This window comes from Vidua macroura, chromosome 12 (genome assembly GCF_024509145.1).
Source record: "Vidua macroura isolate BioBank_ID:100142 chromosome 12, ASM2450914v1, whole genome shotgun sequence".
In the NCBI taxonomy this organism is placed as follows: Eukaryota; Metazoa; Chordata; class Aves; order Passeriformes; family Viduidae; genus Vidua; species Vidua macroura.
The window spans coordinates 1,320,594-1,548,641 of record NC_071582.1 but is presented as its reverse complement, the minus strand read 5'-3'; the positions used below and the strand labels follow the sequence as shown (position 1 = coordinate 1,548,641).

At 42.6% G+C, this 228,048-nt stretch overlaps 4 protein-coding genes across 13 annotated transcripts; 1 reads left to right on the top strand and 3 right to left on the bottom strand.

Moving 5' to 3' along the window:
- Positions 1-7,970: 7,970 nt before the first annotated feature.
- PSTPIP1 (proline-serine-threonine phosphatase interacting protein 1) lies at positions 7,971-62,686 on the bottom strand. The gene is made up of 16 exons (XM_053988349.1): positions 62,549-62,686; positions 57,360-57,594; positions 41,450-41,550; positions 37,669-37,743; positions 26,947-26,981; positions 26,024-26,130; positions 23,957-24,019; positions 22,850-22,948; positions 21,142-21,187; positions 20,258-20,337; positions 17,890-17,988; positions 17,262-17,358; positions 14,450-14,534; positions 12,864-12,934; positions 11,549-11,646; positions 7,971-9,987 (listed from the first exon to the last, which is right to left on the bottom strand). Exons 2-16 carry the CDS (start codon positions 57,390-57,392, stop codon positions 9,856-9,858), a joined length of 1,221 nt encoding a protein of 406 aa, XP_053844324.1. The 5' UTR covers positions 57,393-57,594; positions 62,549-62,686; the 3' UTR covers positions 7,971-9,855.
- Positions 62,687-62,711: 25 nt separating this feature from the next.
- RCN2 (reticulocalbin 2) lies at positions 62,712-76,800 on the bottom strand. Of its 3 annotated transcripts, XM_053988352.1 has the most exons (8): positions 76,724-76,800; positions 74,203-74,262; positions 73,490-73,595; positions 70,539-70,735; positions 67,948-68,061; positions 67,128-67,224; positions 65,288-65,430; positions 62,712-63,512 (listed from the first exon to the last, which is right to left on the bottom strand). In XM_053988352.1, exons 2-8 carry the CDS (start codon positions 74,227-74,229, stop codon positions 63,360-63,362), a joined length of 837 nt encoding a protein of 278 aa, XP_053844327.1. In that variant the 5' UTR covers positions 74,230-74,262; positions 76,724-76,800; the 3' UTR covers positions 62,712-63,359. The 3 variants fall into 3 exon arrangements, with proteins under 3 accessions (XP_053844327.1, XP_053844325.1, XP_053844326.1); XM_053988350.1 differs by lacking the exons at positions 74,203-74,262; positions 76,724-76,800 and adding an exon at positions 73,708-73,840; XM_053988351.1 differs by lacking the exons at positions 74,203-74,262; positions 76,724-76,800 and adding an exon at positions 73,708-73,840 and having other exon boundaries at positions 67,948-68,049.
- Positions 76,801-79,035: 2,235 nt separating this feature from the next.
- On the top strand, positions 79,036-216,546 carry SCAPER (S-phase cyclin A associated protein in the ER). 8 transcript variants are annotated; one of them, XM_053988573.1, is made up of 32 exons: positions 79,036-79,091; positions 80,913-80,988; positions 83,451-83,568; positions 89,593-89,663; positions 93,322-93,516; positions 101,264-101,364; positions 101,807-101,923; positions 103,814-103,974; positions 110,028-110,290; positions 110,709-110,927; positions 112,527-112,697; positions 113,165-113,240; positions 113,681-113,798; positions 114,102-114,213; positions 114,674-114,814; positions 116,749-116,904; positions 117,050-117,192; positions 120,685-120,766; positions 120,880-121,032; positions 122,190-122,297; positions 135,852-135,988; positions 139,115-139,180; positions 149,452-149,578; positions 166,054-166,169; positions 173,199-173,322; positions 179,555-179,784; positions 183,391-183,546; positions 192,637-192,874; positions 195,862-196,011; positions 211,661-211,852; positions 214,472-214,523; positions 216,111-216,546. In XM_053988573.1, exons 1-32 carry the CDS (start codon positions 79,036-79,038, stop codon positions 216,203-216,205), a joined length of 4,320 nt encoding a protein of 1,439 aa, XP_053844548.1. In that variant the 3' UTR covers positions 216,206-216,546. The 8 variants fall into 8 exon arrangements, with proteins under 8 accessions (XP_053844548.1, XP_053844553.1, XP_053844554.1 ...); XM_053988574.1 differs by lacking the exon at positions 79,036-79,091 and adding an exon at positions 79,197-79,293; XM_053988576.1 differs by lacking the exon at positions 79,036-79,091 and adding an exon at positions 79,300-79,536.
- A 1,956-nt stretch (positions 216,547-218,502) lies between these two features.
- Positions 218,503-221,296, bottom strand: ISL2 (ISL LIM homeobox 2). Its single transcript, XM_053988220.1, has 6 exons — positions 221,239-221,296; positions 220,066-220,255; positions 219,613-219,872; positions 219,219-219,502; positions 218,949-219,119; positions 218,503-218,830 (listed from the first exon to the last, which is right to left on the bottom strand). The coding sequence occupies exons 1-6, from the start codon at positions 221,294-221,296 to the stop codon at positions 218,714-218,716; spliced, it is 1,080 nt and encodes a 359-aa protein (XP_053844195.1). The 3' UTR covers positions 218,503-218,713.
- Positions 221,297-228,048: the final 6,752 nt, after the last annotated feature.

The following is a 228,048-nucleotide window of genomic DNA, read 5'->3' as shown; positions in this document are numbered from 1 at the left end:
GCAGAGCCAGGAGTGCTCAGAATTTTTACCAGTCGCTTATGTACAAAGCAGACGTGCTCAGCTAAACTGACATCAAGATAATCTCTGCCTAAGGAAACATCACTCAGAAAAAGAAAATTCTAATGCATGCATACTGTTGAGGTCAGTGTAGCTTATTGGGGGATTTTTCTCAGTGCTGTTACACTGCTGTAGACATGTACCTTTGAGCTCTCTTAACTTCTAAAGGTGGGTTTCAAATGATACTCCCTTGGTACTTAGATTTTCATTCTTAGTACAGCGTGTGGCTCAACCCAGAGACCTCCTGCCTGTGGCATCAGATTTCCCAGATGTGGCAGCAAGCCTGCTCACTGAATTTGATTATCTTCATATTGTATTGCTTATTGTAAATATGGAACTACTAATAAGCTTGAGATCACCCTGGCTTGTAAAAATCAGTGTGGAGAGGTTGTGTGACAGACCTGTGTTGCACAAAATAAGGCTGAAGTTGCTTAAAAAGGAGGCCAGCTCTTATGCCCCTTTGAAGTGAGGATAGCCCGGGAGAGATAAGAGTGCTCCTTAATCTTGCTGGAAGACGTGGATTTGAAGTACAAATGACTTGACAGTACTTGCATGTAAATGAAGGAAGTCTGTTTCCTCTTTAAAAAGCAGAATATTTGTGTTGGAATGTGGAAGCTACTCAATATTTTACAATTTTTTTTATAGTCTAAACAAAGCCCAACTGAACTTTTAACTGCTGTGAATTAATTTTTCTAGGAACCTTCAAGTGACCTTCTTGAATTGCACAGTTTGTAGTAGGTCTTGGATGTGTGAATGAAGTTTCGGAGGTGTTTGGGTTTTCTAAAATGCAAAATCAAACTTCACACACCCCCATACTCCCCCCCAAAAAGCCAACCAAACACAGACTTGCACGGGTCTAATACACCACGTTTTGTGTGATTCAGTGAAACTGGGAACAAGTGTAGATCTGTGGCTTCTCTTACTGATAAAAATGAATAAACATTGGCTTTCATTAGGCAGGAGTGTTGGTGTGGCTTTAGTTTGGCCTTCCTAGTTAAAACATTCATATCTGGCAGTGCATTTTAGGGGACAAGGGCTGATTTAATTTCATTATAGCTCTTTTTTCCCTTGATTCCTGTGTCTGGTCTTTTAAGTTCCTGTATTCATTTCTTCTTGGCTATCTTGTAGCTGAGGAGTCTGAGAGGGCTCAGTGCAGACTGCACAGGAAATTATTCAGACTGAGTGAATCTGTGTGTGCTGCATGGAGCTCTCCTGCAGCAGTAAACCTTACCTGATCCAGCAGGGTTTAACACAAGAAATTAGAATTGCCTTCAGGGTTTTTTTAACTGGGTTTTGTTGTTCTCACTGCTATTGAGGTGACTTAAGTGCATTGCAGTGCAAGTCCTGTGCTTTACTGCCTTTCAGCACCTGATGAGATGCTCATGAGAATTGGAGGATTTCATTCAAATTGTCATCTGGTAAGGCAAGATCATCTTTATTTGCCTTATTAAACAGAGGAGACGTGGCCTAACAAGCTCAATTTAACAAAGTTAGTGAAAAAAGGAATTTCTGCCTTGGTAGCCAGAAGAGGACAGCTCATGAGATTCTTCAGTACTTGCAGTTTCAGGTGAGATTTGAGGTAAGTACTTGTGATAATAATATCAGTGATAGCCTTTGGAGTACAGTTAGTGGCTCTTGTAAATGACTTAATCTTGGGCCTGAGACAGATCCCTCTGGAATGCACGACAAGTCTGCAAGTGCAGTGGATCTTTGGTGTTCTGTGTGCTGTGTCCTGCAGCAGCAGCACGCTCTGGGGTCACTGCAGTGCTTGGAGAATGCCACCTGAGCCTCTACCCTGCCTCTTGCAGTCTTTGCTCTTGGGTGCCACCCTACTGACTGGGACAGCTGTCCTTGCTACACATAATAAGCTTAGTTTTACTTCTTTGGGCCTCTCATAGCTGATCTGTTTCCCCAGGAGCTGCATTGAGCAGTTGGAAAGCTCTCCTCGGGGCAGCCTCTTTTAAACCATGATGTAAGCTTGGGCTGTTGCTAAAAGGCACAGAGCAGACTTCCATGTGTGCCACATCTGAACTGAAGTGAGCACAAAGCTTCCTCTGCCACGCTATTGATGTGATGCAGTGCCCTACAAAGTGGCAACAGAACTGGTTGCTGTAGACCATGCCTGGCTATGGGAGGGTAAGGTGCTGGCAGTCTTAGCCTGTTTTTCCCACTGTTCTGCAGATCAATCTCCTATTCCTGGACTGCTTCAGCACCGATCTCATGCCTGTTGTGATAACTGGGTTTGCTATTTGTCCGTCTCAGTTTTGGGACTGAGATTAGGAGAGAGCAAATTCATTGGCAGATAGCAGAATTATGTTACTGCTGATCCGTTGAAAGTCTGGGTATGATCTTGATTTTGATTGGGCACTCATAGTTTGCTTGTGCCCTACACAGCAGTAGGTGTAAACCTTGCCCTTCTGCCGCCCCATGAAAGGATTATCTGCAAAAAACCTACAAGATAGTCCTGAGGTAGTCCTGTAGCAAGCCGTGTTTCCTTCAGTATACCTTAACACGAGGTTTGGTGTTTAAAATAATGCTAAATTGCAGGAAACTTGTTCCTAGGTGGAGGAGGAGGTGCTGGGGAAGCACAGCTGCTCCATGGCCATATGCTGCACCCTGGACATGTTTAATGTTCTGGCAGCTGCCTGAGGTGGCAGAGGTAAATATTAGATTTGTTGACACACTCCTTTATTTCTTCAGTCTGGCAATTGCCCTCACAATACAGGTTTTGTGCTCGCAATACAGGTTTTGTGCTCACAATGCATATTTAGTCCAGGCATATGCCTTTGATTTAGTCCTTGCTGTGACTGCAGTAATCCCTGCTGGATCTGTGCCTGGCAACAGATGTTGCTTCCTTCAGTGTCTGGCCTCCAGGACAGGAGTTCAGTTGTTCTGTGTGGCGTATTTACACTGTAGATTAACACGAAGTTTATTCAACATTTAAAAGCAGGGCCAAATTGATAGATTGAAATGTGAACGTGAACTTAAACCTGCACAAGTGAGAGACTACCAGAGTTCCTGTCTGGGGACCTGAGACTTGGTGATCCTTCTGGAGCAAGCAAAGAAGCACTTCTTTCTAGTGGTATGCCCTGAACCACATATTTTCTCTCCCCTGCTTCTCTTGACCCTGAATACTAAAGATATGTCAGAGATTTTGAATTGAAACTTTTCTTTCCCAGAGGGAAGCCTGCAAACTGGGTTGCCTGGGGTAACATGAGCCACAGCAGTGTGGGACCATGGAGTTGTTCCTGTTGGCACTCCAGAAAATAAACAGCTTTGCCTTCATTTGGATATGTGGTGCTTCAGCTACCAGCTGTTTTCACCAAATGGGCTCCTGCCCCATTTCAGAGAATAATTTAGGCATTTTCCAGGATAGCCGTCCTGTCAGACCTTTGCTAGGTCAGGCTGTGAATGGAGAACTGGAATGCACTTCCCTCATGCAAATAAAACACTTAAGCAAATCACTGGCAGTTGTGGGGTTTGACAGTAGCTAGGATGCCTTGCATGCACAAGCAGTCTGCTCTAGAAAACTACTTCTGAAGTGGAGTTCTGAAGTTTTTCTCCCAGCTGGACAAGGGAAAACAGCAAGATCTGCTCTTGCCTGAGTGAGTCTGCCATTGAATTGCATTGAACAAGTCTGCCAGCACATGAGGTGTGTGCAGGGGTAGTGTTCATGCATTCTCAGCTGAGAGTAGGAGAGGGATAAATCACCGGTGGCATTGAGTCCTGTGCCAGCCTTTACCAAACGCATCACAGGCAACAGGCAGGACTGAATTCTCAGTCCATGCTGTAGAACTAAGCACTTCTTGTACTTCCAGGACTCGGAGAATGCCCCATCCTTGGTGCTAGTAGCCTTGCACTCTGTAAAGTGTTTTTGCCCTTTGAGTGCAATGTCAATTTTGAAAGCTTAAATCCAGTATTTATCCTGATAGCTTTGTTTCCCCCTGTACAGCAACACCTTCAGCATTGAAAAGTGGTGTACTGAGGATATGTTACAGACACTGAGGAAACAGAAGTTAAATTTAGAACTTGTGCTGGTAACTACTCTGGTTATAAAAGCTGCCACAGGACCCTGCAGAGCAAGGAGGATGCATTTCTCCAGATGCCTTCTCTCCCTCTTTGGTTTTGCATCCTCCCGTGGCTGCTGAATTGAGCAGTGACCTAGTAAAACCTTCAGCTGCCACTGATCGAACAAAGTCACTGTCGCTTAAGTCTCCCTTCCTCAGCCAGGGCTCAGACACAAGAAGGGCTGTGCAGCCTTTCTCTAAAGACAAAGCACTTCTCACGTCTATCAGTGCATTGAAAGCTTTCCCATTCACACTTACGTTAGCATTCTTATCCTGGCAAGGTTAAAGTTCACCACTTTCCCAAGAAGTTCCTCCATGGACTGTTTTCGGCTTAAAAATTCAGAACAATCCTTCTTTAGATGCAGCTGTTGAGCGTTTGTGTCCTTGCGGAGTGGAAGGGAATGCACTGAACTCCCCCACGCGCTCCCTGCCTTGAGTGTGAGTGTTATCTGATATCTGCACCCCCTTCCTCAGAGCCAGCCAGTCCTATTACAAAACGAGCACTGTGTACACAATGTAATTTGTCCTTTTGTACGAGATTTTCCATTGCAAATATTGATCAGACCACCACCCAAAGCTCGCTTGTTTAGGCTGGGTCTGGGATTGAACAATCACCAAAATGCTGAGTGTGCCAGGAGGATTTTCAGCTCGGTGTCAGAGCGGATTACAAACTCCCCATGATGAAAGGGGAGATTGAGGGGTGAGGTGCGACTTCTCCAGAGTCACCTTGGCTTCACGAAGCCATTGATTTATTCAAGAGTTTATTTAGCCTGGGCTGCTTGAACAATCCGACACGCAGGAGATTTCATTCGAGTTTAGGCTGGAATGTCTTGGGCTGTACTGTGTGTCCACCTACCCTGAGGCAGAGGCTGCGGCAAATGCCTGCATTTCAGTGAAAGAGAATTTCAGTCAAAGCACCACTTTTGCAGCTGTAGCTCATTCAGCATTGCACCTATTAACACACTTGTTACTTCTCCTTATGTCTGCATTGATTTGGTGTTCGGTTGAATTCTGGTAAGGGCAGCAAAGCTGGGATACCTGTTGCTGGTTTAAGCTTCCAAATCTGGTTAACAATGGCTCTTTTAGATCTGGTAAGTAAAATTCCTCCTGCTTCAAGCATCCTCTTAGGGTATTTAACCCTCTGCCCCCCAGCTGTTTTTGTACCCTCAGTCCTCAGGATATGTGGAATCCCTGGTTATAAACTCGAAGCTGTGCTCCCAGTTGGGTTTTGTTTGCCTGGTGGTTTTGGATGATAGTGTCTTTCTCCTTAGAAATTTCAGGGATGTCAGTTCTGATTTCTGCCGATTTTGCTGGGAGGTCACGGTGATTTCTGTTAAGAGTTTTCTATCTAAAAGCGAGATTTAGTCTGTACTTTCAGTCAGAATAGAACACCACAGTAAATTTGCCTTTTGGACCAGTGTGTGGGACAGAATGGCTGCAGCCACATGTCACCCAGCAGTGATAGGCTGCAAATGTGCTCTTAATGGTGCTCCAGCAGCTTTATCCCAGATCAGGTGTCAGCCGTCCTTTAGCAGCTGGTAGAAGGACAAGTTGAGCACTGTACCACATGGAACTGGCTAATTTGATGGAAATATGATTATCCAGCTATTCTAGAAACAGATCAGATTTGCACTGTGCGGGATCCAGGAGTACACAAACCTGGAGATAACTGTGGCTCTGAGCAAAATGTAAGCTGGCTGCTGAATTTATGTAATTGCTCAGAATAGATGATGGCTCACAGTTTGAGTAGTTCTTTGCCCTCTCGAGTGAATGCAGCGTTAGCATTTTGTTAATATCGTAATCACAGGCAGGACACTAATTCCTCTTCCAGAATCTAATCCTCCAGAGAAGTATTCTTCCCCTACAAAACCCAGCCCATCAGCCCTTGTAGCCCCTTAGCAGCCATTTGTTTTCCAGAAGGCAGATAAGACTCAGCATCACAACTTTGTTTCCTTTCTTGCTCACTAGCTCTGAGTGTAGTTCCTGTGTAAGGACACGGGAAGTACTGGTATTTGTGTGGCTGGTGACTGCTCTTGTGTCCAATGCCCCAGGCCTGCAAGCTGGAGAACAAGAAAGCCAGGGGAAAGAGATGGTGTTGAGCAGTCTAGGCTGCTGCTCAGGCCTCTACAGTTTGTCCTGTCCCATGCAGAGCTGTTGCCACTCCACACTGAAGGTTAGCAGTGACTTTCCATAGTGTGTTTGGATAGCAGTGATGTAGAGTGCCCCATGCTCTCCAAGCCTGCACAGTTAAGCCACGGCACAGTGATAGTGCCAGGAGGTTCTGTGGCACCACAGAGTGTGAGTTACCCACCAGTGCTGAGTTGGGTGTTCCTCAATGCCCACCCAGGCTCCTGTCAGACACCCACCACATGGTGCTTGGCTAAAATGCATCTCCTCGTGGCATCCATGTGCTTCCACTTCAACTGCACTCAGTAATCAGTGAGGTATGAGCAGCAACTGGGAGACAATTACCTCTGGAGAGGAGACTCAGACCACGAGTTCAGCTCTTGAGACAGGAAGGAAGCCAAGGTAAGAGTTTCTACTGTTTATGCCCATGATCTGTTACCACTTTGGCTGATGTGTGCTGGGGTTGTTCATACTACAGAGCTCAAGCCTGGGATCCTCGGGGAGGTGGCAAACACTTCAAACCTTGATCAGTCACTGTGCTCCTGCTGTTGCTACCTGCTCAGCTGGGAAAAGGTTGAGTCCTTCCTTTTAGCTGCCTGGTTGCTGGAAATGCTGGGAGCTGGTTGGCTTTACAGATCACTGAGCTTGGCAGCAGGCCTGGCTCTGTTGGCTGTCCAAGAGCTGGGTCTGGATCTCTGTTTTTAGTCTCATCCTACTTTGTTGTTACTACTGGCTTCTGGGCTCTTAATATGCAGAAATCTGTTCTGTGCAGAGATGGACCTCGCCCTACACTTGCAGACATTTCCTAATTACGTGTGGTTGTCATTGGTTAAATGTTATTTCATACAGGTTTTCCTGTTCTTCTCCTTAATTGGTAGTAAATGGTAAAGCAATATGCATGTTTTGATTTTAGTCTAAGAATGCCACTGGAAAGGGCCCATTTCAGCTTCCCACCTTAGCTGAAAATTGAATGATAACTTGATTGTGTTAGTTTTATTGCCCAAATGGAGAGGAAATGTTAACAAGGGCAATGTTATTAAAGCAGTAACCTACAACTGACCTTCCTGCTTTTCCTACCGATGGGGGTGGGTAGATGGATGACACCTGAAATGTGGGTGTTCTCAAAGGGTGTGGGTATTTCTTGATATCTCTGTTCTATTTGTGACAAGTGCTGCCACGCAGACAGGGCAAACTGAGGAATTTGGCTGATAAGTAGTTCCAAGCCATATCTAGACAATGTGAAGTAGAGGGTTCATGAGAAAACATTGCTGCTGCTTTTTCATTTCCTGAACAGTCTGGAGTTAGCATGTGGGACCCAAATGCTGTGACCCTGGGGAGATTTTGAAATACCTATAGCCTCTTGCCATTCAACAGTGTTTACTTGACAGAAGAAGATATTGCTAGAAAGGAAATTGCTTTCCTGACTTTAACAGCAAAAATATGGAATGATTTGATGGGAGAGAAACAGCAGTCACCATTCCACCAGCTGTCTGTTGGTGATGTTAGTCCATGTGGTCCATGGAAGCAAAGATGATCTGCAATTGGGTTTCAGGGCCATCAAGACTAGGTCCTGCAGTGCCTTGTGTGAAGTTGGGCCCCCAGAGAAGTGAGGAGTCCTGCAAAATCTGTGTGTCCCACATCAGTAGAGAAGGTGCATCTCAGTAGTTTTAGGGGGTTTTTTTTCTGTTTAATTAAGATAATCTGCAAAATATCCATCTAAATTTATTTATTGGTTCATTACAGTCTTCTTTGTGGAAGATTGAGTGTTGAAGACGTGAATACATTAAATCTCTTGTGCTTTTGGTTCCCTCTCCTGCTGTAGCTAACAAGGGATGATGTGTGGTTGTTGGGCAGCCTCCACTCGTACTGTCCTGGTCAAGCTGGAGCCATTGTGCACCTTTGTGTCACTTGAGGTGTGTCACAGGAACCTCTCCTTCCCTTTCCAGCCTGGGCAGCGCTGCTGTTCTCGCTCTGCTGCCTTCAGTGCCATCCCAGCCCCCGAGCCTGTGCTGATGCCAGGGGCTCGGAGCCCTCCAGCCCTGGTGTGGATGTGCTGGGGGGAACTGGGGAGCCTGGGAAGGACAAGGGCCTGTGCAAAGGACTGCAGGCAGCCAAAGGAAAAGGGCCTGTGGCAACTTCTGTTCCATTCTTGAAGGAAGAAGTCTAATAAGATACTGCAAGTGCCTCTGACCTTCACTGTATTTCATTTAAGAAAAGATTACCTTGACCATTACACCTTTTTATTTTGTCCTAATTTCTCTTGTCTTTGTTTTGTGTGTCTGAGCTAACAGTTCCTCCCTCCTCCATGCCTTTCGGGTAGCAATGAGATTAATTTTCAGAGTCTTGATTCAGTTTGAAGACCTGAAACCTTGGTAAACAGTCATTCTGCCCCCAGAAATAGTTTGCTCTGATTCAAATTAAATTACCAGGTTTTAAAATTTTTTAACTATCTTGAAATAATGAAAAGGGAAGAATGGCAGAAACTATCCACCAATCCCTTGTACAGTACAGTAAGAGTTGGAAACATTCTTAAATATTAAACTAGAAAGACTGACAGAGCTGAAATCTGTGAAATACAGTGAACCTGCACAGTGCAACATCTCTGAAGAGGTTTTGTTGAAGAATGAGCACATTAGAGGTGGCTGGAAAGAGCCCGGGATGTCCCTGTGGCAGCAATGGCAGAAGCGCAGAGGCTGCAGGCAGCAGATGGAGCCAGAGCAGCCCGTGGGCAGGAGGAGAGGCTCAGTGGAAGGGAGCCTGCCCTGCCGGCATTGCAGGGGGAGGTAACTGGCAATTCTCTGGGGCTCAGAGGAGAGGAATCAGGGCAGTGCTGCACTGCTGGGGGCTTGGCTTAGCTGCTCTTTGTGTTGTTGGATTTTTAAACTTCATAATCCCAGAGAGGCGTTAGGGAAACCTTCCAACCAAGGCAAAAGCGAGCCTTGAGCCCATCATCTGTCCCAAAATCCAGTGCAAAGCAGAGCCCATGGCTAGCATGGATTTCACTGTCTTAGGAGTTGGTTGTGAAGGGGGGTGCCTCAAGTTTTCCTACCTGGTCCTTCAGGTGCTCCTCTCTGGGTGCATTCACTGGTTCATCCATGACTGAGAAATCATCCTCTGTCAAAAATGCCAGCATGGCCTGTGCATGGGGAGAGAGGGATCTGTGGCACAGAACGTGGCTGTCATGACCGTAAGGGTGGTTCCCAGGCTGGCTGGGGACAGTCCTCCATCCTGCAGAAGCTGCACTTGCTTCTGTGATCTTTTCCCTTTGTACAGTTGAGATCTGGGTGGGATTTTCCTCCCAGAATCGCCAGGCTTTGAAACACTGCTGGCAGCACAATGTGCTGAGGGTAGGGCTGTGCCAACACATGCAAGCCCTAATCTCTTAGGAGTAAAGATGTTTCTTGCAGATAGCGCAGGCCAGGAGAATAATGGGATGAGGCAGGAGCAAGGGAGAGAAAAGCATGGTCAGTTTGTTATTTCCTGACTGGTAATTGTAGAAAACATTATTATTGGGATGCTCTTGGTCAGCTGAAGCAGACCTTGTGTGCTGATTGTTTTCAGAAATAGGATATTTGTAAAGTCTGAGGACTGGAGCTTCTCTTCATCAAAGCTTTTCAAGGTAAGAGCCTGGCACGAAGCCTCGCTGCCCGTTCCTTTCTGCTGTCCACCAGCCGTCCTCGTTTTCTGCGATGACAACCACAGTGTCTCCTTCACTGATGTCCAGTTCATCCACGCTCTGAAAGGAGACAGGGAAAGAAATGTGGATAGCCTGAGAGCACAGGAGGGCCCAAGAAGTATCTGGTGGTTTTTTTTTTAATCCTGCTCTTCATCAACAGTCTGCCAGTGTCCTTCTGGTTCTGAAATACCAGACAGTGAGGGATTAAGCATTTTGGCTATTTCTTTAAGATGGTCAGATTTCCCCGGCCTCTGTGGTGTCTCCTCCTGCACAACCTGATGGTTTTATTGCTGGGGAAGTGCAGAAAGGGTTAAACACCACTCTCCTAAAGCAGCTCACCATGACCTGCATAGTCTGCAGGTGTTGCTAAATAAAACAGAGCACAGCTTAATTCCTAAGGGGGATAAGAGTGCCTCTGCTAATCCATGCCTGAAATAGGTCTCTCAGTTCTTTTAGCAGGGGACAGCAGTGACCAGTGGGGGACAGTGACTCTTGGACAGCAGTGACTTTCATCCCCAGACAAATGCAGGAGTTGCAAATAAGCTCTCCCTGAGCTCCCAGGCAGCCATCAGTGTTCAGTGGTGCTGTTCTATTTTCCATAGGAAACCACTTTGCAGCCCACAGTGTAGTAAATAGAAAACAGCATAAGGGAGGCTTCCAGAGATGTTTGAGGTGTCAGCTAAAACTGAATTTAATGCACCTGAGTAAGTAAGAACAGACTCAAAAAATGAGAGGCCTCAATGTACAATATACTAAAGGTAGTAACAGGCTCTTTTCTCAGCAGGGAATATCCCTGTGTGGCACAGTTTTAAGAGACTCCTGGAGGAATGAGGTGATCCAATGGCCTCCTTAGGGGAACTGCCATTAACAGTGAGGTGCTTTCAACTGTGCTTGCATGAAATTTCATGTAAATAATAAAAGAAAGTTTAAAATGAAGTAAAAATAATCCCCAACATTAAATAAAAGGTGTTGGAATACTGCTGTACCTAAGGGGAAGTGCTCCTTTTGAGCTTTTTCTCTGTTTTCATAATTTATCTGGCATTTCTCTATTTTGTCACTCTCACATTTCTTCAATGTTGGCTGTTGGTGGCAGGTGCCTTGGTGTGAGGCTCTCTCTGCACTGAGACGTAAGACCTCCTGGATGCTGTTTTTTCTGCTGATCTAAAGCTAATAAAAGGAACCTTTAAACTGACATGTAAAACAAGTGGGGTTGGAGTCCAGGTTCTGGAGTCCATCTGAATTAGCAAATATTTATAACCAGTCCATTTGCAACCCATTACTAATGGTATTCTGCCTAGTTAGGACTGGAGCTAGGGAGAGCTCCATGAGCCAGTTAAGGATGTAGGTTGTTCTCTTTCAGCTGGCAGATGAACCACGTCCACTGTGGTTCTGCAGCTTGCAACATGGAAGTACAGGGAAAGAATGTCCTTTATGGGATTCTGTCCTCTCCAGCATGGAGAACCAGTGTGCTGAACTGGAGCAGGACAGATCATGTCCTGGCTGTAAGATGACAGTAACATTTCCTTCACAGAATTTACACTTTCAGGATGTTTCAATCAGCATCACTTATTTTAAATGTGACACTCTGAAGTGTTTATTTTGAAACAGACACTTTTCTTACCTGTGCTGTGTAGTCATAAAGTACTCTGTAGTCCTGTGATGACGTGATCTCAGCTTTTTCATTTACAAAAATGGATGCATAGACTCCTTCTGTTCTCTCTGCAAGGGGAGGGGGAAATAAGAAAGGAATACCCAGCACAGAAACAAAGAGTTCAGTTGCTTATAGAAGTGTGGGATCATATGCAAGAGTTCACAAATACAAGGGTTTCTGTTCTCTCTCTGCCCGGAGATGCACACACATAGAAAAGCTGCTGTGAACTGTAGGTAAATCTTGCACAAAAACTGTCCCCCATTGATGGGATGACAATGCACCCACTGAACTTTGAGGGAGGTCAGAAAGTAGCTTTAGCCTCAGGTTGGGAAAAAGGTTTCCCCTGGTAAAACACAATCCAAGTCGTCCAAGGAGGGAAGCACTGTTGAAAATGGTTTAACAGTGTTGCTACTGGGGCTGTAAAATTGTAGCAGTTCCCCTGGCTCACACAGGACTTTCCATTTCCCATAGGGAAAAGTGGAAAACGCTGTGCCAATGGGTCACCAGACATTTTCCAGTGGTTTATATAGTTCTCACACAGTTATTTGTCATGGATATAACTTTTTTTTGCACATGTTTTAATACAGCTTGTTGTAGTTAGGGAAACTTCTCATTTCTTCCCAGTATCTGTCTTGGGGCTTCCCCTGCTGAGCACCAAATGCAGCAGGACAGAGTCTGGGCTGTGTTTCTGGGTGCCCAAGCAGGTAGCTCTGACAGAGGCAGTTGATTTTAAAGCTCTTCGAAAACAACTTTTCTTTTGGTATGAACTACAGTTAAAATGCTTTTGTTTACTATGAAATCAATGTCATAAATCCTTAACCTTTTACATAGTCAAAATCCTGTGTTGTAAATATCACCTGATAAATTCCTAGTTATAAGGGTTACAAGACAACAGTGCAACTGTGAGGTGAGATGGATATTTGTATTCATAAGCCATGTGCCTGGTGTGTTAAAATTTTTATGTATTCTTTTAGTGGTAGTGGTAGTGGGGGTTTTTAGTGGTAGTTATGCTACACAAGGAGAAAACTAATATCTATGTCAGACTGCTGCTCTGAATGTACAGGCCCCCCCTGCCTAGATGGAGGTTTTGAAGACTCTGTGGGTTATTTGGCACTTTAAACTGGGAAATTTGTTAATACACATCCAAGCAAAATTAATTTCCAGACTACTCTTGCAGGCCAACTTGTGAATATCTGCTGTACATTTCTGCTCCTTGTCAAAGCCTGGTTTAGCAAGACAATCTTAAACAAACACATCTGGTAAACTGATTTCCTGCAGAGCATACCCAGAGGAGGGGCTGAAGGAGTGGCAGTTTCTGTGTTGTTTTTGCTGCTCCCATGCAGTAGTCCAGAGAATCTGCAGAACCAAGAGAAGTCAAAACCAAAATGAGTGAACGGCCTGGGTATGAGCATTCCTTCATCTCAGCTCTCTGACTCAGCCTTCCCTCCATCTGCTTCACAGAGTAGATGTCACCTCTTCCCATGGCCTTCTATTTTCTTTTATGCTGTAGATATATTTACCTTCCTTTAAAAATGTATTTTTAAAAATGCAGCAGACTATTGAACCATCAGGCTTCATTAAATTGTGCATGAAATGCAGCAGATAATATTTTTTGTAGAGCCGAAGGCTCATGATGTGAAACTCCAATTAACATCACAAAGTTAAAATGATGAAAATTGTCAGTTGCTTATAAGAGATTAACATCTCTTATAAGGTGTTTAAGGAAAACCCTGATACAACTTAAAATACAGAGCTTGTGTAACAAGCCTTTCTAAAAGCTGTGAGTTTAAGTGAATTTTTATTTTAATCTATCCCTAGTTATTTCCTATATCACAGCTGGGTACTGAAGACTAAGTAAAGTGAGAAAACAGGTTAGAATTCTCAAGCAGAGATAGAAATAGCATTGCACGCTTAAGGCATATTTAAAGGGTCTGATTTTTCAGCTAGCAAACATTCAGTTTTTCTGGAAAATGGATATCCTATCTCAAGAGCTCCTGAAAGACTCAGGCTGAGTCTCTGCAGGCTCCCTGCCCATGCTGCTCACAGTTGTGTTCTCAATGGCAGTACAATTGTCTTATGTAACTGCACAGGCTGCAGCACTGCATTCATTATCAGAGAAGATCCAGTTTCCAGCTGAAAAACAAAGCATTGTGTACAACCCTGACCAGCTCCTGGCAAGCCTGGACCATGTTCCAAATGAGAGATCACTGCCTGCTTCTTGTCTTTGCCATGACATAGGGCTTGTTAAATTATAAATCTCTTCTGCTTTAACTGTGATGCCCTCCCCACTTGAATTTGCCATTTTAGTATAAAATATTTAAACCAATAGAGCCACCATGCTGTTCTGCTGTTATAACTGCATCCATGTTCTAACATTTACCAGCACAAATGGATCAGAATAAGGAAAATTGCCTCCCTGACCATCACAGTTTTTCCAGTATCCAGATAGATAGAGCAGCTCTTTGTTCTGCTCAGCTGAGTGGTGCTGGAAGCATGGAGGAATGGCCCCAAAGGAAGGCTCTTCCAGCCTCTGCTCCCAGCCAGATTCACCTTTACCCTCCCTGGAACAAACTGGTTTTGTTGCTAAGTGCCCTGACACAGTAGGAAAGAGGAAACAAGTGGCTGCTCCCCATTGCTGGCCAAGTAATTGTGTGATGAACTCATCCCCTGTCCCTCCTCCCACTGGAGCATGGCAAAATTACTCTCGCTCCATTTAAATACCTTCACTTCTTCTGTCTAGTCACATTTACTGATACCTCGTTGCCTCTTGCTACAATGGAGGAAGTAGTAACTTTCCACGTGGTGTTTTGTCATCAGGCACGGCTGCTGATGTGGAGAAATCCCTTCTGGGACCTGACCCTTGCCGCTCACCTCTTGATCATCCCACAGGACTGGGTGGGGCTGCTGCTGCGCCGGCTGGGCTCTCTGCTGTAGTAGCTCTCGTACCCTACGGCATCTGCAGCAGGGCAATAGAAAGGAGCTGTTCAATCAGGAAACGCTGTGAGAAAACACTGAACGTGACCTGGGGCTGCTGGAGCAAACTGCAGGGCAGCACCTGTCTGCCCTCACCTGGAACGTGCCTGGAGCAGCTCAGGGGAGCCTGGGGGCTTGACAAAGCCATTCCAGCGGCTGTGAACAGCCACGGCCCTGGTGGCGAGGCACCCTCGGCCTGAGCTGGGGCCTGAGGCCCCATTCCAAGAGCTCTGGGTGCCCTAATGAGGAAGGCAGTTTCCTCCACGGCTGTTTCTTCTATTGCCTCAAAGCTCAGGATCTAAGGGGGCAGAGTATGGCCACTGAGTGCCCTAAACCGTGTTCATGACAGAATTTGCTGCAGCGCATTTTGCTTCTTCTTTCCTCAGCGTATCCAGTCGGGAATTTTTGTCAGAGCTGGGGAGGTTTCTGAGTGTTACTGCCTGCAGCAATAACGAGCAATTTCCTGGTGTTTGCTTGTGTGTTGCCTCACCTTTCCTACCTCCCCCATCTGCCTCCTGAGAGCTTATTTGCTGTTTACCCAGAGATATTTGGATTTTGTTCTCTCAAACACATTTAGGTTGCAGTTCCTTCGCTGTCCCCTATGGTGTCGTTAAGGGTGAAATTCAGACCATTTCCAAGTGTAACTTTACAGGTGAAACAGTTACAGATGGATTTATTTGCTGTCTCAGGGCTCCCAGGGCAGTTCTTACAGCTGGTGGCCACACAGCCTTTCTGCCTGCTCAGTGTGAGAGCCAAGCAAACCCGAGTGAAGCCTGTGATAGGGTTTTATCTCAGCCCTGATACCAGCAAGTTAAGAAAGACATCAGACTCGGGCTAAAGGTTATGTTGACATTCTCACACTGCGTCAGCCAAGATACGAAGCAGAGCAGAAACACAGAGCTAGAGAGTGTGAAGAATCCCTACAAATAAGATTCATAGTAATTAGGGAGTTTTCTGAGCAATTTAAGGGTCTCCTGTTACCCTTCTGCATTGTCACCTTGGTGCAATTTCCAGTCTAGAGGGCATTGTAAGACTGGGTAGGAGAGGAAGTGAGCAAGACCATCAAGAAGGTTTGGTCAGGATGAAGGTCTTCTGCCACACAATGCAAAATTACACGTGGGTTTCCTCCTGGATTTTGCAAATAATAGCACAGATCAAGAGCTCACCATGTGCTACAGTGCAAACTCATTACCCAGAGCTGTGGAAAAATTAGGATATTGCTTCCAGAACATGTCGTCTTCTAGAAGGTGGCAAAAATAAACATCAAAAAAACAAGTCAGGTTTTTCTTTGCCTTTCATAAAGTTCTCAAGGCTTTTTTTTTCCCACCTAGTTCTTATTAGAAATGACTCTGACATGGCCAAGAGATTTTTGTAGAAATTTCCTAAGTGACTGGAGAATGACAAATCTCAAATAGGAAAAAAAAAACCCCAAAAACCTAAACCAAAAAAGACCCCAAAAAATAACTGAGAATTACACATTTCTTAGTATACAGAAGTTGTTTGACACTGATGCAAGGCACGGTTCTCCTTTCTGCCACTGAAAATGTAATTTTTCCTGGGTAAATTCTCCTGTATCAGTGAATTTAAATCTCCTATGTGAAGAATAAACTATAGCAGCAAAATGGCATCCTGTGCAGCAGTATCAATATATTAGTTTTTAAAAATTCCCAAAATCCCAATTTTTAACCACCATAAGAGTGATGGCAAAAAGGCTGAGTGAAAAGCAGGCCTCAGCTCAGTGCTGGGTTAGTGGCAGCACCCAGCTCTGCTGAAGAAGGTCCTGGGCTGCAATTCCTGCCAGCTTTGAGCTCTGCAGCGAAATCAAAGGGGTGGAACTTGTACGAGATAATCATCCCCAGGGATCAGGCCCTCACCCTGCTGATTTTGTACCTGCACAACCGCTAGCATGGCAGGGTTTTGTGCAGCTCTCTTTTGTTGCCTGTGGAAGTACTCGGGTGTGGTTTGTGTCTGGCCATGTGACACATCAGACAGCTCCTTTGCTAAGGAGTGCTTGGAGAACTCCTACCCCGGAGCAGCAGGTTTTCAATTTCTATCTGCTCTTGCCTCATGCTGGGTCGATCCCCATTTCAGACCAGAGGTTTTGAGCACTGAAGTCAAGGAAAAGGCAGCTTTGGCTTGAATGGGCAGAGCCTGTGAACCTGACAGCAGTTCTGTGTGCTGGGACAGAGCCGATTTCATTCACAATTTCTCCCAGCCAAAGTCTTGGCTTATGCAAACAGCTTCCTGAGAGCAGAAAATTTGTTATTCCCCATTGGGCATGTGGAACAGAAGAGAAAACTGGGTCTTCTCTGTGCTGCAAATGAAGAGGCAGCACCTCTGTCAAGGGGACACTGGGGTGCAGTTATGTGGTAAGATGGCTCTGCCTTGTCACCACTGCAGGAAGCTGAAGTTGCCATTTCTGCAAGGCAATTTGCCACCTCCTTAGTGGTGTCAATTCAGCTGTACTGTGAAATGAGCCTGGCTGCAAAGCCAAAACAAGTTTTTTCTTCCTTGGAGGGTTATTTTTAAGCTGGATCATTCTGCTATCCCACTTAGAGCGTCACTCAGGCAGCGATGGCAGCACAGTGTGGGGGAAGTGAGCCATGGCAGGTGGGAACAAAAAGTTGGAGCAGAAATTCCTCCAGCTGGTTTCACCTCCAAAGGACATGTACTGCACAAGCCATCTGACAAAATCAGTAGGAATAATTACCTGGAGGTTGTGTTCCTGTCATTTTTGTCTTAATGAAGTAGTCTATGTCTGACTCTACAACACAGTTCTCCAAGCTGACCCGAACCTCTTCATACATCTACAAAACAGAATCCAAGAGTTTAATTTAACTTTTAACAGTTCACGTTGAATTAACAAATAATGCTCTTGTAGTAATTGTCCCCTTAAGAAACACTTTATACTTGGTACATGTCTGACCTGGCTGATCTTTAGCCTGCCCCCCGTTCCAATGTTCTTGTAAACACACCTGCTTGTGCTCTGGATAGTCTTTAAAGAGAGCGGGACAAAGGCAGTCCAGCACTTTGCAATAAAGAAATTAATAGCAGGAAACAACCATTCAAAGTCAAGTCTAGTGTATGCTTTATATCTTGCAGTTTTAAGGCCGTGACTGGATGCCTTTTCTGAAATTGTGTCAGAGCCCAGATATGCTCAGCAGAGTGTTTTGGTAGCAGGAAGCACTCCCCAGCAAACCAAGGAGGACACATGTGGGTGCCACCAAGCTGACACAGCCCGCCTGCATGCAGACATGCGTCTGGATTGCACCTGGGAGAACAGGAGTGAGACATTCCCCTGGAGCCAGCCCAGCAGAGAAGGGCAAGGCAGGCTGTACCTCATCATCCTTCACACACTGCAGGGACAGCTGGTTGCAGTGCACCCACAGCGAGTTCCGCAGGATCGTGATGCGGTCGCACTCCTGCAGCTGGAAGACCTAGAGCCAAACAGGAAACGTGATGCAGCCTTGTGGCACTGAGTTATTGGCTTTGCAGGCTGGGACAGGGCTGGGGATGCAAACCTATTCTGAGGGCACCATGGGTAAAGGATGTTTTTTCAATTGGTGGAGAAACTACATCTACTGTTTGTGCTCAAAAAATGGTTCTAATTGGTTGCACCAAATTAAAGTTGCATTTTAGAGATAAAAACAAAGCAGGGGAGAGGAATCCAGATCTGGATTTGACTGCCACCTCTGCTGTTGAGGATTTCAGAGTCAGGGTCCTGTCTGCCCATCACACTGAAATTTGCATGTTTAACAGATCAGTAGAGTACTGGCATGAAAGGGCTGTATTTATGTTAGAGGTAGAGGCAAAACTATCCACCTCTGCCATCTAAAATGTCTCTCTGAACTTTTCTCTTTTGAGAGTACTTGAGGCTCTCTGGACTTGACTCTGCATATCAAAGGTGATTTTTGTGGTAAAGAGAAGGTATTTTTCTGCCTTCAGAGTTACTCTCTTCCTTCATCTGTCTGGCTTCCTCGTGTTGCTGCACTGCTTAGGAAGAAGAAGGGGGCAGAGAGAGAAGTGTGAACGAATTTGGGGGAAGAGGCAGATAAACTCTTTCTTTAAAAACTTTAAAAAAACCAAATCACCCTGATCTCTACGTTGTACTGTTAAAAGTAGAACAGCGTTTTGGTTTTCTATGAGGTGTGAAAATCTCAGATGCTTCCAGCCATCTGTCTCCATCTCTGTTTGCTAGTAATTATGTCCAGAACACCACAAATGTGTACAACATTCAGCAGAACACTCAGTTGGGTATGCTTCCTGCCGTCTAATAACTTTCTGAGTAAAGAAACCCAAGAAAAGGAATCTGTCAAGGAAGTAAGCTGCTGTGGGGACTGGTTTCTGAGAGCAAAAGCTTTCAAAGAGAACCTGCAAGGTGGAGAATGAGCATTTCAATGCTCATTCTGAACAGAAGGGCTGTGGCCATCAAGGCTGCTGAAACAGCACCAGAGCCAGCGGGGAATTTTCCAGGTAAATGGTGTCCTGTCAGGAAATGCAGTTAATCCAAGAGGGAAGTGGAGTGACTCTGGGCTCCAAGCCCTGTCAGCACGCAGAAAAGCACAGCTGGGTGTTGTGTTTGACACATCCCTCTGCTGCTGAAGAACCGGGGCATTCCATGACACTGTGGCACAGCCCCTGTGACAAAGGCCACCCCAGAGGTGCCACTTGCCAGCCAGCATTTTCAGGCTGTGGCTGTCCAGCACTCAGTTACAGACCCAAGCAACCTGAGCCCTTCCAGATTCCCCACTATGCAGCCACAGGTGTAGGATTTTAAGCTGGTTTTTGAACTAATTGCTAGTTTCAAAAACCCCCAAAGAGTATCAGTTCTCTCTCTACAAGCTCTTTAAAAGGAAGGCATGAAAGATGTCCTTGCTTTATGAATGGCTGTTTGGATTAAGCAGTGGGCAGGTCACAAGCTCTGTGAGCTGGCCAGGATTTAGCTACATGGGACAAAAACGAGTGTGAGGTTGTGGAATGCTTCGCTGGTTTGTTGGCTTTCTAAGAAGGGAGAAAATCTGCATCTTTGGAAGACTAAGGCTTGGCATAGTATCTGTGGAAATGTCTGTGCCAGTTGTGGGGCTTTTCAGTCCTCTCAGATAGGGAATATTTAAGAGGAAGCAGAGAACTGGAGATGTATTCTCCTGGCATTTTATTTTATGTGGAAATAAAGCCTGCAACAAGTAAATATAGCAAAATCAAACTTTAGGAGATGGGCAAATACACTTGAAGGATTCCTGTGATCAAAAGAGTGGCTGATTGGGATGCCAACCAGTTCCTGTAAATTGTTGCACAAAACTTAATAGCCAAGTGCAAATCAGAGGTTTCTCTACCACTGCCTTTCAGATTATTTCATGGCAGAGGACAAATATTCTTGCAGGTGAATTTAAAGTGCTATGAAACATAAAGAGTGACTGGGGTATGTACCAGCTCATATGTTGCTCCACCTCTCCCACTTCTGCACTTATTCCCCTCCTTTATTTTTACATAGCTATGCTGACCAAGCAAGGAGAATGTCAGTGATGCAGGAGCAGCTATGTCTAAATAAGCCCTAGTTTTTGCAGTAATCTTGCAAAGACATCTGTTGAGACTCCACATAAAGCAAACAGCAAAACCCTTGGGATGATGTTTTAGGCCTTAGACTGAAATCTTCCAATGGGATAAAATAAAGAGTGTGCAAACATCGCTGCAAAAATCAAGGTTTACCTCACAGGTTTTGATATGTTCCTGTTCCCACTCCGTCCTGACCTTATCCAGCTGCTCGATGTTCTGTTTGTAAACGTTCTCTGTAAGCACAGACACAGAACAGAAACCCAACAGTCAGGGAAAAAGTGACACAGCCTTTCTCTCTTTCCTCCTATTGGGCCTTTCCTGTGATTCCTACACTTCAGGCCTGTGCTTTGCTTGAGTATCACAAGACTATGTGAGCTTGGAACTGGTGGGCCACAATAATTACTGGTTTTTTTTCTCTGTAGCTATGTACTAGAGTAAGAATTCTCTCTGTATGGTTTGCAGATCAGTTATAAACTTTATGGTTGAGATAACACAATTCAGAGGTGAAGAGCCTGGACCATGCCCGGGCACCGAGCATCCTTAGGCTCTTTCCATTCCAAGCCAGCCAGGTGAGCCATGTGATTTGGTGTAAGCTATTCCATGAGGAGGGAGGCACAAGCTTGAGCTCCTGAGCCAGCTCAGGTGTGTGCTGGCCTGCCCTGAGCATACACACATTTGTAGCTGGAGATCACTACTGTGCTCATGCTCATGGGGATGGGGGATGAGATTTGGGCTGTCCCGGGACAACTTCAGTGTCTACTGCTTGCTTCAAGAAGAGCTTTTCTTCCCTGGGTGAAGTCCCTAAAGGAAGTCTTCTGTAAATTCTTTAATGCAAGCAGGACACTGGCACTTCCACAAGGGGGAGTGAATGCTGATGACTGTCAGGTTGCTGCTCTTCAGAGGCTTCTCCATTCATATTTGGGTAGGTGACTCTGGGAACTCTGACAGCCTGGGTGATTTGGATGTGTTCCATCAAAATCCTGTGCTGGCAGGCCTTTGCTGAGAAGACTCATAGTTCAAACAGCAAAGAGCATCACCTGCTTCATTTGCTGCATCTCTGCACTGCTTGGCTTTGTTCTGGCTCTGAAAAAGGAAAAGAAACACCCCAAATTAACTTCTGACATATTTTTGCTTCTGCCCCAGTTCTTTGTGCTGCTTGCTCTCTCTTCCCCTCTAGAGGAAAGGCTCTAATTTGCAAGCCCTTCCTGGCTGTCCCCCCTTTATGCACAGTTCTGCTGAATGTGTGCTATGGAGAAGGGACCAGAATTTCCCAGGTGCAGCCACAGGTGCAATGACTTCAAGGGAAAGCTTTCCATTCAGACATCTGTGCCAGAGGAGCTCAGAGCCAGCGTGATCCAGACTGAAGCTGTGCCTGCTGGCTGAGCTGTTTTTTCTCAATTGTTTGATGTGCTTTTCTAATAGATATTTATAAGCAGAAATAAATGGCAGTTAAAATTCTTCATCTTTCAAGCTCCTCATGTAATACTCAGATGAAAAGCACAAAGCTTTTAAAATACTTTGGAAATGCCAGATTACTTTCCATAACAACTCAGAAGCCTAAAAGCGAAATTCACTCTCAGTAGAAGTTCTCTGTTTTAAAAACCTGCAGCTTTTAGCAGATGAGAAAACAGCCATCACTGACAGGTCTGTACTCGCAGGTCCTTCTGCACAGATGGGGATGACAGCACAGTCATGCACTGCTCTAGACATCAGTGTAATACATTCTTCCACCCTGCCCTTGAAGACAAGGCTCAGGTAGAGGTTCTTAGGATCACATTCCTCATCACAGCTGGCTGGGAAACGTGTACTAAGCTGGGAACAGAAGTTTCATTCTTATTTGCTTCCTGGCCCAAACTGTTTCCAAATACTGAGCAGAATTAAACAGCTTGTGAGCTGTGCATCCCCAATGTGCTGGCATGTTTGGGGAAGAAATGGCAACGGAGCACCCTGGGATCCTTCTGCATGAAAGGAGCTGGGTCAGGTTTAGCTGCCATTGAAGCTGTGAAATGTTCTGGTGTCATTTTGGCAGGGCCAGGATTCCATCCCCTCTTTGCAGCTAAGCTGCAGGGCTTTGCTTATCAAAGATTAGGGAATGCTGGAAATAAAATGTAAAGTTCTGATGCTGTTTTTAGAGTCTGCACACCACCACCCCTCCGCTCCTTGAGATGATTTTTGATCCTTTTTGCTTACACTGCACTGATTTTTATCGAGCCAAAGGGAGTTCATTTATTTTGTTTTCTCCATCTGTTTCACTGTAAAATGTTCCCATTAAAAGTTAGTGAATTGTCAGCTGCAAGTATCAAGACGATGCAATGAAGGACTGCAGTGCCTTCATTTCCAGCAATTTATTTTTGAGTCTGTAAATTTAGTTGAAATTAAACTCACCACGAGGAGACAAATGTTGAGGAAAAACATGCATTTTAATGTAAGATGCTACACCTACTAAGTGTAAGAGACCTAAAGGCAAAACTAACTGCATGACATATTTTTGACTTGTTTCTTTTTTGTAATGAGTAATTTCAGAGAAAAATCTCATTCAGCTTCCTTTCAGGATTCATAGAGCAATTGGATCACAGGCTGGGATAAATTAATTCAATAACTTAGTCCCTTCCCAGAGGATTCTTTGGGGTTAATTTCAAGGCAAAGCCCCTGGCATCCTGTAGAATGGATTGGTTTTTGTATTCTCTTGTACCTGGAGAAGGTAAAGCCCCATTTTTCCCCTGAGCAGCATTTCATCTCAGGTACCTTTTCTGTTTGCTTGGGGTTGCCTGCGGCGCTGGTGCGTTCAAAGGACTGCTCAGCCTCATCCGCCTCCCTGCACTTCTGCTCGTAGGTCTTCTTGGACTGGGTGCAAATGAGATCAAACGTCAGGGTCTGCCTGGGGCAGCAGGGCTGCCTTCCCCCCACAGTGTGATGTTCCAGCCACTTCCTCCTTTGCAGTCTGGGGCAGCAAATCGGTGCCCAGTGTGGGCAATAGAAAAAAATCCCAAAGGCACCGCAGGGAGGCAGAAAAATAGAACTGAAACACCGGAATAGGGGCTGACAGCACAAATTGTATCCTTTTCCTGCAGCCCTGCAATTGTTTGCTTTGTATAACTGCAACTCCCTGCAGGGGTCAGGAATGCACAGGCTGCTCTACCACCACTGGTGCATCAGGCATTTGCCCAGGAGCCATGGAGAGATGAATTTGGGAGCCCACATTCCCGGGGTGGCCGCGGGGTGCGTTGTCATGTGTTGCCTTGGCCATTGCTCCAAGCCGTGAGGCAGAGCCAGCACCCCACAGTCAACAGTCTTGGCGTAGTTCTCAGAAAAAAGAGAAACCTTTGTTTGCACCAAAACATCTCTGTATCTTAGAGATGCACTTAGAACCACCACATTTAAAAAAAAAAAAAAAAAAATCATTAGTACACTTCCAGCTGTAGCACTGACATGTCTGCAGCTACTTTCCTTTAGAGGCAGCTGCCCATTGGAAACCAAACCCAGCTGCCTGTAGTTTCTGTACCTGCAAGCTTTCCAGATGGAGAGGATTCCTCCTGCCTTCAAGATTCCCTCACTGTTCTTAAAATTGTACTGACACACACTGAAAAATTACATTTACTCCTCGAAGTACCCTTGCCTAGAGAGAATGAAATCCTGTTTGACCTGGGGCACCGTTCATCCTGTATTAACTTCTGGAGACTTTTCAGGGAAGATCAGCTTTCTCCTCACAGCAGGAACGACATCTTCCCTCCCTCACACACACTCTTGCACACTCACACGGCTTTGACCTTTCTTTAACTAGAGGCACAGGTGATACAGATTCTACTGGAGCCAGTTTGCATCAGGAAAGCTGCCCAAGCCCTCCCTGCTTACCTCCATTGTTTTCTTATAATGGGACAGTTTGCTCTTTTGCATCCGCTCCATTGCAGACTCGTACTGTAAGAAACACACACAAGTCAGCATTTCTTCCTTTGACTTCTTCCTCCCCTTTTCCAGAAGCAGGATTAGGAAAACCATAATCAGGGCCTTTCTATGAGCCACCTCCCTCTGGGCAAAATTATTTCACTCTGCTTTTATAAATGACAGGTTTCTAAGTGAAACAGAGAGCATCAAAGTGCCAGGTAAAAAAATAATCCCAGATAATTCTGCTTCAGTGGTTTCCATTAATAGTAGAGAGGACGTAGATCTTAATTTTCTTCTTTGCTTTTTTTTTTTTTTGTTGTTTTTTTTGTTTTGTTTTGTTTGGGTTTTTTGGTTTGTTTTTGTTTTTGGGGTTTTTTGGGGTTTTTTGGGGGGTTTTTTTTTTGGTTTTTTTTTTTGGTTTTTGGTTTTTTGGTTGGGTTTTTTTTTGTTGTTGTTTTTGTTTTTGTTTTCTTAAGGAGATGAAACACTGCAGCACCCAGTCACAGTGGGCTCTGCCAGCAGGGCTCCTTTGCTACTGCCAGAGCTTGATGCCATGTCTCTGCAGACCAAACCACTGTCTCACCCACATGAGCACAGGTAGTTGTCCATTTTCAATCCAAACAATTCCTGTCTCTTTTATATTCCACTGCTTCTGGCAACTTTATGCTCAGTGTGATTTGATTTCCATGCTGGAGTGACCTGGGCAGTGTTGGAAGGATAGTGCTGGATTCTCTTTCATGGTTTTAGTTGTGATATGCCCAGCTTTTTGTGACAATGAGATATGCTCCTACTGGCAGGGGATGGCTTTCTTCAGGGGAACTTTTGGTCCTTTAATCTTTACATTCTGCTCAAGCAAAACTCTCTCCAGGGCTACCCAGATGCTTGTTTCACATTGGGCACAGTCCTGAGACAGCTACAGTGCAACACAAATCACAGCATTTTGGGAGGTTACCAAAGCTGCTGACACCATCCAGCATGTCTAATGCTGGCTTCCTCACAGCCACATGCTGGACAGAGAAAAAAGCTTATCTAAGACTCCAAAGCAGTTTTTCCCTTTTTTTTCCCAGGCCCCTCTAACTGTTCCCAGTCAAGTTACAGGCTTACAGTTCTCAGCAGGAGGGAGCCTCTCTGCACATCCCAGTGGCAAAGGGAATGGGGGACAAACACTGATGAACCTGGTGCCCACTGTCTGTCTTTTAATGCCTCATTTGCTTCATCAGGTCACTGTCAACCTCAAATCTCAGTAGCAGCACTGGTTTCACCCACTTTCATATTCAGAATTCTTTGCTATTCCAAGTTCCTGTGTGTCAGGGGCTTGTAGACACACGACTTTTGTGGCACTGGTTATATGCATTTTCACCTGTTTAAAATTAGCAAAGAAAGGAATATTTATTTTACTCCTCCATCACTCAGTGCTGTCAGAGTGAAGGGATGGTCCTGTCTTTGTCTTCAGCCCCACAGACCCAGAGAAGGTGTGAGAGTTGTCACTGCTGTCTCTATTGAGAGCTATTTTTCAAGAGACTTAGGGCTTGATGAGGTCATAGGGGATGCAATGGCCTTAAATATACTCAATTTTTTTATTATACAACATCAACTAGATGCTACTTATTCCATGTATTTGGAATTCAGCATATATTGCTGTTGCATTCAGCATGACATTAATTTGCTTTCATGTTTTTAAACATTTGTGTTACGCCTTTATTTAGTGTTGGAGATTGTGCAGGGTCATATCAAAGAAAACCATTAGCAAGGGTATAAAAAAGAGAAAAGGAAGGATTAAGTTCTTACAGAAATAATAATAACAGCATCTGCAGTTACACCAGGGAGAGTAAAAGGGACTAAAGCCTCTGGCTTCTGAGTTCAGAGCACTGCTTTATTTCCAGCTGGGTTCAGAAAGAGATTTTTGTCCCACAGTCTCGTCTACAGAGGGAGCAGGGCATGCTGGTAATGCTTTATGATCTTTTGCCTACGGCTGGAGACAGGTCATCAGCAGGGCCCATTGACCCAATCTCTTTCAACATTTCTCTAGCTTCTCACCTTTTTTCTTTGCTCCTTCTGCCTTTCTCGGAACTCCTCTATTCCTTTCAGTTCTTCCTTCAGCATTACTGCCAGCTGGATATGAGAGTTTCCAACACTTTCAATTTCTAAAGCAAATCAAAATTCAGATTGAGTCAGTGGGAAGGTCTCTAAAGATAAAGTCACATTTTTTAGGAGATGTTTCTGTGACATGACTGCCTTATGAGTTGTCACAAGCAGGGCAGCCTTAAAAAAGGTCTCCCTTGTGTTTCTGCATGCACTGACATTGCTGAGGGTACAAGAACAGAGTGAGTGTGTTTCTTCATGGCTCCATTTAGCCCAGCTGCCCCCTTCCTTTGAGACTGAGGGTCAGGAGTTGTGCAGAGGGAGGGAAGGAGCTCTGGCCTCCATCATCCATCTACATGTGCTTTGCCCTGGCTGTGCTGCTGAGCTGTCACTGCTCTTGGGAGCTGCTGCCAGCAGTGGCCAGTCATTAGATGAGGCTGCATGCTGAGAATTTCCAAGGATCAGCCAAGATGGATTGAATTTTAGAGCACCTGGCTGTTGCTGTTTGAAATGGCTGGGAACTGCTCTGCATTTGTCAGCTTCAGTGCCTCTGAAATGGAACCCTGCATTTTCCAGAAATGCTGAACTCCCCTACCCAGGCCCTAAAAATATCTCAGTCCAGCAGCTGCTTTTCAAGAGGGAGTTTTGGTGTAAACAGCAGGTGCCAGTGACCAGGTACAGTGTCCTATTGGCTCTCATGTGCTGCATTTTGTGTGTGTGAAAGGGTTTCATTGAGCCTTGGGCACATTTAGGCATCTTTTTTCTCCCCTCTTTACACTACAGGCTGTGACAGAAAAGCTGGGAATGGTGTGGGGAACAGGATGGACACATTGAGTGCCTGTGTTTCCCAGGTCAGAAGGGAACAAGGAAATACTTACGTTGCTTGAGCATCTCAAATGCTTCCTTCAGTGTACTGTGGGGCAGAAACAAGACACTTTATTAGTATTGGCTTCTAAGGGTGCGTTGGGAATCCAGGGAAAAAAACTTTCCCTCATAACCTCAAAGACCCACACAGAGATAAAACCTTAATGGCCTCGTAATAAAAGCTGACCATGCTAACAAGCACAATAACATCAATCTGTTACCATCAGGAAACACAATAAAATGCTCCATGAAGCAGGGAATTGCACCACTCCTTCTGTGCACCCTCAGTCGCACTGTGTTTGTGACCGTGAACGTTTGCAGCCCTTTCTCTCGTCTTGCACCTCGCAGGTAGAAAGGAAGGAAACGCCGGCGGCCGGGGGGAATTGGGGATTTTGGAGCAGTAGCCTGAAGGGTGGAGCGAAACCTGAAGGGCGAAGTCACCTGAAGGGTGGAGCGCTGCGTGCGGCCCCGTGCCTGTCCTCGGTGCCCGGTCCTGAGCCGCAGCAGCGCCCGCACCGCGTCTGCCGAGCAGCCCCGGGCACCGCCCCTGCCCCATCACTCCTCTGAGCACTGCCCTGCCCCATCCCTGCCCTGAGCACCGCTCCTGCCCCATCCCTCCTCTATTCACCGCTCCTGCCCCATCCCTCCTCTATTCACCGCTCCTGCCCCATCCCTGCCCTGAGCACCGCTCCTGCCCCATCCCTCCTCTATTCACCGCTCCTGCCCCATCCCTGCCCTGAGCACCGCTCCTGCCCCATCCCTCCCCTGAGCACTGCCCCTGCCCCATCCCTCCTCTATTCACCGCTCCTGCCCCATCCCTGCCCTGAGCACTGCTCCTGCCCCATCCCTGCCCTGAGCACCGCTCCTGCCCCATCCCTCCTCTATTCACCGCTCCTGCCCCATCCCTCCTCTATTCACCGCTCCTGCCCCATCCCTGCCCTGAGCACTGCTCCTGCCCCATCCCTGCCCTGAGCACCGCTCCTGCCCCATCCCTCCTCTATTCACCGCTCCTGCCCCATCCCTGCCCTGGGCACCGCTCCTGCTCCATCCCTGCCCTGGGCACTGCCCTGCCCCATCCCTCCTCTATTCACCGCTCCTGTCCCATCCCTCCTCTGAGCACCGCTCCTGCCCCATCCCTCCTCTATTCACCGCTCCTGCCCCATCCCTGCCCCTCCACACGGAGCTGCAGGATGCAGCCCCACGGCTCCGCGACGGGGACACAAGAGGCAACCACAGACTTATGCCCTGTCTTTGGCTGGGGCAGAGTCCAGCACTAGAAGGCACCAGAGATACCAGCAGAGAAGTGATGAGAGAACACAAGGTGTGTAAAAGGCATTTTCAACTTAATAAATTCCTCTAGCTCTGAATGTGCAGGCTGGCAGGACGTTTGCATACACTGAAGCCAGGGCTGGGATGTGACTGGGAAGCTTTTCAGATCTAGAAATGATCTCTTCAAGCCCCAGAATGTGTTGTTCCTGGAAGGAATCAGTTCTGGGCTCTCCATGGAGCCCTGGTCTGCCCCAGGCAGAGCCCAGGGAAGAGCTGGTGAATGAAGAGCCCCAAAACTCCCCAGCTACTTGGAGAGCCCAGGAGAGGCTGCTATCTCTTCCCAGCCATGAGCACCCACAGCTGGGCAGGGAAATCTGCATCTCTTGGGCCATTGGGAGCCCTGCCTAATTGCCCTGTGTTCATTTAGGCTGGACATCTGTTTGCTGATCAAACATTCTCCCAGCAGTGAGGCTGCCTTGCCAGGCATAAGAAATATGCAAAATGAGGGGAAAGGTTGGGCCTGTCCTCTGCAAAAACTGCCTGGAAACCCATTGGAGAAATACAAGGAAAAGACTTTCAGACAGAAAAGAAGAGCTGTTTGACTTTTGTTCATATTTCAATTAGATTGTGGTGAATCTCCTGAAATAAGCCAGGGAGAACATTCTAGATTGAGTATTTTTAAGTGTTTTCCCAACAGTACATACATATTTGAAGTTTATTTTGTAAAAATTTTGTCTGGTGTGAAATTTTGATAGAAACTAAATTTTCACACCACAAAGGAAACAAGCAGTATTAGTTTCAGCTAATTAAAAGCTTGACATTAAAAGACAAGTTGGATATCAGCAGCATAGATAGCTTTTTCTAATGGATTATTTTGAAAAAATAAATATATACAAGGAATAAAATTTTCTTTTCCAGTCAGTAATTCCCAATAGGATGTGGGGAATGTGCTAACAACTTCATGCCTGAAACAGGTAAATACTGGAATTTAAAAAAACAGAGGGCAGTCGAAAACTGGACATACTGTTTGCATTCTATGTTCATTTCTCTTTCTCAGAGATTTTTTTTCCCTTTGTTGTTGGTGATTCAAGTTATGCAAAAACTGGCAAAATTGCTGTAGTGGATAATGAAAAATAGCACTTTCTCAGTATATATCAAGGACAAAAGCAATTTGCTGCTTTTTTGGTTTCCAGGCTCCTGAGCTCCCAGAGCAGTTCACAGCCACAGGCCACCCACGGAGCTGCTCTCCTTTCGCTGGCTCTCTGTAAGGCCAAGGGGGTCTCTGGTGCAATAATGCATCTGGCTGGGACCCAAAGAGGGATCAATTTCTCCCCTGCATGGTCTCTAATGGCCTTTTCAGAAATCTCTGGCCTTTTCTTCCTTGTATGAAGGATTTGTCCAGCCAATTCCATAGCTGCTGACTGGTGCAAGTAGGTTGAAATAGACTTAAGCCATTTCCTTCCTTATTTTTATAATAATTTTCTAAAATCAGTGAATTGGATCCTTACATCCTTCCAGGGCTTAAAGGGCCAGCAAATATGTTGTCATGCCAAATTATACACGTGGGAGAGAATAAATCAATCAAATTTTGGCCTGTGGATCCATCAGGACTCCCTTTATGACTCCTGGGCTGCAGCAGCAGTGCTATAGATTTGCTCCTGGATGTTCTGATTATCTCAGTGAAATATTTCAGTGCTTCACAAGGTTTAATGGAAGTGACTCCTGTAGCTGATATATGAATGAGTTTTAATTCTGTCTGTGCTGCTGTGGATGTACAGCACCTCTTACTGATTGCTTCTGGGCGGGTTTGGCTTTCTAGTGGGATTGATATGGGCTTTACTCTGAGGCATCCAAAGTGAGGACGTCTCACTCTCCTGGGCACTCTGAAATAGTGTTTTACCCTCAGCAGATGCTGCTGCTTAGCATTCTGTGGTAATTGATTTTTTTTTTTTTCCTTTGTGTGTGTGTGTGTGTTTGTCCTAATTTTTTAATTAGAAAATTAAAAAACCTAGGGTTGAAAAAAATTCAAGCACCACTGAAAATCTGACCTTTTTTTTTTTTTTTTTTTAATTCTTCTGAGATTTTCACATACATTCTGGAAGACTCTTAAACCACTCTGGCTAAAGACAGAGCTCCAGCCTTCCCTTTGGGCACCCCCACATGGAGAATCCCGCAGGTGTCTCCGTGAAAAGAAGGCTGCACACAAATTTACTCTGTGTGTTTGCTAAACGACTCCCTGTTGTACATTCAAAGATTGGAGCTGTCAGAATTAATTGTGGACGGAAGCAGGAGTGCCTGAGTCGGGGGCAGGCAGAGCCTGTGCAGCAGCTCCGAGCGGGGTTTGCCATCTAGCGGCTACACTATTCTTACGCGTTGGTTTGGCTTTTTATGCTTTTTTTTTTTTTGCTTTCTCTCTCTTTCTTTGTGGACCTTGTTTTTGCTGAAACACTGGGCTGTGCTGAGCAGTCCTCTGTGCCACGGGGACCATCAGGAATTGCTCTGTCCACCTGCTTCACAGCCATCAAGAGCAGAATTTTGTTTCACCAGAGCTGGAATTAGCAGAGCCCTGATTCTGGCAGTGCTTGGGTGAGAGCTATTCTCACCACGTACGCTGTTGCACCACACTATTTTGTCTGTTTCAATTTTTTCAACCTTAAGCTTGATAGTTTGGGCACTTTTTCCCAGTACTTTGCCTTTAGACACTGGGTTAACTGAGTAATTTAGAGAGTTGCCTTATATCTTGCACACAGGAAGGTAAAACAGGTTCTTCTAACCGGAAAACCACAGATAATTTTAAATTTGCTTTCTTTTCTACCTTTGCTTGGTGAATAGAAGTGTGAAATAACCCCACCTTCCTTTCTGGCAGGTTTCTATTTTGACACTGGTATGATCTACAATGTTCAGTTGCTCTTGTAATTTTTAAAAATACCTTTTCTGAAACTGAGAGAAGTCTGTGCCAGATGAACCCTACAGACAGTCCCAGCAGTCTTGTCCATCCTCAGCCCCCAGTAACGAGGATCCCAACAGCAGAGATGTGAAACCCCTGCAGTGACAGTCCCCCCTGAGGCCACCCTTAACATCAGCCTTTCCTCCTGGCACACAGGGAACACCCAATGTGGTTTTACCAACAATTCCTTCTGTGAAACCCAGTGGGGGTAGCAAAGTGTGGGGAGACGTGTCTGAAATCATCTGCTCTCAAATAATTCCCACCTGGGACTGTGTCTGTGCTGCAGAAGAGAAATGAAGGAGGAGGAGTTGTGCTCTTTTAACAGGGAGGTTCCTGAGTCAGGGGCCAGGCACACAGCACTGTCTGGCCTTCTTTAGTGGGTATGTGGCAAAAACATTGAAGAATGAATTTTGCCAGGATATTTTCTTGTTCTCAGAGGAGCTATAAACAGAAAGGCAACACCCCTCAGTGCAGCTGGAAGGAATTGTGTCCAGGTCCCAGCTGGGCTGTGCTGTGGAGCCACATGAGTTGTTGTATCAGCTGCTGCAGAGGCTGCACTGTGCACCAGGCTGGGCTCAGCTTTGGGATTTTGTGGCTTTCATGGAAGCAGCAACCTGTGTGCAGGGTTCCTCTCGTGCTGTGGGGGTTCACATCCATGTTCTGCTGCTTGGATATTTCCAGGTAAGTGTCAGGAGTGGCAGCAGCCCTGAACTGAGGGCAAGGGGGCTGTGTCATCACCCCAGGGCTGGGCACTGGGAGCACACATGTCACCCCAGACTTTACTGGGGCAGGGGAGCAAACAGGAAGACATCTCCGTGTTCCTTCTGCTCCCTGTAAGCCTGACATCAAATTAGATCCCTATGACTCCAGAGTGAGCTCTGCCATCCAAATCAAAGGTTAAAACAGTCCAAACAAATAAAACTAACATAAAACTAAATTTCCTCACATCTCTCAGAAAGAGAGCAGCACTGCTCAAAAATGCCTTTCCTCATCACCAGAGAGCTTGTTTAGATGAAATTTAACAGGGACTGAGCAGAGGCTTAGGTCCATTTTCAGAGTCCTGAAAGTTCAAAGTGCTAGTGTATAAATTCTGTGTGGGTTCAGAACATTTGGCTGGAGAAGAAGCAACCATGGAAGGATGTGACCTTCCACACTGACTTTTAGCTTCAGTTCAAAAATGCCTGCTTTGTGTGGAGTAATACAGAGGATTTTGTATATTAAGTGACAGATGCACTATTTTTATCCACAGGAAACAGCAATTGGCATTTCATTACTGATGCCCTCACCTCACACTCACTGAAATGTTCTATTTCAGGCATCGCAGAGAAGAGCAGAGCACTCATGGGCTTGAAGGAACTACCCTTTCCTGAGGTCCTAAGGAGATGGTAGTGGAAAAAAGGGATGAAAAATGTAGGAAAGCATATACATGAGAAGAGACAAGCAGAGCAAATGACAGAAATAGCTGTTGTCAGCCTAGGCAGAATTTAACCAGCTAGTGCATGTTTGCATCAGTTATTTTACAGAACAGAGTTCCCAGAGGCCCTGGTTTGGCTGAAGCTGAGCATGCAGCTGAGAATTGGGCTCTGTAGCATATTCTGCTCTCATGTTGCTGCGCTGAAGAGCTGCCCAAAGCCACTGCATGGAAATTCCCAGGCACCTTGCAGCCAGAAAGGTGTTTCCTCTTAAAGGCACAAGCTCTGCTGAAAATCATCTCTAGCGTGAGAGGCATCATTGCTGTGCACACTCCCAGCAAACAGCTGCAACTGTGATCTCAGTCTGTAACTTGGCTGCAAATCCCAGTTTCTCTACATCCTCTCCCATGTGTGCACCACTGAGAGTACAAATACTGCAGTTTAAACTTCAAAACCTGTAGTTCTTTCTCCCCTGCTGGATATGGGTATAAGCTGTCATTTGCCAAGAAAACATGGCTGTAGGTTTGTCATCACCTTTTTATCATTTCTTTTATGAGTAGAGACTAGGAAATGGTGATGCAGATTTAATTTCTTTCGTTTAAAAAGTGGGATAACAGGCACACATTGCTTTACCTATTGACTCAGTGGATGCTAAAATATTTCAGGGCTTTAAATAAGAAAAAAAAGAAAACACTGGAGGCTATTCCATAGAAAGTTGCTGCTGGCATGGCATCCTGTGAACTTACAGATTGCTATGGCTAGAAGATTATTTAGAAGAAATATCTTTATATGCTTGCCCTGTTCTAATCCTTCCCTTGGGATCTAGTGTTGGGGACAGAATATTAAGCTGAAGGGGTTAGTGTGAGCTTGTGTGATCCTTCTTGTAGTCTTAGACTGAAGTGTGTGCATCCTTCTGTGCATTGGAATGAGCTTGCCAAGGCCTGTAGCAACTGCTGAGTGAGAGCTGTGCCATGGGTTGGGAAGAGGGAAGGAGTTTGTACCAGGTGCAGTGCTTTTTGCCAAAAGCTGGTGCTTTTGGCAAGGACCAGCAGCCTGTTGAGTGATGGTGTCCTTTGGCTGTTAGCACTTAGAGGGACCTTTTACTTCTTGAGCTGGAAGCTGGCATGTTTGTTTGCTCTGTCAGTGGAATCCAGCACCAGCTTCTTTTAGAAACCTCATCTTGGCTTTTTTTTAAAAATAAGAAAAGGTGCAGTGTTGGGGAAGATGAAATAGGAAAGCCTTATAAATATGATTGCCTGGCAAAAGATTTAGAAAATATAGATATTGAGATGAGAACAAGATTTGAGATACCAAACCTTAATTACTGAGCAACTAGAAAACAATAGTATAGCCAGATTGAAAGCAATCCCCCCTTTGATTAAACAGTGCCCTTTACCTACAGACAGGTCCAAGGGTCAGAGGGAATGCTCTGTCTCACCCCCCAGTGTCTGGTTCATCCCACACCTGTAACCCTCCCCTGAAGCATCAGGTACCTGTAACCCCATTGGCCCAAGTCCTGTCCCAGCCCACCTTGAAGCCCCTGATAAGGTGTGGCCGAGGGACCGGACGCTCTCTTGGACCCTCCTCTTGGGACCCTCACCTGGAACCCTCTCTCCCTCTCTCTCCCTGGGCCTGCCACGAGTTGTGGCTAGCAACTCCAAGCAGGGCCCTTCACCCTTTATAATAAACCACATCTTCTAGGACCTGACTGCAGAGATCTCTCGTCTCCATCCATCCAAACCGTCCTGGAGTCCAGCGCTCTCTACAGTGCAGTGAGTCTGCCTTGCTGGTTTTGCTGCTGTCAGACACATTCTGACCTGTGGGCTCCTAGAGGGCCAATTCTGACCCTGGCTCAGTCACTCCTGCAGCAGCATCAGACCTCGTCCCCTGCCAGCCCTGAGCTCAGAGTGCTTCTCACGTTTCTGGCCTGGGGAGTCCTCAGAGGACACACCACGTCTCTTTCCCCAGGTCACTGATGTCACTGCTGGTGCTGGCACTGAAGGACCCTGCGTGCCTGGCCTGGAGCTGTCCCTGCCAGGCGTGGGACAGAGCTCTCCATCAGAGGAGCTGGAGCCATGCTTAGGGATCACCCAGGGATACAGGATGGCATCCGGATGGTGCTGTCACCTAGAGCCTTCCTGAATCAAGAGAGAGTGGTCCCAGAGCTGCTGATACCTTCCAGTAAGCCTTCCCCACAATCTTTTGAGTCAGCAGCATATTCCTTCATCTGTGTCTTTGGTGAACAAAAAAGGGCAGTAGAATCTATTTATACATTTAGCTGAGTTCAGCAAGTTGCTTCAGCTGAACAATTTGGGGAGAGAAGGAGCAAGCCTGAAGAAATGTTGAAATAGTTATTTTCTTTGATTCAAAAATAAAAGCTTTTAAAATATAGAGGAGGCTTGGGAGAGAAGTGTTTTCTGCAGCCATGGCCACTACCTGGTTCAGTGTGCCATCACCTTCTCCAGGCTGCTCTGGTGCTTGGCATTTACTCATCGTGCTTATTCCCTGCACCCTGTGTTGTGCCTATCCTGACTGTGCTGAAATATCAACCTCAGCCTTGCAGCTGTTTCTCTTAAGGTCTTCTGGGAATTTTCTCATACTGGAAGGTTTTGGGTGTTTGTTGTGGATGCATTTTTTCATGTTCCTTTTATAGATTTTTGGAAAAGGTATCAGGTGCTCTCCTGATATTAGGAACTACTGCGGTGTGAATTTCCCAGAAGAAGTGACAGAAAGCCTTAGTATCTGAGATATTTAAAAGGTGGCTAAATTTAAGACTAGAGGATAATAATTTTGCATTAGCAAGAAAATGACTGAGTGATTTAAAATTAGTAATTCTTGCTCCTCTGCCATACAGGAGAGGAAGCAGGAAGGTCTGCAAAAAAACCCTGGAAGCTTCTTTTTTTCTGGTGATTGCCAGATGGAAGTTTTAGGTACAAATACATTAGAGTTTAAGAAATACTGCTACCCAAAGCTGCATTTGAAGATGTGAACAGCCCTGTTCAGCCTATCAAGTACTTGTAGTTCTATTAGGACCTAGTATGCTAGATGAAAATAGGGAGTCCTATAAAGAGGAAGGACTTGGAGAAATGCACGGGCACAGTTGCAGCAGAGTCCTTTCAAGCTTTTCTTATTATAGGGAGTACATAGATTCCCTCCCTCAAGTCTCCCTGAAGGACTGACCTTGAGGGCAGAACTGCTGCCAGCAATCAATGTCATATAAACAAACAGAAACTTCACACTGAGCAGAACACACAGACACAGAAAGTTCAACAATTTTAAGGCATCAAAACCAAACACTGCATTTTCTTGTGTTGTTCCACCCTGGACAGACTTTAGTTTTCTCTGATTTTTTGTTTGCCCTGGACAAATGCCCTTCACTATCTGTGTAATTCCTTAAACAATCAGAGGATGCTGGATGAGAGAGAGCTAAGTGTCCTCTCTGCTTCAGACCAGGCAGAGTGAGACACTTGCTCTGATAAAAACATCACTGTAGAGCTGGTCTCTCCCTGGCCAGGTGTGGGTTATGGAAACACAGTAAATCAGCTCCACAGCACAGCTTTGTTTGTGTATTCAGCCCTCCCTCCATGCCAAGCTATAAAATTGCTGGATCAAAGTGCTGCTGGGCCCAAGTCCAAACTTCCTCCAACTTGAGAGGAACTTGGATCCATATCCCAACACTGGGAGTTGGCTCTGCTTCTAAATCAAGCTCTCATAATCTCTTGGGAAAAGGCAGACCCATGAATTGTCCACTAAGTTACTGAAGGGCAGCCAAAGCTGCTTGTTGCTGAACACATTTGCTCTGCCTGCCCTGTATTGCCAGTAAAGGAGTTGAGGTGAAGCCTTTCTTTGATCCTGGAATGCTGATCTTAGCCTTTGGGTTGAGAAGAACCCATCCATTCTTAACCTGATGTTTTAATTTCAGAATATTTCTTCTTCTCCTTCCTTTTCACCAATTAGGTCGGTGAACTGAGCCACCAGGAAGGCAGAAGCCATCTCCTGGGACTGTGGCATCCCTGGGTGCTGCTCAGGGGCCAGGCAGAGCTGGAGCACTGGCAGGGAAAGCCTTGCACATTCCCCTGGCATTCCCCAGCACCTGAGTAGGCACAGCAGTGTCTGTGCCAGCCTTGCTGTGCCACCACCGAGCCGCAGCAGTGCTCGGGGATCGCTGGCACCTGCCTGCCAGGGCAGGGCAAAGCTTTGGGGTCGAGCTTTCCCATAAAATATGGACAGGAACCCACTTGCACTGGGAGCGATAAATCAGCGTGAAAGGGAGACTGCAATTAAGAAATGAGATATGGGATGGAGGAGGGGAGCAGCCCCTAGGGATCAATAGAGCTGGTTTGTGTTTAGATTGAGGTCTTCTCTTTCAGGATTGTCTTCTGTGACCCCACATCTTCATCCTCTGCCACCTTATTACTGTATTATTACTTGTTACAATAATGACAAAACGTCTCATTATTGCTGCTGCCATCAATAATAGCAGCAGTTTATCAGCAGTGTTTATTAAGTTAAATTCCATACCAACATCTATCTTCCCCTCCCAACACAATTTATATATAATTTAAGATAGTAATGGAGAAGACAGAGAAAAATATATGTCATCTTAGCGTATTTCAGTAGTTCCACTGAATTATTTCACATTAGGTCCCTTCAGAGAGATTTTGTATTCCTGAGCTAAGCCTTTTTTCCTGCTGCAGAAGCTGATTTTTGGGGTCTTTGTATTTGTTCTGTCACAGTCTCTCTGTTCACCAGCTTTCCAGAATTGTCAAGCCACCATCCTAAACATTTCACAACCTTTTCCATTCCCTTTTTTCCCCATCACTTGATCTGCTTTTCGAAGCAAATATTAAACATTAAGAATCTTGAAATTAAAAAAAAAAAAAAATCTCAGGAAAGGACCTACTAGCAGTTTCTAAATAGAGACTATTCACAAATAGTGAATCCCACTGTGAAGGACTGTGGTGTTTCCCCACTTTCCCTATACATTGTGAAGAGCTGTGTAATGCACTGAAATAAGTGGTTGTGACCTCATCCACAGGCAAAACACAGCAGTCTGGTATTTCTTCCAAAATCATTTTGTTTGCAGTAATAATAAAAGAATTCCTTACTTGATTTCTGTTTGTCCTCCTGCTTTTCGGGCAATTTGAACCAGCTCTTTCCCATATCTCTCTTCTGCTTGTGCTCTGTTAAAAGAAAAAGTTACTCAATTTCTCTTAGTGGTACCAGGATCACATTTGCACAAATCTTGTAACTGTATCTGAGGTGCAAAACATCAGATATGCAACTTCTTTGATTTCTCTATCTCCTCAACCCTAGTGCTGTTAGTTAACCTCTGAAATACTTTGGGTAAGTTATTTCTGGAAGAAATGAGATAAAAATAAAGCCCATCTTCATGGCTTTGATTACTGTGGAATGCCATTTTCAGCTCTGCCCCCAAAACATGGATTCATGGGAAGAAGGAGGTGAACAGAGATGAGATGAAGGTGTTCAGAACAGAGGAAAAGGAACCTAAAAATAATGGCTGAGTCGATCCATGAAAACACCAGCTGTGAGGGGAGTGAAGAGGAAGTTCCAAAGGATCCATTCAAGAGATGTTGAGAATAAATGGGAGCCAGGGGTAGCAGGAGTATTTCCATCCATTAGAAAGATGAGGCACTGCTGGAAGAGCTGCTGTGGAAGGTGAAGGAGCCCTGGTGGTTGTGTGGTGAGGCTGGGGCAGCTTTGTGGAAGGGACAATCTCACCTAATGGGGAACTGTAACTGGTGACTCAGGAAAGTGGTTCTGTTTCTATGGTTAATAAAGAAATACAAATATTCCTCTGCTGTTTTCCCTTCCCCCAGCACAGGAGGAAACTTCTATTCTCTTTTAAAAAAAACATATTTGTACTAAATGTGTTACTTCCTTTCTCCTGGGTGCAAGACCAGGGTGGAACCAAGTTGTCAGTCTTTGCGTAGCTGCTAAAAACTATGGAATGGTCAATAATAAATAATGAACAGATAGCCTGGTGCTAGCACCTGGGGGGAGGGATGATTTTGTTTAGGGTAACTCCAGTTCTCAAAAGCAGTTTCAAAGCATTTCAAACTGTTTTGGCCTGAAACTTGGCACCTTAGAAAAACATACTCTTTGTTCAAAAAATGAATTTTATATGGGTGCAAGGCCCTACAACCCTGCAGGGTTTTAGTCCCATTGGTCTTCCCACTTGGCCAGGAGGTGCTTTGTATGTCTTTGCTGAGTTCCAGCAGTTTGAAGGCTGCTCTTGCAGTTTTGCCCCCATGGCAGCTGTCAAGGTGGGTCCCTGAGAACATCCCACTGCTCCTCCTGCTGCCCCTGGGCTCTGGGAGCACCTTGCCTTGTAGCAGGTGCAAATCCACCATCTCCTGGGACTCTCCCCAGCCCAAGGAGATCAGTCGGGCTGCTGGAGCAGCAGTGCTGGCCCTGCAGCAGAGCAGAGAGTGTTCCTGGCCTCTGTCCATGGCTCCCACGTGTGGAACACTGCATGAGCTGCCCTCCTGCACTCAGAACTGCTGTGGTTTAGTGGGGTTACCTACTAAACCTGGCACTCCTGTTAGAGGAACAGGGTGCAAAATATGGTGATAGGCCATGCAGAGGCACCACTTCTTTTTCATGTTAGATGGATGAAATTTCGTCAAAATGGAAATACACTCCAGGCACATAATGCTGCAGAAGAAGAATAGATTAATTTTCTTCTGATTTCAGTATCAAGAAACACTTCTGTGTCAGAGGCTTTGCTTAGTGCTAGTGCCTGTGCAGCAATGAGAATTACTTCAGTAATTACCCCCACTTTGCTTGCTCAGTACACAAGTGTCTCATGGGGAAAAAGCACACCCAGCTTTTAAGCCAGTCCCAGCTCCTGAAACCTCAGCATGGATGGGACTGGGCTAGCCCCGTGTCAGATGGATTTGACAGGAGGCTGACACCATCTCTTCACATCTGCGTGCTGCTTTTCCCACTTTCCTGTACTCCTGCACACAGCTTCTAGGTTTCCCTGCAGCCATTCAGAGATAGAACATACTTTGTGTTTTAACCCTGGGGTTTGTTTTGGAATACAATTGCTTTCTCACTCCCAGACCTCTTAGGCCCTTCTCTGGGCCAGTCAGAGGGATTTGTGGCTGGAAAACTGATCAAGTGTTAGTGTGGCCAGGGCCAGGGCAGCTGGTTTCAGGACTGCATGAACCACATGGTATGGGCAGCCTCTAGAAAGAGAGATTCATCCCATCCTTTGATCTTCTGCTGGGTCATTCTTATGAGTGACATGAGGACGAGCTGAAACAAACATCTGCCAGCAATAAACTGGAAATCACATCTTTGACTCAGTGCCCACTTCTCATCTCCTTTTCCTCCCCCCAACAGGCACGTACACACACAGGCACACACACGTACACACGATCTCTGCAATGTCTTGGGGGTGTAAAAAACCTCATGGAAATATTTGCAAAATGACTGTGCATGTATTTTTTCTTCTTTATGGAAAGAACTTTGTGCCTCCACCATAAACCAGGAAAAAACCCTCATCCTGCAACTTTCAGAAGCCTCTGCAATATTTTGGAAGGAGCACAGGCGTGGGTAGCATCCGATGCAGAATTGCACCACCTGAGGCCTGCAGTGCAGTTCTGATCTCTGTAAGGTATGAGGCACAAAGGAGCTATTTGAAACACTCACAGCTAAGCTGCCATCGGACACATGTGACTTCAGGACTGTGTGATGTGTGCCAATACAACAGGCTTCCACTGGTGGTTGAGAAAAGCAACTTAAATAGCTTCAGGTTTTGACAGGAGACTTCACATGCTGTGCAATGGCCACCTTTGAGTCTGACAGCTCACACCCCCTTGAAAGTCCCAGGGCTTTAAAATCAGCCTTCAGAAAACCACCCTAAACCCAAAAAACTAGATGGGCACAGCATGTGAAGAAAAAGCAGGAAGGCAGAGCAATCTTCATAAGGTGACAGTGCTGAGGTGAGCTGCCCTGAGATTGCCTGCTGGATATATAATCCATATTTATGTGGTCTTTCCTACATGTCACACCTGAGTAAGTGTGTGCTTCATGCTTCATGCTGAAACTGCTGAAGCCACTTAAAAATAGAACCAGATTTCAGAGCTGTTTTTCTAAGTGACAACTACAAAAATGAATGGCAAAGGAGCCAGAGCAGCAGTGTGATACATATTTTCTCACCCATAAAATTGTCAGCTGTCCATAGTTGCTGTTGAGAAGCACCAAGAACAATAATTATATCTATATCTATATCTATATCTATATCTATCTATATCTATATCTATATATCTATATCTATATCTGTATCTATATTTATATCTATATCTATATCTATATCTATATCTATATCTATTAGTATTATATAATCAAGAACATAGACTACAACATCGTTACTCAAAGCCTGCTAAGGTTGGTGAACAACAAGGACTCATTTGGCTGTCAGGGTAAGGCTTTAGGTAGCATTTTACGTGGCTTTGTATTTGAAAAATGTCTCATTTTTGGTACTGGCAGGAAACTGAAACAGTGCCTGTGGCAACAGCATGTTCAAAGAGAAACAAAAATGTGCAAGTCATTTTTGCCCTGCAAAAGGGGAAATGCTACTTGTGGATGTAGGTGCTACTGTGTATTTATGGACCCATAATGAGGGGTCTTAGTGGAGCTCTGGGTTTCTGACTCTTTCAACCTTCTCTTCCCTTCTCAAGTCTTTGAGATTTCTATTTATCTACCTTCACATCACAAGGCTGGGATTCAAATTACTCAGGCTTTTCTATGTAAGCTCATAACACTACCAAACTGAGAAACAGCCTGCTATTCCCTTCCAGATGCCAAATGAGACAAAAAAAGGAGGCTGTTCACATTTTTACACTCTGATTTTCATACCTCTGCTTGAGCAAATCCTCCACATCTTTGCACATCTTCTTCCCCTCCAGTAGCCTCTGTACAAGCACCTCGTAGCCAGTGTGGAAGGTGAACTCCTTGCACTGAAGACAGAAAGAAAAAGTAATAGCTGTTAAGCACATCAGTTCCTCTGACCTTAATTCTAATTCTTATTTCTTAATTCCTTTTACCACATTTCTAAAAAGAAAGGTCAGAGTCAGCTCAGTACAAATATCAGCCTGTGGGGCAGTGACTGTGCCACCTGGTCAGTGGTGTATTAATGGGAGGGCTCATAGCACAGGGAGGCAGGATTTCTGTGTTCTACTCCTGCTCCTCCCACTGCCTCACAACAGGATCAGGACAAGCCATTTTTCCACAGGGAGCCTGAGTTAACCAGTACATTGTGATAATGCTATTGAAAATGTAGTGGTGAATGTTTCTGATCTTTATGTTACAGCATTATGGTAAAATCATGGGCTGTGAAACCATAAACAGAAGGAGTGTGTTCCTTCCCTCAAGCAGTTTATCTACAATACAAGCCCTTACATAGGAACTGAATGCAGTTTATACATCCACCCACTGTCCCCTAAGCAGCTACCCTTTAATAAATGGGTTACTTTATTGCTTTCCACCACCACTGTGAAGAAGACAGCTGTTTAAGTTTTGGTACTTAGAAAAGATCCTCTGGCAAGCAGCTGCTGGGCACTTGAGGCCTTTGCTTCCTTGTTGCTGGGACAAGAGGAGCAGGGGAGCTCTGGGGATGAATGGTGGTGGTTGATGGCAGCCTTGGTGCTGCTCACTCAGGCCTTGGGGCTTCTGTGGAGATTTGCAGATCTAGGAACAGGTTCTTTTGGTTCTTCAAGAGCTAGGATCAATTTCTGCAGACAATCCCTGTAAACCTACAGGCCGTAGTAACATTTCCAGTGCTACAGTCCATTGTTAAAGCTGTCACCCCTGAAGAAACAGAATCTCAAGCCCAAGCCATTAGTTTTCCTAATGTTTCCAAGGACAATTTACAAACACACCAGAGGGAGGGATCCTGCTGTGAAATAAATGAGAAGCAGCAAGTTTTGCCATTCAAAGAGAAAAGTAAGAAAGGTTCTTCATAATACCCTGGCAATGGACTTAGCACTTCCCCCTTCTGTCTTTTTTTTTTTTTTTTTTCTTTTTTGAGAACATTCCAATGACAGAAGGCATCACTGCTGTAAAGAAATTACTATAAATGGCTCCCTCTGCCTGGCAGAAACTCTGGTCAGATGCTCCACAACCAACTCACACCCTCAGCATTTTAATTGTATAATTTCAGATGCAATCAGCTATATCCCATAGCTATGTACATAGCCTTCTTGTCCCAGAAATGCTGCCCATGAGGTAAGTGAAAATATCCTGTGGGTTGGTATCACCACAGCAGTCAGCCACTGCCACAGGCAACAAAGGCAGAGTGATAAGCTCACTGTGAAGTTAGTCTGCCTTTCTGTTCAATATCTCCCTTTGTTCAGTGAATGCTAAAACTCAACTGGTGTCTTTCCTCACCTCTTTTAAACTGGCACAGTTGTTACACTGAAAGGATGACAAATTCTTTGTGTCCGAGAGAATGCTCATTAAGTTCCCTAAGCAGAGAATGCAACCCCAACTTTTTATCAACCCAAAAACATGCACACAAACACAGCAGTGTGTTGGGGAGCAGCCTGATGGGCTGAGTCCGCTGGGCAGTTTCATCAGGCCCCTGGAAGCATCACTGCCTGCCAGGTTCCTCTGGGGATTGTTCCTCTGGCTGGCCTTGTAGAGAGATTTGGCTCCTAAGGACTCCTAGCACAGACACTCATTTAATCTAATTTAATTTTGGGGGGCATTCATCTCAAAATTTGCTTTCTTGTCCTCTTCTGTGTTCCCAAGGAATGTGGAGGCCCTGTTTCAGAAACACCAAACCAGAAATCCAGACCAGGGCTCGCAGGCAGCAGCTCTGGCTGTGCTCTGAACAGCTCGTGCAACCTGCCCAGGCTGCAGAGGAAGAGCAGACGCCACAGCCAGGGTGAGACAAGTGTGAGCTGCTCTGGTCACTCATCCTGCTGCACTCTTTCTTAATTTCCAACCACAAGGGAGCCACGAATCACTCAGGCCCCAGCTTACTTGCACAAATGTTTCCCTTTCATTTCCACAGCTCTATTTCTTCTTTCACATGTTGTACAACTGCACCCTCTCTCAATCTCTCCTTGCCTCCCAACACACCTCCTTTGCCCTTTCCTGACATTCTGCTTTTTCATCCCATTGATTCCCACGTGTTGTTATAGCACCTGTTCAAGGCTGAATAAATCCCTGTTGGACGAGGATGATGCTTTACCACTCCAGTAAAGACTAAGTGATGCTTTGTACCATGGCATTAATGTCAGCTCTCTAAGAAACACTTTTGGTCCATCAGAGAATTGTATTTGCCTTCTTTCACTATCAAATCATAGCAGTGACACTTAAATGAGCTATGATCTACAGATATACCTGCAATTCTCTCCTCTCCTGCTATTTTATTCAACAAGGTCTCAGAGTATGTTGGATTTTTTCACTACTGATCTCTTACTCCCATTTTGTACTTTGAAACTTTGATTTTTATCTGTTTTCTCTTACCCCACACTTGAAGGTTATCAGATACCTCCTGTACAATATTTCATTCTACCTGTTTGTTTCAAGAACAGCTATTTCCAGCCCATTCTTCATGTCTTATGGCAGCACCCAGCACCTCCCCCAGATCAGTGTCTTTGCTCATTTTAGAGTTCTTCCCCTGCTTTGTCTGTTCAGCCCCATTTTGTTTTTATCTAGTGTCTTAAGGATTTCCTGTGTAGCACCATAAGTGACCCCACATTTTCTTTGTCAAGACAATCAGACAGCAAGATTGGATCTCATTAAACAACTGTCTAGCCTTGCTAAGCTGTCTCGCCTCTATTCTATTTTCCATTTACCATTTTGTGTTATAATTAGCACCCGCATTGAGTGGTTTTGCAAAAGCTGTTAAGCTGCACTAGTCAGACAGTGCTTGGTACTTCTCAGAAAGGATTTTGTAATGATTCTAAGAACTAATGAATAGTCAAAGAACTATTTTATACTTTTTAGAAATTAGAAAATGCTTTAATTAGATAATAAATGTAGGCATTAAATGTGTAAAACATCATTTGCTTATACTAAAATCTAGTTGCTTAGAAGAGGGCGATTTGACTCACCACCAGTAATTTCTCTCATTGCCAATAAAGGGATTCTGCTTAGTCAAAGCGTGTGTGGCTGTGAAAGAGGATTTAATCCTTGTTACTAAAAAAGATTAGTTATTCCTTGCAGTCCAACAGGCCTATAATTACCAACAAGAAAGTGCTTGACAGTGTTGTGAGCAGAGAGTTGTGTTGTCCTGAAATTCACCCCCTAACTCTGCATGTGTGCTCTGCTCTCTGCCTGGGGATTTTCTTCTTGTTTTCTTCTTGAAAATCCCAGGTAAAGGAGGGGCAGCCTTTCCTCCCCTCTGCCCCGTGACAAAAGTTGCTTCCCTGCAGTGCAATGCGCAGCACTGTTCCTTCAGAGACGAAAGAAACGTGGAGGGGATTATAGGAGTGAAACTTAAACTTCTGTGCTCTAGATTAAGCAGAACAGCTTTTCCTAGAACACTTGAAAGGAGGCATGGAAGCCTGCAAGCAGAGATGACCACAGTGAGCACGCTGGGATACTCATTCTTCTTTCCATTTCTTTTTCCCTCTGAGGATTAACAATGCTGCTCCCTCCCATCAGCACTTTCCTGTTAGATCTGTGCCTTGGGACTTGTCCCTCCTGGTACATGTTTCTCCATGGGTAACCACCCAAGCAAATACTGAGAGTTAATTGTGGGAGAGATTATTCAAGGCTGGCTCTGAGCTGGTTCCTGCAGCCATCAGGGAGAGGCTCCGAGGATTTTGCTTTGGTAATGAAGGCTGCAATGGAAGGCTGGGAGTGTCAGTTCCCTGCCCAGAGGGCAGAAAGTGCCAGGATTGCTGGGGGGTGACATAATTTCTTCTTACCTTCTGGTGGCACCAAGCTGAGTAACCTTGTGTCTTTAACTCACTAAGGATCAGCCTTATTCCAGAACATATTCCTCTGAGCCTTGTGCTGCTGGGTACTCAGAGGGAGCTGCAAGGCTTTCTGAAGTACTAGAGTCTACATTTTGAAGTGAAAAGGCTACCATTGCAATAATATCAAGGAGGAAAGACTAGAATGCTGTGCTCATTACTGAAGCATCTTTCAGTAAATAGCTTTTCCAATGGACTGGACTGAAGCAAGATCATCCAAACTCATGTACAAAGCCCTCATGGCACACCCTGCATGTCCAGCTGGGGATGGTCACAGTGGCATGAGCTCATCAGGTCATTGTGGCTGTGCCGAGGCAACTCTGGGTTCTGCTGCTGCTGCTTTCCTTGGAGCACTGCTAACCATGCTGGCACCTGGCCTGCCCATCTAGGACTTTGTTTAGAGGTACTTTACATACCACAACTCAGACCTCTCCCTGCTCCTGCAGGATTAGCCGGCTTGGCAGCAGCTTAGCATCTCCCCCAGGGCAGCCTCTGCTGCTGAGGCTGCGTGTCCTGTCTGGGGAGTGCCAGAGCTCCAGCTGGGCTTGCTGCAGGGCTCTGGGAGCTGCAGCTCTGCCTTTCAGCAGGAAAGGCCTCATCCCAGCATCTGCAGCACCTGTCACCTGCTTTCTGTAAGGAACCGGAGGTAACAGGGACAGCAACCCCAGGGTACAGCTGGGCAGTGGCACCACCCTGATGGGCAGGAAGGGCTGGAAAAGGAAAATCTCCACAGCAGACACTGGGTGCATTGCTCAGTACCCAGCAGGACAGTGCTGAGCTGTTGTGGTGATAAACACAGCATCAGAATCCACACACAGTACCTGCTCTGTGTGTACCACCCCAGCTTCTCAGGGGGCCTGGCTGCCAGCAGGCCTGGCACGACCAATGACAGCCATAGCAGAGCTCTCAGGGGTTCCTTCAGCCTAATCTGCCCTCATTTAGGAATTATTTGAAATGTATTATCTGCTAATATTAAAAAAAAAAAATCTTTTTAAACCCCCCCATCCCCCACTTTCACTAAAGTTTGAACGAATTTAGTCATTAAAGTTCATTCCTCGTCTTGGTTCCTAATGATATTTTTCCAAAGCTTGCATCAGAAGTGTTCTCACATGGTTCTGGACTGAAAATGCTAAATGCTGCTACCTGATCCAAATAAACTATTAATGCAGATTTTCAAAGAGAAAAATAATTGACACTGAATCTGTTATGGGTATCTTTGGAACTTTTCTCTAAATCAAACTGGTTTTGCATTCATATCTTGTTTAGTTTAGGTAAACTTTTTAACAGTTTTAGTGAAACAAAAGCTTAAGATCCACTTTTCCAGAGTTAAAAAGGAAATAACTACTGGTGTGAGGAGGAACTTTAGAGGGAACAGTGCACAGTGAAGTTTTGAACAAGGATCATTTTAACAATATCTTTTTTGACTGCCAGAAAGAACCTTTTGTGGACCTTTCTATCCACAGTGGTATCACACATGATATCTCAGTCCTGGACTGAAAGTAAATTGTTCTGACTGAGTTAAATCAATGAATTGTATTCTTGCATCATACCACTGGGTACTGGCCCTGAGTGTTTCAAATCCTGTTCCCTTGATCTGTCAGTCTCCTTGTCAAGTGCGCTGCCAAGGGCTTTATACATGTAGAGGAGCAGCAAACAGACCCAACAGCCAAACACGACTTAGAATCAACAACACTGGACTGGATATTTCCTGTCATGGCATGGCCTTTCACTGTAATTCAATCATTTGCTTTATGTTTCATGGTTTTTCCCCTGGTACACTTTAAAATTTCCTAGATATTTTGTGTTTCTAGAAATATATTCCTGATACAAAGTGTTTTGGGAAGTTTACTGCTGTCTTTCTGCACCACTCCCACTCTCCTGGAATAAACAGGACAGCAGTGAGCACCCTGCTGTGTGTGTGCTGAAATCCCCTGTCCAGCTCTTATCTCAGGGGTGCCTGGCGTGGCCCTGCTGTGATAAGAGCTGCTTTGCTGCTGCTTCCTGTTCCACAGCCGCTGTCCCAGCTCTGCTCCACCGCAGGAGCACATGAAAGAGCCCTTTTTCAAAACCAACCCCCGCTTTGCAGCCCGGCCCTCTGCTGCCTGGCCCTGGGAATGTGCCGGCAGCTGAAAAGGCAGCTCAGCAACTCCATTCTGAGCTGAGCACACACACAGGGGAAGGTCACCATGCCCAGAACAGAGAGGTGTCACATCGCAAACCTCTGACCCAAATGTTCTCCTCTGACCAGTGCTGAGTGTGGTATGAGAGCTTTTTCACACATGTTCATGTCATCATCCACTGCTTAGTGGGTTTAAAATCATTTGCTCATGCTGTGTAAGAGCTCCTTTTTCCTACTGGCTGAAATCCGTTGGAATGGATGGGAATGTCATGGTTGCTTGTGCTTTACAAGACTGACTACAGAATTTATACGAGCTTAAAAAATCTATTTTTTTAAAAAAGTATTGATTTTTTTTTCCCACATAAGCAGAAAAAGCAAGGAAGAGTGGGTGGGTTGAAGCTGGCTGTGCAAGATTTCTGTCACTTCTTGTAAATTCACTCTTTTGTGTATCAGAAACATAAATGTTAGCTCAGGATGTAGGTAGGGACATTTTGGTGATAATTCCACGAGTTGACTTGGGCATTTTCCACAGGAGGCTTAGTTTGCAGTTTTGCTGCAGCCTGTTACCTAAATCTGACATGCAGTACCTTTCATGGGGAGCAAATAGTATTTATTGTCAGGCAATAGCATAGAGGTGAACCTTGAATGGGACCTTCAAAAATCAGAAGGGAAAAAACAAAGCCTCTGCAGCATTCCAATTGCTGGGCTGCTAGACTGCCTCTCCCACTGCCCCTATAGCGAGATTCTCACCACACTTCAAACCTGCAGCAGCTAGGATAGTCAGAGATAAAACTGAAATTGAGATTCACAAACTATACAGCAGCAAACAACAGTGCAAACAACACTGAGCAGAATGGTAGCTCCCCAGCGATCTTTTGCTCTTGACCCTGTGGGTTTCTCTGAGAAGGAAATGGTTGATTTAGAGTTCTGCTGACAGAGGAATTTGCTCCTCAGCTTCCTGAGCCCTCACCCTCCTCACTGGCATCCTGGACTGCTCATGTGTTATGTATTAGGCATTCTTACAGTCACAGCATATTGTTTGGCTCTCTTCATGTTTTAATCACCCCCTGATTTGCACAGATCCAAAGTGATGGCTACACAAAAGCCTGCCTCACTTTTGCAGGTGGTTTGCTGGCTGGCAGGCTCATGGCACACAGGGAACAAAGTCTCAATTCCAGTCTACTAAAAGGACTCTGCTTGTGCTTATTATCTCTGGTTTTGGTTGTCTCCTTAATAATTTGATGAAACATTATTCTGAGTGTAGTTCAGAGCCCCAGTGCTCCTGTGCTAGCAGAAGGAGAAAGGAGCCAGCAGACAGATATGCATCACAACAAAAAGCGTGACGAAAAACTAGGAATCCATTCAGGAAATCCATATAGAACAGACTTCTGGAACACCTCTGTGATGGGGATGATAGTAAGAAATGGGACAGGAGACAGCAGAATCCTTCACCGGTTTTTAATGGGAGCTTGATGTGGCTACATGACACAGGTTTGAGGCAGCAGCATCCCTTTGTATTTTCTCCATATGACTTCAGACAACAGCTAAATCCATAAATTAAAGTGGCTTCTCCTTGGGAGCCAACAGAGAGGCCAGAAGTGAGGATCTGCACCTGTCTTTCAGAAGGCACAGCACTGTTGCCATGGTCCTTCTGAAACATGACAGATAAATGTGTCAGTGGTGAGATCAGATGTTCCTTCAGTCTCCTACTGAGTAACATTAGCTACACAAGAGAAACTGGAAGAAAAATGAGGAGAAATAGAATCTTGCAAGTAGAGGATACTTCTGTTTTACACAAAATAATGGTCAGAGATTACTTTTGTTTCTATTCCTCTTTAGTCCATCCACTTCCAGTTTCCTTCTTGTTGTAAGAGGGCTCCTCTCCTACAAGCACTGAGGGCTCAGTCCCAGACCACGATGAGTGAAACCTGAAACAGCCCTGACTTGCTCAAGCAGACACAACTGTCCACCAGGTCTTACAGAGCCACTGGAACCAGATCTGCATAGTTAGCACATTAATTTATTTTAAAAACTATGTGTCTTTCTCTTCCTTGTCTTAGAATGCTTAGAATTGTTTCTTGTCAGTCCTGAAAAAGGCACTTTATAAAAGTCACTGCCGAACCATGCTCTCTTTGTACTGGTGTCTCCTGGCACATGTGGAATGGTAAAACTTCAGAAAATATTCCCAGTTTTGCAGTAGAAGGGGAATGAATTAAAGATTTACTTCACTTCTTAGTAAAGGTTATTTCAATGGCTACATCTTACCAGTTCAATTTCACAAGAGATCTTTGCCACCTAAATAATAATTTTCAACATATCCGATTACTCAATACGATGCAACATTCTTACACTCCATTAGTATCTGATTGAAACACCCCCTGCCACAGCTGCCACACCACCCCCCATCTGCTGCCTGTACAGGGAAGGGGAATTTCATTTGAACCTCCTTCTCCAGCTGTTTTATGTGGGGGTGAACCTCGTGAGATGAGGGAAGGCATGCCTGGACTCCAGGCTGCAGGCAGTGGCTGTGGGCAAGGAAAGCTCCAGTTCCTGTTCCAGAGCGCGCCGTCCCCCTGCAGAGTTCCCAGAACCACAGAAGGCTTTTAGGAGCCTGGTCTCCTCCTCTTTGGTTAGCAAATGCACCTTAATTCTCCATCTCCAGAGAAAGCCTTTACCAGGTGGGAACTTTTTCATCAAAGACCAGCTTCACCTTCCAAAACAGCACCCTACTTCCAGTAAAACTGTTTTCCCACAAAAAAAGATTCTGTCAGAAACCCATGTCCTAACCAAATGTTCATCCAGGCTCTTTCAATGGCAGGGCCCTCCTTTCCTTCTCCTGGTGCTCCTGGGGATTTCCATCCCATGGAGCAGCAGCCCCAGGGTTGTTTGTCAGTCCTGACTTGTTAAAAACCCTTCAGTAATTACAGCACCTACTGCATCAACTGATGAGACTCAGACCTCAGAGCTGCTGACCACCTCTTTTCCTTTTTGTCTTTGTCCCCACCCTTTATTCTTTATTTTTCTTTCATATTAGGGATACATTAGGCCTGGACAAATTGAGAGCAGCATGAAATAGCTTCTGGATTTGAAAAGCTCTTAAATTAAAGGGAAAAAGCTTCTGTTTATTTATTTATTTGCTCTGAATGGAACCACAGGAGCTGGTATCTCTAAGCTAGCCTGAGCTGCTACATTTTCACTTAATGCCCAAGACTGTTGCCTTTCATTTCAAGCAAAGATAAAGTTGCATGAGGAGTTATGGAACTTTTCAATTCCTCAGTCTTGTTCAGTGACATTTTTCCACCACTTTAAAGAAGTACTAAACTCTGTGAACAGCAAGGGAATAGTTCTCTGGGGAACTGAAAAGCTATTGGGATCCAGATGCGTATTTTCAATGTGGGTTTTTTCTTCACCTTGACACCCAGAGCAAGGCTGAGTGATCTCCGTGCAGAGCCCTTCCCCCAGCCCTCACCTCATCCCAGCCTCAAATCCCCAAACTCTTACTGAACGACACAGCAAACTTTGTACACATTATTGAACTATGGCTGCTGAGCAAAGTTTTATTACAAAACCTAGATTAAACTGGAGATGAAACTAGTGTTTTCTGTGCCATATACCCTCTGGAATCTACCTTGCTGTGGCAAGGCAGGAAAATGAAATCTGAAAAAGGTCTTCTTGAGCTAAAGGAGCTGAAATATAACCAAGCAACCTAACTTGCCTTCCATACAAGCATGCAATGAGTGTTACTGGATTGAAATTCCAAGTGTTCCCCTGGGCCTACGAAGCAGCCCAAGTTCATTGTCTCCAGCCAGTGACTGAAGAAAGAGAGGCAGCTCTGCTGCACTGCAGGAGTGTCAGCCTGGAGGGAGGAGAGGGGCAGACTGTGAATCACCCAGTTCTGCCAGGAAAAAAATCTGCTGAAATGAGATTCATGGGGACACTCTGAGATTCACCCTGGAAAAGCTATGGTGGGAGGAGAGGCTGAGGGCTGGCACTGCTCAGCCTGCAGAAAGGTGCTCAGTGTGTTTAAGTTCCTGTGGGAGGGAGCAGAGGAGATGGAGCCAGGGCTTTGCAGGGGCACCCAGTGACAGGGCAAGAGGCAACGAGCACCTGTGGAAATTCAAGAAGTCCTGTTTAAGCACAGGAAGTTTTTTTTGCTGAGAGGGTGGTGAGACATGGTATCACTTTGCCAAGAGAGGCTGTGGAGTCTCCATCTGTGGAGATACTCTGAGCATGGGCCAGCCCGGTGCTGGGTGAGGCTTGGCTGGAGATGTCCAGAGGCCCCTTTCAGCCTTGGCCATTCTGTGACTCTGCCTCAGAAAATGCACCTCACTGGGCTGCTCTAACAAGCCAGAGAACACCCTCTGATCTCTGTGTGAGGCTCCATTTCAAGCTGGGTGTGACAAACACTCTTTGAGTGGTGCTGGTTAGACGTAGCCGTGTACATGTGGGCAGAGTCCATGACTCACCTATTCCAAATTTAAAATACAGACTCATGGCACACTTAGAATTGGCAGAAATAAGAATCCTCCCCTTCCCTGAGCCCAAGTAAAACCAACCAACCTTTGCAGAGCAGAATGGATCAAAACAAATCAGATATAGCTGTGTAAAAATATTAACAAAGTTGTCACAGTGACTTAAGTAATTGATCAACCAATTTTAATAGTCAAACCCCTCAGTTGCAACACAGTCATCAGAAAATTGTAATAAAGTGTATTTAAGTGTCTAATTATTTCAGTCACTGACCCACAATGAACTCTCTGTAAATCCATTCATCTAGTGTTAGTTCATTGAGCTTCATTTCAGCTGTTGTGCTCTGCTCAGAAGTGACTTGTGAAGCACCAGTGTTTCATAGCCACAATGACTGCTCAGGTTTTCTACTTGTGATTTCCTCTGGTTTCAATGACTGTTGTGATTGCCCCCTCCTCCACCCTCCACGGGTGCTTCTCATTGCCTCAGGGAGCCAAGTATCTTTCCCAGAGCAGCTGGGGAAGTGGCAGAAGAAATTACATATAAAAAAAGAGTAGAGCAGCCTGTTCTGTGGGGATGAAGTCAACATCACAACAAACACAGACATCAGCTGGGCAACCAGTCCAACTTTTCCAAGCTGGTTCCCTCTTTATTCCCCATTTCCACACGTCCTGCAGCGGTGACTTGGCCTGGATGTGACCAGCGCTATGGCCATGGCCATGCCTCTGGAGCTCAGGGAGTGCAGGACCATGGCCATGGCCATGCCTCTGGAGCTCAGGGAGTGCAGGACCATGGCCATGGCCATGCCTCTGGAGCTCAGGGAGTGCAGGACCACGGCCATGGCCATGCCTCTGGAGCTCAGCCAGTGCAGGACCATGGCCATGGCCATGCCTCTGGAGCTCAGCCAGTGCAGGACCATGGCCATGCCTCTGGAGCTCAGGGAATGCAGGACCATGGCCATGGCCATGCCTCTGGAGCTCAGGCAGTGCAGGACCATGGCCATGCCTCTGGAGCTCAGGGAGTGCAGGACCATGGCCATGGCCATGCCTCTGGAGCTCAGGCAGTGCAGGACCATGGCCATGGCCATGCCTCTGGAGCTCAGGGAGTGCAGGACCATGGCCATGCCTCTGGAGCTCAGGGAGTGCAGGACCATGGCCATGGCCATGCCTCTGGAGCTCAGGGAGTGCAGGACCATGGCCATGCCTCTGGAGCTCAGGCAGTGCAGGACCATGGCCATGCCTCTGGAGCTCAGGGAGTGCAGGACCACGGCCATGCCTCTGGAGCTCAGGCAGTGCAGGATGTGCTGACAGCAGAGCCCACCTGTGTGCTGTTGTAAAAGGGAGATGATTTATCTCAACCTGCCTTGTGTCAATAGAGCCAGATGCAACTGGTGCCATGCCATTGAAATCAAACTCGGTGGGACCCACTTGCAAAGCTGGGATGCCAGGCTGGAAGGTTTGCCAGCCTCATCCCTGCCTGCCCGAGCTCAGCCTCAGGGTGCTGGGCTGGCAGGAGCCTCCCCAGCTCCAGTTCCTCCCAACAAACCTGCACAGTATCACTTCCTCCTCACATACCTGCTGCAAAACGATGGGCCCTGCAAAGCTCAACCTCTACTGGAAAGCAGGGTAGCTCCTGCTATAAAAAAAACTTCCTATATTGAGTAAAACAATTGATGCTGTATTTCTTCAGCACGTTGCCTAATAAGTTTAGGAAATAGCTTTACTGTGACGTTTATCACCACGGAGCTCTTGTTCCACAGTTAAGAGTCTCATCAGAAGCTAAATTATTTGTGAAGCTAATTACATCTTTTTCAGCATATATAACAGACCATTGTGTGAAAAAGCTACAGTAGGAGTTGAGAGGCTCATCTACAAAGTCAACTTCACACTGAACCTGAGGTTGAGTGTAGCCTGAAGTCAAAGCAAGAGACATTAAGCATCTTTGTAACAGTCCCTGCTCCTGGAGCACTTCCATGGCTCCCACTGCTGCAGTGTCTGACCACAACCATGGGTCCACAGGCAGGGATATGAAAGGACCAGCTCACAGCAGGGCAGGGGAGCAAATCCTGCCTGCTTCATATTTGCTAGCCTGCATCTCCTCCATACTTTTATATGTGAGCTGTGAGAATTCACAAGCCCCGAGCTCATCCCACAGCTGAGAAGGAGCAAGCATTTCACACTTCAAGCACTTATTTTTAAATCCTAAGTACCTTAGGAGCCCATGAGACATTTTCAGAGTTGACTTGGCTGCTTGAGTTTGATTCAAAGCTGTACGAGTGAACAGATTTGCTCCCACTCAACTCTGGGCACTTTGGAGCCTGCCCCAAAACCAACCAGCTCCTTTGGAAGTTTTCCTCATTCCCTGTTTCCAGGTGGGTATGGCAAAGCCAGGAAGTGGTGCCAGTACCTTCCTATCTCTTGGCCAGAAATAGCTGCATTTCAGGGGCTGCAGCTGCAGTTTTGAGCAGCAGGCTGGAGGCAGACTAAATAGAAGGAAAAGACAATGACAGAAATTGCAAAGGAAAAGCAACAATGAGTGCAAGAACCGAGAATAAAACTCAGAAAGACACCCAGTGACTGAGGGGGAAGGATATTCTTGGATAGTGGTTTTTGTAACAGAAACAATTACTATTGCCCTGCCTGTTAACACAACTCCATTACCATGGAACTCGCTGGTGCCAGACACACACTCTCCATTAACATGGGAATTTCCCCACCTCTCTTATATGATGCTAGAGAAGACAGGAAACATCTGTCAGGCTCATACAGCAGCCCAGCAGAATATTAATCCACCAGCAACTGCCTTGCACTGGCTATCAAACTCAATCTGAATTTCCATCTCACTAACATTTTCCAAAAAAATATTATCAGAGGATAGAGAACTTCTGCTAAGAAGCACATTTTAGTGCAGACTTTGAGCAACTGTCCCTTAAACCATTACAGAGAATGTGGAGTATATAGAAATAAAAACTGTAATTAAAAAATACACAGGTTTTTGCTCAGGCCATGCTTCAAAGAAAATAAAATTGAACTTAGTGTGGAATAAAATTCAACAAAGTAGTATAGTACTATCACTGCTACATTTATTTGGAAAGAGAGGATAAAACTTAAACCTGTTATGAGGAACAATTTTCCTGGAAGACAGCACACCTTGTTCTATGAAGTCTGGAGAACTTTGGGGAGGGATGAATGGTGCTCTTTCTCTGCTAGTTGGGGGAGATCTGCTTTTACTGTTTCTTTATATATTTTACATTGAGGTAGGTCCTGAGGAAACCCCTGCTTATCCAAAAGTTTCCTGATGGTGGAGCAGGGAGCTGTTGTTCAGCTGTTGTCAGGGTGAAGCACAGGGAGTGGGTGCAGCAATCAGAGATCAAGGCTCTGTGTTAAGGCACCCACCACGGGGCAAACACCTTTTGGGTGTCAATCAGAAAGGCAGTTTCTGTTCAGTGTACAGACCAAATACAGGAGATAATTGCTCGCTGAAGCAAACAACATGAATACATTTTCCTCTCACAACAGAACCTTATGAATGCAGAAATATTTGCTGACCTTGTGATCTGGGGGGCATGCTGCACACTTGTGCTGTGTTGTGCAATATCCTGTAAGTTTTCACTTTTAAAGACTTACTGTGTAGCTAAAGCTTCTGTCCTGCACCCAGATACATTCCTGCCCTCTTAATCAAGCTGGGCAAGAATACATTTCCAGCCAAAAAAAAAAATGAAATCCAAAGATGCTTTCCTTTAAATAAGTTGTTAGCTTCAAAGCTAAGCAAGGATTTGAGTCATGGTAATGTGACTAAGCACAGGAGAGAAGTTTAGAGAAGAAGAGCCATGAAGAACCAGCCCAGCCAGATCATCAGCTGGCATTAATCACCCTAAACTACTCCCATCGCTTGATTTATTCTCCCTGAAGACCAAGGCATTGAAAAGTAACTATACCAAATGTACCAGCTCTAAAAGGCAGGTGGCTTGTTTTCCAAGGGAGTTCAGCAATGCAAGGCTGAAGCTCCCAGGGTAGCACTGGCCCACAGTTGTGTCCCACCCTGTGCACTGCACTGTGCAGTCAGTGGGTGCACAAACGAGGAGAATCTCACATAGGTGTGGTCATGCACAGTTAGTCCTAACATCAACACCGACTTTCGTATTTCCTCATTGTATTTTTATTCTTTTTAACTGTTCAAATCTGGTACTGCAGTGGGGGTGGGGAGAGCTTCTTGGAAGTGCCCGGAGGATGGTGGTTCACTGAAATGTGTTTTTGCCTCTGCCCTTCTGTTTTCTACCAAGAGAGGGTTTACCCTGAAGCGTGGGTGGAGAGAAAGAGACCACAAGCAGAAAGAACAGCCAGGCAATGGCAGGAAGAATTAATATAGCTTCATGTCTTTCTTTAAGTCAGTCCTCGATGCTGGATAAATGATTGCCCAGAAAAGAGGCAGCCACATAACATCCTGTTTACTTAACTTTGCAATGTTAGAATTTTGATTTTGAACTTTCATTCTCCAATTGCAAGAGAACCTCAGGTTATCATAGAGAAATGACTAAGGTCCTTTTACCTTGTAACTGCAGGGGAAGAGCTTGAAAACAGGAGACCAAAAGGATTTTCAAACAAAAGTCAAATAACAAGTATGGAGCGGATCTCCTCGTTTCAGTATTTGCTGGTTTTAGCAAATACTCAGCTGTGAGTTTGGGCTTAGCTGTGGAGTGGCACTGCTGGTCCTTTCTAACCTGTGCTGCCTCACATCTCCTGGGCTCTGCATGCCTGGGAACGCTCCTGGCAGCAGGGTGGGAGCCTGGAGGGAGCTGAGCAGGAGCATTTTGCTCACAGCTGCTGGCTCTGCTCTTCACCAAACAGGAGGGAATTCAGCCTATAATTAGTAACAGCTCACCTGCTCTGGGAGCCACTTGTAGAGCTGAGGACACTCACTGCAAGCAGGTTCTTAGCACTGTGACACAGACAAATCCATGTCCCTTTCAAAAGAGGTTTTTGGCCCTAATACAGGACCTGGGAATGTCAGTGGTTTTATGGAGACTGGATATATTCTTTACACTGCATCTTTCTGCCCAGGATCAAACACTTACACTACCAAACACTATGTTTTTGCTTGGAGACAAATTTGGATTTTTACTAAACTACATTGAGAACACAGAACAGCACTAAATTAGTTTTAAACTATATACAGAACCAAGTTGTATTTTAAAAGATTTTAAAATGCAGATACATTGAATATAGGAAACACATAGTAAATGCTCACTTACCCAAAAAGCATCTTTAAACTGCAGCTGGGTCATTATTATTGCTCTGTGGAGGGGTAGGAATCCTTCAGCAAGTCCGTTGTGGGGTGAGAGCAGCAGCAGGCACAGCTCTGAGCCTTGTCACTGCACCCCAGCCCAAGCAGAGAGTGCAGCACATCCACAGACCTGTCCCTCCTGAAGTCAGGCTGGTGCCAACAGCATGGGGCTGTTCCAGGCAGCTCAGAGAAATGACCTGTGGCTGTGAGGGACAGAGGGCAAAAGAGCTGTTGCTCACACACAGAGACAGGCAAGTGCTCAGCACCCGCACCCCAAACCTGTTTCTCCTCTGGTAAACAGTTAATATTGAAATGAGGAAGCAAGGAGATGTCAAATGGTGTCAGGCTGCTCCTTGCCATGGGTGTGTGTGAGCCGACAGGAAAAAAATAGAGGGGAAAAAAAGGCACTAAGTTCAGTGATATGATTTGATCAGCTGAAGGAAGAGAGAGAACAATTACAGTGCAAAAGAAATCAGCACAATACATAGAGACAAGCTATTCTCTAATGCTGTGGTCTTGCAAAGAAAAATAAGCAAAAGGAACATAGGAGCCCCATTTCTGCAGCACCTTCTGGGGCTGGCAGAGGCCCATGCCTTTGCACAGAGCAAAGCTTAGCTCAAAGCTGCATTTTGCAGCTGGAAAGGCTTTTCAGGACTCAGGTTAAATTAAGAACCCTGAGAAGTGTGCAGGTGTCTGCACACATTTAGATACCTGGATGTTGATGTAGAGAACACTCCTGATTTGCATGCCCCCACATAAATGTTCATATGAATATGCAAGATATGTGAAATTTAGAAGTAAAATCCAAAGTCTTCCAAAAGAAGAGAGCTAAGAGTTTGTTAGCACCAGGACCTGAGCGAAGCCTCACAGACCAGTGAAGCAGCAGCAGCCAGACCACACTCAGCACACTGCTGACACCAGGTATTTCAGGCAGCTCCCCAAATCAGCTCCTCCAGTTGTTATAACACAGCTGCAAATACCTGAGCACAGGGTAACACTTCTAAAGCTTCCCTGAAACCCTCTCCAAAGCACCTGTCCTCCAGGTGAGGTTGCCTCTGTTCACCTCTTTAGGATGTTTTAATCATTCTTAAAATACCTGCTTTTAAATACTTGTGTTTTTGGGAGGAAAGGAAAGGGAAAGGAAAGGGAAAGGAAAGGGAAAGGGAAAGGGAAAGGAAAGGAAAGGGAAAGGAAAGGGAAAGGAAAGGGAAAGGAAAGGGAAAGGAAAGGGAAAGGAAAGGGAAAGGAAAGGGAAAGGAAAGGGAAAGGAAAGGGAAAGGAAAGGAAAGGAAAGGAAAGGAAAGGAAAGGAAAGGAAAGGAAAGGAAAGGAAAGGAAAGGAAAGGAAAGGAAAGGAAAGGAAAGGAAAGGAAAGGAAAGGAAAGGAAAGGAAAGGAAAGGAAAGGAAAGGAAAGGAAAGGAAAATCCTGTGGTGGTTGCCTATGTGAAAGCTGTCTGTCCACACCAAGAACACATCAGGGCTTACTGATTTCCAGCTGCCTGACTGACACTGCTCTGGGTGCTGCTGTTTTCCTGCTGCCCCCCAGCAGCAGCCCCCGGGCAGATCATTCCGGAGTGGGGAAGTCTTGCAACTTCCCTGGGCTCCAGCGGGACTCAGGGCTCTGATCAGAGAGCTCTGCAGCACCTGGGGGCTGCAGTTACCCCTACTCACTCCATGGGCAATTTGTAGCTGGTGTTTAAAAGAATTTGCCAGGTTCCTTCCTGATGGTCTGAAGAAGACAGGGAATGTGCAGGGACTTTGTGAGGGAAAATGAAGTGCAAGCAGAGGAGGGCAGACGAGAGTCTGGAAGGTCAGAAGTGTAGCAGGAAGAAAGCATCGTTGCATGAGAGTGGGAGGAGAAATGCAAGGATTCACTTGCAGACAGTGTTGAGGAGAAAGGAGTGAAGCTTTCTTCCAGAAGGGAAAATTCTTTGAAAAAATGTATTTTGAGGGCATGGGCACTAGTCATACTTGATCTGTATCCAAAAAGAAAAGCATCTTTTTTAGAGTGTTTTATCTCAGTCCTTCCAAACCTAAATGTTTCCTGTTACTATTTCCAAGTTACAGCTGTGTTTTGAAACCATCTTTGCTGCTGTTGGGGTTCATAAAAATGCACCAAGTGTGTTTTAGCCCTCTAAAATGTTCTGCTACTTTCTTGCTATTTTTAGTTTGGCCTCCAGCCACAAAGGCAATTATTTGACTGAACCTCAGGCTGGGCTCTGTGCCTGCATCCATCCCACCCAAGAGCTCTGGTGCAGCACAGTCACCTCCTGGCAGCTCCCAGGAGCTCCAACGCCGGCAGCACGGGCAGCTCGCTCTGTGCTGGGCTGAGCTCCTCAGAGCAGCCCGGAGCAGCTCTCCAGTTCGGGTGCTTGGGGGAGTTGTCAGAGTGCCTGCTGTGGGTCCCAGCCCCGGCTGTGACCAAGCAGAGTTGGGCCCATTTGGGTCCCTGCCCCCAGCTCCCGGTGGCGCTGGGTTGTGTCCACGGGGCACCGTGTCCTGCAGGGCTTTAGAAGGGGGACACAATTCCGTCTCCCCTCTGCTCTAAACAGGACTTCAAGGCTGTGGTGGTGAACAGGCGGCCCGAAGGTCTCACAGTTATCCATAGTGCCAATCTTATAAGCGAACACAACTAATTACGTTAATTACGGAGCTGGGCCGGCTTTGAGCAAAGCTTTTTATCAGGGATTTGGGTGGCAGGTTTGGATTTGACAGTAGGCAAAATATGAAAATAGCATCTACAAACATTTTTGTGCTCATCCAGGTTGCCAAGCAAGACATTCTTCAAGGAAATGTTTCTGATTTTGGGCAGTCTGATCAAGGAGACACTAAACCTTTTATTCTACATAGCAAGAGGATGAGGGAGTCCATGGAAAGTATTAAGGCAGAAGACAAAGAAATGCTGAATACTCAGATAATCCCAATGCTGAGCTGGTTGTACTGTTCAGAAGTCCTCGGGTATGTTGTGATCCCTTAGAATGGTGGTTTGGGAAATGCCAATGGAGACTGGAAGGCACTGGTGCAGCCCTTCCCAGCCTCCAGAATCGTTACATCTGAGATACGGCTTCAAACAACGGCTGCAGTGCAGCCATGTCCAGACTCCAACAGCTCCTGGTGTCCATCTGAGCCCCACAGCCTGGGGACAGAGCAGCAAGGAGATCTCTGCCAGAGGAAAACCATGGCTAAAACAGACACGATTCAGCAGCTGAGCTCTGCCCACCATTCTAATTCCATATGAATGGATCTCTGCATTTCCATGTACGAAATGTCAGGATAATTTGCAAATTATCCCAAATCATACCCATTAAAAATGTTGAAATCACCTTGCCTTCTGTGAGGAGCCAGTCTGTGTTCCCATGGAAACTGAAACTGCAGCCTCTGAACACCTGGCTTGGTTTGTTCCAGCTGCTCTGGGCCATTGTGGCTGCAGCTAGAGGCTGCTTCAGCACGGCCCAGACTGCACACCAGCCTCTGCTCAGCCCTGAAACTCAGCTCCCTCTGCTCCTGTTAGAGGGAACTGCTGGAACAGCCTTCCAAAAGCAGCCTCGCTGTGCAAGTCAGTCCTGCTGGCATTCTGCTTCAGTAAAATCCATAATTGATATAAAGATTGATTGCACAGGCTCTGTTCTTACCTCTTATCTAACATTTCATAGCAGTTTCTAATAGAAGCCATCACTGAAAGGTGGACCCTGTTCTGCTGTTTTACCTAAGAGAAAGATCATCAGCCTTTGCCATAATCATAAATAACATGAATGGATTTCCTCTAGAATTAACATTGTGATACTTTGTATATAATAAAATTGTTTGTATCATAGAAATGTGAGGTCTTTTTGTGCTCTGTATGGGTTTAAAATATCAGTACCCCTGAAAATGTTTCAAAGGCAAACAAAGGAAAAAGGGAACTGTGGAGAAGTGCAATGTCATTGGGGCCTTGAATAGCACAAACAGGATCGGGTTGTTCTTGGGAGAAAAGCAGAAGTACTTTGTGAAAGAGAAAATGAAATTATTTGGGTTTTTATCCCCCTCTTCTTGTCATAAACTGCTGAAAGATGTTTTTTAATTTCTCTGGCACCTTTTGAATGCTTTGTCAATACACTGGCTTTCTCCATGCCTTAATTCAAAGCAAGTCACTACTCATTTGCAAGTACTGCACATTCATTAGCCAAACAGGCAATGCTGGTGCTGCTGAGGAGTTTTCTATGTCTCTAAAGGACCCTTGGATCTGTGTACCAAACATATCAACCGCAGCAGGTCTGCCTCTGGACCGAATGTCCCTTCTTCAGCAGTAGTGACTTGTTTAGCATCATGGGAAGCAACACTTCAGCTTCCTTCAGCCTATTTTAGCCAATACTTTGCATATGTGCTCATTCAGAAACATCACCAGTCAGCTTATCATATTTTTGGTTTGTTTTAATATTCCTGAGCACACTGGATTTACTAGACTTCATTTTTTTAAAGAATCAGATCTCATCACCACTATGGCAAGAGCTGTACTCATATTCCCAAGGAACTGACATAAAAAAATATGTGTAGAAAAAAATCCAACCACTAAAACTTAAAAAGTGTTTTGAATTTCTATGATATCTAAGAATATAGCATATGTGGTTTTGCTTTGAATCAAAATTTCTAATCTTCTACTGGTGACACATCAGCACTTACCCCAAAAGGAATTCCATTTATTCTGAGCATAATTAAGAGGTGGTATCCTGGGAAAAAAACAAGGCAGAACTAGCTGCTTTTACTCAATAGAGCTGGGAGGAAGGAAAACATTAGTCAAGGAGAACATTGTGAGAGCATTAAAAGAGTTACTTATATAGGAATTAAAAAACCCTAACACACTCCAAACAAGCTGTCCTGTGAGGTTTTGTCTTTGTCTGGAATACTCAGCTCATTTCTTTCCAGGAGACAGAAGTGAATATTTGGATTTCCCTACACTGAACCTGTAGTGCCATTAACCCTTCATTAACCCTCATTTAAATAATCACAACATGGGACAGCACTCACTTGTGGAGCTTTCAGCTGAGGTTAACTTTTAGAGGATATTACCACAAATATTACGTATGCAATGCCTTGATGCTTTAGCCTTCCATATACCACTAAGAAAAAAATAAACACAATTGCTTTTGCAAACTTGTCCAGAAAATGCTAAATGCACACCTTGCTTTTTTTTTTGATCTTCTTTAGCAGCCAGATAAGATGACACATCTCTGGTGAATAAAGCCAAGAATGCTGCCACTGGACATTATGCACATTGCTCACATCTTCAGGAGCTGCTATGGGCGACCCAAGGTGAGAAATAGATGTACAAAACACAGGAAGGTAGAACATTTTAAGTTTTAATCCAACAAATGAAGAAGGTCTTGACACAGTAAAATACCACTGCATTGCTAATGCTCTACAACTGTACATTAAAAATAATTCCTGTCTATTGATGTAAAAATAGCAAGTTTTATGATAGAGTAAAACACAGTATAGAAAACATTCAAAATCAAGTAGAAACCTCTTAAACAACTGAGGCATTTATGTAAGTATTTCTCCAAAGGTATTAAACAAAACACAGTCAATACTAACTCTAAACATCCCCCCACCTTCCCCACACTCTGCCCTAATTCAATTGATTAGAAAAATAGTAGTCTCAGTTATTATATTTTGCATTCTTTCAGAACCATCTAGATTCTCCATTTTCTTCAAGTTCAGTAGAACAACCCTTCACAATACAGTACTACTCTGAAGTAATTTATTTCCCAACACTACAGAATTTTGATAGCAAGTATTTCAAATTAATTTTGAAGGCTAGAAGAAGTCCAGGAAGTTTGCAGGAGGCCAATTTAATTTTGAATGCAAATTATTTACACAAACATTACTGTACTGTAATTACAGCATGAAACTTGCAATGCAGCTGATGAGTGTTTTTAACAAAAGCTTCAAATGAAAGAAAGGGAAGAAAAAATATTACAAAATAAATAATCTAAAGTTCTTCATGGTAGAAACGTTCATCATGAAGCTGCCTACCATAATCTGTTGCTTCACTGTTAAGAAACAAATCCTGGTTCTTAAGAATTTCTGCTTCAGAAAGTTTTTTATCATCATTCAAATCCATCTCTTCAATGAGGTGCAGAGCCTGTGAAAGAAACAAACCACCACATGCACCAAGTTAAAACAATTCCGATTTTTGCTTATTTATATATTATAAAAAGAGGGAAGTGTAGCAGTAAAATGAAGAACCAAATGCAGAGTATTTTAGTTGTAGCTCATTCACCAGTATTTCATAGTTCAAAGCTAACAGGCTGTGCAGCAGCTCTACTGCACTGCTTATTTCTGAGAAATAGGAGTCCTGGTATTACATGGGCTTTGTTTTCATTTGCTGAACATCTACAAATACACTGATTTAGAGAATCCTTCTGTTCCTACTTTTCCTGATTGGTGTGGCTCAATGTAACTGAGCCAAAAATAACGGGGACTAACGTCAGCCAAGGGGATTTTAAAAGCACTCTGCATGGCAAAAGCTGAAAGATTAATATGACAAACATCTTGGCCAACACATGTCAATTCCTGAAAATGGAATAGATAGTAATTTTTCTATTTTAATGTTATTTAACTACCGGGTTTCTCAAGTCATTTTGAAATGCCAAAATGGAAGTGTGATACTCTGACTTCAAACAGCAATTTATGACTGAAATCAATGCTACCTTCTCTTTAGGACAGGTGACTTTGCTAAGCCTTTATATTATCCAAAAGAAAAAGCTAGCAAATTAGAGAAACAAATAAAACAAATTATTAGTTGCAGAATTGAGCTATTACTACAGCATGGCCTTGCTGTAAGCCAAAATCTGAAAAATAGCTAAGAAGAGCTTAAAAAAAAAAAAAAACAAACCAAGGAAGCTAACACAGGTATGAACAGACTCAGCAGAACAGAGTTCATGTCAGAACAGTGCTACTTGTGTGAACTAAGAACTGACCACAGCCAGAAAAGGCCATGCAAAGGCTCACAGATCCCCATTTGCAGCAATACTCCAGGAACAGCTGGGCATCCAACAGGTCCCACACGGCAGCACCCAGGGCTGCTGCTGCTGCTGCTGCTGCTGCTGCCACAGGGCTGCTCCTGGCCCCAGAGCCCAGCAGGGCACAGGTGGCAGCTGAGGGAGGAGCACTAGGGCTGTGTGCCTCTCTTCCCCAGGAACGTGAGGCCATGGGAAGACCTGGCGTTCCTGCCATTCTGAGCACCAAAATCCTCCAGGGTAAAGCAAAGACATGGAAAATTTAACTGAGAAATTACTAGAAGAAAGGCAGAAATCCTCTCTAACGGTGTCAGGGACTGGAAACTGCCACAAAAAATAAGTTAAAAGAAGAATCCACTTAAAAGCTATTATGCTGTTCTACCCCTGATTAAACCATTTTAATTAGCATCATCAACGTTTGCTTTACACCATCTTGAACCACGGAGTACTTCCATTTTCTTGTACTTAAGTTTTTAGTTCTACATTATGATGATTTATCCAGTTAGAAGAATTACAATCAATTTCTTATTTCAAAATTATGCAGCTTCTTTAGGTAGTGCATTTCATTAGATTTACCTACAACAACTAAAAAATGACTTATTAAAATTCTGTACTCTTGAGTCAAAGCAGATAAGCTATTTAAACATGTACAAAAGCACTTTGTTAATTTACAAACATTTACACAATTAATAGGAACTTCACATTTGCCTAATGCAGTTAAAGGACCTGCATTCTTTGTCAAGGTGAAAAGAAGTTAAAAATATATGCAAAGATCTACTGATATTGATTTTTTGCAATAACTAAGACATGAAAAAGCTGAATGCTTCTCTCATTTCACTGTGATTCTTCACAATTCTCCTGCAGTAATTAAAACCTAACCAGCAGTCAAACCACAAACCTCCTCTTGTGCAATACCCTGATTGTTGGGTACTATCCAAGACAGCAGCTCTTGAGGGTTGAGTTTTCCATCATGATCCTTGTCATAGTCATTCACAAACCGGTCCTTCTCAACCAGTATCCATTCTGGATCTTCTCTTGCAGCTAGTAAGACACAATTGTAAAGTTTAGAGCTACTCTTCACTTTAAAGCAGAGGTTTTCATCTTTTCTCCTAAGCAAATACAGTTATTCTCATAAAACATTACCTAAAAGTGATGTCACTAAACAGAAAACAAACCTTAATGGGCAGAGGAAAGTAGGGAAAGCAATTTCATTTACTGTCAGTATTTATTTGCACACTTGTTTTATCCTTATCCGATGTACAGGTATTGCATCCTGCAGCCTACAGCAATCTTAGACTCGTCCTTAACTCTTCAAGGAATTGAGAAGTAATTCATCAAAATTATAAACATTGCAGAGAAGCATGAACTTGCTTTCTAAGCCTTATGAAAGTCAAAAGTAGCAGGTATCACAAGCAGGTAAGTAACAGTTTCAAAATAATTACAATTCTATTATTAAAGAAGAAAAAGTGAAGTCTCTCCTTCCTTTCTAACACTTGGTTTTGCAAGGAGATTTTCCCTTTATGTTACAATTTACCATACACTGTTGCCCCACATCATGAGCTAATTATGAATCAGAGCCCCCATGCAGTCTATTAGTCATTTTAAAGAGTGCTGCAGGAACACTGTCTGCAGGAGAGAAAAGCTGAAGTAGTTTGTACAATCACAGCTAATCCTCAAGTCTTGCTAACAAGTTGTAATGACAAAGCTGTTATCTTCTCTATTACTGCAACAATTTCACTCCTTTCCAACAACTTTTTATTGACTGGCTTGGAAAAACTTTCTTTCATGTTGGAGCAGGAAAAAGATAAAGAACCCTGTGGCTGCATCAGAGATCCGTTGTTTTTACTGGCTCTGACAAACAAAGATGGTTATAAAATGTGAAATTCCAGGTGGCTGATTAGAGTGAAGAAAAACAGATTATTCCCCTGGTTCTCCATATCCTCATGTGGCTTACACAATTCTCCCCAGCTAGGATGCAATTCAAAATCACCATTCCTTTGGGACAAGCAGACTTTCCACAAAACTGAAGTCACTGGGCTTTTTGGAATGGGAAGAATGTTTTGCCTTAGCTTTTAGCAAATCAAATACAGTGTGTAAAATATTCATTGAGAAACACTGATAAGCATCAGGTAAGTGTCCTTCTTCTCATTAAAGAAGGAACAAATCAAGTTTAAGGAAGGGCAAGACTGGAAAAAAAAAAACAAAACAACCCAAACAAACCAAAGAGTGAAGGCAGCAATCAGGCTTCTGATACCTGGAACAGTGAAGCGACTGCTCACACTTCCCCTCCAGCCCTCTCACAACAACTCAGCTCAGTCCTTGCAAAGCAAGGCTGGCAGCTGCCTGCTCAGGCTGATGAAGGCCAGGGCAGTTTGCCCTTCATTCCTGCTAGCTGGATCTGCAGATGTGCTCAGCTGGCAAATACAGCTACAACCTTGTTTCAGCTGCATCCTCTGTGGTCAGGAATTCACTTCAGTCTTTCAGAAAACAGGAAGTAACTTGCAAGGAAACTGTGGAATGGGCTACACACAAACCACCACCAAATACACATGGGGCAGACTGAAATAAGGAGTCTACTATGCCCAGTCCCAGAAAACAGAATTATTCTAAGCCAGAAAATCTTCCTCAGAATCCATAGGTTTAATGTGAAAAGCTGAAAATAAAGGTGCATCCAATTCTCCCCATTCCAAAAGTTTTTGTTAATTCCCTCTTTCATGCCCCTTCCCATTTTTCCTTACTTGGGTCTCTTCTGTAATCACCAAGGAATTCTTCCAGGCTAACAAATCCATCACCATCTTTATCATGTTCTTCTAAAGCCTCCTGAATGACAAATTCCTTTTGTACACATACAAAGAGCAAAATTAGTGACTCATGATCAAGAGAAACAGCACTGAATCATTTTAGAGCAATGACATATTCCTTAAATGAAAGACTCCCTCATTTCAAATCTCTTTTTGTTTTACACAGACTAGTGCAGTAATTGCTTCCTGTGCAATAAAACAGATCTGTCCTTAAGAGTTTAGAATGTTAGATTTCATGAAAATCAAATCTGAAAGGTGTCCATAGAGTTGGAATCCTTCAACACAATTCAAAACTGCAAAAGCAGCTGAGAAACATTAATATGTACAAAGCTCTATCATCCAATTTCGCTTTTGTTTTCTTATCTGTTGGATTAACTAATTTGCATTTTTGCAACTTGATTGAATTGTTAGGAGAACTGGCTGGTCTTTGTCCACCAGAGAGCCAAAACCAAAAGCTAAAACCTCACTGATGGATTTGCAGCCTAACAGAGCTGTGAGGTGGCTAAGTCAGTCCAGTCCCCAAAGCTGGGGATACTTGTGCAATCCTAGCTCTTGAAACAGATTTCAAAGAAAAGCACTGAACTCCTGCTCCAACACCTGACCTCCAGCACTGCATCCACAAGACATTACCTGATTTTAATTTGGGCTGTCCAAGCCATATCCGTAACTGCTCCACTTCCTGTGGCACTGAGGCTGAGGACACACATTGAAAAGACCTACACACAAAGGCTGATAAAGGTGCTCCCCTAAATCTTACCGTCATGTATTCCACTTCTTCGGGATGTTCGAACGCAATATATTCATCCACATTTAGAGCAGGAACATCATCTCTATTAGCTTTCTCAAAACGTTTTTTCTCCTTTAAATGAAGCTTAGAAAATAGATTTAGTTAGAGCCCTTACTGGAAAGGAAAAAAAAAACCATAACAGCAGCTGGCTGTAAGCACATTAGGATATTGTTTCACATTACCTACTCATACTATACTGATGTTAAATTTTCACTAAAAATAGCTCACTGAGAGCAATAAGAACAACACTTTTAATTGAGGTGGTTTTATTCTAAGAATCACAAAAACCCCTGCTTTTTCTTCAATTTAAGGAGACATTTAAAGTGAACCAAAGAGAGATAATGAAAAGACCAAGAATTCTCATTTTGATATGTGCATCCTCTTCTAAAAGTCATCAATTTCCAAAACTTTGTTTCCAAAAACAAACTGGAGCACAGTGATTATAATTAATGGCAGCCATTGCAAATTCCAAAATGTATGTTTTAAAGACATTTAACCTTCTGGATCTACATCTTATTTATGTCAAGGGCTGTCTGTATTTCAGAGAAGGTCTCGAAAGTTCATGTATGTGAAATGTCTTTTCTGAAGCCATTTTAAGGCCAGATTCCTTTACTAGATGACTGCTGTCCCTTACACATGAACATTTTAAACAGAAGTCACTTCTCTAACCTCTTTTAAGTATACATATTAGCATGCCATGAAAAAAGAAATAATATCTGATTTAAGCAGGCAAGTTCTTATTTCTGAATGTCTTGCACTTCTTATTTCTGTCTTTCAGATGTGAAAAGATTTCCTATCTTTTTCTTGTTTCACTTTGTATAATCTCTTTAGACAAAATACAGACCCACACCATTGACAACCGATCTCTGCTCAAACTGCACATGATGTGAATTATAAAACTCTTGGAATTCCATCCTTAGGTGTGCTGTGCTATCAGTGTGAGTGATCTGGGTACGGGAGTAGCCAGCAAATCAGAGATCATAAACAATTTACAAATAACCATTTGAAATTGTACTTCTGGTTTATATCCTATCTATTGACACTTCTCTCAAAATCAGGCTAAGCTGATGAACACAGAGCATAACATGTAAAAAATGAAGTGTAAGATCTTAACTATTATGCAAAATAGTTAAATGTCCTCTTAGAGAAAAGCTGACCTTAGCTGGGAGTTTAACTAGGAAGGCAATACAGAAGGATTACAGAAAGTACTATACGGCAATGTAAGCTTGAACCATTGAGGGAGAAAATAAGTTTTCCAGGGCTTTTTGGGAAGTGATGAGCAAGGCCGCCACCTTCTGGTAAACTCCTGTGGTTACCTGATGCCACTTCTAAACTGTACCTTACTCTTTCATCTTGATCAGAGCAGGACCACTAATTTGAAAACGTAAGGAAAATGCTGATGGTGCCTGACCTGTGATGCTTGTACAATGCTGCTCATTTACAGTCTACGTTGGAGAAGTCAGCAGGCAGGAAAACGCAGCAAGTAGTCAAGCCACAACATGAGCAAGCAGCTCTATCCCAGCTTATAGATTTATAGCTCCCTATGTATCTGTGATGGCAATGTCTCGAACATGGTATCAATATTTTGACTGGAAGTTCCTCTGGAAGTCTTGTGGTATTTAAAAGCTATGTAATTATTCAGTTATGTGACATTCTAAGCTTTACAGTTTGCTTCCTCGGTGTGTAAAATCCTCTGTTCGCTGTATTAGTTTAACTTCTGCTAACATCCTATATTATCTACTACTACTTTACTAAAAGCAGACAAAGCAATCGTCACAGAAAAAAGTAAACCTCTGGCCAGAATAGTCTAAAAACACACTTATTCTCTTTATGGGAAACATTTACATGTTCTTATAAATGTGGAACTTGAAAGGAAACAAGTTTTGCTATGTGGTGGTTCTTGGTGAACCTTTTCTCCCTGCCTCTCTTGCCTCTTTCCCCGCTTAAGCATCTGCTTTCATAGACGTGATTCATACACAACTTCTGCGTTTAAACATCCATTTTTAGCTGTGGGAGTTGCATTTTCATTGCTTAAAACTGTCTGAATTGCTGTTGCTTTCTCTGTGGGTCTCTAATGGACAGGCAATGTTACAGCAGGCAATACTGACAGTGCACAATGAGTGCTTGAGCAGTAACTGAAAGAATGGCTGAAACACTGCAACCAAGGGGTTAAAGAGCTCCCTTCTGCTCCAGCCCCAGTGGTGCTGGCCCCTGCTGAGGGCAGGACCCTGTCAGGCTGCAGACCTCACCCAATGGATTGCATCCTGGGTTTAAGATGGTGGCTGGAGACCATGCTTTGCTGTAAGACTGTCAATAGACTTATGCTCCACTCAGCCAGCAGAATGCACTCAGGAGGTACCACTTCACTGTGTCTTTATTTTGTCAGTAGCAGCTTTAATACTCCACTACTTTCCTTTAATTACTCCCCTATCTCAGATAGCATAACGTGTTAACCATATGCCAGCTGCTCTGCTTTCTCTACCCATCTTGTTCTGTCACAATAAACAAATGTTGCTGCCTTTGGCCAACAGCTCACAGGAGCTGCTGCTGAAACATTTTACCTGGCGAAATGATTCTTCTTCTTGATCCTCCAGGACACTGTTCTCATCAAAATCAATTACACGATCATACATTTGCAAGTTATACTCCTTCCAGGACACCAATCCATCACCGTCTTTGTCATAGTCACTGAAGTGTTGCTTAGCTTCTTGTGTAACATAGTGCTTAAAAGACTGCTGTATCCAGGAGCTCAGCTCATCTGTGAAAAACATTAAAAATATAATAAAATAAAGAAAATCAGAATCATCTGCACCATAAAAACTGTGAAGATCCCAGATCTATTCTGTCTGGAATACACTTTGCAATTCAGATGAAAGCATATAGGCAAGAGGTTACTTAAAGCAAACCAGCCTGTTTGCTCCATGCTGTGGCTTTTTCCAAGGTAACTGAATGAGGGAATAGATCACAGCTACAGACTGGGGGTTTTTGTTAATGGTTATGTAGCCTTGTCTTTTCAAACCTGAAGGAATATCAACACTATAGCATTTCTTTTTTCTCCAGAGATTTATGAAAATGATGCTGAGTATGGTTTATTCGGACAACTCTAAATCTAATTTGGTACCCCAAAGAAACATTGTTCCCATCACTCTGGGGTTTCTTTTGAAAAATCCACAAACTGAAATAAAAACCACTTTATTTTGTGCCATTGTCTTAATTACCCAAAATAAAATATTAACTACTAATGTAGTGCTATTTTCCCTTTACTTGGGGCTGAAATCAAGCATCACATAGTTTGGAAAGGCTTTTTAGCTGCTTGTTTTTATACAAATGTAGCTAAAAGAAATAAAACTTAATATACCAATGAACTGACAGAAATACATTAAAGTTACTTCATTTAGAGAAGATTCGGAGAACATATTCTCCCAATATCTCTCAATTATTTTCAGGTGCCTGGAAGGGAAAAACATCTTCCCCTGCATTGCAAAAATTATCAACTCAAATTAATCAACTCAACTGAAATCCTGCTCTGAAGTCATGATGACTAAAAAAAAGTCCTATAGAAATCACTACTTTGACACAGAAAAATCTTACAGCAGTTATTAAATACTGAAGTATCTTATCCTGTCCTTCTTGGCAGAGGCATCAATACAACTTTATTACGTTTATTTAAATATCCTTGAAAAATAGCAAGGGATTTTTTAAAATACATTTTGAGTACTGAATTTATATTAGCAAAGGCACCAGCTTGCTAACAGATTCTGTGAATCAACTGAACATGCAGAGGTGTGTGTGCCAGCAAGGCTTGTGCACAAAGCAGCACTGCCTTACAAGAAACTGCAACATTTCTTAAAGATGGGCACCATTAATTAATGGTTTATTTCCCAGCACTTAAGGTGTGAGGCACAGCCATGTGACCACATAATATCCAGTGCCATGAATCAGAAATACTTAATATTCCAACATTAGAGAAGCAGCATTAAAACATTTCGTCTTCCCTCACTGTCAGCCTCCAAATGGAGGCACTAGTAAGGAAGATGTTCTCAAGAGCTTTGCAATACACTGAAGAATAACTGAGCTCAAAAAGCTTCAGTACCGTAAGTTTCTTACTGTAAAAACACATTCCACTGTGAGTTTTACCTTTGGGAAGTGAAAAGAAGGCAAGTATTCATTAGACTGAGAATCAGATGCAGTATATACACCATGAGGATGGAGTATGGGTGGAATTCCTATACTTTTATATAGACTTTTCTTTAAAGCCTTCATGTTTTGGTCTGCCTGTGGTGTATGACAGGGATTAGCCATCCCACTGAAGCTACAGTCTATCTCAACTCTACACAGTCCATGCAGGAACACTGAAATAAGGGTGCAGTTGATTAAATTCAGTGTAGAAAGTGTAAAGCATTCAAAAGACAGTCGATCTTGTCTTTAAAACTGCATTTTGTTCTCTCACCTAGAAAGCTTCCTGCATGTTTAGTGTCATTTTAATGAAATAATGTTCTGGCATTTGACAAGGATTCTGCTTGCTTTGTGTGTGTGCACAAGAGACTTTTATGTCAAAATCACAGCAGAACAAAAAAAAAAAAGTTCATAATGAGACTCAAAATTAAATTAACATTATCATAATGATGTACTGAAAGAAAGGGGCTGAGTTCACCATGTAGCTCCTAAGTCTGACAAAAACCTGCCTGAGAAGAGCCATTTGATACTGTACTATGATGCAATATGACCCTTCAATGCCACTTGGTGTCACCAGGTACTGAAGCACACCTATGTAGTATTATGGCTGCAGTATTTTCTTTCCATCTTACACATGCTCTTTGATTTGCACATAATAGGATTACAAACACAGAAACCCACTTGATTCCAAGTAGCTTCAGACATGGAAGAAGCAGGTACAAGTGCAAAGGAGGTATCTTCAACTCAATACTGCTCTGACCTACACTAACTATTGCTGGCCACACTCCTTCCATCACAGAATGGGTCAGGTTGGAAGCAACCACAGTGGCTCATCTGGTCCAACCTCCCTGCTGAAGCAGGGTCATCACAGAGCACATGGCACAGGATTGTGTCCAGAAGGTTCTTGATTACCTCCAGTGAGGGAGATTCCACAACCTCTCTGGGCAATCTGTGCCAATGCACAATCTCTGCATAGGAAAGAAGTTCTTCCTCATATTCCGGTGGAATTTCCTGAGCATGAGTTTCTATTCATTGCCTCCTGTCCAAGCAGTTGGCACCACTGAGCAGAGCCTAGCTCCATCCTCTTGGCACCCTTCCTTTAGGTATTTACACGTATCAGTGAGGTCCCCTCTCAGTGGTCTCTTCTGGAGTCAAACAGAAACCTTAGGCACGGAGATAGCCTCTGTATGAGCCTGTCAGTGTTTCTAACTCACTGTGCAAGGGATCGTGATGTTTTCCACGGGGATTCTCCCCAGCACAAGAGCCACGGGCCGTGTCACGGGTAGAGCGCGTTTTCCTCCCGGAGAAACCCGGCCCGCCCGGCCCCCGCCGTTACCCTCGCTGAGCAGCCCGTCCGCGTCCGCGTCGATTTTCTTCACGATGTTCTTCAGCCGCCGCTGCTGTTCCTCCGGGCTGAGCCGCACGTACTCCTCCGCTTCCTCCTGCGGCACAGCAACACGCCCCGTCAGCGGCCCGGCCCGGCTCGGCCCGGCGAGCGCGCCCGCCCCGCGGCCCCGCCGCAGCGGCGGCCGGCCCCGCCCGCCCCCGGCCCACCTGCCCGCCGAGCAGCGCCTCCCGGTCGTACTCGGCGCGGTGCTGCCCGCTCGCCGCTCCCAGCGCCAGCGCCAGGCCCAGCGCCAGCAGCAGCGGCCGCATCGCGCCGCCCGCCCAGAGCGATCCGCGCCGAGGGGCGGGGAGAGGGCCGGGGGCGGGCGGGGGGCGCGGCGGAGGGTCGGGCCCGCGGCGGAGGGTCGGGCCCGCGGCGGAGGGTCGGGCCCGCGGCGGAGGGTCGGGCCCGCGGCGGAGGGTCGGGCCCGCGGCGGAGGGTCGGGCCCGCGGCGGAGGGTCGGGCCCGCGGCGGAGGGTCGGGCCCGCGGCCGCGCTCGGCCGGCCGTGTCACCTGAGCGCAGTGCGAGTGATTCGGGAACAGGCCTGTGTCGCTTAGGCTTTTCTGGTCTGCCAGCGAAAGGCACCAAATACCGTCAGGATATACTGAGAATTATATCACTTTTAAACACCCGTGAGGCCTGTCAGACTGAAGTGACTTACCCCAGTCTGACTGAGTTCAAGGAGCATTTGGACATGGTAGGAGTGACTCTTCGAGATGCACTGTACAGGACAAAATGTAGGACTGGATGATCCCGATGGGTCCCCTCCAACTCGGCATATTCTGTGATGCTATGATTAGCAGAATTTCAGGCAAGCATCAACAAGCCCTGCAAGGGGAAGATGATCAGGAAACAAGGTGTGCAAAAGCTTTATACCGAAAAGGAACAAACATTAGTCTTGCTTAAGGGTACAACTCACAAGTAACACTTCTGAGGCAAAGAGAAAGGAAAGTGAGGCTTTGTAAGAGTTATTAATAAGGTGGATCAATACAAGTTTTAATAACTGTTCAACACAGATAATAGAAAGCTGTAAAATAAATTTTGCCTCATTGACCGCTCAGACAAACTGAAAATACATCGAGTAAATGAGCAGAGGCCTCCCCAAGAATATCATTCCTAACAGCTGTCACATGAAATTGGGATTGCTCTGATCCCAACCCCACTGCAGTCAAATTAATCACTGTTACTGGGTTGAGATTTATGTAGGACCATTGTTAGATTTGTTATTTCTCCTTTCCATACAAGGGCATTTTCAAAATTCCTCCTTTAGCCAGAAAGAAGTGAGATTAACCTACCTGTGTTTCCACGAACACAACTGTTTAGACAGAGCCCCAAGGTAATGGAAATTGCTGCACTGTCCAGTCCCTTCCATGGCGACAGTGATGGACTGATCCCAGCTCACCTCCAATTCTATTAACTGTGAAGAGCTACGACAGTTCGTTTTGAAGATCCGAGAGTAAAATATTGCAATAAATCAGTAAATGTGTTATTGCAATTTCCTGCCCGTATAAGAAATGTCTTTCCATTAAAAAATCTAATAGTGAGTTAAGTCTAATATCTTTTATTGGTTTAAATGTCAAATTTCCCATCAGTATTTAATAAATCACATATACAAAATGTGAAATAAGTCCTACTACTTGTGGCATGTATAGACAAAGCAAATCCTATGAGCAGTTGAGACAGAAATACAATTTGATTAATTTCTGAAATAGCATTCCAGATGCTTTGTTTTCTTTGTCTGATGCATTACTAACACCACAAAAAACCTCTTCGCTGCCTATCTCAAGGGCTGACAAGTGTATCAGATCGGACATTTCAGTGCCTACACAACCTGCAAGACCACATTTATTACTATGGAATTCATTATATCCTGCACATTAAGAAAAAAAATCTTGATCTCAGCAAGAGGGAAAGCAAAGGAAATCATATTCTTCTCCGTGTCAAAATACAATCCAGACCCTTCCCAGCACACAGTTAAACCAGTTGTATAATAAAATTCAAGACCATTCTGATATGAATGCAGGGGGGAAAAAGAGAGAGGTTTTTTCTCTTCCCTCCGTTATTTTAACCACTTGCATAGCAAATGCATCACTATTGTAAGTTAAAAGGGAGTATCAGTGAAGCTATTTTTAAATCAGAATACAAGTCATGCTATATAAAACTTTTTTATGTGGTGAACTTCCTGACTTTTCTGGAAAATCTGCCCTTCCCTCAAGCCAAATCACATGCAGTGTGTCACAAATCTATTAAGAGCCATTCTTTTGGTCACAAAAAAAAAAAAAAAATGTTAGAAGGTCATGTTCAACACAACAACTTCTCTGTGAGATCTGCAAGTGTAAATTGGGTCTGTTGGACTGTCAGCATGAGAGCAGTTGTCCAGCAGCTCAAGCACCAGTTCCTGAACAGTTATTTCTAACAAGTCAAGTTATCCATCTGGTGTTCACTGTAAGTTTTTGACACTTCTACATTTCAGTTTTATAAATCACTGCCCGACTGGAATAAGCCTTAATTAATTTTATTCTAATGTACGTAATTTATACACTGTCAGAATAAACTGATTGACAGTAGCTTTATTTAGATAGGCTTCCATTTTGACATATTCCCCTTATTTTGTTATTATCATGTCAACATTTTAAGCTGCATGAGACGGTTTACCTAAGACCCGCATGCAAAGATTATCTGTCGGAGTCCAGGAATCCCTCTGGCTGCCCTGGCTGTCTCAAGACCCTGGCAGGGGTCTCAGAGACCCTGGCATGAAGTCAAAAACATCTGTGGCTTCGATTTTAGCCTGTGGAAAAGGCTGTCAATTTTGTATGAGGAGTTACAAGCGGCAAGGGTTTTAGTATTGTGATATTTAGATTAACACAGGGTGGAAAAGTAGAATTTAGGGGTTTTTTAGAATATAATTCAGGGGGCCAAGATGGAGGAATTTGGGTGTGTCCTAGCCTTCTTTTCCTTCTTCTTGTCCTCCATGTCTTGCTGTGATAGTGACACTTTTCTATTGGTTTAAGGTCCAACATAAATGTTAGGCATTGGTAATAAATTGTAAACATAGTGTACGTAACTTTTGATATAAAAGGTAAACACTGCCCAAGAGGGCGCGCAGAATGCCATGGCCTCCTTGCTAGCCAGACCTCAGCAGGTCAGAGAGAAAATATTATAGATAAGAAGAAATAAACAACCTTGAAAAAGCAACTGGAAGCATTCCAGACCTCTTCTTTGGCGACATTCGGGCTAGGGAAGCAAAGACTCTTTCGGATCTCTCTTGGGGTCACCCTGACCTATAGGAACCCCGAGAGAGAAGAAATCCACAATTATCCTTCCTTTATCCATTATAAAAGTTGTTGATTTTAGATTTAAGTAAGGGAAAAAACTGAGCAGCAATTTATTTATAAAGATCATCACATTTAAATGCCCTGTGTTTGGATTTCAAAGTGACAGTCATTTGCTTTAGTAGTACCCAAATATGACTGCTTGAATGTTCTAATTGTTTCATAAGACTTTGCAGAAAGTATTTTATACTCTGCAGACATTACTGACCTGTTTTTCTAGTTATTTGCATTTAGTGCAGCTATTAATATCTGAGGAAATAGGTTATAAGAGGAGATTCTTCTGATGCTGTATCTGATTTGGTATCAAACTAGAACAGCAGGATTTGATGCAACACAGTATCAGGGCACTCAGCTCAGCCACACACTGAGGAGGCAGCTGATAAATAATAAGTGCATTATCAAAGGATGGCACTGTGAGGGATTTGGATGGGACCTTCATGGCTCAGCTCTCTGCTCTGAACCACAGGTGAGTGATGTATCATTTCTGAGAGATGTTGTTGCTGCTGCAGATCCAACTGAAGCGTGTATGATCTCCCAAGCCATCTATTGCCATCCTTGCAGGAATTTTAATGTTTTAGAGATGACAGCTTGAGCTGTTCAGGTTATCATTTGGGCCTCTTTCTTCTTGCTATTCCTGTCACACTGAGGGAAACGGATTATTCTCTTCACATTATGTTTTTACATGCTTGAACACTCCTACCACATCCCCTTTTCTCTTAATAGATTCAATTTGTCCTGTGTTTCCTCACAAATCACATTTCCCTGGTCTCAGACCCCTTGAGGAAGGCTGGCCTCTTCACAAGCCCCACCTGTCCCCAGGTGGGCAAGCTGGACCCAGTAGCCCAAATCACACCTCAGTGTTACACCCCAGGATTAGGTGCCTGTGTTATACCTATACCCCATGTATTGCACACAGTTGTTTATCGTTCTCTTTTCCCCAGCTCCCAGCAGTGGGGAAGGGCTGGATGCTGAGGGGCTGACTGCCATGACCTCAGTGATCACACTGGCACAGGAAGCCGTGTCAGGCTGATGGCAGCTGAAAATGAGCCCAGGTGGGCAAGAAGGCTGATGGCACCTGGGCTGTAGCAGCAATGCTGTGGCAGGGCAGTGAGCATCCCCCCGTGCTGGGCACTGCTGAGGCCACACCTCAGATCCTGTGGTCAGTTTTGGGCTCCTCACAAGGAAGACATGGAGGGGCTCGAGCATGTCCAGAGGAAGGAACAGAGCTGGGGAAGGGTCTGGAGCACCAGGAGCAGCCAAGAGAGCTGCAGTGGCTCAGCCTGGAGGAAAGGAGGCTCGGGGGGGACTCTTGCTCTCCACAACTTACCAACAGGAGATAAGGCAATGGTGACAGGATGAGAGGGAATGGCCTCAAATTCCACTGGTGCAGTGGAATTTAGGTTGGACATCTGGAGGAATTTCTTCACAGAAACAGTCATTAGACATTGGAAAAGGCTGCCCAGGGAGGTGATGGAGTCACTGTCCCTGGAGGTGTTTAAGGAAAGACTAGACATGCCACTTGATGCCATAGTCTAGGTGACAAGGTGCTGTTCGGTCATAGGTGGGACTCGATGGTCTCAGAGGCCTTTCCCAACCGGATCGATTCTGTGACCGCAGCCCAGCGTTTCCTCAGGGAATGAGCGCAGCCCCGAGCTTGGTCTGCCCGAGGGGCCGCGGGAACCGCCTCAGCGGCCCCCTCAGCGTGGGGCCAGGTGAGGGCAAGGTGAGGGCGCCGCTTGCACCGGCGCGGGCCGGGCATGCACCGGCGGGGCGGGTGGAAGGTGTGAGGGCACCGCTTGCACCGGCGCGGGCCGGGCATGCACCGGCGGGGCGGGTGGAAGGTGTGAGGGCAAGGTGAGGGCGCCGCTTGCTGCGGCGCGGGCCGGGCATGCACCGGCGGGGCGGGCGGAAGGTGTGAGGGCCAGGTGAGGGCACCGCTTGCACCGGCGCGGGCCGGGCATGCACCGGCGGGGCGGGTGGAAGGTGTGAGGGCACCGCTTGCACCGGCGCGGGCCGGGCATGCACCGGCGGGGCGGGCGGAAGGTGTGAGGGCAAGGTGAGGGCGCCGCCTCACCGGCGGCAGCCGCGCATGCGCGGGCCGGGCGGGCGGGGCCGGCGCGGCTGCGGGCGGGCGGGCGGGCGGGCGGTGGCGGCGGGGTGCGATGACGTCAGCGCGGCGGGACGCGCGCGGGCGGGACGGCGCGGCGCGGCGGAGAGCGTGAGTGGCCGGCGCGCGGGCCCGGCGCGAGCGGGCAGCGCGCGGGAGGCGCGGGCAAGATGGCGGCGGGCCGGCCTCACCCCCACCCCCCCCACCCCTCCTCAGCCCCACAGCCCCGGGCGCTGCCCCGGCGGGCGGCTCCGCCACACGGGCCGGCGAGACGGGGCAGGGAGAGCCTGGTTGCTACAGGCGACCGGGAGCGGTGGGTGTGGGTCAGGCCGTGCCTTGAGGGGGAAACGGGCTGTCCGTGTGAGCTAGCCCGTCCCGGCGTTCCCGCACTGCCTGTGGGGAGACTGGGACTGAGCCTGAGGGGGATCCCGGTGCTTGTGAGCCCGCCGGTCCTTTGGGCTGTACAGGCCCACCTGTCCAGAGTGGGAGTTGTGTGCGGGGGGAGAGGCAGCCGCGCTGAGGGAATTCGCTGTGAACCCCTGTCAAATGCCGCACGGTGTATGACTGTTTGCATCTTAGAAACTACTAATGCCGTTCCTAGCATAAACCCGTGGTCTTCCTTTGCTGTCAGAGACAAAATCACAGCTGACAGCGCAGAAGGTCTCGCAGTGTACTCAGGGTCTGTCTTCTCTGTGCAGTTCTCTAAATACAGATTCTTATTTCTGCGTTATTTCCAAATGAACTGCATTACTGGGAAAGTACGTGGATCCTCGTGTTTTCTCCTCAAATATATATGTCAGTTTAATGAGCTTTTATTGTCCCTCGATTACAATCAAGTCAGCTTGGTGTACAAGAGATGTTTTCTAAGATGCTTCAGTGTTGGAAGACAGTGGTGGGTCTGTTCTGATGGCTAAAGTGATGCAGAAGTACCAATTTTTGTTTTCAAAAACTCAACTTCCTTAATCCAACTGCAGAACGTTTTGGTTTGTATGGGTTCAGTAGGTTGTCTTAAGGCATACAGACATCTGTGGGCTTGTTGACACGGGCTGGGCTTTTATCCTTTTAGAAAACTCAGCTATTTATGTAATGTGAGAACAGGTGAACAGCCTGCTTAAAGTAGTGTCATTCATGGTAAAGGCCAACAAAATCTGACTTCGGATCTGATTAAAGGTTAATATTGGTTTTTTACCTAATTTTGAGTAATTTAGAAGTGTCTTTAATTTCCATTTAGTGTCTGATTCTTCAGACAAGTAAGATTAGACAGTTTACACTCGAATCAGCAGCTGCTTAGAATTTATCAACCTTGAAGCCAAGGATTTAACTTTATTTCAGAATTGTTAACACTGTTCTGGAATTTCTTGATAAACCTATAAATACTTACCCCTGTGTGCTTACTTCATTTGTGGCAGTGGTTCTGTGTTACAGCTTGCATAAAGCATTCACTTTGTCAGAGCTGACTTGTACAGGAGCCTTCCCATCTTACAGTTAAATGAGAACAGAAGTTTCAGCTTTCTTTTACTTCGTCATTAATTAGCTGATGCTGATTGTTAGTGCATCTCTGATTCATTTTCCTTTCTGAACTGATAAGTAACTTGCCCAGTTCTCTGTCACAGGAAAGATTATTCTACTTGCATCACTGCTCTCGAGCAGTCCATGCAATGCTTTGTTTGAAAGCTTTGGTGGTCTTTGTACTGTTTACTGTCTAACCACATATAAAATTACTTTTTTCTGTAGTGTCAGTCTCGTTTTGTTTTCTTCTTGGACTTTTGGCTGTTTTTAGTAAGGAGCAATGCAAACACTTTACAAATAAAATTATCTTCTGACAACCTTACAGTGTTCATCTGATGTCCGTGACCTAAATGCTGCCAGCGAGCTAAAAGTAGTTTTAGAAGTGGTTTGAGGTAAAATAATTAATTGCATTTTTTGACACAGGTATGAAAACTCAATGGGGTCGTCCAAAAATGCAATAAGTGAGCCTGTTGATGCAGAGGAAGGCTATAACATGATGGTAAGACACTCAGTAGCTATTACACTATATGGTAGAGTATTTTTTCAACAGCAAGAAAAATTAATTTTTCGTGTTGGGATTAATTAATACATCAGTTCATTTGTACCTTCTATGAAAATATTGATTCTAGGAGCTTAATAAATATTATTCATTAACACTGTAGAGAGGAACCTTCAAAAGGAATTTTACAGTAGAATAAATCCGAGCATTTCTTCTGTTTCACATAATTTCTAGTTGTGTTAGTATATGGGGGTTTTTGCATTCATTCTTTTTCAGTTGACTTCATTTTAAGCTGCTTTCATCCAACCTGTGCTGTAGTGTGAGACCTTAATGTTTGGTTACAATTAATAGTGTCATGTTTTTAGAAGTAGCTGAGCTTAGAGCTGAATGACTTTTCTTTGGGAATGCAGGGGATGAAACTGGTCACTTTGTTTGCATCAGTGTGTTTATATCTATCAACATAATTTAAAAAAAAACCTTATAAAAGTTCTTTTAGTATTTATAGCCATGAAAAGAAGCAGTACAGAGTAAATAATAAGCATTTGCTATTTAAGGCTGAGTAGTTTCTGGTCTCTCCTTTGGCCTAAGGGCTGATTGTACGCAGAGCACGTGGCAGAAGGTAACTTCTTTGGATAGCTGGGTAGCAAATAGCAGGGGTTCAGGGTGAGGGAGCAGTCAAAAACCAGGGGCCAGTGTATGAGGGAGGGGACTGCAATGAGCTCTTGTCAAATGAAAAGGCTGTTCATAGCCACTCTGGCCTTTGGCACAATGATTCTCACTTCTGGGTGGCTGTGCAGTTCCTCATTGCTGACTCCTGTTTGGGCCTCCCTCAAGGGTGTGTTGGTTTCTTTTGACTGATGTCCAAGTTAGGGAGATGAGAATTTTAAGTTAGGCTCTAGTTTCATTATACAAAATCCCTTGAAATGTCATTATGAGATACTTACTGTTTCCTTTCAGGTTTTACTGCCCTGTATAAAAATGAATCATTTGGAAAGTTAGTTTGTTGTGCACTAATGCAAAGTTTTACACTCACATCATTAAGCAACAAGGGATTAAAAACCAAATTTGCTACAGCAGAAATGGTCACTTACTGAAAATTCCTAGCAAGAATAGGCAATTATTTGTATAGAATAAGGATAGACTGGAACCAGTTCTGTACAGGTTCTGGGGGGTTATGTGCTTTATTTGAGTTGCTTTGGGCCAAGGTATGTAATTTGCTCTGTTTTCCATAACTTCACAGATACAGCAGTGCTGTTTTTTCCTCTGTTGTGTTGCCTGGTTGTGTCTCTGGGCAGGTCTATGAAGCACTAGATGGCACACTGTGACTTCCAAACAGGCAACTGAAGACATCTGGATGAGAGAAACCCAAGTTAAAACCCCTTACATTAGCATTAAAGTAAAAGAAGTTTCTCATTTGTGTTGTGTTTCCTGCTGCCTTAAAAAATTCTAGCCACTCATCTTCTATATTTGATTTTAGTGCAATTTTACTATATTTTCTTTCTAAAGATGTAGAAGTGGTTGCAGGCTTCAGCCATATGATGGTAAAAATGAAAAAAGGAAAAATGTACCTCCTGATTAGTCCTATAGAAAATCAGTCTGTTTGTGCCTAAAATAATTCTTAGGTTTGACTTCTTTATGGTCAAGCTTGCCAGTGTTTAAAGCTAACGTGGTCAGCAGTTTTGTGCTATCACAGTACATAAGTTTATCATCACCATACATAGTTTGGCTTTGTTGCAAATTATTTTCTGGGGATTAACTTTCCTACACTGTAGAAGAGGCAAGATTTTATCTGATTGACATCTGTCAGTTGATAAAAATACTTCTTAATGTGTTTGGTTTCAAATGTCTTGTGATGGTGCCTCTCACAAGTGCAAAGAACTGTGTTTATTAGGTAAATAAAGTGCATCCCCAGTGTGTCTTATTCTGTCTTTGAGTGGTTGCAGCTTTGTAGTAACAGCCCATCACACTTGCCAGGAAATACTTCCTAGGTTCTTGTCTTCTCAGTGGGAGAGCTGGGATTTTATACATGTTTCCAATGGTTCCCATACAGCTCGTGCCTTTCTCCAGGCTTTCACCAATCAGTCACCACAAGTATTTTGGCCTCGTGCTGCCTTTAGCTTGTATAATTAGTTCTAATTGACACAGGGTAATTAAAACATTTGTGAAGTCTGCTGTGATGCCCAAGCAACATAGTCAAGCAATTAAATGCAAGTGATGTGGTCTAAATATACCCTTACTGAGGGCTGGGTAGGAACTCCCATGACATGCTGATGAATAAATCTGCTTCTGTGCAGAAGAATGGGGATGAAAATAGATGCATACACCTGTTCCAGATATTTGAGGAAAATTCAGCAGCTGTGCATGCCACGTTGGACGGTGTAACCACATACTGGATGAAATCAACATGTCAAACTAAAGATTTCTCTTTCTTATGTGCCCATCCATGTATTTCTTGTTTTCAGGCTTCTTTCCAACGCTCTAACAGCCATGACAAAGTGAGGAAAATAGTGGCAGAAGAGGGACGGACAGCAAGGAACCTGATTGCCTGGAGTGTCCCACTGGAAAATAAGGAAGATGATGGTATGTGTTTAACAGTCTTCAGGGCTTTGTATTTCTGTTCCTCTGTCAGCTGGAGTTGCACATCTGGGAATATTTTCCTTACGTAAAATTTCTCTATTTAAAAATGTTCTGTTTTTATATATATATATATATGTAAATAATTGTATATATAAATATATATGTATAAAGAGTGTAATTTAGAAGTTTTTTTACAAAATGTGCCTTGCAGTAGGCAGATCGCTTTGTAGAACCTTCCAATGGAAGATTAAAAACTTTTAATTTGTCTGCAAGTAACATCTAAGACTGTTTTATTCTGCTGGTATTATCAAGATAGTTGTGTAACACAATGATGTTGTCCTAATGTGTTCTCTTGTAACTGGGGAATTCAGAATTGTAGGGATGACTTAGAACAATCTAACAAATTGCTCTCTGTATTCTAAAACAAAGAAATTTGGAAGTTTCTTTTGGGATCACTTCAGCTTTGGTAAATGCCAATGAAGTCTCTCTAAAGAAGGGGATATGTGGGGACAGCTTTCCGTAATGCAAGTCCTCAGAACAGTTCTATTACTGTTCAAATACTCTCTTGTGGTATGATGACTTAAGGAGCCAGGAACTGACTTTTATTTTTATCCTACTCAAGCTGTTCCAGATGTCTGAATGTTGTTTTTGAGAACGTCACCTCAAATATTTTTGTAGCTGCATGTCCCTGTCCAGGTGCTGCAGCTTTTGAGTGTCTAAAAGTAATTTTTTTTAATGCTGTGAAGGTGGTTGAACATGGGAACCAGTTGGCTTGAAAAACTGGTGATGTGGGCATCATCTTCCTTGGAGATGCTCAAAACCTCCCTGGACACAGCTCCGGGGAGCCTGGAGGTTGAGCTAAACCATCTCTAGAGGTTCCTTCCAACTTCAGCTGTTCTGTGATTCTGCCAGTGGAAAAGATATTTCTAACAAATGTTATGTCTTAAGGTGCAAGATAATTCACCCTATGTCTGATGCAAAGTTTAAACTGTCTTTAAGCCGAGTAGAATTGGGGCCCAAAGTATTTCCAGATTCCAAATTACACTTCTGGGGAAGGTAGTGACAGGAATGTGTGTGTGCTAAGGGAACATGCAGTGTATTTCCAGTAGGATTTTTGAGCAACTTGTGGGTTGATTCACTTTCTGTGTAAAGAGTCTGTTATTTTTGAATACTACCTTGCTTGTAATATTATTTTTGAAACTTTAACCCTTTTTCCTTAAAAATGACTCTGAGTTGTAGATGAATGTTTGCTCTAACAATTTCTGCTAAACCATGATAAATGAATGTAAAAGTGTTTTGGTTTTTTTTTTTTTTTTTTTGGGGGTTTTTTTTTCATTAAATAGTAGTTATGTACAGTAATTAACATCCAGGTAGCTGTATTTATTTTCTGCTTTTGGAAAGCATATTACCTTTGGAAAGCTCATATTAGCCCCATTGTAGTTTTTAAACTTTGTCAGTGATGCTTTCTTTTTGATATTTCTTAAAATTAAATTATAAGCTGACCTTTTTGCACAATGCAAAGGATCTGATGTTTATTGCCTGATGGAAAATTTCCCTGTGAAAAGGAACTTTTGCCTAGTGAAAGCCTGGCAGAGCCAGATCCTTTATCTCTTGACCCTTGCCTGGCATGAGGGGTGTTTATGTCAGTGTCACTGAGCTCTGGTTCATTTTATACTGATCCTTCCATATGTGCTGTGTCCCTGAGGGATGGCACAGCAATATTATGGATTAGGACAGTTCTAACTTGTTCAAGGGTTGTGTAAATCAGGCCAAAGGTTCAGGGTGCCTGAGCCAATCCTGCCACTCTTCTGTACAAAGCAGAATTTTGTGTTTGGGCAGTTTCTTCTGCTCGTAATGTTCAGAGGTATTGATTTGGCAGCACCAGTGTGCAATTTAACATTTTAAATTATATACTGTTATTCATAATGAGATTTTTTTTTTTCCCAGACACGGTGACGGTATGAGCACTTTTTATTACTAGGGTTGTAGACGGTTTTATAGAGGACTGATTAATTAAATGCTGAATTCACCTTTTCCATTTGTATCCTTTTCCAATTTCCTTTAAAAATTGTGTGCTTGTGTTCTTCTTACCATTTTTTCTTCTTGCTCTGAAAGACTTGTGTATTTTATATAGCATACATAGATAAAAGAGAAATCAAAACCTTCTGGTTCCATTCTGTAAATATACAGTTCCTGCCAGTAAGCAGTATTTCCTTAAAAAGGAAAGAGATTTCTGGAATGGCAGGTGATACCTCTGTGTGTGTTTTGGAGCAGTGTGCACCCCAGTTATGTCAGACCTGAAATTTTAATTATGAATACATATCAATGCCATGACAAAATCCCAGGCACGGATGGTCTAGGAGAGAGAGTGACTGTAACACTTTTCAACCATTGAAATTCAAATACTCCTTCACAGGATTCAGTAGTGCACAGCAGATTCTGTTGGATAAACTAATCAACACTATGGTTGGCTTGGGGTCTCAGGAGGAGTCTTGAAAGAGAAAAGTTTGCTCTTCTGGTATTCTGTCTCCAGAATGGAATTTGCATTCCAAACCTGTGGCCACCAGTCACCAATGGCAGTCACATTGCTTTTGCCCACCTTGGAAAGCTGTGAATATTCCAGTGGAGGGTTTCAGAATTTCTTTCCTTTGTAATTATTTCACATGCCTAGAGTTAAGTTTGAGGCACTGAATGCAGATGAGCAAGTGCACATCAATTTTATTACAAAATCTTAAGGTATGATATTAGCAATAGTTAAAAAATTGCAGAGGCTTGACATGTAAATGTTAATAGATGGTAAGATACCTTTGGAACTTTGAGATGTGTAGAACAATTGGAATATCTTGTATTTGTGACTGTTCTCTTCTTATTTCCTATTTGTTTAAAATTACCTGGGCTCTTGCCATACAGAATTCATTTGCGGATTAAGCATTTCAGGGTAAGGAAACGTATTTTAGTGGTTGAAAGGTACCTGGCACACTTTGGGGAGCTTGCAGCATATTCCACTGTTTTAGCAAGAGAAAATAAGTTTTGCAGAAAATAAGTTTTGTGGGATGTGATCAAAGTCATGAGCTGTGGCTCTCTTTGGCCGTGTGAGGCACTGAGAGAGTCCTGACTGCACACATTGTGTGCGAGCCCTTGAGCACAGCTCTGCTGGGAACTGGCAGAATGTCGTGTGGAGGGAAGGGGACTCCTTAAGGCTCCTCAGTTTCAAACCTTGAATTTCACTAGAACGACTGGGAATCCAGTCTAGTGCAGGTAGGTGAATACAGGGCCATTATATTCTGGATGAGACACTGACAGTAATTTATAAAATTAATTTTGTGCAAAATACATTGCTGTAATTCAATTTAGAGGTGAGAAAACATGGAGAATTTTGGTTATATCTGTGCTTGAAGGCAGTCATTTCTCCAGATCCTTAGCATAGTACAGTTAGAAAAATAGCATCTACTCTACAAACTAGCTGCTCTACAAACTTTTAAGAAGATGTGGTTCATAATATCAGTAGAAACTTCAGTATGCTTCCTCAGTTGAAAATTATAATTTCTGCTGAGGGTGTAATGATGAACAGTGTCTAAGACATTGAAACAACATGTGCAGTTGATCTCTGCCATAGCCAGGACAGAAATGAAGGCTGCCATTAACTACTAAATGTGAAGGCAATTCCCACATTTCCCATACCAGTAAAACTATCTGAGAGGTGAGTGGGATGGTTGTTGAGGTTCTTAGGTAAAAGATAACTTTTGAAAATAGGTTATGAGTGGGGGTTTATGGCAGGTATTGGCACCTCTGCTTTTTGGACAGGAAGACTTAACAAATCATAGGCCCTGTGTGCTTCATATTTAAACACCAGACAGGGTGGAAACAGAATTCTAGTGTAAAATATGGCTGTAGCTCCTCCAATGCTGCAAAACTTTGATACTTTATATCTTCCACATGGGCAACTTAATAGCTGAAGGAGATGATCTTCTGGGGTCACAATTGTTCTCTCCTTACAATTCAGTAAATTGCTAGCAGGGGGTGCTCTTCAGGTGTCACTTTAGTCTGTGCATCTCTCAGCAATGCCAGCATGGTGTACCTACACACCAGTTACACACCAGTGGCCCTGAACATACAAACAGCCATTGAGCAGTGCTGCCACTGCTTGGGAGTATAGAGGGACAAAAGCAGAAATAATCTTGTCATTACCAGAGCCATTATTGTAAGAAAATGAACAAGAAATCTTGAAAATGTGGCTGCTGCTGAAATGCAAAGATTTCTGACCTACACACCTTAAGAAAAAGTTAGTCCTTGCCCCACACTATATAAAGTTGGCAAAACCTGCTATTTTGCATCTAAATGTCTGCCCCATATAGCAAGTGCCTGGAAACTTGCTTTTGTCTTTAGAAGGGACTTGTTCAGACATTTCACAGATCTTAGATGATGGATTGTTGTTCTGGATTTTATAGAATCTAAAGAGTCTGCAACTTGATATGTTCCTCTGCCCCTTTTTCATTTTAGTGAACCCATATTTGTGGCAAACCTTTTCACTGTGCAAGTCCTGTATGCCATTGCCTTCAAAACCTTGTCTTAGCAGAATGTAAATCACATTAGAAGAGAGACTTGGGTGATTGAAATACTTCTGATATCAGAAGTCTGCTATGGAACTATTCCCCCATTCAAGCTTTTTTATGACTAGGAAGGTTTTATACATGTAGTAGCTGAATGATTTTTTTTTTTTTCCTGAATGCTACTAAATTGAGTTCAATATATTAGTTTATACCTGTTTTTTGGCTAATGTAGCATTTAAAAAATGAATTATCAAGCAAATCATTTTTAATTTGTTTTAAATTAAAAGCCTTGTTGCCTGGAATAGTCAATGATCCAAACCAGCTGTGCAAACCAGCTGTACAACTGCTTGATTAAGACAGGTTTTCAGCTACTTTACTTAACCAGAGCAATGTAAAACAGCTGGGCTGCATTTGGGAATTTGGCCTCAACTGTTAAAAACTCAACTGGACAATTCTGAAATTGAAGAATGATCTCCATGATCTAGGGAGGACCGTATTCAACTAATGCATTGCTTTGCTTGGCTTCATCCAGCTAAATAATCTTGAAACTTCTCTTTGGATGTAATCTGTGCTAGAGAAAACTCTGGCTATAGTTACTGTTTTGTCTTAGCTTGCTTACATTTTTGGTAATTGGAGCCTATGATTTTTGTGTTGTGCAAGTTTAGATACTTGGAGGAATAATTCTTTTTACATTACCCCATAGCAAATCTCAAAGATTAAGTGCACTCAGATCAGGTTGGTCTAGGCCAACACAGATTTTTCTATGCAAAGATAACTCTAAATCAGTTCATTGCCACACTGCAGCACTGAGACCTGAAATCACCCCCTCTGACTGGGGGGATTTAAACTGATTTTGGAAGCATGGTTACTAAAGTCACTTTGTATAAACAGTGGAGGAAGACAGGTATGTTTGAGAAGGGATTTCAGGTCTAAAGGAGAATGACTTGTGTTCTGTGAATGTTTTTCTTTCTTCCTTTGGCTACCTAAATATTGATGAAGTAAATCCTGACCTAAGTTCTGTTTTTTCCCATCTTTCTTGGCAGAACAGCTCCAGAAGAACTAAATCATTACATTTGATTTTCCTAACAAATATATTTCTTGTTTTAATTCTGTAATGGCTGAGTGAGCAATCAATCAAAAGCAGACTTCTTAAAATTTTTATAGAAAACTAGTATCATATCTGACATGTAGATTGTAATGATATGATTTTTAGAGGCACTGAGAACTCAAAGCTTACCTTTGTTTAATGAGGTCTGTGTGTCTTACCTTTCTTGTATTTTTTTCATTCTCCAGTGTTTTCTGGCATTGTCCACATTCTAGACAGTGGAATATATACTTTGAATATAAAATTTGCCAAACATCTTAACTCAGAAATTGTGCCCCTCTCAGTACATTGCAAGATGAGATATGTGCATTTTAGAGTGCTCTATTTAATTAAAATCATTATTGTTGATTAAAACAGTTGCTTCTCCCACAGGAAAATCGAAATGGCAATCTGGTGGAAAAACAAAAAGGGTGACTCAAGGAACACTCAAGACTGCAAAACAGGTATCTGCTCATTTCTTATTGTGACATAAAATCTATGACATAACACTGTTTTTCTGTGAGATCACTCGTATATTGGTGGCTGATTAATACTTTTCTAAAACTGTGCATACATTGTATTTTTAAAGCATATGAGTTTCAAAGTCAAGTATTCAGAAGTTAAAATTGCCAGAATTTAGGTTATCTTCCTCAGCCTTTCCTTTTGGCACTTCCCAGCCTCTGCACACATGACTTATTGGCATTAAAGTTATTTTAAGGAAAGTGCTGTTCAATAAAATGATATAGGATAGTCTTGCTATAAGTATGCTGCTTATACAAGGGCTGCCTTTCTTCCCAATTTCTAATTAAAGGAAATTTCTTGACCTTATGTGTTAGTGTCTCAAGTCAGTATATTTTAATTTGGAAAAAAGTCCAGGTGAGTAAAATTTCTAAGAGTTAGGACTGGACAGCAAGTTTGAATAAGAACTGTAAAGAAGACACCACTCGTATTTTTATTCAGTTTTTTTTTTTTTTCTCTGTGAATGACAACCTTTATTACATTAATAAAGTAATACCTCAATCTTTCCTCATGTTTAATATTTTTAACCGCTGTTTTTCTTTGATTTATGGGTTTAGCCATTAGTACAGCTTTAGCCATTTAATGTTTTGAGGCAGCCTGTCAGAATTTGGTAATAAAGCATATGGAAGATGTTATTTTTTGAAACAAGAAAAAATGTTCTGCTCCCACAGAGCTGTATTTGCATGTTTAAAACACAGGCATGTTACTTTCCCAGTTTAGTTTGGCAGCTGTGTTCTCTGCTCACACACTGCTCCATTACAAACACGGTGTGAGCTGGTTCCCTTGGTGTGGCAGCTGGGGTGTCAGTGGTGTAGCTGGGGCTCCCTGTCAGCGTGTGCCCCCCGAAGAGTGAGGTGGAGAGCAGTGTGCCCTTTGGGTTCTGTCTGACCTGGGGGTTACGTGAACACGGAGTTTCCAGGAGAATGCTTGGTTGCTGCTCAGTGTGGGATTGCTGTACTGCAGCTCTTGTCGACACAGTGCATTCCTGCTGCCTTCAGGTAAGGTTTGAGCACTGCTGGGTGGCTGTGCGTCTCGGCATCTCAGTTTGGCACTCAGGACCGTTATTTCTGCTGCTTTTCAGACACTGGATACTGTGTTACTGGTGGCTTTTTTGGCTTACTTTTGTTGAGCTTTAACTTTTAATTTTCCTTTACATATAAATGGGCCACTAATCTCAAGAAAAGAAACTTACAAGGGCTGTTTCATATGATCTTACCAACCTCATCTTCCTTTCAGTAGGGTGCTGGCAGGTATACATTCCATAAATTTTGGCATCCCAGGAGTGTAAATATACGTTGCATACTTTCTACAAATCCAAGGCAAGTTACTGAAACAATTGGGAGAAAAAAAACCCCAAATTAAAAAACACCAAGAGATTCAGTTTAATATCACTTTCATCATCCATGCTGGGTTACTTGGGATGTAGGAAGTGGTGTTTCCATGTCTGTTAACTTCTAAGGTACATAAGCTTTGTATCTTCTGCCCTTGAAGGTTTGAACTATCGCTGCAGGTTAAAATCCTTTTTCTAATAACAAACCACCAATTTAATGCTAACCTGCTTGTGTGCTAGTGTCTACAAGAAATCAGGTAGGTTAGAGGGTTTTACCCTTTCAAAGGTGTTCTGCTGGAACACTGGTAGCTGTAAATGTTGGGTTAGGTTTTACTGAGACCCTGAAAGTCTGCTTACAGGATAATAATGGAATTGCTGTGGCTTACAGAGCCTACACAAGGTGTTTTCCTCATTAAAATATGGCTGACATAAGAAGAGAGAAGATAAATGGATGCTAAATACAGCGGATGGATAACATTTATTGCTAAATATCAAAACATAATCCATGACATTGTCTTTTAAAAATAGATTTGAAAATGTATCTTTCAAATAGTGGTAATTATGCATGTTTTCCTTTCCAAAGCAACTGATCCTTTTATCAGCAGTATTATCTGAATGACTGTAAACCTAATCACTTTCCTGAGGTCACATTTTATAAACACAGACAGCAACAGGTAGCACTGTTATTTTAATGTAGCTATTTATGATTCTGTAGTTGTGCTTGCTTCATTATAAACAGTACTTTCAAGGAGCTATAAATTAGCTAGAATATAAGCTTTGCTTTAAATGTTTTTTCACAAGGCCTCAGCCTAGGAGCATCTTTTCTCCCAACAGTGTGTTAAAAGGTGACTTATGTAATGGAAGAAAAAATATGAAACCCTTCTGAAATTGCTTTTCATTGGTTGTTTATGCCGTGCATCTTTCTGAGCATGACTCTTGTGCATACATTAACTGGGGTTCATCTGGAGTACAGTTGGAGCACTTGGAGATGTATGTAAGGGTAGCAGAGATGTTGGTGTGATTGTAGTAAATCAGGTGCCCATTCTTCTGCTTCTTACAGAAAAATTAGCATCTCACCACAAAAGCAGGTGGGAGCATAACCATTCTGACAGCACTCTGTCTCCCTCCCTAAGTGCAAAGTGGAATTTGTTTAATGGTGTGTGGTACAGGACAAAAAGGCCTGAATCACGGCCAATTGTTTTGAAAATTTCACTGTTTCTAGTTAGTGATTAGATACTCTAATTATAAACACTCTGTACAGTCATGTGTGGTGTCAGTTTCGACTGTTCTTATTCAATCACCAAAGCAGAGCATTTAGAATGGGATTTTGCATTAATCCCTGCAAGAGTACTCCAGTAAGAATTGATGTGCTGCAAATACATGCCTCAGTGGACCAGTGCATCAAAACTACATTAAAGGCGTTATTAAATACATGAATGAAAAAAGCCAACCCAAACCAGACTACTTTAACAGGTAGCTAATAGCTCCAGCATGGCGTAGCACACAGCTGGGTGGCACTTGGTGTTTACTGAGGGTGCTTGTCCACTGGCTATGGAATGCACAAGCTTATGGTAGCAGCCTTTACAGTTTGTTTTCTTCTGTGGGAGAGAAATTTAAGTTTAATAAGGGCAGTGTCATGGGACCTAGTTGTGATTTGGTATTTTTAGCCAAATAGGTGTGCTTCAGAACCCTTTGGAGTATCCTGCACACCCATCCCATTCAGCATGTTGTCTGTCCCCTGCACCTGTGCAGCAAAGCAGTACTGGGTCAGTTAAGTCTGTGTCTTAGGGTGAGCCACATCAGCATTTCACTGGCATTAACACGTTTTACCATGAGGGTTTAAAAACAATCGTGCCATATGTAATGTCTTGGTAATAGAATTTCCCTGTGCTGGAATATTGCTGGTATGTTTTTTAGTAAAGTGCTATTTTCACCTCTGGGTATACACATCTGTCAGAAAAAGTAATACAGGGTATGTAATTAGAAAATGTATCTTTCCAGTGTGCTGAGAGGCAGAGTATCTCATACTGTTGTAGAATGCAAGTATTATAACTGTCAAAGAAGCAGAATCTAGTTGAACATAAGTGATCCCTATATTTAAGACAGTGTGTGTTAAAAAACTTGAGTGAGTTCAATGACGTAGTTGTCTTCAGTGAAGTTCTTGTTTACAGGTGTTTCAATATGTTGATAAAAGGTGTGTTGCACAGAAACCCAGCTCCTTACCATACTTCTGTTTGTTGTTCTCCTTTCCCCTTGTACCTTCCTGTTTTCAGAACACTACCTTGGACTGTAAATTAACAGCAGGAGCTGGAGACAAGAACTTTGACAAAAGCCCAACGAAAACCAGGCAGCCTCGAAAGGTGGATCTGCGGGCTCGGTACTGGGCATTTCTCTTCGACAACCTCCGGAGGGCAGTTGATGAAATCTATGTCACATGTGAATCAGACCAGAGTGTGGTGGAATGCAAGGTAATGCTCCAGCTGTTCTTTGCTTATCTGGCTTTTTTTAGATTTTAGAAAAAAACGTAAAGGAGGAATTAAAGCTTCAGAAACATGTTACTTTTTCATTTGTATTTTGTGTAGGGTTTTAAATAGGAAAGCTGGGGATATATGTATTCATATTTAAGAAAATGCTTTCATCTTGAGCAGGGACTAATTTTTCAAATTTATAGAACATGTCATGTTGTATGTGATATTATTAGGGCTCAGCTTTTTGCTGAAATCAAATTTTGTTTATTGAGTTCGGATTTTGTTACTTTTGTGACTAAACACTGATAGATTTCTTTTTCCCAGTAATGTCCTTTACTGTAGGTGGCACTGTTGCAGTTCAGCCTTTTTCACAGTCATTTGCTTACTGTTAAGTGGCTTAATTACACACGGCTCCCTTTCTGCGGTGATAGTTATCACACTTCTCATTCTCCCTTTGTTGAGAAAGTGATTGGTGGTCGAGTGTAAGCAATGTCTGGTTGGGATGTCACTGTAAGACACTTCCCAGTTTAAATAACCTGGATTTGTAATAGCTTGTGCATCTGGTTCACATTTTATTGTGATTTTCTAGTAAATCTTTATAAATACCCTTGTCATTTAATACAAATCATTCATGCTTTGGCAATGGGATTTATCGCAAGCATTAAGAGAAGTCAGAATACGTTATAAAAGAAATGTTAAAGAGATGACTTTGTTTCCATATTAAACATGGCTGGAAACTCGACACATTCTGGAAATGATTATCTAATTGCTGTAAAAAAATTCATATATCAATTTAAGTAAACTTTTTTCTTATCCTATGCATCTCATTCTCTGCTGTAATCAGACACAGCCAAATTGCTTTTGAGATTAGCGTACAAATACATTTCATTGAAAGCAGCTTTGAGAACTGAACAGTAGCTCAGAGGCTTCCAAATCTCTGGTTGGTCTAACACAATTTAACATTTTTTACTGAACTGTCTTCCTGCTCAGGAAACTTCTCTATAGAATTTTTTGGTTTAAGAAAGTCAGCCAGCCTTGCATTGTAATTAAATTAGCATTTTAAACTTTTGTGACTGAAAGAACAGAAGCGTATTTGTATCATTATCACATATTTTGGAGGTTAGATATCGTTCAACATTTTAATCAGGCTACTTCATCTGCTTTTGGATGGGGGTACGATGTAGCCTGAGTGAAAAGCCTTCATTTTAGCAGACTCTTGACAATGATGTATGAATCTATGTGGATCAAGTTACTTGTTTGCAAAACGGAGGTGAAAAAACCCAAAAATGAGCAAACAGGGCAGTCCAGTGCCAAATGTTGTGAAACTTGTGTCATATTCATGTTACTCTTACCTTTCAAAAGATCTTTTTTCTCAGCACAAGTGTGCCTTACCTAAGCAACTGGAATATGTGTTTGTGGTGTGGTCTTTTGTCTGGGATCTTCCTTTACAGGTTACTGTTAAATGATGATTATTCTTTTCATAAATTACTATAATTTCTGTTAATTAAGTTATGAAGTGTGAAACTGCTTAGTCTTGAAAAGAATTTTTACTAATAATGTTTCTCTTCTATAAATTCTGTTATTTGTCATTATTTTATGGTGGTTTTGACAGACACAGTCCAGTTTCTCCCATTTTGACTGTTGGACAGGTGGGAAATAATATTAAATAAGAAACCAAAATGGTCCCACTGCTAACCTTTCCTTCATTTTTTAAAGTGGTATTTTGAAAGATCCTTTCAATTAAGATAAATTCACATTATCAAAAACTTTGTTAATTTTGACTCTTTAAACTTCTGTCTTGGTCAAATGGACAGGTGCTATTCTGTTAAACATTGTAGTTAGTAGTTGTCTTCTAAGAAGACCCTTGTAAAAATGAAATGTGACAACTTCTGGCATTTTAAACCTTCTGTTTAACCTGGTATAAAAGAGTTAGTTGGGGTTTTTTTGGTATTTTGTGCCTTTTGCTCTCCCGTGTCCTTATGAGTTGTTGCAGTTTCATCGATTGCGTTGTCACTGAAGATGTTTGATGCTCCCCACTGGGAGAGGGCTCTGGTGGCTCCTTGTGGTTGAAACTGCAGACAGAAGGGTTGTGGTGAGGATCCAAACAGTGGCAATGTCTGTAAGAGGATCAGTTCTTGTGTGTATTTTCTCAGATTTGGGCTCTGCTGAAGCTCGTATTCTGCTATTGATTTGGAATTGAGAACTCTCAAATCATGGATGTAGATATATAGATATGGCTTGGATGCTTTGTGTGGAAAGGTGTAATATGAACATGGTTGAATTATTTCTGAAGTAAATGAAGAGTTCTCAAGTTTAAGCATCACCTTACTGTATATAAATCAGCTTGTGCAATAGTGATAAAAGATTAAATATATCCTAGTAAATATGGCTGTAACCTTCAACATTTGAAATGCAGATTGTGTGGATATTCTCTGTATTAGGTTTCTGTATGTCTGATGTTTATATGAGTATTTTAACCACTATTTTCTAGGTTTGGGTGGCAAGCGTAGCCAGAGCAGAAATGGTAATGCCTTTAAATCTGCTGTATGAGAAAAGGTATTGAGACCAAAAGATATGTAGATGGGTGAAGGCAGATTCTGTAGTCAGTTTTGGTTAATGCAGCAGATGTCTTCAGCTGCTATTCTGTGGTGTTTTCAGCAACTCAGCAACTGAGTTTGTATTTATATGTGTGTGTGTATGTATATATAAAAATAAACACTACACACTTTTGTAAATCCTTTATTGATAGAGTGGAGTTTGAGCAACTGGAGCCAACAACTAATCATACAGCAAGTATAAAAGAATACCAAACTACCTTTAATTTAATTTTGCAGGTTTTTTCCTTCTAGAATGAATTAACAGCTTCAGCTGTTCTTTTCCTTTCAAAAAAGCTGAATTTTATCATGCAAAAATTTAGTTCTATATTCTTTTTACATTGCTGTTTAGCATTACTTAAAGCTTGTACAGTCTATTGTCTTTTCACCTAATATTAGTTTCTGGTGTATTTCTGGAAGGTTTTGGCCTTCTCTTGTTTCTGAAGCTTACAGATACAGTCTTAAATCATTCTGGTTCAGTGAAAACAGTTTAATTTTGCTTGAGATTCTTATTCCCTCTTATGAAATGGAAAATTCAGCAGTGGAGTTCCGTTGCTCTGGTTCTCACAAACAGCACCAGGTGAAGACTTTCATTAAAAGTTCAGGCACGCTGCATGATGTTCCTCTGCAAAAGAACTGATTGAATCAATTTTGGTTAAGGCCTTTGGGTCAGGGGATGTCTGTGAGAGGGCTTGGGTTGATTGAGGCCTCCCAGAAGCAGAGAGGAGATTCTCTGAGGGCTGCTTTTGGGCCTGGGTGTGCAAATTCCGCCGATTTCACTTTCTCCATGCAGACTGAGACCCCTGCTCATGCAGCTGAGCCACTGCTGGTGTTCAGGACAGCCAGTGCTGCAGCTGGAGTGTGGCAGAGGAGTGCAAGGCTGCCACGTAGCACTGGCTCACAAAGTACACCTTCTAGTTCTGAATTTGGAGATACTTACCAAGAGTAAATATCTTCCTAAATAAATAATTTATGGCTGTATTATGGCAGTCCGTGCCCAGTGAAAATCTCTGTGAGCAATCCTGCTGCCTCTTTTTGGACATTTGCTTTTTCATTGCTGTCATCTTCCATGGATGAGTCAACAGAGAAGGACGGGAAAATGGGTTCATGATCAAACATTCAGTCTTACAGATTAAAAGGGATGAGGCCTTTCAGAATGGGGATCTATTCAGAAAAGCCAGCATGTCTTTTAGTTGGCAGTCTAGATATCCCTGTTCCTACCTCTCCATCCTTTTCACCAGACATATATGTGTGTATGGTGTGTGTGCATGTATTTAAATTTTGTGTGATTGAGTGCCTGCACTCATTTAATGCCACTGCATTAATTCTTCTGGAGAAAATTTCCTTTGGAAATGGTTGTGGTCCTTTGGAGCACATCCTTGTCAGGCAGGGGATTGTGGCTGCCACGTCGAAGGTGCATCAATGGGGAGCAACTGAGGCCAGAGTGGTGCATTTAACACTTGGGTCTAGGAGACCATGTGCTTGCTTAAAATATTATTTGCTACACACTGAAGTTGATATAAGGAGAGTCCTTTGTCTAAAGGAGCTGCTTCCTTTCATCCTTTCCCAAAGCTGTAAGAATCACTTTGACAATCATGTTGGTTGAACCAACCCCAGAGCTGGCTTTAATTATCTGTAATTCAACTGTATGAAAAGGCTACAAGGAATTTTTTGAAGCAATTTTTGTGTTGAATTACTGAAACACACAGTTAACCTTGAAAACATGCATTAAAAAAAAGAAGGAAGGAACGTTGTATGCTAAAAGCATGCTCCATTATAAAAAAAAAAAAAGGAGTTTATTTTGGTAAATACATAAACTAAAACATTCAGTATAGATAATGAAACAGCATAAAGTAGGCATGGTTTGTAAAATAGAACCCATATTTCTAGCTTGGCTAATAAGCTAAAGTACAGATGTGGTGACTGAATTAATTTCCCTGATGCATGTGCTACTATTTTGGGTTGGAGTAACCTTAAAATCCTACAGTCTTCCATACTTCCCTGTTTGCCTCTTCTGTGTTTGAGAATGGGAGAATAAATGCATTAAAGGACATTTCACAGTGGTTAGGGGCTTTCTGAAGTGAACTTCCGTTCTTTACAATGGAATTACAATGGGCCTATCTAGGACCTAAGTTTGTTCCGATGTAGCTACTCTTGAAGATCTTCGTTGATTACAAAGTAATTAATAGGATCACTCAGTTGAAGAGACTAGAAGTCCGACTTTGAGATAAATACATGGCAACCAGAGTAATCAATGAAAGCTGGAGAAAGGAAGGGAAAACAAAAAGAGCCATGCAGTGATCAGAGAATTGATGAGAACAGAGAGGAAAATGTAACAGGGGTTACATTGTGGCTGGTTTGAGTTTCATGTCACTGATTTTCCTTGAAGGGTTGTTTTTCAGCAGCATTGCTTTCTTACTTAGCTCGAGCTGTCTCTTTAAAACCCGTACGGGATGGATGTGACCTTGAGAAATAATGAGATATAAAATTGTTCTGACTCCAGTGCAGGCGCAGCGTGGCCCATAAAGGTTCCTTTTTGTCAGCAGCTTCTCGGGCGGTGCAGGTTTGCCTGGCTCAGCAGCGGGCTGTGGCAGTGCCGCAGGTAGAGCGCGCTGGATCGGGAGCCCCGCCGGGATCCTGTGTCACAGGACAAAGGGACGGCGCCGCCCGGCCTGCTCCGCGCCGGCCCGGCTCCCTTACAGACCAATCGAAGCCGCTGCAGCCGATTGGGGAGCTAATTGGTAATTTTAGCTGGACATCTATATGGAGTTATCTGCATGCCTGCAACGGCGCTCTCAGAGCCACTTTTGTTCTGCTCCATCCTGCTTGACAAAATGGCCCTCATCGCTTTAGGGAGAGAGATGTGCATCAGTGAGTGTGGGGCCGCTCCAGCTGCTTGTCTTGTTTGTATTCCCTTGTTCATAAAACATGGCTCGGGTTACAGCTGCATGGGTCTGCTCTGATCATTTCTGATAATGTGGAGCTAAACATTCCTTAAAATAGGTTAAACCATTTATTGTGTTTTTTTCCTGTGCCAGCTAACTTCAGAAATATAACTCATATTCACATTAATTCTTTTTTCTTTTTTCCTGAGGAATATGTAAGTGGCTGACTTGAAAAGTAAATTATTCAGAATTAAATTTTGCTTTCTATGCTCTCATTGTTAGTAACAGTCAGCATAACTTAGTATGGGCTAACCTAAATGGACGTGAATTGGATTAGAAAGCTGAAATTTTATTAGTGGAGCAGAAAAAAGAACTGGTTGAAACACTTGACTTGTTCATTTCTTGTAGCAGATTTTACTTAATTATTTTGGTGCTGTAAACCAACTGCTTTGTAAGAAAGATTTCTGTTAGCATTTTTGGGGAATATTGCAAAAGAGCAACGTTTGCATCAGCAGTGGGATGCTGTTTGATTTCCCTCCCTGGTGTCTGACTTTGTGGTGCCTTTCCCTTACAACAGCCAGCATATGCTCTGTATGTGTCATAAAGTGTAGTTAAAATGATACTCATGTCAAAACTGAAGCTGAATTTCAAAGTTAAAGAAAATGAATATTAGTCCATATGATTTTATATGAAAAAGCATTTTTCATATGGTAGAGGTTTTTTTCTGTTAAAAGGACAATTAAAAGTAAATATATATGGGATGTGATGTCACAAAAATGTGCAGTTACCTGGACTGTAGGAGAGCGTTTTTACTGCTTTTGGTGTCAAAGGTTTTACTGTTATAATTTGTAGTTATACACTTAAGAACCAATACCTTCTCATTTGTAATTGCTCCCAAAATTTCTAAGTAATAATTACTTACTTTGAGCAGAAAATTTATCTTAGTGCCAGCAGGAACAACTTTGGCATAGTAAAGAACTTGTGAAACAGCGGCATTTTGTCATTAGTGTTTTCCTTCTACTATAAAATGATGTCTGTACTTTACATTCTGCATGGGAAGCTCTTTTAAGTTTCATATTCAAGCTTCATTCATGGGTTTTGATTATTTTCAGCACATTGTCACAACGGATTGCGGGACACATTTTTCTTGACTGGGATAGAGTAGTTGTGAAAGCTGCTCTTTCTGACTGATACGAGCTCAAACTCTCTTCCTGAGAGAGGCATTCATGTGCTGTGTTGGTGATACTCAGCTTTGCTGAGGAGGTGCCTTACGTCTGTGTGTGTTTTGTCATGTTCAGTCAATGATTTTTGAGTTTATATGTGGAATACAAAGAATTGCTCCTGTCCCTGCCAGTGGCAGTAGATAGCTGTAGTTTGCCCAGGTAACACAACCGAGAGTTCTACGATATTATGTTTTGCTCTGCTTTGCAGTGAAAAACTGGTGCCATTAACTGAGTAGAGGCAACTTACCATGAATTTTTCATTGTTTCTGGGTGTAATCTGACCATACTATGGGTACTACACTCACATGTTTGTGCCAACTGGGCATTGGTAGACAGTCAATTTCTCACAGGTAAGGATGTTTTAATCAGAAACAAATCTCTTCAGCCACTGACATTTTGTCTATGACGTTCTTCTTGTAGTGTGAAGTTAATTGATACGTCCTTTTGTAACAGTTAATTTTATTTGTTAGAGACCAACATGTGGTTCCAGATTTGAACTACTTCATCAAGATTTTGCATATTCTGAGCATGCCCACATAGTTTCTGACAGTGTATTTTTTAATCCCACCCAGGTTCTAATGCTGTTGCCTTTGTGTAGTTTTGGCTACTTTTACTTCACAAACAGATTAATTGTGATATTTTTAGTCTTCCACAGACCTGTTAGGTTTTATACAGTTTTGCCTTCTTGGTGATGTATGTTCAGCATATTTTAAAAGATAACTCTGACCAAAAAAGGGGCATAAATAATGAAACAGGTATCCTTATGTGTGTTAAGAATTATTTTCTTGCAAATGTTGCCATTTTGTCCTCACACATTGATGCTGACACAGATCTTGAAGAATGTGCACCTTTTTTCTTAGGATAAATGTTTTAATGATTGTTCACATAAAAATCTTAATTATCTGGCTTTCTTGTTTTCATGAGTTTTCCTGGGCTTTTTTAATGAGAAAGCTAGATAGTAAATGTCCTTCTTTCTTTTCAGTTCCTTTATTGGGGTGGAGGATTGTTTTTAAATAGAAAGATTGATGTGATGGTTGCTTTTCAGGAAGTCCTGATGATGCTTGATAACTATGTAAGGGACTTCAAAGCATTGATTGATTGGATACAGCTACAGGAGAAGCTAGAAAAAGCTGATGCTCAAAGCAGGTAATTAGATTTATATTTTTTTAATCTACAGAGAGAGTAAAGTTCACAGTAAACTTCATTTTCTAGCAGAGCTTCAGCAAATAGAACCAATTTTCCTTTTGGACATAATGGGTGTGAGGACATTTTATGTGCATTGTAACTGTCACTTAGAGGATATTTCCAGTCCTTCCCTCATCTTTTCATTTTCAGTGCTTGGTTTGATGCTTTGTTCTATACTGGAATTTGAAATAAACATTGTAGTCTTGAGAAGAAGCATTATTTTTGATACAGGTCTGGCTAATAGGTTTGTAGTTGGTGTAGAAACAATTGCTAAGATAAATGATCAAATTCAGCAGGATTTGTTAATACACTGAGCGTTTGTTGGTTTTAGTTTTGCTTTAAGATGATAGAGGAAGAGTTACTGTGAATTGTATTTTTAAACTTTTCTTTCCTGGGTTTTCAGACCAACTTCACTGGCTTGGGAAGTAAAGAAAATGTCTCCAGGACGCCACGTGATCCCAAGTCCCTCCACAGATAGGATTAGTGTGACATCAAATGCTCGAAGGAGTTTAAATTTTGGGTATGAAACCAACTAAGAAGTTTATTGAAACTTAAATAAAGATTAATTTGAAGCAAATTTCACGAATGCACTATTTTTCTGTAGTAATCAATGTGTTGTTTTATTGTTATTAAATCATATAGGCAATTATTTGCATTCCTAAAAGAAAAGCCCATGATCTGTAAGGGAAAATCCTGTCAAGGACTTACTTTTTCCTGAATTCGTAATACATTTTAATTACTGGTCATTACAAAGACCTGAAGATAAAATACTGTATTAGTGTATATTCATGTGACCTGTTTAGTACTCTCTTCTCTCTACAAAACAAAGGTCAAAATGTCTGTAACTGGCGTTTTAAAATTGCCAGTGTGTGCAATGTGAATGGCCAGCTGAGCGAGCAGAAGTAAGTTCAGGTCAGACAGAGTGAGTGTAAAGTGAGATGATGATGATTCTGATGCGTGGCAGAACTGATACTAGTTCAAATGTAGGGCATGTAATATACTACAGTAAAGCATCTTTTACTTATTGAAATGAAAATGTCTGAAAGCAGTTCAACAAAAATGTGCATAAATTTAGAGCAGCGCTGTCTGGTGCTGTGTCAGTCTGAAGAGCACAGATGTGTCCAGTTGAAATGGTTCTCAGGGTGTGTGCTGTGGTTCCTTCAGGTTTGTTGGGATCTAGGGAACGCCCTGCCCAGTTTCCCGAGTGCTTACAGTGTCCTCAGCAGAGATGTGATACTGGACTGTTTGGTCAGCACCTCTGAGACTGAGCTCTCTGAAGCTGTGCATATCGAATATTTCTACAAAAATACAACCAAGTGTGTTTGGTGGAAAAACCAAAGTGTGTTTGGTGTAGGCCCTGTGTAGGTGAATCTGTTGATACCTACCTGACAACATGTGAGAGGTGTCTGCTGAAATGCCTGCTGGTGGGGAGAAAATAAGCACAAGCACTCAAATGAAACACTTGAATCTGGTGGAAATCAATGCTCTTTTTTTTTATTAGAACATAACAGCACAATTAGTCTTTCAGCTAAGCCTTATTTGACTTTAATAACCTGTTGCTATAGCTGCTGGAGCTGTTTTGTTCACAATCACAGGGACATGATGTGCAACTGAGTGTTAGAGCAGGGAACAGCAAGATGAGTTTTCTATCCTTCACACTTGCAAATTTTTTTCTTAGTGTGTGTCTCAAAGCAAGGCAACCCCAGAGGACTACAATATTTTGTGTGCGGGAGGGAAAATAAAGGCTGAGACATACTTGGTACTATAGAAATTTTTGGCAGAATTCTAGGAATTACTAGGAAAGGAATAGGGGATAGAAGAGAAGGTAGTGGGGTATCTCTGCAGAAATTAATGATTTATACCTGTAATAATCTTCATATCTTCCCCAAAGCAGTGCAGAAAAAGTAGGAAAAGTACAGAAAGTAGAAACAGGGACAGTCAGAGGTGTCCAACAGCATTGATGAAAAAAGAAAATAATTTGGAGAAGAGATAACAAGAAGGGTGTGATAAACAAAATCATTTACGTGGAAGATGAGTAGGAAAATTCTGTTCATTCTTTTTAATGAAAAGGAATTGCGAGTACTAAATGGTCAAACGCCAGGCTTAAAATGATGGGAGCATTTTTCAAGACTCAGTATGTAGAATTTATTACGTGTTGCTTTGGTTGCCAAAAACACTAATGCCTTCAGAAATTAGTACCACAAAGGTTAAATTTAATCTTGTTTATTAAAAACAAGTGAGCAAATTACAACAACTTTTCAGTGTAAATTGCTACAACATGGGGAGTTTGCCAAAGGAGAGGTAGTTCTGTACAGCACTGTTCTGATAGTCTCTGAGAGACTCTGATAAAGCTTTCTAACAAAAACTGTTACTTGATCAGACACTAAAAAGAGCTGTGACTTTCATTTAGGAACCCTGCAGTGACAATTTCTGCAACACGCCTGGCTCCTTCTGGTGTAAGTTGGGCCGATAAGGTAAAAGCCAACCATGGAAGTAAAGCTGCCAATCCTGAGCTGGCAACAGCACAAGCCTGCCTGGTACCTCCGGCACAGAAGTCACTGCGGAAAAATGGCAAGTCCCCTTCAGTGGCTTCAGTTATTTTCACAAACTCTCTGGTATAAAGTGAATTCAGAATGTGATGAGATGTGTTCTAAGCAAAATACAATGTTTAAATTCAATATGGAGATAAAAGATTCATGCAGCCTTATATTGCAATAGTTAAGTTTGAGACGAAAGTGTGTTTTCATATGTAGGTAACATTCTGCTGTATTTTCACAAACTAGAACTTGATCTGTTAAAACCAGTTTATAACATCCCAAGAGGCAAAAGGTCTTTGGTCACAAACTGCCAATCTAACTGACTGCAAGTTGGGATGGCTGAACATATAAAGAATAATGCATGTCCAGGAATCTGGGAAGAGCTCAAGATAGGTTTATATGTCCTGGGACAGCAAGCTGTTAGAACTATGCTGAAGTAACAATTGATTTTTCCTTGGAAGATGAGAGTTGCCACATTTAGTTATGATTTTCTTCTCTAAAGATGCTCCTTGGAGAATGCTTGATTCAGGATCTTTAGTTCTAGAAGAGATTGGTTTAGTTGCAGACATAAAAAACTACACTTTGGTTTATAAAATTAGTTTCTTTGCACTGGATCTCTGAGATTGTCTTCAGAAATGCATTTTTTAAAATTTATTTTCTTCATGTGTGGTCTCAGATGACTTTCTGCAAAACTATCAGGCAGGATGTAGAAATGGATATTCTGAAAGAAAATGGAAAGTGCACTTTTATTTATTTATTTATTTTTACTAAAAAAGCATTCCAGGAAGTGCATGTATTAATTTAAGATAGTTGTATGTTCAACCTGGGAGTAGTAGAAGCCATGTATGGTGACTTGCAGACTTGTGGCATATTATGGAAGTAAAACACCTTTTCCAGCAGAGCCATCAAAGCCATACTCCAAGGGTGGTGGTTGGAAGGGGGATCCATGGCTGCTGCTGGCATGAGGGAATAGCTTACTGTGAACAGTTGCAGTGAGCTGCTTAGAGAGCAGGAGCTGTGTGGCTGAGTTTTCAGCACTGTAATTGATGTGTAATTCCACTTTTGAGATAGACCAGTAGTTGAAGTTACGAGTAACAAAAGCTTTTTCTGGTGATTATCACTCATAGTAGAGTGACAGGCTCCAAGCTGTTGCTAAAATCTCTTTATTAGGTGTTCTTGTGCATATGGAGATTGTTATTAGCTACACAGGGAATAAAAGTGATCTGTATTTCAATATGGATAACGCATTTTAAGATGCTGAGAGGAAAACAAAGGACTTTATCCTTTTGTTACTTTCAGAGGCTTTTAGAGGGCTGAAGAATCAGTGTTGTACTGTGTTTTATTGAATGTTACTTTCAGCTGATGAGCTCCAAAAAGAGAGAAGTCCCTTAGGTCCTGTAGTACTGGCTACAAGTGTTCAGTAACCTTCAGATCAAATGTACGATGTAATGCAGACTTGAAACATTTCATTTTAAGAAATAACAGTCATTCCTCTAGACTTTGTTTATTCTTAGGAATCTCTAATTGCTGACATTGAGCATTGGAGAATTTCAGTCATGTGCTTATGGCTGAATTGTTCTGTTTTTAACAAATCAAGTTCTCTGTAGGAGCATGTTGTCCTGTGTGTGGGAGGTGGAATCACTTTGGTAAGATCCAGTTATCCCCAGTGATGAAAACAGAAGAAAATCTGTGAAGTTTATGTGAATGGAGCCCCAGGGGCTCTTCCCATGCATTATTGAAGCAGCTCTGAGGCTCGTGTGTCATGTGCTCTGCCCCTTGCCCAGCTAATGCACTCCCAGCTGTTTGGGGCATGTGGGCCTTGGGGGAAGGATTCTCCCTGCCTCCTGCAATGCTCCCTTGCCCACCCAAAGCCCAGCTGGGCCTTACAGCCACAGGATTTCCCCAGACACTTTTTCTCCAGAGATTTCCAACAGCATTGTCATTAGGTCTCACAGTGGTTTTGTCATGTGGATGAGTGGTGTGATACTGTATCTGTTTCATGGTTGATGCAATTTCCAAATTTAACTAAGTAAGCCCTTAGAGAGAAAGAAAATGCATTATTTTTCCATACAGTTCTTTAATCTTTCCTTTTCTGAATGCATAATTAAATGAGGTTAAATCATCTTATCTCATTTCCCTCATTAAACTTACTGTTACTCTCAATATTTTAATGAATTTTAAAAAATTAAGTCTTTCATGCTTGAGTGTTTTTTGCAATATGAAATGTAGTCTGTTCTTACTGTCTGAGCAATTTCTGCTTTTGAATTCCCTGGTGCCTGTGGTAAAAAGTGAGCTGAGTTATACAAGTTTAGACAGTGTATTAGAAACGGAAATAGGTGCTTAGAATTAAAATAATTGTTATTACAGGATTTAGGACAAAGAACAATGTAGAACATGTGAACTTCTGAGAAGTACTAAATTTTTTTCTGTTGCCATACTTGAAGTCTGGTTGGGTTTTATTGTTATTAGTATTACTATCATCTTTCTTGTATGAATTGCTCATGTCCATAGCTGTGAATAGATGTTCTCTGTAATGTACCTAAGACTGGAGATCTTGCAGGATGTCCAGCCCTCTCAGGCAGCTGTCCTGGTTTGGGCTCAGATGGGGCTGAAGTTTATTTATGTGGAGGTTTGGGCAGGATGTTACTGGCAAGTAAAATTTTTGGAAGGGCCGTGAATCTCCTGAGGTAGAGCCCCCAAAGCTTGCACAAAGGTGCGTGGATTTCTTTTTGTGGTGTTTCCAGTGAGCCCCTTGGCCAATTCTTCCAGATGGAGCAACTTCCCAAGAGCCTGGAGGCTGGGAGGGCCCCGAGATGACAGATGGCTTGTCACGTCCATGTAACACAAGAGCAGGCAGGGACAGCCAAGTTCACGTGAAACTAGAGAATGATCAGGGTAGGCAAATGAATTATTCATTAACAAAGCTCTGGGAGTAATCAAACCCAGCATGTGATATGTAGCCTGTGGAGATGGCTACTGGGCTATAAGAATTCCAGACAGAGGGGAAAAATACGGAGGAAGACTGATGCCTTACTGAGGATTAACTTTGTCTCTCATTAGGTGTGATCTAATGTCAATAAACATATTAGCTTTGCAAACTCTTAGTTAAAAACCTGCCTGGAAGTGACTGAATCCTAAACTGCTCGGTGAATTAAAATGAACAGAATCTTCTGGTGCACTGTAATTGTCAGGTGGCATCACACTGTTCAAGTGACTCCAGGTAGGTCAGGAGTCTGAATACATCCATGCATTAAAAACAGCTTTGTCTTTAAAGAATTCACCAAACAATATTCTTTCAAATGCAAGTATTCCTGGGCTATTAAAATGCTTGGTTGAGTCTTGGGTAATAAATATGAATCTGACAGCGAACAAATGCAAATGAAAAATTGAAGATGTATGGCTTTTATGAAATGATTAATTCTTACTTTATTAAGTGTGATTATGGTTTTCCTGTGCTCTGAATAATTTTATTCTGATTCATTCTGTCATTTTAGACTACTAAGAAATATGCCACGAGACAAAGAACAACTAGGCAAGGCAGGCAAGAATATTCTTTTTTGGTAGAATAAACTTTAGTAGATATTAGTAAAAGATATTAGTACGATTATCAAGATACATTCATATGATTAATATATCTTATTATCTAGGTGTTAGTAAAATGATGTTTAGATAGTAGATACAACAAAAGGGTATCTTCTGATCCATTTAATGTAGAAAAGATGCTTTTATGTAAAAGGTAACTTCAATTTTCAAAACAAATAGAAGTAAAGCGTTTCAACAATCTTGTTTTGCAAATGGCAAGCAGAAAGAATTGCAACCCAAAAGTTGCTGCATTAAAGCAGTGGTGGTTTTTTGGTTGATTTTAGCAGTTCTTCTTCTCTGTCTGTTACTTGCCAGGGAAATTTCTTGGCCAGATTGTGTCCTGAGCCAGGTGCGGCAGAGTCTTTGTGGTCCGGTCAGTTACTAAAGTGGGTGGGGTGGGAGACAAGGGGCCTGAGCAGTCCTTGTCCCACGGGGTGCAGAGCCAGATGCTGCACAGGCTGTGAGCTTTCTGCAGTAAATCTGGTTGTGATTCCTGGGGAATTAAACCCCGTTCCCTGGAGAATGGCTGGAGTTAAGATTGTACCTGAGAGGGCAATATGTTCCCATCACTAGGTCCTGTAGGTAATATTTTTTTTCTATATGAAGATGAAGAAATGAAAAGAAGGCCAAAGTTGCTGACAGGGGTCAAATGGGAAGTCTGTGGCAAATGAAAATGTAATTGGTGTTTTTCTGACTGCTGTTCTGGTCAGTGGGACACACTGAAATGTGTGCAAATGCACGTGAGGGGCAGGAACACAGAAGGGCTTTTTGCAGACACTGGTACCAGCAGTGATCTGAAGAGATCAGCCACATCCATTCACAGTTTGGGAATTTTGTTTACTTTAAAATACACAGTCATTTTTCTACAGTGAAACAGTCTCAATGGTAAAATACCAAATTATTGTTTTGCATCTGTCATTACCAATATCATTAAGGTTTGTGAACAGTTATATAGTTACATAAAAGCAACTGTTGCATGAGCTGCTCAGCAAAGATAAATTCCAGTACAGTCCTGGCAAATTCACTGGTAACTCAGGAATTACACCAGCTGTTGGGCTAGGCTGCTGTGTTTCATCCTGAGATGTTAAAGGAACCTAACAGTTAAATGAGCAGTGTTTGTAAAATGCTGGATGCCAAGAGCAGCAAAGGATGAAAGTGCCATTAGTTCTGGTTTTGGCTCATTTCCAGTTTACTGGTTACTGCTGCTGTTGGACAGCAGTTCAAGTGCACCTAAAGGCTGATTACTCCAGTTCATATGTCAAACCTTAACGTTTGAGCTCCAGGTCTGGTCTTTATGCCCAGGCTATATGACTATCTTTGTTAGTAAAAGCTTTAGAAATACCCAGAGAATTAATTTTTTATACAACTTGTATTCTAGATTATTACCCTCTGTAAAACAGTGTTGGGATTTTTTGCATCTCTACTCCTCTAGGTAAAAGTCATCTCCTACACCCTTCTCCTCCTTTCATGTGAACAATCTTAAAGCAGCTTTTGCCAGAAGTATGTTGGACAAAATACAAGAAGTTAGTTCTCGAGTTTTTTGCAAGAATTTTTGTTCAGCACATTGATAGGCCTGAGCTTACCTTTCACACTTCTGAGTTGTACTGTCAGGCTTCAAAAAATCACTTACAGTTGATTCAAGATATGTGGGAAATTACATGCTGCTATTAATTGCTGGCCACAAAAATGTTACATATGGAGAAGGAGGGCTTCACCTTGAAATCTACAAATCTGGTAGATTTGGACACCTAGGACATGATGCTTCAGGCAGACAAAGGCAAGTTTAAATGGCTTTCAAGTACATACCAATATCAGATATCAGAAATGTTGATTAGAAACTTGTATGTAACAGCTATATAGAAATCAAAGTAAATTGAAGAAAATTGCTTTTCTATTTTCTCCTTCAGTTTGCAGTCCCATTGTAGTAATATTTTGCTATTTCCTGGAATCCAGGAAAAGCAGTTATTTAAAAGCTGACACTAATTAGTGTGTTTTTGTTACCAGAGTGAAACAAATAGAAGAAGTAAAGAAAGCACTGGCAGAATAGTAAAGACAGTGAGCCACATTTCTGCTTTCCATGCTAAGTTGTGCTATTTTGTCTGTACTTGCACTTTCACAAAAGGCCTCTGACATTACTCTTGCTGCAAAGAAGAGCAGATGTGGTTGCTTTGTTGTGCTTTACCATCTCATGAAATAGCAAGGAAAAAGCATGGCAAGTTTAAGTGCACATTGCTTTTTCCCACACCTTTTTGTGCCTGAGTAGCTTCACTCTGCAGTTACAGAATGAGTCCCATGAATGGAGTTGTCCAGTGTCTGTAATACCAATAGCATTCCTTGAAGTAAAAAGCTTTGCTGAAGAATGTCTCATTGATTTTTTTTTTGGTATTGATTTTTAAAGAGAACATTTTTCTCCCACAGTTTGTGTAATACTGTAATAAAATAGTTGTTTCTAACGCTTCTGTTTCTAAGTGTTCCTCTCTAGAATGGGGTGTTTTTCTCACGTAGATCGGAAGGATGCAGAGGGCTGGGAAACCGTTCAGCGTGGAAGGCCCATTCGATCTCGATCCACAGCTTTGGCTGCAAAAGCTCCTGTAGCTGCAGAAACACTGAAGTCCAGAGGTGACAGTGACAAAGAAAACGTAATTTCACCACCAGCAGAAAACAAGCATGGGAGCTCAGTCATTGGCAGTGCTGGATCTGAAAGCACAGAGCTGGTGCAGAAGGATCCTTTACATCACTCTGAGGGTCCCCTTACTGAGAAGACTCAGGTCAGTACATCATTTTGAACCATTTTCTAACCTTAAATTTTGTAACTTTTCTTCAGAGCATTTTCTAAAGGTGGTGTTTGCTACAGCTTTTATGAACTTAACCAGATTGGGAAAGGCTGTTAAAATAATGGTTATTTGAGTTACATTTATGGAAATGCAGTAAGATGTCAGCACAAATAGGCTAGTTAAAATTCTGATGCTGTGGACAACTTTTCCATGTTTTCCAAAAAGTCAGCATTCAACGTATCTCACACATAGATTTCAGGTAGAAAGATCCAACTTTTGCGAGGTAATGAGCACCTGAAATAAGTGAAGTTATTTTCATCACTCACTGTTGTTGCCAAGTATTTCCTTAAAATTTGACTCTTTAAAAATCAGTATGTTCCATTTTGTTAGTTTTGCAAATGCCTCTTGTTAGTTCACAGCCTCGGAAGCCAATGGGAGCACTGGCACAGCCTTGCAAGGGGATTTCTTAGAACCGGCTCCTGAGATGCCTCCAGCTCTCACCAGTACTGACTGCAGTTCAGAAACTCTGCAGGTGAATGAAGCTTCCCCCCAGAGCACTGGCTGTACAGACTGGCATCGAACAGAAAAAGCTAAATCTGAAACTGAAATGGATCCCACAGATATTTCAAATGTGAGTGCTGCCAGATTGGTAAGAAACCTCATAAGATTTGTGAGTGAATAATAGATCTAATTTCTTGGTCTGTGTTGCACAGTGTTTACTGTTAGCCTTATGTAAAAACTGTAGAAAAATCTGTGAGGTACTTACTCTAGGAAAAATAAATTAATTGTTGCACAGATATTTTTTGTTGTAGAATTTAATTCTGGTAAAGTTTCGGAACTTAAGCTAGAAGGATAGAAATGTGTTATTTGGAATAAATAGATCTCTGCTCTCATTACTTCTTTTAATAATGTTTGTGCTAATTTTTCATTTCCTTCCACTAGCAGTCATTTTAAGTCACACTCTCGTTAAAGTCTTACTTCAGTTCTGCTCATCATTCAAACTGGAAACACATGGGGTATCAAAATTCTGTTAGAAATAAAGTCAGACCTGTGCCTTTTAAGACTTGCTGAGCTGCTATGCTGGGTCTTCCCTTACAACAAGCAATTTGAAGGAATGCCATTCTTAAAGCAAAAAAACAAAAACCAAAAAACTCAGTTTTCTGTTTTTATCTGGCTTCCCAAAAAGAATGACCTTTCCTGTCCAGAGAATTCTGCAGGTCTCAGGGTGTGTCTGCTTCAGTGGGATTCTCTGAGTGGAGAGTTGCAGTAATATTACAGAAAATCCAGGGTATACTTTCAGGTGCTTTGTTTTGTTTAGGATTTTTAGGGGTATGTGTTTGTTTTGGTTTGCTTTTGTTTTGTCAGAAACTAGATTAATATTCTGGTTTGCTGAAGTTTTCCTGTAAATCACTTTCTCTTTTACTTCTGCAAACTGAAGTCCTGCTAGGTAATTTCTGAGTCAAGTACCTCTTTGCTTTTAGAGCAGATTTCAGGCATCTCACCCACTAACATTGTTTCAGATGCTCAGTTATTAACAGTTCAGGATGCTGCCAGTTTGGTGGGATCTGTGTCTTTTGGAAGCTTTTTACTGCTTCAGATTAGACCGAAGCACCATTTTGTGTATTGTGGTACATTGTTTGGTACTGGAGTGGAAGTGGTCTGGTTAATGCTGGACACTAGAGAAGGAAAGACAATCAGCATATCCAGGCTTACATTTCTGCCCCACTTTTTTGTCATTCATGTTGGAAAACAAGTACAGCCTGAGATCCCATCATATTAACTGTGGTGAAGTTTCCAGATACAGTTCATGCAGATCATTTCCATCTTTAAATAATACTTTGGAGCATGGTTCCTTTTGTAGAGGTGACAGCATGGCGTGCACTCATGTCTCAGAGTATGCCTTGCTTAGTTCCTGAGAGTAAGTATTTAAAACAGTAATTGCAGGAGAAGTGTCTTTGTGCTTTTAATGGCAGGGTTGGTAGAATAACTTTTTTAATTATGTGAATAATTAATTTCATATTTCGTGTAGTTACTAAATGAGTTAATAGTTGCTAACACTTTTAGTGGGGTTTGTATTTTCAGCTACCTTCACAAAATAGATCAGTAAAAAAAACTGTAAGTAAAGAGAAGTTGAACAAAATATCATACAATTCATGTTAACTACGCGGAATCCTCCTTTTTGTGCCTGTTACCGATTCTGGTTATTTTTCTGGTGTCATGTTTCCTCCAGTCCATGGCAGAAGTCCTGGCTAAGAAAGAAGAATTAGCAGATCGGCTGGAGAAGGCAAATGAAGAAGCCATTGCCAGTGCTATTGCAGAGGAGGAGCAGTTAACCAGAGAGATTGAGGCAGAGGAAAACAATGACATTAACATTGAGACTGACAATGACAGTGACTTCTCTGTGAGTGTCCGTTTTACTGTACCCAGATTAAAGCTCTGTTGTCAGTGGAGAATGAATATAGAATTTGTTAGTGTTTGTTTTGGTGTTGAAGTAGCCTGTTTGACATGTGAAATAGTGCCATGTAATAATTATCCCACGCTGAGGGGTATTTGGTCTTACTAAACTCAGCAGCACTGTGCTGCTGAGTGGTACAGAGCCCTCTGAGCTTGCAGTCAATGTCCTGCTGCTTATTTCTGGGTGCAAAACAGGGGGAGCTGAGGTTTGTGACATTCATTGCTACTGTGGAAGAGTAGATGAAGCAAAAGTCTTCATTTTTACTGTCACAGCAGGAGCAGCATCGACCTTTGGGGTGGCCAGTTCTGTTTGGAAACATTGCTGAATATTGCTGAGTTGGCACTGTTTAATGTGTGTGTGCACCTGCGAGTTCAGGTTTATGTTTTTACTGTCTCGTTCATACTAAATTTCAGGCTAATATGGGCAATGGAAACATATCCTTCTGTGGTTTGTCTATGGACTGGAATGATGTTCTGGCAGATTATGAAGGTAAATTTTTATATATTACTGTGCTTACATGGAAATTGACAGCTAAAATATAGAAAAATGCCTGTTTTATTCATGGCCAGTTAAGGCTTTAGAAGTTTGCCTGACACATTCTAATGTAATCTTATTTTCTCTATTGTTTCCTGAGGAAAGATGGACTTTGTGTTCAAACTCTCTCAGTGTCTCATTGTTCTTCAGCTCTCTTTCTGCCTCTCTCATTTATAATTTTACAGTTTTCAATCCTGTTTTATATTATCATCTGGCTAAAAGTGTAGTAAAATCATTAAGCATTAAAAAAGGACAGGTATTAAGGATGCTTCGGTCTGTATTTGCATCTAGGCCCAAGGAAACTCATCTGAGAGAGAACTAGAGAAACCAATTATTGGCATTCCTTGTAGAAAAGTGTGTTTAAATTTCCCCCCCCTTTGTTTTTATCCGTACAGCTCGTGAGTCGTGGCGCCAGAGCAACTCCTGGGGAGACAGAGTGGAGGAGGAGCCCGCGCGTCCCCCCGGCCACGGGATCCACATGCACGAGAAACTCTCCTCACCCTCGCGCAAGAGGTGCTGCACCTGGTGCCTGCCTGGCTCAGCCAGGCAGCCCAGCTCGTGGCTGCTGGGAACTTCAAAAACCGACTCTCTTTGAGTCTCTGGGTGGAAAGTGCTACAGTGCTCTATTCTTTTTTCATGAGTAGGCTCGTACTTCATTGTCTAAAGAAGTCTAGAAGAACAGTATTCACATTTACTGGAAACAATTGCCCTCCAGTGGCCTATTTGTTTTCTTAGTGAAATGGCATAGAAATGTTTGCTACATTGTCAGTTAATTTCGTCTAACTTGCTTTTGCTCTTCTTTGCTTTTATTAAAAGAACAATAGCAGAATCCAAAAAGAAGCATGAGGAGAAACAAATGAAAGCTCAACAGCTGAGAGAAAAGTTACGTGAAGAGAAGACACTGAAGCTTCAGAAATTAATGGAGAGGGTAAGCTTTCTGTGATATAAAGGGCTGCTCTGCTGCCTTTCAGGAAAGGATTTTTTCCCACATAGTAGGCGTATTAGAGATTCAAACTAGTGATGAAATGAAATTGTCATCTGAGTCTGAGTTTTCATAGTTTTCACAGCTGACTTGTGCATCACAGCAATTAAATAAAATATTATTTCAAATCATGAACTTCTTGACTATTTTATAGGAGACAATCTCAGATTCAGACAATCTCCTCAGTATGACAGGAGGAGAAATGTGTTGCATGTATTCAACAGGAATGGTAAAACTCACCAAACTGAAGCAGTGTATTTCGAGTTAAACTTAAGGCAGGCTTTCTGTAGGGCATGAAAGTATTTGGTTACTTTGAAGAAACCTTCAAAGATTAGAAAATCCTGAGAAAAACTCAGGCCCTGTTGTCAGATGCTGTATTAGTAATGAATTGACTCCTTGTGTGTAGGAGAAAGATGTGAGGAAATGGAAAGAAGAATTGTTAGATCAAAGGCGCAGGATGATGGAGGAGAAGTTACTCCATGCAGAATTCAAACGTGAAGTGCAGCTACAAGCAATTGTAAAAAAAGCACAAGAGGAAGAAGCTAAGGTGAGTGACTTTGTTTTCAAAGGAACTATTTTATAGCTATGCTTTTGTAAATGTTGTACCTCAGAGCGCTCTGAAGTAGTTTGTGCAGGACAGTGCAGGTTAGATAGGAACACGTGAGCCATGAAGCAGATAAATGCTGATGTCTAAATGGTGCACTTTTCTCTAATATGACTTAAAATTAATTAGCTGTTATTAGACATCATGGTGGTTTGGTGTGGGAGAGAAAAAATGGGTTGAAAGAAAGAACTGATCATTGTCTTGCTGCTTTTGTTCCTCCCATGGGATGGGTGGGGGGAGAGAATCAAAAGAGTAAAGGTAGGAAATCTCATGGATTGATGTAGAAACAGTGTAATAACTGTGTGGGGAAAAATCAATTTTAAGAAAAAGGAATTTAACGAAGAGAGATAAATGATAAAGAAAGACAAGTGAAGCAAAAGGAAACAATTGCCAGTCCCCGAGCGGTGGCCCCACACCATCCTCCCCCCAGTTTTGTTGCTGCAATGATGTCCTGTGGTCTCAGATATCCCTTTGGTCCCTTGGCCTTGATACTGTGCGAGCCCTGCTCAACAGTAATTAAAACATCCCTGTGTTGTCAGCATAGTTTCAAGCACAAATCCGAAACATAGTCCCATCCTAGCTACTGCAAAGAGAATTAACTCTATCCCAGCCAAAAGCAGCATAAAAGAAATGAAGTATTTTATTTTAAAGTCTGTTTTTCCCAAGTGAAGATACATGCATCTCCTTGAAACTGTTTCATTCTGTGATGAGCATGTATCTCAGCTGTGATTGATGCAGCTGGTCATTTGTGTTTCAAGGTAAGCACAACAAAACTGATTGCACTTTTTTACTTAGTTGCTGTTTCTCTCTTGGATTAAAAGGATTTCTAGACTACCTAATTCAGTCTGCCGTGCATTGATTACTATTCCATTACACCAGTGTGACTTCTGTAATTATATTAACTGAATCACACTTGCCATAGTTTCCCAGATAAGCAGATGTTTCAAATGTTGTGTGCGTTTAAGTGTGTGGGATCTGCTGCCTCATGAGGTTCTTGTTTTCTGGAAATCAAGGTTAATTGGGCCAGAAGGCTTTAGATAAATAGCTGATGGGTAGGATAGCTGCAGACCATGGTAACTGTTGCTGCCCAGTTGGTTATCTAAATTCCCAGTGCTTGCTTGTTTACTGACCTGTAAAAGCCATCCTGTAAATGGATTCTAGTCAGTAAACAAAGTTACAAACATGATCCTACCCCCCTTTTTCATGATCTGTTTTGTCTGTCCATTTGTGTTCTCTTTACCTGTTTTATTTAGTGTACACGTTAAAGTTCTTTTAAGCTAACCTTTTCTTATTATTTTTTTGTTTGTATGTATTGCACTGTCCTGTGGCTGAAAAAGATAATACATGTTCATGAAACAGGCTATATGAATAAGAAATATTAGACCATGAGCCTGTTCACTTTTTTCTTCTTCATTCTGTGTATACTTTCACTTTTTTGACCAGTAATTTCACATGTATTTAAAGTTAGCTCAAAAGCCTTGTTGGATTCTACTAGCACTTGTGTATTTTACTGATTTATCCATCTGGGATTGAATATTACACATTTTGCGACTGAGAGAATGGACTGATGAAGTCTCGATGCTGACAGAATTGAGAGAACTTTTTTGTATTTTACCCAAAGTTTCTTGTTTCTCTGATGCAATTCAAATTTTCTTTTTATATTCCATGGGCTGTCTTGTTTAAAACAAACAAAACAATAAAAAATCATTACAAAACCTAAAGACTTACTCTCAAGTTGATGGTTTTCCAACCCATTCTAGAGAAATGTCCCACCAGTTTGATTAACAAGTGGATAATTAACAAATGGATGAAATTCCCCAAGGTGAAAGCTATTTCAACTTCTTGGGTCTTTTCTTACACTTTCTGATTGTTTTCAGGTCAATGAAATTGCTTTCATAAACACCTTGGAAGCTCAGAACAAGCGCCACGACGTGCTGAACAAGCTGAAGGAATACGAACAGCGCTTGAACGAGCTGCAGGAGGAGCGTCAGCGAAGGCAGGAGGAGAAGCAGGCGCGGGACGAGGCAGTTCAGGTGGGATGGGTCTGCAGCTGCAGGGCACAGTGAAATACACGTTTGTGTTTCAGTTTGGCTCTGCAGACGTTAAAGTACAGAGTCTCTTAACTCCTGTGTGTTTCATGCCTAAAAGAGCAACGAGGATTCGCTTTTCCCTGGCTAGGAGCGCAAGAGAGCCCTGGAAGCGGAGCGGCAGGCCCGGGTGGAGGAGCTGCTGATGAAGAGGAAGGAGCAGGAAGCACGGATTGAACAGCAGAGGCAAGAGAAGGAGAAAGCACGAGAAGATGCAGCACGGGAGAGGGCCAGGTAACTTGGCAATCATTTCTTTGGTTCCCGTCACCATTATACTCCCCAGCAAACTGTACCTTCTCTGCAACAGCAGTACCTTCCTGGCTTGTAAGGCTTAGGATTTTAAAAAGTATCATTAATAAGGATGCTTGATGAATGGCTTGAAAGAAGAAATCTGGTGAGTCATCATAAATTCTGTAGTACGTTTTTGTATTCCTTACATACATGCACAATGTAAGTTGTAAGGCCATATTTTATTATATTTGTCTTAGTTTTATTGCAGACAAGACCTTGTAATAATTTGCCTTTTTCATATTTCACCTTAGTTTTCAAAGGAAATAAGATTGATGTACCCATGCTCTCCATTTTCTCCACTCTCCAGAAACTTTTGGACTTACTGGCATCAATTTGATTCCACATTGTTGTAGACACCAAAGATTACACTTGTGAAGGACACAGCCAGGAAATCAGGCTTCATTGATTCTGCTGCCTGTGAACTACTTGGTTTATAGTTTTGCCCATAATTAAAAGTTCATAAAGGGGACTTCACATGGACTCTTCTCTCTCTTCCTTTGAGGTGCAGGGAGAATGAATGTTGGTCTGCAAGACAGGTTTACTTTCCAATCTGATCCAGTCTGGTACATTCTGCTTGTTCAATTTACCAAATTCTCTTTGTATTCACCTCCTATTTCTCCCTCTTTTCCTGCAGTTCCCCTGCCACAAGCATTTCTTAAAACCTTGGTAAAAGTTAAGTTTTTTTCTGTGATGGGTGTTTACTAATGGTTCTTGACATGTTTTTAATGTCATGGCTTGTTTTCTTCAAAATTGTCATGAGGAGGATTTTTTTTCCCCAAGTAAAATATTCAGAAATGCATTGATCACCTTTCATCTTCTGAAGCCCTGAGTGACATCATAAAGAGATTCATCTTTCCATTAGATGTGTAATGAATTCTGGGCAAGATCTGTAGCCTTTGCTGGGGCTTCATGGACCTTTCCTCTGTGTATTGAGCCAAAATCACCTGAGACTGAGTGAGTTGGAAGGGATCCTTCAGGATCTTATTCTCATTTACAAATACTCGAGGAACATTAGAACTAATGGAGAATTTGGTGATGTTCTTTTGGGAAGATAGACCCTGCATGTGTAAGGCTTCTACATCTTTCTGAAATTTGAGGAAACCCCAAAGTAAGCAAATGGCCGATAATTGCCCTACTGACATCTTTGTCTTCTAAGGCCTTCTACAGTTAGGTCCTGTTGAAAATCTTCAAGCATAAAATTCCTTGCTCTTTGAGTTTAATCAGTGTTAAATCTGCCCCATCCCTTTGTTGCTTTGTTACCCCATTAATTTCCTTATGAGTTGTGACGAGAAGCAGTTTCCATTTGCCTTCTGTTGCTATTGTGTGTCAGCAAATTTCTGTGTTTGTTGCTCTAACACTCAGTTTTTAAACCCTTTGTACTTGATATTGCAGTACCATGCTTGCACTTGTTTTTCTTTTTTTTTTTCTTTGCCTAATTACAAAAGAGATTTTTTTTTTTTTTTATAATTTTGGGAAAAAGTAGGAAAGAATGTGTGCAGTGCCTTACAATGTGGTGATTCTGTTCTGTCAGTCATTACATCTCCCTAAGAACAGTTCTGAGGTTTCTCTAACACAGCAGAGTGAGGGGAGGCCTCAGTGTCCTGGGTTTGAAGCTCAGGGAGGGGATGGGCTTGACAGGAATCTGGCTGTCCTGTCCCTTCCATCCTGGATTGCAGTGTGTTTTGGAACCTTGGAGGTATCATTTGGTGTTTTGTTGGGTTTTTTCCTGCAGCTAGGATTTGGCTTGTATCCTGAAGATTTAATATTGGCTGGAATGAGCAATTTTTGCAGTATCTGCTTAAAGTTTCTTCAGTATAAGCTTTACCGTGTGCATCTGTTGGTGATTAAAACATCTGTATGAATGGAATAGTGTACTTAAAACTGACTTCAAAAGCCCCTCTGGTCTTAACTTGTTTCCAGTAAAGTTTTAGTTGTAATTTCAAAATATTTTATATTCCAGAGGGTTGAAATCCACAATACAGAAAATGTTGTTCTTGTCAATAGAAATCATAAAACTGGGTATAAAGTACCCAAACCATGGAAAAAGAATGTTTTTCAGAAGGGCTTGTGCAGGAGTTGTGTTGATGCTCTATAAATGGAAACTTGAAAATTTTGTTTCAAAGACAAAACATTATTAGCCCAAAGTATGAAATGGTAATAATCTGTTGTAGTTTGTAGCATTAAACAAATATGTAAAAATGCAGACTGAAAGAAGCTACTAAAATAAGCTTGTAGTTCAGTTTTCCTTTCTGTACCTCAGGGATGATAACACATGAAGTACCTAATGCTTCTCATCTATAATCTCCTCCCCACCCCTCTCACGCCCACGGTGATTGGAAGAGTTCACTTTTTCTCTCTGAAAGAACAATTTTTAGTGTTTATCATTTGATTTGCTTCCTCTGCTGTCTTCTTTCCTATCTTTCCTTTCTTTTATATTTTCTGTGGCTTTTTGTTTTAAAAATGTTACTTCTGCATTTATGGAACTGATCTTGGTTTTTTCTATCAGATTTCTGTTTAAAAACCCAGACAAACAGGAAACCACGCGTGACAAAATCCACTGCAGTTTGGATAATAGTCCTTATGTCAGGCTCTCTAGTTCTGCCACTCAGGCTCCTTTAATTTTGGAATGCTTTTTGAAAAGATGGCTGATGGCTTTGGTTAACTCCGTCATAGCTCAGTTTTACCCAGAGCCTTTATTATGTCTTTGGCACTTTAGAGCTGCCAGGCTTCTCTCCCATCACATTTTACAAATGTTGTTTGCATAAACAGCATGAGTAGCTGACTTTCTTCCTGTTTAGAACTGAGTTGTTCCCTTGGCTTACTGACCACTAGGAAGTTGTTCTTGATGAAACTTCTACCTGCGGGTTTCTGCTTAATGGTCATGGTTACAAGTCAGGTTACACCCTTGTTCTTTTCTCAGAAAAAAAAAAAAAAATCTAAATTTCTTCAGCAGGGTGATGCTGTTGGTCAGAGTTTTCTCTGGGAGTTTCTATATTTAAATTTGTACCATTGAACATTTTATAAAGCACCGCCCTGAGTGCTGCAAAGGGGGTTTTTCAATTTGTCGTCCACTCTTCCCCATTGATTCAGTGACTGCAGCCCTTGGCTGAAGAATGCAAGTGGTGGCAGGTGTGGAGTTGTGGTTTCACATTCATCACTCTTTTGGGGCATCTTCTTGACTGTCACTGCTCTGACTGGGACTGAGGTGTGATCCAGGCTCTGCTACAAAGGTTCAAGTGTCTATCTTTATTAAGTCATTCAAATGAAAATGTCCGCACTCTCTTAAGTTGTTTTTTGTTGTTTTTCTTTTCTACTGAACTATCTTCAACTTCATGTTTGGGTTTTCTTGTTCTGCATTCCAAACATAAATGTGTCAGTATTATTCATGCTTTACATTGATACCAGTGCTCCCTATACTTACTATCTTTTGGTTAGAGATCGAGAAGAGAGGTTGGCAGCTCTTACCGCAGCTCAGCAGGAAGCCATGGAAGAACTGCAGAAGAAGATTCAACTGAAGGTAAAAGGATACATTGGTTGAAAAATACATCAATGTTTCTTTGCACGGTTCAATTCCATTTGCTGCCATTCAATGTGTTTTCTCTTCGTTGCTTTGTTTGTTTTTCCATTCAGCATGATGAAAGTATTAGGAGGCACATGGAACAAATTGAACAGAGAAAAGAGAAAGCAGCTGAACTCAGCAGTGGAAGACATGCTAATACTGACTATGCACCAAAGCTCACACCCTATGAGCGAAAGAAGCAGTGTTCATTGTGCAATGTCATGGTGAGTTGGGCAGAGGGGACGCTGCTGGAATTGCAAGACCAACCCAAGCCATGAAGCCACAAGTTCTGCTTCACTCATTTGAACATTTACTGTATCCCTGCTCTGCTTTTGTAAAAAGTGCATCTTATGCTTCTGTCCATGAATCAGGTGGGTTAGGGAAGATTTAAAAGAGCTGTAGAGTTGTGGATAGAATGGAGACTCTGGGCAGTGCTCAGTTCCTGGCTGTCTGCTGAGAGAAGCAAGAACTCAGGAGCATCAGATGGAAGAAGGTAGTTAAAAAGTAGATTTAAAGCAAAGTAAAGAATGCTGTCCTTCACCTAGCAGGCAGCTGAGCTGGGAACACATTGTAAGATGCTGTGGGTATTTGAATTTACTGTGAGTTCAGGGGCTGATTGGTTAAGTGTTGTTGGACTGAAATTCACAGAGAAACCACATCAAGCTCAAGAAGTTCTCAAATTGAGTTTGGTTGGATGCTTGAAAGTGTTGGACAGGAAAAGGAGTGTTCTCTTTGTCTCCTCTCTCCCTTTGGTGTCTGATTTTTTGGTTGTTGTTGGAAGCCAAGGACATTGCTTTGTAGTGTCCCAACCTCAGCTGGGGCTCTCTGCCTGTGCCTGCCTTCCCTGTCCCAGGAATGGTGGGGGAGAGAAGCCACACAGCCACTGGGCCAGAGCTGGGAGATCTCTTATTGATAACTGCTTTCACTGCTTTGCAGAGACTGTGCATTATCAGAGCCTTACATGCCACTGAGCATTATTTCTCTAATTGCTGCATTAAGCAAGATTGCATGGGATCACCTCAGGCAGTGCTGGAACAGAAACTCGGGCTCAGCAGACTGGAGTCTTGAGTAGTCACTGATCTTGCATTTCAGAATGAAACTCCAATAAATGAAATTAGATTGAAGTGAAAATGAGAGGAGAGCCTAACTTATTTTTTAATTTATTGGTACACTGCTGGCTAGCAAATCATTCTGTAATTTACTGTTAAGTCCTGCATAAAAGATGTTTATGTAAATTAGCTTGAGGAGTAAAGTACTGTGCTTGAATTTCTGAACATAGCCCTGACAAATTGGCATGTTTTACATTATGTTTAAAGTACTGCTATTTATACAGTATGGAATTTGCAAAGGAAAAATAACTATTAAGTTACTGTCATTACAGATTTCATCAGAAGTGTATCTTTTCAGCCACATTAAAGGGAAAAAACACCAACAAGCTGTGAGAGAAAACAGCAGTATACAAGGACGAGAGCTTTCAGATGAAGAAGTGGTAAGTTTTGTGCTATTTTTTCTATATTACTTCTGGTTTTAAATGCCATTCAGGTGAGCAGCTTATGAAAGCCTTGAAAAAGGAGTTGAACAAAACTTTTCTGTTAGCATGGGAATCATAGCAGACTACCAATGAAAAGAAATGGAAGAAACAGTGCATTCACATATTGCAGGCAATTGCCATTTGAAGTTGATCCTTTATAAAATGTGACTAATTGCTTTTCTGTTAATTAAAGGCATTTTTCGTGTCACTGCATTTATCTTTTCATCCTAAAAATCTTATACATTAAAGTTGTCACCATCCTGCAATATTCTTTGTTTCTTCTTGTTGCTTAAAATCTCCTAGACCTTTTCTAGGTGAGAGGTGTGCTATCCTGTGCATCAAGGTCCATAATGCTGGAAACTGTAGTTCTAAATTACTTCAAAATGTAAGATTTGAAACGTTTTGGAAGTATTAATATTGCTAAGAAGAATAATAGCTTTTCAGTAGCTTCTTTAGAAGAGTTGGCATTTAGAGTGATTTTGAGGAAGCATTGAGGATATTTTATACTATACCAAGAGGCTACTGTTTTGTAGAAAGGACATGTGTGTAGTTGTCAGTTGTCTCATGTAATTTTTCTTGCTGCTGCCAGAATTCAACTACAGTATTAAGTCAATTTTATGAGGATTTGGGTTCTACCACATCAAAAAAAAAAAAAAAAAAAAAAAAAAAAAAAAAAAAAAAAAAAAAAAAAAGAAAAAAAAAAGAATGCCCCTGTATTATATCTGCCAGTTCTTCAGTACTGATTCACATTGAACTTGTGTTTGGAAATCTATTTCCAGCCAGGCTGATTCAGATGACACTGTCCAATAGTTCTGATTTTTTCACTTTCTTTCACAGTTCTTTTACTGTTTTTATTTACTGAAATATTTTCTTTGTTTTCAGCTTCTTTACATCTGGTTGTAACATGTTTTCCTTTTAAAAAAGCTTTGGAGAGTTAGGTCTCTGAAGTACTGAAATCCACAGAGGTGATTATCACTGAAAAAGCAGAAAAAGATAACTGGAGAGGCACAGTAGTCTGGAGGAATAAATGTTTGTGGAGTTGCACTTTCCTGCCCCTTCCTAGCTGTAATAAAAGTACATAAACTGGTTTCTCAGTTTCTTTCTTCCTCTTGGACAGTGGTTAGTGGGAGTTGTGTGGTTTTGGATTGGGATTTTAGGTGCCAGGCTTACCTGGTGTATATATGTGGGGAATCTCCATGCTGCACCTGTTTGCCTGGAGATACTAGCTGTGAGATTTTCCAGAATCTGTCCTGTTGTGGGCAGTCCTAAGTATGGATTGACATTTTCTTGGATCTCTTTGGCCTTTGCTGGTACCTGTCTGGCCACTGGTGCCTGAAGTGTGGTTCTTGTGGGCAGCTGGCTCGGAGGAATCTGGAGGAGCACTGGACTGGATCTCCTTATGACTGGGCATTACTCACTCTTCACATCTCATTGATAGCTGAGCAATTCCAGTTTCTGGAATCAGGTACCTGCAGCTACCTCAGCACCCAGCTGGGGAAACAGAAGTTCCACTAGAGGGCACAAAGATCCTGATTTTTGTGCCTAAATCCAGGGTTTCTCAGCAAAACATTTTGATGAGAACTTAAGACCTAGATGAAGGTTAAATGTATGTATTTCTTGAATAATGCAGGAGAGAAAGGAGAGAGAAATTTTAACTGAATGAACAGCTTGAGAATTACTATAGCAGATTCATACTGGCAATGTATGGATGCTTCCATTGTTAGGTATTTTGTATATTATTTATGACTGTATTGCAGTTAGTCGAAGTATAAAATTCTGAGTTACATTATTGTAACCTGAAATTTTCCAGGTCTGAGGCCTTCTCTGCTTTTTATTACTTTTTTTTTTTTTTCAAAGAGCAGTAGTAAGACATGATAGATCTGAGCAATGTAGAGTAGGAAAGGAGTTTTACTGATCAGAGCAATCTTCTTTGTGTATCTCTTTATTCAGCAAGCATAGTTAATGCCAACCTCACAACTAAAGGATTCTCAAGTTTTGAAATACTTGAGAAAAAAATGCCAAAGTTTTATACAGATGTGAACCCATATTCCAGGGAAGCTTTGTAATAGTGATAGTTACTTATTTATCACTGTTTTCAATTTTTCAGTCAGTGAAGGTAACTCTAGTGAGAACACACTTGTGCTACTTAAAGTTATTACTTGTCATCTGTGATGTCTTTAGATTATATATGTCTTGTCTGTGACCCTTCTTCTTTGACATAAAAGATTTTATTTATGTCACCTTTGACCTAATAAAATTTCACCTTTAACCTTATGCACTTGACACCTCAGATAACTTACTCTTGATCTTTGACTCATTTTGTGTTCAGCCTCTTCAGTATATTAGGTAGCTGCCTGGAAAGAAAGCTTTTATAAAATTCTAATCTGATAATAGAGTTTCTTTACTATTACTTGAGAAATCACAAGATTTGAAATACTTTAATTTTGTCCGTATTGGTAACTCAGATTTAGGTGTCTCCTCAATGCTTTGGAAACTGATTGAAGCAAATGATTGTATAATTTTTCTTCACCCAGTACGATTTTTCTTGGTTAATTTGACTGTAAGCAAAAAGTTAAAAACTTCTTAATGGTCATGGACACTGATTCCTCTGGGCCAGGTGGGTGGTAGGAGTTGATCTTGCCAGAAATAAAAAGAAGCTGCTGTATTCTAGGGATTTTCTCTTTGCTGTAATGTCTATACATTCTGTAATTTTAGAGACATTTTCAGAGGTAAAAGCAGACTTCGTGTTGGAGCACTGTCCTACTAGTTTGACATTAAGTGCTTACTGTGCATAATTCCAGCATGTCTGGTGCAGGAGCTGACAGCTAGGATTAGACCATCAGGAAGCTGAATTCATTTGTGGATGTGACACATACAAAGAAAATAGTTTTGCTGTGAGTAAAGATACAAAAATGAAAAAGCATGAAGTTCTTTCTCAGATTGCGTGGCAGCTTCATTGCACATCAGCCTTTTGGGTTTTCTTCATTTGGGGCTTTTTTAGTCTCCAGCTGAAACAGTTGTAGCTTTCTCTTACAGCAAACACCTCTTGGTTTTCTAACAGAGATTATCCTGTAAAAGCAAATTAAGTTCTGTTCACATTTGGTTACTTCTTTTGTAACTTTGCTTTTGTCTGGCCTCTTGTAGATACATTAATTCACCTAGGTGGTAAAACTGGCAGCAGGCTAAAAGTCATCTTCAGCATATTTCTGAAGCTTTCAGTGCTCCCACTGGCCCACATCCTTTCAGCATTATCTCCAGTGCAGTAAGAGCGTGCTGCCTACATTATCTCTCTGCTTAAGTGCCTGGCTGCTTCCATCAAACTCTCAGCTTCTGCTTTTGCACTGCCATTTTCTGTGCTATTGATTTCCCGTCCCCTCTCTCAACATCCACCTTGCTTTTAGTTCAGCAAAAGATGTAAACAGTGTAAGCAATTTGCTTTCATTGACTTCACTGGAATCAATTAGTATGTTGGTAGTCCTGACTAATTGCTTTGCTGAATTAAAGCCTGTGTGACACAAAGGCCTCACTGAAAAGGTGCCTGCAAGAGCCATAGGACAACACCTGGTGATTTCATTAGGCTGAGGAGTCTCTGCAAGGACCTCGTAGATGTTTTCTCCTACTTGTAGCTCCTACAGATTTTAGGAGCTATACGCACTTTTTAGGCACTTTTATGCCCCTCTGCTTTCCCTTTTGCCTTTGCCTTTCTTGTCTCCTGGTTTGTTTGGAGAAATACACCCAAGAGCTCCCTTTGAAGCATTGTCCCAGCTCTCTCTGTATCTCCTGGCATTTAAATGCCATGGTTTAAAGGGACTTTCAGAATATAAATCATGTCATTCCATGTGGTCTGTGAATGTTTCTAATAAGTGAAAAGCTCTTCTAAAAACCAGATGCAATAGATAACTTGGCAGGCTTCGGTTAATTTATATGAGGTGCATGCTACAATTTTACGTATTCCAAAGAAGGATGGAGGAATATTAATGAACTGTTGTTTGCACGAAAAATGTGTTTTTTCTTATCAGGAGAGAACTGATTCTATTGTCATTATATAAAGGCAACAAAGAACTTCTAAGTGTATTTAGATCAAATGAGAACATAATCCCATGATGGGAGCAGAGAGGTGATTGTTGTCTGAAGACTGACAGCGTTAAAATGTGAGGATTTATATGAAGACCTGGCTACTTGAGCCCACACACGTTCCTTTAAAAAAAGCTGCTGCCCAGTGACTAAAGCTTCCTGTGGAGTGTGGCTGCCCAGCTGGCTGGGGCTGCAGTGGGAGCCTGTCCTGGCCCAGCTCTGTGTGCTCTCCTGTGCTGGCAGCTGCCCCAGGTAAAGCCATCAGCCCTGGCTGGGTGTGCTGGGAGCCCGAGGCAGAGCTGTGCTGTGCCAGCCAGGTGAGTTTTGCAGCCAGCACCCCACACAGCACTTGGAAGTCCTGTTCACAGCACTTGGAAGTTCTGAAAGGTTTTTAGATTTTAGGAGCAAGGAGTTGTTTTTCTGAAAGAAATCAAGCTCTTTTCCTAGAGATGTGTGCTGCTTCCATTATTTCTTGCAGAGGAAACTACTGAGGGGAAAAGAAGTGGCAATAGCTTAATGTCTGACCCTTGCTGCTCTTCATCTGTATTTACAAGGATTTTTCTTGTCTAGACACATGGTGGTGCCAGGATTTTGCTAATTATTATTTTCTTGAATACACTATGTTTTCATTCCAATTAAATGATATATAACTATTTTTTTTAACTATTATGTTTTGTTGCTTTAGGCTTTGCAGTATTGAAAAATCGCTTTTGTTTTCCTTTCTGAATCAGAGTGTTTTCAAATTCTTGTATTTAAATGAAGAATAGTGTTTTATGAACTTCTTTGGTAGCCTGTCTAAAAGGTATGATTAAGCAAAATGGAAAATAATACTAAGCAGGGTCACGTTTTTATTTCATCTAATAGAGGAGTTTGAGAGGTTTATACCTGTGGGTATGTAGCTTTTAAAAACCACTGTACACAATTAATAGTTCTCTTTTTTATTCTGGAACATTCAGACGTAAGTTACATGTCTATCTGGTTTCATAGAATCAGACTGGTTTGGGGTGGAAGGGATCTCACAGCTCCTCCAGAGCCACCCTTGCCATGGGCAGGGACACCTTCCACTCTCCCAGGGTGCTCCAAGCCCCATCCATGGCCCCTGGCACACTTCCAGGGGTGACAGCTCTGGTCAGTGCCCAGTGTGTCCAGCCTTGCCCTTGCCCTGCTGTTTGCCCTTCATCTCTGCTGGCATTTGGCTGCTCCTTCATGACCATTCCAGCGCAGGGAGATGGCCCTGGCCCAGCTCTGGTGGTACTGCAGCCATTTCTGGCCTGTGTGGTGGTGCATGTGTTTTGGTCATGTGTAGAACAATATTCCTGCTTGCTTTATCCACAGATTTTGTAGTAGATTCATTTTTTTTTCTTGGCATCTTATTATAGTTCTCCAACAGTAGCCCATTTTTCTTCTCTGTTGCTCAGGGGAAACAATCTGTAAATCACTTGCAAACAAGAGCTCCCCATCCCAGTAAAAGCCTCAGGTTCTGGCTGAATTGGCTTTACTCAATTTTTTTTTTTTTTTCTGAGGAAGGAAGGATGTTTTTTAGAGCAGAGTTGTGTGTTGCTAGAGGAGTGGAATTATGCCAGGCATCTGTGGTTCATTTTTCTTTATGGATATTTCATACCTTGTGGGTACCTGTGGTCCTTTCAGTCCAGGAGCTCTGGCCATGTCATTCTGCTGTGAATAATTCTGTCCTAGAAGACATTGTCATGAAAATCAATGATTATAAAGTCTAATCCATGCTGCAGCTTGCAGAAGGTCTCTCAGTACCCCATATATCAATTCTAGTTTTTTGTACTTTGCATAGCAATAGCTTCTTACCTTTAATTTATTATAAAGTATTGTTTTTCTTGGCAAAAACGAATGTGATTAATCGTTTATTGGCTGTGCCTTTAATTGTGATAGATCACTGCCAGCTGCTGCACCCTTCCTATTTTTGGCTTGGGCATCTTGAATATCCACAACCAGTAAAAGAAACTACTGCTGGCAGGCGCAGCTGCACTGTGATCTCCCCCCCTCTCTCTGCTGTCCTTGCAGCCAGATGATAATGTCAGTGCCTTCCAGCTTTCCTCTCTCATCTGCAGGGATGTTTTCCATGGCCAGGATGCAGAATTCTCATCACAGAGACGAGACACCTTTAATTTGCCTTTTGTCCCCACATTTTGGAGTGACAAGGAGGGAATGTTATTAAAAATTGGAAGAAATACTTAAAGCTCTTATTAAGAATATTTATTTGTTTTTTATCTTAGTAGCAGTCTGTCATGTCATTGAATCCATGGATGAGCAAGGTAACTGAAAGTACAGTCACTATTAGCAGTAAAAATAGTTTTTAGTTTGGGCATGCTGAAAAGCAGATTAGTCCCTCATGGAAAAAAAAAAAACATAAATCCCAGATGTCAAGGAAAGCCTAGTTGTACAATGGAAGGTCACTCTTCAGTTTTGAATGAATAATAAAAGTTTTTTAGTGCTCTCAACTTATCTTCTAAAGTACAGTCCAGCAAAGAAATGTGAATAATTAAAATCTTGAAAAATTATTTTGAGAAAATAATATTTGAAAATTCATTATATTATAACCTGTTTCTTAAACATATAGCACCTCTAATAACACTTATTATTTCATATTAATATTCATAGTCTTCCTTTGTATGATTCTTCATATTTTGGAGTGGATCATCACTTGTGGTCCTATAATAGTATTTGATCTCTTTATGATGAAGAATTACTGTGTTTCAGGCTGTCATTGTTTAAAATTGAAGTGTGCTTTTGATATAACTCATAGTCTGCTTCAGCATCTGTTTTCCATATTAAATATTGTCCTAGATTATGAAGAAAAAATAAAATAGTGAGGAATTCTGTTGAAACATGTAGTAAAATAATGAACAAATATTCCTGTGGTAATGTGATTTAGAATTGAACCCTAAAAACCCTTCAAAATTTGGCAAATATATCCCTTAAGTGATTATATACACAAGTAAGAAACCATTATTCCTGACATTGGTAATAAATAGTGAAAACACTTTTTAATGATTTTCTGCAGTTACAGGATATTGTTTATTTTGAAACAGGTAGAGATGTAAATCCAAAAGATATATGTAGGCTTCAGAATAGTTACCTATTGATTTGCTAGAATATATTCTTTAGGTACATGACCTTTATGGAAAATACTCTGTTTGATGTATATATTTTTTAATATTAAAATGGTAAATGAATGACAGTTATTTTTAGTTTATATAAGCTACTCCCAGTATTTCTCTATAGTCTTCCTCATGTTTATGTTTTAATGCTGATGTGAGAGGGCAAGTAATAACAAGTGTTTGGAAGTTCTGAAGACTGAGTTTAGATAAATAGCTGGAGACAGATGTTTTTCAAGTTGCCTTGGTCTGCAGAATTGGGTTAGAACACTTACAAGAATGCCTTTTCGTTCAGAACTTGGGGATTCAAGGTTGGAAAGAACACAAAAATAACAGAATAACCAGCCTTGCAGTATTCTGGCATTTCTGCTTCAGTTCTGGCCAGAATCCAGAAATAAAGGGAATGAAAATGAAAAAATAACAGAGGGGAAAAAACCTTATAAACTCTTTGAGATTCAGCAAGGTCATTTTGGCTTAGTTTTTTTGGGTGAAAGTCCAGCAGGCAGGAAGGTTTTGCAGATCTGTGACTCGGTGCGTTTATCACTGGAGCACAGGTCAAGAGCCCTGGCTCACACCTGGGTGGCCGTGGCACTGCCAGGCCGTGCTGGACAGGGATCCCCCTGCAGTGCTGCCTCCCTGAGCTTGGAGCAGCTCCCTGCTACCCTGGCTGCAGCTCCTGCCTGCTCCAAGGATCCCAGAGCCTCCTGTGCCAGGGGGAACTCTGTGCTTAGGGTGGCCAGGGATAACACAGGGGGGCTGGGGCTGCCCTGCACCAGCACAGCCGGGCTGTCCTTCCCTTCTTGGCTTTGCTGCAATACTGTCCTGCCTGTGCAGGCGTGCTCCAGGCAGAATTCATAAAAAGGCAACACTTACTTAAAAAGAAAGGAACAGGAAATAAGTATTTGTGTTATGGTTACCTCTAATTTTAGAAGGTGGGAATTTTGTTACAAAGAATTCTGTTTGGCACACTTCACAATTTAATAAAAGTTCCTATTAATATTTTCTGAGTAGTGAAATGAATGGTAACTTATATGTAGTACAGAGAGGCAAGAAGTGTCATAGTGGAAAAAAATGGGGTAGGAACATAATTCTGCAGTTCTGTTCTAGTTTGATAAATATATATCCAAGGTTTCACCTGCCAAAGACAGATCCATGAGTGCTCTTGCTGTAATTAGGACACTAAATGGGGAGAACTGCTGAGCAGTATTGGTCTTGTGAATGGCTATTGTATGAAGAGGATGTCAGTTGGGAAATTTCTTGTGCAGCTGTTGTATTTTATACAGATTACTGAGGCTGGGAATCCAGTTTAAGGTATGGTTTTCCTCATCCAAGCAGAAGCAGACCCTGCTCAGCTACATAGCATTTCAGCATTTTGTAGCATTTGCTGCACTGTCCATGGAAAACTTTGCAATTATGTTTGTTCTAGAGTTTGAAAAAAAAAATTACTTTTGCTTTAGGGGATATTGATTATAATGCTGTTATTCTCGTAGTGTAAACATGTCATATAAGAAACAGAGAAAACATTAGTTATAAGAAGTGCCTAGTCAACTAAAATTATCAACTTCAAGATATGAGACTAACAGGGTAGAGTTTCTGGTTCAGGCAGTTGAAGGGGACTAGGCAATAACCAGCAAGAATGTGACTTCAGAGGTGACCTTATTAGTTTTAGCTGTAATGCTCTTGGCAACTCAGTTTCTCATGTAGTTTGTGGATGAGGCCCATCTGTTGCATTTGGAAAGCTTCAGGATTTCCAGTGACTTGACCAAAAGTCAGAACAGTTGGGAATGGAGGGAGAAGCGTGGGAGCGTTGGTTGGTAGGACGGTCGCGATGGACGGAGACGAGAGGTCTCTGCAGCCAGGGCCTGGAACTCAGGGTTCATTGCAAAGGGGGTGGGTGCAGGGCCCTGCCTGGGGCTGCCAGCCACAGCTCGGGGCAGGCCAAAAGAGAGAGCAAGAGAGGAAAGTTCCCATTACAATACAATAAATCTTCTGTGCTGAATAGTCTAATTTTCACTAACCAATCTAGTACAAGATACAAATCCCATAGCATTTACATACAGCCCATAAGAATGATTACATTACCGTACTGTGTTACATTTTAAACCCTAAAAACTACTCTTTGGACCCCTTCTGCCAAGCTAGTAGGGTCTGCTCTGACCCTTGGAGCTGTCTGCAAGCAGAGGGTGTTGTTTCATCAAAAGGGCATTACCTTCAGCCGGCCATACCATTGCTTTCCAGTTGTTCAGTAACTAAGGCTTGCTATCTCAAAGCTTGCTTTCATTTCAGTCTTGCTTATAGTTTCCATATTCTCAAAATCTTTTGCCAGGCAATCATATTTATAAGGCTTTCCTGTTTCATCTTCCTCAACAAGAAGGAAGGAATAGCAAAGACATTTTTTGTAATTAATCTAATTTCTATCTGCTTTGTGGTGACTGCAGTTTTACGTGGGCAATAATATTAGTCTTTATCACCTTGTTGGTAAATAAAGTATTGAAACTTTTACAGAAATTTATGTCAGTTGTTCTAAAAATTACTTCAGTGTTCTCTAAAAATTTAGAGGTTCTATGGCGTTGTCCAATGACAACACACATCTGTAGAAAATACCATGAAATATCCCATGGTGGATGTTTACTACCTTACTTCTACTTCATGGCTTTTTCCACTGAAGACTGAGGATCTCCCCCTGAGACAGGTACGGGATACCTTGGGATTTTTAGCAGTAGTTCTTAGCTTTGGAGCATGGAAATAGCACAGGAGAGAAGGAGCAGTATTTCTGCTCCAGTGGGTCACTGTGCCATCATCACATGAGCAGAGAGGAGCATACACAGGTGATAATGAAGAAATCCATGTCAGCATTCAGTTCTTGTTTCTTTATTTTGCAGTATTTGTACATCCCAGCACAGAACAGTGCCTGCTCTTTGTGGCACAGATTCTGTCACCTTCACGAAAGATGAGACCTTACTTTGTGGTGTTTCTGATCTCAGCTGTGCAGCTCAGAGGATGAGTATCAAGTATGAAAAATCATGGCAGAAGTCTGATATGGAGTGACCATCATAGCTGGCTCTGGTTTAATCCTGAGATCAAAAATATTCTGTTAGGGCAGAACTAGCAAAATAAGCCTTTACAACAGAGCTTCAGAGAAATTGCACAGCTAAAATTGATATGGCTGAAACTAAAACTGTGCTGAAAAATTTTGGTAGGCTGAATACAGATCATAATGACAGCAGCTTCCATTAAAAAAGAGCCTCTAGTTACAATGTTTTGCATTTAAAATGGCCTAAATTCTCAAAAGATGTGGTGGTAACAGTATCTGAGGATTTGGGGCCAGAATGTGCTCTGCCTAGCACAGGACCAGGCCAGTGATGACCCCTTACATTGCCATAAGAAGAAACCCAGAATGCTTTTAGAGAGAGGATAAATTAATTTAGTCTTAGAAATTCTGACTACACTTGGCATTTACTTATATAAAAATAATATTTTTTTTTAAAGTGAAAGGCTTTCAGGAAGAAGTGTCCAGATTACCCCATTATCCTGCATTACATTTATTCGAAATACACCCACCTCAAACTAATGGCTTTCATTTTTATTTAAATGAAAGGATGACAAAAGTTTGCTTTGAAAACACTGCACTGGCCTCACTCCCTTTTATGCTTGTTGTTATTGGTTTTGTTGTTGATGGTTGTTATTTCTGTGGTGTGTTCCCCTGCTCAAGTATGGCTATGCAGGTAAAATTACTCATGAGTTTAATTATTTAAAGGATTGGACTTCCTGTACTTCAGCGTGACTCAGTGGATTCTAAAACCTCAATTTTTTCAGGTAACTGGCTGGAGCTCCATAAAACACGGGGATAATAAATATTTTTCCCCTGCTCTGGAGGTTGATGTAGCAGCAGTTCTCCTCAGGTGCCAGTTGTCACCCAATCCCAAGCTATTTGTTATTCTTGTTTCACACCTGAATGGTGTCGATCTGCCCGCGGTGATAATCCCACGCTTTGATCTGTACCTTCAGAGGGAGATTGGTTTTGTGACACAAGGTATTATTACTCTGGTCTGACTTTAATGAGCTGTATGGATGAAGTCTGGTATTAATCCACACTGCCCCGTGTGAAAGCTGAGAATGCTGAGAACCATGGTGCACAGAGGTGCTCGAGTTCCTGTGAACAAATGTCTGCAACCATCATGGGTGCTCTCCTGGCCCCACAGCCTGGGGCATGAATGTGCTTGTTGAACCCTACAGTTCTCTTCCAGTCAGCAGCTAATCACAGATCAGATGATGAAAAAAGAGATGAGTGTCTGTGCAGGAGGTGCAAAGCTTTGTCTCCTTGCTTTGTGCCCAGCACAAGTGTGACCCCTCGGTCACAACTGCCCTGGTGTGGCTGCACAGCAGCCTGGCTACCCCTGGTGTAGCATGGTGGCCATCCCAGAGTGCAGTGGGAACTTTATTCCACTCTGCTGTCACTTTGGAGCAATGACAGTTTGAAGATGTGGTGAACCAGAATGCCAATTGCACTGCTGAATGAAGATGCAGAAGCACAGTAACAGCCCTGGTTATTTTGTGTGTTACCCGTGCTGCAGCTCACTGGAGAGACCTGAGGTAGGCTCCTGGGGGTGCTGGGCTGTACCCTTTGAGAAGCAGGGGTGTTCATACCAAATCCCATGGAAATCATTCATGAAGATCTTTCTCAGTAGATGTCACAGGATCAGTACCCCAAAGCCTGGTAGCAAAGCAGCAGTGCCATGGTCTGTTCTGAGGAAGTTCTTCCTTTTCCTAACGTTGTCAAACTCCAGCCCACCTGTTTCCTGTGCAGTTTGAACCTAAGGACTGGATTTCTGGTTTTAAAAAGAAAGTTAGTGGGAAAGGTATTTTTAGGTGTGTGTTGAGGGATGCATCTCTCTGATGAGACAGAATTGAGCTGGGGGTTCATAACCAGGATGGGGGTTTATTCTGCATTGCAGCAGCTTGGTGGAGAACTAACTCCTTGCAGTTATGCTCCAAGGGCACGGCCTCTGGAGGTACCCTGAGAAGGTTTGCTTTTAAGCCCTTCTTGCTAAAACGAAATGGAGACTGTTTAGGGCAGGGTAAATGCCTACAAAAGCTGTTAAAATTACCTTACAAGCAACTACAGCAATCTGTGGCAATGTGTGTGGTTTGAACAACTTGGACAGTTCATTGAGGAAGTCTCTTCAGGTGTGCTGGGACTTATCCAAGGTAGGCAGAGAAACAAAGGGAAAGTCAACATTACCTGTAGAATTCGCTTAATGTTGGATTTCTTATGTCCAGTACTCATTCAGTAGAATTAGACCTACTAATCCAGTATTCATTTTGCATTCCTATGATTTAAAATGGATATTTCATTTACTGTTTCCACCAGATATATATTCCTAGGTTGTACCGTGCAGCATTAAAACTAAATGGTCTTTTTCCAGGAAATTTCACTGAGATTTATTTTGTTTTCAACTGATGCAGTATTTTTCCTGAATCAATGAAAGAAAATATAGGTTGTTTTTTTGGAAAATACTGTCTATAAATTTTTTTAGCACATCACCTTTTACTTTGAAATTTAAGGGTACTTACCAAAAGGGAAGGAATAACCACATCTGATTGTGGCCATAATAATATTCAAGGATAAATTATCCTAATAAGCCATGGTGAGCTGTACTTTATAATAAGTTTGGTATTTTGTAAGAAAACAGATACAAGTCTCAGTATATTAAAAATTGTGTAAATTGTTCTAATAACTGGCACTGAACTTGTTTAGTATTTCTTCTGTGGGGAACTGAAATTTTACCAATATTTTGCCTAAATTCAAATTTTTTAATGCGAGAGGAAAAGTAATAGTCCCATTAATAAATGGGAACGTTGTAAGTAGTGAATAGTAAAATACATTTCCATATATTTTAATATAGGTTAAGACATGTTTAGATTTTGATGAAGAATTAATATAAAAACCAAAATCAGTTTATTTAATGTAATGAGTTATGTTGGTAGGGCAGGTTTTTTGTAGCTGTAAAAGGCAGCTCAGAGGAGAGAGAGGATGTCAGCTTGGAGTCCATGCTTACAGGTAACAATTTCTTTATAAGAGGCACAGTATTTATTGATCTTCTTTAAATAATTTTTCTCCCTTTTTAGAAAATACATAGCTTGTTCTCTCCAGTGTGAAATAATCTCTTTCCCAGGATTTATTTTAAAATTTGGCTTCATTTTCATAACCTTCCGTTAAATATTTACCACTGTTCTTTTTCCTGGGAAGATAATCTATGATCTCCATCACATACTATACCATTAAATATTGTTCCACTATTTTCTGCAGGAGCACCTGTCATTAAAAAAGTATATTGTGGACATTGTAATTGAGAGTTCTGTTCCTGTGGAACCGTTAAAAGATGGAGAGGAGAAACAGAAAATTAAAAAGAAAGCCAAAAAGCTAAAGGCGCGGATGAACTCCAGGTAGTAACAATTTCTTTTCATTTTTATTTTTTTTCTAAGTTTTGTTCTAAACTTTACCTTCTGTCCTCTAGTGTGAGTGCAGTGGAAGGCTGAAAAAAAATGTAAAATTATTTGCTTTGGGAGTGTCTTGAAAATAACACTGATGAGCCTAATTTATGGCCACTTTCTCTGATTGAGAAAGAAAACTGAATATCGATCTGGAGCCCTTGGTTTCACCTGTTAAGAGCTTTTCTCATAATTGGATGCCAGTGCCCTGCCAAAACTGTAGCCTCTTCTAGCATACAATAGCATGTTTAAATTTGTGTAAACCATGCCTATTTTTCTTTCTAGCTATTGATTTTTAAATGAAGTATCAAAGAAAATCAATAGTAATCAACAAATAGAAGTCAGCCTGCTGTAGTGTCAAATCCCATGACTAAATTTAATCTTTTTTTTTTTTTTTTTTTTTTTGCCTGTCACAACAAGAAGGAAGTTAAAAATATCTTAAAGTGGAAAGTGAGTTGTCAGACGTGCAATTTGTTCTCAGTCTAAAAAGTGACATCTGCAAATCAGTGTGATGTGCAGGACATCATTATATCATGAGCTGGCAGTGTCACTCTTCATGGCTGAATGGTCCCCAGCTCAGGTTAATGCTCAGCTGAATATTGTAATATATTTTTGCATTTCTCTCTAAAAATACTTCTCACCTAGGTAAGAGTCACTGTTACACATTTTTCTCTGCCTTTTTAAGCGAGAAGGTTTCAAATAAGAGAAAAAAGCTTGCACAGATTTTTAGAGCTACAGTAGAAGTGAGATGTTTTAGTGACTCCTAGCAGGCACATCAGCCTTCAAAACCACAGCACTCTTACAGTGTGTTATGTTTCTGAGTGCTCTCCTCTTTGGATGAGCAGATCCACTAGCTGAATATCACTGTTGGACCTGGATAATGTTCTTCAGGTTTCTGGATGCTCAGGATGCAGAGTTATTCAAATGACCTGTTGATTTAATGCAGTTACTGGGACCAGTGTTAATTATTTCTCCAGGGCGGCTTCTGTTGAATTCAGTCAAAGATTTGTCAGACCTTGGAATGCAAGTTGAAATAATAATTTATTGTTGGCACAGATAGGAGAAAAACTTTTTCAGAACATTTTGAATTTTTATGTGTCAGACTGCTGTGTGAGTCAGCATATTCATCATCAAAAATTGTGATTAAAACAGTAGTAAAGGGCCATCATTTTACAATGGTGATGTACTATTGAAAAATACAGTGAAAGTTTCAAAATCTGAGTTTTATTGAGGAGACATGAAGTTCATGTTCATTAAGCTTGGTTTTACTTTTAAAGGGTGGCTAGTGTTTTCAATGGCTTTGCTGTCCTTGAAGATAACTATAAGTTAAATATAAGATTTTCTGATGTTTACCACAAAAGACGTACTAATAAAAATGTCCAGTAGCAACATAAAGCAGAGTTATTTTCTTGTTGCTAATTTAGAGTTTCATATGTGTTAGCATATGTTTTAGTGCATATTTGCAGCTCTTCTCTAAGAAAATAAATAGTTACAACGAATGCCCTTACACCTCAGCACTTGAAATTTCACATTCATTTCAGTTTCTAGGAAGCTGTGGTATTTTAAACTGGAAAAAAATAAGAACTGCAACCAAATAGGTTCCTGTTACACTCCTGAGTTTCCAGATCTTAAATCACTCTTGCAGTATCAAAGCAATGAAGGGCAGAGGTGAATGAGGGGACAAATGCTGATCAATGGGATATTAGATGTGTTGAGAAGTTTCGTTAGTCTTATTAATTATATTTATAACCCTAAGCCATTTAAGCGGTGCTATCAGTAACAACTGATACATAGGTAAGTAAATTACCTCAGGTTATCACTTCTGTGCTGCTAGCAGGAGGATGTTTGGACAGTGACACAGGAGAAGCAGCGTGGGTGAAAGCTGAATGGAGGCATCAGAGGTGTGCTTAGCAGGTAGTCAGGGGACTTAAAGCAGTCCAGCGCATTTAGTAACAGGGTTTTGAGGTGATAATTCAGGTTTCACTGACTTGTCTGTACAGAAGCTGAAATGTGTTGTTTCTGGCGAAGAAGGCAAAAGGTTAATAAAGGAATCTCACCTTCATGTTTAATACTAAATTCAGCTGTGATTAATGGCTTTATTAATGACCCACAAATCAGAGCTGCTGGTGATGTAACAATGTTTGCATGGAGCTTAAGCTGGAACGGTGAAGCAAACAAAAGGGAAATCTGAGTAGCTTTGGGAAACTTGAGCCATTTGGGTGAACAGAAAATATGAAGAAAGGTTTAATATATGTATCTGAGAGAAATGTATCTGCATCACTGCAGTGCCTGGATTTGTTTTGCTTTACACGTGTGTTGTTAGAAATGGGGTACAGAATTGTTGCTGTGGGCCCTGCCTTGCTCCAGGAACGACTCATGGATTTCACCTGTCGGCACAGGCTGGCTGGAGTGAAAACAAGCAGTGGAAAAAAGTCTTGTCTCCCTCTTCCTGCTTTTTGGCACATGGCCAGTGTAAACAATACTTTTAAGGGACTAAAGAGGTCATGTTTCTCTTTCCAGCAGTAAATGAGTCCTTGGTGAAGGTGTTTCTGTGCTGTTTGGCTAACATTCATTATGTTACACTACAGTCAGTAGTTACATAAAAAATGCTCCTGTGCCTGCAAATGCAACAGTTATTTGTATGTTAATTGTAATCTCTCTGATGTACTAATCTGGTCTGTACTACATGTCTAAGTCATTAATATTTTATATAATAATATTACTTATATATTTTTGTCTTAATATTATATAGCATTATTTCACTAATCATTTTATAATAGGCAGTAGATTACTACAGTTGTATATATCACTTGTGAAATTTTCTACAATTTGAAAAGTCAACTTAAATGCACCTTTTGTGTACTGATGTTATTCTAAAGTAGTGATATTAATAATAAATTGTTAATGGCCAATGGCCAGTAGTTGAGCAGCAGTGGATTATGGATTATGGCAGGGCAGCATTGACAGAAATGCTGTGCTTTACTATGAAGCAGAAAAACCCAAGGTTTGAACTTGGTTGCTGGTCTTATATCCTGTACACTTTAGACAACAGTCAATAATAATGAATATTTTCTCCTCCAGGGCAAAGGAATATGAGAGCTTGATGGAAGCAAAAAATGCTGTGTCTGATTCCCCATTTAAAGCCAAGTAAGCATTTATCTCTGTATATTTTAGACATATGCTATTTTGCCCTGTCTGTCACAGAAGTGCCCCTGAAATTTCTGGTGGAGCAGGTGTGGAAGGTTTCCCCCCAGCATGGGGGATGTTGCCATCCTGAGTTTCAGATCAGTCTCGGATACAAAAGGTCAGACTTCAATAATTGCAATAAAGACAATAAATGTGTCTTTTTTTCTGAAGACACTGTATATCCTTACCTGTATATCATACATCTCTATCATCCTGCAGTAGTAAAGAGAACATATGCTTATCTTTTTCTTACCTGGAAACAAGAAGGTTCCAGTCTTGTACTTTAAGACTGATGGGTGAAAATTCAGCTGGAATTCTGAGATTGGAAATCTTATGTTTGACCTCCATTTGGTCAGAAACAAAGGTTCTTGTGCTGGAAACACAGGTGTTTTAATGCACAGATGTCTTAGGCTGACATTGAGCTTTTTAAAGAATAGACCTTTTTATTGTCAAAGATAAGGCACAGATGAAAACAGCTGGATGGTAAGATGAAAACAAGATCTGTGATCACTGACAAATTCCTTCTGCTTAGTTTGAAAGTGAAAATTGCTCAGCTTTTGTTTTCTGATTCCATTGAAACCAGTTGGGAAAAGATGCAAAATATTTGGATTTCCAAGATGATTTTGATAAGGTCTATTACCTAAGATTTTGAAAGAAACTATACAGCTGTAGTTTAAGAGCAAAACACTTAAGAAATTGAAAAGAATTGGAGTTTCATCAGTCCTTGGAAGTACAGGGAGGTTACCAGTAGAGTTCTGCAGTTCTGTCATGGTCAACATGTTCTAAAATGACTTGGAAAAAGATGGACAGCAGTGAGGGGACAGTGCAATGTTCATGCAGAAATTCAGAACAGTAGGGACAAGAATTGGTGCTGAATGATAATTTTGAAGAGAGTGAGTGAGCAGGCAGTAAAATGGCACAGGTGAAATCCAGTGTGTATTGAGTGCTACCCAATGGAGGGGGAAGACAGAACTCAATTATATCTTCACATAAAAAGTGTGGGCCTTGAATTTGCAGATGGGATAGGTAGTTCCTGGAAAATATCAGCTCAGTACTCAGCAGCTCATAAAAATCCTTTGTTAAGATTACTTAGAAACAAGCAAAACCAGAACAAATAATGTCATCAGATACAAATACCTAGGTCATTTACATCTTTTGGATAGGATGTGAAGTTCTAGTTCTTTGTCTCTGAACAGATAAGCTACAATTGCTAAAGGTTCAGAGATAGCAGAAAGGGAAATATGTAATGATTTCAGGTATGTCTTATGTATCAGGAAATAGGTAAACTAGTACTACTCCTGGAGGAAAATGTGACAATGGGAAGAAGTTCTTCTGGGGTTATGTTATGGAGATCTGAAGTGTCACAAATGGCATGGAAAAGACAGATGGTGATTGCCTGCTGTCTTCTTGGTGCCAGGACGAGGGGGCACAGGGGAAAGCTGGAGCCAGGTTCTAGAGAAACCAAAGCCAGTGTTCTTAATGCAGCATGCAGGGAGATGTGGGGAACTCCTGACAGAGTTCACACAGCTGCTCACTGACAGGTTACCTGCATTCCTGCAGCTCTAGGAAAGCACAGCCAGCCCGAGAAACTCCTAAGCCAAAAGTGGGGAAGCAAACAGATCAGTAAAGAGGATTATGCAGCCGGCGCTGTTCTTAGTGTTCCTGGGACATCCACTCCCAGTGGGCAGATGGTGTGTGTGCCTTACTGCTAGCTGGGCTTAGGGAGTCTGTAGCATCAGTCAAGGGGCTGTGGGCTCTCAAGAGCTGGAGTCAAAAACCCTCCTCTTGAAGTTGCACCAACTTTCCAGACTGGGAATATCTGTCTTCACACTGAGGTAATAACCTGTACCAGATCCTGTCTGTTTTGTGGCTGTTTCCATCACTCATAAACTGCTGAGGAAGGTGGCTTTTTGTACAAGCTGCTAGTGGTGAAGCAGTTCAGATCCTTGCAGTTAGACCTCCTTGAGGCACATACAACTAGCCTATATGCAAGTATATTTTAAACAGGCTTTTCAAAAGCTTGAAAACTGCTGCTGAATATTAGATGTATTTTAAAATAATAAAAATCCATCACTGAGGTTTGACACAAGAAGATGACCCATCTCCAGCAGATGGCACACCTGCATAAACACATGGGAAAGAGCTGACTTCGTTTCTTGCTCATCAGCACTTCCGTTTGCAAGATTAATTTCATGGTATATTGAGACTTCTAGATTTGTAGTTTTTATGTTTTGCTTTTCTTTTCTGCTAGAAAATAAAAAAATAGGCTCTAGTCATCAGAAAGTAGAAATGCGACTCTGAAGATATTAATAAGCTCTCGTGTCTCTGTGTTAAATTCTGAGATTATCAGTGATGTAACTTGGTCAGTTCTATCTCAGTCGTAGCATGAGAGAAATTCAGATTTTAAATATTTTTTAAATGTTTTCAAATCTTTTGACTGATCCTGAACTTACAGTTTTCAATTCTCTTTATGTAATTAATTGCTCTTTTCCTTTCACGCAGAATCTTCTGTTCCGTCTGCTTTTTTAGTTTCTTCCTTTATTGCCTCTGGTAGGGCCGTGCCCTTTCAGGTGTGAAAGTTACAAAATCTGAACTTTCACTTCCATCATGGTGTGGGAGGTCTCTTTGCAGTCTTCATGGAAAAACCTAGAGATCTATCAGCTGCTTACATCTAAATTTTTAAACTATAGTTTCAGGGACCATAGTTATTGTTATTTCCAAAATTATACAACATTTTACCTGCTATGAGGGCTTAAATATTTGTGAGCTTCTTTGAAACAGAGGGGGTAAAAATAGGAGCCAAAGTTCTGAACTGGCTTTTTAAATAGAGGAGTGTCTGTGAGCCAACCAGAATCCCATTTATTTATATTTAAATGTTTTTACTTTGCACAACACATATCAGAAAATGGAAAAAGAATAAGGAAGTATTATCTCTTTCTGTAAGAGAAAGGATGAGAGGTCAAGAAATTTTATGAGGCGAGAGTTTTAGCCCAGACTGTATCTACTAACATGGCACAACCTAGTCTTAATACAGAGAAAAATAATAGGAGAACACAGAACTAAGTACGGGATCCTACTTAAGCAGGGCCAGCAGGAAGAGGAGTCAGCAGAAAGAAACAAACAGCAGTAGGGCTGAAGCACTGTTACCTTGAGAAGCTGTGCAGGCAGTCAGAGGACACCGTGTGCCAGGCATTCTGTGCCTGAACCTGGCTGGGTACAAACTGGCTGAGCAAACTGCTGCCAGCTGGGAGTCTGCACAGCTCTCAGGAGATCTGCACAGTTCCTGAGAAAAGTCCCATCACAGAATGAAGGGGGTAAAAGCTCTGAGTGCTAAATGCAGTCTTTGGGTCAAAACAAAGAGTTTTTGTCTTTCCCCAGGGAAGGTCTAAGGTACTCAGATTGGAGTGGAAGTATACCAGTGAACAGAAGATATCTTTTGACTTAGTAGGCTGTGGAGCTTAAAAATGGAGAAGCTCCTTTTAAAATTCTTTTTAAAGTGGGACAAAATTGGTAGGTTTATTTATTTGCTTAACAGAAGCAATGTGTTTTAGAATTAAAGAAAGATATCTTTCTTTTATGCTTCCTTTCTTAGGGCACATTTCTTTATCCACTCCTCTACCCCCAAACTGAGAGTGTCTTCACAACCAGAACCACTTATGGAATGCAAGTTCTTATCTGATTTTAGTTCTTAGTCATGTTGTCAGTTGTTACAGAAGAAAGACAGAAACCAGAGTTGGTCTTTGGCAGGTAAAAAGCCTTTTTAGATCACCTTTAAGATTAGGCCACTTTAATATTATGAGACCACTGATTTCCTGATGCAACTGATAGACTGTTTCTGTGGTTCTTACTAGTTGAAGGTTTGCAGATTTATAAAACCTTTTGCACTAAGGAAGCACTGATCCAAGTGCTTTCTAAGCTCTACACTGGTACTACACTAACAGCAATAAGCAGACAGGCTTTATCCTGCTGTGACAGACAATGGGTATCCCTTCTTCAGTGGTACAGCACTGATTCATGGCTGGGATTGTAAACGGCTCTGAGGAGTTCTTTCTTAGAAATGACTTCTAAAAGATGGCTCAGACAGTTGGGGTTTTTAGTATCTGTTAAAAAAATGGTGTACATTAGGGAGAGGGGTGGGATAATTCCAAATATTGCCTTGTTTGGTCGGTATTTTGGTCTCTGAACTGTTTCATGTGCCAAGAGGGACACTCAAGGAAAGGACTGTGGACATTGTCACCTGGAGAAGCTCAGTGTTGCTCCCTGCCTTTCTCAAGTGCATTTGCTGGTTGGTCCCTGGTGGCACTTAGGTCATTTTGTAGGTGCTGGTGGACTCTTGATGGGTTTGTAGTATTCATTCATATTCTCTGGGAGCTGATCTGAGCTATTATTCAGTGTCCAGTGTACTGGGATAACATGGCAAAAGGTGTGTCAGGTGTCCATTGGAGCATTCTCAGTTGTCCATCAGAGTACATTTTGAAAAGGGAAGGAAAACATTTTCACAAAGTTAGAGGGTTATTTACATCGATTTAGTATTTTCTAATGCAGAGACAAGGCCATGTATTTCAGTGTTAAATATCCAGGAAGCAAAGTATAACTGTCATCCTTCAATACAACAGGGAAACTAAAGTAATGAAAGATTGCCTTGTGCCTGAAGGGAATGAGCAGGTTTGCAGGGGGAGAAGTTAACCCCTTTGTCTAATATTTTATCTAGACTCTCCTCACATAACAAGGAATTGTTTTAATGTATTATTTTTATTTACCCTTTTTTTTTAACTGTAAAGGGATAATTCAGATACTGTGGGTATCGGAACCACTGTTATCGTGGAAACAGACTGCAGCACAAAAAGAAGAGGTAGAAAAAGAAATATTATTTCCTGTAAGAGTCTGCTGTGGAGGAGATGGGAATGTAGTGTGAAGTTTGTTCTTTTAGAAGCCCAAAGCTAAATGTCTGTACCGATATAGTACCTTCTTTCTTTCATTACGATATATCAGTGTATTCACTGATACACTGTAGGTTGTAGGTTTTCCTGGTGTAGTAGGCTTAGAGTCCAATTAGGCCAGTTACAAGGTATTATAGCAAAATACTGATTACTGAGGAAAAACCCAAATAATCTCTGAAACTGGAAGTACTTGCACAAAAATTAATTTCCAAAATGTTGTGGAAACTGTAGAAGAGCTAGAGTGTAAATAAAATAAAGTTCAGGTAAACTTTAAAACAAGATAAGTAACGGGTATGATCGGGCAGGTGGCTGATTTCCTCTTCAGAAAATAGCTAAAACATTCTCATGGGAATGCAAATGAGTATATTCAGAAAATAGCGTTTGTAGGATTTTTTCATCATCTTTCAGAATTCCATTCCAAGGTGTATGAAGCTGCAGCTGGTTTGTGTCCGGCAGTGGGACCGTGTTGCCTTGGCACAGCCGCAGCGGCCGAGCGTGCCCCGGGACACGGACTGTAGTGCAGGGGCGGCACCGGGGGCACGGGGAGCGGCCAGGGGCTGGGCACAGCTTCTGGGGGATCCCCACGGCTCTGCCTGGGGCCGGCCAGGAGCTGCTACAGCCGCCCTCCGTTCCCTCGGCACCGGCACCGCCTGCCTCGGGGGGAATGGGGCCCGCGTGTCCCGGGATCGGGATCGGGATCGGGACCGCGTGTCCCGGCATTGGGGCAGTGTGTCCCGGCATTGGAGCCGGGTGTCTCGGATCGGGATCGGGGCCGTGTGTCCGGGATCGGAGCCTTGTGTCCCAGCATTGGAGCCGCGTGTCCCGGATCGGAGCCTTGTGTTCCAGCACTGCAGCCGTGTGTCCGTGATTGGGGCCGTGTGTCCCGGCCTTGGAGCTATGTGTCCCAGCATTGGAGCCGCGTGTCCGGGATCGGGGCCGCGTGTCCGGGATCGGGGCCGTGTGTCCCAGCATTGGAGCCGCGTGTCCGGGATCGGGGCCGCGTGTCCGGGATCGGGGCCGTGTGTCCCAGCATTGGAGCCGCGTGTCCGGGATCGGGGCCGCGTGTCCGGGATCGGGGCCGTGTGTCCCAGCATTGGAGCCGCGTGTCCGGGATCGGGGCCGCGTGTCCGGGATCGGGGCCGTGTGTCCCGGCTTTGGAGCCGTGTTTCCGGGATCGGGGCCGTGTGTCCCGGCTTTGGGGCCGTGTGTCCCGGATCGGGGCCGTGTGTCCCGGCACTGGGGCAGTGTGTCCCGGCTTTGGGGCCGTGTGTCCCGGATCGCGGCCGTGTGTCCCGGCATTGGAGCCGTGTGTCCCGGATCGCGGCCGTGTGTCCCGGCATTGGAGCCGTGTGTCCCGGATCGGGGCCGTGTGTCCCGGCTTTGGAGCCGTGTTTCCGGGATCGGGGCCGTGTGTCCCGGATCGGGGCCGTGTGTCCGGGATCGGGGCCGTGTGTCCGGGATCGGGGCCGTGTGTCCCGGCACTGGGGCAGTGTGTCCCGGCTTTGGGGCCGTGTGTCCCGGATCGCGGCCGTGTGTCCCGGCATTGGAGCCGTGTGTCCCGGATCGCGGCCGTGTGTCCCGGCATTGGAGCCGTGTGTCCCGGATCGGGGCCGTGTGTCCCGGCTTTGGAGCCGTGTGTCCGGCATCGGGGCCGTGTGTCCGGGATCGGGGCCGTGTGTCCCGGCACTGGGGCCGTGTGTCCCGGATCGGGGCCGTGTGTCCCGGCTTTGGAGCCGTGTGTCCCGGATCGGGGCCGTGTGTCCGGGATCGGGGCCGTGTGTCCCGGCATTGGAGCCGTGTGTCCCGGCATTAGAGCCGTGTGTCCCGGATCGGGGCCGTGTGTCCCGGATCGGGGCCGTGTGTCCCGGCATTGGAGCCGTGTGTCCCGGCATTGGAGCCGTGTGTCCCGGCGTTGGAGCCGTGTGTCCCGGCATTGGAGCCGTGTGTCCCGGATCGGGGCCGTGTGTCCGGGATCGGGGCGGTGTGTCCCGGCGTTGGAGCCGTGTGTCCCGGATCGGGGCCGTGTGTCCGGCTGGCAGGGGCTGCCCTGGCAGGAACGGCGGGAGCAGAATCCACTCCCGTTCCATGGGGAGCTGCCCAGCAGGCAGCCCAGCCACACCCGTCCTTCCCTGGACATCAGTGCGCAGCCAAGACATCGGGTTAAATCTGCAGGTGCTGCATGTATTGATGCTACTATTTCAAGGCTTTTTGGCTTTTTCTGGAGATGAAATGTGGCCTAGAAATATTGACAGATCTTTTTTCTTTGCCCTATAAAATATATTAAACCTGATAAAAGTATTTAGCCCGTGTTTGAAACCCGTGATATGAATAGCCCTTGTTTACCAATTTGCAGTGCAAAAAGATCAGATACTGTATTTGTATTTGCTGAACATACAATTTATTAGTTTACATTATGGTAGTGTTCCAAGACAAATCAGGGCCTTACATCCTTCTGATAGTCTGCATTCTGAATTATCCATTTGTGAGGAATACTAAAACCTTAATAAGTGAGATGTAAATATTTTAAGGGGAAAAAACATTAACATTCTCTATTATCCTGCACAGTAAAGTTTCAATTATTTATCATTCCATGTATGGCTTAGTAAGCATTGGAGGAGTGAAAATTGGGGGACAGAAGGAAGACTAATTAATTGTCTTGAAATGTTTGGATTTGGATTCAATGGTATTTTTCCAGAGTCGTGGATCAGGTGTGGATGCCATGTCCCAGTAATCCCCAGTGCATACCAAGAGTGTGCCAGGAGTCCAGTCTGCACAAAGAGCTCTCTCTTTCCAAATCCATTCATAGCAATGGCAAATTCTGCATCCAAGCACAAGTCCTCTTGCAATAGATTTCTAGTCCTTTGAAACAGTCCAAAAATTATTCTTATGTCTCTGACACGGCCAAGAAGTCAGTATAAAGGATATTTAAATAATTTCTCCAAGGCTCGCTGGGTGGGAGGAGGCAGATTTTATTTCCCCTCTCCTCCCCATGTGATCACACAGCACCCTTTGACTGGTTTTGGCAGAAAACTCCCCCTGCAGTAGGATATGAGGATGCAAGAGGTAATTCTTTAATGTGGCAGAGTCGGAAATTCATTCTTCCAGTTTCTTACTCTGTGATGCTGAACACATGCTTAGAAAGTTTGAATTTTGCTAAAAGTATCCAGAAAGACTTTCAGAAGAAATGGAAAAGCTGGAAGGTTTTCCTGGGAAGTTAGTACTGGTTGTTTTTAAAGTGAGGACCGAAACTGAATTTATGGAGCATCTTAGCAGACTAAAGAGAAAGACTCTTGTGTTAAGTTGTGTCAGCTGAAGGCTCAGTGTAATATGATTATGTTCTCTTTGAGTCCTTGAGAGTAGTGTTTTGATAAACCTTACACATTTTGTATGCTGATGCCTGATGGAGATTAGGGAAGTGCCTTTCTTCGGCCTCTGTGGTTAATCCTGGTGGAATTTGCTTCCTGTGATGTTAAATGAAGCAAATGGAAACCTGTCTTGCTGTCTTTTGTCAGATGAAGTTACAATATAGGGTGGTGGGCTTTATATAGGCTTTAATCGTGGAATTTGGGTAGATATACCAAAGAAATCAAGTATTTTTTGCTTAATGTGCTAGGATATTGCCAAGGCAATAGCCATTCTAAATCCCACTCTGTGAAAATACTCTGCTTGTGGACTGCAGCAGTTCCACTTCTCATTGGTGCTGTGGTCTTTTGATTTACTGTCCAAGTCCTGCAGTTATTTGGGCTTTGGCTTTTAGTTTTGTTTCCCGTTTTAGCTTGTGGCTTATGGAGATAGAGGTTTCCTCCAACCTCATTTTCCACAGAGGAAATAGCAGTGCAAAAAAATCTCATCAGGATGTAATCTCGTTTTATTTTTCTTGTCATAGAAAAATCCTGGTTGTATATTAGTGGGCTCAGCTGACCAGATGATAAGAAGTCCAAGACTCAAAATTCTACAAATCATTTTTATTTATACTTCAAGAACATATATGTATCTTCAGCATGTCTTGAAAGCTATTAATGAAGCTCCAAATTTTTTCTTAGAGAAGACACAGAGTACCTGTTTTCTCTTGATTAAGTGGAAACTCTATTCTTTGACAAATTAATATTCTGATGTTGGGAATTTTTTTTTTTTTTTTTTTAATATAGTGTGACTATTGTGGTACATTCTCCAGCCATTCCATCTCCTGTCTCACTTCTGGGAGACTGGTTAATGTAATCTTTTTCTTTTCCAGTACTCTGTGGTCACTTTGTGAATGTCTTCTGGCCCTTTTACACTATCTCCATTTTATGATGAGCATTGTTACCCTTCCCCTATTTTCCTTCCTCTAGGCTTCTATGTGTAGGCTTCCAGTCCCAGCAGTCTGTGCCACTCCTCGTGCTCACTTACCAGCTTTGTCCCACCTCAGTGCAGGTTGCCCAGCAGATGAAACCAGCAAGCCCTGAGCCTTGTCACTCAGAGCAGCAGGAGGGGACACTGAGGCAGTGGCACCAAATCCATGGCAGGTACAGAGTGACACCTCCTGACTGCTCTCAGTGTCCAGCTAAGGGACTCTGGCAGCCTTGTCTCCTCTGCCTTGCTGCTCCCACTGCACCTTCACAGTCAAGGCACAGAAGGATAAAGTCTGGCTGTGTTTTGACTGCTCTGTTTTGTGCCCTGGCACTGTGTGTTTGCCCTCAGTGCCGAGCAGGAGAGCACAGGTGAATAGCCCAGGTGCAGATGTGTAAAACTGAAATGGAGCCCAACCCATGTGTGTGTCTGCATCACTCCCACCTCTGCGTTTTGGCTTCGTTACTGACCCTTGTTAATAAAATGCCCTTTCTGAGGTAGGCTGCAAAGCCATTGCTTTTCTCCTATTCAAATAACCCTGAAGAGCCATTTCTTTTATGATGCCTATAAGAAATCAGCCAAGTGGTCCTGCTGTTCCATTTCCCTTACTCATCTTAAATAGGGTGAAACCATTTGAAAATGAGGATGGCAAAAACTGGCAGGATAAGCTGTGGAAGGGGAATAGGGAAACAACAGAAACAAATGTAGCTGATAAAGCACCTTTATGGCTGAACTGTTCACTCTATAGCCGTGCTGTTTCCTTGAAAAAATAGATAGTGAAATGTCACTCCAATCTGAGAGTATCTCCTTGGATGTTCAGCATCCTGTTCAGAATAGATGATAACAATATTTAACACAGATTTTCATGATTCCTTCATTGTTACCAGAGGTTCATTACAAAGATGTAGGTTAATAAGGGAGTTTTTGCTTTAACTGCTCTTTGTTTTCTGTTTTCTGTTGAAGGTTACAGCGATTAGCAAAAGACCTTCTGAAGCACCTCCAAATGCAGGATAGCTGTTCCTTGGGGAACCACAAAGTTCCTGGTCTGGACAGGACTTTAGGAGAGATCTCTCGGATTCTGGAAAAAGAGGTATTATGACTTAGGATTGACCTATAAAGTCTCATTATGGGTTTGGGAATGTTTAATGTGAGATGGTGAAGAATAAATGACCTCTGTGTAACAAGCAGCGTCTGCTATAACACTTTTCACTTTTTTCCCCCTCTATTTTCATGAGGATTGTTTTTAACCTGGGTCATTTCAGTCATCTAGCTTGTAGTGCTTACCCACAAACAGCTTTTACAATAAGGGGCCAAACCAATTAGCAGAAACAGAGGAAAGAATTGGATCCAGGTTTGCTGGAGCACCAATCTGTTGAGTTTTGCCAGAGTTCAACAGAGTCAGTGGGTCTTCACTGGAGGAGGAAGGTATGATGTGCATGTATGTGGGATATTTCTACATTTTTGACTTTTTTAAAGTGATACGATTTTGGAGCATGTTTGGCTTTATGGTAAATGTTGGACTTTTTTTTTTTATTCATATCACTGCATTTGCATCTTTTTCCCTCCTTCCTCATTGTCAGTCTACTGCCACAGTGCTTTCTAACTTTTAATGTGTTTTTTTCCTCCATTAGGACCACAGTATTTGGGTTTTCAGCTGGAACATTATGTTCTGTTCTCTCTTCAACCACTAGAAAATACTTCTCTTTCTTATCTGTAATCAAGACATAATGAAAATTAATTCTGGAAGAAACCAAATTAATGAAATCTGAGGAGGGAATTGCATCATTGTGGTTCAGAGTTGATGTTTGTGAAAATGAGAGCTCTGCTTGATGCTTTTCACAGCTTAGTCAGTGTGGAGAACACAATTGTTAATGGCACATGCTTTTAAATACAGGAGGCTGCCTGGGATGCACGGGCTCCTCATGTGTGTTCTGGTGGTGCCTTGGAGCTGCTCATCAAGCTTAAGTGTGTGTTTGAAAGAGTTGTGCCATTTTCACATTTTACAGTGCTTCCATTAATTATTGAAAAACTCATTTTTTATTGATTTCAAAACACAGAAATCATGTTGTTGCATGACTATGATGAAAAGATGAATCTATTTGAAAGTTATCTGAATAATCCTTGGAAATTCTTTGGAATGTGGAGTTGTATCCAGCCTTTTACTAGTAGTCTGCTGAGATTTTTGAAAAGGAGATGTGAAGTGAAGCTAAGTGTTACTCATTAATTGTTTACATGATTTTGCTGGTTGTTGAGTCTGCAGTGGGGAATTAAAACCTACATTTGATAGTATTAATAGACATGGGTTATTTTGTTGTTGATTTGGGGTTTTACCCCCAAAACATTTACCTCCCAGTGGAGAAGTATTTTTCTAGCAGAGTGTCCTGATCAATAAGGTCAGGAAGGATTGATTTCAGTAACAGTTGCAGTGTTTACAGCACAGATCATACATGGTCATTTGCAGGAGGGGATGGGAATTCTCTTGTTAACCTGGGAGCCAGAAATCCACAGACACATCTTACATGTCAGTGGGCACTGAAGGAGCCCTGATGGTGTCAGTCGTGGACTGAGAGGAGGAGACTGACACTGTTAATTGAATTTCCCTGGAGAGCATAAAAATATAACCTAATGTGGGGGGAGGAAGGGGGAGTGGGAACCACACAAGCTGTCAGTGTGTGTGAGCTGATAACATTGATTTACCCTTGCTAATGGCCTGGCTTGAATAAAGAATTGCCCTGAGGGAGGACAGGGTTCACTACAATAGATCCTTGCCACTTACTAGAAATTTTTCTTGCTCACAAGAAGTCCTGCAAAACTATTACAAAATATAATTGATCCAAAACCCCTCTTTTCATTCATACTGTGAAACACTGGATTTTTCTTTTGTTAATAGTTTGCACTGCCTGAAAAATTAATGTATTCAGGCTCACCAGGAAAAAAAAGATTGGTTTTACAGATCATGAAATAAATTGCTGAGGCTGGCGTTTGTAACAGTAAATAAGAAAAATATATACCATTACATTTCTCAACAGAAGGAAGGGTTATTCAGCTCATTAGAAATTCCATGACTGTGCTAAAACAGCCTGAAAGGGTGGGGTGTAATATTTATGCAAACTTGAATCACAAAAAAAGCCACACACAAAAGGTTTGCAGCCCTCTCTCAAGGGAATTTGCCTCCAGGTACAATCAGATCTGACAATTTCTGTTTGGACTTAGCCTTCATCTGATGTGTTCCACTGTACTGAATAAGGCTTTCTCTCGCTTCTGAACCTCTTCCATGGTGTGAGAACATTCTAGGGTGCTGCATGCCTGCATGGTTATTGTGGCCACACGTGCTCTTGTTTCTGCCTTCCTGCTCTGCTGGACACAGCACGTTCTGCACCTGGGGCCAAGTGATTCCACTAATACAGCAAGAAGTGCTTGTTTAATGCAATTTCAAAGGTTTATATATCCTCTAGATACTCAGATTTGAGAAATCTCTCTCAGGCAAAGATGCTTCTTAACCACTGTGTATTTTGGAGTCCTGGCTGTTTATTGCAGCACCTTACCTGCTCCTCATTCACTGCTGCTGGATCTCTGTGCAATACAGCGTATTTTGAGTGCTAACAAATGAAAGGGATGTGCTTTGCTTTGCTTCAAGTGGTTGTTAGATCTCCAGACACTTCGTGGTAAACCCACACTGGCTTAGTTGGATGGAGCTCTACAAAAGGCAGGAGCTTTGTGTCCAATGCTGGAAAAGGATTTGTGAAGAATAAGCAAATTGAAGTGCAGGTTTTGAGGATCTGACTTGGAGTGTGGCCATTAGCTTCATGAAACATGTGGCTCACGTGTCTTTAAATTAAATATGCGTAAGAGGTACTCTGAAGTCATAAACCACCATATGGTTCCAGTTTTAAAGAGGGTTGTGCCCCTCTGGCCATGTGCTGGTAGGAAGCAGGGAGCACAAATCCCGATGTTGTGTACGCCTGGGGTGCTGCTCCCCAGGTGTGTCCAACCAGTGGTGCTGCTGCTTTGGGTGTGCTCTGGATCATTGGGAAGTCCTTGGGTTTGTGTAGCTCACCCTTTCTGGCAGAAATCCTGGAAGGAAGCTGTATTCACTTTCACCTCTACTTTGTTTAAAAGGACATTAAGAAAACAAACACACACAGAGCCACAACAGCAGAATGCATGCAAATGTTACCACAAAGCCCTGGCCTGAGGTTGGCAGATGTCATATGGGAGTCTTCAAGCTCTTAATAAGATCTGATAAGCCTCAGTTTAAGATCTCCTATGAATGGCTCTTTGATGCTGCAAGAAAAACTCTTACAGAAGGCAGAGCTGATGTTTGAAGTGGCAGGGCTAGAGCACTTGTCCTGCCATGATTCTTTTGATTTTATGCATGTTCATTCCTTGATGGACTAATTTTACACATCCATCACCGAGGGTAGCCGTGTGTTTCAGATGCACAAGGAATCCCAAAGTGACAGCTCAAGCCTGCTTTCAGCACTCCCACAGAGATGTCCTGTAATAGGGAGCTCTTAGGAACCAGGATATTGAGAGCAGTATGACCTGCAGCTACAGTTTTAACTTGCTTGTGCTTATATCATTTATTTCCCTATTATGTAAAGAAGTGAGATTTCCTGATTAAAAACTTGCTGATTAAAAAAATGTACTACTAATTAAAAGATGCCTACTGCATACACATTAGGCCCTGAGCTGACTGAAGTAAATACATTTCTAAGGTTGTGACCCTGACCTGGGTCAGAGATTACTGCCTCTTGGATGGTCATCCTTACACTTGCTGGCAGAACATCCCTTCCCTAAAGTTCTTCCTAAAATTTGTTCGTAGAGGGTTGGGTGTGCCTTCAGGTTTTAAAAGTCCTACTTTTAGATGTTAGAAGTGTCCAGTGTGGCTTTGCATAGGACTGTGCTGGGCAGGGCTGGCAGGCACTTACTGTGGGGGGCACGCAGGGCGTTGCTGTTGTGAGCATGGTGACAGCAGCTGAGGGCAGTGGCCTTTTCACCTGGCTCAGCTGCAGCTAAAACACTGCAGTTAAATCACTCCAGTTAAATTTGTGCAACACTTACATGTGACATTTAGGCAAGCCCTTCGTGTGTCTCTTCTCCATCTGACTGGGAATATGGCACACAGATTCAGTCGGATTCTGAGGGAACCTCATGATTTTTGGAATTCAAGGGCAACAGTTAATCTGCTTACCTGGAATTGCTTTTATATGATGCTTCTTACTGATCACTAGTTTGAAAAAGAGGAGGGATAAGGTTCCTTTAACTGAGTGGTTTGACTGTAGCTCTTACAGCTCTGCTCCTGGGCAGAGGGCTGCAGCAGCAGGGTGCAGGTTTGATCCATGGCCCAGCACAAACATGCTCCCATATACTCACCAGGCACAAAGTCCCACAAACAAGATTTCACTGCTTCTTTCTGCTTGTAAAACTTACTATGATTTTAGATGGGTTTGAGGATAGCTGTGTTCCTGATATCCTTCAGACTCACTATGTGCTGTAAAAATCTTAGTAAATAATAGTGAGTGCAAAATAAATGGTTAAAGTGTGGAATTAAAATGGAACTACAGAATAAAACAGGAGGCTTTTAATAAATTGGGCCACGGTGCTTATAGTTACTTACCAGCTCTCTTCATGCAAATCTAGAAGCAACTGCCTTTGAATAGGCTGAGCTTAAGTATGATTATTTACATTACTAATTTGGAATAATATTCTTCCTGGAAACAGATTTCAGGGGGAAAATATACTTCCTTAGAGAAGAGTATAATTTTGTAACTGAAAAATGTGTGAATATGAGCTAGTAATTGACTGCAGCGGTTTAATCCTTTTTCTAAAAAAAGGGTCACCATGCTCATGATCTCTAAAACATGCTCTCTCAGTGACCATTAACGGTTTGTTTTGTGTCAGGCAATGTTTTTGGGTTTGGGATTTTTAGAGAGATTTTTCAGCCTCCTGTTTGAGCATTGGTGATGTCAGTTATTTACATTTCAGTTAAATGTTTGTCGTAGCTTTCAAATACACGGGGGCTGTAGACAGACAGTGTTTATCCCATTGTAAAGACTGTCAGAAATGGCTGACTCTAACAACACACTCAGGCCCTGTATTTATGTTTTATTCTCTAAACTCTTGGGCCCATTGGGGATGGTGACCATAGCCAGGGTGAAGAGGGACAATCCCCCCCAATAATACAAAATCTTCATCATCAGAAACAGAAACAATAAAATTAAAAACTGTTGGAGAACTAATGCATGGAACAAAAGCGGTGTTAAATGGAACGTGGTAAGTTTCTTCAAATATCTCTACAGAGATTTAGTATTGCCCTGTGTGTATATGTGTGAGTATGTGTATATAAATATATATATATGACATATATATACAGACCAAATAGATTTTAGAAGCAAATACTCTCTTATAAAGACTCCGTATTGTTGCTTAAAGTATATTTAAGAATACAGTGAGAATTGTGATTCCCAAACTATTGCACATTTAATTTTGGTGCTACAGATATTTGCAGCCAAAGAGCTGTGTTTTCCTAGTGTAGCAGAGTAGTATGGTCTTTAAAGACAGAATTGCCAGCCTGTCACCATCTTACATAAGGAAAAAAAGGCATAATGTATGAAAAAGAGTGAAAATTACAGTCATAGCGAATTTACCTTAATCATGAACCAGTGGCTTGACCCACGTTGTCTTTTGTAATCTTCGGTATCTCCATGCATGTGCACACAGGCACAGTATCTGTATATAATTGAACATACAATATTCTCTAGAGCCTCACAGTGGATTCATTTCTTAGGCTGACTGAAGATGTAAAAAATTTACCTTTAGGCATTATTGGAGCAATGAAAAGCTTGACTGGCCTGTTTGTGAGCGGGAGGTGTTCCTGGCAGGGTGGCTCTGGGTCAGTTCCTGTCCCTGTGTCCTCGGCATCTGCCACTCTCCACTAGAGGACACCACTGGCAGAAACAGCAGCCGTCCTTTGAATGCTTACAAGTCATAAATCTATTTAGAAGTAGAATTTCTCTCTGACAACAGATTCAGGCACCACTGTGCTTGGAAATCACACAGCTCTTTCTCCTGCTAAGCTGCTTACAGCAGCTGTCTCCTGGTGTGGGTGCACAGGGGAATTACCTGGATAATCACTGTATATCCTGACAAAACTTAAACCTGCAGTCGCACAGAGAATAAATTCTGCAGAAAAAGTGGAAGTACACGCGTGCACAGTTCTAATTTCAGAAGGAAACAGCTGTGTGCCCACAGTCCAAGGGCACACTGGGGAGCCAGGGCTGTTGCTGCTGTCCCCAGGTTGCAGGGGCCTGTGAGCATGTCGGGCTGTCCGTCTGTCCGTCTGCAGCTGGGCTGAGCTGAGCTGTGCCACAGCTGCAGGCACATCCAGAGCTGGGGTGAGTTCAGCTGAGCCTGCTCCTCTCCACGTCCCCCTGCGGAGCCCTTGCTGCTGGCACGGGGCAGCCTCTGCCTTTCTCTCCTGTGTCTTTTGGCCACGTGAAGATTTTCATGCACAGTGCACTGGTTTACACCAAAGCCTTCTTTGGTATCTGGCAGTGGGCATTTCCTAGCCAAAGTTTTTAAAAAAATAAACACCCACATGCCACCTTAACTGTGCTTTCGTCCTTATAGGTTTTGTTCTCTGGGAAAGTAATTGATACTTTTATTTGTTACAATGAGAAGTTAAAACTTTAAGGTTCATTTTAGCTAAACATATGATGTATTTCTATGCAAATAGTGGATTAATATTTTAATCCATCCATTAATTTTTCAACTCAGGATACTCCTGTAGTAGCCAGTTCCAAAGCTACAGTGATGTCACGTGAAGGGAAGTATTTAATCAAATGTAAAGCTGAATTATAACTGTTTAAAAACAACTTAAAGTTCAAAATCCAAACTTTAGGAAGGGTGTTGAATTACAAAACCTAAAAATAAGGTTTAAAACAAAGAAATATATATTTTTTAAAAAGTAAGAAGCTAATAAGTTTAAACTAAAAAGTTTTTTACCAGCTAAAACTAGAATTTGGGCCCTTGGAACATGGTATATTGCCACTGAAAATCTAATAATTTTGCCAACATGGAAAGTAACAGAGGGAATTCTGTATTTATGCTTCCTTTGTTGCAAGTGTTAAGTACAGAACCTGAATTGGAGCATAAACTCCAGAAAGGATAATGCAGATAGAATAGTTGGAAAAGACGAGATGTAAGTAACCCTCCTGAAAATTAATTCACTTCTTTAAAGCGTGTAACAGTGAGAATTAGAGAGTTTGAATGTCTGTGTGATCATCACTGAGTGCCAGTGATGCACAGTGCCCCTCAACCATAGCTTGAAGAAGGTTCAGCAGTGTTCAAAGCCTGGACTATCAGTGGCCTGTAAGCACCAGTTTATCTGCAGATGGTCCAAGCTGCTGCTGGAGTAGAAACATCCCCTTCTGTATCAACTGCAGCAGCAGATTGGACAGTCCCAGCACAGAGGCAGTGGGCAAACACAGCAGGAGCTCTTTGCACAGCATTTCCCACCCCAACAGCCTTTCCCTGTCACTGCCTGGAAGAAGTCAACAGGTCAGGTGTGTGTTGTGTGCTGCAGGTTGGGCAAGGCAGCTTTATCTCATCAATAATTCCTTTGCCCAGAGTTTCTGTAATCTGTGGATTAACCTTTTCCCCAAGATGAACATATAAATAGGAACTTGTTACTAGGGGTCAGTCACAGAATATTTTTTAGCTTGTTTGCTGGAAATGGTATTAAAAGGCAAGTTGAGTTCACAGATAAGCTCTGCAGTGTTCTTGTTCCAAGATTATTGGGAGGTTAATTTCTGTACACAGTGGGTGTAGTTGACAACTGCTGCAGGATGTAATTAAATGCTGTCAGCTTCCAGTGTTGTACTGATTGTGGCTTTTTGCTGTCAGATCAGGCTTCTACGTCAGTTTAGAGCTAATACATCATATCAGAATGGATATAATGGATATTTATACATTCCAGGGTATGCAAAGTTCCTCCACTACAAGACAAGAGATATGTTTTAGTGTCATTAAAGCCCAGGCACTGATTTCTCAGTGAGGAGAACTCCCTGCCCAGGCACATTTCTGCCAACAGCAGAGAACAGTTTAGAAATCATAATAAAGTAATGATTAGTATGGTTTCTAAAGAAGTTTTTGTTTAATTTGGTCTGATGGTATTTATATATACATATATTTTCTTTGAAGTATTTTTAAGTTCAACAGTGATTTGAGACCATCGCTTCTGACTTGAGAACATATCACCCAGAGGCCTTCACGGTCTGCTCTGATGTTTGCAGCACCTCACAAACCCACCCTGTTCCTGTGCCCCACAGTCCTTTGTGGCTGTCGTGTAGGTGGGCTCATGGGCAAATGGTCTGAGAGGTTGGTCACCAGGGAGCACCCAAGGCAATCATGGTGAAAGCTGCATTTCACCTGCCCTTGACTTCATGACAGGTCTTTTAACAGCCACTGCTCCCTCTCCCTATGTCCTCTCCCACATTATTTCAGTATCTTCACTTTGGCTGGATTGCACTGGTTTTCACAGTCTGGATTGAGCAGAAATCAGCTGCTTTCTAGTGGCTGACAGCTCTCAGTAGTGACCTGTCAGATTCAGTGTTCAGAGAGACCTGACTTGCCTGCTCACTGGGCAATTCATTGTCCAATAAACGTTGAGAGAGGACGGGACAAGATTATGGAATTTTGCTTTCTATTTACCTGTTTGGGAACTTTCATTTTTGTGATTAATCAGAAAAAGTCAAATTAGCCTCAGCTAATGGAGCCATCTATGGAGATCCAGGAGCTCTCTTAGTATTATTCCTCTTATTAAAGCTGTATTGTTGCTTTCCTCCTCTAATTGATGCACTTACTAGAGGCCCTGTTAGTTATAAATAGACCAAACATTTATTTTTAATAAGCACAAGTGCTGCAATGCTCAGTGCTGTCTCTCAGGATATCTATGAGGGTAATTCCTATTTTCCCTAGCAATATTGTGTGTTTCCTGTAATGCTGCTTGGCGTGGCTGAAAGCAGCTGAACAGAGAGCATGGAATTCACTGGTTTACCTTTACCTGTCTTTCCTTTATGGCTTTCACTGACTCTTGTGGCTTCACAATTAGGATTGTGAGGGTGTTGTCCTCATCAACAGAAGTACAACAAGGTGCCTCTCTGGGACTTCACTGCTAAACTGAAAGCCTTCACTGCTAGACTGAAAAGCCACTGCAGAACTTGGGAGGAAACTGTGTAAATAAGGCTCATCCTTTTCAATTACATGATACAGTGAGTCAGAAAGGAGTCCTATTGAGTTTGGTTTGACCTGACAATGTGGGCAGCTGTTAGCAAGCAGAAAAATGAGTTAAGTATATGATGGTATAGACAGAAATTAGGTTTATGTCCACGGGATGTTTAGCGTTTTCAGGACAGGCCCAAGAATCAGGTTTTTTTGTATGGGTATTATCCCTAGGCCTGAACGAATTTTGGGTTGCTTGTCAATAGTAGACTTTCAGAGAGGATGGTCAAAAATGCCTCTCCTTTTGTTTTTGATACAGTTAAAAAGTGAGTCTCATTTTTTATATTGCATTTGAATGCTGTATCAAGTGCTTGCCTTTTCACCCTTCTTGTTCTTAGGTATTTGTCTTCCTCTGTGCTAAATCTAGGCTGTGAAGTTGCAGTTGGCATGCCTGAGCTGTGGAGGTGAAAAACCAGTGTTACCCAGAGGGCTCAGGAGCCAGAGGCACCTTTCCCTGGGCGTGAGCAGGGGCTGAGCTGGTGCAGGGAGTGGAGCCCCTTCCCCAGGCCCCTTTGCCAGCAGGTGCCAGGGAACCTCTGCTCCTGCCTGAGGAAACACACACAGAGCAGCTGCCTTTCCCCTAAGGCTTCAAAACCACCTTTCAGGCTCAGAATCTGCACTTTGCTGAGCAGGACAAGGTGGGATGGAGTGTCTGTCAAGGCCTCCCTGCTGGGGCTTTCACCCATAAGCAGTGGAGAAGGAAGAAATGGATACAAGAGAGACACTCCGTGATGTGAATGAATGCCTCCCTCCAATTCAAAGGACACTTAGCCAGTTCTGGCTCATGTTTTAATCCTGAACTAGTTTTTCATTGATATTCAGTGGTTGAAATTTTATTGTGGGTGAATTTACTTATGTTTGAAAACCCGTTTGAGGTTTACACGTGAAGTGGGGGATTGTTATAACACTAATTTCACTACAGAGAAGTGTAGCAGGGAGCAAAATTGCTTATTTTAATAGAAAATACTTCTTTGGTGTACTCTCCAGGGATTTTCACTGTATAAAGTCTGGAGAACTACTCAAAGAGTGTAGGTTTTCTACAGTCACAAATGTGTCCAGGGGTGTGTATGTGCATGTAGATACACTTGTGTATTTATTTAAAGGGAGAGGAAAGGTGGAAAAAAAAAGGAGAAGCCAGCACAATATTCAGTTGTTTTTCTAAGCAAGCTTTGAACTGCATTTCTTAGCCCCTGGCATTTTAGATAGAATCTTCAAACACTAGATAAAAGGAAAGAAAAAAATCCTTAAGATAGATGTTACTGTATTTTACTAATTAGTTATTATTTCTTCCATCAATGAACAGTTTTAGAATAGAGTTGCACAAGTGTGTTCTTTCAGAAATAGAAGTCAGCATGTTTCAAAGTATTTGGGTTCCATTCAGAAATAATTTCTTCTGAAATACTTTAGTTCCTGAAGTGTGTTCAAACGGGCTTTCCAGATCAGCTGCTGATTCGGACATTCTGCAGGACCAGCAGAAAACCTTCTTTGGATTAATGAAGGAAAAATAATTTTTCTAAATTTCCTTTTTAGTCTGCATGAAAATATTTATTTTGGAGGTTTGTCTTTGAGGGAGGGTCTACACCAGAGTATTTCAGTTAGTTCAAGAATATTTCAAATATGGGCTAAAGTCACATAGAACAGAGATAGCAAAGCTGGCATGAAATCATTTCAGGTGTTGAAGCTCAGCATTATTTCTGATTCTGGTCTACTTATTAACTAATAATAATACTTTAACAGGAGAAATGTATGGAAGCAAGTACTTTGGTCCAGGACATTGGATTTCACCCAATAACTCTTGCACCAAATTAATAAATTATGATTTAACTGGGATCATATTTTTCTAGGAGATAATCAGGTTTGATTTAAAAACTTTAAATGATTGAGAGTCGACTATATATGCTAAGTATATTATGCTCATCATTAATTACTCCTGGCATTAAAAAAAACTCATTTTATTCTCACCTAAATTCATTCCATTTCAGCCTCCAAATACTGGCTGTTCCTGTGCATTATCAGACATTTTCCCATTCAGGTCCTTCCACATTGTCATCCCAGCATATTTCTGCTTTCCCCAGCATAAAGTGGCACTTCTGTCATGCCTCCTGGTGAGACAGATTTCCCTGACCTCTGCTGCTCCACAAGTGCCCTGTGCAGAGAGGGGGGCAGCGGAGCAGGGCAGGGTTTGGTCTCCCTTCTCTCCTGGAATACTGAATACACAACCCAGAAGCTGTTGCAAAGCAGTGCCAGCTTTATTTCCCTCTGTGTTACTTTGTTGTTACCCACTGACTTGTATGAATTCAGCAGCATTTTCCCCCGGTTTGGTTTTATTTCTGAAGCACACGGTTCACATTATGCGACCGCTTTAATGAGTGCAACAAAAGCCAGCCAAGTACCAGCACAGGCCAGTTGGCCTTTTCATGTGTTTCTTTGTTGGCCTCGTTGGGTAGGATGGGGCATATGTGTAAATCACTCTTTTTGAGCTGCGTGTGTTTTTCTGAACCAAATGTCAGATAATGAGATGAAAACTTTATATTGAACTTTCTATTTAGTCTGCTCATTTTCGAATTTGCCAAACATACTTGTGTCCTCGGGTAAGTGGTGCTTCCGAGGGTGCCACAGATGCCAAACCCTGATAAAATCTACCCTATCTTATTAATGAACACACAAACAGTTGTTCCCCATCTGCTGCCTCTGTCTGAAAGGTTAGGAAGCCCTTCCTTCTTGATCACAAAGGACATAATTATTGTCTGTAGAGGAGTCAAGTACAAAGACAGTCCATCCAGTCTGACCGCTACTACACTGCAGGCCACCAAAGATTAACAGCTGCTTCTCCTTTGATTAGGTTAGGTAATAACAGTTACTTTAGTTAATAATTGGATGGATTCCCAGGCCATGTAATTCAGGTTTAGGCTGTCATTTTTTGCTGGCATGTAGCTGAGCTCTATTATTGGAACAGAGCCTGTAATCCTATTAGTCAGTTGTCACTCAAGCCATAGGAGAGAAGGCAAATTCAGATCCATTAAGGTGTTGTAACAGGTAGGTAAATAAGTCAGCCATGCTTGCCCACTGTGCAGGGAGCTGTCTTGATTGTTTGTCCTTTTTTTAAGGATTAATTTTACATTTTAAAATATGTTTAATTCATAATTAATCCATAAAACGGTTACATGGTTTGTCTAATTTATCATAATTTCTGTTTACTGTGTCACATGCATTAGTGTACACACACTTCCCACTAAGTTACTTGATTCATGCAGTGTTCTGCCTAAATTAGTGGCTGTGGGCTTTAAATGACAAGTTTATAATGGTGCAGAGATTAACTACATGCTTCCTGTCACATCAGCTGGGTTGGCTTTCCTCCTGTGCAAACATGACCACTGCAGTTCCCAACGATGGGCTTGGGAAGGATAAGGAAAACAGGCTCTTTTCATGGGTTGGGTTTGAGTGCTGTGTCTGCTCTCTCAGGAACATCTCTGTTTTTGTTTTCCTAATGTTTAAGACACATCTAGGTAGCATCCCCAAGGTTTTTGTGCCTACTTGTTCATTTGTCTCCGCTCTCCTGTGTCACCAGGTAACTTCAGAGCACAGAAATTCTCTTGTGTTTAAAAATCAAATTCTTTATAAATGTAATTTGAATAGTTGTGAATTTCTGAAAATACATATTAGCAAATAAAATTTTTACACACTGTTTAAAAACACTGTATAAAACCATGTTTATATATTTTCTGTTGTTCAAGGAAAGTGAATCCAATGGTATCAATTGCAGAATAACCCTCCTAGTCTAAATGTGCAGCTACTCAAGAACAGTTCCTACAGTGAAATTATGAAACAGGATTCATAAACAGGAGAGCTAATTTATTTGGGTGGCCAAGTTACAAGTCTGGAGGCTCCTTTTGAGCAGCAAAAACATGCAATGCTGGTTTATACTCTTTTCAAATAGGGATTTAATATTTATTCCCTCTAGGATATCTCAGTTTTCATACTCACATGATGCCTAATCTGCTCAGAACTTTGGGTGCCACCAGAATAAAAGTTGTAGTTACCTGAAAGGGTCTTTCATTCTAACACAGGTTCAGGCAGGGATCAATTTAAATAAGAAAAGTATGTGAGCAAGGGTTCTGAGTAACTGAGATGCCTCAGTCCACTTCTTTTGAATTCCTGTTGCAATATATATCAGCTAATGTAAAGCTTTAGCACTTCAGGACATCATCTTTTCAAGAATATTAGTTTATTTTTCAGAGAAAGACAAATTGGATAAGACGTCTCGCTCACGTATTTTTATGATCCAGGAAAGATTTCTTTAGATGAGTATAAAAATACTTAAAATCTGAACATTACCTCAAGTAGGAATTAATTCAGACATATTTTAAAAGAATTTGGTGTGATTTGGCAGCTACTTCAGCATCGCCAGGACATGGATTAGAAGTCCTGGAAGTTCTCCATCTTATAAGAATCTCTGGAGAGAAATACATGAAATGTGCTAAAAGCCATGTATCCCCACGTGGCAGTTTTACAGACCTCTGTGAGCACAGGTAACAAATACAGTGCTCATGGATCTTCCCCAGCTTTGCTGCTGGTTCTATCTTCCTTTTACTGAAGCTTCTCCCTCTCTTCCATGCATATTGTTAGAGATTTATTTTCATTCATAAGCATCAGAATGCTAATGAATTTTTATGAGTATTCTAGAAAGAGGAGTGATAGCACATGTAGGTAAATCATATAAAATCAGAAGAAATTACAAACTCCCTTCTGCTTGGTAGAAAAATTGTAGTAGTAACAGAAGTTTTTAGAATGCAAATTTGTATTTTGACAAGTAGACTTGTATTTTAGTAAAGTATTAGACAAAAGTGAACCAGGCACTCTGAAAAAAGTCTGTCTATAAAACAAGTGATGCTCCAGATTGAAATGGAAGGAGAACACATAGGACATGAAACAGCTTCAAAAGATGTATATATTTTTAAAATAGATACATGAAACCTCCCCTCAGAACAGGGAGACGTTGTTGCTTCTTTCAGTGTGGCTCTAGTGACTGATCTGGGATGGGGGAAGTTCCTTTCTGGACACTTCATTACCAGGTATTTTTGGAGAAAAGAGGAGTTCTGGAAAAAAAAATCACAGAGAAGAAAAGATCACGTGAAAAAATAGAAAAGGTGGAGTTTTGCATTAAAGAGAACACAGAGCTGAGGAACAAGCCAAGCGAGGAAAGGAAGCAGTGTACAAGTTCAAGAATGGAGCAGTTCTGAGGGGACAAGCAAAATGAATGCAATAACTCGGATATAACTCAGGGTAATGGGATGAAATAGAGAAAGGGCATATTTGGTCTGAATGACAGGAAAGACTTCTTGCCACAAGAGCTAATAGGTTGTGGCATAATATCCCATGAGAAATAGGGAGAGTGAGAAGTGGCAAGTGCTGGGCACATTTGGAGCTGGAGGAGCACTGACAGATAAATCAGCAGTGTCAGAGCCCTCGCTGCTGTGCTGCACAGCCCGCTCTGAGCTCTGAGCTCCTCGTGTGCTCCTGCTGTGCTCCCAAGGAAAGGCTCTCTGCAAACAACAGCATCTCTTTTACACCTGGGGGGCTTTCAGCCAAAGCGAGCAGGGAAAGGTTACGAAGGCCCTGGGCTCTGTCAGGGGGTGCTGCAGCACTGGGGGAGCAGGGCAGGGTGAGGTTTGGGAATGTTGCTGTGAGCCAAAGTGTCAAATAAAGTCAGTAGGATGATTTATGGCAGGACTGTTCCTGCGCTGTTTGGGTCTTTTCTTTACGGCTCTACCAGGAGTCGGTGGAAAGTGTTACTGGGAGCCAAGGGAGCTTAAGGAGGCAGGGGCTTGGGATTTTTTTTAGATGGGAGGAAGAGGAAACAGAGGAATAATGTATGAGTGAAACTCAAAAATAACTCTGCAGTTAAGGCACACTTACTGGGCTCACTGGGCTAAAATTAACTCCTAGAAATAATACTTATCAGCTAGCCTGTAGGAAATCACTGGTTGATTTTCTTAGCTGCTTGGTGAGTTGGCACACAGATTTCCACTCATTTGAGGCCAGTTATTCCTTGGAAGATAAATCTTTTAGTTGTCCAAAAATCTAAATGCAGTTCACATTAATTGTGGAAAATGCTTCCTTTTTTTATATCTGACTTCTGTGAAATGCTTTTCTGTAGCTTGTAAATTAAATACAATATAGCTGTTTTCTTGACTGAAACTTAATGGAGAGAAAGTTGCATGATTTAATTAAAAAGTAAGATACATACTTCTGTGTGTGATGTCTGATCTCACAGGGAAAAATGTTGCCCATCTAAATCATATTACAGCTGCTTAATTATTTTTGTAGTTGTTCAAATGAATGTTTTATTGTCGGAGTCATTAGGAGTTTTTTCTGTTACACAGTCTGTTACAGTAGAATACATTCCTTATAGGCTAGAAATAATCATGTTTATAGAGGATTTCCCTTTTTTGCCCATATGTGAAATGCTTGCAACACTAGGGGGAAAAAAGAAGAAATTATTTCTTATTAACTAGAATATCATCATCATCATCACTGACAAAATCAAGATGATCAAATACAAACTGCCAATAAGCGATACAAAATTAGCAGCTTAGAAGTAGAGAATAAGAAGATTTTGCTTGCTTTATCGTAAACAGGGGACATTAAACCAACTTTGCAGGAAAGGAAAAGAGTGAAAGTTCTTAAATACTGGATCTGCTGCAGCAAAACCCCAGTCATTTGCAAACTGTGAGAGTAATGATAGGATGGTAATTAAGTGTAACATTCTGGTATGTGCAAGTTCCAAGTGGATACCTCGGAAAAGGGATCTGCCTAAGCTATTTTGTGCTTATTTGTAAAACCAAGCCTGGAGGTTGTCCTCTGTTGGAAAAGTTTGTAAAAAGGAGGAATTACTCATCTGGAGATTGTCTGTATTTTTAAAATCATACAAAGCAGCATAGCTCCAAAGGTAATAGCAACAGATAAATGTGAACTTTATTAAAGTCCCTCTAATTGTATGTCCTTACAGAAAATATGGTATTCAAGTGTATCACCTGTGTAGTTCTGGGTATGCATATATGATAGTTGAAAGCATAACACCTGAGAGTTTCAACTCCTGCTCTAGAAAGCCTCTTCCATGTGCATGAGCAGTGAAATGCTCTTTTACAAAGGTGTCCAACACGGTAAATAAATGTATTAAGGACTTTCTACATTGACAGAATCCACAACTGTCAGATGTACCCTTTATGTAGACGTTTCTTTAATTTCTGTTGGTTCTCTTCTGTGTTTGTGTTTCTTCAGAACACAGCAGATAAAATTGCATTCCGGGCTGCAGGAGGACTGTCTGCTCTGGAAAATGTTCTTCAGATGGTGACTTCTCCCACCAACCTGAACGCAGCTGCCCGGGTTCCCTTTAAGTGAGTTTGATGGGTCCTTCACTTGCACTTAGAGTCACTGGAATATTCATTTCATATCTGCTGCTTCACTGCTTCTTCTTCTCCTAGTCCTGTGTTAGACTTCAGAGCAAAAGAGTGTGCTGTTCTCTATGCCATGGAAGGTGAAACACGTTTCCAAAACTCAGCCTTTGGTTTCCTAACTTGTTGGTTTTATTTTGAGCAATGATATATTTGAGCAGCAGCTAATTGTGTAAAAAGAGACAAAACTGTTTAACAGAGGAAGAGATACATATCTTTTGAAGTTAGTCTGCAGAGATCTCTAGTGGGAAGCAGGGGAATTTTTTAAAGGGTTGTAATTCACTGGAATCTGTCTGCTTTTAAAATTAAATAGTTGTAAGATACTGCTAGCTGAAAGGGCACCTACAAACAGGTAAATCAAAATTCTTGTGGATTAGAGAAATTCCTCTTTACGGAACAGAAGAATGGAGGGGTTTAAATGTCTAATCCCTAAAAAAGAAGGTGGTGACTAAGCAGAATTCCTGCAAAAACTGGTACCTCAGACCTCTTTTCCCTCATCTCTAACTGTAGGTTTGATACAGTCAAGAGCACATAGGTGCTTTCAGAGCACAGCTAGGCATGGTTTTAGTACAAACCCAGGATATCCTGGTGTGTACCATTGTCATCGTTTGTTTGTAGATATTTTGTAATATTGGTATAATTGTAATTTAGGCTCTACAGTGTGAGAGTTTGGATGAAAACTGGCCAATGATACGTTATGGGACATAAGGGTGAAGTGCTAGGAAAGAGCACTAAGGAAAAAGCATTTTGAAATATCTTGACTTTGCACTTCTAAGAGAATAAATAAAATTCCCACCTTTGCAGTCGTGCCAAATGCACTTGCTGCAGGTCCAGCCAGCTCCACTGGTGAGCAATCCTGAGCTGGGCCTATAGGGAGCAGCTCACAGACAGCCTTGGGGCTTCTTCATTGGTAGAGTCTCTGATTTTGAGTGATTTCATCAATGTGGGATAAACTTCATGAGGGACAGGAGTGCACTGTCTGCCCACATAAAGCCTAGTTTAAATTGAGCTTTAAATTCTTAGAATGTGCACAACCCACACATCTGATTTTTATTCTTTCCTTTTAAGAATAGTCTTGTTAACAATTTTAAGAATTGTTTTGTTTTTTGTTTTGGTAACCTTTGTTGAGAAGGTTTGAGAACCTTGTGTTTACATTACTGAAAACATTGTGTTTGAAGTTTGTGAGGCAGTTTGAGGATGTATTAGGTCTCGAAGGAGTTTGTGTGCTGATAAATAAAGTCCCATGTCAGCCACATTTGTGTGATAGAAATCACATCCAAACGGTTGATCAGAGGTTCTCCTCTCTCTGACAGTCACTGTCTGTCTCACAGCCCTTTCAGACAACTGGTTGCTCAGATTCCTGAGCCTGTTCAAGACTGAACTATAAAAAGAGTTTGTGCATCTTTGAAAAATTCTCTAAACATTGTTTTATTAACACAGATTTTCCACTAGCTGTATTTCTGAAGGAAATACGGGGGCAGAAAAGAGATTAATAGAAACTGTTCTGACAGCATTGTGTATTTAAAAACATCATCTGAAGAATTTTGCTGCACTCCTGAAATACAGCATTTCATTCAACTTCACAGCAAATTGCAGTCTCCAGTTTGTAGGCACCAAAAGTATGGAAGCTGGGAAGTTATCCATCAGCTTGCACGTAATTTGACACAGGATCCTGCTCTCTAAAGCAAACTGCTCTTGCTGGGTTGGTCTGTGAGAGTCTGACTTAGAGTCTGGAGTCAGCTGGAAGTGGACCAAGGAGCTTGGTCTTGTTGCATGGGATGCAGAGGCTCCTCTCTTGGTATTTCTGTGGCCTTTTTGGTGGGGAAGAACGTTCTGTGCAGAATCTGCACCTCAGCTATTGAGAGCAAGCAATAGTTCCAGAGGATGGGACTTGCTATGAGCAGTTTGAACCAGGCACAAACTGTATTCATGGGTATTGCTATGGTCTCACTGAAAGGATTTAAGTAATTTTTCACATACAGAGTGTTCAAGGGAGGTTCAAAACCAAGGGCAATCATAGAATATGTTTAATTCTTTAAATGAGGAAGAAAATTCAGATCACATTTCTTATTTAATGTAGAAACAAGTTTGAAGTTACTTTTCTTTCTTTTGTGCAAGTGTCATTTACATCCTGATTTCTTGAACTTTGAATCTAGTGAAGGAGCAGTTTTCTCTGGCAGTTTTCTGTGTTTAAAGACAAAGCAAAGCCCTGTGGAGAGAAGTTGAATGAAAACCTTTTATTAATTGCCCTCCAGTCTTTCACTAGCCAAATATGCTTTGCTAAAGGACACTACTGTACTTCAGATTGTTTGTGGGTGCTTGCAATGTTTAACCATTTGTACTCATCTTAAATTGGGAATTTGTCTGTTGCTTTGTGATGAGGATAAGCTATTTACAAGTAGGTGAGGAGATTACATGGGCTGTTATCTACATCTCTCTTTCCCCAAAATCCTGGCTGTATGGTGCAGCTCAGAACTCTAATCCCATGTCTACAAGATAAAGCTTTATTATCAGAAGATTTAACAATATGCCTGTTGTTTTGTACCACTGTCCAGCTCAGTAGTCAGAGCAGCAGGATGGGAAATGCTGTGAGGAGGACGTGACATTTATGAGACAGATGATACATTTGGTGTTGGGGCAATTTTCTTCCCCTTCAAATAAATCACTTGGAAAAGGGAAAGAGAAAGCAGTGGGTTATAGTAAGTTTTATTTTTGGTCTTAACGTAAAAATTAATGTCCAGCCATATTATTTCTCAAAGCAGCATTTTGTACTGTTCTGGGATTTGTCCACTTCTTCACAAAACAAGACATAGTCAGCAGAACTTGTAAAGGTTTGAGAGCCCTATGATACTCTTGTACAGAAAAGCAAATGGGAGCTGCACAGCAAAACAACTGAATGCCTTCAGATGAGGAGCAGAAGATGAGTCTCCTCCCCTGGGTTGCCTTGCAATGTGCAGCTCATTTACCATGACATGTTGGTAACAAATCTGCTCACAAATGAGGCTTGTAGGGTTTGTTTAATTAACATTTGGGAAATGCTTTGACTTCCTTAAGTGACGAGTATTTTAAAAGAGAAATTGGCAGTAATTGTGTAAGGAACAAAGTTGCACTTTTACAAGTTAAGATGGGATTGAAGTCAAGTTTAATATATCTTCTATTTTCACACAGTTTCTTGCATCATTTATTTAGAGCAAATAGTATCAGGGTAAAAAAGCTCAAACCATAATTACATACATAAAAAGAAGAAATGAGTGCCGCCATAATATTTTGGATAGTATTGATACCAATAACATTTTTCAGTAAGAACTATTTTGAACTAAGAGCTGGTTTTATATCTTGTTCTCTTCTTAAATTTTTACTTGGGTTTAGGAATATACACTTCTTAAGCTGCAGTGTTGCTGTTCATGCAGTTTTATTGTTGTTTCAATCCATAGTCTTACCCTGATGGTTCCTTACCCATCCCACTCTGCAGCCATTCTGTGCACCATTTTTCAGTAATACTTCACCTCCCAATTTGCAACTCAGCAGGTAATTATCAATACTGCTCCCCTTCCCCATCAGACTGCTGCATAATATTCAAAGTGGTTAAAAACGAGCTGTTTTCTACTGAATTAGCACATCCTAAATTTGATAATGTTTAGTGTTGTATTATTGCACTGCCAAACAGAGCTTTTAGGGTTATTCATTGATAATCAAAGTATGTTCATTTGTAACAGAAGTTGTAAGAATAGGGAAAAGCTCTACACTTGAAACAGGTGAATTGTTGTATGTTGGTGATGCTCTGGTTTTCGTAAAGCATAAATTGAGTTCTTGCCTCTGTATCCTGGATTTGTTTTCCATGGTTGCATACTGTTAACGCCTCAGTATTTTTAATGAAAGTTAAAGTTTGTCAACTTGTTTATATCAGGCAAATTGAGGAAATAAAGATGAGCTAACATTAAAAAATGATCATGTGCAGACATATAAACTGTTGAGGTCTAGCTTTATTGAAATGAATCCTCCTCTCCTCCTCCTTCATATTCATGTAAAATAAACATAACATACAGATGCATATCTTTGTCTAAAGACAGATTTCTTTTTTGGCTCCAAGCTTGTGTACCATAAGGAGGTTTTTATAATTGGATTTACTCTGGAGGAAAGCCTTGCATCTGAGGGCAGCCTGGCCGTGGGCTGGAGTGAACGTGCAGGGGCCAGAGCTGGAAAGCTGATTTGTGGGTGTGATACAAAGTTTAGAGCAACATCGGTAATCAATAGCCACCTGCTTTGCAGAGCCTCCTGCTCCAGCCCTTCAGCTGCCTGTGGGATCTCTGGATTTGGAATTCAGAGCAGTTATTTTCCTCCAGCGGGGAAGAAAAGGGTGGGAAATGCATCGGGTTTTCCATCCCAGCGAGTTTAAGGTGTGGTTAAATAAAGTTGTGGCTCCGGCGTGGCGTTCGCAGCCCCTCCCTTGTCTCAGTGGCCTTGTGCAGAAATGGTGACAGTTGACAGCTGTTGTTCTCTTAGTAAGATTAAAGTAAAGAAATTAGTTGTGCTGTCTCTAATCTGCCATTTAACACTGCCAACCACCTGGGGACACTTCTGTGTGACACTCCTGGTGCTGAACTCCAGTCAGGCCGTGGAGCCGAGGCAGAGCTGAGCGCGCCGTGATCAGAATGTGTTCAGACGAGCTGCTGTTAGCAAGCTTATGGTATCAATTAAAGGAACCCTCCTTATTGTTGTGAAAAATTCATTTGACATCCATTTGCTTCCAGCACCTTTTCAAAGGCATTATCAGAGTCTCTGGAAGCGCCAGTACTCTTTGTGACGTGCGCTTCACTTGGGAAATACAAAAGCGTGATGCAGTCGTACAGTGGAATTTGGTCTTTAGACAAAGTGGGAAGTTTTTGTGTTTTCGAGTGTAAAATAAATTATCCTCTTAGGGATTAGGAAACCCATATATCAAAAAGCATTTATTGCAGTGAATTAACTAAATCACATCAGAACTCTGAAATGCTGTCCGAATTAACCTACAAGTTCATATTTGACACTTTGGATGAATTACAATGTTTATATTTAAATAGAATTGATCTTTATTTTAGAATAGCTGATAAAATGACAAGCTGATTTAGAGCATCTTCTCAACAGAAAATAGATGCTACCAGTACAGTTTCTTCTCTCTCTCCCTCTAAACATACCTACACAAGGGAATAATCTTCATGAAAGATAGAAGGAGATGCCTAATGAAAATATTTTTCAGCATTACTGAGAGAAGGGAACTAAATCCCCTTGTATGTCAGGAGAGGAAGAGAGAATAGTGTTGCAGACAGATTTGTAAAAATGCATGTGAAGTATCCTGCTTCAATTATATCTAGGTGTTATCCTTGTAGGGTAAAAATTAGGTGAAATAGATGAAAATTATCCTGCCTTTGGTAAAAAAGTAATTATTTAATATTGTTTTCACGTCATGTAAGCTGCAGATTAAAATTGGTTTAATTAGGCAGTAGAGTAAAATTAATTACCAGTACAATTAAATTAAAATAACTAGTAATATGGTGATACTCAGAAAAGGAGGGAAAGTATAAATGTTCATTCACTTATTTTCTAAATTCTCCAGCTGAAGAGAAGACAATCCAGCCATACAAATGAAAAAATTTTACTCCACTTTTTCCAGCCTCTGAGCACTTCCAGCTTTCCTTTGCTTGAGAAATTCAATGTATGTGAGAGGCCTCCATTTCAGCTCTGGGGAGCCAGGCTAAGTGACCAGATGCCACAGCAACGAGCCCAGCATCAGTAAAGCCACAGTCCTTACTGTGTAAATAATTTTGTTGTTCCAAAAATATTTTAGGAGAAAGATAAAGTGTAAAACTCAGCTCCAGAAGTATGTTGAATTAGTCTGCAGCTTGTTCTGTTATATACCAGCTTTGATGGTTTCAGTGCAGTAACTTGGTGTTTGTTGCAGTCCCACTTTTGCATGACCTTTCAGCAGTGCTCATAATTTATTTTCTTCTTTAGAACTTATTTGAACTTAGTCACATTTTTTCATATGTTGAGAAAAACACAACAAAGTGAAAGTTCTTTTTATTTTGGTTTACTTTAGAGAGACAGTTTGAATGTCTAGCCATCTGTATTTATTGTTGGATGTATTCATGATGCATTTGTGTTGTGTGTCTGTGAAGTAACAGTGGTGGCTTTTGCAGTAAGCAAAGGTCAAGAAACAAACTTTTTGTTTATTCTGAAATAGGGTTCTCTTTGGTAAGATTAATCTTCTTTGTGAGAATATTCTCTAGGGCTGGTCCCAGCTTCCCTGCAAGGCTGTTTTGAGGAGAACACTTTAATTGGAGCAGATGGAAATCACTGCCCGTGGTGCAGAGAGCAGCTGTGCATGTGCTTCTATTTTGTGTTGTTCCCCTTGCAAAGCTGTGCCCTCTCCCCCAGCCACAGGTGGGGCTCCCCAGTGCTGCAGGAGCTGCACATCAGCACTGCAGGCTCTGTGAGGAGGGGGTGACAATGTGGCACCAGACCTTCTGGGCCAGGCCTTCCACCTGCTGGGTTTGCCAGCTCCCTGGGCATCCCTGTCCCTTGTGCTGGAGCACAGGCACTGCTGGCCTGGGAATTGCTGTCAGGTACTTCACACAGGGCTCGAAGGTCCTGCCAGGAAAGAGTTCCGTGTGTTCTATAGCTGTAAGCCACAGGCAAAGAAATATTACCTGTCCAAGTGATGAAATTGGCTGATATTCTGTAGCAGTTCTGGTCAGAGTTTGAATACAGGGGAGTCCAGTACCCATAGAGTGTGTGGCTTCTGATAAGTGTGGCTTTACTGTTCTAATGTTATTGAATTGATTTCATTTAAGGTGTTATTTTGGTTTGGAATCCCAAGTTAAACAAAATAAATGTGAATTCCTGCGAGTTTATTTTTTTGATGCTGCCATTTATTTGCTTTTAATTTACTAAAGTAAGTAAAATTCTAATTTTTCTTCCCTTCTGACTTTTTAGGTCACTGTGCAGTACAGTAAATGTTTACAGCCTCACCTGCAGCAACTGCATAGAAAATTGCACCTATGTTCTCTTTAGTAATAAGATCACTTTTCTGATGGACCTGTTGATACACCAGTTTACGGTAGGTAAAATAACTTATTTAATTTGTAAATTTTTGTGTGCTTCACAAACATGTTAAAGTATTCAGAGTGTAAGAACACCAGGAGGTAAATAAGAATAAAGGCTTGAAAGAATAAAGTTCATTTGTTGTTTGTATTTTGTGGCTGTGTCTACTGTACTCGGTAGAAATTGATGTATTTGCTTCTACTAATAACTTCTGCAAAAGCATGTGTACCAGGAACCCTATGAGTGGATATTGTTCTATCTTTTTCTGAGGTTGTTTTCTTTGATTCACCCTATAGGAATATTTAGAGTATAGACCACAATGAGTTGTGTCTGTGTGTTTGATTCTTACTTGTTTCAGTGTCATGAATCTAAGTCAGGTCAATACATTGCCAGAGTCTGCTTTGCTGAAGTGCTTAAATAGGGCTCTTTAGCAATGAAAGTTTTAATTTTCCAATGTTTCATTTAATTTGAAACGTCATTAAATATTTTATTTGAAAACTCATTTTTAATTCATAGTGACCTGCTCATCATAAGATATTTAGTCATGGTTTTTTTACTTATAAATTGTGTGTATGTATTTTCATGAGCCAAGCAGTTTGTTAATTGAAAAGTTATGTACATACTCTTAATAATTTAAGCGACGCTGTTAGAATCAACAAGCCATAGGACTGTTGATGAACACTTTAAAAGGATCCTCGGAGCTGTTTGGCACAAAGCAAACCCGAATGCAGCCGCTGCCCTCTCCCGCGGCAGATCTCGGGGAGGATTGCGGCTGTCAGGCTCCAGCGCTCAGGGCAAGGCGCTTCCCCTCTTCCCCACCGGGAATCTCCAGCACCTCCCCGGGGACGAGGTCACTCTGCTGCCAGAGCCCGCCCTGCCCTCGCAGGGCAGCGCTGCAGGACGACCTGCAGTTTCCTGGAGGAGCACACAGGGGGTTTCTTAGGCAGAGCTGGCCACCTAGAGCTCGGAGATACTGCAGAAGGGAAATTTACTGCACTTAGAGCTCTTTTCAGTCTGTTGCCAAATACTACCCTTGAATTGCAGCAAAACTGTAATTAAAGCTTAATGTTTCCCATGATGCACAGTGGACTTTTCTTTCCTTTACAGAAAGTCTCTTATGTTCTCTTCATGCAGAATTGGCCCTTAAACTGAGATATCTTCATAGTTCCATGAAGTGCATATTTGAGTACAAAACCCAAAAACAGTGCTGCTTTTCTAACCCTGATTTTTCTCTCTTGAAAATATAATAAATCAGATCAAGTTTGAATTTTTCTTTTTCATTTTACAAAAAAGAAATGTACAAACTGAGAGCAGCTCTGAATACCAAAATACTAAAATATACCTCCAGAGACTTTTAACTGCCTCCACTTTTCCTGGTTGGATGAGCTGTGTGATGCAGCCTTTGTCTATGATATGTGTATTTCCACTTACTGTTGGAAAATAAAGCCCAAAGTAATACCAGGAGTAATAAATGAGAATTTGCAAGGTTTTAACAAATTATTAAACAAGTACACCAATATTTGCTGAACACAGAAACAGTACTGTTTTGAGAAGTATTTCAATATAATCTTGAATACATCCAGTATGAACCTTATTTCCAGCCAGTTTCATGTGGATTTAGTTTCGGTTTGGTTTTGTGTGTGTGTGTGTCATCCAGCCTGTCCAGGTTAATAATTTGAAGTATCCTGTTTAGACCTTTCTTTGCCTCCTGCCTAAAGGGACTGGTAGGAAACCTTCTGTAGCCTGACTTAGCCTGTTACCTTCCTCAGCCTCCTTAGCTCTGGTAATGCCTAAATCAGTGTCTGTTGAGGACAGCAGGGGTGTTTCCCGATTTCCATGATTAATGGATCAAACCTTCCCACCTACATTCATCCAGGTCTTGTGCTGGAGTTGGAGCTTCGTTTATTAACTGCTGTCTCTGCTCTTCTTTGTCTACTGTAGCCAGGAGATAGTTGCACAATAATTGCAGTTTTGCTAGTTCTCTGTTTTAGAAGGTTTCATACCAACAAAACCAAGTAATTAATGGAGCTATAGGCACGTAAGGATCGTTTCATATTTTGGGGGTTTTATTTCCTGTCAAGTGGCAGATGTCATGTACTGTCACCAAATATATCTGAGAAGCCATACCTGACAGATCCCTGTGATTATTTTTTAAGGCAATCTTTAAATGAATAGTATCTGAAAATTCTAAGTGAGACATCATTAGTGAATGTGCAATAAACATTAGGTGAGGTAGCCATCAACCAAATGTAGGGATCAAAACCCAGTTGCTGGTTACTTTTTTCTTCTCCAAAATACAGTGCTTAAATTTGGACCATATTTTAGGTAAGTGGCCTATGAAATTTTACTGGGTTTAAGTTAATCTGGCTATCTAGTCACAGGAAAGTAATTTTTCTCCTCTGCTTCTTGCCTGGAATGTGCTGCCATTTAATTGGGGTTCTTCAGAATGACAGTATACATCCTATTGCAGTTTCTTCACCATTTGTGGTCAGGTTTTTTTAGTCTTCTGTGCTGCATCCAATAAGGCAGCTCCATGTTAGCACTGATGATGACAAGAACTGTGAAATCCAAGGCAGATCTGTGCTGCTGGGCTCTTCTAGTCCCTTTTGAAGTTACATCTGTCTCCACAGGGTTCAGCTGTGTGGCACTGACAGTTCCCTCAGTCCCTAATAACAGGCTGTCCTGGGGTGACACTATGATGCTCCTATCCCCATTTGTCTGTTTATCCCAGAAATAAGTTTTGCACCTTTAAGACTGGTTCTGAGAGCAAAGAGGGGGCAGAGAAGTGCACAGTTTGTTTTCAGAAACTGCCCTCACTCCTCCACATTCCGGCTCATGGACAGACAGCGGGACAGAGCTCTCCTTTGCTTTTAGTTAGTTTTTAGCTGGCTGAGGCAGAGACGTTCCCTGGACTGTGGTTTTCCTTTTTCTTTGGAGCTGTTTAAACCTGCTCTGGACTGAACACCCAGAAGAGCAGCGGCAGCTCCACATGTGGCCTCCAGCACAGGAGGGACTGAGCAGAGACTGAGTGACCGAGCTACAGCTCACGGGAAAAAACCTTCTGAGTTTGTAATCTCTTCAAAGCAGCAATAGGTTTTGTTGTCTAATATTGCTCATTGTGCTGGTGAATGCTTTGCCTGTTAAATAAACAGGTTTTTTTCACTTTCCTCCAAGGAAATATTTTCCCAAACCTGCTGGGGAAGGAGCTGCTTGAATTTGCTTTCTAGAGGAAACCCCTTTAGAGGTTTTCTCCCAGACTTTCTCTAAACCAGGACACAATCCCGTGTGGAGAGTAGTAAATTCTGAAAACAGGCCTGGAGTAGAAGAGGGAATGACATGCTGAAGTGTTTAGGGGTAGGGAATTTAAAATTGAAACCTTTACCTGCACCATCCCGAGCCCATGCACTGAGCCATTTCCATTTCTTTGGTTCACTGGTTACTACATAGAAAGTCTGACATCCTGCTGAGACTTCTGAGGTGTACTTTTCAGAGTGTTTCTGAGGCAAGCCCAGTGACTACACATGCAAAAAGCACAAAATCACTCTTGGTAATGGGAGAATGATATAAAATAATTGACCAAATGAAGGGAAATCGTGTGCTTCTAAAGCTCTGAAGTCTTTCTGTTTAGGTTTACCAACTCTACGTTTCAAATTCTTCATGGCTCTGGAGCACTATGCCTTTTACGAAATAAAAATATGAATGAGTTGTCAGTGCTGGACCTCTACATTGTTAACTGGAAATTGTTTGGTGTTTTTTGTTAGCACAGAAGGAGAATGTGCTCTGATCTGCAGAGGTATTTTGGTTATGTGAGTCAGAACAGAGGAGCATTTTCAGCTATATTAAATGTGTGCCTAAGTGCTTTACTGGATTGGGGCCATATTCTGCAGCATCTTAAGCCCAAGATGCTGGGCAGAGCTGAAGAGCTTATGGCAGCTCTGCACAAGCATGGGAATCCCTGCACAGGGTGAATTCTCTAAGGAATAGTTTAGCACTAGTGTGGAGTCTGTACCACAGCTGAGAGTCAGGTCACCAGAGTGTTCCAATTCAAGAACCGACTTAAAGAAAGGAAGACTCTTGATTAGGCCCAGCAAAGTCAGCCATCAGAAAAGCTAAAATAGCATTCAGGTGTTGGATGTGTCAGACATTTGGACAGTAGTCACACATTTCCTGATTCTCCTTTGTGATTTAAAAATGTTTTATACCAATTACTCAACAACGTGTGTAATGAGGTTAAGTGTGAAACCACACCTGTAGGTTTGTGTCTTATAAACTGTTAAACCTCAGGAATGTGGAATGTTACATTTACCCATTCAAAGCTCATATTCAACACAGTTTCTCTGAATATCATTAATTCCTTTTGTAATTGACACAAAGAAACCAGAGCTTGAAAGCTTTCATAATTACACTATTAAATCTTAAGATTTGTTACCCCCTTGCTTGATATAATAATCAACAAGCAAGCACCCCAATTAATTTTGCTTCTGCAAGCACACCAATTAATTTTGAACATAAATCTCAACACACTTTCACACTATCCCATTAATTATTTCTTCAGTAAAAGAGCTGATCTGTTGTCACTCATTTGAATTAGTATAAAAGGAGAATCTTCAAGGAATTAAGTTCAAATTTACCCATTTTCTGTCAAGCAGTATTTCCTTCTATCTGTTGTTTGACATAACACTGTGTAAAAAACCACATTTGTTCTCACTTTATATTAATTAACACACACGCCTTTTCCAAAAAGATTGAACATGAAATGAGCTCTGCAGTAAATTACTCTAGTAAGTGCCAGGTCTATTTATTTTACAAATTAGGAAGAGCTGTTTTATTTTAAAGCATGAACTTTTATAGCTAAGGACTATATACTTAAAAAATACGTGTCTCCTATTGAACAGGAAGACAAAAACAGACATTATCCACTCATAGTACTGCTCATTACAGCAAACCAAAGGCTCTGCTGCAAGATATTAAATCTTTTAAAAAAGAGCACATATAATTTTTTATCTAAGGTGAAAAAAAAGCAGTATATAGCAGTAAATAGCATTTGTTAGCAATTTTTAAAGCTTGATGTTCCGAGCACAAAGTTGCCACATTAAAGTTGATTTACACATTGCAAAGCTCAATCCATCTGTTTCAGTGAGCAATTGGTATCATTAGGCATGAATTATTTTAGTCAGCAAATGTTACTGGAGGAACGTAGCATTGTTTTTCCTATTGAACTTGAATAAGCAGCTAAAGACTTCTCACTTGCTCTTTTGGCTCAGCACCAGAAACAGACCATTACAATGAGTTTTAAGTACCAGCACAAGGCTCAGAGCTAATGAATAATAAAGAAATGTGCATGTTGTTCTTTGTTACCAAGTGTCACCAAATCCCTCCTGATACCTATACGAGGAGGAATGCTTTTCTCTGGCCTCACTTGCATATACTGAGTGTAAATGATTTTAACCTGGAAGGAAAGTGACATTTCATCCTGTATTGATCCCAATGCCTGTGTGAACCCTCAGGCTGTGGCAGAGCAGAGGGATGTGGGTTTGGCCCAGCAGCATCAGCCATGGGGATGTTCCAGGAGCCCTGAGCCCTGACTGCTGCCAGTGTGTGCCTCCAACACTGCACGACTTCATACACACTCCACTTACTGTTTGATTGTAACAGGGCAGGATTCAGCTGGATTAATTACCTTGGACTGCAGAAATGGAAAAATGAAATGAATTTTTAAAAAAATTATACTCTCCGTGAGTAATAATCTCCTTCCAGATCTGTATCCTGCATATAGATTTGTCTTCAGATTTACATGTTGTACAGCTCGCCTTCACCTTTTTAGGAGTGGGCTCTAGTTAAATGATTTAGAAAAATGAGATTCCTCTGAGGTCTGCTCAGAGAGAACTGGGGGTTGTGCTTCGGACACGATTGACAGGTGGGTGACCTCTGATGGACAAGTGCAGTGGTCACTGGTGATGTTTTCTGCATAAGAACACAATCGTGCTGATGGCATACTCTGCTGCTATCAGGCTTCCTTGGTTCTCAGACATGGCATTCTTTTGACTTGATTTATTCTGGTCCAGCTTGGATTATGTGCTTTACCTTACCTTGTACCTGAAATGCTTTAATGTCCATCAGCACTGCTAGAATGTTACTTTATTATTACTTTCGGTGTAGGCCTATGCAAATTTGTAAATGTTTCTCTACAAACTTTGGTTAGTTTTACTGAATTCTGGTTGTTTGTGGTTTTTTTTCTCTTTACTTAGATTAGTGTTCCAGATGACCATAATGCTACTGCAAGCAGAAGTGTAAATAAGCAGGTATTTGAAGGTTTAACAACAGGACTTCTGAGGGTAGCTGCTGTGATTTTCAGATGTCTCGTCTCCAGCTTCCCAGATGGAAACAACCACTCTTCTGCACTGAAGATATTACAGGAAGTGAAAAGTAAATCCTCACAAGTGGAAGCCTTCAGCAGCAGAGTCCAAGACCTAATCAGGTTTAAAAAAAGATAATTAAACTTTTCTAAGTATTCCTTATGAGAAAGAAAGCAAATTGCATTGATTTAGGAGAGGAACAAACTGCTTTAACCTTAATGCAGTGAGACTAGTTTGTGTGGGTAGTCAAGAAGACTACTGAAATGCTATATTCTCAGTCAAAAATGTTCTTCAAAAATCTACAGACAAAGAAATACAGAAACGCGGGATTCTTTTATTTTTGGACTTGTTTCTTATGTCCTTTCCATTAATTTTCTCTCCTGATTACCTAGGAGCTAGCTTCCATATATTTTTCCTCTCAGTTCTCTATGCCAGCCATGTGTGCCTATTGCCTGTGGTCTCTCATGTCATATATGCATTCATATAAGCTTGTCATAAAGTATACATTTCCTATTATAAAAATCACCCAGTCGTTCCTAGAATCTGATCTTACCATGTCACTGCATTTTAGTAGCTGAACCTAAATATATTAGTACATACATAATGAATGCATATTTTAAATATATGAGCCTAATGTATATCCAGCAGTATACTAGACTTGCTAAAAGTGTACAGTTTCACTGGTAAACTATATAAATAGTTATCAATAAATTATCATATAATTTATATGGGTTTTCAGCCCTCTGAAGAAATGAAGTTCTTCTTTATATGCTACTGAAAACATGTCACAGTGAGCCTTCAGACGTTTCAAAGTCTGGTATGATGCTGATGGAGACAAAGAGGACATCTGGAGGAGGAAAGCAAAACAAGTAGTTGTCATAGATACCAGTGACCTCTAAAATTTCTGTGTTCTCATGTAACGCTCCTTCTCCCCAAACAGGTTTTGATAGAGTGTGAAATTTCAGGATGTTGTATTCTGCAGTTCATGAATGGGAGGGTGGGAGGTCTGTGCTGAGCAGACATCTGACACTGACTGGGCCCAGCACAGGCAGACCCTCAAGATAAGGAGAGACATGAGAATCCGAGCAGGTCCCTCACCTGAGGCACTTTAGGGGATCTGGTTATAAATGGGGAATGAAAGGCATGATGACAAGGTAATGGTGCAATTAGGAAAAAAAGAGAGAGGGCATTTTAAACCAGTCAAAAACAGACAAATTCTGTCATTGATGAGAATCTTTCACCTCCAGGTCATTGTATTGTATGTCATGGGGAGTTGATTAAGTGAGAGTTTTCGGAGGATGGGGGAAGAAAGAGGAACACTGAATTTTTTTTTTTTTCCTATTTGGAGCTATTGGACCTTATGCATAAACACCAATTATCTATGTGTTGTCTGGGTATCAAAAGGGTAGCCACGTTATTTCAACTGTGCTCCTGTGGGTAAAAAGAGATGGAGGCAATAGATTAGAGAGCTTTGACATTCCACTTGTCTGTGTGCTCAGTTCCTCACGGAAAGGAGCGCTCCATGCATCTTCCTGTTGTCTCCGGATGCCAGTGAAGAATAGTCCCAGCAGACTGAAAGCTCTCATCCATTTCCTGTCTGCCAGAAGAGCAGCTGCTCTCTGCCCAGGTGTGGGTGGGAAGGAGGGGGACAGTGGACACAGTTTGCAGGTGTCACACTGTAGAGATGCTGCTAGGGAAGAGAATGCTGATGAGAAAGGTTGTGCCTTTTTGTGAGCCACCATCTATGAGTATTGGCTCTATTTTATTTAGTTCTTTCTCTTCCCTCCTATTTCTCAGAGGTGTTTCCAGCACTCAGCATTTCTCTGTGACTGTGATGTATCTACACCCAGCTCTGTTCCTGGAATTATTCCACTAATGCAGGAGAACTTGTTTATCACCTGTGTGATCAGGTGGATTGCTTGGATCAAAATTGGCAAGAAACTTAATGCTAGTAACCTTTCATGTTGCTAAATAGAACAGACAAATTTACCTGCACAATGAGTGTGCACTTACTAATCTTTGTGCATCTTTATGTGTTTTTAACTGCTGTACTTCAGCAGCTTTAAAAATCTTCCATGCTGCATTCGACTTCTTACTTTATATCCAGTGTATTTTTATTCTTAATTCCTTTTCTTCTTCCACAAGCTTTGTGTCACTAGGGTGGACATTGGCAGAGAAATCTGTCTTTGAGCAACAGCATTGTCTGAAAAGGATGAGGTTTTCTTCCCTTATGTCAAAACCCCCTGTTCTTTCAAAATCAGACTGTAGGACATGTTGTGAGGGAGTAGATATTTTTAATAAACAGTTTTACTTCTGTGAGAAGCATTATCTAGTCAATAGTCTTTACTGACTAGAATCAATATTATTTCATAATGTTCCCTATCAAGTCAAGTTAGGGTGGGCTAGTCATGGTGCAAACTTAAAGCCAGTGGTGTTCCCTTCTCTCTGTTCTTAGAGCCAGCTCTGCCCAGTGCACTTGAGGAGCAGCTGGTGGCACAGGGATCTCAGGAGCAGGAGGCTTGGTGTAGGCAGTCAGGGTAGGAACAGTGGATCATTTGTTGGTGTCTGAAGGCAATTGCTTCCCCATGTCTTTTCAGTGAGGTGGAGGCACAGGATAAAACAGCAGTTCTTCTGATGTTGACAAGAGGTTTCTCCCGCTTCGTAGGAGTGGAGGAAAATAGAAAGAAAATTAGAGGGGAAAGAAGGGGAGGCAATTACAGTGGACCTTTGTGTCCACAGAGTGTTGATCTCACCTAAGTCAGCAAAATATGGTGGTTGAGAAGAGCTAAAGTCTGAGAAGCTGGATGTTTATGGTAGGAAAGGAAAGTAGGTAAAGTGAGGTGATACCAGCAAAGTGACATGGAAAAAATACATCTGTGCATGGTTTAAGTGGAGTTGATAATGATCAAAGTGTGAGAGAATCTGCTGTGGACAGAAAGATCTTGGTACAATGGTGAAGAGCATATTTTTTGGACATATATTTCCAAGCTATTAGAAGTTCAAAGAAGGAACTTCAGCAGTTGTGATCTGAGGATCAGCAATGATGATCTTGTTAACCCTAATAAAAAAGAAGTGAGTTTTCAGTTTTAGAAAAAAGTCACTACATGGTTTTTTTCTCTATTGAATTTGATTGAGTCCTGAGGAGGTTTTTTGATCCTGATCCTTCTATACTGATGGTAGAAGGTTGTTCATATTCTATTAGTCCCTGAGCTGTTTCATATATGTATTTTTTAAGAGGGGAACAAAGCCCAACAATTGGCCAGTGGTTGCTATGATGTATGAATTGCTATAAAACATTATCTTGGTAACATCATTGTCTTCTTGTATTAGTGTGTTCTACAGAGTTTACCTCTTTATGCTAAAAAGAAATTGTGCTGTTGCAGTGCTATCAAGAATATTAAATCATCTAATTATGGCAAAATTTCATTGTCCTCCTAGCAGTATGCTAAAATGAACATTTACACTCCTCTTTCTTGTACAGTATAATACAAATTATCCTACAACTCTCAGATCTCGTAACAAAAACTACTGATAGTCACAGAGAGCCAGATCTGAAGTTATTGTAATTGGAATTGTTTTATTGAACCCTTTCAGAAAGAGTATTTAAGTGATCACAACCTGCTTTTTGAGTGGTTTGATAGCTGAGAAGCAAAAATTACTTCTTTTGCAAAGTCACCCAAACTGTTGTGGAACTATTTTTTGTAAGACACTTTTTCCTCTGTTTGTAGTTACGTGGTGAACATGGGACTGGTGGACAAGCTGTGTTGCTGTTTCCTGTCTGTTCAAGGCCCTGTTGATGAGAACCCCAGTGTAGCAGGTTTCCTGCAGAACGCCACGGCAGTGCTGCATGGGATGTGCCAGCTGTGTTTGGCTGTCAGTGGAAGGTGAGTGCACTGCCTCTGTCAGCTCACAACGTGTTGCTCAGCCAGGGCCTCCTGCTGAGGCTGCCAGCCAGAGACACACAGGCACAGAAACAGTGCTGGAGATTCCCTCTGCTCAGCCTCTTACCAGCAATCTGTAATGAGTGACCTGCACCGAGCCTGCTTCTTATAAGCCATCTATCAGAATTGCAAACTTTGCCTCCTTTACTCATCACTCCACACAGGCTTTTATCACTGATAGTTTGAAGTGTCCAGTCTTGAGGACTTCAAGAGGTATTTTATTACCACCTAAAATCAACTGTTAATTGATTTGTCTTTATGGTTTGTCTCTAGAGCAGCCTAATTCAGCTCTTGTTCTTTAAATTACCACTGTCAGTAAGGGAATTCTATTTTCCATAAAGACAGCTATTACTAGATTTGTCAGGGAATTTTCTAATGGAAAAGGCTTGTTGTTGTAACCTAATCAAGGTTGTGGGAGGTGTGCATGAGGGTGTGTGCCTGCCAGCAAATCTGGACTTCTGTGGTCTGCATTGTAGGACAGCCTGACACTCATGTGAGAGTCAAAATTTCAGAGCTTTGGGCTGTACTTAGTAGAACCTACCACACCGTTACTGTTACACATTTCAGGAAAATTCAAGGCTAGGAGAACTTTACAATGCATTCCTGAAGGGTAAAATGATGCTAGGGTTGAAAAACTAGAGCTAATAAAACATAGGATAAGAAACAAAGCTGTAGGTAAGAGCTGCTGCTGGTAGCCATGGACACAAACAGATGGAAAAAGAACTGCGAGAAATATGAGCCCAAAGAGACCATCCCGACTTACTGAAATTTCCCTTTCTGAGAGCTGCCAACTTGGCATTTTAAATTCCAGCATAGCACTGCCAGAAGTCAAATACTCACTAAATAAAATAATAAAAACATCACCCTTCTGTTAGTGGAGTAATAGTTCTAGCTCGGAGCAAGTAATACAATACTTGGAATTTCTGTAGCAGGCACACACTTCACCAAAATATTACACATCTTTGCACCCCAAAATAGTACAGCACTGCACACATACATCATGAACATCTGTTCTTTGTAGCACCAGAATGATTTTGGGGGGTTGAGTGTTTTTCTTCACAGTTACACCAAGAAGTATCTGATCCTACGACCTCCATAAACAGCAATGCTCTGGATTTTATCCAAAAGTGCTGGTTGTTCATGATTCCAGGTTAGATTGTTCATTTGACCATGAAAAGAAATGGGAGGAATGAACCTGGAGATTTCAAAACTGTTGTCTTTCACTTCAAGATCAAAAGCCTTGATGTAACTGATTAGAAGGGCAATTTAAATCACATGTCTTTCATCACCTGAGCTCCCTGTCATTTAAGCAGTGTATGCAGAGTGTAATTCTGTCTTGTTACAGAAATCCTCAGTGCTGGAGGTGATTCAAATGGAAAAAGGTATTGCCAAAGACTGATTAAGGTGGCAGAAACAGAGCTCAAATTTATTGAATTCTTAAATATGTCACACTACAGTAATACATGGTGTGTGGTACCTGATTTGCAGCACAAAAGGCAGCCCCTCTGTGAGAAATACAGATGCCTCTTTCATTCCTGGTGAATGGTGGTGGTGGCACTGCAGCCTTTCCAGTGAGCTTTTCTCATTCTCCAGCTCAGCTGATTCAGGCTTGAGCACCAAACCAGCCTGCCTGTTACAGCCCTCTGTCCATCCCAGCCACTCTGATCAGCCAAGGTCTGAGGTTGTTACTGAAACCTGAGGAGCCCAGGAAGTATTTAAAGTGCTCTGACACTGCAGCATGAAAAGAAGTTTTGCCAAATTAGTGGCAGGCTTTTGCCATTGTTGCAAGAGCAGTTTTGAAATGTTCTTTTCATGTATCCTCCCATATAAGATGGTTCCAGGTTGGAAACTTCTTTATGCTCCTCAGTGGTAACCAGGGGATGGGGATATAAAGTTAATCTGGGTTTTTTTTTAGCAGAGCTTTATCAGGCTGTTACCTGTCACACAGAAAGTTGTAATTCCATATTAAATGCATGAGAGTACTGTGGTAGAGTGCTGTGTGGTCTGTGTGCAGATCTCAGCGTGCAGCAGTGAGTGGCACAGTGGGAAGCTGCCACGGGACAGTAAATACTGGGTGGGGTACCAGGACCACCTCAGGGCTCAAACCAGCCCAGCACAAGAGGGAAATCCTCTGTCAGCTGTGGGATTCTTCTGTGCATTCAGATCTCACCAGGTTGTTGGGAGCTGTACTGCAACTGTAATTGCCATATCCCCAGAGGGCCAAAAGTTCTTGTTTAAAACTCAGGTTTTAAACAATTAAAAGATCCAGTCCTGTGAGTAGAGAGTATGTTGGGCCATTTCTGGAGCTCTGAGGTAGGAAGAGCTGTCAGTCTAGACTTTCCTGCCTTCCTCAAAAGCACATGTCATAAAACTCCAAATTCAGCAGAGTATTTCTAAACCAAGCTCTGAATTGATACCCAGTGTGTATTTGGACAGTTCCTTCATGGAAATAATTCTGTAGGCACTGAAGAGATCTCAGTCAAGTCCCTCTCTGCACGTGCTTCTGTGTCAGGCAAGGTGTCACAACAATAATGATCATTAGAGAATCACCTCAAATTATTTTTTATATATATATATATATATATAAATCAACATTATGTTTTAAATGAGGTCTCTGGTTGATATAATGTAGATGGTAAAATTTTAAGACATGAATTAAGAGACTTCTTTTATTACTGTGATAGACTTGTAGGAAAAAAAAAGTCCAAAATCCTGGAGTTAGATACAGTAAAGAAAAGTCTTACTAATGTAGAAACATAAATTGGAGGATTTTCAATTTTAAAATCATAAAATGTTATTAAAATAAGAGAATCTATTCTGAACATATGTTATAAACATAGCCTATTATAAGAGAGGGATTTTCTTTCCATTAATGATCAAGGTCTTTAAAAAAGATTTAACTTTGATATTGATCTTACTTTTCAAATTATCATTTTTGATACTGGCCAATAAATGCTTGATTGATTCTTTTAATTGAAATTTTGCTGTGGATGGAATAGCACATTTTCCAAACACTGTGGAATACATATAAAAGATCAATTGTTGAAAACAGTCATAACTTGTTACCCTGTTTCAAGCTTATTTTGACACTTTGTGTCCTCTTTTCTTACACAGTGAGAATCTTTGAGAGTGACTTGAGACCTCCAACTGGTAGTCCCATTTTTCTAATGCTGTTTTGCATCTATAGCTAACAGTGGAGGTGAGAGCTCCTTCCTCCCTGATGAATTTAAATTTAAAAAAAGGTGTATGAGAGCTGAAAACAGGGAATTGTCCCTTACTGTTTGTAGGGAGAAATCAGAAAATGCAGCATGTCTGAATATTGAGCTTTCTCTGCTGAGCAGATGAACCTGGCATTTGATAGTTAGCCTTGAAAACTGTGGCCCTGGTAATGCTTAACTGGTTCTTGCTCACCATTAGGAGTAACAGTAGCCACAATTGAAAACAGATACATGTTTATTATCTTGAAATAAAGCAATTTATGAAATACACTTTATATGGGGTTGTGTGGCCATATAGACCTCTTGAAATCTGTCCAGTAGCAATGTTCAAGATGACAGCCCTGTTTTCCAGAGTGTATCATTGTAAGTATGAGAGATTCAAGGCCTATTTTGGGCCCTCAGGTCCTGACTGCACATCTGGAATGTGCTTGGCTTGTACCCACAGGACAGAAAACAATGAGCAGGCTTGGAATGCAAGGAGCATTAATAAAAGCTTGGCCCTGCTACCTCAGCTCAGCCTTCCCTAAAAGCAGGGGGGCACTAAGTGAGAATCTCCATGGCAGGTCCTTTATCACAGCACAGCAAAGGTTTTGCTTATGTTCCTGTCTTCTCCTGTACTGGCCAGTGTTCACCCAGCCTGGATCCCCTTTTCCCTATTTCTCTGCACCTAAGGTTCCTGTCCCAGAAGTTTAGCTGTTGCTCTGTGGAGGGCTAGAGTTAATGCCTCGTTTCACTTCTGCCCATGAGTGTGAGTGAATAAACTGCCACTGACACAGAGTTAATGCAAGGAACGGGGGGAAACCCAGGGCAGGGTAAGAGTCAGTCACTGAGGCAGAACGTTCTCCCCAGGAGCAGTAGAGTAGAGAGCAATAACACAGATACAAGAGGATACTCCATTGTGCATAAGGGAATATTGCAAATAAGAGTACCCCAAATTATGTAGGTCCTTGGAACACCAGCTGTTCAAAAATGTTGCTGTTTTCTCTATTTAAGAATTGCCTTCAAGCTTTCTCCTTACCCCAGAACATAGAGTGTCAGAGCAGTGCAGTAATTAAATTGTTGCTGTTCTGTCCCAGAGCAGTGGTAGGGTACATAAATGTGTGCCAGCAGCTAATGAAGCTGTGGTTACCAGATGCAGTGGCAGAAAGCTGCAGATGCAGGGTCTGACCCAGGGAAACAGAGCCTGTCATGTCCCAGATCCACACTGAAGTGGGCTGGGCTCAGTTTTATTACAGTCATTAAGATGATGTCTGCTTTGGCTGCTGGATGGGCAATCAGATGCAAGTCTGTCTGAACCTTGGTTTTGCTTCTCACCACTTCCGAGGTACAGCAGCTCCAGCAAGTGCTGTTAAACGAACTCTAACTTGTGTCTGAAAGTACTGGAAGGCTTCAGTTCATCACTGCTGTGCAGCACTGGGAATTGTAGCAAGGTCTGGCAGGTGCTAAATACTTCTTTGTTCATCTTTTATTATTATTTTGCCTCTTTATTTTGACATCTCTTTCTAAATAAAATAATTTAGAAGCAAAAAGTACTGATGATAGTTTTTAAATCCTAATAATAAAAAACCCCAACAGATTATATTCTAAGCCTCTTGGAAACTCATGTTTTCATTTCACTCCATGTTTTTAATCAGGAGTATATGTTTCAAATATACAAACATTATAATGTATACCCTTAGAGAGGCTTGTCTGCTTGTTAGCTCAGCCAGTTTTTAAAACAATATATTTTCAGATATAAACAGTTTGCTCATATTGAAGCTTGGGGAAATTGTAGTTTTATACTTGTTCTGCAGAGTATGCTGTTTCTTATCAAGCTGTATTGAATTCCTGTTTTTAATAAATAGTGGTGTATTTTAAGCAACAAAGTAACACTGTTTAGTATCTTTCTTTATTTCTTGTGATGGATATATCCACATTTTTTAATTCTTAAATTCTTTTTGTAAGTCACAGATCACATACCAGTTCCTGAGACCACTTGATGGCCAAGCTGAAAATCACAGTGGCAGCCCATAATGAAAATTCTGTACATTTCATTAATTTTTTTTTTTTTAATCGCGCAGGTTGTTTGATCATAATACAAATATTTGTCTGTTTTTCTGTGTTTATATTTAACACATTTTGTGACTGGTAAAGTTTGAAAGCCTGTTTGTTTTCCCAGCTCTATCAGCCAAAGTGAAAAATCTGGTGGGTCTTGCTTCTCTTCAGGAATTAATTGAAGGGGTTTTGTCCATAGTGACTATTTTACTTTTGCAGCTGTTGCAGACTCAGAGACAAAGTTTCTTTGAAAAGGAGAATTAAGAGGAATTGCAGCTCTAGGAATCTGTCTCTTAACTTCAGTTATGTAAAGGCTGATTTTCTGGTGTGACATTGTCATCTTATGTTATGAAGCTTTTTGGGGGTTTTTGCTTCAGTCTGTCCCAACAGAACTGAATTTTCATTGGGCTTATGTTTTGAGGTGAACTAAAAATCTGCTAAATGTATGAAACCCAGTGTTGTGCAGACTTGACAAAAATCACTCAGAGCAGTAGCGGCAGAGGTTCATGCTTTATTTTACATCATTGCATATAGGTTTTTTTCTATTCTAAAACCCACAGCAAATACTTCTTTTACCTTTTTATTGTAAACATTTAGGCTTAAAGTGGTGGAACCAAAAGTTCAATTCAACAGGAGCCAATGTTCTGTTCACATGCAGCTAACTGTAGTACAAACAACATCCAAAATAAATTCTTTGTAGCAGTTCCTTCAATCCATCAAATCTAGAAGACAGATTTTTAATTTCTCTTTAACAGTTTTGTTCTGTACAAACTTCAAAATTTTTCATCTTTTCTGTGAAAAAACTAATGCTTGCATTTAGTTATTTTACAATTGACTTTTTAATGTATATTTTGATTGATTCTCTGCCCCAGAACAGCACAAAATGGTAAAAGGATTTCACCCAGCAATGTAAGCTTTCTCATATGGAATTGTTTAAAAATAATGATAGAGTGAGAATTGAAAGCAAGCTAACTTTAACCTTTGGTAAAATTGGTCAATCTTCAAAATTCTGTGAGGTATCATATGCAGTAATTAATTTGGGGTTATCATTTGACTGTGAGTATACTTTTCTGTTTTGTACAGCTGAAAAAGCTAAGAGTGAAGTTAGGAAATACTGGTTGGCAGGAGGAGCTGTGCTCTCATGTGATCCTGTGGCAATAAACATTCTAGTTAGGTGAGTGTAACTAAGTGATGGTTAGCACATTTTGGCTACTGCATCCTGCAGAATAAATCCTTGGACATCAGAAGGCATTTTGGAGGGAGGAATACCAGGGAGCCCAGACCCACAGAGCAGAGCTGTGCACAGGGTGGTCCCAGAGCTGCCAGCTCTCCCTCCTCCTGCAGCCATCAGGTCTGTGCCCCCCTCCCAGCCAGGCTGATGTGCCAAACACACCTGGAACTTTGCAGCAGGGATCTGCCAAAGGCACAGCTGGCACAGCCAGGTGATGGCTCAGGAAGTGTCTCTGCTGACTCCATTCACACACACTCACTTAGAGACCACAGAGCTTCAAAATGAAGATTTGGGGCATGGATTCCAGGCATAGGAAAGCAAAGCCCTGCCATAAATTGTTGTGTAGCCCCACCCAAACACACTTAGAACTCTTGTACTTTTTTCCACTTTTTATTCTTTGTGGAGTAAATCTTAGGGTCTTAAGGAAAACATTCACAACTATGTTGCTTTTGTTCTTACTGTGTTTTACTAAAGATCTGATTCTTCTGTCAGAGACTTGTGGACTACTTTTGCAGTGTGGAGTGGTTTTTGTGCAGCATAGGTGTCCCTGAAGTAGGCCTGGGACATTGATCCTGGAGGTAGCAGCAGAGGCTACAGCACTGAATATTCATAGACTGTAAATAGAAATAACTCAGCAACGGTACCCATAACTGCTAATTTCAGATGAGATCACTCCTTACATCATCTGACCTACTGCTTTGTAAAGGTAAAGATGCGTGGGGACAGTGGTGGAAACAGATGAGTGCCAGTAGAACAAGTTGTGTACAGCCCAAATCCTGCCCTGTCATGCTGAGCTGAGCTCAGGGCTGCTCTGGGACCTGGGGAATGCAGGTTCATCCTCCTGCTCTGCCTCTTTCCCTCCCTGTGCTCCAAGGAAGCGATGGAGTGCTGCAATGGACAGACGTTGGTTTGGGTAAGGTGGTGCTTTCTTGCCTGCTTGATTTGCTTCACTAGGAAAAGTGAAAGTGACAGCACAAGGTGGTGGTTGCCAAAACCTGGTCATTGCTGAGCTCATGGTTTAGTTTCTCTGTTGAAGAAGCGCGTCTGTAATTGTAAAGAGCAGGATTAGTCAGCCTGCCTAGAGTCTGTATTGGAAATGTCACTGGAGCCAGTGTTTGTAACAGAGGGTGCAGGCTGCTCCTGCTACAGATACAGGAGAGATTATTGAGAGTTGTTCTAGTCAAGGGAAAGCTCCTTTCTGGTTCTGCTCAACAGGAATATTCTGAGCCCTCTGAGTGTCTGGTCTTGGCTGTCTTAAACGGAGGTCTTGAAACTTTCAGATTATTTTAGAAAATGGTTCTGGTTTTCACTTCAATTTCCTTTGCTTTTAGTAGTTATAAAAGGGAAAAAACACCCTCATTTAAGTTGTCCTTTTATAATGTTTTGTCATATGATTTGTCATATTTTCCTTTAATTATAACAAAGAATCATATATACACTCAATCTCTGTAGTCTCTTTTGATACTGACGCTTCCTTCTTTTTTTCCTTTTTTTTTCTTTTTTTTTAAAGATGGAAATATAGTAGATAGGTAAAAACCAGACCTTGATGTAGCATATTTTCATTGTTACTGTTTGCTGTGTTTTATTATTTTAGTGTTTCTTTTGATTACCAATATTGACCAAATGTGTTTCCAAAATGAAATTCAGGTAATTTATGTTATGAGTTTGAATTAGAATTCAGAGAATATAAAACTTCCTGAATTATTTTGGGGCTTCACTTTGTGCCTGCCTACCCTCCACATATTATTTAGCCTCCAGGGTAGTGATATTCTGAGTCTTCCTTCGCAGTTGTCCTGCATCATCTTCTGGACTATTAATAATGTGAAAAAACATGAGTAGTAAAAATCATGAAGGATTATGCGAAGTGTTTTTGGAAGTCTGGGTGTGAGAATGGAAAGGGCACTCCTGAGTTATTTGCCTGTCTGTGCTGATATCCTAGATAACCAAAAACCTTAAACATTATTTTATGCGCACACGCAAAAGATGCCAAAGAAACCCATTTTCCCCTGTGCTTTGCTGCCCTGCTGCAGTCTCCCATAACAGCATCTGACTGAAGTAAGAAGCAGTGTGTTTTCCTACTGCTCCACACTTCATTCTTGAATCCCTGCAGAACCATTTGATTAACATCATCTGTTCCCAGTAACTTATTTCACTACTTAGGTAGGCAGTTGGTTCCAGTGCCTGCAGCCCATCACTGTGGTGGGAGAGGCTCCAGGGAGTTCTCCCACTGCTGCTGGCTGCTATTGCCAGCAGCAAAGGTGAGAGCAGGGCTTGCATGGAGCCCCTGCGTGCTCCCACAGTGTCCCCAGGCTCCACGCTGGTAGCAGGAGCACAGCACAGCATGTGAAGCAAGATCCTGAATGATACAGCTGCGCTGCAATTAGAGAGAGCATGAGACGGTGCCCTGATTATTGCAGGTATTTTCTGGAAGTGCTGTGGTTTCCTGGCACTTCAGGCATCAGGTTTTCCGTGGCTGCCAGCTCAGTGTTTCTCTAGCACTCGGCTCCTCGGGCGCGGCCGCTCGGTCTCACGCTCGCTGTTCCCTGGCAGGTCCTGCGGCGTGTTTGACAGCGCCCGCGCGGACCCCACGGGACTCACGGCAGCTCTGCAGGCCACGGATCTGGTGGGAGTCCTGCACATGCTCTACTGTGTCCTTTTCCACGGCACCATCTCGGACCCGAGCACAGCCAGCCCCAAAGACAGCTATGCCGCCAACACAGTCCAGGTTGCCATCCAGAGTTTACGTTTCTTCAATAGTTTTGCTGTTCTTGACCTGCCTGCCTTCCAGGTAACAGATGTTTTGAAACTTCTCTTAGTGGGATAATGTTAATTATTGATTATATCTCTGGACTAAGTTTCGTCTTTAAGATCTCAGTTATTGAAGGAATTTTTAAATGTTAGGTTTCATGCATAAAATTTGTATCTGTTGTTATATCTACCATATAGCTGTGGCTGATGAATTTAACCAAAAAGTGAAAATTTAAAATACAATTAATGCTGAATCCAAGCCATTATGTTTTCTAACTTCTTTTTTACTTGTTTCTAGTATAGTACTTTTTATATTTATTAAGCCTCAAAAGTGTAAAAAGAAAAATCTTAGTCAAAAGGACGAAATAACACTTTTTCTTATGTGAAAGGATTTGCTTGTATTATAACCACATATTACATTTTCCAGTGTTTTCAGGGGCCACTTGATTTAAGACTGTGCAGCTGAAACTGATTATCGCTTGATATCATTTTTTTAGCAAGTAACATTTTGTTGACCAAAAATTGGAAAATATGTTTTCATAATTTTTATTAAATTAAAAAAAAAAAAAAAAGAACTGCATTTTGAGTCCTGAGGACTGCTTACCTTTGTCTGTGAACAGAGTTCAAGTGTAAATGAATTATTTTGCCATACAAATACTGGTATATTTCTCAGGTAAGTTAGTAAAGTTGTATCGTTAATATAAAACACCAGTCAGAAAGCATTGCTTTGAAAACACATTTAGCAGCATCAATCTTACACAATTGAACAGAACAGGTTTCTTTTTCATTTAACGTGTAATTTGTATGTTTTGCCACACTCCCCATCTGAAATGCATTAAACTCAGCAAGAGCTTCTCACAAGAATTTCGTGTGGCTCGTTCAGTTGGTGTTTCTTGCCGTGGACTTTGAGTACTCTTGGTGTCATCTGTAACAGCAGCAGCAGGACTTCAGTGTGCAGCAGTGTTCATCTGCAGCACCAGCCCAGTCAGGGTTTCTTTACAGCAGCAGAAGCAGGATATTGACTGCAGTTTTACTGCACACACTACTGACTCCGTGTCTTTCTGTCAGTCAAGGCAGCTCCCTCCTACCCTCGTTCAGCACTGCTTGGTTTGAGACTGGCTCTTACAGGTGTATGCCAGAGTCAGGCTTGAACTGGAACAGGTACACTTTGCAGGGGAGCTGTAGCAAATCACACTGGCTGGAGGGCTGCTCCCTGATATCCCAAGAAACCACTGTTCATTTTTAAAACACCATCTCCTGCTTACCCTGCCTGTATTTATCTCTCTACCCACGCCGTTCCATCCCAGCATTTATAATAAACAGTCAGCATTAACTTCCAAACCCCATGGTCTGTGTTAGTCTGTTCTACCTAAAATGGTGCAAGTCAGTAACTATTGCATGAAGGGTGGTCAGAACCCCAGCAGTGGGAGCTGCTTCTCTCAGTTCATGGACACAGGGCTCTGCTCAGGAGGTGTCCAGCTGTTTGCTGGACTGTGGGCATGGTGTTGTTTGTGATGGACAGGAACCCTGGGGGAGCCTCAGCAGCTCTCCCTTCCCGTGCATTAATGTGATTTGTTTCTGTAATGTTAAAAATAACATCCACCTGAGGCAGTTTGCTGGACACTGACCCCGTGGGCCATGGCAGGCTGGCAGACAGCAGAGGGAAGAGCCTCCTTTATGCACTGTGTGATCATTATCTCTAAGGAGTAATTTTATCACAAATTGGTAGGACTATGGAATAGGGGGTTCTGATTAGCAGAAGAGGTCTGGTATTCTCGAGTTTGTATTAGCACAGATGGCTCATGGATATGTATTTCATTTAATTTGACAGTATAAACAATTGAAAGATGGTAGTGAGAAACAGCACAGGGTCCTGAGCTGATATTAATTCTGGCTAAAAAGGAAGCATAGTTTCCTTGAAAAATTAGTTTAACTTCTATACACAAACTCAGGTGCCCTTTGACCTGTTGTTATCAGAGGAGGTTAAACCCGGAGTACTGGGTCACAGCATGCACAGACAGCACTAATTAAATAAGGATGGACCTGAGAACATGGCATTTACGTGACATAAAGCAGTAAATAGTGGCTGTATTGAGCATTAAATTTTGAAAATACACTGGCTTACCAGAATGCTTGAAGTTCAAGATCGAAAGCATCCACAGCTGAGCCTGGTTTCATTGTCAAGGATCCTGCTTTTGCTGGGTGTATTTGGCATTCAGCAGGACTAAACTACGCCACAGCCTGGGATTTATGTGTATGTATTTACCACAGGCTACAAGGTAGAAAATGAAGAAAACTCTGAAATGAAAGAGATCTTCTCAGGCCTGCATTGCTGTTTCATTACAGTTAGGAGACTGTCATGCTCATTCCTTGTGCTTTAGTTTTCCCCTTTGACCCTGTGTCGCTCTGTCTGCTTGACATGTTTATTAAATAGAGGCTGTAGGCTGCACAGATAAAATCTAATTCTGAATCTCCACGTTACAGCTATTTGCCTACTTTTAAAAAACATCCCAAGAAGCTTTGCAGCTGAGTGTTCTCTCCTTTTGGATGTTTCTAAACTTTTTGTAATGTTTGAAAAGTCATTATTTGTTATTAATCACTGTATTCCATTCAGAGCATGAGTTATTAATGAGAAATGCATTTTGCGCTGTTGCAGAAATGAAGATGGTTTGGTTTCTTTTGCTTATTTCTAAGAGATATTATTAAATATTCCTGGATCATGTAATGTATGTCAAATGAAATGGTCAGCCTAATGCTACACTGAATGTCAAATAAGCAGAATCCAGTTTTTCCTGTGTCCCTTGAAAATTTGAATTTATTCCTGCTTCTGTGGCTTTTAATATTATATTCCAGTTGTGAACAGTAAGCGGCTGAAAAAAGAGATCTGATTGTGGCATTTCACAAGGAAGAACATAGCCTGTACTTTGCAAAAACACCCCAGAAGGGTGCAGTTGATGTGTATGCAATTCACACAAGTTCTAGAACACACTGCTGGAGTGTGATCTCTGTTTCTTGGTCTATTTTCAGTCAATTGTGGGAGCTGAAGGACTGTCCCTGGCCTTCAGGCACATTATCAGCTCCCTGCTGTGGTACTGCTCTCAGCATACCTGTGAAGGATTGCTGCACGAAGTCATCATTTGTGTGGGCTACTTCACTGTAAACAACCCAGATAACCAGGTAAGGCAAATGGAAAAGGGGATCAGAAGTTATCAAGGGCACATTTAATCATGGATCTCTCCATTTAGTCAGGAAAGTCATCCCCTCAGCATTGGTTTTGAAGCACTTGGGATTCTTGGGAGCTCAAACGGATGTGTTTGCAAAAGGGAAACTGAAGTTGTGTGTTAAGACAAAGACATACATTTTGTGTGTCCACAGGCAAACTCTATTTGTAGTTCTTATGCTGCCATTGCACTGATTTGAACTGGCCTTGCACCCTGCCAAGGCACATTAGCCACTGATATTTTTAATTCTACGGTAGCTTCACATCTGCTTGATCAGATGGTTGTGGTACCCAAGTTAAACCTTTCTAAAGCCAGCTAAGCTACTCTCCAATGAAGGCTTGTCTTTGGGTGCTGATGTAGCTGTCTCCCTGCTTGCCAGTGCTCAGGTTTAAGCCATTCTTCCCCATGAATCTTTTCAGTCATAAACTAAATGCCCTATTCAAGAAACAATGGAAATTCCCCTTTAGCTTCCTTGATTGTTGTCCACTTTTGCCATTGGACTCTGTGACCTCTCTTACTGGCTTATAAAGTAACACAGACACAAAACTCAAAAAAATATTTCAAATATATTGGTCTTTAAAATCTCCTGGTTTCCTCAGCTTGTGTGTAACACCTCAGGGTGTATTGGCAGGGCAGGGCTTGGCACTGGCTCTTTGAGTATGTGAAGCTGACTTTGAATGTGTAGGTCCTGCATTACAGTGCCCACACGTCGGGTATGATTCAACTGAATGCTGCATTTTGGGAAGGTACTCACTGTGTTCTCTCTCTGTGCTTGTTCCCTGCTTTGCTCAGCTTTTGGGATAAGGGTTCAGGGTGAGGAGCTCAGTGCCCTCAGTTCAGCTGATGAGCAGGAGGAAGTGTTAAAACTTGTCAGGAAAGTTTTTAGAGAAAAGCTGCTCTATAACATTCTTGCAGTTATTGACTGTAATTGGAACACTGTAATATCTTAAAGCTGACAATGCTGTCACAAGTATTATATACTTATACAGTGGTGTTTCTGTGGGATTGGCCACAGCTGGAGGGAGGATGCTGCAGCCTCCAGATTTGGTCTGTGTGACCAAAATCCCGCTCAGGATCTGGAGCTGCCTGTTGGCAGCACTTCAGAGTGGTCATTTTTAACCCCGTGTGATGCTGCTGCCGTTTTGAGTCCCTCTGCTGCCCAGAGGGTCGAGCTGGCTCCCAGAAGTGCCAGCAAACTGTGTTGTCTTGTCTCTGCAGCTCAAATATTTCTGTTCTGGCACACAAGCCCAAACAGATGTGATTCATTGCATGGAGGACTTGGCACTGCAGGAGCAGTGCAGCAGAGGGTTTCCTGCAGCACAGGGTTCCTGCAGCACAGGGGTTCCTGCAGCAGGATTTCCTGCAGCACAGGGTTCCTGCAGCAGAGGGTTTCCTGCAGCACAAGGGTTCCTGCAGCACAGGGGTTCCTGCAGCAGGATTTCCTGCAGCACAGGGTTCCTGCAGCACAGGGGTTCCTGCAGCAGAGGATTTCCTGCAGCACAGGGTTCCTGCAGCACAGGGGTTCCTGCAGCAGAGGATTTCCTGCAGCCCAGGGTTCCTGCAGCACAGGGTTCCTGCAGCAGAGGATTTCCTGCAGCACAGGGGTTCCTGCAGCACAGGGTTCCTGCAGCAGAGGATTTCCTGCAGCACAGGGTTCCTGCAACAGAGGATTTCCTGCAGCCCAGGGTTCCTGCAGCCCAGGGTTCCTGCAGCCCAGCGTTCCTGCAGCACAGGGTTCCTGCAGCAGAGGATTTCCTGCAGCCCAGGGTTCCTGCAGCACAGGGGTTCCTGCAGCACAGGGTTCCTGCAGCCCAGGGTTCCTGCAGCCCAGGGTTCCTGCAGCACAGGGGTTCCTGCAGCACAGGGTTCCTGCAGCACAGGGTTCCTGCAGCACAGGGGTTCCTGCAGCACAGGGTTCCTGCAGCAGAGGATTTCCTGCAGCACAGGGTTCCTGCAGCAGGATTTCCTGCAGCACAGGGGTTCCTGCAGCACAGGGTTCCTGCAGCACAGGGGTTCCTGCAGCCCAGGGTTCCTGCAGCACAGGGGTTCCTGCAGCACAGCGTTCCTGCAGCCCAGGGGTTCCTGCAGCCCAGGGTTCCTGCAGCACAGAATTCCTGCAGCACAGGGTTCCTGCAGCACAGGGGTTCCTGCAGCACAGGGTTCCTGCAGCCCAGGGTTCCTGCAGCACTACCAGCCTGCCCTGCCAGCAGTGCCGGTGCCCGGGAAGCTCCGGCTGGGGCAGTGGACACTGGGCCCTGGGGGGAGCCTTGGCTGGGGCTGGGCTTTGCAGCTGGGTGCTGGAGCCTTCAGCCTGTGCTCTTGGGGCTGAAGATGGCCTCTGCAGCTCTCAACGTCAGGTTCAGGGTTTCAGTCAGACAGCCATGCTGTGTCAGTCCATCTCGTGCCCTAAAAGCTCTCTTTTAGGGTGTTTGCTTTGGAGGCACCAATGTCAGATGTCGTGACATGCTTAACTTTTAATGTAATTTCTAATATTCCTCATTAATAAGATTTTAGATGAGGAAGAGGCATTTGTGTTTGGCTTTTTTGTTTAAAAAAACATTTTGAAAAACTGAAGTTTTCCTCACTCAGGTACTTGAAAAATACTGGGAAGGATTTTTAGTGAAGGGAAGTAATTTTTCTTTTATTGCCAGGCAAAGCTGTATGACTTGCTTATGGTCATTATTTTAAGGTGCTCTTTGTGTTGTGACTTCTACTAGACAGGCTGCTTTTCATGAAGAGGGAAGTGCTTTCTATTCATTCAGTTATGGTTTAATTTTTTATTATGTTAAGAGCTTCCAATTTTTTCTTCCGTTGTTGATCATCTGGGGAGTCCTACTAAAAATAAAAAATTGGTCTCACAGTGAAAGTTTTCAAATAGTAGGCTTGAAGTCCTGGCAAGTACAGTGTAATAAAAATAGATACACTAGACTTGAGCTATGAAAACAAATTTCTATAAAGCCAGATAGCTCTATTTAGTATTTGAATCAACTTCAACTGAGTCCATAACTGATGTATTTCAAGGCACATTCAGGTTCTTCTTGCAGTCAAATGTGCATTTGTTTGGAAACGTTTGTAGTTTAAAGTCCATTCCTCTCTAAATTTGTGTTTCTTATTACAAATGGAGGTGTGTTTTCATTCCTTTCAGTACTCAAAACAGAAAAGGAAAAACAGTTGTTTGGAGTTTTCAGCGTCCCGTTTTGTGGTTCCTTTGTCTGTCCACATCAACAGATCAATATCCAAAGCAGCATACTGGAAGAAGGAAAAAAAGGCAACTTTAAAAAAGCGAAGCAGTTCTCCAGTTTGGAGAACAGATTTCTAAACCAGAAATTTTACAGCCTGTCAACCTCAGCATTGACCTTCTGTAGTAGCACTGTGATTTAAGTAAGTGAACTACTACCACTATGCAGTCAAAATCATAAGAGGGCAATTTCCTAAATATTTCACATTCATAGAGCAAAATCTTCCAAGAGCATCATATGCCAGTCATTTAATATAATACAGGTTTGACTTCGTTTATTACACGGTCTGTGGAAGTCTTTATGGTTAGTTGAGCAGCAAATGAAAAAGGAAGGGGGAAAGTGCTTTTCTCTTGTGCAGCTTGGAGATTGAGATTTCCCCCCAGCTCCAGGAGCTCAGCCCTCCTGGTGGGTCCCACATGCAGAGGCCATGCCTGGGCTCCCACTTGGTGTTTGCACCACGCCTGGCTCTTGGGCCAGCCCCAAGTGATTCTGTCGAGGAGCACTGAGGACAATGGATTCCTGAGGAACACATTCCCGAGTGTTTTGATAGTGCTTGCTCTGTTTATTTTAAAAAGGCTGTGATTTTGCTGACTCTGCCCACATATAATATATTAGTAATATTCCCTTCCTTCGTTCCTATTTTGTTTTACCATTCATAAAGCTTTTCCAGGGCAGCTGCTGTCACTGAAGAAATAAATCAGTTGTGGAAGTGCAAACTGCAGAAGGCAAGGAGTGTTTCTTTAGTATTTGAAGCACTGCAAGACCAGCAGTGAGGCTGCCCTGTGTCGCCACGTGAACTCGTGTTTACTGCAGAGCCAGACAGCCCCTGCCCACAGCCCAGCTCAGCCTCCCTGGGCATCTGCTCCTCGGGAGGGACCAGCAGGGAAAAGGGGTTCTCTTTTTCTGGCCACCATTTCATCTGCTGCTATACAAAAACAGGTCCCATGATACCAAGGATGGGCATGTAAAGCTAAACTGTGTAATAAAAATAATGTCCAATCTTACAATAGCCCACCCTGCTATACCAGACTGTAGAATTATAGTTTCTAATTAAAATATTCTTGTTAATTAAAATTATCCTTCTATTTCATTACATTTTTCCCCTTTTATTGTTTGATTTAATTAGTGTAATGAATATAATTAGCATGTGCTGTCAACTCACCTTATTTGCATATTATATTGAATAATTGAATGTAATCCTATAATTAAATTAACAAGAATGACAGATGATTTGCTTTCTTTCACATTGCTGCATTGGGAATTGAAATCTTTCCATATTCATTGCAGTTAGGGAATATTTTTCATCTGAAAAGTCCTCACAAATCAGATCCTTAGACTCAGGATCTTGTTGATAGGCTCCAAAAGAAGTTGCATTGCTATGCCTTTATTTAAATAAAAATAGCTTTTGTTCTGCCAGTCTTTGGTGCACACTGTATTTAGAGTGCTCTAGAAGAATCCTACCAATAAGGGTTTGTAAGATATGAACTGTATGTTTCTACACTATACTGTTGCTAGACTGCAAAATCAAATCTCTGCTAAAAGAGTTAGGAAAAACTGTGTGCAGCTTTTCAGGACTTTTGTTACAAAAAGGGGCTTGTAGATAGAAGTAAAAAGTTCTCTCCGAAGTTTTTTAGAAATTTACATGCACACTATGTGTCCTTGGAGAAGGGTTTTAATCCCCAGAAGTCTTCCAGCTGCATAAGTCTCACTTATTTCTTCTGTCCAAGTCCTCTATCCCCAGACATTTGTGTCCATAACAAGGTAGGTTAATATAAACTCATAACTAATTGAAATGTTAATATCTAATGATCCATATGCTGAAAATAGAAGCACATGGAATTAGATTTAATAGTATCAGTCACCTACTAGAAATTACTCCTCGCTATACAGGTGTGGAAAATTTGTTGCAAAACGTGTTTCAGGCGTCTCAGCTAAATCCAGGTAAAGGAGTTAGGAGCAGTGAGATTACAGGATATTTTGGGAGGGAGTTTCTCCCATGTTAAATATGTAACACGTCACACAGCAATATCACAGGTAAAAATATAATGTGTAAAGAAATTGAAATATTGTATGGTAGGCACAGTTCTGAAAGGATCTTGAAATTTAGGACTGACTTGTGGCACCCAAAGCATGGTAGTTAGACCCCAAGAAGGGTTTCATCCCAAGATTATTTTCCCTTTTTTGTTAAATGATTGACTTATGGTGATATTTTCTTCTAAGCATTTCTTCTGTGTGGTAAGTCCTTCTTGTGTCATAAAGTAGCCTTTGTCCCACCAGGTGTCACAAATGTAGATCTGTGTATGACACATCCTAGCTGTGGTTACAGGTACTGGGCTGCAAGGGACACTTACAAAGGGATTTAAGATTAAAAGGGACCTTCTGGAGAGAAATTATTTTGTGCTTTTGACAGAGTTAGTACATACTGAGTTTTAGTATGGGGCCAGTTTTCTCTGTTATTAGTGGGAAGGAAGAAAAATACTTCTAAAATGGAAAAATTGTGCAAATCAGAAGTCAACAGGAAAACTTGCAAGTTATAAAAATATGTAGAGTTTCCATATGGGTTGTTTACTAGAGGCCATCATTAAACTTTTGTAGTTTATGTTGCTTTTGGGGCTGTGAAGGAACTGGAACAATTTTTATCTGGTAGGTGGACTTTATGAAAACACGGCACAAAGAGTAAAGTTGCAGGAATTGGTAGTTACCATGCAGCTAACATCCCTATCTGTAAGTAAATAAGATCTGAATTTACGTAATTCTGATTTTGTTAGTTTCTTCTCAAATAGGGATTTTTAGGAGTATTGATTTCATGTTGAGGTTATGGAATTTTTCTTTAAAACTTATTTTTAGAAGCCCCAGAACCTGATGTTTTAAAGCTTTATAGGTTTGAACAAGAAATACGCCTGGTAAATTTTGTGGAATAGCTGATTTTGGCAAGTGAGTGATTCATGTGAAGTTGTAGTCTTGACTCACATTTAGAAGCACTTCAGCTTGTGAACAGAAATCCCCCGAGGATTAAAGTGCCCGAGTTAGAGCTGAGTACATTAAGGCAGCTCTGTAATATATGCCTTGGCTCTCGCAGCCTTACATCCTCAGCCACATAAATTCACTTAAGTGAACCAATGTCTTCAGGAGAGATGGCATTCCTGTCTGGGCAGTCAGGGAAAAGTGGGGAAGTCTTTTAGGTAATTTGTCAGACACCTTTGTTGTTGTTTGAGCTTCCTGATGAACTCTTTCTTTTAAAGAATGATCTATGACAAAGCAAATCAAATATGTCAGAAGCATTTGGGACTGCACATTTCACGTGTCACATCTTAATTGTATTTCTAACATTCCAAAATGCATCCTGGATCTTTTGGGGGGGGTCAGAGGATGTGGGGAAGGTAATTTAATATGAGCAAAGAGTTAGCATGAAGTGTATTTAGTTTCAGTTCACGATGACTGGGTCATTCCTGTAGGGAGGAGAAGAGTGTATAGGAATTAGTGTGAGAAATTAATGCATTTGGATTTATCTTACTGTCTTCCTCTCAAACTGTAAACACGGAAGAACAAACTTATCTCTCAATGTGATAAAAGTTAGTAATTTCAACAATCTTCGAGTACAGCCCATAGCTGAGGCTTAGAGAAGGGACGGAGCAATGGGCTGCTGCCGCCTGCGGCGAGCAGCGTTCTGACCTTACTCCTGGGGCAGGAGAAAAGGAGTTTGGTGGTCTCAGCTTAATCCCCAGTGGAACTTCGTCCGCATCGGAAAACCACCACCGAGTTCGGCATAATCCTGTTAATAAGCAGTTTGTTGCCAGCTCAGACCCGGGCCCGGGCGGCGTTCGGGCGGAGGCAGGAGCTTGCGCAAGTCCTGCTGCGCTCCCGCCCAGCGGCGCTCGCCCTGCGCCCGGGAGCTGCTCTTCACACTGGGACTTAAGACAGAGTCTAAAGCCTGCAAATCTTTAATCAGCCTTGCGAGCTATTGTCTGCCTCGCCTCATGTGTGAGGGAACTCCCTGTGCCTCTGTCGTAAACTCTCGGCTCTCGCGGCCGCAGAGCCGCCGTGGCTGTCGCGGCGCTCTGGGCCGGCCCCATGCAGAGGCAGCGTGGGCTGCTCTGTGTTCCCGGAGCTGACAGCTCTCCTTGCATGCTGCTGCGGGGCTGGGAGCCTGCGAGAGGCCAGAGAAGTCTGCCCAGCCCGTGGTGTCATGTTCAGCTCAAGTCACACTTGTTTGGAGCGATACGGAAACATAAAGAACCTAACGCATTAATGGAGTACTATGGAAAATGTTGCTCGTCTTCCTCTCCCCTTAGTAAAGGGTAAATTGTAGCTCATTTTTCGTGGCAGAAAAGCACATTTTCTTGCTCTCTCTTTGAAGCTTTGTCTCAGACAGCTCTGTAATATGTCCAGTGGCTCAGTGTTTCACAAGCTTTTTAGTTGATGATTGGATACTTTGACAAACCATTTACATTTCTTGTGGAAGCTATAAGACAAAACGTGCTAGGAATAATAATTCCAAGACTATATAGCTTACTTGTGAGTAGAGTTCCAGAGTGTGACAGAAGATATTTGCTTTTGAAGAGAGAAAATGCTCTGAGACACACAAAAAGATTTTATGTGTTTTAGACTGTAATGTTTGAATTATTCACACCTTCTGAGGATTTTGACCCAAACTAGCTCTGTTTCCAAGGATGCTGGCAGAAGCCTCAGCCAATAGTTTGGCTGAACTTCTGTAGACTGGTCCTGTTTCTTCTCTACCCTTTAAATCATATTCATTCAGATCAGTTGGATTTCATGCAGAGTAAATGACCAGAGAGTCGCGCCCAAAGCAGCAGCCTAAGTTTAAAGGGGTTCATCATCAAAGCTGGAGATGTTTTCTGAGTGTGAAGATGATTCTTCAAAAACAGTGCAGGGCTACAAAGGCTAATTCTAATCACTTCAGGGCTCAGAATAACACCTGAGGATTTGAGATGTGTCGTGATGAGTTGGGCTTTTTTATCTGACAGAATATATGTATTTCTCATACATTGGATCTGTAATAATACTTTCTGATTAAAAATTATTAGCCCGACACTTAAACATATGAATCTTCTATTCTATCTGAATATGAATTCTTCATATTCTGTCTTCTATTACATTATTGTGGAAACAATGAAGCTTAGAATTTTCTAGAAAGCAGTGATACCCTTTGGTTTAACAGGGTCCTTAAGTATATGATTAACATGAAGTGTGAGAACAACCTCACATTTAAATGTTTATTTTTATGTTAATAAATGCTAAAATGCTGTCACTCTGGAAGTTAGGCTTTTCCTTAATACCTTTTCCAGGTCAGGTATTAGATTATCATTTTCTCCTGTAGCCTGGACAAGTATTAAATTCACAAGTAACCTCAATGCATATTAGAATTGCTTCCATTTTCCTTTCATCACATTGTAATGAAGTTTACATTTTACAATATTTGTTTAACATTATTTATTTATTGTTGAATTTAATCTTGCATATACTTCATTTGTTGTCTTATAACTAAGGTGACTTGTTAGTTGTCATTCTGGGCTGCATTTTTTCAAAAGCTCTGTATAGCGAACTTTTGCTAGATTTTCCACTATCATCACTTTTGGTGAGCATTTTTATGTTTTCAGTGCATCATGTCCTGGTGGTTGGCCCTTGTCCTATCCTAAATGTTCATATGTCTTAGGATGGTTACACAAAAACCGATGTGAGAATTTTTTTTCTGTGCTGTATACACAGAGCACCCTTGAATCTGCTTAAACCATAGAGCTCTAAAAGGACAATGCTTAGAATGTGGTTTATAGGAAGACTGATGTTATTCCTGAACACCCTTATCTTCTCTCTGAAAGCTTACACGTGACACTAAAAAAATAAACACTGGAATTTTTCAAATAGACAAAATTCTTCTTTTTAAATTTGAATGTAGCAATCTGGAACTTTCTTTTTGCATGGAAATGATTTTCTCTGATTCCTGAGAAATGCTAGGAGGAATTTAGGACATTCTTTGCTCAGAGCTTTGCCAATAGTGGAGTTTGCAAAATGGAAAGAAAAGAGCTTGACCTTAAAACAGAAGAAGAGCCTAAGTGGTGACATATTCTGCTGATTAAATACTAGCAGTATGAGATCTGTTTATATAGAAGCAAAGAAATAATGCAGATCTAACTTTGAAGAGAAACTCTGGAGTACTAATATAAAGACTTATTTCTTTTACAAAGTTGTAAATAACCTGACATCAAACAAAGTGATTTAACTGGTTGATAGAACACTGTTCCAGGAATTAGATGCACAGTTCCTGTTCAATGAAGTTATTACTTGTTAGTACAAATTAGAATTGGCATTTATATGAATGATAAATACATGGTTAAGAAACATTAGTGGTTCCCATACCAAGTACCGTTTTAAGATGCTAATGTTTATAATGGCCATGTTGAAGTTTGGAAGCACAGGTCATCTGAGATAGCAGAGAAGGCAGGGAGTGCCCCTCGGAGAACCATTAACTTTTAGACTGGGCTGTTCTAAGAAAATTGCATCTGAACGTGAACTACATTATAACAAGAGCACAGACAAGTAAAGGGCACATTTTAATGCTTCGTTTCATAAAAATGAAAGGAAATTCTGGTAGGAAGGGTGTTTTTCTAGAAAGTGAATTCAGCTCCTGGTAATAAGCACTGTATTTGTTTCTAAGTACCTGTGGAACACCCTGTTTCTCTGCCAGGCTTTTCTCCAAGAGCCAAAGAAGGTTTTGCTTCAGGAAGTTCTGAACTTTCCAACTGCTTGTTCCTGTATCCACATTAGGATAACTTTGTCTCAGTTTTCACTTGAGAAAAGAGCTGCAACTCCTAATATTTGGTCAAAACTACAAAACCATCAGCCTGACTATAGGCTACTAAGACCACGACATTTTCATGCAGAGTTAGTCACACAAGAGCAGTGCACTTGGATGACTTGTAAGGTTTTGTTCAAAACTCAGCATTTGGGTTTGTGACCACAGATTTCAGTTCTGTCCTTGGCAATCTTTCTCCTTTCTCTGCTGCCCATTTTCCCTTTCTTGTGTGGATGAAAGGAGCTGATGGGCTGCAGGAAGGCCAGTTCCCCTGGCCTGGCTGGGAATGGTGGTGGGAGGTGCTGCCAGGGCTGAGACATCTCCTGGGTGCTGTCTCCACCTTTTGCCTTGGCCATGCCCCTGTGGCTGCCCTGTGCCCCAGCAGTGCCACTGGTGCCAGCTGTTCCTTTGCTCCCAAAGTTTCTTCCCAAAGTGAATCACTTCAGTTCTTCATTTTGCCCTTCCACAGACTAAAATGTTTGCTGCTGGCTTACTCTTCTACCTGACTACAAAATTGATCAGCTTCTTTAAAAGATAATTCTGGTGGGTTTATTGTCTATATTGACAGAAATAACTCACATGAATGATGTTTTTACAGAGCTGCAAATGTCCAAGTGAAGTAAGAAAACCTAAATCCACCAGTAAAACTAGACTAAATATTGCTCTAAAAATCAGCACTTCCAGTCTGCAGTAATCCTGGACTAACCTTGTGTGTGGTACACAAGCAGTGAAAAAGTCCTTGGTCTGACACTGAACCATTTATTTTGTTATTTGTAATAAAATAACTGACAATATTTAACATAGATGCATAGAGCCATTGGAAACCAGTCTGGGATCATAATATTCTTTAAATCTCTAGAAGATTGCAAGCAGAGTTTTAAATTCAATTAGTTCCTCTTTTTTGAATGCAGTTACAACTTGAAAAAAGAAACTCAGATTGTCACCAAAAATGCTACTCCATAATAAATCTTCACAGGGCAGTTTAATTGAACTGCTAATTCTTGACAAATTACTAGCATGCATCACCATTACATGTCTATTCAGAACATATGAATATGTGAATGATATGAATCTATGAATTATCAATTCACTTCAATGTAACTAATATTTGTTCAGTATTTTACATGCAGTCATTCTTCAATTTTCTAAATGACATTTTAGTTTTGTTGGTGAAAATCCTGTTTGTACACTCAGTTACCTGATTATGAAAGTCTAGTTTCAAAGGCAAGAGGATTCTTATTTTAGTTCTCTGTAGAATTAACTGTTGAATTGGTAAGATTTTACATCTGATTTAACATGAAGCTGCTGAGACATTCTGTGTCGTTTCTGTACCATTCCAATAGTTCTGGATCCTATTAGGTATGGGGATTTTATTACCCTCCTTTGACAAAAATACATATATATGCATTTTAAAGCAATGGTCGTTTTCACTGATAAAAGAAATACAGAGGAAGATTAAGTGAAGAGCAAATACATATATGCAGTATGTAAATGGAATTAGGAGGTGTCGGCCAAACATCTTTCCTTTGCTAATTCTTGGGTGAAGGTTGTCCCTATGTGTGCTACTCACTGTCTCCCTGCAGGGAAGGAAAGGAGCTGCACTTTTATGATTCTTACTCCCACAGCAGCAGCAGAACATTAATTCTGAGGCCCTTGGAGCTCACTGAAAAATGAAATGAGCTGCAGCGTTTCCCTTTGCTACCCAGAAGAGAATGGTGCCCAAGTTTTTTGGATTCATATGGTCTGTTAGCTCCTTAGCAAAGGCATGCAGTCCTGGGAAGTTCTCCTTTGCAAGGTGCCAGGAAGCAGTTGCAGGAGAGTAAGGCTGCTGGCCTGGGGGACGTACAGGGAAGGAGTGAGTATCCAGGATGGAAAATCCTTGTGGAATATCCTTCCAGCAGTCACATCAGGTCTGGAGCCAGACACCCTACCTGAGTGACAGGGGAAGTGGAATGATGAGTTCCCCTCACTACTTTATTACTGTTCCATACCACATGGAGCTTTTAATTTTTTTGATTGATTGTCCTGTTTTATTGCTCAAGTGCTGTGTGGCATATTGCTGGCTTTTGTCATTGGAGTCTGTTTTGAAAGACTGACTTTTATACTGCTTCAGGCTTTCACAGTGAGAACTGCAGCAAATGGCCAAGCAATTGACTTTATAGTGAAATTGGCCTGAGTAAACGTGAGGAAAACATGGATTCCATCTAGAGACTTCAGAAATCATGAATCATGCTTTCCTAAGTGATAAACTTCAGAAATACCAGAACAGTGGATAGGGATGATGACTGCACTTCCCAGGGAGTCACACGGGAGCATGGATTGCTGGTAGGGCAGGGGAGAGAGCCTGACCCGCTGGCTATTGGAGATTAAGCAAATTAGCAGGACCTGCAGAAGGCCATAAAGTGGTGGGAGTGACAGAAGATAACTGATAGGCTGCCCTGCAAGGTGTTGCTCAGTGGAAAGTTCCCACAGGTCACCACATCACTCATGGTGCTGGAGAGTTGGCTGTGGTGCAGCAGGCACGGTGTGGGAGACCTGGACATGCAGACAGACACCAGCCAGGCAGGACTGGAGTCCTGAGAGTCAGGATTTGAGTTGCTCCACTCTCTCCTCAGCAGGCTTTTACATTGAGAGCAGTATTGGCCAGTGCTTTCTGGTGTGCTAAACCTGAATTCTCACCCACTCTGTAACAGGGGCTCCACCTCCAGGATGGATCAGGGCCTGGAGTTTGGCTGGTGGCTCAAAGGAAAACTTCCTTAATTCATCATTAAATAGCATTTTTTGCTATTATTTGCTATTTGCTGTGTCTCCTACCTGTGTGTTGTTTGGGTCTTCACAGGATTGTTCCAGCATTTAGAACATGTTGGGCTATAAATAAGATAAACTTGGCTGGAATTTATTCCAGCGAAGCACAGGCAAAACCAATAAAGTTGTATGAGTATCTTTACGTTTTGAGAATACGCAACATTTTAAAAGGAAATACAGAAAATATCAATGTGAGTTGCCTGCTCTGGTTTAAAAAAAAATAATTGTAGTAGCTTGGACTAATTTGATAGGTCTCGGTTCAGGAAAAGAAAACCACAAGGAAATATTAATGGAACATAGGCACATAGCTGAAGTTAAGCAGGTGCTTAAATGCTTGGGTGTACAGAAATGCAGTGATTTAATTAGGATCTTGTTACATTTGACAGGCATATCTGATTTGCAGGCTAGAGAGAGAGCAACAGAAAAGCTAATTCTGGGTAAATATGTCTGGATCCCAGTCTGTGGCAGGAGGAGAGGCGAGCTGCACTTCAGTAAGGAGCTTGTATCTCTTGTATGAGAGCAGTTTGTAAGATGAGCATTCCATATTCCAGGCCTGCAAAAGTCCCTGGGATTATTAAGCCAAGTGACTATTCAAAAAGAAAAAAGAAAAAAGAAAAAAAAAGAAAAAAAAAGAAAAAAAAAAAAAAGTCAAGCAAGAGAAGTGCAAGGTTTTCATTTGTTTTCTTTGATGTTCATCTGCTAAGTCAAGTGCTGGCCTTCACTTTCTCCACCCATTAACAGTGAAATAAGGAATATGTGCTTTGCTGCAGGTTTATTTGATTGGGTTTTTTCCAGTAAGGGGTGACTCATGGTTTTTTTCTTCAGAGTACATAATATAGTGTATCAGGTTTAGTAGCTGCATTAGTACAATGAGCTGAAATCATTAAATTGATTCCACATGTGATAAATACCAGATTAAAACAGTCAGCAACCCCTCTATATCCCTTCCTATCTTTAATGTTGATAACATCATAGTAGTAAAGCTATCGAAAATAAAAAGATAATGAAATAATAATTCCATGGAAGCTATTTGGGTATCTGCACTGTGAGTTTGGCAGGACTTCAATAATTATCCATGGCATTTTTAGGACAGGTGAAGGAAGTGAACTGTGAAATGAAAAATAAAAAGTCCCAAAAATTTCTTTTCCTGTGCCTATTCATCAAGGGTATGGTGGCCATCAAAAAGAAATCAAGAGTTCTCTTGTTCTGTCCTGGATCAGAAATGCCAGTTGTAGTTATTTTAGAATCAGTTATGATTGACTTCAAACACTTTTCTGATTATAGAATTTACCCCAGGAAAATAGAACAGTATTATAACCACTCTGATTAATTTAAAATTCCAACAGTACTCCCAAACTTGGGGGGCACCTCTTGCTTACAGGGTGAGAGCTGAGAGTTTAGACTCATCCAAATGCTTCAGTGATATTTTCCTCAAAGCAATGTCTGAATGTATGCTTAATTGTCACTTTTTTGGTTGTCTCAGATTTTAAAAAATGCTCCTGTCTTTAAGGGCATTAAGACATTGCTACCAGTATTTTGAAAGGTTTTTCAATGTCTTTTTTGACTGGTGAACTGAAAAAAAATGCAAACTGTTATTTTGTTCATCTTGTTTTTAAACTGAACTGCATTATCAACTTAGTGTGTGCTCTGAAGGTATTGTTAAAAGTGCTTTGAAAACTTGTAAATCCCTGTGATTTATGTTCCTGTAGTCTCAACTGCTTCTTTCTGTCCTTCTGGTTTTAATTTGAATGCAGTCTTGTCTGGGTGTGTACCTGTAAAATTGTGTTTTTCCAAGTACAATTTACAGTCGTGACCCTCAGTTTTACAGTGTTCCAACCTTATAGGAGCTTCCTCCTATGCTGAAAAGCCAACTTTGGGTCAAACAGCTCTTTCATATTGTAATTGTCTAATCAAGGTTACTTGGAACAGATCCGATTTGGGCAATTTTTAGTTTATGGCAAAGATTTTATAAGAATATCAAGTGAAATGGAAAGGTTCCTTTGTAGGAGACCAGTCATAGCATTGCCTTATTTCTTCAGATGTATACAGTTGTAAACTTAGCCTTCTTCATGACAACAGTCCCATTTATCTAAACAATTCTCCTTTTAGAGCCAATGGCACTGATAGAAACCGAGATAAGGAGCACAGATGGGAGGATCTCTCTGAGTCTCTCCTTACAGAAACTCCTGGCTGGGCAGCTCACAATCCCCTTTTCTTTTTGGTGCCTGAGAATGCGTGGCAGACATCTCCCTTGAAACACAGTCCTCTCGAATTGCCAGCTCCAGGAAGGGATGGTCGAGCTTCGGGAGGATTTTTAAAATCCTGGTGATTTCTTCCTGGATTTTTTTTTCCCCATGCTGCGTTTAAATGGCAGGCGTTGGTGTTTTGTCTTTCATGGCTCTAACTTAGAATAGTCCCTGAGCTATAATTCTTTGTCTTTTGAATTAAGGTATTAAATTATCTATTTTACTGTAATCTGTAATTAATCCCTTGCTTATTCACTGTCTTTTTGGGTGATACGGAAAAAAGAACTTTCAGAGTTTTATATTTTTTATATTACTCCACAATAAAAATAGTACTTGCACACTGAAACAGAAGTTTTTTGAACTAAATGTTATAGGCTTTATTTTTAGTACTTACTCCTCATCCATGCTCATTTTTTTAGCATGACTTCAGCACCCTTGGTGGTTAAGAGGAAGAGAGGAACAGAGAGATCACGTGGTTTAATTTTGTTCTGTTTGTATTTTCAGATTATTGTACAGTCCGGCCGTCACCCCACGGTGCTGCAAAAACTCTGCCAGTTGCCGTTCCAGTATTTCAGTGATCCTCGTTTGATCAAAGTGCTCTTCCCTTCGCTCATAGCTGCCTGTTACAATAACCCTCAGAACAAGATCATCCTGGAGCAGGAGATGAGCTGTGTTTTACTGGCCACCTTCATCCAGGTACAGCTGCAGAGCTGTGCTCGCCTTGCTCTCGGGGTGGGGATCTTCAACAGAACAAGCAAACAGCACTGAAGTGCTTCCAGACTCTCTGCAGCTCTGCTCAAACCACAGATTATGCCTGTACTTGAGGCATCTTATCACCCCGAAGGGTTACTGGGTAGTTCAGGTTCTCACTGGCCCTGCAGAATCCAGTTTGCATTAAAGTTACTGGGTGTACTGGGAAGATTTGATGTAGATCTTAAAGTATTTATTTTTTTAAAAATTCCTGCCCACATAGCATATCTGAATCAGTATATTAATGTGTTTACATATAAATGTACTGTTGTATACTGTGTACCATAGATTTACAGGGAGCTGGGTAAGTGTATGTATTTTATGCAGAAAATACACAAAACATATGTTACCAGTCTAATCTTGCAATCTTTATTTTTGACAGTAAGCCACCGAGGTCATTACAAATACTGTTTTGAATAAAGATTTGCATTATTTTTCTTCCCTTTGTCTAAATATATATGCTGCTTTATCTATCCGATTTTTTGCCTGCCTCATGGTTTTCAAGCATTTTATTGACTGTTTCCAGTGAATAAATGCAGTTTTCATAAACAGTGTACTGTTAAAAATAATACACTTTTAGGAGTCTGTAACCCTGTATCAGTCACCTGAAAGTTACCATTGTTGAAAAAGAAATGTTAATCTAAGTCCTTTCTCTAGTGCTTTACAGCTAGTCCAAGAATAGGCTACATGCATTTCAGAAAGAAAGTACAAGAACTAAATATTTACTAAAAGTCTTTGCATAACATCAAACTTGTGAGTGCAGCTACTTTTTATCCTTTTAATACTAAAATAATTGCAGAGCAGTTTTTTTTAAAAGAAGTTTGGAACTCAGTATTAAAAACATTTGCCATATAGTAATGAACTTCTGGTTAAATACACAGCTATAATTCATCTTCTTTGACTTTCTTATAGTGAAACTGAAAAATGTAATTTATTCATTATTAGTAAGTGCTGCAAGTTTAGTTTGGGTTTTTTTCAGCTAAAAAACTCAGTATTAAAAACATTTGCCATATAGTAATGAACTTCTGGTTAAATACACAGCTATAATTCATCTTCTTTGACTTTCTTATAGTGAAACTGAAAAATGTAATTTATTCATTATTAGTAAGTGCTGCAAGTTTAGTTTGGGTTTTTTTCAGCTAAAAAGCAGGAGAGTGGAGGAGAATGTTCCCTATATGAATAATTAAAGTTGTTTACCTTGATTTCTGTTCTATAAGAGATGGAATGGCACTAAAATCCCCAGTAGCTATGGTGAAGCATATTTATAATGGTCAATGTTACTAATTTGATTTCCAGTTAGTTATGGCCCGTATGGCAAGTTCGTGTGCTGTGCCTGCAGGCTTTTAAAGAAAGGTGTTGTGATAAATACAGAAGAGCTGTGTGTGCTGTGAAGTGTCCTGTCACTGCTGCCTTCAGTGCTCCTTCAGTAATTTGCCCATGTCATAGTCTAATCCGGAATGGTGCACACGCGGAGCGCGGTGCTGGCAGGATCCGAGGAATGCTGAGGTCCCGCGCACACAGAAGGGACTTGCGCTCTACTTCTATTTCAGCTCGCTGCTGTTTGTCAAGCAAATCTCTCATTTGCTTCAGTAGAAGGTTTGGGAAAGACTGTAAAATGTTGCCCTGTGACTAGAAAATGAGATTCTTCCCTTGCCAGGGAATGCTAAAAGAAGTCCCGTTTACGTAAAAGCTTAGTGGTATCTACGAATATAACACTTAAATACAGTGTGTTAAATGCGCAGCCAAAATCAAAGGAAGAGCATTTCTGCCTTTTACAGCGGTCTCCCTACCGATAGATTTATTTCCATCAGCTGAAGTTTGCATCAGCCTGTTTATTTTTTGTTACTTCTGTTTGGAGATGTGCGGGAATAAGTAGAAACATTCAGGAGCATCCACGATTTGCTGTGTCGTATCTTATCTCGGGTAATCCCTTGTTCAGTGTTCTGCTGGGTGGAGACTCCAGCAAAGGACAGGATCTGTAGCGGGGAGCTGGCTGGTCCTGGCGAGGTCGGTGTCCGCGCTGGCTCCGAGGATGCTGCGTCCCAACGCCTGACAGCAGCAGTGCTCCGCACTGGGGGCACAGCTGGGGCACAGCTGGGACACAGCTGGCTGCCAGGGCCAGCAGCGCTGGGCAGCAACTCCACCTCCTCCCAGGAGATCAGTGCCTCAGGCTCCCAGGTGGCTGGGAAGCACAGCCATTGAAACTGGGATCAGTCAGGAATTTTCTAAGAGTGCATTTGGAGTTGGGAGCAAAAATCTGAAACACCACTTGTTTTACGGAAACATGGCTACGGTAAATAAAAATCACAATAATAAGAAGACATTAACTAAAAATATATTTTTTGAAAACAGATATAAGTAAATGTATAAAAATCCACTGTAAATTACAGAATATAAGTGCCATCAGTGTTGTGTTATGATATGTAGCAAACAAGCCAGAGTTCGTTAATTTACAGATTACATGAAGTATTCGTATTTTTTAATGACTGTGAAGACTTTGTTTTAATTCCTCATATGTAAGATCTGAAAACCTGATGTATTTTTCTTGTCTGTTTTCCCCTATAGGATTTTGCACAGAGCTCAGGCCAAGTGGAAAATCAGTTATCTCAGCAGAGGGGTATGTTCCCTGCAGTGTAACAGAGTAACAACTGGGTAACAAAATGTGTAGATCCTGTGATTTAAGTTCTTTGAATTGGCATGGCTGAAAAGGAAGACAGTAAATTTACAGTTTGGGGGTGGGCTCCCTGGCTTACATCCTGACCTACACCTACGTGTCTTCCAGTCTGCTGCTCGTCTATCAGGGATTCAGACTGTTAATCTTTATTCAATGCTATGTGGTATCGTGTCTTAAAATGTGATACTGTACCTGCACATATTTAATTAGCTGGCACAAAGGCTGCCTTCAAAAGTTTTAGGTTGCAGAAGCTACGCAGCTATGCCAATTCACTCAGGGAGACAAAAATCTCTAAAATGCTGTCCTGTAATTGTCCTTTAAAGTTTGTCAGTTTGCAGAAGAGTTGTGATTTTTCCCCCCTCAGTTATTATAAATATTATTTTAAATGCAGTCAACCTTTTTAGGCTAAACATTTGAAAGATTCTCAGCTGAGATGGCTGTTACTTGCTAAACACATCTGAAATTCAAGTGTTGATGGGCATCTGGTCTTGAGAATTGTGCATAAAATGCGACACTCAGACAGTCATTTCTCCCTCATAAGTAGAAATCCACCACCATTTCCTCAGCATTTGCTGGGAGGTGAGTGGTTCTAGGTCAGAAGCATTGAGTTTTTGTTTAAAAATGAATTACAAAATGAGGGTAACTTTATGGACATTTTTACTGTCAACATCAGACATCTCAGTCTGAAGCAGACTTGTGCAGTGTCTGCAGCACCAACTTTCCAGGATTGTATTTCCATGAGATTCTTCCCAAGAAACATCTGAAATCCAAGTGGAAAACTTGCTTTTTATTTCCACTATTCAAACTGGAGGAACTTTTAAACAAAAATGTGCTAACATGTGAGTGTGATTTCTAAACATTCCCCAGTTGCAAAAAAGTTAATAATAGTGTAGGCAGGATTATTTTTATCTCTTAAATCACTTGAATGTGAAGAACGGTATCCCCCAAAAAACGGGAATAATAACACTGACGGGAATAAAACCTGGAGGCACAAACTTCATCCTTGGGAGCTGCATAGAGGGTCAGACCCTCAAACCTGGCACAGTGCAGTCCTGTCCATGGCACTGCACACTCTCAGGAGCGAGAGCTGCATTTGTGCTCGTGCTCCGAGCTCCGGGTAGTCGGGAGCACAACTCTTCTGCAGCCCTTTGTGGTAAAAGAAAGAAACTGCTCAGCAGAAAATGCCGCTGAGGCTGCCCAGAGTGTAATGGGGCTGAGCTGGTCCAGCAGCGTGTGCAAGAACAAAAGTGTGAAAAGACGTAAAATGTTCCTCTGCACAGGGCAGAGAGCCTGATCAGCTAACAAATGGAAGCCTTTGCTCATCAGAGCCTCTGCCCCCATTCTTAAAGCCAAGCGTAGATGCCGGGAGCTCCATAGAAGTGTCACCATGGTCTGAGGAGATTTGGATAGAGGGAGGGGAGTAAATTACTTAAAGTATCTCAAATTGGCTGCACATTCGTTATTCTTGTTTTACTGCCATCTTATCTTAAGAGGGAATAACTTGGTAATTTTATGTTCTGTCTTCAACAGAAAAATTTTTCAGTTCTCAAGATTATCTTGAGCTCTCCAACAGATTCCCCCGGCAGTCCTGGGAAGAAGCTCGACAGTTCTTCTTGAAAAAATAAGAATTGTATTTAGCTTTTAGATCCCTAACATCGTCACACTGACCAGTTCCTGCTGACTACCTTCTTTTAAAACGCTGTTCCAAAATGTTTTTGATACTCTAAATACTTATCCTATAGATATATAATTTGCACTATTTATATAAGTACTGTAGATACTTCCAAGTTCTGTTTTGTAATTTTGATAATTTGAGTTTATTTCGTTCTTGTATCCAATGTCATGATTTTGTTGTTTTCTGCCCTGTGGTGGGACTTGCACTGCAGAACTGCTGAAATAAGGTTGCAAATAGAGAAAATATGTTCTATATATCTTGTAATAAAATAACTTATTCTGTCTTGTGTGATTCCTGTGTTAAAATCATCAGTATGTTTGAATTACCATAAGCAACACGGTTCAAAAAGAGAGGAAAAAAACACTCATAAGATGTCTTTCTCGGAAATCAACAGTCACTCAGAACCAAATCAAAGTAATTCGTCAGATTTGGCCCTGGGGAAAGTTTGCTTATAATTTTTTGGGTGATGGAGGATACGTCACCTAAGGCAGAGGTTTTAGACCTCCTGCATTTTTACCGTCCCGGTTGACTCGAGCGGGGCTCGCCGAAGCTCGGCCGGAGCCGCTTCCGCGCGCGGCGGCGCTGAGGGGGCGCGCGACGCCCCGGGCCTGCGCTGCGGCGGGGCCGCGCCGATCGCGGCCCGCGGGCACCGGGAGCACGACCCGGGCAGGACGGGGACCGCGAGCGGTGCCGGAGTAGGGACCGGCAGTGATCGCGACCGGCAGCAGAACAGTCCCTTCCTGGCGGCCCCGGGCCGCGGCCCCGGTGCCGCCCATGGCGGCCCGGCCCGGCCCGCGGCGGGCCTGAGGCGAGCCCCGCGCTTCGCTGCAGCCCGGCCCCGGGAGAACGCGGAGCTGCAGCCCGACCCGGACGGAGCCAGGTAACGGCGGGGGCCCCGCGGCGGGGCTGGGAGGGCGGCAGGATCCCCATCCCCACCTGTCCCCAGCCGGGAGATGGCCCGTCCCGGCGGTGCAGAGCAGCCCCGGGCTGAGGCGGCCCCGCAGCCCGGGCCGCTCCGTGCGCCCCGACGGCAGCTCGCCCTGGGAGCCCCGGCCCCGCACACCCGCTCCGCAGTCTGTGGGGGTGATGGAGCCACTGCGGCGCCGCGCTGCCCAGCCCCTGCAGCCCGGAGGGCTCCGGCAGGACCCGGCTCTCTCCCCGCGCTGCCCGGGGATGGGGTCAGGGGGCGGCTCGCCGTGGCTTGCGCGGCTCACAGGCCGGGCCTGCGATCCCGCGGGGAGCTGGTCCTGAGCGGGTAAGGGGGAGGGCGCGGGAGCTGGAGCGGCGCTGCCGCGCTCCCAGGTGATGCCAGAGGCAGATAAGGGGTCTCCGCCTGGGTCTGGACGGGGGGATGGATACAGGAAGGTAGGGCTCGCCTCGCCGCCCCGGGGGAGCCCCCGCCGCCCAGCCCCGCCACCCCGAGGAAGGAGGCGAGGTGGCCCCGCACCGCGGCAGGTGCGGGCACGGCCGGGCGAGCCTGGGGGCTACTCCGAAAGGGAAACCTGCTCTCCGCCTCCCCGGCTATAAATAAGTGGCCCCTGTTCTGAAAGCCGATTAGCGCGGTGCGGTGAGGCCGTGCGGGAGAAGCCAGGGCTGTGCCCCTCCTGACCCGCTCTGTTCCGATCCCTATGGCCGCGCCGCTCCGCGCCTGGGGTGCCCCTTCGCCACCCTTCCACGACTTGTTTTAGTTCCTTTTTGTTTTTTTCGTTTAAATCCATTTTTGTTTTCTTTTTTTTTTTTTATTAAGTCCAAAATATTTAATCCCACTATTCAACCGCTGACTCTGACAATAAATAACAATAACTTACTTTTGATCGTTAAAGGCGCAAACAATCCGTCCTTCGTCCATTGATAACTTAACATTATTAGTACTGGTTTTCCCGTTAAAAAGTCTCGTTTCCGTGTCCCGCTTTTCCAGCGATCGTGCGGGGCCGGGCATCGTGGCCCGGGAGAGGCATCGGTGTGAGATGAGGCTGGACGACGCGGCTCTGCGGAGGAAGGTCCAGGCCAGCTCCGCGGCCGCATGCCGGAGGAGTCTCTCCCCATTTTGTAGATTTTTTTAATCATTTATTTTTCCTTTTCAAAAAGGAAAGAAAAACCGTCCCCAGCGCAAGCGGTCGGCGAGGCAGCCTGTCACCGTGCCGGGCTTCGGCGGGGAAATCCGAGTTTCTTTGGGGAAAAGAAACATCGAAATCCTCAGGGGAAAAAAAAAAAAAAACAACAAAAAAAAAAAACCCACGAAAAAAACAGGGCGGGGGCTCTCTCTCCGGTCTGGTGAAGGCAGCGAGGATCCCGGTGCTTTTTTGGCCGACAGTAATATAATTTTTGTTTGTTTTTAAATAAGAATAATTAAAAAACAAAGGCGTTTGTCCGGCGCTCTGGGAGCGGCCCGGGGCCGGGTGTCTCATGCAGGGAGCGCAGGCATGCGGAGGTCCCGCGGCGGGGCGGACGGGCCGCTTCACGTCTCGGCCGGGCTGGGTACCATGCTGTTGGGGGTGTCGGGGAGCTGGGAGGACAGCGAGGTCACGTCGCTGCCGGAGGAGGTGCCCAAGGAGCCGGACTCGGAGAAGGAGACCTGGGGAGCAGCGGCTGTGAGGGCCTGGCGCGGTCGCCCCCTGCCCCGTCCCCCTCCCTCAGCACCCGGGCCCAGCGGGCCGGCATCTGCCCGTCCCGGACGACCCGGCGCGGCTCACCAGCTGCTGGAAGGCGGCGGGCTGCTCCAGGTCGCTCTGCAGGGCGAACTCGCTGAGCGCCTTCCAGGGCGGCTGGTACGTCTGGACCTCCACGGCGCTGCCCTGCACGGCGCTCTCGTGACGGATGGGGCTGCCGGCCACCAGCGGCGTCCCGGTGAGGCCCTGCAGGCTCTGCGGGCACACGGGGATTCAGTGCGACTGCCGCCCGAGCCCGCGGGCCCGAGCCCCCCACCCACATCTCCCTCCCCGCCGGGGAGGGCGGGCGCTCACCGTCTTGTCGCTGTGCTGCTGCTGCTGGAGCTGCTTCATGAGAATGGACTTCTTCTTGTCCTTGCAGCGCTTGTTCTGGAACCAGACGCGGATGACGCGGGGACTGAGCCCCGTCATTTCCACAAGCTGCTCCTTCATCAGGGCGTCGGGGCGCGGGTTGGCGGCGTAGCAGGTCCGCAGCGTGTGCAGCTGCTTCTCGTTCAGCACCGTCCGCACGCGGGTGGTCTTCTCCACCGCCTTGTGCGCCGGCGGCCGCGGGGCGGGCGGCCTCCCGGGCACCGGCTCTGCGACGGGCGGAGAGGGCACGCACCGTCAGCGCCGCCGCCCGCTCGCCCGCCGCAGCCCTCCCGACACCCTCCCCGCCCCGCCGCCCGCCCCGCCGGGGAGCCGGTACCTGCGAGGTGCGTGGCGGTGGCCGGCGGCAGCGCGGGGCTGCGCGGTCCGCGGGCGGCGGCGCCGTCGGGGGGCGAGCCGTGGTCGGCGCGGCAGAGCAGGTCGCGCTCCCGCAGACAGAACTGGTCGCCGGGCAGGAGCTGGCGGCCGCAGGCGGCGCAGCGGAAGCACTCCAGGTGGTAGACGTGGTCGCGGGCGCGCATCACCAGGTCGCTGCTGCTGAACGCCGCCCGGCACTGGGCGCACTTGATGCCGAAGAGCCTGCGGGAACGCGACGCGCCGTCAGGACCCGCGGCCGCGCCGTCGGGGAGGCTCCAGGCGGTGCCGCGGGGCCGGGCAGCGGCCGAGAGTCGGGTTTTCGTTGGGGGAAATTAGGGGAGCTTAAGGTGCTTTTGTGCTTTTTCGGGCCTGGGTAATTTTTTTTTCTAACGAGCGTCGGCGCATTCGGGGTCACCTGCTGTAATCTCGTTTGCAGTAGGCCTTGCCGTCGCGCAGGAAGCATGTGCAGGTCTCATCCAGGGGCTGCCCGCACTCGGCGCACTTGAGGCAGGCGACGTGCCACTCCAGGTCCGGCGACACTCGCAGCAGGAAGGGGTCCTGGATACGGCCCCCGCAGCCTGCGCACAGGGCCAGCCCCGGCCGCCCTGCCGGGAGCGAGCGGGATACAGTCAGAGCCAGCAGTGTGCCAGAGCAGAGGCCAGAAATTAGGGAAAAGCACTTTTTCTTTTTTACACTTCATCCTTTTTCCTTATTCTGATTTGTTTAGTTTTTTTTTTTTTTTTTTCCAAAACAAGAAGAATGAGGAATAAAGACAGACACGCAGAGAGAAAGGATGGAAACATGAAAGGAGACAAATGAATACGGCCAGGAAAAAAAAGGAAAAAAATACGGAAGCTTGATCAAGGCAAATAAATGCAGAAAGACAGAGATGTAAAAGTAGACTTTTTGGAAAAGGAAAATAAAAGCAGAGGCTCAAAACCAATAAAACAATGGCTGAGGAAAACTTGAAAGAATTAAGGAAATAAACAAAGAAAAAAAAGGAAGGAAAGAAAGAAGGAAAAAGAAATTAAGACATAATGACGGAAAGAGATACAAAAGCATCGAAAACCCAGATACAGTGAAAATGGGAATGTGGACAAATGAAAAGAATAAGAGACACGGAATCAAAGAGACAGAAAGAGAGATAAAACTAATCAAGAGCAGAAAGAAAATAAAATTTAAAGAAAACGGAAAGAGAAATTAAAAAGAAAAAGACAAACACGAAAGAGATAAAGAAAGAGAAACGGCAATACGGGCAAAGAAAGAAAGAAATAAAGAAAGAGCAGAGGGCAGCAGAGAAAGAAATAGAAACAGCCGAAAGAAATGAGCTCAGCGGCGCGGACAGCAGAAAGGACAGCGGGGCCGGGAAGCGCCGGGCACGAACGGGAATAGCAGCACCGGAGTTGCCACGGGCCGAGCCCGCGGCCGCCCACGCCCGCCGTGGGGCCGCAGCCCTTCCCGGCGCTGTCAGCGCGCCCGCGGTCCGCCAGTCCACCCGACGGCAGCGGCGGCGCGGAGCTCGACCCGCAGGGTCCCGCGCACGCCCGCCCGCCCTGGCCCCGCGTTCCGCTGCGCTGCGCGCACTTACTCTTGGAGGGCTCCCCCATGGCGCCCGGGAGCGGCCGCGGGAGGAGGATGTCCACCATGCGGGCGGCCCCCTGCGCACCGGCAGCGATGCGGGATGCGGAGCCGCCGCTCCACCACTACCCGCGCGGAGCGGGGCGGGGGCCGCGCCCGCCCCCCCGGGCCCGCCCCGCCGGGCCGCGCCGTGATGTCAGCGCGCAGAGGCGCTGACCTCACCGCGCGGCCCCCGGAGGCGATTGGCGGCCGCGGGGAGAGCCCGCGGATTGGCGGCGCCGAACAATGGGCGCGCGGCGGGCGCGGAGCGGGGCGCACGCCCCGCGGGATCCGGCCCGGAGCCGCACGACGCCGGCACTGACGGGGCGAGCGGCAGAAGCTGCTCTGCGCCCCGCGCCCCGGGCGGCCGCGGGACCCCCTGCCCCGCCCGCCGTGGTGCGCCTCGGCCCTGTGCGCGCAGGGAACGGCGGCATCGGCAGCCCGAGGAGAAGGAGATGGATTGCAGCTTTTTTTCCTCCTCTGTTTTCCCTGTTATTCTTCTTGACTTTTAGTTCGCCTAATTTTTTTCTCCTTTTATTTCCCCCTTCCTTCCCTTTCTCGTCTCTTTTTCATTTGATTTCGTTGTTCTTTTCCCCGCGTTTCGGCGCGCCGCTGGCAGGTGCCCGCGGGCGGGCTCGGCGCTGCGCAGAGGAGCATCTCCGCGGCGGACGGGAAGGAGCTGCGCGGCGGACGCCGGCTCGACGCTGCGCACCCGCGGAGCAGTTCCCTGCTGAGGCCCGTGTGCGGGAGAGCCACCCCAACGGACCCGAGCAGAACCGACCGCATCGTCGCGGCGGCCGTCCCGGGCAGCAGCCCTGTGACAAATTGAAATTAGCGGAGAAAAATAATATTTTACCGCATCTTAATGCACCTGATTCCATGCTGTTCCCGCAGCTGAACCTCTCCTGTTGCTCTTTTTATGATTCTTTTTTTCTTCCCTCTTTCCCCCCAGTCACCACGGGCTTCCCGTAAATTAGCAGAAAAATAGGGACTCAGTGTTAAATTCCCAAAGACTTTGCAGTACAGCACCACGAGTCCCTCATAAGGTCCAGGAAAGCTTAAACACGCTGTAATTGAGATTGCTGCTGTCTTGGAGCTTTGGTCCTGTCCTTCACCTCCATGCAATCACCTTTTAAATTTTACACATGGGATTTGACAGGCATTTGCCAACCTGTATGGCTTGGGAAGGACATGGTGACTTTAGAGGTCGGCTCAGGAAGGGCAGGCTGCGCTCATTTTCCTCAGAGGAGGGAGGCGGGATGGGTTTTCCAGCTGAAGAATTTGTCTGGTGCGAGCCAGGCACCCTGCAGTTATGAAACCTCAGACGCTGGGGAGGGGGAGAGGACCCTTTGGATAAAGTGCTTCACTATTTGACCCGCTCTCCCAACCTGGTCACAGTTTCTGCTACCCCTTTGAGGACCCCAAATGTTGAAAGCAAGCTCTTAAATTTGTACGATAGCTGCGGGGGAAAGGAGGGTGCATGGCATTTGAAGCACCCATTTCAGCAGGGACGCATGTCACTGAGGGGTTTTGGTACCCCTGCCTGCCCCTGTGCGTGTGAAGGTGCAAAGGTGCGGTGGGGCAGTGGCATCCTCAGGGCAGGGTGAGCCCATGTGTTCCCCGCCCGTGTCCCATGTGTACCCTGCTGGGGGCTGTGGTCTGACTGCTGCCTGCCGCTGGTGTGGCTCGCTTGCCAGTGGCAGAGCTGGGTGGGGAGTGAGAGGTGTGAAGGCAACTGGAAAAGTTCGGTTGATTCTTCAAACTGGGGTCACCCCGAGTTTTGGGTGATGGGAACCTCTTCAGCACTGTGGGGCACCACAGGTCCATGCCTGGGCACCTGGCAGAAAAGAGGATACAGAAGGGTGACTTCAGTCTGAGCCAGAATTCAGAGTCCTGGGTGAGTGAGTATCTGCATGTGTTAACAATAAAATGCAAAAATGTCAGAGTGATAGGAGAATGAGACGTGTCTAAGAATACAGCAGCTTGGCAGGGATGCTCTGTCTTGCATCACCCTTTTCCCACTCGAGGGCAGGATCCTGTCTGCTCTCCCAAACCTCCCACCAGTTTAGGAATTAGTAAAGTTACAGCTGAGCCAACAAAACTTTTCCAAACCTATGCAAAGTGGTGCTGCAGTCACACCTGTACCCGAACAGAGCAATGTGCTCACACCAGGCAGGTACGGCTGGACTGGACTCGCTTCACAACCAGGCAGGTAGGAACAGGGTAGGCAGTGCTGCACATGCAGTTTAGTAGAAAAGCCAAAAAAATTACTTGCCAGGGAAGTGCTGAAAGCCCTGCATCTCCTCTATGTGACATACAAAAAGCTTTAAAATTACTACAGGTAATGCCATGAGGCATTGAACCAGCTTGATACCACCTGCTTTACAAACAGGTTAATTGTTGGTTCATCTGAGGGAGGGTAAGGGAAAGCACATCTTAAAATCATGGAATAATTCAGTCCAGGAGGCATCCCTGGAACCCTGCGCTCAGGTAACTTGGAACTGCCGGAAGCATTTTCTAGTCAAAGCCAAGTGCAATCTCTCCTGCCACACTGATTACTCCTCGCTCTCCTCCGCCCAGTGTCCACAGATTCCAGTCTCTTTTGCGGCAGTTCCGGTCGGGTTTGCTGCGAGAGCTGGCAGGCGCTGCCTGGCCACGGGGAGAGGCTGCCTAATGTACTTCCCACTCTCTGCAGAGCAGCTCTGGGGTTTGCTCCCAAATAGATGTACAAGTTCCCTCTAGAAGGGGGAAACAGTAACTGTTGTTTTTTTTTTTTGTTTGCAGCAGATTGCAAAGGCAGTAAACGCTGATTCTTTCCGAGCCAACCATGGATTAAGTCCATTATAAAATTAAAACAGATGGAACGCAATTTCACTTGCATTACAAAAAAGGACAGGAACCATCTGCAATAAGATTTAGCATTGCAAAGCTATTGTTATCATGTTACCATTAAAACCTTTGATGAAGAGTTTTCTTTCTTTCACAAACTTGTTCACATGAAACAAATGTCTTATTTATCCATCTTCCTAAGATAGTCATATTTTATTAAAAGGATGATGTGTCTCAAAAAACCTTCCTTGGTCCTAGCAGAATATGACAAAACAAAGAAATGTTGTAAAACTCCAACGCTGAGACATTGGGAGCTTCAATGGGGAAGATGTAGCAAAATGAGAATTCCCTATCCATTTTCCTTTAAAAAACATTTCCTTGTGTTTGGGCACAATGTCTGATACTGAAAATAGATAATTAATGAGATAATGGGATACTGCATGTCACCTCCTGTCCAATGGGATTATCTGATGGCTAATTATGGACAGATTGTGATTAATGTGATTATGGATTGGATATTAATCTGATTCTGGATTGATCTAGTTATGTTTTAGTCTGCTCCAAATGGTTAATTGGATCTGAGATAATAGAAATGCAGCTTGCACCAGATTTTGCCACATCAGTTGATGAAGTATCTTTTGATCTGGGTGGGTTGCGAACAATAAATTATTTACAGCTGTTGAGAAAATGACTCTTCCTTAGAATGTAGTCATTCATTTTATTTTCGAGAGCCTTTGAAAACAAAATCAATATCCTTTCTAAAAGGAGATGTTGACAAAAGAAAGGCACGTACATAACTCACAAACAAATGTGACGAAATTAAACAGTGGTTAACCCGGTGGCCTAATGTCTGGTGATGCATTTGAATTGCTATGTGGAGCTTTGGGCTCAATTCTTCTGAGACCAGCAGGGGTTGGGAGCATTGCAGGGGAACAGGGCCCAGCGCTGGGGAAAGTGGTGTTGCACAACAGCTACTGCCAGCCCTGCTAGTGATTAAGAGTCAGCCATGGTAACATGGCAAAGGGAGCCCTTGCCATTTTTCCCCTCTGGATAAGAAAGATTCAGAAAGTTCATGAGTGCAGAAAAGACTTATTGGCCCATCTCCTCTGGTCTCCTTCACACCAGACCATGCAATTGGACACAGAATTATTATTTTTTTCCCTCACAATGAGCCTGTTAATTTATGGTTGACCTCAGTCGTCTCTCCCAGAGATGCATCTGGTCTTGGTGTCACCTGCCAGTGCAGGAAAGGCTGCCTTGCTCTCGCATCCTGCTTGTTAACTACTTTCACTGGAATGTAAGGAGTTAACATTTCCCCATTTCACTTGGGGACACCCGAGTGTATAGTTTAGGTTCAGCCCCCAGCCACTGGATCTCGTTGTGCCATTATCTGCAGGAATAAAGGCAATGGGTAAATTGCAGGCTTTGTAGACTTCATCTTAGACGTTGTGACAGGGCAAGCAGGAGGTACATTAGCCTTTGTCACCATGTGCTATAAGTGGCAGGTAACTCACCAAAAGGTTCTCCTCCCTAATGGGTTCTGCAATAAAAATACCAAAAATCAAGCAGGTTTCAAAACACTGAAAACAAGGCCTACTGCAGCTGCTGTGCTTACACAAAAGTGCTATTGACTGAGCTGAAACAGAAAGAAAAAAGGAAAAAGTAACTTTCCTTGAAAAGTCCTTAGAAGCAGGGTAAGAGCTTTTCCTCTGGAAAACTCTGCTGCAGGAATAGCTCAGGTTGGTGTGAGTGGGAATACAGTGGCATCTGGATTTCTTTCCAGCAGGGTAATGGGCAAAAAAGCACAGCTATCCCTTTAAAAAAATAATGCTGGTACAAACTGTCAAAGAATTTTACACATATCTGCCATTAACAACAAGGCAAGCTGCATGCAGAAGGAGGTTGGCAGGTTGTAAAACCCCATCCAGGTGTCTGCACTGGGAGGGCAGCAGAGCTCTTCTCACCAGCATTGTTTCCCTTGTCCTCCACAAACCACCATCACTCCTGGGCAGGACAAGCTGCCTTCCAAGGTAACCTGAGCCTTTGCTTTCAGGAGGTTATGAGGGTCTCATTTTGCCTGTGAGCTTGGTAGAAAGGGTTTCTTGAACTTCTCAGGTGATCATGTTCTTCAGGAATATGCAGCGTGATGTTACTCCCAGGCTCCGTTGTTACTTGACTGGCACATGGAAATTATTAGCAAGGGAGAGTAGTTTATAAAAAAGAGAAAATGCCTGTCTGTGGTGGTTTTGCAGGCTCAGTATTAGAAGGGTTGTCACTGCTACAGGATAGCTCTGGGGGAGCTCCTTCCGCTGTCCTGCACTTTGTAAGCAGGGCTTGTGGCATTGTCCCCTTCCAAAGGCTTCTGTAAGGCCTCATGAAAAGCAGCTGCTGCCCTGAGCCATGCAAGTGAGTGGCTGTAAGGTGATCTGAGCAGAGCACTGAGCACACCTGTGGTGGTTTATTATAAAGGACCTCCACTGTCAGACACGTGGAGATGAGTCTTTGTGCCAGTGATGATGAGGGGCAGGGAGCAGGGCTCTGGGGACACACGTCCCTCCTTGCGTACAGCTCGTGACTTGGGCAAGGGGTGAGTGCAGGGGGACCAGCAACATCCTGGGGTGGCTGAACCACTCAGATCCTGTGAGTTCACGGCACTTGGGCACAAAATATTTCAGCAGCAGAAACCTCTCCTACTGCTGCTTCCAAGGTGGATTTTAGTCCCATCCAGTGCTGGGCTGTGGGTCCTGTCCGTTGGTTTGGGGGTCCTGCTGAGCTGTCAGCAGGTTGCAGTTGCTTTAACTTTATTGGATTTTGACAGATTAGGAGGCGAATCCTTTCGTGTGTTGGGGAAGCTTCCCAAATGAAGGTCTTTTAATTTATCTGAGTCAGCTATCCCCAGGGTGATTGCAGGAGGAGTAAGCTAAGGATGACCTGTGACAGAGGGGACCATCATAGCAGTAATAAAAAAAATTCCTGCTCTTCATAAATCCCTTAGTCATGAGGCTGTATTAGCTGGATTCCATATGTTTTAATTAGGAATTATGTATTTTAAGAAAACCAAAATCCGATTCTAGGGAAGACATCATTACATATTTGTAACGGTCCTTGTTTCATTTGCTTTCTGTAGAGATACCAATACAGGTACCTCTCTGTGTTTGCAACAATATTTTTAAAAGTTTGAATAATCGATGTTATTATTTTTTCTTTTCCCCAATCCCAATAGTGTGAAAAAATGTAATTCTCTTTTCAATGCAGAAATTGGGTCAGCAGATCCTAATGAAATAATCCTGGATAACAATGCACCACACAAGGATCTGCTTCCACTAATTAATGAATAATTTTTCTTTCAAAATACAAAGTAGTAACTTCTGCCTGCAGTGGACAGCGATTCTACTTCAGTGGAATCTGTTTGTTGCATGTTTTCCATTTCTATTATTGCCATGGGAAGGTCAAATAGAAAAAAGCTTTTTGCCATGGTTCAGCTTGTATGGATCATGCTGATATAATCCCTACCTGATTACAGTTATAAGCTCCTAAAACACTGGCCATAAGTGATAAAGACTTCCTTTGTGCTTCAGGCTGTAATCCGCATCAAGCCAGTTTCAATAAGGATTTGTGCATCTGAAGTGTTGGTGAGGATTTGAATCAAAATTTTAAACAGAAAATATAATAAAAAGCCTGTCTTGTCTCTGAATTGGTGATGCTACACCTTAAAATCTGACCTGAAGAGCAGCAATGTCACTCTGCTCATGAAATTCGGTGCGTGTGCTATGAAGCCAGACACACAGCGAATGGATCAGTTTATTACTGGCTATGATGCATTTAGTTAATTTTGATAGTGGCTCACTTTTGTTTTAGTGCAAGGCAGTAAAGCCCCAGCTTGAATGAGATCACTTTGTTTATTCCTGTGGTTTGGGGGTTTTAGGTGTATGTTTGTTGTAAAGATTTCATC

What these genes read in the sequence shown, in the direction of transcription:
- SCAPER (XM_053988573.1), top strand. Translation starts at nt 79,036, where the DNA reads ATGACGTCAGCGCGGCGGGACGCGCGCGGGCGGGACGGCGCGGCGCGG. An exon ending in ATCCCACAGATATTTCAAAT is followed by an intron (nt 110,928 to 112,526) that starts GTGAGTGCTGCC and finishes TGTTTCCTCCAG; the next exon opens with TCCATGGCAGAAGTCCTGGC. An exon ending in AGCTTTCAGATGAAGAAGTG is followed by an intron (nt 122,298 to 135,851) that starts GTAAGTTTTGTG and finishes TATTTTCTGCAG; the next exon opens with GAGCACCTGTCATTAAAAAA.
- ISL2 (XM_053988220.1), bottom strand. Translation starts at nt 221,296, where the DNA reads ATGGTGGACATCCTCCTCCCGCGGCCGCTCCCGGGCGCCATGGGGGAG. An exon ending in TGCAAACGAGATTACAGCAG is followed by an intron (nt 219,873 to 220,065) that starts GTGACCCCGAAT and finishes GCGTTCCCGCAG; the next exon opens with GCTCTTCGGCATCAAGTGCG. An exon ending in CACCGCCACGCACCTCGCAG is followed by an intron (nt 219,503 to 219,612) that starts GTACCGGCTCCC and finishes CGCCCGTCGCAG; the next exon opens with AGCCGGTGCCCGGGAGGCCG.
- PSTPIP1 (XM_053988349.1), bottom strand. Translation starts at nt 57,392, where the DNA reads ATGACCCAGCTGCAGTTTAAAGATGCTTTTTGG. An exon ending in ATTTGAGATGCTCAAGCAAC is followed by an intron (nt 26,131 to 26,946) that starts GTAAGTATTTCC and finishes GATTTGCTTTAG; the next exon opens with AAATTGAAAGTGTTGGAAAC. An exon ending in TCCTTCAGCCCCTCCTCTGG is followed by an intron (nt 11,647 to 12,863) that starts GTATGCTCTGCA and finishes CTCCCCTTGCAG; the next exon opens with AGAGAACAGAAGGAGTCTAT.
- RCN2 (XM_053988350.1), bottom strand. Translation starts at nt 73,809, where the DNA reads ATGCGGCCGCTGCTGCTGGCGCTGGGCCTGGCGCTGGCGCTGGGAGCG. An exon ending in GGACGGGCTGCTCAGCGAGG is followed by an intron (nt 70,736 to 73,489) that starts GTAACGGCGGGG and finishes TGTTTTTCACAG; the next exon opens with ATGAGCTGAGCTCCTGGATA. An exon ending in AGGGTATTGCACAAGAGGAG is followed by an intron (nt 63,513 to 65,287) that starts GTTTGTGGTTTG and finishes TTTCTTTCACAG; the next exon opens with GCTCTGCACCTCATTGAAGA.